The following is a 288,358-nucleotide window of genomic DNA, read 5'->3' on the forward strand; positions in this document are numbered from 1 at the left end:
GTGAATCTGAGGATGCTGGAACGTCCCCCGTGACTGACAATTGTGTTAGCACAGCATTCAAAATCACCTGCTTGGTAGAATTGCTCTTTCTTTAAAATAAAAAATCGGGCCTACTGGCACCTACGAAACAGGGTTTGCATATAGAGCGAAAGCGCACAGGGCCGAGACCCCCAGACGCAGGTTTGGAAGCAGGTGTGACCCGGTAGCTCGGGTTTAGCCTCAGTCCGCTCCTTCCCCTAGGCGCGCGACTAACGCGGGGCGCAGTTTGAATCCTTCCTTCCCTCCCCCCAGCCCCCTATAAAAAAAAAGTCCGACGCGGCAGCCGTGGCTGCACTACTGCTCTCGGGGCCTCTCGCACGCCTTCGGCCGGCCCGGTCCGCCCCGTCTGGCACGCTGGGCAGGCCGCAAAGTCGACACCCTTTCCCGGCTCCTAGCCCCGCAGTGCGGGGCGGTGCGCCGGGGGCGCGGCGTGTCTGGGGACATCTTGTGATGTTGGCGAGAACAGGACATGATCTCACATGGCGAGAAGCTCTTTAGTTCCTTAATCATTTCACGGTGCCTTCGGACGCTTTTTTTCCACCTAAAACGTTTAGTTTCAGCTCAGTGATCAGCTACCCCAGCTCGGCGGGGGAGCGGAAGGCTTGAATTATTCCGACTTGTGAGCGGCCCCAGCACAAAAAAAAAAAAAAAAAAAAAAAAAGGAAGGGCACAAAAAAGTGGAAACTTTTCCCCCCTGTCCATTTCATCAAGTCCTGAAATATCAAAATGGATTTAGAGAAAAATTACCCGACTCCTCGGACCATCAGGACAGGTAGGACCACCGTGAAACGGGCATCATCCATGCTAATGCTAACTCTGGGACACATTCCTAGCGCCCACGTGAAACAGAGGGGATGTGCTGAGTTTCCTGGGGGAAAGGCCTGTCGTTCTACGTGTGTTTGTAGGGCTTTCACTGCTCTGTCCTGCTGTCTTCAAGGAGACCTGTTTTCTTTGGTTTTTGTTTGTTTCTGTTTCTGATGCTTGTGTTGGTGTTAATCTGGAGGTGTGCAAGTTTGGATCTGAGTGTTTGCCTAACAGGTTCAAAGTGTGCATGAGTGTGGATGAGTTTGTGTGCCCCTAAATGAGTGTTTTGTTTGAGTTTGTGTGCCTGATTGTGTCTTCACAAGCTTGTATCTTGCCCTGGATGTATTAGTGTGTGCTTAAGAGTTGGTGCTTGTGTGGGTGTTCTTTTGAATCCTCCAAAGCACGAGTGTGTGTGTGTGTGTGTGTGTGTGTGTGTGTATATATATTAACATATAATTTTGATAAGCACCTCACTCGTTGTGCATCTGCTGCTTTGAGGGTCTGTTCACCTCTCCTAAGTGTCTTTGAAAGGAAGAGGTGGTGACTCTGACCCCTCCATTTTTGGATGTCAACAGCTGTCCAATGTATACATATCAATGCACACAAAAGCGCATGTCTCTAGGCACAGACGTGGCTCTGGGCCTACTGGGGTATAGTGTCCAAAACATGTGCTGCCAGACCCAAGTCTTATATTGGGAGACAGAATCAAAAATGATGTGAATTCAGGGCAATTGGGCCCTCACTGTGCACTGAGCACTGTCTTATTCCTGGGGTACTACTGAATTGCATTTGTGTACAAGGGTCTCCTATGACAGACACAACTTTGGTGGGTGAGAAGAAGCTGTCTGTGGGCTACTGATGACATGTTGACAGCCCCCACCCACTCCCTTCCCAAATCACTTGCCTTTAGGTTTTCACCTAGCCTGACATTGTATGTGTCTGTATGTCACACTGTATGCTCAGGCTATGTCCTGTGGGTGCTGCTCCAATGGAGGAGAGCTCAAGAGGGTGTATATATGTGCCTAGCCTGGTCATTTAGCTGGGGTGACTGTATGTACATAGATCTTCTTGGCACAGTGCCCCTGTGTCTCTCAGAGGCCCAGGCACTGGGTAGCAGGGTGTGTTTATGTCTGAGAAGATGAGGCAGAGCAGAAGGCCTCTGTCTACCCTCAGGCATAACCTGGTAAGACAACCCCCTTTTCTCATTAATCCCTGTGCCAATGTGCACACAAATACTCTGAACTATGGCAAGAAACCCACTCCTCTCGTTCCTGGGTCATCTGTGAGACCCCAGTTCTACTCCAGCTTTTGATAAAAAAAAAAAAAGTCTAAGAGCAGAGAGGATAAAACTTAGACCCCAAACCAGGATTCTTGTGGGTCCAGAAAAGCCACAACAGAAGAGTGCGGACAGTGGCCAGAAGAGCCTGGCCATGACAGTACAGATGCAGAAACCTGGAACTCTTCGTTCCTAGACAACTTTCCCTTCTCCAAGTGGTGGGATGCCCAAAGGTACTCGTGTCTGGGTTGTTTATTGTTGGAAATGGGTTGGATGTATGTGAGTCGAGAGGGGTCTGAGTGGCTGCCTCTCCCGACAAGCTGTCTACCACGAAGAATGTAATTCATGGCGGTCGATGGGCTCTTTGATTAGTTCAATCGCCTGAATAATCGTTTAATCAATAAAGCATTTCACTCTTCTGTGCGGTTAGGCTAGGTGGGGTTTGTGTAGGGGTAATCCTGTGGGGGGGGGGTTGGAGCTTCAATCCTAAAAGCCACACCCCTTAATGATGGGTTAGGGTAAAAGCCACCTGCTTGGGGTGGAGTTACAGCTCAGGCCAGAGTACCCTTCTGCCTGTCTCTGAGACCCAGCCTAGGACAGAGGAGGGAGAGGATTGAGGGATTGTCCAAGCATTCAAATGACCCTCAACTTCTAGGCCTTTCATGGGCCACCAAACTTTTTTTCCTCCAGAATCCCTTCTCTAAAACCCAGCTTCCCCACTCCTAGCTTCTCTGTAACTCAAAACCCAGTGTTAAGCAAGGCCAGCACACAGCAAGGAGCCACTTAAACAGATTCCCTCTTCCTTGGAAAAGTGGAGGTGGAGGTTCAGAGGACAGGAGCTTATGATGCTCATCAAACAAGACTAGGTCTAGATGAAGGGAGAATAGCACTTCCCATGCATGGGACAGCATCTCATAAAGCTCTGGGAAACACTCCAGAGCGTCCTGTCCTCTCTGTTCCAGGCACTAGAAGCTGAGGCCTTAGGAGAAAGAACTGCTAAGTCTTAAGTCTTGGGAGAGAGACTTTGTCCTGGTGCTCCAGCTCTGCAAGGACAGGCTGGTAGGGGTGACAAGCCCCAGCACAGGAAATGTGAGCATTGATGTAATGCTCTCCTCCCCAGTGACTCCTGCAATGTAACTCAGGCCAGGGAGGGCAGACGCTTGATCCACTTTCAGGAATCAGATGGGCATCTCTAAGCCCCATTTGCTGTGCAATCGCAGATCAGTTGCTTTTCCCCTTTGGTACTTTTTCAAATGAAAGGTTAAAAAGAACCCATCAGGTTAGAACGGCAGTGCCCAGGCAGCTTGGATTCTTCCCAACTGAGCACCCAGTCTGAGTCTTGAAAGACCTTGCTTTGCTGGAAGAAAGAGCAGGCAAATGGGCTGGGATTGAGCTGCAAGAGTCACTCTCGGGCTAGAACTCCATAGCAGCACCAGCATGCTGAGGACTTGACTCTTCTGAAGACTGGAGGGAGTGATGGGGAGCTGGGGAGGGGTTGGGGGTGGCGTGCGGCCCCCATCAAGTAAAGTCTCCAAGTGCAGAGAGAATTAGATAGATGCCCTCTCTTCGAAGGTGTTTTGGCTTCTGAAATACACTCAAAATGGCCATTCTTCCAACAGGCAAAACTTGCCAAAGCAATTAATTAATTAATTGAAATACGTTGTGCATTTTGTTTGTTTTGTCCCCGTCCCCCAACCACCACTGTGGTGGTTTGGTTCCATAGGTCTATGCCCTCTGTGTAGCTCTCTGCTAGTCCTTCCTGGACCCAGACTGCAGATGAAGGCAAAAGTGAGGCATGGAAGCAGAGCTCTATTAGGGAATAGCTATGTGAGCTCAGACTGGTCATTGAACCTCTCTGGGCCACTGCTTGGCAGCCTGTAAGGATGTACTGGGTGGTCATATCAGGACTCTTCACTTCTTTGGGGATTTGAAGTTCTCAGAGCTCAGGTACTCCAGGAGTGATAAGAAAACCCACTCAGAAGGAAATTTCCTCTGACCCAAGATCACTAAGTATAGGGAGGGGCTACCTTCCTTCACTGGTTAAGCTGGGTTCCACAGAGGAGAACACAGCCCTGCAGATCTGCAGATGAACATCACTGCCTGTAAAAGGGGGAATCTGGGCTGTTCCTGTTAGAATGCTATCTGCAGTTTCACCCTGCCCTCAGAGTACCCTGGGGATTCTGTCCAAACAATACAGGACCACTGGCCCCTTCAGGGGTTGTCCAGATGAATTATTTGGTTTGACATCACCTTCCCTTCCAGCCTTCCCTCTGTCCCAGACTTGCTCTAGTATGACCTCAGATAAATTGTATCCTGCCTCCTACCCTCATGTTCCACATCTGTAAAGTGTGTGTGTGTGTGGGGGGGGGAACATTGCCCCAGAACCCTTTCAGTTTTAAGATCCTAGATCTGAGTTTGGAAGCTCAAGGAGCATGGTTAGGTGCATGAGGTATCACTGACTACTTCCTCTGGGGCATCCCTCTTGAACTCACTAGCCGGAATTAAGAGTCCCATACCTGGCCTGGAAGTGATTCTTGTGGAACCACAGGATAAAGCCAAAGGAACCCTATGCCACCAGTCTTTTTCCTGTTGCAACCTTTCTGCCCTAAGGCAGAGGTGGATGTGGGGGCAAAGGATCAGGACTGGGAGGGGTTCAGATGATGGAGAGAGAAAGCTACCACCCACCACCTTGCACACCACAGCCTTCTGAGTCCCCAGAGACTGGCCTTGGCCGTTTTCCTGCAGCTGTGGCCCAGTGGGGGTGGGGATGGTGTCAGCAAGGGGAAACTTGTCTACTTGTACCAAGCAGCTGTGACCAAGACAGCAATAGAGAGTGCACCCAAGGATCGACCTAGTATAGAGATGTTAGAAGTGGAGCAAGGGGGGGAAAGACTGGACAATGAGGAAAAACCCAGGCAGAAAGTAAATAGGAAAAATGGCCCGAGGGTCCTCCAAAGATCAGCTTGAGCTCTATCCCCTCTGTGTTATGACTGAAGCGGACATCTCAGTGTCCTTGTTCAGGTGGATTTATGTTTATGATTCAAAGGGGTGAGTGTTTAGTCTACACTCCCACAATTGCTGGGGCAGGGGGATGTTCAGTGTCTGTGTTGGATCTGAGCACACTAGGGGGCTCACGGAAGGAGAGCTGCTTGAATGAAAACACTTCATTTTTTAAAAAAGTTCAGCAGCTTTGATTACAGTCTGAGAGCCTTACACTCCTGAGAACCTGAGCCGTGGGCTGGTTAAAGAACTTTGCTGGATCAGCAGAATTCCGCTGGAACTCTATTTTGTCCTAAAGTCGACAGGAGCTATGGCGAGGGAAGGTCAGCTTTTCCTGGTGATTGGAAACTGCAGCGTTTGTAGCCATCTTGGTGCCACACTGACAGAAGCAACCACAGAGTCGCGGGTTTCAGGTGCTCTCATTAGCTCGGGATGCCAGTGCACGCCTTCCGCCTTCCGTTTTAAAGGAGGCCTTGCACCAGATGCGGAAATCCTCTTGTTGACAGAAGCTTTGAGCTGAGCGTATCACCAGCTCCCAAGGGACCTATCAGCTCCTAGGCTGAGACTGCAAAAAGGATCTATGGCTCTGTTGCTTGAGACAACCTGGTCCAAGTTTTCGAGACTGCCCAGTTTCTGGTAACCTCAAAGTAATATTCCCCCCGACTCTGCCTTTGGGGGAATATGCAGCACTGGGGACTCTGGAGAGACCGAGAAAGCGGAGGGGGGGGGGGGCGGGATACAGAGGAGACGGCCGCCGTCACTTAGTAGATTCTTGATAAAATTAGGAAATTTTTCCATTGGAAGGAATCAGCATCAAAGACTCCTTCACTAAACTGGCCATTTTACCGAGGCGCAAAGTGAGTCTGAAGAGGCAGGTATACACACGTAACTCCTCCACCTAGACGGAAAGCCGAATCTCTACTGTGCTACACGACTTCCTCCAATAACTGTGGGTGCTTTTCTTACTTTTTGCCTTCTGGAGACTTCTCTTTCATCCTCACCCTTCGACCCTGTCTTGGTTGCCCTCACTCTCTCATTCTCAATCCCAGAATCCCAACTGCAGAAAGGTTGGTTTTGTGGGATCAAGAGCTGGGCTCTCCAGACACTGAGTGGGCCCTGTTCTGTCTCTCCCCATTTTCCATCCGCGATCCACTAGGCCTTCTCCCCACGCGTTTGTCAATGAACGTGGCGCCGCCGCTTGGGCCCCGCCCCCCATTCTCTCCCATTGCCCAGGTACCGGCTAATCAGGCGGAGTCCGTGGGTTGCTTAGCCAATAGGGCAGTACTTCGGGCTAGGGCCGGATGCCCCCGTTCTGATTGGCTTGGTGAGGCGTGATTGGCAGGTGAGCTCCCGCCCCGCCCCCGCCCCCGCCCGGAGGGAAGCTGAGCCCCGGGCGGCGCTGTCCACACGCAGCGGGTCCTGAAAGCGGCTCCGGGGCGGCGCGGTGGCGCACTGTGCGCGCCGAGCAGGCGGAGGGCTAGCGCCGGCGGCGGCGGTAGCAGCACGGGCATTAGAGCCGGCAGGGGCTTCATCTCAGCACCAACAGCCCTGGCGGCCCTGGCGTTCCCGGCGGCAGGGACCCGCATCCTCTCCTGCGCCCCTTGCTCACCGCTCGGCAGACGCGGTGGCTGTCCCGGAAGAGGCAAGCCAGGGATACTCCAACCGGATCCCCAGGAGCGGGCAGCGGGGCTCCAAGAGTTGGTAGCGTGAGGGCACAGCCAGGAGCGAATGGGCCGGGAGCCTCGGGGCCCGCGGGAACTTTGAAGGCGGCGGGTCCCGGGCTTCGAGGGTTGCAGTTTCGGGGCGCTCCGGGCTCCCAGCCTTAATAGTGGTAGCATCTTAGAATCCGCCGCGGCCCCTGCGCGGCCGGAGAGGGAGTTCTTCTACAACTTCGTCGGAGAGCCGGCGGGAGAGAGGCGGAGGGGCACGTTCAGCCCCAGAGACACGAGCAGCGGGAGACAGGAAGGCAGAGGCCGAGGGGTAGACAGACCCTCGAAGCAGCGTGACCGAAGCAGCCTGGCAGCTCGCGAGCCTCGCTGCCCGGGAGTGAGGCGAAGGGCCGTGTGCTCGCGACCTCTTGCAGGCTTCTGCTCCGGCGCCGAGCGCCCCTAGCTGTCCCGGAGGTGGGCCCCTGCGCTATGCCCTCGACGCCGCAGGCGCCTGGGCCTCTGCTTCTCGGGTGTGGGCCGGGAGGCGCCGCTTGAGCCCGCGGAGGAGCGAAGCTAGCTGGAGTTGGGAGCCCGCTCCCAGACCGACTGCCTGAGCACCGTTTCCCGCCTCTCGGCTCAGCTCTCCGCGATCTTCCGCAAGAGGCTTGGAGAGGGACCCCACGGCTGCAGAGGTGTTTTCTGAGCCCACCTCACAGGGTGCCTGGCCTGGTGGGGCTGGTCCCTAAGTTCCCTGAGCAGCCCTTTGGCGCCGAGAGGCAACGGCGTGGGCCGACCTGCAGTCTGGAGCGCCCCGATGGAAATACACTGTAAGCACGACCCGTTTGCATCCATGCATAGTAAGTAGGCGGCGAGCTCGCTTCTCTCACTCTCCGGCCGGGGTCGGGTTGGGGGTGCCGGACTACGGGGCAGGTAATAAGTTCTGGAGGGCTCGGGACCTCTGTAGCTGCGTAGACAACTTTGCAAAGTGCAAGGCTTTTAGGTAGCGGACGCGGAACGCGTTGGCCGCCAAAGCCGAAGTGCCTGATCGGTAAATCCCGCCTCCAGCAACGAGGTAGTGTAGGCGAGCTGCAGCCTTTCTTGGTCTCCTGAAGCTAATTCTCAGAACCCTGGTTCATACTCATAGAAGGCTCAGAACTGGGCCAGTTGGAGGGCAGGAAGTTTTAACAGATGTCAGTGAGAGTCTCAGAGAGCGCCCCAAACCCCAACTCTGTTGGCGCCCTTTTCAGCTATGGACCTGACCAAGACTAATGCTTAAAATGAAAAGTGAGGCCCCAACCGGTCCCTGTATGTGTGAAGAAAAGAAGCGAGAGTTAAGAAAGTGCACCTGATCCAGGGTTCCAAATGTCTCTTGGGTCGAGGAAAGGGGATTAAAAAAAAATCAACGAAGTCCGGGTCCCTAAGCTACACTTTAGTTTAGGAGTCGGCCAGTACTGACAGAGACCTTTAAAGACACCATTGGGTCGTTCTCTGTAGGGTGCCTGCCTTGAGGTGGCTTCTCTCCTAGAAAGAAAAAGAGAGGGACAAAGTAGGAAAGGAAGAAAGGAAGAAAGCAAGCAAGAAAGAAGCTAATTAGTCCCATGCAGGCGCGTCTGCCTTCTGAAAGCCTGTGCGGTGTAGGAGACCGGCAGGGTCATTTCGGCAGGGCCCTGCTGGCTGACCCGCCGGGATTCGGCCAGTTCACCCATTAACACAGCCTCCTGTGAGATGAGCGCTCTTCTCACGGCGAGTTAACGCTGGATTAGATTCGGAGATTTCAAGGAAATTCCAAGTGGAACGAATCGCGTTTTCCTTCTGTTCGCTGTAGAATCGGCCAGGGGAAGGCGCCAGGCTTTGGCAGACTGCTCTCCGGTGCCCAGCTCGGGTCTCTGTGGACTGGAGATCGCGGAGTAACTCCGTGGCTAGCAGCCGGCTGCAAGCTCGCTTAACCTCAACCAGTCGGGATCTATTCTAGTCATGGGTCCCCTATTTAACAAAGGCAGCAGAGACCCGGCTAGAGAGAAGGCAAGCTGGGGCAAGAATCTTCGTGTCTTCCACGAGTGGCCTGGCCGCTGGGGAAGGTTTGTTTAGGCAGCAGAAGCGGGCTGCAAGCCGGTCAGCTTCTCTTTGTGTCAATATCCTAGTTGGAGGTAATCCTCCGAAGCGGCAACAAGATTCGCACAGAGAAGCGGCTTGCTCTAGTCCCAGCCCCAACGATTCCTCCAGGTTTGGGGACTGGGTTTAAGCGGTTTCCAGTCCACCAGGGCTCCAGCGATTCCATTGCATTTTCCTGCACAAAGTGGCTCTGGAGCCTGTCTGCTTTTACTCAGAGCGAACCTGAAAACAAATGAGTTGGGGGCAACACACTGAGAGGTGGGCAAGCGTTGGCTCAGTCATAAAGCAACTGGGAAACAAGATGGCTAGGGCTGGCTCCCCTGCTTCTTCCCTTACTGGCGGAAATCCAAAGGCCCGCACCACCTCTCTCTGTCCAGAATTCTGCTGCCCAGAGGTCATGCCCAAGCCCTTGGGGAGATAGCATCAGACTCAGTGGTCTTCCAGTGTGCATCCGTGTGGAGAAGCAGCTCCTTCCAGGTGCTGGTTAACCAACTGCTAATGTCTAAGCCTTCCTGCCGGGCCTTCAATCTGCCCCCTCCTTGGGAAGTGCTCCCTCCTCCCATTCTCAATCTCCCTGGCAGCACAGTGGGGGCTGGGCCAGCCTTGCTTCCAGAGCTAGTGGAAACCCTTGGCTTCTTTGGAAAGACCCTTAGTTCCTGTGCCCAAAGCTGTGTGCTTGCCCAGTGTAGTCTGTCTCTGGGTCCCAATTTGCTGGCGATGAGGGCAGAGAAAAAAGGCTCTACAAGGTGGCCGGTATTGCAGGGTCCTTTGCTTCATCTTTATTTCTGGCTCTGGTCAGTTTTTCCTTGTTGCCTACCTTCTCTGCCCCCCTCAGCCCCCAACCAATTCTGCACAGGACAGCTTCTGTTGGGAGGGACAGGCCCTACTGCCTAACAATCTTCTGAGTTCAGAGGTATCCCACATCCTCCTCCAGTTCCATCAAGCACACTGGCACAGTGACTCTTCCCCAGATGGTTCCTCCCTCTGAAGCATTTTGCCTGCTAGTTAACAAAGTACTTTTGAGGCCAATGCCACACCTGAGTGTGACCCAAACTGTCAGTTACCAGCCATTTTCCAGAACAGGATACTGAGGCTAGAGAGAAAAAAAAGACTGGCAAAGATCAGCTGCAGCTGGTTCTTGGGAATAGAGGCATGCTGTTCGGCTTTGGAGAATTAATGGAAGGGGGGAAAGAGAAGGACTTGGTCCCAGAGAGGCCAGTTGGAGTGTACACACATGCAAGGCTCCGCCTCTATAGTCCAGCTATGTCTGTCTTCACAGCATGTGTGTCAGCACTTGGCTGTCCGCTTGCTCTCTGTGATCCTGTTTGCCTCTGCCTTCTGTGTTGGTGCATTTAGAAAGAATTTCAATGGTCCGGGCTCTTGTAGTTCAGTCTTCAGCTGGCAGCAGGCATCACCTTCCTAATTATCTGTGCCTAACCATAGTTTTGGGGGAGTGTGGGCAGTGTCCTTTGTGGTCAATATACCCCTAACAAGGTCTGAGGAGCATCTGCAGAAACTAGTTCCTTCTGGAGCAGAGACACAAAGGTCCTAGGGTCATCCGCAATTCCATCGTTCTACCAGCCTTCAAACCCTGCTCTTCCAGACGGGGCCGGTCTTTACTTTAGCTGCATCTGTGTGTGTTTCCCGGTGTGTACCTAACTTGTTTGCATTCATTTCTGTGCAGTCTCTAAATTCTGCTCCTCTTAGGAATGATAGCCGAGTTCATGTCTTGGCCATGTGCCCTCCTGGCAGATGAGCCCTCACCTAGCTGGAACCCACGGTAGAACTTGGGACTTCAGTCTTTGAGGAGATACAAAGCTGGAGAAAGACCTGAGAGGGAGGGAGAGGAAACAAACCCCCACCCATAGAGACCTGCCCTCTAGAGATCCCCTTCCATTTGTTAGTCTATTTAGACTTTTCCATTCCTTCCCCCACTCCCTCTGCCTGCCTAATCTAGTCTCTGTGCCCTATTTCGCCTTCCCTTCTTTGCCTTCTGTCTCATTCGGCCCTCCTCTCTATGGTAGAGAGAGTATAGAGAGTCTATAGCATCTATATCCTGTGCACATACCTCTCTTTCCCTGTCCCACCTCCACTCTCCCTCAGACTTTGGACTTCCTTTCTTACCAATCCTAGATTAGCACCTTTCCTGAGGCCTGTCTTAAAGTGCTCTGTTGGCTAGATTCATGAATGAGGTAAGAGGACCAATAGGTTCTGGGGCCTGTCCAGAAAGTTAAGAAAAGTAAGAGTTACCTATGTCTAGTCCATGTCAGCTGGAGGCACTTGCCTTGGAATCCGCAAATTCCTTAGTATTTGGTGGCCAAAGGGAGGTAGTTTGGGGAGTCTACTGTGATTTAGGGAGACCTGACTCCAGGAAACTCTTGGGTTTGTTTGTTTTTGTTTTTGTTTTCTTATGGTAAAAACCTACAGATTCCCTACAGAACTGCTCTTGGCATTGAAGTGCTCTGAAGGCTGCCACCGTGTTTTGGGCAGGAAGTCTCAGTTGTTAGTGGTTTAGTAAACAATGATTGCAGATTGGCTGCAATACCTGGATCCTTAGATTATAGCAAATGTGTGCTGTGTCTTTCAGCTGCCTTTCCTTGACATGTGTCCTCCCAATGAGCACACACCAATTATGGGTATGCTTTCTTTTACTTAGATCCAGCCTCTTCTGGAAAAATTGGTTCACCCTTTCCCCCCTTAGATGATCTCTGTCCCAGAACAAAGCTCTTGCTCAGGGTTGCTGAGATCTTTCTGTTTTAAGTAAACTATGCAATTATGTCCCTAGCTATAAAACTCTGTTCAGGAAAATTTTCTCTCTTCCTATTTTTTTCTTCTCCTGTGTGCAATGCTTCAGAACAATCAAAATTCCTTAAAGGTACATTTTGACAATCAGAGGAAAATCCAGTGTAGTTTGGAACTAAGTGATGTAAATTACCATTTAAAAATTGTGGTTTTCTTGGAAATAGCCTGAACTTGGAGATTTGGGAAACCCATTTGTGAATTTGTTAGATACTTTTAAGGATAAAGGTTGTTTTTAGGAGTGTTTTATTCCTCAATTTCAGATGTTCATGGGCCTGCTTGTAGATCAGTTTTGGACTGGGATAGGGTGGTGGTAGCCGAACTGTGGGTGTTGTTTCTCTGTTTTAAAGTTGGGGGGTGGATGTGTGTGACCTTGGAGGTGCCTTAACTTCTCTTCTAGAGTTCAGCCTGTCCTAGGCTAGGCAGTTTCCCCTCCTTGGCCTCTGAGTTGTCAACAGCATCAAGATAATTCTCTAACTTGGCTTCAGTTTCAATCTTCAGCAATGCACGTTAGCATGCTTCAAAGCTATAAGGGCCAACAGACTCTGCATTGTATTGGTCCGTTTAGTTTACTCAGGTCCTGCTTCCTTTCAGCTGGAGGTGATTACCAGTTGGAACATCAGAGCGGAAAAGGGGCTTTCTCTGACTCCTTTTACTTAAAATACATTCTATGGCACTCGTAAAAATCTGGTACTCAGTTGCTTTATTTCCTCCTAACCAACTTTAACCTGCTTGCAAATTGCAAAACTTGCCCAAAATTTCAGGGGCACACCTTTCTAACAAATCCTGGTTCAGTGGAGTGTGCCGTGTGCAGAAGACCCTGTGACTCCTTTCTTTTGTGTGCTCTGAGAGGGTACAATGGTCAGGCCTGTGCGTCAACCTCACCGTCTTAAAGGAAGGCTTTAAATTTTTCTTTCCTATTTTTAAATTAAGGCAGCGGTTAGGTTTTGTCTCCGTGATCTGAAGATGCTGGTCATTAAAAAGAAAGTCTTCAGTTCTTGAATTAGGTTGCTGATGCAAAAACACTTTCCCCCTCGATAGGTAGATCTTAGAACAGCCTGTTTCACTTCGAAGACATTTGTTAAAAAGAAAATGGATTCCACTATTTTCTTTTCCTCTTTAAATTTGATTATCCTAAGATATAGTTTTCTCCCCAGGATCTCCCTCAAATTCAGCACTGTGTAGTAAACCAGGCTCCTTTCATATAGATTTCTTTTACACATTCCCCTACCGATTCCCGCAAATGAAGAGGAAAATGCTAGTAACTAAAAGAAAAACAAAAAACAGTGTGGGGAGCTACCAGTGGCTCTGTTGACTGCCTGCAGATGAACAAAAGCTAAGACCGGTGTTAAAAAGCAACCTAGGGTCCTCATGTCATCTGCATGATTGGACTCCCGGGTGCAAGACATTTAGCCTGCCAGCATTTGTGACCAGAGGGCTCTGGGTGCTGAGACGGGCACTTCTACTATGTGATTGGTTCTAACCACCCTTCCCCTTGCCTTTGTTTCTGATCTGTTTCAGGACATGGAGGAGTGAATCAGCTTGGGGGGGTTTTTGTGAATGGACGGCCACTCCCAGATGTAGTCCGCCAAAGGATAGTGGAACTTGCCCATCAAGGTGTCAGGCCTTGCGACATCTCCAGGCAGCTTCGGGTCAGCCATGGTTGTGTCAGCAAAATTCTTGGCAGGTAAAGGACGGGCTCCAGGCTTCCCTCAATGTTTGAAGAAAGATCTAAGAGACAGTCCGCAGCTGCTCAAGGTGCCAGTGTTGACAGTGAGACACGGCAGCATTTTGCTCTCCACACTCAGTACTTGAGAGTTTGCAACATCTATTGAGATCCTCCTAATCAAAGAAGCTGTGGGACCCCCTGTTTTCAGTGACATGTGGAATAGGGTGACTTTGTCAGGAGGAGCAATATGTTTCTCAAAAGTCTGGTGGATTATTTTAAGGAATCCAAAAGTCAGAGGCTCTTGGGAATTTCTTCCAAACCTCTTAGGCGAGCCTGGGGTCAAGGGAATGGCTGGGGTTGGGGGGCATACATTATTTTATACAACCATAGCTGATTGTTTCTTTCCTTATTTTCCTTTTTCTCTTTTGGTGCTTGCTAAGTGATTGTCTACCACTGAGCTATATTGCCCACCCTCACTATTTTCTTTTTGAATGTTTTCAGAGAGCACTCAATATTTAAAATCCAGCCATCATCTTCAGTTGTATCATCAGCCTTCTCAAGTTGCTGCAGGGTTTTCTTTCTGTGTGTTTTGTTTCTTTTTTTGTAGTGACAGGCATCCTAAGTACATATTAAATTAGACAAAACAGCAGCAAACACTAACTCTCAAATCTGACATTTGAAAGTTGCCACTTGACCCAGCAATTTGCTGCAAGCAAAATACTTACAATGATAGTCCTCTCAAAGGACTGTGCAGATGGTTAGCCTCATGTTTATTTTTCTTTTTTCTTTCTTTCTTTTTCTTTTTTGCCAGCCTCAGCATGATACAGGAAAATTTCAAAATGAGGAAATAAACCTTTCTAGGGCTGACTGGCATATGTCTGGTCAAGTTAGCACTTGGGTTGGATGGGGGCCTAAATGACTCTGGAACTCTGTCTCTTTCCATAACCCCAAAACATATTGATAGTTGTTTTGTTGCTGTTGTTGTTTGTTTGTTTCTTTGTTTTTGTTTTTTAATGTCCTGGGTATGTGACATTGTTCTAGGTCTTCCCGGGCAGACAGGCACATTCTCGGTTTAGCTCTTCAGGGCTTTCTTGCTATTTCTCTCCCTGGGGTCAGTGATCCTCGTCTTTGTTCTGGAGCTTGCGTTATGGTTCAACAATTGACACCTGACTGTCAATCATGAGCATTTTGAAGTATTTTCCAAGTTTTCTCAGTTACATCATGACTTTCTGTTCTGTCTGTTGGAATTTAAAATTGTTCCAACAGTGTCAACACTGTTAATAATAGTAGGAATAACCCCCTATGTGGGTTGATCTTGATTAAGCCCAAAGGAAGACGTCTTAGGGACAGGAATCTGGCAGTTCCATTAGAGCCACCTATCCCTGTGCTTATTCACCTTCCTGCCCAGTGTGGGTCATATCAGCAATGGGGACGAGGGCTCAGCCCACTTCTGTTAAACACTCAGCCAGCAAATGCCTTCCAGCCTGAGTTCAGGAAGGAGCCTAGGAAATCAGCCTGGTGGCCATGTTAGATGGTGGGTTAGGGGAAGATGGGAGCGGGTGCAGCAAAAGGAAGTAGCCTTCAGGGAGATGGAAGGAAGAGAGAAGACAAAGGGAAGAAAGAATAGAAAACACACAAGAAAAGAGGGTGAGAGAAAGCTGTCTTAGAAGTCACTAGTTTCACTTTTGGAGCCGAATGGTCCCTACCTTCTATGTAAGATGCTTCTTTGTGGGGGGTGGGAGGGGGAAGAGAGGGGAGGCCCTTCCTTTGTTTTTCCTGAGACATCTTTGCTGAGCTGACATTCTGTTCACTGTTTGAACACTTCAAGCTGCTGAGAGCCTTTCTCAGACATCCGAATGACTGGGTCTCATGTTCTAGAGCCCCAGAGCCCTCTACATCTCCCGTGGAGACCGAGGTGGACAGGGATCCTTCTAAAGTCAGGTCAGCAGACTCCCGTGGACCAGAATAGATTTGTCACTGGGCAGAGTGGCACTCGGAAGTTATGCGCCGCTCCGGTGCCTGGCCGTTTAAGTTGTCAACAATAAATTGGAATTTCATAGCTCATTATTTTCATAACTAAGAACCACAGTGGACAAAATGTCACTCTAATTAGAACTGCCTTTTAAGAAACAAGTTCAGCCCTAAAACAGTGTGACTGGGAATTTCTGAACTTGGCCTGTTTGACCCACAGATTGCCCCCACCCCCTAGAAGAATTTGATGGGTATTCACGAGGTAACAGATATAGAGTGCTTGGTGTGTGGTAGCTGTGGTTTTCAAAGGCTGTGGAGCAAGGCAGGAAAAGTCCTTGGGAGCAGGAAAGGGTTCCTGTCCCTCCAAGAAGGTATGTGGGCTGACAGGAATGTGGACATTCAGTCTAGAACTCAGAGCTGTAGAGGATCTGAGCATCATACGAAGGCCAAGTCAGATCACGGAGCAGGGCCTCTGTCTCCTCTCATTGTGAATGCCTGGTCATTTGAACTTTGGTGGCATGTCGCACACTAAAAATAAAACAGTGAGGATTTTAACCCCCATCCACGCACTCTACTTTATGCAAATTCTCTCTCTCTGTCCTTTTTTTCCCCCAAAGTCTTCACGGCCATTCTGAATTCTTGTTACCCTAATAGCTCTGCAAAGGAATCTTGGCAAATAGCCTCCCCTATTACAGGAAGAGGGTAACTGAGGCCGAGGAAGGCTGAGTTGGTCAAGATCACACAGCCAGTTGGTATCAGAATCACTACAGGCATGGCACCTCTCCACTCCCAACCGAACGCTCTTTGTGGCTCTTTGCACCGAGGGGCACCGGGCTGGTGGCTGCCGTTTATCTTTTGTCTGTAAAAGCCAAAGGGCTGCACGGCTGTTCTGCTGAGATGAATGGATGGTTATTAAGTCTGAATCCTCACTTGACGCAGTCTTGAGTTGGGGTTTCGGGAGTGTCTGTGTTGCCTTCTAAGAGCCTAGCCCCCGTGTCAGTCAAATGCAAGACAGAGACCTCGAGTGTCAAGACTGCGGAATTCCACAGTTGGCACTGCTCAAGCAGACTGGGCAGGGAGCCCTGGGCTGTCACATACCAGCCATGTAAGCAGGGGACTTTATTCTGCTGCCTGGTGAGTTTCTGCATGGCCACTGTGGTTCTGTTGGATTCATGTATTCTGAGAACACAGTGTGGTCTACGTATATGTAAGTCCTATCCCGAGACTATCCTTGCCCTAAGAGGACCAGGTGATTATTGGTTCATGGAATGAGTGAAGGATGCTTGAAGAAAAAACTCTGCAAATAGTAAATCTCTCTGTCATTGTAAGGATTGCAGCTACTAATGCATAAAATGTTATAATCAAAGCAGAAACTTGTGGTAATGCGGAGAGTATTGGACTCAAAGTCTGGTTTGAAATCTGGGCTGTCTCTATAACTAGAGGAGCTGGGCAAGTCCCTTAGTCTTCCAATCATTTATATTCTCTTCTGTAAAATCCGGCTGACTTCAAAAGATGTGTGAGGACTGTGGTAATTCAAAGAACTCCATACTCGAGAGTGTTGTGCCAGAATAAGGAGTTGTTATGTGATAGTAAATAATTGGCTTTCTCAGCTGGGGAGATGGCTCAGAGGTTAAGAGCACTGGCTGCTTTTCCAGAGGACCTGGGTTCAATTCCCAGCACCCACATGGCAGTTCACAACTGTCTGTAAGGCCAGTTCCAGAGGATCCAACAACCTCACATAGACGTACATTCAGACGAAACACCGATGCTTGTAAAATAAGAGTAAATAAGTTTAAAAGTAATTGACTTTCTCTTGAGAGGTTGAAAGGACGGTAGAGTTGTCCAGAGATGTTGTGTACTAGAATTCAGGTGACTTTCTATCAAAAAATATTTTTTGTGGGTATCTGTTGAAGCCTTTTGTGATTAAGAACATTTTTGCTTCCAACAACTTTATAAAAAAGGAAGATAAGTTGGATTTTGTTTTATGCTTAAAATTGTAAATGGCTCACCCTCCTCGATGACAAGTAGATATGTCTTCACTTCCAGAATATTCGCTTACTTGGCCCTAAACAGACTTACCCAAGCTGAGAGCTTAGCAACCCTATAAACATTCCACCATTGCTTCTAGGACACATTTTCATCCATCCAGTAAAATCACTTCATTCTCTTCCTCTTCCCTTTCTTCTTCTTCCTCCAATTCCTCCTCTTCCTCGCCCTCTCAGCATGTATGTAGCCACATCTCCTTGAAAACTTCCTATCCTCCTGTCTCCATCCCAAGTACTGGGATTGTAGATGTGTGCCACCCTTACCTTACTTCTTATAAATAGTCGAGGTTTAAAACTTATAATTTCTAAAATGTCTTTAAAAATTTTTTTCAACCTCAAGATAATCTTCTTTGGAAGAGGGAATCAGGAATTCCTCTGCAAACACTGAGAGAGACATCAGTGATAGCTAGAATTCAGAAAAAGAAGCGGGTCCCTTTTCCTCCTCCCCTCAAACGAGCTTTCGTGCCACCCCTCTCTCTGGCATGGCTTGGCTGTAAAACCCTGACATCCTATTTGCGTTAACGAGGAAAAGCTTATAGCATGGAAAAGTCCTTAGAAACAGCCATTTACCTCAGGGGAGGCCTCTGGAAGAGCTGTCAAGAATCGTGGTTGGTTTTTCTGATTGCTTGGGATTTGATTTCTAATACACATGTCCCATTAACGCTGGAATCCAACCCTCTTTAATTTTATATCAGGGTTATTGTTTCTCTCTTTTGGAAAAAAAATTGTAGAGAATCTTCAGAGAACTCTGGACATTGTGCTGGGGATGGGAGGGCCAGCAAACTGGAGGTCTATACCACCTTTCTGGGGAAATTTTAGTTCAGGAGGGAGTCCTGACTGGGTACCCTAATCCTTTGTGACTCAGAGAAAGCATCTAACATCTGTAAAGCTGTGTTCACTATCACAGCAGGGGACTTCCCCTCATTGTCCAGGCACTCATTCCTTCATCTTAAACAGTGTATGTGCTTCAGGGCTCTCAGAGGAAGAAGAGGAAAAACTAACTTGCATTTTTTAATGATCTGTAAAATGGTGGATGAATGTGAAAACATTTTGTTAATATGTAGCTTGCTGTTGCATTGTCCAATATATGTATTTTTATAATTATATTATAAAATGTAATATGAGCCATGTGGGCCGTTTGAAATTTTCTCATAGACTACTTAGGAAAGTGAAACTAGTATGATTTATTTTAATTATGAATTTTATTTAACCCAATGCGTACAGATTGTCATTTCAACATACAACCAATATGAAAATGGTTAGTGGGCCGGTCAGATAGCTCAGTGGATCAAAGCGCTTGCTGCCAAGCATAGTGGCTAGGTGTCGATCCCTGGCACTCCTTGGTGGACGGAGTTGCTTTCTGAGCTTGGCACACACATGCACACATGCATGCACATAAAAATACAATTTTTTAAGACATACAATTTAAAAGATTATCGAGCTATTTAGTAGCTTTTGGTACTACATTTAAAAATCTGATTTGCTGTTTATATTTTCAGCACATCTTAAATCACACTTTCAAATGTCCATCCACTTTGCAGGCTCCTGTGGCTGACTATGGCCCTTTCTTCTGGGCTCCCATGGCTAACTGTGGCCTTTTTCTCTTGGGTCTAGGTATTATGAAACAGGAAGCATCAAGCCGGGGGTGATTGGTGGATCCAAACCAAAGGTTGCCACTCCCAAAGTGGTGGAAAAAATCGCTGAGTATAAACGCCAAAATCCTACCATGTTTGCCTGGGAGATCAGGGACCGGCTGCTGGCAGAGCGAGTCTGTGACAATGACACAGTGCCCAGCGTCAGCTCCATCAACAGGTGAGGGCAGGGCGGGCTGGGGCTAGCCTACTGAAGGATCCCTGCTCCCCCTCTCTGAAGATCTGCTTGTTCTCCTTGGGAAGGTGAACAGGGAGAACAATGGTGCTTGCTGGACTCTGTTACCTTTCTCCTCTCTAAAAGGGACAGGACTTCTCAGCTGAGGGAGAGGACACTGTGCCAAACACCCAGGCCACTTGAGTTTTCTGAGCCAGGAGTGATTGGCATCACCCAGTTCACTATGTACCTGTGTAGATCATATAGTATAAACTGCCCTGATCAGGTCTTCAGAAACACCCTGTCCCTGCCAGGGGCTCTAGGTCTGAGTGATAACTCATCTCAGAGGCTCCCAGGCAGACAGTCCAGCCTCCAGTTTGGACAGAGGTTGAAGCACAAGGTGTGGGAAACGAAGTTCCCTTTGGGCTGGGGACATGCAGCTCTTTGTTCTAACCCTGCTGCCGAAGTGAAGTGAGATCTCAGCAAAATCTTGTGTGAGCCCGAGTGTGAGTGTGTGTGTGTGTGTGTGTGTTGTGTTGTGTTTTTCTGAGAGCCCAGGGCTCTAATGTTGGTTTTCTAATGATTCTAGTGTAGGTCTTCAGGGATATCAGGTGCGTCAGAGTAAAAAAGATGCCTGCTCCCACCCTCAGCTCTCGCCCACGGAGAGACAAAAGCCTATTCCACCATGGTGCCAGGAATAGCGTTTTCCTGGAGTTCACATGGTTTCCTTTCTTCTCTCTCCCTTAGGCTGATCCAAAGCATATTGCCCGATACCATCAGAGCTTTAAAAATCATTTTCTGACTTGGAATAGATGTGGTAATACATCTGTGTAATCCAAGCACTCTGGAGGCTGGGGAAACAGTGATTTTGAGGCCAGCCTGGGCTACATAGCAAGACCCCCAACTCAAAAAATAAAATACTACATAAAATGAAAATTACATTCTAGAAGAAAATTTTCCTTCCTTTCTTTCTCCCTCTCCCTCTCCCTCTCTTTCTCTTCCTTTCCTTTTTAATGGGGCAGAATCTCTACTTGATTAGTAGACTCCGTATCTCTACTTGATCTGGAACTTGCTATGTGCTTGAAATGATCCTCCTGTCTCAGCTTCCTGAATGCTGGGTTTATAGATGTACCACCGCCTGGAGAAGGTAATTTTCTATTATAAATAGTGCAGTCTCTGACCCATGTAAGCATGCAGGCAGGAGCAACGGGTATAGCTCGGTTGGTAGACTGCTTGTTTTGCGTGCAGGAAGCCCTGCGGTACATCCCTAGTACCTCTTAAACCTGATGTAGTGGTACAGTTCTCTAATCCCACTATCTGGAATTACAGTAGATTTCCCATCATCCTTGGGCGACATGGAGAGTTGAAGTGAGAGACTTGAGATCCTGCCTCAAAAACCCAAAGAAATAAACAATTAAACCGAGAAGCTCACAGTCGGGGATGGAATGGTGAGCTGAACAGAGACATTTGTTCTCTAAAACACACATTAGAAAAAGAAGTAGGGCATCCTGGAATTGAACCATTCTGATTTCTCCAGAGTCACACCCTACTGCGGCTAGTGCTGAGCCTGCCTGAGCACAGAGAATTACCCACTCTTGAGAGAAAGAGGAGGTCTCCTCTGATCCCGATGGCAGCACGGTGGGCCCAGATGCCCAGCATCACCATGGGATGGATGTGCTGGCATTTTAAGTCCTGCTAATTCATCGACCCAATCCCTACTGAGGCCCTGCCGTCTTGCAAGGTGCTGAAGAAGACAAAAATTGGGTGCAATCCTTTTAGATTTGCCCAGGCAGGTAGACCTGAGGAGGAAGGGACAAAACCAGGGGTCTGGGGTGAGGGGTGTAGAGTCTGTTTTTTTTTTTTCTCTGAGTTACGAAAGGTTACAGTTGTGAGTTCTCCACACCTGACTCCTTACAGGATTTCCTGGACACAGAACAAACTTGATTTTTTTCTGGGTATCCAGGTTATTGTTTTTTTATTTTTAAAAGTAAATTGCATTTCAGAATGATAGCATTCTGCTATCAGAACAGAGAGGTGGCAAATCAGAGATCCGAGCCACCTTTCCAGTGAAAGTTTAGTGGAAATAAATAAACAAGTGTGATTTAAACTACATTTAAGTCCAGAGTAAATCATTTCAAAGAGACACGTAAAGCAAAGCAAGAAGTAGTTACAGACGTGGCAAAGGCCCTGGAGGGTGGACTTGAATGAGTGGCCCAGGACTGCCTGGCACGTCTGATTTTGTGTGTCTAGAACTGTGCTGCTGGAGGTTCTGCTGCTGGCGATGGGCCATGGCTAGATTCTGGGACTTCCTGAGTATCTTAGGCCACACATGTGGTCAGTTATTGTGTCCCCACATGGCCTCTCTATCTGTGGTCTCCCACAACCCTCAGACCTGTTGTCCTGAGGCAGGTGTAGCGCTGAGGCTCAGATGGGAAAAGTGATTGAGATGGAGACCAGAGTAGAACCAATGATAAGATGAGGCCTGTGGGAAGGAGGCCAGGAGGAGACGCCCCCATTCTTTCCCTATTTCAGGGCATCATGGTATGCTTTGCTGACTGCCGATCCCTGGGATCCCCAGCTCTTGGCAGTGCTCCACTCGGGGGCTCCTCACTGCACCTTCAGTGAGAGTGCCCCAAACGTGATGCAGTCTCTTACCAGTGCACCCCCTGACCCCAATCTCACTGGAAAGTCTATGCCATCCACTGCAGAACTGCTTTTATTTTTTATAGGAAGGCAGAGCCCGCTGCATTGAGAATGATGCACCTTCAGATAACCAGCTTGCAAGGGTCAAAAGAAATATAGTCCATAGCTCTCTCCTAGCCGTGCTCCCACCAAGGCGAAGTCTCACTATTCCTGTTTTAAACAGTCAGAGAGGCGATATCTGTATTTATAGTTATCCTAGGGGCCACAGCGTCCTCGCTACCGCTCACCCCTAGAGGCAGGTGCCATCCTGCTGTCTGCAGGAACTTCCTCTGGAAACAGGGCTGATGTGGAGCCAGATATCACTGAAGCACTTCTGCCGGGCTGGTGGGGACTTTCTGGGATGCTGCGCTGCCACACTGGAGAGTCCTGTAGTCCAGGCAGGGTGTCAACTGGAGGTGGCCATCTCAGAGCTTACTGAAATGGTGGGCGGAGTGGGGTCCTCCCTTTTCTGTCCCAGTTCTGTGGCTCCTAAACTAGTGGCCAAGTGCTGGGACAAGTGGCATTCCCGGCCGAGGGAGACCAGCTCTGGTTGGCACTAATTGGTAGGCATGCATGTGGGAAAGTGGGGCCAGCATTACTGGTTCAGGTCAGGTTTCTATGGAAGAGCTCAAAACTTACACATACTTATTATTTATTCAGTAAACAACAATAAAACAATCTGCAGGAGCTGGAGGCAGCCTGCTGAGTGGTAGTTTGTTAACCACTTTATTTTTTTTTTGTTTTGTTTGTTGGAGGCAGGGGCTCACCCTGTGGTGCAGACAGGTCTGCGACTGCCAATACACCTGCCTTGACCTCCTGAGTGCTGGGATTGCAGGCATGTACTCCCATGCCAGCCTTACTTCTGCTTTTTTTTTTTTTTTTTTTTTTTTTTTTTTTTTTTTTTTTTTTGGTTTTTCGAGACAGGGTTTCTCTGTGGTTTTGGAGCCTGTCCTGGAACTAGCTCTTGTAGACCAGGCTGGTCTCGAACTCACAGAGATCCGCCTGCCTCTGCCTCCCGAGTGCTGGGATTAAAGGCGTGCGCCACCACCGCCCGGCTTCTTACTTCTGCTTTTTAACCTTGACTTTGGCAGCAAATATTCTGAGACGTTCCCTCACTCCCCTTCTTCCTTCTTCATGCCGGTGGCAGGCTTCAGTGCGGCTGTGGATACACCCAGTTTAGTCCTAGACTTTTGGATTCTCAGTGTAGCTGATGGCCCGTGCATCTCTGTGTTGACGGTAGCTTTAGCAGTGTGGTTAAGGGGACCAGTATTTGGTACAAGACACCCATAGCCAACCAGTCCCAACCTGCAAGAGCCATGGCGGCCGTGCTCAGGCTGGCTGGAGTTCCTTCAGTGGCTCTCTCTCTCTCTCCTCTTTAGCTATGTGTGTGTGTGTGGTGTGTATGTATGTGCATGTGGAAGTTGGAGTTTGATGTCAGAAATCATCCTCAGTTTCCTACCTTGTTGACTAAGGCAGGGTCTCTCAGTTGAACCCAAAGCTTGCTAACGATCAGTCTAAGTAGCCATCGTGCCATGGTCATCCTCTGTTCTCTACCTTCTGAGGCTGGAATTGTGGACAGGCCACCCAGCATGCACACGAGTCTCCCTGGGTTCTGAACTCTGGTCCTCATGTTTGCATGGCAAACAATCAATAGCTGAGCTATCTCCTCGTCCCCTCAGCCCCTCGCGCCTCTTTTGAGACAGAGTTTCATATAACCTACACCGGCCTTCAACTTGCTATGTAGCCAAAGATGATCTTGAGTTTCTGGCCCTTCTACCTTTACCTCAGTGTACTGGGATCACACCCAGCTTAGGTGGTCCTGGAGCCTGAAGGCAGCACTGTGTACGTGTGTGATAGGCGAGAACCGTAGTATCCAGCTACATCCGAGCCCCCATCTCACCTTTTCCAATTCACTGCAAGGATCTCTTCCAGTAAAACTGTGCGAGAGATCATGGCAGATGTGGTCAGGGAGACTTAGTTTTTCAAAAGGGAGGAAGGATGCTGAAATGGAATCCTTAAATGCTTATAATGTAAAAATCATTTAGATTCTGAAAAAAGGTTTCTATGTTTCATGCAGGATGTGGTTAGCAGAGGGATGGCTTCCTCCAAATGTAGCTCAGGGGAAAGTGCTCAGGCCTGGGTGCTAGGAGTCTGGGCTGGCCCTGTGCTGTGTGACCCTGGCTAGATCACTGGAGCGTGCTGGACTTCAGTCTCCTCATCTGTATGTCTGTTGTGTTATCTTGGGCCATGCTTATGCTTAGCACTATAGGATGGGTCTTGTTCGTTTACTTTAGAAATGGTCTCACTATGAAACCCAGGCTGGCCTTGAGCTCAGAATCCTCCTGCCTCAGCCTCCTGGGTGAGGTATCACACTTGCTCCCTGTGCCTTAGGCAAATGGGAAGCATCTGAATGCTTTAAAGTTGAAGCTGCTCGTTCGTCATTATGAAGACGGTAATGAGGATGATGACATGTGACATTTATTGGACATTTGATATGGATCGGCCACATCTCAGTAGTTTATTAATTCAGCCCTAATAATAATAATTCCATGGTGTAGGAATGATTTTTGCTCCCATTTTTCAGATGAGCAAAAGAAACTGAAGGCTGGATTGAGTGCCAGCACTTTGGTTCTGGGGTCTGTTTGCTTCCTCCCTGTGCTGCAAGAGGCCTGTTAATGGTTTATGGCCTTTCATAATGCTTTGCCAGTGGTTTACAGGTATTTGAAAAGAAATGTGAAAATATGTACATTGTTTTGTTTCTCGGCAAATTTCATAAAAATGCAGGGATTTATGTTGGACTTCAGTAGGAAATTGAACATATATCTAGCATCTCTGAATGCTCACTCATCTGCTGCATCTGTAGACACACACAGAAAAATTAGATCAAGGCTGGCAGGATGGCTCAGCAGGTAGTGACTTGTCACTAAGTCTGACAACCTAAGTTTGATCCCTTCGACCCACAAGGGGGAAGGTGGCGACTCCTGCAAATTGTTCTGAGGTGTGTGTGTGCGCGCGCGTGCACACACACTCACCATGTGATCTTAAAAAAATAAAAACTCAACTAGGTTGGGTAGCAACATAATTCAAGAGGTCAAGGAATTATTGCTTCCAGGTCTTTGTTTTATATATTCTGTGTTTGCCAAGTGGAAACAATTATTTTAAATATTGTGACAGACAAACAGATGTGTGCACATGTTGGCTGCATTTGAGGAGGTGTTTAAGCTGACTCATCAGAAAAGGGCAGATGACTTCACTAACGGGGCCAAGCACAAATGCTCTACGATTAGGCTTATAGCATCGAATGAACAAGTCTATTCCAAGATATCAGCTAACGATGCCAAGTGCCCTGGGTGCCTATGCCAAGCTGTAAGGTCAGGCCGGGCAGGGCTGGCCATCTAGTGAGGTTAATGGGAGGCACCTGCCACTTTCAGCAGAAGCTGGAAACCCGGGGCAGCCTCAAAATGAGCATTTAGATGCAATGGTTCGGCATGTGAAGAGTTCCTGGTGGAATGCCGTGTGAAAAATGCAAGACATGAAACTGTGCACAGCTTGGTTCTGATTTGTTGGTGGGAAATGGTGTCTTCATACAGCAGCAGGAATGTGGGCATAATAACGTATCCAGTGTCAGTGATTTCCTCCCCTGTTTTTTTGAGATAGGGGTCTCAATATATAGTTCAGGCTGGCCTCGAACTTTCAATCTTGTGTCTCAGCTTCCTAAGTGCTGGGATTACAGCCATGCAGCACCATGTCTGATAGAGATTGTCTTTATATGTCCCCATGTCATCCACATTGTCTGCATGGGGAGATGGCTCAGAAGGTGAAGGACTTGCCCTGTGCAAGCAGGGACCTAAGTTTGATTCCTCGGAATCCACATTTACAAAAGCTGAGTAGAGTTCTGTGGAATGGCTCAGCCAGCAATGGTGCCTGCTGCCAACCTGAGGATTTTTGATCCTTGGAGCACATATGGTTAAGGACAGGACAGACTCCAGAAAATTGTGCTCTTTCTGTCTGTCTGCCTGTTTATCATTTTCCTCTCTGTCTCTCTTTCTATCTGTCTCTTCTGTCTCTCTCTTTCTATTTCTCTATCTTTCTGTCTCTCTCTGTCTCTCTTTCTGTCTCTGTCTCTGTCTCTGTCTCTGTCTCTCTCTCTCTCTCTCTCTCTCTCTCTCTCTCTCTCTCTCTCACACACACACACACACACACACACACACACACACTTACATTCCCAGCTCCATTGTAACAGACACAGGCAGATCTCTGGAGCCACCAGCCTAGCCCAGTAACAACATCTGAGGTTGTCTTTTGGCCTTTACACATACTCACACACTATTCACAGGCACACACAGGAACATGCAGACATGCACACATATACAGGCATGTAAATAGTAGTCTATAATGAACACACGGTACTTTAACAATGACTTAAAATTCTACCAAGTAATAGTTTGGAACAGCGCTTTTCTTGAGAAAGTCACCATTTTATTATGTGCCCTGGTCTCCTGGAGGCCCCATGTGTGGGTCCTGCTGGAAGTCTTCACTAAGGTTCCCCAAGCGCCTGCAGGGTGTCAGTGTTGCCAGACTCTGGGCACAGGGAAGTCACTGATGCCTTTACTGCTTAAATACAGCAAGCCTTCATGCAAGGTTTTCATTGTTTATGAAGAGTATTTGATTACTTAAACAAGTGGAGAACGACCTAGGGGAACTCCCCGGTTGTGCTGAGGCCCACAGTGAAATGGACTCAGGTTCATGTCAGAACCACAACAAGGATTCTGGGACACTCCTGGCTCTAGCTGCGTGGGTCCTTTCTATAAAGTTTGTTGGTTTTAATTGAATAAAGTTTTGGTTGTGCAAGTGTGCAGTCTGTTGAACCTGCTCCTGAATCTTTGGCAGTAGTTGGGGCGTCTCCATCCTTTGTGGTTCTGGTGTGAACTTGGGTTCTGTGCTCTGTGGTCAGTTTGCACCTTTGCTAAGGCGGCCCTGAAGGCTGCTCCGGCCAGGGAACCGGAATCTTCGGTCTCTCAGAGACCACAGCTGGAAACTTTCTACAGAGTTTGTCAAGCACATCCTTTCTAGTTAATTTCCCTGGTGGGTGGGTGTATTAATCTTATTTGTGGAGTCTTTAGGGCGAAGAAAGCAACACGAGAGCCCTAACAGAGGACAGACAGGTTCAGTTCTTTAGTCCTGCAGGTGGAAGCTGAGCTCTAGTGAGGGGAAGAGTCTCTGGTGGGGCTGAAAATATACCTGAGAGCCAGCTCAGCCCACTTGGACCAGGAGCCCATCAGCTTCTTTCTTCAGAAAAGGAGTCACTCAGCCAGGTGTGGTAGTGCACACCTGTAATCCCAGCACCTAGGAGAGTCAGGAAGCTCAGGATTTCAAGGATAGCCTTGGGTAGATAGGGAGCTTGAGTCTAGTCTGAGTTACATGAGATTCTGCCTCAGAAAACCTAACAAACCAAAACAAAGAAAATAAAAAAACTGAACAGAGAGGCACCGAGGGTTCAGGGTGATGCCAACCATCCAAAGACACCCAGGGAGAAAACTTCTCGGAACTCACAGTTCCCAGTCCGGGCCATTATCTCCCACCCCGGCCTGGCCCCTTTGCTGTATCTCTGCAAAACTAGCTAAGATTTCTTTTTCACTCTTCCTCCTCCTCCTTCTCCTCCTCCTCCTTCTCCTCTTCCTCCCCCTCCTCCTCCACCACCACCTCCTCCTCCTCCTCCTCCTCCTTCTTCTTCTTTCTTTTTTTTTTTTAAATAGGGGCTCATGTATACTACACTAGGTTTGGACTTGCTATGTAGCTGAGGATAACTTTGAACTTCTGATTTCCTTCCCTCTCCCTCCTCCCTAGTGCTGGGACTGTGGGTGTGGTACCAACACACACAGCTCCATCCTTGCTAGGGGTGGAGTCCAAGGCTTTGCTCATGCTAGGTGAGCACTCTACCAAGGGAGCCACTCCCCAGCCTCAGGGTCTCTCTCTTTCCTTCTCAATGGTAAATAGTCATTTGTTTTTCTTTTTTCCCCCCTAACTGCCTACAGGATCATCCGGACAAAAGTACAGCAGCCCCCCAACCAGGCAGTCCCAGCTTCCAGTCACAGCATAGGTAAGAACTTTTTAAAAAAAATTTGAAAATCTAATGGGCTCCAAATATTCTAAAGAACTTTTAATCATTCTTATGGACAGATAATTCTGCATAAAACACTTCACACGCGTCCTAATGCTCTCTCTTTGTCATTCTCCAAGGGCTGAACCTGGCAAATGAATTTTATAAATACCGCTAAAAGGTTTTGAATTTTACTGATTATTATGATAAATAGCTTTCACCAGGAGACAGAAAATTGAAATCTAAGCCAAAAAAAATCCACTAATGGGGGTCTATAGAATGTCAGATAATTAAAGTAATAAATCAAGAAAGGGATACTTATTCATAACATTTTCTGCATCATTAGCCAGTAAGTAGTTTTGAATGTGTGTTTTTTTCTTTTATAACCAGCCTTCTGCAGTTCTTTGTGCACTTGCAGTCTTGAGTGAAGATGTAGCAAAACTTTCCAAACTTTTTTCCTCTCTTGCTTCACTCTCTCGTGCGCTGCCAACTGTTGAGGGCTGCCTGTGGGGTTTCTGAGGTCCAGGGGAAGTCTAAGCCACCATGATTCATAAGGGTGGACTCCTAACTTGTCACACTCCAAAGTCTAAACTTTTTGCTTGCTTCCTCTTCTAAGAGGAGTTGAAAATGACATTGATAATCAAGGCAGTTCTTGATGTCATTTCTCCACTTGGCACAAGGGGATACTTCTGGGTTGCTGGGGGAAAGTTGCTTTACTGTAAGGAAGCAGGTGGCTATTCAGTAGGCGTCTGCTGATTCGGGTACCACAGACCCCAAGAATTCTGCAGCACTGTATCTTAGGTTGTGCAGTATTCAGTGCATTTATCACTGCCAGGTGTGTATGTGAAATGTGTGTGTGCTTCCTTGAGGAGACCAGAAGAGGGCAATGGAGTCTTTGGATCTGGAGTTAAAGGCAGTCAAGCTATTTGATATGGGTTCTGGCAACTGAACTCAGGTCCTCTGGAAGTTCTCTTAGCAAGTGCTCTTAGCCAGTGAGCCTTCTCTCCTGCCTCCACTGCCATTTTTTCTTTAAAGAAAAACCTGAACTTCTGGCAGAGACCTGACTTATTGCTCTAATTCTGTCATTAGCTCACCCAGTCAACTAGACCAGTGTCTCACCTCTGAGCATCAGTTTCTGCCTTATTGTATGGGGAAGGGATACAAAATGGGTGTTCCCTGTGATTTCTGATTTCCCCAAGGGTGGCTCTTTGAAGGAAGGTAAGATAGAAGTCCTCTCTGCCCACGACCATTCTTCATTCTGTACTGCCATTAGACAGACTTTACTATGCCCTTGCTATGAGAACCCTGGGGTTGGGGAGCAATGCCAGACAAAAGTCCCTGTCCTCGAGGGCTTTCAGTCCCATGGAAGAATGTGGGAAGGGAGTTTGAAAAACAAAACAAACAAACAAACAAACAAAAAACAAATGAAAACACCAACAAAACAGAACACCAAAGCCCAGGAAACAGGTCTACATGAGTAGCAGGAAGGGGCCATCTCTCTCCTGGATGGAAAGACAGGGCTGAGAAGGGCTTCCTGAGTGTGGTGGTGGAGGGTGTTTGTGATTGAGATTTCACTTGTGGCTTTAACTGTTTCAGAGCACATAGCATGAAAAAGAATCAAACTATCCCTCAGTAGCATTACAGGAATAATTCTACAGTAATTCAGCAGAGTGATTTGTTTTATCCCAGAAATTTCTATGAAAACTTTATCTCACATGTATGCAGCTTCATATAGTTTCCAGACTTGTTGAGCATCAATGACAGTTGGAGCTCACAGGTTCAGTGACTACTCTAAAGTCCTGTGTGAAGACAGAACTGGAACCTGAGTCCTCTGTTCCCAGTGTGACTGCAAAATACGTAACCAAGTGTCATCCGTTCTGTCAGGGACACAGCCAACCTTGTTTTCCGCGTGGCTGTTGACGCGCCAAGTGGTCTCTTTACTCCTTTGTTCTTGCACCTCAATACAGAGAGGTCATGGGATTTGCATACATCTATTTTGAGGAGCCTTTTTTTTTTCTGGTAAAGGGAAAGGGAAGTTCACAATTTCTGCATTGGTGTTTATTTTTTTGTTTTTTTTTTTAATTTTTTTGGTTTTTCGAGACAAGGTTTCTCTGTGGTTTTGGAGCCTGTCCTGGAACTAGCTCTTGTAGACCAGGCTGGTCTCAAAGTCACAGAGATCAGCCTGCCTCTGCCTCCAAAGTGCTGGGCTTAAAGGCGTGCGCCACCACCGCCCGGCTGCATTGGTGTTTCTTAAGGGAGATCTAAGCTCAAGCTTGAATGTGAAAAGAAAGGCCCTGTACCCTGTAGGTCTCTGGAGCCAGAGACTGCCTCTGCTCCATGGAAAAGTGGCTTATTCCTCCACCCGTGCCCTGCTCTGCAGAGTAAAGGCTCCATCTGCTTCCAGTTGGCGGCTCAGGGAGAGGTGTGTGAGAGCGATCTACTAGTGTCAATGAAGAGAGGAAGAACCCCCACATCTCATAAGTGGAAATCCAGCCCATAGCTAGAGAGGACCTTCATAGGTCCCCTGGACTCTAGTCATTGTGAAACTTGCTTAAGTCCCTCCTCTTTTTCCCTCTGGGACTTAGAGACCTGGCCCTGGCTACAGTAAATCACCACCCCTGTTTCCCCTTCCAGGAAGGGAAAGTTTAGACCTGAGGATAGCTGTGAGTGCTGCGTAGCTAGACTACTTTGAAGCTCTTCACCATATGAAACCAACTCCCCTCATTTGGCGAACAGTAAAACAATCAGTAGCACCCTGGGGTGCTGCAACGGGCAAGTGAAAAGCGGGGTGGCAGTGGGAGGGGGACATGTTGTCTTTCTCCATATTTCACGGTGGAGGGCATTCATTTATTACACGTTATTTACTCTCTAAGACTATCTGTATGCAGGCATGGCTGGAATGTAAGCAGAGATGAACGTGATTCAAGTATGCATCTAGGTCTTTTCCTGGCATTGGAGGTGGCATCAGCTGCCCTCCTCCAGTGCCCTCCTGTCTCCTGAACCCTTGGACTGGCAGAGATCTTAGCAATTCCCTGTATTTATTTATTTATTTATTTATTTAGTTAGTTAGTTAGTTTTTTGAGACAGGGTTTCTCTAGCTTTGGAGCCTATCCTGGAACTCGCTCTTGTAGACCAGGCTGGCCTCGAACTCACAGAAATCTGCCTGCCTCTGCCTCCCCAGTGCTGGGATTAAAGGTGTGCGCTACCACCACCTGGCAGCAGCAATTCCCTTTTTATTCTGTGCTTGCACTCCTTTCTGCTGGGTCTGTGGCAGTTGTACCCAGCCCCGTGTCTTCTAGTGAGCACCCTTGTGACAGGCCCACACCCCTCTCCTTCTACAGTGTCAACAGGCTCAGTGACGCAGGTGTCATCGGTGAGCACCGACTCTGCAGGCTCCTCATACTCCATCAGTGGCATCTTGGGCATCACGTCCCCCAGTGCCGACACCAACAAGCGCAAGAGGGATGAAGGTAAGAGATGGCTACGCATCCCTGTCAGGGATGGACCAAATAGGGTCTATGAGGGGCACTCATAGAGGGCGAGCAAAAGTGCCAGCTCAACACCCTTACCTGCAGAGGACCAAGTTCCAAGGCTCTGTCCTTTCTCTGAGACAAGGAAGACAGACAAGCTCCTGTCTGGGACTCTTTCCTTGCTGGGCTCCACCCATTTTCACTCCTTTGGTGAGAAACGCCACTGTGGCCTGTGCTTCCCTGTTTTTAAGAGGATCCTGAGGACAGAGGACCCCAGGGCTGCTGTGTAGATGGTCTTAGCTCGGTGACAATGTCTCCTCTTTGGGTTTTGGAGGCAAGAGATGGGTTGGGGAGGGGAAGCCACTGCTTTGCTCTGCAGTGAGGGGCATGTGTGGGGAGAAAGGGCAGGAACTGGGAACACTCCTCTGTGGAGAGATGATCATGAAGGGTGGAGGGAAATACACTATCCCCTTTTTGCCCTTGCACCTGAGATGAAGGAGCAGCAGGGCCTCCTGGGGATTTCAAAGATGACACCTTCTCCGGTGCTACCTGCGCTATTGGAGCTGGCCACCTCTGTGTAGGGCACAGGCTGCTGTAACCTGGCCTCCGCCCACTAAAAGACCCCCCTGGGAGTCTGTAAAACCTTAGTCAGAAAATGTGTGTGTGTGTGTGTGTGTGTGTCTGTGTGTGTCTGTGTGTGTCTGTGTGCGTGTGCATGCATGCAGGTTGTGGTCTGGGGCTGGAGAGCAGAATGGCAGGAACTTTGATTCAGTTATCTATCTGCTGGCACGTTTCTTCCTCAGCATCATGTAAGGGATGCCTGTTGTCATGAATACAGGCCTAATCACTTAACATCTGCACCTAGAAAATTTAGTGAGCCCAGTGGGTGGATTGGCCTGGGGTCTCTATGCCCCAGGCATTGGAGCTAGCCTCTGTGTGCAGTGGTAGTCCAAGCTGGCATGATTCATGGTTCTCGAAGTCAGCTTCATCTCCTTCCCTTGCTCCCATACTTCGGAACAGATGTCAGAAGTGTTTAACTCAGTGGGTTGCTGTGCCAGCTTGCTGCGGGAGGCAGTGGGCCTGCCATCTCTGTTGGTTTATGGAGTTGATGGTGTCATCTTTTTCTCCGTGTCACATGGACTCCAAGCAGATGTATCAAGCTGGTGCCTGGCTATGTTTGATCATAGTGAAGGGGTGGGTTATTGGATGCCACTTTGCAGCTGAAAAACTCAGGCAGAGATTTTTGGAGAAAGCAAAAAAAAAAAAAATCTAGTTTAATGTTTACTAACAGACATGTTTTGATGGCGGGAGGCCATGGCGCTAGAGAGTTAAAGTTTAACTGTCTTTGGCCAGTTTGGCCTCTCAGCCAGGCACACAGTAGGTTATAGGGGCCAGCGGGCCTTGAAGGTTGGTTAATCAGCTTGTTTACTGAGGATGGCGGCTGCTCTGGGGAACTGATTTTAAAACATTTATTTATTTATGGGTGGGGGTGCATCAGTGCCATGGCACACACATGGGATCAGAGGACAGCATGCAGAAGTCGGGATGTAGTGGCGCGTGCCTGTGATCCTAGCACTGGGCAGGTGGAGACAGGAATATGAGCCCAGAGCCAGTGTGGGCTGCACGGCGAGGGCCTGTCTCAAAGACAACAAAACAGAAACAGAAACAAAAAAACAAGCAAAACATGACCGTTCAGAATGAGATGTAGGAATGGGTGCTCTGTGGTCCTCCCAGTCCTGAAACTTTAGTAGTCTTGAACTCTAGGAAGACTTTGCATGAAATCTCAGTCTGTGGTATGGAGGCTAAGAAGGACTTGGTAGTCTTAGAAGTTTTGCAGGATTGAGAAAAATGGAGACCTGAGTGAGGCCCCTCATGGCTGCCCTGCTTCAACAAGAACAGAGTAGATCCAGCAGAGAAGTGGTTTCTGTTGAGATGCCTCAGGACCAGGGGCCCTGCACAGGTCTCCTCCTTCCTCATCCTTTCTTCTGTATTCCCCCGGATCTCTGCATTAGCCCCAAAGAGAGGTGAAGGGGAAGAGCCAGCGCCCTCATTTTAGCAGGGAAGGTAACCGAGGGTCCAGGGTGCTCTGTGCCATTGGCAGTCACTCAACTTGTTTAGACTGGGACTGAAGAACCCTGCGGCTTCACCCCCTGGTGTTATCTGAACGCTTGTCACTGCCCCGTCCTCCAGCTCCTTTCTGGAGGTGAAACAGCCTGTGGCTGGGCAGAACCTGTGGTGGGTCCTGAGAGAGTGGCAGGCAGCAGAGCGTGGTTAGTAGGTTGGATGATGTTGTTGAGGGTGTTGGTGAAGTGAGACCTTGAGGTCAAGGGTTTGGGAGCAAAGGGTAACCCAGGCAACTGAGAGAGTGACTGGGCACAGCAGGGACCAGCTGGGATGAGGTGTCTCGCTCTGGATACGGAAGGGTGCTGGCCTCTAGCATGATAAGCAGGCCTCAGGAAGTCTCTGCAGGAAAGGGGTATTCGAAGGTCAGGAGGAAGACAGTCTCGCTCTGCATCTTCGTGTGGAGCTGAGACATCCTGGTGTGGTCCCCCACTTGGCTCGCTGGTGCACTATCATCTCCAGCTTGGACTTGGGCTTTGCCCTGTGAGCATCCCTACCTAGACCTCAGGTCTGGGGAGTCAGTGATTGGATACAATCTCAGGCAGAGGGCAGGCTAGGGGGATCAACTGAAGTCTCTAAGTCTCTCCACAGGGCAGAGTGTGAGGTGACACTCTCCATGGGGGCCAAGTGAGCAAGGTAGAGAGTGGCCTGTTTAGATCTGAGGGGTCTAGGAAGGCTCATCTCAGGAGAGCATTAGAGGGCTAAGGAGAGAGAACGTGCCAGTTAAAGGTAATGGAGAGTGTGCCAGTCTGGGACTCCAGTGAGCATGTACAGAGAAAGGGCCAGCCCCGGCACTTGGACAGGGAGAGAGGTGGCCAACATGTCAGGTGCTGAATACTGACTATAGCCCCTGAAAATTTAGTTTGAAAATACAGCAGCTTTAGAGACTCAAGAAATACTGTGCCAGCCGGGCAGTGGTGGCGCACGCCTTTAGTCCCAGCACTCGGGAGGCAGAGGCAGGTGGATCTCTGTGAGTTCGAGACCAGCCTGGTCTACAAGAGCTAGTTCCAGGACAGGCACCAAAGCTACACAGAGAAACCCTGTCTCGAAAAACAAAAAGAAATACAGCGCTGAATGTCTGAGGTGTTGATGTGGTTGTGGAAATGACTGGCCCACCAGCCCTGTTCACTAGAAGCAGAAAAGAAGCCATGAGTGTAATTAACCATTTTCTGGAGTAACAATAAGGACACAAGAGTGACCGTGTCCTCCTCTACTCCTAGCACTCAAAGGCCAGCCTGGCTACCAGCAAGTATTTAAAAAATACTAAAATCAAAGCCGGGCGTGGTAATACCCAGGAGATCAGGAGTTTAAGGTCAGCCTCTGACTGTAGTAAGTTTGAGGCTAGCTTGGGTTATGGGAGCCTAGTCTCAAAAGATAAACAAAAAATAAACAAACACAAATTCAATCAACCAAGCAATCCCCCACCCCAACCCAAAAATGAGTAGAAAGAAAAAGAAAGAAATGGAATTAGGGGTTGAGAAGAAGGCTCGGTTGGTAAAATGCTTGCCAAACAATCATGAGAGCCTGGGTTTGTACCCTCTGCATCCTAAAAAGCTTCAAACAGTGGTGTGAGCCTATAATCGTGCTCTGGGGAAACAGGCAGAGGGTCCTTGTGCTCACTGGCTCACCAGCCTGGTAGAACTGCTAAGCTCCAAATTCATTGAAAGTCCTGCCTCAATAGATGATAGATAGATAGATAGATAGATAGATAGATAGATAGATAGATAGATAGATCTGGAGGGTGATAGAGAAGACATTTGACATGAATATCTGATCTTCATATGCTGTGCACCCACCCACACTTTTGTGTGCACACACGCACACTTACACAGAAACAAGTGGAATCAATCTTAGCATATTTCCCTAGTCTGAACATTGTCATTCCAACATATAACCGAGCCTCAGGATATGCCATGCTGCCTCTATCTGCTGGAGCTAAGTTGTTGAAATATAGTGTGCATTTTACAGGCACAACACAACCTCAAACTGGATGTTTTCAATCTTGTCAAAACAATGAAGTTTTATAACTTGTGTGACTTTCGTTTTGTTATTTGCTATTTGTTTTTAATTTATTAACGAGTATTAGCGTTGTATATGGGTGATGTGTGTGAGTTAGGGTCTTCGCATGCCACAGAGCACATGTGGTTCTTGCGGGTCAGCTTTGTGGACCTGATTCTCTCCTTCTACCTATATACGGGTTCATGGTTGAACTCATGTCCTCAAGCTTGCGCCACAGAGCCTTCCACCCTGAGCAGTCTGCCTTCCTGGTTTCTGCTTTTAACATTTAAGTGCACTGAAATGAAATGAAAAACATATTAGACAAATGTGACGGTAGAACTTGTCTATAATCTCAGCCCTTGGGGGAATGATGCAGGAGGCTGGGTGGCTGTGAGTCTGAAGGCAGCCTGAGTCGGGGTGAGTTCAAGGCCAGCCGAGGATACATAGCCAAACTGTTTTAAAACAAGAAGAAAAGGCCTTTAGCTGTCAGCTGCATGAACCATATTTCCAGTGCTCACCCATCACAGTGGGCTAATGGCTACTGTATTGAGCAACATGACGCACGTAATAGGTGGTCAATAAATGCTTATTGGTAGAATGGGTAACCATGAACCTTCAGAGAGATCATAGCTAATGAGGAGGGCAAATGGAGTCTCTTGTCTCTTCAGTCCCAGGATTCTGTCTAGCAGGTTAGGGCCTCCACAGAAAACCCTGCTTGAGTAGAGTCTCAGAGCCACACAAACAGCTTAGGACATTGGCAGACCAGCACGTCGGCAAGAGACCTTTCAGACTAGAAATTCCAACTTCCTCTCCAGGATGTGTCTGGGACCATACCTGGGGAGATGACCATTGTGCCCAAAGTTCAGATGGACAGTTGTGTGGTTGAGGCAGCATCAAGTCCCTGTGGCCTCTGGGTGGTTAAAGGGGGCTCCGGGGAGCAGAAGGCAGCTAGTGTATTGTGCGTGTTCCCTCATACCAGCTAGACTGGACCAAGGATGGGAGAGATGAACAGGGGCTAAACAACAGAAGGGCAGGAGAATCAAAGGAGTCGTCTGTTTTGGTTGCTGTGACTTTTGGAAGCTGTGACAGCTGAGGCAGGTGGTGCTTCTGTGACATGCAGAGTTTGAAGTGGCCCTCTGCTATCTTGGCTGGCTCTGAATATGCTTTTTTGTGGGATGGAACTGGGTAAGGGTTCTGTTTTGGGCAGTTGCACCCCCTGCCAAGATCTTGCTCAGAGATGTCTGGGAGCCTTGGGGAGGGCCTGGACCTTCAGGATGAGGGCAAGTTGAATCTTGTGGAGAGGCAGCCTGGTCCCTTGGTTTCATCTGTGACCTTTCATGGAAAAAAAAATCTGTGGCAGTTGTCCTAGGACCCTGCTGAGCTTAGGGTTCAGTGCCAGAGGTGAGACCTCTGTCTCCAGAAGACCCAAAGGAGCTGCGGGCAGACTGGACTTGGGAGCATCAGGCGGGGCTGTGATTAGCAGCCATGGGTGAAAGGGCAGCCCCTCTGCTGCTTCCTGGGACTTTGATCTCCAGTGAGACCTTCTTCTGTCTTCTTCCGCTGGTCTCAAGGGCCCCCATTCAGATCCCCTCGACCTCCCTCCCCGCCTCCCCTGAGTTTGAAAGGCCTTGAATACCCGAGGTCAGTGGAGTGAGAACCCTTTCACTGACTCAGAAAACCCTAACGATCCAGCACCTGTGTAGACTCTGGGACAGAAGCTCCTCTCAAGACAGCCAGGCTCCCTGCAAACAGGCTTCTGGCTTTTTAGGAAGGACAGAAAGACCCTAAGGTGCCAGTTTGTTAAAATAATGCCAAGTTCAGTGTGACCCCCATAGTGAGGTTGGGGCAGCTGGCTGTGGGCTCCTCCCACAACTGTCTGTTCTTGTTGCCAGGGTGTTTTTGTGTCTCTGGCGGTCCCTTTTGTTTGGAGGCGCCTCTCATGTTGGGTTCTGTGTGTTTTCTATTAGGCACTCACCCCGTACACTTTTTCTGTTTGTTTTTTGATTTCTCTTTCTTATCAACCCCAATAAGAAAGTCCGTCATTTGGTCAGAGCTCCACCCAGCAAACCCCTATAGGACTGTGATATGGAGGGATGGGAGAACAAGGTCCAGCGCTCACTCTAGCCAGAGGCTGGTGGGCTCTGGATTGTTGGGAGGAGGATGGAAAAGAGTGGGGAAACTTCCTGTCAGATTTCCTAGAAATGGGCAAAGCTGAGGCTCTTCTGTCGGGCGTTAGTGGCAGCCATAGACCTCACCTCGCGATTTATTTCACAGACCTGTGATCTCTGGGGAGCTCTGCCTCTTAGCGAGGTTGAACCTGGGACACAGGTTAGGAGCCATTCTGGAGCAGGAGAGGAATGGTCTGCGGACTTCTTGTGGTAAGATCTTGAGCGAGTAATCTGGTCACTGAGCCTGTGATTGGTCATTTGGGAAGGAGAGGTGGCCAGAGCCTTGTGGATTATCCTGAGGTTAAAAGGAAGCGGCTCCCCTAGAGGGTTTAAGTACAGACTACATAAATGGTGCTGGGGACTTGAAGATGTGAGGACAGTCTCAGGCGTGGGATGGCAGGCTCCAGCCACAGCTCAAGCTGCATGGCCGCTGAAACTCACAGGTCTGCCCGCTGCTGACTTCCTGTTTATAACAGTCAGGGCTTGGTGGGGCGATGAAGGAATCGCAGGAAAGGAGGACAAGCTGGGGAGCCCACAAACAGCCAGGCTGAACAACAGTGCCCCCAGGTGTCGGCTGTCAAGCCAGGGGCCACTCCGTATCCTTTCTCTTTTTCTTCAGAACTGAGTTTCCCACTCTCCTTCACAGAAAAAACAAAAAAAGGAGGCAGAGCAAGCCTCAGTTTTCCAAGGAAAGAGGTGCAGAGTGCACACCAGCTGGTGTCCCCCAGGGTAGAGGACAAAAGCAGAGTGCCTGGGGCTGGAGGGCTGGGCGTCTCAGGGGTTCTTAGAGTCACCAGCTTATGTCATGGCCAGCAGCTAGAAGGTTAGGACGATAACGACCTTCTCCAAGGTCATTATGCAGGTGAGAACGAGGTGTCCGAGTGGGTCAGATGGTAAACCCCAGAAAACCTGGATCCCCAGAAACTCCTTGGTGTCCTCTGTGGTCCTCACTGTTACAAGGCACTGTGACCTTACTATTGCTGCAGGAGGAGTTCAGCCACTGATGCTCAGAGACACTTGACTATGAGTGCTGACCTTCTCCTCCTCTCTTTGCTCAGTGCTGCCAGGCCACGAGTGTTCTCTGAGCCCTGCATCTCAGCCATTATACATCAGCACCCTCCATCTGGCCAGGGCTGCCCAAGAAGTTGCTTAGCTTGGCCAGCCTGTCTGGGTTGTCCCCAGTCAGCTTGCTCCCTTGTGTGGATGCTCAGTGCTGGTCATTCAATCTTCACAACTGGCTAAGGCCATGGCTACTTCCAGGGTTGTCATGGAGGCCTGGAAAGCAATGATCTTTGCCTGACAGAGGCATCCGATCTCGTAGTAGCTTTTAGGGAGCAGGTAGGTGGTTTCTGCCACCCTGTTGTGACTTCCCTGGCCCTGTGAGGGATGTCCTGTACACTCATCTGGATGGCCTCTTCCCTGAATTCTCTTGTTGTCCAGGCAATGACCAAGGTCCTCACTTGCAGTCAGTGTTCAGAGCTGGGCAGCAGTGGGCTGGCTGCAGGTCGTGGTTTCATCTGGAGGTTGGAGTCTGGAACTCTGGGTGATGATCACCCTTTGGGTTTTTGGGTGACTGCTCCTAGCCTGCTCTAGCACCTTAGTTGTGCTAGTTTCTAGGCCTCAAGAACCTAATGCTTCTAGAATCCACGCCCAGCCTCAGAGAAAGGAATTTCGCCCCGCCTAGAGCCATGGGAGGTAGGCCGAAGTGGCAAAGGGCGTGTGAGCTTGCGAGTGTGTGCACCCTTATGGTCAGTGGTGTGGGAGAGTCCAGCACAGGCCAGAAGCTGGTGGGCTGGGAAGTCAGATTCTTGGGGTGAGGCCAAGGAGCCATGCTGTAGATTTCCAGAACAGTGGGGCTGAGATCATTTGTGTTATACTCCCCAGGGCGAGAAGCTCTGGTATCACCAGAGGACGTGTTGGGGTTCATAGAGATGCTAAGGACTGGATGTCTAGTTCCCAGTCCGGCTCTTCCTTGTCCAGCCTTTGAAACCATGAGCACTCCAGCAGAGACCCAGGCAGTCAGCTGCAAGGGCTCCTGGGCGAAGACTCCAGGTGGTCTCCTGCCAGCTTCATGGGTCTTTCCCTCGGGCTTGGGGCCTGTCCCATGGGTGGGGGCCAGGTTTCAGTTCCTCCTAGCTCTGGTCCTTCAGTTTCACTTTGATTCAGTGAGGGAAAGCCTGCGTGGGAGCCAGAGACACTGACCCTCCCCCCCCGCCCCACCCCCGTTTACATGCTTCCTTAGCCCAAGCCTCCCACAGTCTCCCAGACTCTAACACCCATTCACTGCTTTGGTGTTCAGGGAAGCCCTGGGATATGACAAGCAGGTCTCAAATTTGGGGTATTGGGACCCCTTTAAATGTAAAACTCATTGAGGGCTAATTAAATTATTGGGCTAATTAAAGCGGGTAAAATTAAATTATGTATTTATTAAAATAACAACACTAAACGAGTGATGTGTATAATAGTAATAAATAAAGCATGTATAAGAACTGTTTTCCAAACCGAAAATTTAGTAGGCATGAGGCCGTTCTACACCTGTGCAAATTTCCTTAGTGTCTGGGTTGACAAAGGACAGCTGGAGTCTCAGTGATGCCTCTGTAGCATAAGGCCACACATCCCAGGCTCTGCAGAACGCCACTTGTGTGCTTAGGTGAACGCAAATGACACCAGGGCATTATGGTGAAAATCGTTCCAATTTCACAGACCCCCCCCCCCCGAGGGGTCCTGGGAACCCCCTGAGTCTCTGGACTACACTTCGGGGATTTCTGCACAGGTTGCTCCTGACCCTGAATGTGCCTGCTCATCTCTCATACTGGGAGAGCAGATACGTGGTTTCAGTTAAAAGAGGTGGCGCCGGGGTCTCTCAGTCCTAACTGGGAGGGAGTGGCAAGGCACATGGGATTTGACAGTTTTCCCACACAGCGGATGTGTAGTGTAGTTTCTGACTCTCCTCTTGGCCTTTGCTTCCACAGAGAAACGTGACCACTGAGCATTTTGTATTCCAGCCGAATGTCCGTAGGGTTTGAGGTCTGACTTCCCTCCAATTTGCATCCTTTTGTGCTCCCTCAGAGTTGGGGACCCACTGATCTCTTTACCCAGTTCAGTTCCACACTAGCTTGCAGGCCCCTCCCTGGACATATTTTTGGTGGGAGAAAAATTCAGCTATGATACTGATTGGGAATGAAATATAATAAAATAAGAAAGTGCCTTTAGTATCTATCTTGATGCCCGGCACTAGACAAAAGCAGATATGAAAGGAAACTTTTGATCTGATTACGCAGGGGCTTCTGGGTGTTTCTAGACCATCAGGGGAGGTGACTCATATGCACGTGTGAGCACCATGTGTGCTCATGTCTGCTCTCACTCTGACACCCCAGTCTTCACTTTCACCGGCGTGCGTATCATTTGCATTCATCTCCACTTAGCTGGGGAGGAAGAGCCTGCCCCGAGGCAAGCCAGGATGTGCCAGGGAAAACAGATGCATTGAAAGAAGTTATCAAGAAGATGATGGTGTGAGAGACGTTTCTTATAGTGAGATCAAGGGAGCCATGAGCAAACAGGTGTGGCCCCTTGGGAAAAGATTAAAAGTGAGGCAGGGTTAGAACTTCCCAGCACCAACCACCAGGTGGCACCATTGACCCAGGACCGCTTAGTTGCTGTCTAGGGTACCAGGGCAGTGGGTACTGGACATCTGTGAATTGGTAATGCTTGTTCCTGGGTGGGAGTGGCTTGTCTTTGTATTCCATTTACCTGAGTCTCCCTTCTCTGCCGGTGGGGAGGCTGACCATGGTTGTGGGGATTAATTCTGCCTTTTTTTTTCCACCTTGTGGTCCAGATGTCTCGACACAAACGTTTCTAGGAATTCTTTGGTCTACCCTGAGCTTTTACTTGGTGTGTGACCTTGGGCAGGTCACTTCTCACAGGAAATATATTTTAGTAAAACTTTTCCTGGTTTTAGATAAAATATCTGATTGGAAATGCTTCGGAGTGTGTGTGTGTGTGTGTGTGTGTGTGTGTCCCTAGGGACTGTTGCATAGTTCTCAATGTCCTCCCTCCTTATCTTTGAATCTCTGCCCATGAACATAGAACAAGGCCTTTTGGCAGATGCCTGCTTGAAGACACAGCATCTCTGTCTTAAACATTTCTTCAGCCCCCTTGTTGTTCTCTATCTCTGCTTCTGCACTGGTCCAAACATAGTTCCTTTCAGACTATTGCTTCTGGTCCACGCTGGTCTCTGCCTCCCGATTTCTCCTGGCTATATTTCGCACTTAGTGTCTCCTCTGCAATTCCGTTCTGAGCCGTGGCTCACAGGAGAGTTTAAACATTCTCACCCACACATTGCCCCCAGAAGCCCTCTGAACTTCTGAACAAAGCTGGTTGACTCATGAGACGGAGCCCCCACTACTTCAGGTTCAGTCTGTCAAACCAAAGCTCCTTCGGCAGCTCCTCAGCGCCACCTGCCCTTTCCTGCCCACATCAGGCAACCTGGGGTCTGTTTCACCCATCACTACTCTGGTGACTTTGGGAGCCACATGTGAGCCTCAGTTTCCCCATATGGAAACAAAGGCGCTGGTTGTGTCTGCAGCTCAGCCACAGGGACGGACTGAGCATGTAGGGTGCTGAGGACTCTCCCATTCTGGTACTGTGTCCCTTCCTTGCCCCACCATAATCCAGCTGACATTCCAGGACCTCAGGATCCAGCTTGTCACTTCCATAAAGAGGGATCCTCTGGTCACCTGTCCTTTCAGCAATGTTAATAAAAATAAAACACCTTTCACTCATCTATCCCCCTTGATTCCCAAAAGCAGTGAATCCCATTGGGGTGGGATACACAGCTACATCGGTCACCAGGTCACCTTAGTGCCCAGCTCAGGCCTGCAGCGGTCGCCTTAGTGCCCAGCTCTGGGTTTGGTGCATGGTAGCATGTATGTCCCATATGGGAGGCTGGGTGGCTGAGGCATGGGTTTGGCTGGTTAGTAAGGGGAGGCTGTGGGATAGAACTCACAGCCTTATCCATCAGACTCCTAGTCTCCTGTCCAACCCAAAGCCTCCAGCATGGCCACCAAGCCCCATAGAAGGGAGCTAGGAAGACTAGTCTACAGGGGATGGAACATCTTCTGGCCTAAGGCACACATGCATACATACGTGTGCCTAAGATTCTCCTCTTGCCTGATGCCTGAGCATGTGTTCCTAGTGTGACTGGACTGTGGCCCAGACCAGGAACTACAATGAGAAACAATACAATCACCAGCACTGGCAAGTTTTGATGACATACATTTAATGATTAATGCAGTGCCTGCAACCAGTTCCCATGCAGGTACTCCCAAGACCCTCTGTTTTCACAGAGATTCAGAGAGGTCTAGGAAGTTGTCCGAGGTCACCCAGCTCAGCCCAGAGTTTGGCAGGGTGGGCAGGGACCTGCCACTCTGGTTCGCCTCTCAGTGTCACAATAGGATAGTGCCAGTGTGGGGCTGAGTGTCCCTAGGGGCATGTCCTCGGCTATCTCCAGTTCTGCCCCGAGCCGGGACTTGGATGGACACAGCTCAGGCTTGTGCCACCGCTCGGGTCTCCATTTCTGAAACTTCTCCAGCAGCGCTCTGCTCCGCGCTCTTCCCTGACACATTGGAGCTAGTTAGCTCCGGTATTGGCCGGCCACTGACGTGGGTGACACCATGGGATGTACGGGGACCTCCCAGCTACTGCCTGTGTGTGCTTTCACGGCTGAAGGTCTTCCTTGATTTCTTTGTTAAAAGTGGGGGCTTCCCCATCTTTCTTGGTAACTAAAAATATCACCTATAATAGTTGATTTGCACTGGCCAGAGAAAATTATTATTTCTTTAATATCAGAGCAGAGTTGCTTTACCCTGACTCTAAGATTCCGTACAAAATCTTGAGGGAGTATTTCTCTATCTCCTAGTCTTTGTTTTTGTTTTTGTTTGTTTTTCGAGACAGGGTTTTTCTGTAGCTGTGGAGACTTTCCTGGAACTAACTCATGTAGACCAGGCTGGCTTTGAACTCACAGAGATCCACCTGCCTCTGCCTCTGCCTCTGCCTCCTGAGTGCTGGGATTAAAGCTGTGCGCCACCATCACCCGGCCCCTCTATCTTCTATTCTATTGCCAGCCCCTGCTCCATTATTTTTCTCCCATGGTCTCACTGTAAAGCCATGCTGGCCTCCCACTCCCAGTGATCCTCCAGCATCAGCCTTCCAAGTGCTAGGATTGCAAGCACCATGTCTGGCTTTCTCTCTTGTTTAAAAATGGCATATCCAATTAATAAGATTATTCTGGCTAGGTTCAGAAGAAAAAGAACCAACCAGAAGTTATTCATGTATAGAGATAGGGTCTGATGCCACTTCTGCTGGTCTCGAGCTTGCTTTGTAGCCCAGGATGAGCTTGCGCTTCTGATTTTCCCACCGGGATTACCTGGACTGGAGGTGTGCCGCACACCCGGTTTATGTCATGCGCAGGAGGGTTGCCAGTGTTTTGTAGGCGCAGCGAGGACTCTAGACGGCAGCATTTTAGCCCCATCCTGCAGAAACTCAGCGGAGTCCAGTTGTGCCTGATGGGGAGGCTGTTGTAGGCTGTGAGCTCACACAGGGGTGGAAGAGCCTGGGTTCCCTTGCCTGGTTTCAGCACTGCCTTGCTGTGTGACCTTAGCTGTGGTCCTGCTCCATCTGGACCCCCTTTTGGACTCTGGAAGTCTGATGAGTCTTCTAGCTCAGGATCCCCTCTCCTTTCTCCTCCCACACTCCCCCCCCCCCCCCATCTTCTCTTCATGTCCTTTCTCTCTGAGACACAGACTCCATCCAGTATCTCTGAATGGCACTTTTGTTCAGTGAACATTTCTCCTCTGCAAAGGGAGACTGGCCGGAATTGTATCTTTTAAATGCTGGACATTTTATCAGTTAAGAAGCCTCGTAGCGCTCTCTCAAGAGACAACCTTGGGGAGGCAGACTGAAGAGGCAGACAGGGAGGTCTGCTGGAGACCATTGACAGGTGAACAGCAAAGCCTCTCTGGGGCCCAAGGCTGCATCTCTCCAGCAAATGGTTCCTTCCTGTTCTTCCGCATGGCTCAGAGAATCTTCCGGATCACCTTCCAGATCAACTTCACCTGTCGTCCTCCTGGCTCCCTGCAGGGAGAGAGGGGGACAGCAAAGTCCAAGTCTGGCGTGTCCTAGTTCAAGGCCCCTTTGAGATAGGGCCGAGAGTGTTGGACTCTCAAATGCTGGGCTCTCAAGTCTTTCCTCTGCACTCCCTTGTTGTTGATCTTGAGCAGGCTTTGCAGGCCCCCAAACTCCCCTCCCCTTTTCTTCTCCCCTTTTCTTCTTGGTGTGTGAGTGCAGCATGTATGTGGCATATGTGTGTGGTGCATGTATGTGAATGTGTAGGTGCACACACCTGTGCACACTCGTGGGGAGGTCACAGAAGGACATCAGGAGTCTTCCTCTATTGCTTTCCGAGCAACTGTTTTGCCTAGACTTGTAGGCACTGAGTTCGCAGGATCCACCTATCTCTACCTAATATGAAGGTTACAGACAAGCAACCATGCTCCGCATTTTATGCTGGTGCCCGGGGTTCAAATTCAGATCCTTATTCCTGAAGACCAAGCAATCCTACTCACCGAGACATGTCCACAGTCCTTTCCCCTCTTTCCACTTTTTGAGACAAGGTCTTGATGGGTAGCCTAAGCCAGCCTTGAACTCCCAATCCTCCTGCCTGCACCTCTCAAGTGCTGAGATTTCAGGCATGTGCTACCATACGCAACTCTGTTTTCTTACCAGCTAAGGGAGAGTAAACAATTCCCTCAAAGGCCTGGCAATTTAGCAAGTCCCAGTGCCCAAGAAAGTGCTCTATAAACACTAGGGCACCAATCACCTACTGGAACCATAATGCCATACATCTTACCAATCTGCTTTGGGATCTTGCCTAAGGATGCGTTTTGTCATCTATGGGGATGGGGGGAGACAAACAGCAATGAAGCCAAGACTTTCTGGAGAATGCAGGTCCGACTGGTCACTTGTCCTCTGGGGACTCTGGGACAATTTTCCTGCCTTGTGCTCCAGGTACTCTCTTGGAGGTGGTAGTGGTAATGACAGTATGGTCTTTTTCAGCAGTCAATCATGGTGGCGCTCACCTACAATTCCAGTAGGAGAGGGTGGAGGCAGGAGGATCGCTTGCTCCAGGCCTACATAGAGAGATCCTGTCACAAAAACAAAACAGAACTTAACAACAACAACAAAAGTAGTGTCTCCTGGCTGGGTAGAGCCCTTGTATAGCGTCTGTGAAGCCCTGAGTTTCTGCCCCAGATTTACACAAAAGAGGTGGCGGTGGTGCACACCTGTAATTCCAGCTCTCAGAGAGTGGAGGCAGGAACAAAAATCACAAGTTCAAGGTCATCCTCAGTTATTCAGTGAGTTCCTGCCTAGCCTGGGATAAAAGAGACCTTGTTTCAAAGCAAGCCAGACAGCCTGCAAGCAAACAGAATCTGCTTCCGAGGGTTGGGCCGGGGAAAGGGGGACACTCAGGCCTTCTTTAGGACTTGGCCGTGTGTGCACTAGGCAACCGACTGATGCTTCCAACCATTGCCTCCAGCACACTCAAAGCCGGGGCTTAGGCTGTTAGATTCCAAGCCTCCAAGTCCTTCTGAGCCTTGGCAGGAGAGGAAAAACAGGCGGGAGCAGCAAGAAGCCACGCCAAAAGTTGCATCCCAGGACCCTGCCTTGGCACCTAGCGATGGTCCCTTCTTCCGAAGCCGGAGCTACTCCAGGACTGGCTTGTTTCGTGCCCCCGCGGACCTCCCTCCAATCCCCAGGCTGGACCTGCAGGTTCTTGGCCCCGGGAGGGCTCGGCTTTGCCGGGCCTGGTGTAGAAGGAGGAATCAAACCCACCGCGGCAGCACCGGGCGCCCTCGGGAAGGGGTTGCCTGCCATCGCGCCACGCGCTGGGCCTCCGCTGAACATTTGCAATTTAATTGACATTTGGCGGCTGGAAGCCAATCAGTATAAGTCAATTGACGTTCCGAGATAAAACTAATCGGCGACCGGGAGCTGCTCCCGCCGGCGCCGCTCTGGCTGGGCCTCGGGGCGCAGCGTGGCGGCCGCTGCGCCGCGGGCTGGCCCCGGCAGGTAACGGCGCTGGCGCGTGTCTCGGCCCAAGAGGGGGCAGCCCGCGGCCCGCTGATTGCCGCGCAGCCCACGGTGGCCGGGAGAGGCCCGTAATGAATGACTTTATTTGCCGGGGCCCTGCTGAGAACAATTGAGTTTGTTATGGTAACAACGGATGCCAGCTTTCCGCCGCCCCGGGGGGTGCGGCGCGGGAGCCGAGCCACAGGAGCTGCGCAGCCGAGCAGATGATGCGCGCGCTGAGCAGAGGGGCGCCGAAGCCGGGGGCCGGGGACAGAGCAAATGTTACATCCGAGCCTGGCTCATCAGGAAAGCAGCTCCGGGCCGCCTTGGACAGTGCTGCAGAGGACGGATAAGGAACACATAGTGCATAGCCGGATGGGAATTCATTGAGTTCCCTTGCTTATTGAACAGGCCAGTCTTCCTGATTGTATCTATGACTGTCGCCTTTGACACTGAGCTTGGAAGTAGGTCCCCGTCACTTTTTGTTATTTTTACAAAAGGGACAAAAGGCATCCCTTCCTCAAATACTGTGTCTTGTGGAGTTGAGGGACAGCATTTCAGAACCAGTTAGCTCTGCCTCCTGTCTGCATCCTCATGCTTTCTGGCGTGACACCTGCATAGGCAGACTTCCTTGTCCCAGCAGAGAAGGATGTCTTCGAGCTCCGAGGACAGGGGCTCGGAGGTGCATCCCAGAAGACTTCAGGGCTTGACTTGGAGCTGTGAGCTAGTCAGCTTCTTGGTAATCTTGTTTCTCTTTGGTTCTAAACACACTGGATCTACCCCCACTCCCTCCCCACTCCCCCTTCACCCCCACCATTTACAGGTGTACAGACTGATGTGCAGAACCTCTGAGGAAACAGGGTATGCTCTGCATGGGGGTCTGGACTGATAATGCAACACAGGTTTGCTGTGAGAACCTTGTCCCTGTTCTGTTCTTTTTCCGGGACTCAGTTTCCCTATCTGCAAAAAGGAGGGAATTGAAACTGCCTCACAGAGCCAGCTGAGTGGGAGACATCAACGGGGAAACTGGGGCCAGGGTCAGGCCTCTGCTTCTACCTCAGAGCCCTTGGGTGTTGCATGCAGTGTGACCACTGGGAATAAATCATCCCCCCTCCTCAGCTTCCTGAGGCAGACAGTGACAGGCTCTCTATGTGACAGGCATAGCTCACAGCAGCCCTCGGAAGCATGGGGACTTTGCTGTCTTCATTTTTGCAGATGGGAACCAGGGGCAGTTAAAGAAACAGTCTAAAGTCACAGAGGCAGTAAACTGGGGGCTAGATGCAAACTCAAGCAGTTGGTATAGATAGCAATAGCGCCCTTGACCCCTGCCCTGCTCACCTTGCTTCCTCCCCTTTGTTCTTGTGGCCCCCAAACTCATTGTCCTCGTTTGCAGGATAGCAGGCGAGTGACATTTCTAGCCTTTTCTGTTGTAGAGATAGGGTCTCATGGAAACCCATACTGCCTTGAACTCACTGTGCGGTCAAGTCTGGCTTTGACCTCCTGATCCTCCTGCCTCAGCACTCTCAGCTGGGATTACAGGCATGTGTCACCATACTCCGTGATCCAGTGCCATTTCTTCTTCTGGCTTTGCTTTCTGTACCTGGCTGTGGATAGCTGAGAATAGGCAAGGAACCGGAGGCAGAACCTGGAGCCCTCCTTGGCGTAGTCCAGCAGAATTTTTGAATTTGAGAAATCATTTTTTTCTTCCTTTCTTCTTTTTTCTGTAGACCAGATCTCACATAGTTGTGGATGACCTTGAACTTCTAAGCCTCCCATCTCTATCTTTGGACAGCTGGGGTTACGGGCATGTGCCACTGCACTAGCTTTGAGGTTTGCTGAAAACCAGGTGGAGGACGCAGGTCTTGCCTCTAGGAGCAGGCTTCCAGAGCAGTTTTTGGGGCACCTGTCTTTTGTCCCTAAAATAGTCTCTGGAGAATTCTTTGCATCACTGAGATAGTCCTTTCTCAGATGCATAGACTAGGAAAATGGTCTCCAGTCGGGGATAGCTCTAAACGGCAAGACTGGAAGAGCTGGGAAAGTGTTCATCCCAGCCAGCTCTCCTCCCTCATCCCAGCATCTCCTCTTGGCAATGGTGTGATGTAGTGCCGCCTTTGCTGCCCTAAAATGAAACCTACCAACACTCATCCTTTAAAAAAGTAATATAATGCCCAACTGTAATAAAATAAAGGGATAATGAAATGTGTACTTCATTACATACAGGCTCAGGTGGGACTGCACCAGGAGACCCAGGGAGGTGGTTAGCGCTTGCCCTTAGCGCGGAATCGTCATGAATCCAGCAGCTACAAATGTAGACAGCGGTGGCTTTATGCAATATCAGTGCCTGTGGCGGTCCTGCCATCAGTAAACCGAGTCTCTGAAATTGTGATTATGTCCTGATAAAACTCTAGCCAGTGCAGAGCGCCGTCTTCCTCCTATTTATATGGTGGTTGTATTCTTCGGAGTCAGTAGATGTTAAAACACCGAGGTTTTGTGGCTCTGAGTAAAAGAGAGTTAGGTTCTTGGCCCTGATGTTTATACACAGTCTCTAACAACCTGACTGCCGAATGTGTCATTCTAAAGGTGTGTGGGGTTCATGACAATTATTTTTTGAGACAAGCAGACTTGCCCAGCCTCTAGCTTGATGCACAGGTGAGGACAACCTTGATCCTTTACCTCTTGCATCCTAGTGCTGGGATTGCAAGAATGTGCCCCCAAGCCTGGCAGCACACAGCCATCTTCCTTGAAGCCCACTGTGCTTTGTGACATCTCTGGTCCCTCTCATTCACTGTCCTAACCCCCACCCTCCATAAATGACAACGACTCACAGACTTCCCAAACCCTTTCATCCCATTACTCTTTACTGAGAACCACTTGACCAGCGCTGGAGAGATGGCTGCCAGTAACATACTTGCCACATAAGCACAAAGACTTGAATCCATATCCTCAGCACCCACACAAGAAGCTCTACATGAAGCCTGTCATCCCTGTGCTGGGGAGGAGGAGACAGGATACGTGGGGCTTGCTGGCCAGTACGTCTAGCCGAATTCATGAGCTTCAGATTCAGCAAGTGATTGTCTCAAACAGGTGGCAACAATAGAAAACATCTCCAACATCCCCTCTGACCTCCACATGTGAGCACACACACGCAGACACCAGACCCACCCCCACCCCCCTACCACAGATGCCCACGAAGGGCTGTCGCTACAGAAGGTCTCCCTCTGTGTGATCTTCCTGTGGGAAGTTCTGCAAGTCTTCCTAAAAGCAAAGGCCTGCAGCTGGAGCTGTAGTGTAGTTGGTGGAGCGAGAACTTGCTTAGCTTGCAGTAGGGTTGAGTCCAATCCCTGGAACTATATAACCCAGCTGTGCTGACACACACCTGCAATCTCAGCACTCTTGGAGCAGAAGTTCAATGTTATCCCTGGCTATACAAGACTGTGTCTCCCCCACAGTCCCTCCCCAAAATCAAACACACACACGCACGCACACACCCCTTTGTATTCTGTATATCTACTGTGTGTAAGACCTGAACTGTGGAAACAAAAAAATCAAGCATGTCACTTGAATTATATGTAAGCTTCAAAGACTGCTGGACTCCCAGGGGATCTTGGTCAGTGAGTGCAGGCCCCTCATCTCTGTTCTCCGTGATCCCCTTGACTTCCTTACTCATGCTCCCAAACCCAACCTTGGCTGAAATATCACCTTCCTCCAAGAAGTCTTCTTTGATGCCAGAGCCCAAAGATGCTTGAACTAGAGATCCAGTCTAGCCTCCTCTCTGTATGTACCTTGCCATTTTATTTGCTCATTACAGGCAGGGTCTCGAGTAGCCTAAGCTGGTCTTGAACTCCCTATGCAGACTAGGTGGAAGAGCTTGAACTCTTGATCCTTAGAATCAGATAAGCAGGAAAATGTCACAGCATGAACATGTTCGAGGTGTAGAGATTGTTATTTTTATCGTTTTCCGGTGTACCTTTTCCCTAGGCATACCACTTGGCTGTCTAACGTAGAAATACGCTGAGTTCAGAGCCCAAACATGTCAACTTGCTCCCATAGGGAAAAAGGAAAAGGGCTTCCATGCAGAAAGAAGAGCCTTCTGGGCACTTGTGGTTGCTGTCTTCCATAAACCCGCCCCTCTTGTGTGCGCGCTTGGTGGGAAAACACACCAGACACACACAAAAGCCTCTGGAGTTCTTTCCAGCTGGGATGGGAGATGACACACGTTGGCAGGCAGAGGCCGGTCTCTGTGTATCCAAGAGAAGTCGAGCCAGGCCGAGTATATCTAACAGGTCAAGCTCTGAAATGAAGAAGCAATAAGCCAGTGAAATGGTACTATCACCGAAACATGATTGATCAATTGAATTCTATCAGGGACAGTGGACAGTGAGATTAACTCAGGCCTGATAGGTTCAATGAGTTAAAGCATGATGTTCATTTCAGCTTCATTTCACCAGTCTTTGCTTGTGAAATTGGTCAATCAATAGAGGTTGAAGATCATATATATATATATATATCTATATATATCGGGGACTATCTTATGGCGAATATCATCTTGGCCGTTGGCTCCTGGCTGGGGCTGCCCAAGGCAGGTAATGGAGACAGAACAAGGATTCCATCAGCCCTATCAAAATGGCCTGGTATCTTCTCCAAATGAAAAGTATTTTTGGATCTCTGATGATATATCTTTTTTTTTCCCTCTCACTTTGATCTATGCCTAAACCCATAACCATCTTGGAGGAATATAGTGATTTCTCTTGAAAACATTTGTGCAATGATCAGACAAATACACTTCAACATATGAACCTTCTTTCTAGTTATATTGTCCTTGGAGGCGGAAAAATAAAAACAGTGATTTAAAAACTCAAATAGGGGTAATGTGAAGATGGCAGACTGTATATGATTTGAAACTATTATTTATTTATTTATGCACAGCCGGGGGAGGGAGGCAGACTGCTGCATGCTGGGGGTGGGGTTCCGTTTTGGATAAGGAGTCTTGGAGCTGAGCAGATAGTTAGGGAGGGAGGCCTTGCATGGGTTAGTGGACTTTGTACAGTACCTCTCTTTGGCTAATTCTTTCCAGCTCACCTTAGGACTCAAGTCGAATTCTTTCCAAGGAGCCCCTTTGAACTGTCCTGTCCCAGTCTGGATTATGCGGAGAAGGTTAGATTGAGTTCAGAGCACACGCCAGAATACCTGATCCTATGCCTTCTACTTTTCAGCTGTGGCCCTTGAGCAAGAAATTTAACTTCCCTGTGCCTTGTTTCCCTCATCTTGGAAGTTAAGGCAGCAATACACTTGGTGTTGTGAGTTTGTGGGTGTTTGTGAGAGTGGGTGAGTCAACTGCTTGACCCCAGGGCTCTGTCTGCTTTGCAGGCTCCCAACGCTTCTCTAGGTGCGACAGTGTGAGTGTCCACAGTCTGCATCCTCCACCCCAGGGTGGGAGTTAAGACTCGAACCCTCAAAGCTCTGGAGCAAGGGCCACAGCAGATACCCACCTGGTACTCCTGAGTAGTAAACTGAGGGACTTGGTGACGGCATCAGGGGCCTCGTGGCCTGGGCTGGCAGCTTGATTTGGACCTTCTGTCTGGTCCCTGGCTTTGCCATCTGCCCTCATCGGTGCTATCCCCAAGGGAGTGATATTTAGTCCCTTGGGTCCTTTCCATTACCAGTGCCTCTGACTCACTGGGTAACACATAGCACGGTCAGATTCGCTCGAGTCAAACCTGAATGCATTTGCCAATTTTACAATTTTGTGTTTTCCTTCCCTGTGAAGGAAGATTGGGTGAAACGAATGGCTAAATCGTGGTGGTTCCAGTGAAATTTCCCTCCGTGCCACTTCAGATTTTCTCAGCCTGTGCCCCTGGTTTAGGGAGGGATGTATAAAATCACCTGGAACGTTATCTGGGTTCTGGGCTGCCCTGGACTATTTCCTGCCCTGCCACCCTTGTCCCTAGAGAGAAGTCTTGTTCCCCCATAGATTCCCTAAAATGGCAGCCAGCTGGCTCTGATTGTCCCTGCCTAGATTCCCATGACCTTGCCTGGCTTGGTGCTTTTTACCTGTTCAGGCATCCTGACCTCAGGTAGCCGCTTCTCAGGCCCCCTTAGGTTGTTAGGCTGTCCTGATCCACCCCAATGTCAACATGTGTGAACTGCTTCAAATCCTAGGGAGAAATAAACCTGTGGCTGTTGTTCTCGCTCCTCCTCCAGAGTCACAGAGGCAAAGGGTGGTTTTCTGAACTCATAATGGAGGCTGGTCATTGCGGAGTTTCCCCGGAGCGTGCAGCCCCGTGACCCCTTGCATCTCCTTAGGTTATTCCTCTAGTCAACAAGCATTGAGCAGAAGATCAGCATCTCCTGTTTGAGATAGTCACACAGAGCCTCTACCCTCAGACAGCAAGGGAAATGAACTAGCGCACCTGCCATCTTAGAAACAGCACCTACTCTGCACCAGGTGTCTTGCTCTGTGGTTTGCAATGACTCTTTTGGTAACTCCGGGTATGGTGAGCATCCCATTTTGCAGATGAGAAAATTAAGAATTAGGAAGGTTAAAGAAATGTCCAGGCAGGACCTGGTGGCACAAGCCTGGATGGAATCTTAGCTACTCTGAAGGTTCTGGCAGAAGAATGGCGACTTCAAAGCCTGCCTGCAGAGTGAGCTCGTGGCCAGACTGGCTGACCCAGTGAGACCCTGTCTTAAAATAACAGGTGAAAAAGGCTCAGCGCTAGAGCGCTTAGAAAGTAGGTACAAGGCTCTGGCTTCAGTTTGAGTAAAACACACACGCACATGAGTACGCATACACATACTGGGAGAGGGCAGAAGTTGCTTAGGTATCATGGGTTTGTAAATGTGGAGTATCCAGGCTTCCCCAGTATCCCGAAGTACATCCTCTTCATCCTCATGCATAGTAAGAGGCCTGGGAGTGCTCTCTGTGTATTTACTCTGTGATCTTGAGCAACAACTGAATCTCTCCAGTTCCCGGGACTTGAAATGGAGATCCCCTCCTTGAGACCAAGCTCACAGGAGGGATGGTCAGAAGTCAGCTTCAGACTGGAGTTGTGACCTGTGAAAAGCCCGCGGGCTGCAGGAAGGAGGTGGCTTTCAGGCTGAACTTGCTGGGCAGGGTGAAGGGTGTGCCTCGTGGCGCAGAGAGTGAATTAGCATTCAGCAGGGCGGGGCACGGAGTGCGCTAGCATTAAGGAGCAGGGAAGAGGCAGCAGAAGCCAGGCAGAAGTCTGCTTAGCACTGTGGGGATGGGGAATGCAGAAATTGGTCCTAACTGGGAAGGCAGATCACAGAGGCTCCAGAGGCTCTGGGGTCTTTGGGCCTGGGAGGAGAGGCTTGAAGGGTTTTCCCAATGCAAATGATAGTGACAGCAGAGGTCATCGAGAGGGTTGGAGGCCATCGAGAGGGTTGGAGGACTGGAGCTCCCACTGTCTCTGCCAAGCCTCTTTCTTTCATTGCTAGGAGAGATGCAGAAATGCTTTTGCTAATGTAGCCCCAGCTAACATAGCTAGCCTCAGCCCCTTCTGGTTCCTTACCCTTGGTGAGGCCTGTGTGATCTTGAGCCCCTCCTGTGGAGAAATTCCACAGTTGATTTTGCCCACAGCAAGGGTCCTGCAAATTCCACCCCAAATATTTAAGATGCGGATTAACATGACTGGTCTGTTTTTATAGATGTTGCTTTTACTTGTTTTTGTTTGTTAATTTTTGAGACAGGGTCTCACATGTTCCAGGCTAGCTTTAAACTTGCTGTGTAGCAGAGTCTGGTCTTGAACTCCTGATTTTCCTGCCTCTACTTCCCAAGTGTTGAGAATTCAGGTATGGGTCACCATGGCTGTCTAGACTGCTTGTAGAACTGGTCACTATATATGCAAAGATCAATTCGAAGTTCCTTTAGCTCATTTGACCCAAGTTGGAAATGCCTTAGGTGACAACCGAGTCCCATCAGGCTGGCTTAGGACCCCAGTGGCAAATGGTGGGTCTTTATGTTGGCAGTGTGCCTTCTGATGTACCTCAGGAAGACCTGGGGCCAGAAGAAGGATGGAGAGTCTGTAAACACAGTAGTGGGGCCTGAGCCTATTGTCGGAATTGTAACAGGCTCTGGGGAATGTGTTCCAGGGAAGAAAAGGGAGGCCTTAGGTCTGGGTGCTATGGCTCAGGGATAGAGCCCTTCTCTATTCTTCCCAAAGCTTTGGGTCCCATTGTAGCAACTCTCTCTCTCTCTCCTCTCTCTCTCTCTCTCTCTCTCTCTCTCTCTCTCTCTCTCCTGTCTTTCTCTGTCTTTCTCTCTTTCATACAGGAATGCCCCCCCCCGCACACACAGGCATGCACACACATATCCTCTCTCTCTCTAGCTTTCTCTCATACAGGGATACATGTGCGCGTGCGCACACACACACACAAGGCATGCACACACACATACACTCTCTCTCACACACACAGGGGGAGAGAGAGAGGGAGATGGAGGGGGGAGGTGGAGAGAGAGAGAGGGAGGTGGAGGGGGGGAGGTGGAGGGGGGGAGGTGGAGAGAGAGAGAGAGGGAGGTGGAGAGAGAGGCATGGCGAGAGAGAGAGAGAGAGAGAGAGAGAGAGAGAGAGAGAGACAGATAGACAGACAGACAGACAGACACAGGGGCGGGGGGGGGGGATTTCTTCCTTTTTTTGTCAGGAGCCTCTCTCCATAAAGAAATCTCTTCCTTACTGCTCTTCCATTTCTAAACATAGCGGTGACAATTAGATGCTGGTTGGCTGAAGCAATTGCTTAGGGCATTGGTAGTTGTGTGTGTGGCATTGCCTATAAATGCAATACAGAGAGGACAGTGATCATTTGATATTATTTAGCAGACAAAATATGAGTCAGTTTTGAAGGAGAAAGGAGTTAGAAATGGCTTTATATTCTCTCTATATATATTTTAAGACAGGATTTCATTTTGTGACCCAAGCTAGCCTCAGACTCACTATGGAGTCCAAGCTGGACTCAAGCTCCTAATCCTCCTGCCTCAGCCTTTCAGGAGCGAGGATTACAGGTGTGTACCGCTGTAACTCAGCTTCAGTGAGAACCTCAGTGGTCCTCAACCTCCTTAGTTTACTGATGGGTATTCTGGGGCCCAGAGACAGAGAGACACTTAGCCAAGCACACACAGCTAGCACGCAGGTTTGCCAGCTCTTAATACTTCTCCCACTGGGCCTGACTGCCCTGCTGGGGACAAGCTATGAGGACAGAAGAGGTTTGCATGGCTCTGGGGCTCTTCCAGATCTGTGGAGAAACAGAACTTTGAGAATAGCCAGCAGCTGCTGCTGAGACTCCAACCTGGTTTCTCAGGGCTCCTCAGTGTCCAGCTGAGGCTGAGTTCCAGAGGCCATGATGCCAGAGGGGTTTTGCAGACTCCTGTTTGTTTTATCTTTTTGCTCTCAGCAAGCATCTTCAGACATAAAGTGTGTGGTGGTTTTCAAAGAAAAAACCAAAATCCTGCAAGAGAAATGCAAACTCCCAGAATCCGCCGTGCTGTGAAGAAAACGCAATGGCTTTATGATCTTTTAAGACACACAAGAGAGGCTTTCTCCCACCAGATGGGAATCTCAGGCCATCTTGCTTCTTCCTGCTTTGCGTGACCAAACCCAATTGTATAAAACTTTTAGCTTCAAAGCTGGGTTCTGAATAACATTGGCTTAACCTGAAATTTGAAGCCAGCATTTCTCTGCTTCCCGAGAAGGGGCTTCCTGCCCCTTGCTCCCCTGAAGCTAGCTTCCAGAATGTTAATTCTATGAGCCATGGTTGACTAAGCCCAGCACTGGGTCTATTACATATTATTTGATTTGGAGCCGAAAGAAAAAAAAAAAGATTTAAAGATACCATGCCCCTGTATACCTTTGCACTTTTGCCCATATCTGTCTATATATTTAAGCATACTATCCACGGTGTGAGTTTTTCTGTAGCCTACCTCTAAGACCACAGCCTCCAATTAAGTCAACATCTCTGAAGTGCCACAGACGGTCACACTGCCTGCCTGGCGGGTCAGACTTGCCCTTGTGCTGGGGATGATTTTTCGTGCTCATTTCTGTAGCTGCCTCTGAGCACTGATCTCTTGGTGTAGCTCATACCCACAGTGCACCCACTGTGTGCAGCATCCAGAGGCAGACTGGCATGCCCTTGCCCTCTTGGCAATCAGATTCCTTTTTGCTAGAGTTCTCACCTTGGCTGATACTTGTGCCTGGCCTGGCCTGGTTAGTTTTCAGTTAATGTTCGCCTCTCCCACGGATGGTACTCTGAGAAGGAAAGGGCTATCTTGTCTGTGGCTGCATCCTTTGCATCAACACTTGCAGAGCTGGGCTGAGGCAAGAGGGAATGGCTGAGTGAAGACCCATGGAGGGATCCCAATTTGCACAGACCAAATTTGCAGAAGGAAGTTGTTGGTCGTAAATGCTTTGCACGGGTACTTCATCCAGCAGCGACAGAGATGAACTAGCGAATAGCGCAGTGTGAGCATGAAGGGCTAGGGGCTTGCTGCAGAGATGCGGGGTGGCTAGAGTCCTGAGAACGGGAGCTGGAAAAGTACTGGGGCAGGACGGAAGGCATCCTGGAGGAGGAAGTGTGTGCACTTGCAGGCTGTCCGTCCTGGAAAACAGGGCACAGGCCATTGAGAAGTGTAGTTTGTGCTACTCCTGGGTTGATTGGGTAACCTGCAGCTAACAGGCTGACAGCAAACACTATCTTGATTGGCCCCTGGTCTCCAAAGATGCAGTTGGAAGCAGAGTTTAGGAAACAGGGCCCAGGGTTGAGGAATGAAGTGGGCAATTCTTTCCCTAGCTGCTCAAGTCTGCTCAGGGCTCCTTCAGTAAGACTCAAGTTTTCTGTGGCCTCTGAGACTCTCTACAGGCTCCTGGGATTTCATTTCTCCCTCTCTGTTCCTCTCCTACCCATCCTCTACTTGTGATTCAAACACAGCCCCCGCCCCTTGGAAGCTCTCCCCATGCCCACCCCCAGGGCAGGGGCATTCCCTCTAGTTTTACACGGCTACACGTGTGTATTTCTGTGTATTGTTTTATACTTACTGTCGGGCAGTGTGCAGTCCCATGTTTGTTTGTTTGATCTCTTCACGGAAGTGGGCTGTCCTATCGAGATTACATCCCTTGCCACTGCATCCTCTCTTCTTGTTTGCTTTATAAAAATTTAATTTGCCAGTTGGAGAGATTGCTCGGTGGTTATTAGTACGTATTACTCTTGCAGACGTCTCTGCACCCATATCACAACTGTCTGTAACTACAGCTCTAGGGGAATCAAGGCCTCTGGCCGCTGTGGGCACTCACAATTATGAACACATAACCCCTCCACACAGACACAACATCTATACGTACACATACTTAAAAACAAAAATCATCTTAAGTTTTTAATATTACCTGGTAACTTTTTGAATATTTACTAAATTGAACGTGTAATTATGTCTTTAGGAGTGGCCTAAGTCTTTTCATGGCTGTTACTTATTTGTTTTTTGTTTTTATTCTTGACATAGAATCTTTTGATAGGCTAGTCTGGAACTCTCGCTATTCCTGCCTTCACCTCCTGAATTCTAAGATTACAGGCATGTACCGCTAGACCCAGCAATCCCATGAGTTCTTAAGGAAATGTTACTTAGTTCTTTCCCCACTGATCAGGCATGTGAATGGAGGTGCTTGCGTGGGACAAGTTGGTAGCATCTGGGTCATCAAAGCAGCCTGAGTTCCCTTGAGTGCAGCCCATGGGTCCAGTATTGACTTAGAGAAAGTCACAGCTGGATCAGGCCAGCTCTTTTCCTGAAAGACCCTGTAGAAGTGGGTCCAGGTCCCAGCTAAGCTGCTTGAGCCCGCAGTGCACACAGTGTTCTCAAGGGACCCAAGGACCTATTGTACATAACCTGAGTTGGCTCCATGCTCTGAACCCTCCCTCTGTGCTGGGCCCTACTTGGTGACCAGTGACCTTGTCCACAGGGATCCAGAGTCAAGCCACCCTCCCTGGGCTTCCTCAGGAGATGAAGCTCCACCCTCCAGGGCTCTCAGTTTAGAGGTTCTAGCTGGCCAGGAAGCCTCCAGGCAAGGCAGAGTTGGGCCTTCTCAGGGAAACAACCAGTAGGAGAAAGAGAGGAGATCTTGGTGGGAGTTGGTTTCATTTGGAGTTTGCTGGCTGCCTGGGAGGCAGCGCGCAAACTGGAGAGGCTAGCTGAAGTAGGGAGGCAGAAATCAATCTCTTAAAAATTGATATGATCTCCATGGCAGCAAGAAACCTGATGGGTGCTCTAGAGTGCAAGGTCACTGGGGCAGAAGTGGCTGGGATGATGGACAGAGAAGTTGCTGAGTGGGAGCAAGCTGAGCATTGCAGGTGTGCGCGTGTGCATGTACATGCATGTATGCGTGCGTGCGTGCTCATGGGCATGTGTGTATGCATGCATGTGTGTGTGAAATTTATAACATACAAAAGACGGTTCAACCCCATTTTTCAAATTAATAATTCATTGTATTTTCTTTGAACTAAAAACACCATCCCCAGAGACAGACATGGTGGGCAGCTAACGTAACAGGATACTTTCTTAACTTGTGCATCAGAATAGGCAGTGCTTGCAAGTTCTGAAACAAAAGGCAGATGCATTATATGCAATATTTCTTTTATATTTGTACTAGAAAATATGTATACACAGAATACATGTATCTGAACATTAGTAAGAACACACCAAGCCATCTTTTCTTCTCTGTTTTCACAAAACACTGTGGACATCAGGATCCTGCACCTTGCTCATTCTTCACATAACCGTGGATCCTGAAGGTCTTTGCATCTTGGTTTGCTTGCTGTTCACCGCTGCATGGTTTTCCGTTGTTCCAGTAACGCCACAGCCTGTTTAGCCAGCTCCCTATGAATGAACTTGGGTTGTTTCCAGCCTTTTGTTCCAAGAGCCTTGTGCATCTATCACGTTCCATATACATAAGCCAGCTATAAAATATACTCCCGGAAATGCCGTCTCTCAGGGATAGTGCACATGGGATTTTGACAGGTTTTTGTCATGTCATCTAGCACAAGTGTGTGACTGGAATGGTACAAGTGTCCTCCCAGCTTCCTAGAACAGCGTGTTACAGACTGGGCACGATGGCAGTGACGGCTGTGTAGGGTGAGGTACAGAAGGGGCGACAACACCCATGACTAAGTCTCTCACTCACCCTGAGTTCAAATCCTTGGGCAAAGAAACTGTGTCATTTCTGAAGGCCTGGAGTTTTCATCTGCAAAGCGGGGGAATAGTAACATATTGAATTAGTTCCTATTTTTGTTTCCGCCATGCAATTCCTCAGGGCAGGTAACTTGGTAATTCCTCATGATTCTGCAAGTTCAAACCTGCGATGCAGGCTCAGCCTTGTGTGAGTGTGCACATGCTTGTGTGAGAGAGGAAAGAGCTGAGATGAAGAGGGGGAAGAGGAAGCAGGAGGATAGGCACCACCAGACAGAAAGCCAGAGAGGAGGGTGCTACTAATCTCATGACCTCCTTCCCTCCACCCCTTTTACACACTCACTCACTATCGAACCTGCAACACATAAGCACTAGGAGCACAAATACAAACCACGGCACATGTATGAGGGGTCTGTGTGGAAAGTCAGGGACAGAACCCCTAACAAATGGGCTTTGCACTGTGTCTAGCATGCGATTATGAGCGGCTGACTCTGCAGTTAGCAGCAGGTGACCTTGTCCTGCAGCCCCTGAATCCCTGTCATGGGCAGGGAGCTGGCTGGAGGGTCAGTCCGGCCCCCTCCCCAGCCTCAGGGTCTGGCCTTTCCTCCGTGAGTGGCAGAATAGCCTCCACTTACCCTTTCTCTCTCATGCTCACCCAAGGTATCCAGGAGTCTCCAGTGCCAAACGGCCACTCACTTCCAGGCAGAGACTTCCTCCGGAAGCAGATGCGGGGAGATCTGTTCACACAGCAGCAGCTGGAGGTGCTGGACCGCGTGTTCGAGAGGCAGCACTATTCAGACATCTTCACCACCACGGAGCCCATCAAGCCGGAGCAGGTACGCTGTGACTCCTGCCCACAATACCTGCTGCCACCGTGCAGGCCTGGGTTATTCCTGAATGCAGGGGCATCTGTACAGTGAGGCTGAGAGTCTTTGCAAAGTGGGCTTTTTGTTGGTGTTGGCCAAGCTTGGCTGGTCACAACATCCCACAAGGCCAGGAGGATTTGCTCAGGGGGCCTCTGAGGCTCCTTGGCCTGCTAGCTGTGTCTGTAGCCAGCCACAGAGGCACGTGATTCCTATGGTTGCTGGGCCGCTAACGAATGTGTGCTTTCCCGGGGCTCTTTGGATAGGGGTGTATGTGATGAACTTCTGGGCCACTCCAGGTGGTTTTGCCATCCTCTCAGTTAGGAACATGATATCAATATATAGACTCACTTTGTGGCCTCGGGCTTATGGTAATGGAGTGGATGGATGATATCTCGTGATTTTTGGCCTTTGCTTGGCATCATGGGACTCCTGGCAGGTGTGGCTAGGCCAGGCATGGGGTCAGTCATCAGAAGGCCCTGCTCTGACAGGTAAGTCAGACACCAGCCTTTCTTTTATGGCTCTCTCTGAGATGAGGAGATTTTACAGACCATTTAGGCAGTTTGCTTTCAGATGGGGAAACTGGGGCCCATAGAGACAAAGCTGCTTGCTTAAGACTGCTCTGCAAGTATTCACTAAGCAAACTCTGGCAACTGTCTAGTACAGGGAAGGCATGGAACTAGATTCTCTGTGCCCATCAGTGAGAAGATAAGCTTGGATTCACCCCCAAACCTGTAGATTTGTAGAAGAATCACAGCTTGGTACTAGAGAGATGTCTAAGTTCCTGTGAGACTAGCCAGCTTGGACACTGCCATAGTAAACAACAATAGGGATATGGGCATGGAGGAATGTGTCTGGCAGAGCGAATGTCAAGGACAAAGGCCCTGAGCTGAGGTGGAGAGACCAGGAGTGGAAAGATCCAGTGTGGCTGGGATTCAGGGAACAGGGTGGGAGGTGATGCTGAAGAGATGAGCCTGGTCGTACAGACCTAGGGAGGATGTTGCTCATTCTCTCACAAGTTAAATGATCCCTCCCCTGCAAGTGACGTGGCCATGTGCACTGGGGAGATGGCCCCATTCCAGAGCCTGGGTTTGTGGAGGAGACTCTCTCAGAGAGCCGCCCTCCACTCATGAGTCTTCCTGAGAGCTGGTAAAAGCCACATATCATCTGAGCTGTGGGAGACGTAAATAAGAGACCAAGGGTCCAGGGCTCTGTGCCTGGCTTTGCCAGCATCTCCATTGAACCAGTCTGATTGAAACACAGACACTGAGTGTCGAGTCCCTCTGCGTTTCGTGGGAGTCTCACAGAAGTCCTGAAATTCCACTTTATTCATTTAAATGTCTGGGAAGATGGGCCCAAGAGCAGGCATTCACTGGGAGGCATCCCAGAACTGTCCAGGTACCTCCTCGCTCACTCTGGAGCTCGCCGGTCCAATACATTTCCTGCATCTGAGCAGTGGGCCCAGAACAGTGCCAGACTCGGAGGGGGCTGAGGCACAAGCCAGGTGGCATCCCTGTCAGTTCTTTCGCAGAATGGTGTGCTGTGAACTCAGGAGCCACAGACCTGGGAAAGCACGATGGTTGATGTGGAATACTGAACAGGGGAGGCTTAGCTGTGAGGGTTGCACCGAGGGCAATCGTATTGAGGAGGGAATGCTGCACGGATCCCAGGGCTAAGGCCATACTGGCTCAGGAGGAGACGAGGCCCAGTAGGGAGGAGGCCTGAGCTGCGCAGGCTCTGGGAAGATACGTTTCGATGGTGTCCTTCAGAGCGCTGTGGCCTGGTGCAGGCCCGACTGTGAGTTCTGAGGCAGGATAATGACTGACTCAGTGTCTTTTGGCTAATCCGCTTCACCTCTCTGTGGCACGCCGTAATGAGGAGAGATGGAAGGTGAGGCCGGAGGGCTCCCTGTACACAGGCAGGCACTGGACTATGAATGACACACCCTCGCGCCCTGTTCCCAGTCACTAGGGACAAATGATGACTTGAGCTGAGCAAGGGGCTGCTGCAGGGTAAGACTCGAGCATCAAGGGTATGAGCTCCTCGAGCCCCCTCCTGCTCACTCTCTTCTGAATGACTGTTGGCGGGTGCTTCCTGTGCCCCTTGTGGTTCCCCCAGAGTGGTATGGTAGTAATGCCAAGAAGTGGGCCCCTGAGCTGCTGGCCGTGGAGACTGGCCATCTCATCCACTTGCCAGCAAATCAAGTGGCCTGCGTCTCTGTTAGTGGCCTGGTGCGGGGCTTGTTGTTTCTTTCACTGAATGATCTAATGGGGGCTATCAAGAGCACGTCCTGACTGAGGAGCTGGGACCTTGCTTTGAGCCCTGCCTCTGCTCTGTTGAACTCTTTGCTTTTTTTCTGGACCTCAGTTTTCTTATTTGTGTAACCACGGTGGACAACGACAACAGCTGCAGCCAACTGACAGTAAGAGCCGAGGTTAGTCACCTCTGCCTGACAGGGATTGAATGCGGCCCACACTGGACTGTCCCTTTAAATGTCCCCCAAGCGGCTGGGTCTGAACTTTGAAATAAACTGTATACCCATTTTCAGGCCCAGGATGGTTGAGGCTATAAAACTAGAGTCTGACCTCAGGCTCTTCCCTGTCCTCGTGTTGTTCAAGATGGTGTCATGGGTCTTTGTGTCCTGGAGGGTTCTGGGATCTGTTCCTGGACTGGCTAGTGTTTGCCAGGCCTTCCTCAGACAGTCTGTGGGTCATTCCAGGACATACACGGGCCTGGACAGATTACCCATCCCATTCCTGGGAAAAACATCACTAACTTAATGCCAGGGTGGCCCCGAGGTCACCATTGGGAGCCTTTCCTGCTAATTTCTGCTCTGAGTGGGTGGCCATCTTGGTCTGTCTTTCAACGGAAACTCAGAATCCCCTTTGTCTTGGTGGGAGAGGTTAAGGAGACCCACTCTGGGCCAACGAAGCACTTCCTTCTCAAAATGGTTATTGAAAAACTAGTTCTGTTTTCCCTAGATGACAGGCGAGTGAAAGTTAACACAGAGCAAGAGAAGTTGGGGGCAAAAAAAATCTGCTGAATGAGTGTATGCATGTCTGTGCTTGCGTGCATGCGTGCATGTGCGTCTCTGTGTGTGTGTGTGTGTGTGTGTGTGTGTGTGTGTTCACGGCTGTGCGCAGATGCACATGTGTGTCCAGCAGTGGAATCTGTTTCAGTCAAACTCAAGTTGATGCTGGTTGTCACTGTGGTGAGCACTGGCTGTGGCAGAGTGGGTCGGCCACCGGGAGGACGCAGCCGATCGCAGCCCTGCTGTATTTACCCTCGGCAGACTATTAACCAACACTAGGCTATTAATCTGGCTTTTGAGCCTTCACTAAAGCCCATAAAAGCTCACAGTTGTCAAATGGAGTTCATTTTAATTTCCTTTCAATCACAGTAAATTATTCAGGTGATAAATCAGCTGGAGCAGCCTCCTGGCTGTAATAGAAACCCTAATTCCTGCCTAATTATCCAGCCCATTGCTGCCAACAGATCAATACGGGAGCAAAATGGAACGGGCCCAGGGCCCTCCCTCCCATTGGGGCAGAGACAGAGAGACAGCTGGGGACGGGGATGTGCTGCTGACCTCCTGGGAAGTTCAAAGGTCATGGGGGGTTAAATCAGGAGATGGCCTGTTCCTTGTCTAACAGAAAGCCGCCAGAAGTACCTCCTGTTCTCCGGAGCAGCTTTGCCCACTGCATGGTGGCTCTTCTGTACGCCAGCAGGTGGACTGGTTTCTAACTTGGCCTGCTCCCATGGGCATCCTCCCTGGGGGAAGGGGTTGGTTGTTGGCATCACCCAACAAGACTGATCTTGTTCTTCAGGGGCAGACTCAGAAGCTACCAGGAATCAGAATAGAGACCTGGGCATTGGGGAGGGATGTGAGGCTCTGGCCTCAGGGGGCTCGTTTTCCTCCCTGGTGTATGTGTGTCCTGTCGTGAGGAGGTGAGGAGGGGTAGGGAGACGGGTATATCAGGCCACACTCACAGGAAGGTTCCTGGGGATGTCTGGAGGGCTGGGCAGATCTGGGCCTGTGGAGATGGCAGTGTTGCCTGGAAAGGGTGTTCTGCACAGCTGGAAGGGCACACACAAAGGTCTGGAGGATGCCAGCATGGGGCCGGACTATCATCTGAGTGACAGTAAGTCAGGGACTCAGATCCCAAGTGAGGACATTTGATGTTGCTCCGGGATCAGAAAGTCTCAGAGAATCCAGGTGCTATGGCCTGGACCATGCTCCTTCCTGGGAATCCATCTTCACTGGGACTTCTTGCCTCTTTCCCTGCCCCGGTGTGGTCATTGGCGCTTTCCTCCCGCAGCCTACCCCGCCACAAGAACTGCTTGTGGTTTCCTCCCTAGTCTGTCCTTTTCAGAACTGTTCACTGTCCCATGTCCCTTCACTTGCCCATAAGATGTTCTTGCTCTGGCTGGGCCTCACCCCCCTGCACTACAGGAGCCGAGCTGCTTCTGTGTCAAGAGGGTGGCTAACCTGTCTCTCAGGCTGGCATGTGCACATGTATGGTACACGCCTGCATGTGGACACGAGGAAGAGCTTGGCAAGTGCTTAGCGGCACTTTCTTCGATGCTGTTCACACTCTAATCTGCTGCTCACTGGTTCCCTGCACGGAGCATCAGTCCACACCTGAATACACATCCCTGTCCCCTTGGTCCAGGCCAAGCAAGAGTCCTGTCCACTCTTGTGAGTCACCCACGGCCCCATCAACCCACACCCCCGTCTCCTGTTTGACTCAGGCTCACAGAGTGCTAACTCTTACCGTAGAATCATAGTCAGTGTGTGCTCGCTGCTCACCACGGGCCGTGGCAGATTCAGCAAAGAGCCACTCATGGCTTCTTCCTCCCACAGAAACCTCCGTCAGCCCACTATGCAGACGGCACAGCGAAGGTCCAGCGAGACGGCTGTACCATGACTTAGCCAAGGGAACACAGCAAGCCCAGAGTGAGGATGAGAAATGAGCATCATTCCTCGGCAGGGAGCGACAGGAGTAGAGAGACTGTCTGCGGCAGGGCAGGAGTGAGCCGAGGTCTCGCTCCCCAGTGTGAAGGAAGAGCGGTACAGACGACACCCACACACGACACACACTCTTTTACTTCAGTGTCCCTGTCTTTGGATCGAGATGCAGTGTTCAGTAACTCTTACTTTCTAGGTCCCTAAAGGTACCCAGTATGCCTAGACGACCCTCTCTCTTCCCTTCCTGTCATCATCCTTGCTAAGAGCCCCGAGTGTGAAAATGACCTGGGTCTGGGGACTCAGCCTTCTTGGCATGCTGTGTAGACACTGCCCCGGAGACACCCATGTGTTCCCAGGCAGCTTTGAAAACACTCTCTAAGCCACTGGGCACTCATCTCTCTTCCTGTGGATCAAGTGTAAGGGTGGATTCCCCCCAAATCATGTTGTCTGTTTCGCGAGGCAAGGGAATTCTTGGGGGGTGACCCAGGGAGGTGTCCCCGTATGAGAGCACGGGGCCCCCAGGCTTCAGCAATGTTTCTCCAGAGTTTCTGCATCTGTGTTGCTGGATTAGACTGGGCCATCCTTAAGATTCTTTTAAGCTTTAACGTTCTGTAAGGTATGAAATTAATTGGAACCCATCTCTTATTTTTATTTTGATGTTTACATTTCCCCACTCCTGTCTATTCTACTCCTTTCCATGACGGGCCAATTCCGTGTCTGTGGCATTTAAGATTACAAGGGAATTGTCACAGCGCTGCCTGCACCTTGCTGGGATGCTCTCTCATTCATGTATTCATTCATTCATCCTAGAAATCTTGCAGACAGGCCGTGTCAGTGACACTGGCCACCTGTGCTATGGTGTGCAGCAGAAAGAAATAATGGCTGAGACCACCTAAGGCCCTGTGTGAGCGCAGACTTGGGTCGAGGTGTTTCCCCTCAAACTACGCTGGCCACATCTGCAATTTAAAAGAGAGAAACAGTCTGGGGACGTAGCTCAGCTGGCAGAGTACTTGCCTAGCATACACAAAGCCCTGGATTCGGTGTCTACACCAACCCGGGGTAGTAATGCCCAGAATTCCGACACTTCGGAGGTAGAGGTAGGGGGAGCAGAAGTTCGGCTGTCTTTGGCTACATGGTGAGATTGAGCCATCCTGGGTCCCACGAGACCCCAGCTCCAAGAATAAAATACAAATTAGAAAGGACAGAAGAACCAGGCATTCTTGTCCAGTAGCTTGGTTAGTTTTGAAGCCACATTGGAGGTTCGGCTTAAGGAATTTAGTATTATAGAGCTCTTCAAAATTATAGGAACAAACCTTTCCTGGTTTGCAAATTATATCTAAAATGCACACAGGTTGTTAACACGGTCGGGACCACTTCAGGTTCCCATCACTGTACTTCAAATGATGGGACCGCGGCACCAAGGGCAACAGTAGAATACTCTGCTGTGTCGGAACTGGGGAGAGCAGTGTATCCTTAGGGGCTGAAAAGAAGAGGAAACATAGAGCCCAAACTCCCAGAGCTAGTGTCCTGATAGCCCAGGGTGGCTGTCCTGATGGCCCAGGGTTCCCATTGTGAAGACCCAGGGTGCCTGTCCTGGTGGCCCAGGGTGCCTGTCCTGATGGCCCAGGGTGCCCGTCCTGATGGCCCAAGGTTCCCATTGTGAAGGCCCAGGGCATCCATCATAAAGGCCCAGGGTGCCCGTCCTGGTGGCCCAGGGTGCCCATCCTGATGACCCAGAGTGCCCGTCCTGGTGACCCAGGGTGCCTGTCCTGGTGGCCCAGGGTGCCCATCCTGATGACCCAGAGTGCCCGTCCTGGTGGCCCAGGGTGCCCATCCTGATGACCCAGAGTGCCCGTCCTGGTGGCCCAGGGTGCCCCGTCCTGCATTGTTTCTAGTGAATGAGGGGTTGGAGTATGCTGCTGATTTTGGCAGAGACCTGGCCTATGTGAGGTTAGAGTTGTCACCGATACACTGGCAAACTGCCCAACAGCTGGAAGGCCTGCACTGTCTGTGGAAAAAGCCGTAGGCCAGGCTCATTCTTATCTTGAGAGACTTAGAATAAAAGTTTCCAGTAAGAAGTTGAAGCCTCAGACCTGTGCTATATCCAGGTGTGGTTTCTCACATCATACTTTGCATAAGAAACCCGAGTATAAATTTATACTAACTGAATTATATCGGTGTAATCCCAGCGGTGCCTCAGAGAAGCACGTGGAAACTCCCTCCTCTTGACCCTTCTACAACCACGTGCATACTCCATACAGAATAAGCCACAGCTACTCAAAATGACCTCACAATTTAAAAGATGCAAACCTTGCAAGGGAATGCGAGTGAGACAGGAGACAGCTGGAGAATCTGACTCCAAGAACCTAAGAGAACAGGAAAATTAAAAGAAACAGTAAAAACCATTATAAAAGACTAAAATATCTTTTAAAAAGATACAGATTAGAAAATCACGTCTAGAAATAAAAGTGGTGGGTACCCATTAGAATTAAAAGTTCAATGACAGGGTAAACGCCTGCTAAGAAACAGCTGAATAGAAAATTAATTGTTTGGGAGACAAGAGTTGAGGAACTAGAAACACAGCAGAGAAAGGTAAAGAGTGTGGGAAATGAAGTCATAAAATCCCTGACTTCACCCTAAGCATCACTCTGCACAGGTGTGGCTGAGGGTGTAGCTCGGTCATGTAGTGTCTGCCTGAGATCTTAGGGTCGATTGCCAGCACAACACACACACACACACACACACACACACACACACACACACACACACACAGAGTCCTGAAATGAATCATCACATGTGCTCAGAATCCTGGTGCTGGGGAGGTGGAGCCAGGCAGATCTCTGGGGCTCCCTGGCCATCGGGTCACACCAATTTGGGGAGCTCCAAAACCCAATGAAAGCCCGTCTCTACAAGGTGGGCGGAGGAATGGCATTTGAGGGTGACTTCTGGCCTCCATGTGTACCTGCACACACATATGTGCTGAGCACACACCCGCATACACCCTGAACCCCCAGGAGAGAGTAATACTTGACTTATAATTAAATAATCAATCACGTATCATTTAAGGTGGTGCCTACCACCAAAGCCTCTCACTGAATGGCTAGACAGTGACTTCAGCGAGAGATTAGAGGCTTCCAGCTTCAGCTCTGAGAGGTGGAGTTTAGAAGTTGTCATTTCCACCTTCACTGCAAAAATAAAGCTGAACACATGGAAAATAAAAAGACTTTACTGGCATATCAGAGAACTGAGGTCCCAGGGTTAACAGTTGCTGCAAATTGTGAAGAAGCATGAAAAAGCAGAGTTAGAGATCTCCTGCTTACACTGAACCGAGCTCATACCGAAGTCCTATTTGCTACCATTCCTACCACTTGATATATCATATGAACATTTTAGGACCTTCTTGTGTGCGTGGTGCTGGAGACTGAACCCGAGGACGGTGGGGGAGGGGGTACAAACACTGTACTACTGAGCCATAACCCTAATCTCGCATGTGCATGGTGCATGTTTTGATAGAAAGTGAGGCAAGAGAAAACAAAGCAAGAAGAGAGAAAGTATCCCAAGAAGAACTACGTACAACACAGACTTTGGAAACATTCAAGAACTAAAATAAGTATAATTGATACATTAATTGCACTAGTGGAAAAAGTAGGCAGGCTGCAAAAACATGTGGGTAGTAGCAAATGATGGGAGACTCAGAAGGAAGAGCTAGGAAGGAAAAGAGGAACCCAAGTCAAGCACACCTCTGCTGGGCTCACTGATAGAGTACATAACGCCTAGCAAAGAATACAAGCTTGTTGAAGTTGTATCAACAGGAAGTTCCCAAACTGAAATGCAGAGAGAGGGGAAAAAAAGACAAAAACCCAAAAACCAAACCAAACCAAAACAAACAAACAAAAAACCCCCAAATTAACACAAAAAGCCCCCAAGCTCTGAACTGCAGGGGAAATATAAAGAGCCACATGCATGTAATGTGAGAAGAGAAAACAAATAAAATACCTGAAATGGTAATGGCCAAGAGTTTCCCACAGTGAAAGACAAGTAAGTAACCCACAGATGCAAGAATCCGAATCTAAGAGAACCCCAACCCATACAAGCACCAAACTGTCCCCGTGGAGGCTTATCACAGTCAAATGTCAGGAGATCCAAGACAAAGTCACGCAAGATATGAGAAAATAGAAAACCACCATATCTCTTGGCGTAGACATACATGCCTTTAAGCGCAGCACTCAGATGTCTCTGAGTTTGAGGCCAATCTGAGCTGTACAGCGAGGCCCTGTCTCAAACAAACAAATAAGCAAGTGAAATAGAAATAAAAGCCCGCCATGTTGTTAGAGGAAGAAAGTGAAGAATTACAGATATTTCTGGTTGAAAACTCTGTAGACAGAGAATGAGGTTTAATATTTAATGTGCTAAAGGCTTAAGGTGCACCTCCTGGCAAGTCAGCCACACTCCGGGAGATGGCCCATCCCAGGAATCAATAGGAGATTGGGGAAAAAAAGGACTGGAAGTTGAGGGGATAGGGAGGAGAGAGTGAATCTGGGAGGAGTTGGGGGAGGAATGGGGCTCAATATGATTCAAATGCATTATGTGAAATTCTCTAAGAAATAATTTTCAGGGACTGGAGAGATGGTTGGGAGGTGAAGAGCACTTGTTACTCTTGCCCCCACACAGTGGCTCACAGCCGTCTGTAACTCCAGTTCCAGGAGCTCTGACGTCGTCTTATGACCTCCACAGGTATTGCACACATTTGACGCACATGTATGCAGACAAAACACTCATACGCGTAAAATGAAGTCAGTTAATCCAAAAACATTAGAAAGGGAGCATTCAAGTATTGAAGGGAGAGGAGAATTATCCGAGTCAGGAACTAAGCTGCACAAGGAAGGAAGCCAGAGTGAATGAAGATGAAATAAAACCTATGGTTTTTAATGTTCTCAACTGGTCTAAAGCCAGTTTAAATTAATAATAGTAACATTGGATGGAGTGATTAATATAAATTGATTAATATAAATAGACACAGGAAATGATTGCAACAATGTCCCAGGGGCAGGAGGGAGGGAACGGGAAGTGCCCTGTACCGATGAGGAGAAATGTCACTTTGGAGGTAGGCGTAGCATTATAACTGTGTATTACAAATTCCAAGGGAAGTACTGTAATTTATAAAACTTTCTAAGAAGAATAAGGGAAGTGTTAACAGAAGAAGCAAAATGGAATCATGGGAAAATGAACAAAGCAAGGGGAGGGTGGAGAGAAGAATGAGACCGCACAACAGAAAGTTATAAACAACAGCTATCAGTCCAGTTCTGGAAGGACCACTCTGGACGTAAGTGGTCTGAATGGGCCCATCAGAGGATGGCGAAGGGCAGAGTGTGTAAGAAAAGTCAGGGGACTCAACTAGACATTGCCTACAAGAAGGACACAAAACTTAGGAGAGAGTAGGTTTTATGAAGTCATGGTAACCAGTACAACGGCAAATTAAGAATAATCTAAATAAGGTTATTCAATAAGTTATATTGACTGTCAAAACCATGGCTAGTTTTGAGGATTTAGACACAAGTAGAAGAAGAGATAAAAATGGTAGGCAATACTGACAACTACAGCATTCCAAGGTCTCATGCTGACCAGGTAGAGGGCAGACATGTGAGGGACTATTGGGGGCAGAGGAGTAAATTCAGGGTCCTCTCTAATCCGTGTTGTTAGATGTGACAGGATGCGTGACTTCCAAACCAGAAGAAACAAAGAGAGACACAGAGGATTCTCAGGAAATCCAAAAGAAGATAAGAGGAGGAAGGAAGGGCACAAGAAAAATGCAAGACAAATAGGAAGTTAGATCATAAAGAGTAGAACTCTGTGGAAGTAGTCCAATTACAAACTTTAAGATCCTAAGTCATGTGACATAACCAAAGCATACAGACATGCTATTTATAGAAAGCAACTTGAAACAAGACGAAACAGAAAGGATTCGAGTAATGACATAGATAATATAGACCCATCAATGCTAGCCAGAAAAGTTGCCTGGTAATAGCACCACCAGAGAAAATAAATTCTAAGGTCCCAAACCTCCCCGAAGACAAAGGAGTCGTTTTTTTAATGATAGCAAAAACAACTCCAAGGAAATTAGCAGAGCAATCCCCAATTTCTACGCTCTTACCCACAGAGTCTCAAATATCAGCAGCAACAATTACTAGCCCCAAATTCCCCGATATCGTTAGAAGACTTTAAGAACCCAAAGAAGCAGTCATGCTGACAAAATACCGGCAGGGATGTTTGTAGGACTTAAGCAATGTGGTGAACAAGCTTCATGGAGCAGCTCACACGAGGGCCAAGTCGCAGAACCACAGGCTCTACATACGGTGACAGAACTTAGGGGACTGACAGCACCCCAGCTGGGACGGCAAGTCCGAGCAACTCCAGCAGCTCACCCTAGACACTGTGTTCTCTGATCACAGTGCAATAAGGTTAAAAAATGCATAGTCCATGGACTGGAGAAGTGGCTCAGTGGTTAAAAGCAGTGGCTGCTCTTCTAGAGGACCCAGGTTCAATTCCTAAAAACTACATGACAGCTTACAACTGTTTGTAACTCCAGTTCCAGAGACTCCAACATGCTCGTACAGACAAATGTGCACATAATAAATAAATAAATAAATAAAAGGTAAAATGCATAGTTCAAAGAAAATATATTTGAAGATTCAAAGCAAGGTCCAGTGACATGGCTCAGTGGGTAAAGACGCTTAAAACCTGATGACCCGAATTCAATCCTGGGTACCCACATGGTGGAAGAATAGAATTTCCACAAGTTTTTCTGTGGTTTCCATCTGTGTGTTATGACAACTCAGTACTCACACATGCATGAGTGCACACACACACACACACACACACACACACACTGTAATTATGAACCAAAGGCATTCATTTCTTGGAGTCCTTCCTACTTGTGAGAGTTCTTAGTATTTCTTAATAAATCTTCATTTGATTTGATTAAAACAACAATAAAAACAAACCCTGAAACACCCAAAATAAACATCCTGGAAAAAAAAATCCATGTGCCATGGAAAACACACACACACACACACACACACACACACACACACACACACACACACACACACAATGAGAGTATCTAGCCATGCATCTACACCACAGCTGAGCATTGAAGTGGAACAGCACCTGGAGCAGAGCATGACCTTGAAAACATTTATGGAATCCTCTGTCTGCTTACCTGCAGACACATCTTCGTACTGTGTGTGTGCAGTGCCCTCAGAGGCTAGAAGAAGGTGCTGTATCCCCTGGAATTGGAGCTATATATGGCTGTGAGCCACCACGAGGGTGCTAGGAACAAACCTTGGCCCTCTGCAGTAGCTGCTAATGCTCTTAACTGCTGAGCCGTTTTTAATACAGCCCCTGGGTGCATTTTCCCCCCAAAGGTAAAAGTCTAAGGAAAATTAGAAAGTCTCAGAAAATCAGAAAATGGCCAGCAGAGTCCATTCCAATAAGGTCTATCCCAATACAGTCTATTCCAGAAGGAATGTAATACATTGTAAAAAATCCAAACGGTAAGTCAGTAATATACAAAAATGGGAGGCTGTCTTCCTGTTCCTCACCTAAACTGCCCCCCACAATGCCAGCATTAACAATTGCTCACACCACCCAACTTCTCCACCTCTAAGCTTGTCCTTCAAGGAACTGGAGCTGTCTGGCCGGGAGAAAAGGAAACACAGTGACTACCAAGGGTTTTGTCTGACTCAGGAAGGTGGGAGGACAGAAGAAACAGGTATCTTTGTGGTGCAAGGGACACAACCAGGGCCCCGGGGAAATCAAGAGAAGCGACTTATGTCTTGGGGAAATGATGGAATTTTTAGTCATGCCTATGTTCTGAGCTGAGGACCACCACCTGCTGCAGCCTGGTATTCAAACATCTGAGCTGAATCTGACAGCCCCGGGCTCTGTGAGGAGACTGGCAGCAGATGGCTCTTGAGCGGTGACTCGGGGAATTTCAGGGCAGGTGAACACGAGGTGGAAGGTCTGGAGGAAGCTGGAGCGGTCAGGTGTGTGTGGAAGATTGACGTGGGCAGGTGAGCGGAGACCTGAGGAGGTATTACAGCAGACAGCAAGGTGTAGTCGGGTAAGGCCAAGAATCACGAAGCCTGCAGACCTAGCCTTTTTCAGCCAGCCCCAGAGATAGAAGGGAGGCATGCCTCCCATTGGAGAGGGTACCAGTGACCTGGCACTGTTACAACCTCTTACACTGGTTGTGAGCTTCCTGGAGGAAGCACAGTCTTACTTCCAGCATCTGTGGGAGCCTCCTGCTTTTGGGTTTGATCACTGATTCCTGCTCTGTAGTGGTGAGCCGCGGCTGCGTTACCGCCCAGCTAGCTTTACCAGAAATAATTACACGGAAACTGTATTCTTTTAAACACTGCCTGGCCCATTAGTTCTAGCCTCTTACGGGCTAACTCTCACATCTTGATTAACCCATTTCTATTAATCTGTGTAGCACCACGAGGTGGTGGCTTACCAGAAAGATTCTTAACCTGCTTCTGTCTCAGAGAGGAGAGCTATAGCGTCTGCTTCACTGCCTTCTACCCAGCATCCTGTTCTGTTTACTCCGCCTACCTAATTTTCTGTCCTATCAAAGGCCAAGGCAGTTTCTTTATTAACCAATGAAAGTAAGACATAGACAGATGACCATGGGAATCACGTCCTGGCAAGGGTTCACTCTTCTACCTTCTTGGATAAAGGTGTTGAAAGATGCTCGAGTATCAGTGCTTTCACCTCAGCCTCCTCATATCTCACGTAGGGGCAATGATAACCTTTGTCACAGTTCTGCCTTGATTAAGTGAGATGAGTGTAAAACGGGCTTAGAATAAAGAGCGCTAGAAATCCCAGCAGGTAGGTGTTGTTTTGACTAAATCTCAATGGTTTGGCTTTACTACCAATAAAGACTCCAGAGCCAGATGCTGGGGTGAAAGCCTGCTAGTTCAGAGAGAGAGAAAGCCCCTAGCTGGCCTTCCTCCTTGGCCAACGTCCCAGAAGCCTTCTGCCTCCTCCACTGTCTCAAACAAAACTCCTCAAACTCAGTGTCCCTCCTTTCTACTTCCTATGCATCTCTCTACCCATCCTCCTGACTCCCTCTTGCTCTCTATAGCTTTTTATAAATAATTTCATAAATTATTTTTTAAAAAATCCTACCAACTGGTTGTTTCTCTGCCTCTTGATCTATGGTTGACTTTGTTTAATCCTGTTAAAAATATTCAGGCAGAAAACTCTTGGATTAAAGGTATGTGCTAGGGCACCACAACTAGAAAACAGGTTTTTTCCATAAATAATGCAATCTCTGACTTCACAGTGTGATCAAATATCCTACAACAGATAGGGCAGGGTGGGGCAGGATCCAGTTTGCATCAGAATGCCTAGAACTGGGGTAGAAAGGAGCACTGGTCCAGAGGTCCCATCTGCCTGCAGTGGTCCAGGGGCTCCATCTGCCTTCAGTGGTCCAGGGGTCCCATCCCCCCTGCAGTGGTCCAGAGGTCCCATCCTCCCTGCAGTGGTCCAGGGGCTCCATCTGCCTGCAGCGGTAGAGCCTTTGTGCCATTGAGTGGCTGGGGCTTTCTCCTCCCCAGACTTTCTCTGCATTTCCTGGCTACAGATTATACTGGCAAATGAACTCAGGCTTCTAGGGGAAATCCTGTTAAAGCAATGAAAATAACAATTTGTACCACTTTTAGGACTTCTGCTGGAGGAGCTGAGAAACCCTTGTAATAAATTATTAATTCTGGTTGGACACGAATAGTTCTAGTTCTGCAAACAAGGGCATTCCTATTTCCTTTCTGGAGAAACAGGGGACATGACAGGAGTTGGATATTGCTCAAAGCGGAGGGGCGGGAGGTGCTACAAACTCAGAGAGAGATTCAGAGGGGCCAGCCAGCAAGGCTTGGAAGATCCCTCCTGGAGGAAGGGAAGGAGCTGTTCCCGGAGACGCTTGTCACTGTCACTCATGCTCGGGCCGCACTGCATGGCCCACATGGCAGGGCCCTAAGGAGAAGCCAGGATCAGCCTGGTGTTGGAATCTAACCCTGCACTCAGAAGACACTCGCGGGTTACTGATCCGGATTCTGACACCCCCAGAGAATGTCTAAACGATACAGACAGGGCTCCCGCCTGCCTCAGCAAGGGATTGTCACATGGAAAGCAAAGGGGAGGAGGATGAGTGACAACAAGGGCATGGACATGAGTGTGCTCTGTCTGGGGAAAGGGAGTTCTGGGCGGCCCGAGTAGGAGGTGCAACAAGGTGTGAGCGATGGTTCCAGAAGGCCTATACTATAGACTTACATATACATGTTCTCTATACTGTTCTTAGTTTATACCTATGTATACACACGTGCATACATGTAATTAAATGTTATATGTGTGTGTACATAATCTGGACAATACACACGATTAATTACTTTGCATCATCCAGTTCAATCCTTAGAAAACCTTTCAGGAAAATATTCTCATCTTTTCAGCTTCAGAGCTCTTCGCTTTTGGGTGTTGAGTATGGATTGGTGGCCTCCCGAGGCCACATCTGGATCTGCTGTGGCTTCTCTGTGGGACATTCTTCTAGGAACAGCCATGTTAATTTATTATGAATGCATGTAGGATGGAATCTGGCCACCAAATTACAGAATATGGGCTATCTGGAGAAAAAGTCCCTTGTTGCCTGTGTCCTGGGCAGCATGGGGTTTGAGGAGGACACTTTTGATTCTCTTTAAGACCTGAGGGTGTGTGCTCAGTATGTATAATGCACCAAATTAAAATAAAATAAACAGACAAGAAAGAAAAGGCCAACATCGATGTATGGGATCTGGTAAAGGCAATCACTTTGCCCTGTTTGGCCCTGGCCGACTCATCATTGTATTGTTCTGAAGGTTGGGAGCTAAGTACAGAAAGGGGGTCATGGGCTCGCACAGTCTGTTGTGGAACTGCCTAGTGGTCAAGAACTGCTTCAGGTCTCTCCGGGGTGTGGCCCAGCTACTGAACCCATAAGGGGATATTAGACATAAAGCAAAGGCTAACCAGCCTATAATCCACAACCCCAGAGAATCTAGGTAACCAGGAGAAGCCTAAGAGAGAGATACATAGATACCCATGTGAAGCAAAAATAGAAAGAACTCCTGAGAAAATTGGGCTGGGGAGAGGGAACGGAAGGGAGAAGAGAACATGAGGGAATGGAATGGTTGAGATAGGGGAAGGACAGAGAGGGAGAGAACAAGGAAAGAGACTTCTTGATTGAGGGAGCCATTATGGGGCTAGCAAGAAACCTGGCACTAGAGAAATTCTCAGGGATCCACAAGGATGACCTCAGCTAAGACCCTAAGCAGTAGAGGAGAGAGTGCCTGAACTGGCCTGCCACTGTAATCAGATTGATGACGGCCTTAATTTTCATCACAGAAACTTCATCCAGTAACTACTGGAAGCAGATGCAGAGATCCACAGCTAGCCCCGGGCTGAGCTCCCAGAGTCTAGTCGAAGAGAGAGAGGAATGATAATATGAGCAAAGGGGTCAAGATCATGATGGGGACACCCACAGAAGCACCTGACCTGAACTAGTGAGAGCTCACTGACTCTGGACTGACAGCAGGGGCGGGGGGGGGGGGGCGGGCTGCATAGGCCCAAAGTAGGCCCTCTGAATGTGGGCGACAGTTGTGCGGCTAGGGCAGTCTGTGGGGCCACTGGCAGTGGGACCAGGATTTATCCCTAGTGCTCCAATTAGCTTTTTGGAACCCATTCTCTTTGGAGGGATGCCTTGCTCAGCCTAGGTATGGGGGGAGGAGGGACTTGGTTCTGCTCCATAGTGATATGCAGACTTTGTTGACTCCCCATGGGAAGCCTTACTCTCTCTGAGGTGTGGATGGGGGTTCAGGTGGGGTGGAAGGTTCGAGGAGCAGGAGGAGAGGAGAGAGAGGGAATTGGATTGGTATGTAAAATGAGAGAAGATTGCTTTAAGAGATTAAAAAAAGAATTCCACCACAAGGCAGGCATCGCTGCTCCTTACATTCGTTCCTGTGTGTATTTCCCAGAGCACAAGTGGACCACCTGAATTTTTTTAACAATATTTATTTATTTTATTTATATGCCTTTTATTATTTATTTATTTTATTATTTATTATGTATACAATATTCTGTCTGTGTGTATGTCTGCAGGCCAGAAGAGGGTACCAGATCTCATTACAGATGGTTGTGAGCCGCCATGTGGTTTCTGGGAATTGAACTCAGGACCTTTGGAAGAGCAGGAATGCTCTTAAATGCTGAGCCATCTCTCCAGCCCAATTTTAAGCCATGGAATAGGTCCTGGAACTAGTTCTTTACCGCAATAAGAACCTGTCCCAGACTCAGTAGGTGGAGACCTCTAGAAACAATCACCCCAGTGTTGGTTCCACATATGATCTTCTAACTAACTCTCATGGACAACGACAGAGGGACGTGGACCAGTGGGTGGAATTCGCTAGAAAGAATAGCTATGACTTTAGTATCTTAAAATAAAAGTTACTATTTTCTGTTTGAACTGATCTATAAATACCAATCTCTTGGACCATCTATTTGATTTGTTTATCTTGACATCAATTCGATGTTGGAAGATACTGGAAGCAGCACTGGTCAAAGCCAGCTATCCAAAGGGAGTTTTTATTTCCTTTTTTTTTTTTTTTATGGCAGAGACAGGAGTGTGGTTGCATCTGTCCCAAGAGTCTTCCAGATCATAGTCTTCTGACAGTAAGGATTCTAAGGTCTTGACTGTAGCGCTCTGTGTTGGAGAGGATCCAAGACACTTCTACAGACACTCTTCCCAACGCGGTCTGTCAATGACTCCAGCCTGGGTCTCTTTCAGGCCGCTTGGCTTTCCCAAGAGGATACCAGTACCTCTCCTAGCCGGGTCTGCATGTGTCTAAAGACAGCGGTTTCTCTGTTATCGTTGGCTAGGACTTAGAGTGCTTCCCACTGTTGCTAGTTCAGCCCATACATGTGATTCCTGGGGAGCACTGCTGGGCAGTGTACAACCTCTATGTCTTCCACTTATTCTAAAATGTTTTCAGTTGGGTGACTGGGCCACCTAGATGGTGTCCTCAGTGTTACTTTCCCTGAGTTGCACTTTGAGGTGATCCATGACCTCCTCTGTATAAGGTCACCTATGGGATGACCGTCAATGACTCCATTGATTCTTAGGGGGCTGGGAGAAATAGTGCCCGGATGAGAGTCAGTCTGAGAGCACTGAGTACCACATAGGTCTCCTCTCATGGCCTCTGTGAAGCTGCTCATCACTTTCTCTTCTCCAGGTGGTAGTGAGGAGAACCAAGAGTGGCTGCTCCGGCAGCATCTCCATCTCTTTCTCATCTTGATCATCTTGGTCTTGGGGGTGTGGAGATCAGGGTCATCAAGGCTGTGAGTTCTAGCCTGGCTCCAACAACCATCAACCTCAGGATCTTGGACAGGCGAGGTAGCCTTGCTAAGTCTCAGTTTCTCAGTCTGCAAAATGGACATAATGAGAGTGAGCTTTCTTGAGCTGTGGGAGAGTTAGCCGAGGATCCCTGTGAGGTGGAGAGACTATGCCCACCATGTCATGTGTGATCCATTTTCATTACTACAGTTGTTATTTGTCTCCATGCTTTATTTATCCTGTGTATGTGCTCATGTGGAGGGTGGAGGACAACCTTCAGGAGTCTGTTCTCTCCACCACATGAATCCTGACTATCAAACTCAGGTCACCAAGCTGGGTGACAAATGCCTCTTCCCGCTGAGTCATCTCGTTGGCTCCTTGCTCCTATTTTAGGCTCTGATTTGGGCTTTCTTTTATCCCCCCTCTACACTTCTCAGTATTTTTTTGCATTATGTGAGCTCTCTTCAGTCTTTCCTGGAAAGTGGGAAATGAGTTATAAAGCAATCGACGTTAACCAATTTGATAATGTTCAATAGACTAAGAGTTGTTGGAAGACCTCTTTGTCCCTCTCAAAGTTTCTCGATTTCAGGGACTTTTATTATGAAAATGCCCTTGAGATAATATTTACTCTTTTTCCTTGGACAGTGATCTAACTCTTTGCCTTATACTAAACCATCTGCATAGGTGTGGCTTGTGGGTAGGCAAGCACGTGAGGGTTGAACTCACAAGTTCTCTCAGTTAGGTCTCCAAGAACGCTGAAGGCAGCAAATGCGATTAGCTCCATGGCAACACCAAGTTCTGGCTTTGAAAAGTCACTCTAGGTGTGTGAAACCCCAGGCTTGTGCCCTGGAGACCAGGAGTGGCCATTTGAAATGAGGAATGGGAGATGGGACCGGAGCCACTGCCAGTGGGACCCTATGAACCATTCAGGTGGGAAAGTGTCCGGGCACACCCTTCACCTGCACCCATCCCAGAGTAGCCTAATTGGCCAGCTCCAGGACAGTGGGAGACCCCCCAAAACAAGGTGCAAGGCGCTGGAGAAGCATAGGTGCAGCTAGCCGCTGTGACCCCCTACTTTGGAACACAGATGGTAGCACACTCTGTTCAGTTTTCTATTTTTGCTCTCTTCTGTTAACGAGCATTTCTTGGGATTGTTCCACAGAAATAAAATGCTGCTTTTTGGAGCTGGTGAGATGGTTCAAGGGTAAAGTCACTTGCCAACAAGCCTGACCCCCTGAGTCTGATCCAGAGTCCACACGATGGAAAAGAAAATAACTGTCTTCTGCAGCTTGTGCTGTGACTGCCATGTGTACATTGTGGCATTAATGTGCACACATACACACACACACACACATACACTACATAGATGCTGTTTTAAAATGTGCTGCTGCTTTTCTTTTGTTTTTTTCTTTAAATTTTGAAACAAGGTTTCATATAGCTCACGCTGGCCTCGAACTTGCTAATATAGATGAGACTGGTCTTGAATGCCTTACCCTCCTGCCTCCACCTCCCAGTGTGCACCACTGCACCCAGCTTTGCTTTATTCTCTTTAACAATTATAATAGCATTCTACCGTGTGAGCTATCGAAGATTGTATAGGGTGTGTGCTTTTGGTTGCTTCTGATAGTTTTCTTCTTAAAAGTTTGTAGTGAGCATTTCCCCTCATGTTTCTTTCTGTCTGTGAGACACTCTCCTGGCATATGTTCTCAGGGGTAGAATGGCTGGCTTGGTATATGTGCATTATGAATTTTTCTTTTTAAAAATATTTTTGTTTATTTATTTTTGAGATTATAATTTAATTATAATAGTTATCCCTTCCCTTCCTGCCCTCCAAACCCTTCCACATATCCCTCCCCATTCTCTTTCAAATTCATGACCTCTTCTTCCACTAATTTTTATTACATGAATATATATATATGTGTGTGTGTGTGTGTGTGTGTGTTTATACATATATATTCCTAAATGGAACTTGTCGAATCCCTATGATGTAACTTGTATATATGTTTTCAGGGCCGACCATTTGACACTGAATAACCAGTTGGTGTACTTGTCCCGGGGGAGGACCACTTTTACACTCCCAGCTTTGCCTGTAGTTCCTTGTGTGGGGTTGAGGCCTTGTGGTCTTTCCCCCATCCAGTCTGGCAGCTCTTCTTGGGCAGTCATGTTGGTGAGACTTTACCAGTGTAGCTTCTGATGTTACTAGGAGAGACAGCCTCACAACAGACTCCTGATCCTCCAACTCTTTCCACGCCCTCTTCCACAATGTCCCCTGAGTCTTAGGTGCAAGAGTGTCTTGTAGATGTATCCATTGGGATTGGGCTCCTCAGCTGTGCATTTTGATTGGCTGTGGTTTTCTGTAGTGGTCTCCTTCGGTAGTAAAGATGTTTCCTTGATGAGAGGAGACAACTACTCCATTTGTTTATTTATTTATTTATTTATTTATGGTTTTTTGAGACAGGGTTTCTCTGTAGCTTTGGAGCCTGTCCTGGAACTAGCTCTTATAAACCAGGCTGGCCTCAAACTCACAGAGTTCTCCCACCTCTGCCTCCCAAGTTCTGGGATTAAAGGCATGCACCACCACCGCCTGGCAAGACAACTGCTCTTAACTGTGGGTATAAGGACAAATGTTTATAGATTGTGGTTATGGATTATGCTGGTTTAGTGCATTGAAGGCTGTAGACTCTCCTCCAATAACCATGATTCATTAGCACTGAGTAGTAGCTAGATCTGCAGGACCAGGCAAGGTCTCCCTCTTGATGAGCAAGTCTTAAGTCTAATTAGAGAACAGCTGGCTACCATTAAGGTGAACACGCCACTGCTGCGTCCGTACGTCATCATGCCATGCTGGTTGTGGATGTGGTTCATAGGTGCCATAGCAGGGTAGCCTGTCAGTTGCCTCCTCCTTTGGAAGCTTGTGTTGCACCTTCTGGTACCATGAATGCTGGTCTTCAGGGAGGAGGCTTTCAGGTCAGAGTTAACTCAGGGGTCTCTGGGCTCTGTGTCTGAAGTTCATGATGTCTTCCTTCAGCAATAGGGAAGAGTAACCTTCCACCTTTGAGAGCTAGCTAAGGGTGGCATCAGTAGGCTGTATGTCCTGGGGCTCTCTTAGAAAGTCCTGACCAACAAACCAAAGAAGGCCTCCCATGTCTGGGGTTGGGGGTTTTGTTAGGTAGTCTTCGGCTCTTGGGGGCAGGATTATGAGCCTTGATGAGAAAGGCTAATTAAAGCTATATATGTATATTTATTCACGGAATCACATGCATTATAGCTGCTTTTTAGGATAAATAGTTCTTAGAATAATTCCTGGTGGCTTTTTCAGACACCCATATTGTTATTTTGCCCACCCCTTTCCTTCTCTTGTATTTACCTCCCTCTCCCTTCCCCAAGGGGCCTCTCTTTTTCTCCATTTCTCCTACCAGAACACCGTGAATTTTTAAATATAGATTTAAACTGCTCCCCTATGAGGCTCATGCCCCTGTATGAGTAAGGCCTGGCTCTAGGAACTATGGCTTCAACCTTTTCAGTCTGGAAGACGAGAAATGAGATGTTGTGGTTTTAATTTGTTCTTTTTTGACTGTGAGTGAGGTCTGCTCCCCCTCATACACTTTAATTTTGAAAAAATTACAGAAAGTTTTCAGAAAAGTTGTAGAGGTGGATCAGCCAGTTCCCATATACCTATCACCCAGTTTCCCCTAGCGTTAATGTCTGGCCTAACCACAGCTCAGCATTTACCAAAACTAAGAAACCAGTGTTGGTACAATACTAAAAACTAAACTCCAGGCTTTCACTTTTGAGCAAAACTAGGTGTGTTTTGGTGAAAGCAAGGCTTGTACCAGAGCCCCTCTCTTTCCTGAGCTCAAGAGTACCACACCTTAAACTTTCACACCATACCTAGCACTTTGTGCTGTCCACCCAAGCCTCTAAAGGTCAGAAAGGCTGGACTCCATGGAGCATGGAGCATGTTTTCTCTCCTTATTTTGGGAAACAAATACAGCGTCTGCTGTTAAATGTCCAGATAGGCTCTTTGTTCCATCAGCAAGTGCCAAGGCCCGGAAGTAGGATGCTTCATCCATTAGAGTCTCAGGGAAACGAGTGGACCACACAATATCTCCTCTCTACATGTACACTAAGCACAGGGCGGGGATGGCTGGGCTGACGCTCCTGTCTGGAGATTTGTTGCGCATCCGGCTAGAGATTTCTCAGGGTATTGTCAGGGGGTGAGAGTAGCAGAAGAGGACCCGGAGGTAGGAACAGAGAAACTTTCTTCAAACGCTTCATGGATACCAAGCCTTTGAGTAAGTAAACAAAGCACTTCATCACCCAACTACATTGTCTCCCAGTAGCACTGGTCATTATGTCCTTATCTGGGATAGAAATCTGAGGTGTATTTGTTCCAAAACACACACAAGAAGAAGCTGAGCGGGTGTTTGAGCTGGCTTCTCCTACAGAGCTCTGTGTGCTCCCTCTCCTTGCAGTCTGCGGTCTGCTGTTCAGGGTTGCCCTGCGAAAGCATTAGGTTAGGTGTGCTCCACAGAGGAGGAAGTTGAAGCTTGGGGAGGTGAGGCCACGGGTCTGACAGGAAGGGCTGGCGTTCCCAGCCAGCCTCGCCATCTGTGTGTGATCCGCCTCCGGCACAGCTGCCTGCAGTATGACAGAGTCTCCTGGGTGTTTTTGAGCTGCCATCACCACATCGGGGACAGCAGCTCTTCTGTGCCAGTCCATTGCTGACTCCTCTTTGGGGACGTGCCTCTGCCTGTCCTTTTCAAAGCTGGGTTTCCAAGCCCTTCTCATCCTCTCACCACCCAGTCCCGAGATCCCCTTCTATCGTTACCTGACGTCAGGATATTTCCAGAGCCTGGGTCCAGAAACTGTACTAGGTACAGAGGAGACGAGGAGGAACATGGTGGATAAAAGCAGCTGCCCTGAGGGAGCTTCCATTCTCCGGGAACAAAGAAGGCATCTGACCTAGAGGCCTAGAAACTTCTGTGGGTCCAAGTCGATTCTCCTTCCTGCTGGTCTCTGAGCATCCTGGTGTTTCCTGGGACAGTGGCACATTCTAGTGGCTGTTCTAGAGGCTCAGGATGTTTTCTCCCTGGAGGCCTGGCATTCTGCAGTGCTCCAGTATGTCACCACGGGCTGAGGGCAGGTCCCCAAGCTGCACGTGATTTACCGTGTCTCACCGCGCCACATGTCTTTAAAATTACAGTGCCCATTTCCTGCCGAAATAATTTTCACAAAGAGTGGCTCCTATTACCACAAGAGGCGTGCAGACGTCATGATTTATTATTATTTATGGTCCCAAGGCCTTGTTTATGCAAGACGGGTTAGGTGCGTGCGATAGAAATGCCATTATGCAAATGACATTGAATGTCCTTACTGCGCCTAAATAATTTTTGTGTTGGACGATTAAACCTCATCTGTTATTGATATGGGCTGCAGTCGGGCTATTACAGAGTCCCAACAGTACTTACTCCCAGTAATGGGAAAATTGAGAGAGAGAGACCAACACAATTGCCCCAAGTGGGCTGTGATGGTCTGGAAGGAGCTAACACCTCTGAGGCCTGAGCAGAGAGCGCCGCGGACTCCTCCTCGGGATAAATAAGGCAGGCAGCGCAGGCAATAAATTAAGTCCGGGTTGGAGTGGGCGCCTTAGAGGATTTGCGGCCCCTCAGTCTTGTGATTTAGCTATCTGATTTAGCCAGGGGACCAGAGCTGGGGCTGAGGGAGATGTTAGGGCGGAGGGGAGGGGACCAAGGGACCAAGGGTGGCACCTATGATGCTGGCATCCAATCTGCTTTGCCCATGCTGCTTCTGCGCTCTCCTGCTCGTGTGCACTCCCACTCCCACACCCCCCTTTTTTTTGACACAGCTGTGAAGTCCCATTTTGATCAGTGTTGATAGCTTATGAATTCCAAAATTGACAAAATTTACAGAAAAATGAGGATAATCCATCTTCCTTAGCAGCCTGTCAGGAGCTGGCCATACTTCATAATCTCCAATTACAGATGCTATTTTCCGACATTTACATGCAGATATTAGAACCAAATGAAAATGAGAAACAAAGAGAGAATGGAAATGCAGCTATTTATATGTATAAAAGACAAACAGGTAAATTCGAAACATTTAGATTGGATTTGGGGGTCCCTCTAGGAGGTTGGAAAGAGACAGCCTGAAGCACGTGGGGTTTGAGAACAAAATGGTAAGAAGCGCGGTCTGCCTGGGTTCTGGCAGTTTGGGTTAAAAATGGGGTAGAAACTGAGGACATTTGTCTGGGAGTAAAGGGTACAATAGCGTCTTCCCCAGGGCTGTGACACAGATTTCACAGAAGGGCACACTTAGAACCATCCACGCTTATGGGGAGGGGTGTCTGCCACTGGGTTGACTTTTTCTCCAAGATCGATATCAAAAAAGTTGATCAGTTCTGATGACAAATGCTCAGACTTCCCTTTACAAGGGGACTCAGGAAGGTGCCACCGCCTGTTGGAGAAGGGCTCTGGCCAGGTGCACGATGAGTTGCTAATAACTTTTCAAACGGAATATAAATAATAAAATTAATGGGAAACGAAGGGGTACCGAAAGATGGATCGTGCCTGCTTCCTTCTTGGGGCTAATCTGGCGAAGAGAGGAGGGTATGGGAGGCGGCTTAGTGATGAAAATGTTCTTCCCATAAAATTGAAGGGAGAACAGCCTTGCTGCCCTTGCAGCTGTATGTGGCACCGGCTTCTGGAAAAGCCGGGGTATTAATTAGCACCGCTTTGGATTAAACTCTCCCAACCATGTCGGATGGTACGATTTTTCTCTTTGTGAGCTTGACACGGGGTGGCAAGGAGAAGCCTGCCTGGATTTCTCAGCCTCCTGTTACACCAAACTTGTCTTCCACTTAGGGATCAAATCTCCTCCTCTTCTGGAAATGAAAATGAGATATTTGGGGGCTTTTGCCGGGCAGTTGTGCTCAGAGATGGTTTTGTTGGATGAATGCAGGGATTGGAGATGGGTCTCAGTTGCCTTTGGCTTGATAGCTTTTGTTTGCTTGTGCAGAGCTTGTTTCTAGCCAGCATATTTGTGTTATCTGAGCCTTGATTTGCAGGAAAGGAGCTAAATGAATGTGAGCATCACTGGAAGGGGGACAAGGCACGCTTTAAACCAAACCAAACTGAGCCTTTAGGAGAAGTGGGCTTGTTTACATGTACAGTCTCAAGGCAAACGGCTTGCTTGTTTAAATAAATTATAGGCATTAGCCCTGAAAATAATTATTATGCTTTGTTTCCTGTTCCGAGGTGCAGGCTTCATGAAATTAACACATTACTGCAAAGTGCAGACAGTGTGTAATGGAATCAGAGGCTCTGGCGCGAACTTAACCTTGACAGAAAGGCACATAAGCAGAGAGCGGCACTGCCGTCGAGCCCACCTTTTCTTTACTGTCAACTCAGATGAAATTTGGGCTTCTCCAGAATGGCTGAAACCTAAGGCCAGGCAGCATCTCCTTCCATCAGCTTCTAGTAAAGTCAGGGTGTCACCTTCGGTAAAGAACACAGAACAGAGCCCACAAGCTGATGGGTAGGTGCCCAGCTTGGCCTTAACGATGCTAAGGATACCACACCCTTCCTTTCTCTGTTTCCCATGTGTGTGAAGATTAATTATTAATGTTGACATTCGATCTGAGCATGTCCATCCTTTGAATTTATCACGTAGGAGCTTTCTGTGGCAGAAGGCTTGCTTCAACACTAAGCACCACAAACAAATCATATACAAGCTTCAATATTAAAAGGGAGAATATGGGGGGAGGGCGGTTGCTAAAGAGATGACTCAGTGGTGAAGAGGGCTTGCTGCTCTTGCAGAGGACCTGAGTTTGTTTCCAGCACCCACACGGTAGCTCATAACCTTCTGTAACTTCAGTTCCAGGGCTTCTAATGCCCTCTTCTGCCCTCTGAAGGCACTGCATGTACCCGGTGCACAGAAATTTGCATATACACAGAAACTAAGAAGAAAAGGAGAAATGGTGAAGTTAATGATGTCTGTGACTGAGCCAATCTAAGGGAATTTTTAAAAAAATATTTAAAATTGTAGTATTTGTTATGCTTGTGTGTGTGTGTGGGGGGGGGGTGTTTCCGTGAGTGCATTGCCCATGGAGGCCACAAGAGGGCACTGGATTCCCTGGAGCTTGGGTTATACGTCTTGGTGAGTATCTCACCACAGGGGCTGGAATTGGGTCCTAAGAACAGAACTCTGATCCTCTGCAAGAGCAGTCTGTACTCTGAAGCACGAAGCAGCCCCTCCACCCCAGTCTGGTAGTATTTTCCAGAAGACGTACGTCATTATTGAGCGAGGATCTGAGGGGCAGAGGGAGTGGGCACTGAGGCTGGAGGTTTAGTTAGTAGTAGGTGAAGATGCTAGGGACTGTGAGAAGCCACACCTGGCCTTGCAGCTGCCCCCCCCCCCCCCCCCACGCCCTGGGCAGCAGCGCTTCACCGCAAGGCAATTGAGAAACAGAGAAATGAACATAGACTCGGGAATCAGCACATGCATTTGCCCCTGCTCTGCATGTTCCTCAGCCTCAGTGTTCTCATCTGTGACGTGACAGGGCTAAGGACAGTGACCGAGGGTTGGTCACGGTGGCGTTCTTTCTCTTGCACTTTTTTTTCCTTTTTATTTGCTGATGGGGGCTGATTTTCACACATTCATGGTACTTGGCACCTGTACCTCGTGCTCACCATCTGTAAGGGGGTTTGCAATACCCTGTGGGATTGTTCGGAGGATTAAATGAATCAATACCTTTTAACCTGCAGCAGTCCCCTGTGTGTAGGAAGCACGTGGAACATGCAAGCTATTTCCAGTTTTTAAGGTGCGTTACGATTTCTTTGAGTACTAGCAGAATCCTCTAAACCATAGATCATGGATCTGTGTTCATGGATTTCTTAGCCTTCTTTTTTTCTGGAAGTTCCATCGCAGTTTCTGTTTGGCCTAGGGAATCTTTAGTGACAAAGAGGCCATTCTCTTCAGGCGCCCTGTGTTTGCCTTTGCAGAGAATTGCCTGTTAGCGAGTCCTTTCTGACAGGGGACAGAAGGGGCAGGGAAGTGGCCTTTTGGCTTAAGGGAGGGGTGGGAAGAATAGGCATGGTTCTACTCTGCTCTGCTAGTGGAGGGGGTCAGAAGAAGGGGTCTGCCCTGCCCCGCCCCGCCCACCCCTTCCCTCTCCACCCCACCCCTACCGCATCCAGGGCCCCACCTGTACCCTGTCCCTGCTCTATCTGATAATTCTCTCTTCGAAGGGCAGTGGTCTGTTATCTTCTTGGTCCCAGGAAAACCTCCCTCTCCTCCTCACAGCTGGACAGTATGAAAGAAGGCGAACTGTGAGCATCTTGGGGTGGCTCCTCTCCTCCCGTGATGAAAAGGGTCCCCTTTTTTCACCCATACTCAGGCGTCTTGGTAGATAAGAATCGCACATTTCCTTGAGAGGAATGACCCTCCCAGTTTATTGCTAGCTTTAAAGCGGGATGGGACAGTCATGGGGAAAGCTGTGGAATTTGGCTGCATAAGACGGAGCTTTGTTTCTGGAACTTTCCTTCCTTCTACACATCAGGACCTGAACTGATTGATCATCTGGAGCAGGCCCAAGCTTCACGCGAGTCTTCCTCTCCTACCCTCAGGCCTCAGCCCTACAGGCCCTCACCCTTCCGGTGGCCCCAGATGTGGGCGTCAGTTCCCAAAAGGCCCCAAGGTTCAGATCTTTGTCAGGACAATGAGGGTGTCCTTGTGGGGAGGGGCCTTCCAGTTTGTGTCTGGGGACACACGTGAGCTTGCCGATACCACACTGGCTGTGGGGTGGAAGGGGGACGCGAATGCTTATATTTTGTGTCACATACAAAAATCACTTCTTCCTTCTAATAAAGTTGGAGTGAGTGTTCATGGCCTCAGAGAGCAACATGAGGAGCCAGGAAATGAGGACCCCAGAATCTGAAGCAAGTGCCCCAGCCACAGAAAGGGTGCAGAAGGGGCGGCAGAGCCCCTGGAGCCCTGTATGGAATCAGACAGGAAGATACCAGCCTGGGAAACTCGGGGGACATTTGATGGCGGTGGAGTAGAGAAAGCTCACCCGAGGCCTCCAGGGAACAGTCTGAGCACTGTTCCCAAAGCTGGCTCTGTGGCAGTAGAGTTGACCCTCAGGAAGTGGTGAATTCCTTGTCACCGAGACACACATTTGGTCAGCTCTGAACACCAGATAGACGCTGGCGTCTTGTCTTTGGGCCCCGAGCCTTGAGGCTCACCTAAGGCCTACCAGAAGCCAGAGAAGGGTTTCTTCATTTCTCTTTGCTGAAAGTTTCCCTGGGACGGAAGGCATGCCCTCTGACCCCACTCTCCTTTCTGGAATGTCTCTGCTTTGCCCATCCCACCTGGAAGCTTTTTGGGGTGCTCTGGGGTTGCAGACAGAAAGAAGATACGCCATCCAACTTTGCATGCATCTCCTTGGAAGCCCTTTGCTCAGCTGAGAATCGTTTCGACTTAGACACGGCCACCGTCCTAGAGAGACAGCAGATACAGTCTCTGCCAGTCCTGTCCCTTATTCTGCTAGAGCTGAAAGACCTTCGTCATCGCTTGTCCTCTCCTCACACTGCAAAGCCCCTCAGACACCCCTGGCAGAGCTCAGCCAGGCACCTGTCCCTGTCCTCTTGGTTCCAGGCATCTGTGTCACCACTGTTTTGAGCCGGGTCAGGAGCTGCTGTCACAAAGATAAGGGGGACTCTGTCACTCCTTTAGAAGCTGACACTCTCAGGATGGGGACCCTGAGTAGTTAAGACTGCAGTGGTGATATGGCTTGGTAGATATCTGCACACTGGCATGTCTAGGGGGCATAGAGGAGGGAAATCAGAGGCTTTCCAGGATCTTTGACAATTCCTGCCTCAAGCTGACAGTAGTAGCCGCACTTTGTAGACGACAGATACTATTGCTAGTGTCCTTCATAGTCTACAAGCAGCAAAAAGTTTATTTTCAAATTTTGCTTCATTTAATTTGGTTAGTGGAGACCGAATGCTAAAGCCTGTTGGTTTGCAGTTGCTAGTTTGAAAACAAATGCAACCTTTTGTTTTGAGAACGCTGTAGATGAACGTAGAGTAATGCAGAGGAATCACATGCCTCTTTCACCCAGTTTCCCATAATGACCTCAGAGCTAGGCGTGGTGACTGGCAGCCGTACCCCCGACACTTATGGAGTCCGCCATCCCCTCTGTGCCTCCACTTCTTAGCAGTTTCATTGAAGTATTTTCCACCCTAACATTTTGGTGTTTTTCAAGTTCGTTGTTGTTCTTGTCTGTTTGTTTTTAAACATGCCTGGCCATGGGTAGTGGAAGGAAAGGAAAGGAAAGGAAAGGAAAGGAAAGGGGAAAGAAAAAAGAAAGAGAATAGAAAAAGATTTGCCCTCCAGTTCTTGCGCTCTTAGCATTCCCTCTTCTGTGTTTTCCTGGCCTTCCAAAATTGCTCACAAATCTCCAAATTCCAGATAAGAAAAGGAGCTGAGAACAGGAAGTGTGTGACCATTTTCACGTTTCACTTCATGAACTTAGGTGAGACCTAGCGCTGGCCTGTGTCTAGGGCAATGGCTACGTATGAGTGAAGTCTTTTTCTGCTCCGTCTCTGTCTCTGGGCTGAAGGACTGCTGGCGTGAGCAGGCATGAGGACACCCGGGCTCCCTCCTGAGCTGCTCTTCCTCATCTGCCCACACTCCAGGGTCCCAGCGAGATAGTGGACCTGCAGGATGTGGCAGGGAAGGTACCAGGCAGGAGGAAGGTGTGAGGTCTCCTTTCTCCAGAATGGTTTGGAATTCACAGTCCCTGAAGGCAGAGGCTGGAGTAGGGATGCAGCAGGCTGGAGAAGCAGAGCAGGCACGGGGAGAGGGGGCAGAGAACAAACTCCTGGCTCTTCTTGGCCTCTTGGATGCTCTCATTATGGCACGGTACTTGAGGGCTGCTGGTGAGATTACTTCTTCCTTGCTGAGACCAGATACCTGGAAACAGCCAGTTAAGGGGGGTGGGTTTATTTTGCTTGGGTTCTGAGGGATGCAGTCTGTCCTGGAAACTAGAGAGTAGTGGCAGAAGGACGAGGAGACTGGCTGCACAGCATCTCTTGTCGGGATGTGGAGGTATGAATGCGGTGCTCAGTCCCTGCTCGACGGTGCCCCACTTCACTACTAAGGCTTGAAACAAATCTTTCAAAGATTCTTCTAAAGATGTTGAGCAGAGTGCAACCATCTCATTTATCATACCTGAAAAGTTAGCAATTCCTTGATGTTTTCAAGCATGAGTTTCCCATTTTATGGCATGATTATTTTAGTACACGTTTTATGGTTTGCCTAAATCAGGGTACCCATTGAATGGATTGACATATTTACAAGTCCCTGTTAGCTTGGTGGCCTCCTTGCCTCTCTTTTCTCACCTTGGAATTCACTTCATGAGGATGGAGGTAGTGCTTTGCCTTGTGGGCCAGTGATAATGGCAGAGAGTTATCAGCGTTAGAAAGGGATTAGAGGTCATAGAGTGAGCAACCCCAGATGGAAGTCTCTAGAAGCCTTGAGGTGTTCTTACGGGAAGAACCCTTACTTCCTCAGTCTCTGTCTTCAGGCCAGGCCCTGAGGACTCTCCCCCTCTTCCCTAGCCTCGAGCCTCCTCTGGGTAGGGGCAGAGGTGAGGAAGTGTCTGGTCCTTCAGACAGACACCTAAACACTACCATGGGGAGTGGGGGAAAAAAAAGAAAAGGAAGGAAAGGGTGGGTGTCCTGGTTCTGACTGGGCTCCCAAGGGCTGTCCGAGGCCTTAGTACTCCAGCACGGAAGTCCCCCGTTCAGGGCTGGCTGAGTGGCACCCTGAACTCTCATGCCCGTGCTGTGCCCCTCTTCTCACTTCCCTCTTTCTCACGTGTCTGTTTCTTCTCTCCTCCATGCTATGGCAGTGGTGCCCGGTGCTGATGAGACAATACTTGGTGCAGCCCCAGGCAGTGCTTTTCCAGGTAATTTCCTAGGGATCCAAATGACATCCGTGCACACTCTCTTGGGATACGTGCCTCAGAGTCTGTGGCTAGGACTCCTCAACTGCTCAGTACCTGTCTCCAGGTTGCTTTCCCTCTCCCATCCATCAGATTTTCATGAGCTTCCTGAAGGCAGGCAGCCAGGATTTAGAACGAAAACACCATTTCACCCTGTCTCACTTGCATAGCCTTTCCCCCTAGAATGGGTCCAGGAGAGACTGAGCCGGGACAAGAGTCCCTTGTGATCACTCCAGGCTTCATTTCTGTCTTCCATTGGGCCAAGATTTCAAATGACAGAGAAACATGAAGCGCGCCCACTCCTCTGATTCTCGGACTTCAGACATCAGAGAAGGCAGCTCTGAGTGTCTTTGTAACTCTGGTGTTGAAGAGAGGGTGAGGCCCACCACGAACTGGAGTCTACTCTCTGTCAAGGAGGGTACACAGTCTGAACTGGTGGGTACGGCCTCTGGGGCCTTGGGGGTGTCTGTGGCTGCAGGCAGAGGGATTTAGTTCTGTTATTTGTGCGGGACTGGGCAGTCTGTGAACTGCTGGCCTCCGTTGCTGTTTTTTTCTGGGTCACGGAGGAGGACGGCAGCAGGGGCTCCCAGGAGAGGGAGCAGGAACCTGACATGACAGCTTCAGACAGACTTTGCAGGGCTCAGAGAAGGGGAGGGTGGGAACACAGCTGGGCTCTGTGACTGGGGTGCCTGGGATGGGGGAGCCCAGAGTGTGTGTGTGTGTGTTTGCGCCCTCCACATTCACGTCCCGTTGGCTTGCCCCGGCTTCCCAAGTAACAGAGAAGTGGAAGAGGACAGACATTGCTACCAGGAACGGGGCACCAGGAGCCCTCTTTCATCTCTGGCTCATCTCTCATCTTTACGTCTCTCTCGTCTTCTTTTTTTACAAGAGTCTCTCTCTCCTAGGCCCCATTTTCCACAGAGGACTTGTCTGAGGTGATCTGAGGAGTGATTACACATGTCTAAAGTCCATCTGAGGGAGTCCAAATGTACTATAGCGAAAAGGGGAGGCTGTTGTTCCAGGGCCCAGCAGTGGTGTGGGTCTGCTGGCTGAACCCCGAGTTTGACTGAGCTTCCAGCTGCCAAAGCTAAAGGGGACACACAGTGGGTTTCTAATGTGCTGGTTGTTTAGTCGGAGGCAAATGAACAACTCAGCATGGGAAATAACCTTTTCCCCAGGGAGAAAAGAGAGGGAAGGGCAAGGAATTTGAATATTCTAATGGGCAGTGTCTCCAGAGGTTAAAAAAATACCTTTGCATGACCCATTTCTTTTATTGTCTTTAATAAATGTGCTTCTCCAATGGACTTTGGCCAACACTGGACAGGGACCCAGATTTCCCGTCACCTGGTATATGAGCTGGAGAGGCAGGGTTACCTTGTCACTTGGAGCTCCTGTTTAAAAACTTTCTAGTTAATTCTTTTGTTTTTCTGCTTTTTTGAGACAGGATCTCACTGTATAGCCCAAGCTAGCCTAGAACTCTGGATCCCCCTGCCTCATGGGTGCTAAGATTATTAACATGGACTGGCATTCCTGGCCTCCAGTAAATTCTTGAGATCTGTAGTTTATGTCATGTGGATGGACAATTTATTCATTCATTAATTTATTCATTCATTCAGTGCACACTTGTGGGGAGGCTGTAGGGAGGCTCTGTGTTCTGAAAGGAGAGAGACAAATAGCTGTTATATATGGAGGCGTAATGACAGAGTCATGCAAGAAGCAGAGGAGTGATGATTTCATAGAACCAGGGATGGCTTCACCAAGGAGGTCAGATTTGAGCTGGGTCTATGGACAGTGTAGGAGCTCTTTTCATACGGAGATGGCCCCTCCAGACAGAGACAGATAGGAGCCTGGAATGTTGGAAGCCCAGCCTGTGAAAGCCCTAGAGATGAGAGAGAACACCACAGGCAGTTCCGAGGATAGACTGGAGGAACAACTGAGCACCCCCATAAAAGATAGTAGCCTGCTCCCAGAGGAGCAGAGGAAGAATTGTCAAATCCCAGCAACAACACTGGGCCCCTGCTGGGTGGAGACAGAGCTGCTAAAGCCTCCTTTGTGAGAACCACCGCGCACAAGCCTGAACTCTTCAGTGAGGTTCTTTCTCTTTGCCTCCTGAAATGCTTTAGTGATCGGCATAGTGAGCCTTTGCCGCACGCCAAAAGTACCTAGTCTCGCGAACCCAACAGTTGGGAGCGACTCCATGCACTCACGCTGTCTGACACGGAAAAATCAATTATTGGTTTCCACCTGGAAATTTAAATACATGAAGAGACAGGAAATCCCCATCAGCCACACTTTTGCAAATGACTCTGTCTCCTTGGGGGAAACCTACGCTCTCCCGCATAGCCTCAGATGCCAGCCATGTCTGCAGATAGAGTCCTGGAGACTGTGGCCAGGGAAGGTGTGGGGGCTGTGCTGACACTTGACTGGATGCTGAGGGCCTGGAGGAGCTGCTTGTTATTTAGCTTTCTTTCCACGGAAGAGATCCATGGTAGTCCAGTTCCAGCCGGCCTACCTTTGTGTCCGCTCCCTCAGCCAGTGCCCCATTCCCGTCTGGCCCCCTCCTTCCCTTCGCCTCTCAGCTCTGCTCAGTTGTTCCAACTCAAGGGACAGAGCTCGCTCAGCCCACCCCCAGAAACCTTTCCTGACCACACCCCACCCGACGAGAATGAACAGCCGGGTGCTTTCCTCTATCTTGGATGGGCTTTCTGGGGCTCTGCATCTTTCTCCGGGAGCTTGTGGGAGGGTCTCTTCTGTCTCACGCACCCGCATGCATGCAACAGGGCCTAGCACGGGTGAGGCAAACATACACTCACTGTGCTCAGGCATCCAGGGAGACACAGAAAGAGGAACTAGAACCCTTGTCCAGGCATCCAGGAGCTCTAGAAGGTACCACCTCAAAAGAGACGCCCCCTAGAGGCATGGCAGTGCACTGCAGGAGGTAGCTGCCTCTGGGGAGCTTTTATCTCAGAAGCTTTCTAGGGCATGAGCCGCAGTTCCATCCTACAGGGAGGGAATCTGGACTGCGACCTTTCCCCAACAGCTCCCTGCTGCATGGAATGCAGAAATGCTCTTCAAATGCTGCTGTTTCTAATTCGCAGCAGGAAACGGATTTTCCTCTCTACCTACTCATATGTGAACCACGATTTAGAAAATAGGGCTTAATTTTTCTAGGTGTGAAAGCCTTGGTCTCTGTTCTATGCCTTCTAATTCCACTACCAGTGAGCTGGGGATATAGCTCAGCCGATAGAGCACCTGCCTGGCATGCATGAAGCTCTAAGTTCAATCCCCAGCACAACAGGAAATTGAGTGTTGTGATCCATGCTAGCTATCCTGGCCCTGGGGAGCTGAATGTAGGAGGATCAGAAGTTCAAGGTCATTTTGAGCTATGTAGTAAGTTTAGGCTAGCCTAGGCTACATGAAACTCTGCCTCAAAACAACCCCAAAATAGCAACAAGAACGAGCTAAAAGAAAACAAAACAAAGAAACTCAACTTTAAGTAGTTGGCACCAACTGTTTGATTTCATCACTGTTACAGGTTGGGTCTCACAGTTAGAGAACCCCATTAGGGTACTGTCAAGATGCTGGAGTGAGAGGGACCCATGTTTGAATCCTGGGGCCGAGGTGCTGGTTGGCTTTAAGTTCATCATGTTTCTTCTAGAATCGACGTCTCAAGCTTTTACATTGAGAAGTGGAATAACACAGCCCCCTTCATGGGCAGAGCTTGGCTTGAGATGGAAAGCACAGGCGAAGTCCCTGACACAGTGTTCTCTGGAAGCTGGGGCTGCAGTGGAGCTGAGAGGGACTGCAGGTGCTGGGGTCCCGAGGTGTGTCCCATTGAGGACAGTTGGGAGAGCCCCCGGGGTTGGTCAATCATCTTCCAGAAGAGGCTGATTCAAAAAACTGTAGCAAAGAATCCCTAGGCCCATAGCAGGCCCGGCTACTCCATAGAGAAGCCAGGCTAGGGCCCGGGTCTACCTGCACCAGGGACCACTAGAAATCTGCAGTAATTAACATGGTGTGTTATTGGCACCGGGAGAGATAAATAGACCAGGCTGGAAGCCATCTGTGCACATACGGAACCTTGATATATAGGTAAGGAGATGTACAAATCAGCAGTAAGAAATGGACTCTTTAATAACCAGCAATGGGCAACTGGTTATCCATTCAGAAATGGGGAGAAGGGAGAGATTAGATCTTTATACCAGACACAAAAATCAATCCCAGGTGGATTAGAGACCTAAATGCAAAAGGCAAAGACACCTGATCGGGCCAGCTTCAGGTCCTGCCCAAACTCCCCAGGCACAAACATGGCCTCATGGGATGGAGAATGAGGCCTTGGGGAGGGGCACGGGGATGTTCATACATAGTGACCTGTCACAGTGAAGACAGGAGCGGGTCTTCGCCATCTTCCCGTCCCACCTCAGTGCCTCCTCCTCCTCTGGAAGGTCTTCTTCTGGGGACCATTCCTCAGGGGACGTGTGTCCCGCTCCACCGGCTGGCCCTGGCAAGTGGTGCCACAGGAATAGCAACCATCATTATCCCAAGTACACAAGGAACTCCGAGTCTCAGGCTCTCAGCCTCCTCACCCACCTACTACTGTCCCCGCCTGCCAAGTATGTCATCTTGAACAGACAGGATGTGACCGCTGTTAGTTAGCAAGGCCAGGCCAAGAGAAGCCCCCGGCCAAAACTTGGGACACACAACCGAAATCTTTGTCCTTCAATGTTTGTAGTGGGATTTGGAAGGGCGCGAAGACATGTCATTTATGGTTATAGTGTCGTCCTTCCTTGAGTGGGAAGGTCCAGGATGGTATTTTTTCTGCCTTCCCTGGAAGCCATTCTGCAATGGCTTCAATGTCAAGGAGATGGCTCATCACAGGCTTAGATTTCATGAGTGACTTAAAGAAATGGACACGACTCTCTGCCCAGCACACCTGGTTGTCGTGGGTTTGATAAATCTGACATCTGTGCCTGGAATGTTTATAGCACACAAGTGTTCATAGACTTCCAGAATCCAAAAGTCACTCGTCAAACTGCGACTCGCTGGCTCTATGGGCTGAATTAGGGCTGGGAACTTCTCATCAGCTAGCCCCTGGATCGGGAGTCTCTCTGATCTTCTGAGGACTCAGCCCTCTTTCTCTTGGAGTCTAGTTTGTCCATCTGTGAAATGGGTCTGGATTGGGTGATTCCTCAAACTCCTTCTTAACACTTGTTTCTGGGGTCCCACCCTGTTGTCTGAGAGCCCCCAAACCAGAAACCAGGCTGCCCCTGTCCTTGGCAAGTAGACTCTTATTTCTGCCTTGCTTGCTCTGACGCCCTCCCTGGCCTCTGGGGCTGAGCCGGGAAATCTGTCGGTTAGATAGGACTTCTCGCGATGCTGTGTGAACTCCTCCCCATCTTTTCACCTGGGAACAGTGGTCCGTTCTGGAGACATGTGCTGCTCCGTTGAGCTGCGTCTGCCCTTTCCGCCTGGGTTTCCCAGAACCTCTGTGGACAGATCATGGCCTTGCATCTGATCAGGGTGCCTCTAGGCTACATGCTGAGATGTCTGCTTCCTCTTTCAGACCACAGAGTATTCAGCCATGGCCTCGCTGGCTGGAGGCCTGGACGACATGAAAGCTAACTTGACAAGCCCCACCCCTGCTGACATCGGAAGCAGCGTGCCAGGCCCGCAGTCCTATCCCATTGTTACAGGTGAGCATAGCTGGATGGGAATTTGGGGGGGGGGGGAGGGAAGGAGAGAGAGAGAGAGAGAGAGAGAGAGAGAGAGAGAGAGAGGTTGGAAGTTGTTCTTTGTGCTTTTGGATATGACTGGGCTCTACTTTAATGGGGTTAGAAGGTCCCAGCTCGGGTCAGGTGGCAGACTGCTGGGAAACACAGGACACAGGTTGTGGCTGAAACGCGACATGACTGCGCACTGTTTCGCAAAACTAGAGGAAAATGAGTGCCAAGAGAGGCAGGGCTTGCGTTCAGAGGGGCCCTGTGTTGGCACCAGGCACTCAGAGGTCTGGGATTTCTTCCTTTGGCGAGCCAGGACATTCTGTGGTTGGCATCAGCTTCCAGGAGATGAGGGACTCTGTGAGTCACCACTGGTGCTTCAGATTTCCCGTCTGAGGCTGCACACAGAAGGGCTAGGAGGGGCTGGGTCCGAGCCAAGCAGCTGGCTTTTCTGGCAGCCTCCATTATCACCATCAGAGTGAAAATTAAGAGTAGGGTCCTCAGGCTGGTGGTGCCGCTCAGCCAGGGTTCTGCCCAGCATGTGCGGGGCCCGAGTTCTGGCCCCAGTGCAGGGCTCCAGTCTGCTGTGTGCCAACTATCTTGGGTGAGCTGTACCAGTATTCCAGCTGTGGTCTCCTGATCTGTATGCTGGGGACAGTGACAATGGCTGCAGTACGGGACTCTTGTGAGGATGACCAGGTCCCCACGCACGAGGCGCGTGGACTCTTGCCTAGCACAAAGTAATCAGCCAACAAGTGTGTCTGCTGTGACTCCCCGGAGCCCTCTCATGCTGGTCAGTGTAGGACTCGCTGTTGTGGGGGATTCCCTTCTCCAGCCCAGCACTGTGGAGCCCTGGAATGGTCACTACAGCCAGCTCTGCGAGGCAGGAAGCAGAGGGTCTCCAGAATATGAAACGCAGATAGTAGGGGCTGGCGGGCTATACTTAGGCTGTAACTTGGGATCCAACCAGAGATGGCAGGATGTCCCCATTGGCTGATAGTCATAACCTGAAAGTAGTAACAGAACCAAGAAATTCTCATGTATTTGAAGCAGAAAGATGAACGAGGCAAGTTCTAAGGCCCAAGGGTCCCTTAGTGACAAGAAAAGAGGCCTGTCGCTGAGACCTAACAGCCAAGTCAGCCCTGGGGCTCAGGGTAAAAACAGCCGAGCCCTGTGTGCAGGTCAGGTATGACAGGAGTGCTGGGCAGAGCAAGAGTGACTTGGTACTCGGTTTAGCTAAGCTGGGGAGCAGCCCGAAGCCAGCTGAGCTTCAGGGGGGAGGTGAACAGAAGGGACGCCAGCCAGGGAGCTCCAGGCGGTGAGATGTTTCCCGAGGACCCCTGCCGGAGTTCACTAGGGACCTCCATGACAATATTACCGTTACACAAGGGAGAAGCCAAGCTGAGATGTGCCCACTGTATGGAGTAAGAAACCGAGTCACAGCCACCCTAGGAAACGTTTCACTGCAGAGGAAACGTTTGGGGCAGGACTTAGGACGTGGGTTTGGGCACATGCTTATTTAGGCAGCTAATAGTCCAGTGAACACTGAGGCTAAGATTCTTGTCTGTGGGAACGAGATGCATGCTTGCTAGCTAAGGCTAATCTGGCCTTCAGATAAATCTAATTGGGCCTCATGGGGATTTCAGAAAATTTGAGCCAAGACTTTAAAAAAAAAAACAAAACCAAGCCTTCTGATTTCTCAAAATATTAGAAGAGCTGGCCCCATTGGGCTGTAGTCCCTTGGACCATGGCAGGTTGGGGTTCAGTGGTAGCAGCTCCTCAAACAGGCCTCCATGGCTCCCAGCCAAAGGCCACCATAGTCACGTTAGAAACCATGCATAGAAAGGCGTGTGTATTATACTTGGATCTGCAGAGTTGCAGTTGAAAAGGCCAGCAGCATGCTACAGGGGCTCCCAGACCTACAGCGTGCTACAGGGGCTCCTAGACCTGCAGCGTGCTACAGGGGCTCCTAGACCTGCAGCGTGCTACAGGGGCTCCTAGACCTGCAGCGTGCTACAGGGGCTCCTAGACCTGCAGCGTGCTACAGGGGCTCCCAGACCTGCAGAAGGCTGCAGGAGGGTCAGGAGTAAGATACATGGACATGGATTGGTTTTCAGAGCCCTGGACCAGACATTAGTTTGTGTTTATTTGAATTTCTTCATTTTTAAAGTCACATTATAGCACAGAAAAGAAGTATAAACATCCCTGACCAAAATTAGGGCTATGCTTAGTTTTGAAATGTCAGGGACCTTCTAGAGCAGGGCATGGGAGGGTACACCTGTGATATCCAGCACTCAGGAGGCTGAGCTGGAGGATCAGGAATTGGAGGCCTGCCTGGGCTGCATTGTAAGACCTAATTTCAAAACACAAAAGCAGACATACAAAATGGAAGGCATATTCCGATTATCAACATAATCATTAGCTTCCTTATAAAGAAGTAATATTTAGCATAATAGAAGAACAAATCTTCAACAACAATATATACAATCCCAGAGAATAAATTTAGCTTTAGAGCCACAGTGACAGAACAGAACAATGGAGAGATGCTTCTCCCTAGACTGACTGTCAGAAAGGCACCTCTTACAGTAAAGTAACCCCAAGGAAAGCACAATAGACTTCAAGAAAAATTGTCAAAATAAACACTGCAGGATAGCTGGAAATGTTCTGAAATAAAGAAATAAGTATATGTTCTAGAACATTCCAGACGTATGACAAGGTGACAAGGGGCCAGCAAGATCAGTCAGTGGGTAAAGTGCTTGCTGCCCAACACACACACACCCAAACAAACAAAAATAATAAATGTAATAAAATTTTAAATAAGAACAAAAACATGTGATAATTCTATAATAACTAAACCTATTGTAGAAGTTGAGGTTTCAAACATATGGGCTGGGATGGACAGCGCAGAAACAGGTCCAAATACATGTGGCCAGATCCCCATTTCACTGTCTCCGTGGGAACAAATGGTTTGAGTTAACAGTATGCTAACTAGCCAAATTTAGTCATGACAAATTGTGCTGTATATCAAAACATCACAGTGTACCCCTAAACATGTATATTTATGTATTATTTATAACAAATTCCAGTTAGTCAAACCTTTTAAAAAAAGTCATAATAAACTAGAACAAAAAAATCTTAGGGAAAATTATAATCTTAGTGTAGAAAAGGCCTTTAAAAACCTTTCAAATGCAAATAATTGAAAAATGTTAAAAGCGTTTTGTGTGTAAAAACATCCAAAGACAAAAATAAAAACTATGGTAGGGAATGTAATACAGATGATAAAAGTTAGTTTGTTTAATATGTAAAGAACTTTGTGTACACAAAAAATATTGCTAAGCACTATTTACATATATGTGTGTGTGTGTGTGCCTGCTTATCTGTATGTGCACCATATATGTGCACATGCCCAAATAGGCCAGAAGAGGGCACCAGGGCTGTGGGAACTGAAGTGACTGGTTATTGTGAGCAACCTGGTATGGGCTCTAAGAACCAAATCTGGGTCCTCTAAGAGTAACAGTTCCCTTAGCTGTGGAGCCATCTCTCTAGCCTCTGTTAAAAGGGCTTTTAAAAACAAATAAGGCGGGCAGTGGTGGCGCACGCCTTTAATCCCAGCACTTGGGAGGCAGAGGCAGGCAGATCTCTGTGAGTTTGAGGTCAGCCAGGTCTACACACCTGTTTCAGATCTACTTGTAAATAAAATCAGAACAGTGCCTGGACTATGAAGCACTGGAGGAGCCAAGTGATGTGTGTCCGCTAGAGACATATCCTGAACACCTGTACTGTGGACATAATGAGGTGACCCAGGACTTTCCTGTGCACAGAACACACACACGAAGGGGTATAGGTGGGGGACTTATACAGGCTCATCCTGGCATTATGGTTTACCAGCAGGTTGAGGAACTTCTGGCACAGCTCCAAGTGAGACACACCAGCTGGGGTCCTAGGGAAGTATGAGGTCTGTGAAGACTGTGGAGATGGCAGGTTCACACTTACATGGAAATGACGTGCAGTTCCCAATTCAAACTACTGTGAACAGGTTTTCACCTACTTGAATGTTTGGTGGGACGAGGCCATAGTGAAGGAAAAAGAGAAACATGGTCTGTTTGTCTGTCGGCCAACAATGCCCCTCATCATAGAAAATAAACCCCATAAACATTCCAGACCTTGAAAGAAAGGCCTCAGAGCCGCTGGGCCCTGGATCTTTTCATTTTCTTCAGCCTGTGTTAGTGGCTGTGTTGGTGGCAGTTGATCTGCCTGTCTACCTCTGTCCATCTTTCCTGGCCACAATGAGAATGGGGGATGGGAGTCCCCGAGTTACCCCATCCCTGCTTCCATATACCAGGCAGCCCAAGGAAGGTCTCATTAGAGCCCGAGTCAGTCTCTCTGCACCGTTTATATGCCGCATTAAATATTAAGCTAAACCCTGCTCTGCCAGCCAGGGTCACGCTTCAGAAACCGCTCACCATCTGCAAATTTGGTGACATGACCAGCCCATTCCTGCTCTGTCAGCAGGTTAGGCTGGTCCTGATTGGGACTAATTACCTGCAGGTGTGTGTCCTTGGGCCCCAGGCCTGCTGATGGGGCAGCTACTGGGTTTACCTACCTACAAAAGGGCATGGCGGGTGTGGGGCCAGGCTCCTAGCTTCTGCCTGCCTCCCCACTGGTCAAAGAGCTGACAGTCTTGCCCCCAGCTGGGTCCCCCTGACCTTTTTCCTTTGAGAATAAAGGAATTAGGCCAGCATATGTTCCTGTGGTCTCTTCCCTGGGGACCAGGTCTTTGCATCAGCGGATTGGAATGGCAGGACATTGAGGAAGGCCTCTTTTGGCCCACTTTGGTAGTGGCCTGGGATCTGAGACATTTCTGACATCGCTCCCATCAATCCAGAGAGGCCCTTCTATAACACAGTGGGTGAGACCCACAAAGGCAGAGAGAGTAGCTGCCAAGTCCCCGAGTCTCCAGCTCTGCCTGCTACAGTTACTGTTGGGAGCATTAGGACCCCAGACACCCCTGTGTGCTCTTGATCTGAGCAGGAGCTGAAGCTAGAGGAAGGAGCTCAGAACAGGAGCCAGAGGGGAGGAGTTGAGTCTACACTTGTCACTTAAGTGCTCTTGTGTTGGGGGCAGATTCCATGTCCTCTGTAAGCTTCGGTTTTTCTAGTTATGAAATGGGAGAACGACCGTTTCTGCTGCCTGCCTGCGATGTTTGGGGGATTGTCTTGGTTTTTCATTTCTAGTTTGTAATTCTGGTGATGCCAGCAAGATCCACTGCATCTTCAGCAAGAGCTCGGTTGGTGGTGGTGGTGGTGGTGGTGGTGGTGGTGGTGGTGGTGGTGGTGGTGATGATGTCTGTATTGGCATCTGGCATTTTGAGAGGGCATTTTGAGCGTACCTTGCTTAGTGCTAAGCATGGTGCTTAATATATATCTTGGTTCTTGCATAAATGAGTCTGTTACCTCCATCCTTGGTGTATAACACAGACTATCCCAGTGTCAGTTATCTATGGGGCTGGGTAGGGAGGCAAACTCTTGGCGACTCTCAAAGGGTCCTTATTCTGCCTGCACATGTCCACAGAAAGAGGCTCAGGACATTTGTTGTCAGGACGTCTGGCTGAGGGGCAGGGAGCGCAAGTGTCTGAGTGCAGTTGGGATGTTTTCTCATGTGTGTGTCTTGCAGTTCTGTGTGTGTGCACACCTGTGTGTTCTGACACACGCGTATGCATAAGCGTGGAGGCCAGAGGCTGATGTTGGGTGTCGTTCTCGATCCTTCTTGACTTTGTTTTTGAACTGGAGCTTTTCACTGTCCCCAGAGTTCACAAACTCAGCTGTGATGGCTGGCCATGGAGCTTCGGGATCCGCCTGTCTCTGCTACTCAGCGCGGGGATTACGGGGTGAATACTACCCCACCTTTTAAACACGTGGCATTAGGGAGATGAGCAAGCAATGGACAATCTCCCCCATCTGAGAAACACTAAAAACCTCTACATCGCTTTTGGCCTGTGAACCGAGGAGCTTGGACCCTTGGGGGCAATCTTCAGGGTTGGTTCCAGGCCCCTGGTGGGCTACCCCCTCATACTGAGCAACTCTGGAGCTTTTCTAAGGAGGCTTCCTGCTCAGATGTGCTCTGCTTCTCACTCAAGATCCTGCTGGCTAGCCGCCAGGCAGCTCTGAACAGCCAATTGCTCATCCTTCCGTGGGGAACACCTCCTTTGACCCACTTTTTAGGAGGCTTGTGGAGGCTCATCAGACGTAGCTAAATACCTCTTCCCTCAGAGTGGAGTCATAATGAAAAATGAAAGCAAGACCCTGAGAAATGTCTGTGTACCCAGGCTGCTGAGAAGTGCTGGGGGAAAGGACGGTGAAAGTCATAATACCGCATGAGAGCTGGGACCCAGTGCTGGCCCACCAGCTTCCAGGGGGAGAAAAATGGGCTGTGGAAGTGGCTTCGTGCCTTTGAAAGGGTGATATCAGTAGCTACTCATTCTGTGGGGTCCCTGGGGACAGTCTCTACCCTCCCTGGGTGTGCCTGCATGCAAGGGTGTGTGGGGATGGGGGTGGCATTTACAGTCAACACCGAATGAACACACAGTGAGGTTTCACAATGTCGGGAGCTCTGGAACAGAATCCCAAGGGGGAGATTATCGAAAGGCTGGGTGGGGAGTGGGCTGAGGTGGTGAATCAGTCTCCCCAAAGTGCCAGCATGTGATCAGAGATGTCAGTTATGAGAAGTCTGGGGATTATTTGGGGAAAACACACTTTCAGCAGAAGACACAGCCCCAGATAGTGTCCTCTAAATGTATAGAGAGAATGAGGGGCCTCAAGGGTGGGGCCATTTCTCAGTTCCCTCTCAACTGCCAGTTGGGCTCAGCCTATAACTCAGACCTTGGGGTTTCTCAGACTTAGTAGAAACTACCAAGCAGGGTAGTGGGACTCTTCACATAGCCCTGCACAATTCCTTACCAAAACTGGGTCAACTCTGCCGCTAGTGACCTTACTATCTCAAGAGCAAAGAACCTTCATATGGTACATGCTGGAAGTTGCCTTCAGCTGAAGCATCTTCAGGTTAGGAGCTGAGGATCCTGCAGTCTAGGCTGGCATCTGTGCTGTGAGCTCACAGACCTAAGCATTGCCCCAGATATCCCTCAGCTTGGCATGTGCCCTTGGCATATGTCTACCCCAAAGAGTTTTTGATGTGCATAACACGTTTTCAACACTAAAAATATCATCTTTCATCTTGAAGATCAGAGAAAGATTTAAAATGTCCACCGGGAGGAGACATACAAAGTTCACAGCGGCTTTATGGGAGGGCTCATTGGGGTTATTAGTATTATTCATTTTCTATGACTTGCGAGGCAGAGAGCAATGCACAAGTAGGCTGCCTTTTGTGTAACCGTGCACTTGGACACTATAAATGCATGCTTGTATTTGTGCATCTTACACCCTGGAAGGAGCCTCAGGCACACACGACCATGTTTAAGCACAGAGTGTGAGAAGAATACTTTATTATTGAACCGTTTATATCTGCAAAAATGGTAGTGTGGTGTGTGTGTGTGTGTGTGTGTGTGTGTGCGCGCGCGCGCGCGCACACACACACACACACACGAGCCATGGCACTCACATGAAGGTCAGAGGACACTCTCCTGAAGTGGGTCTCTCCTTCCAGCCATACGGGAAGTACCAGGGATTGAGCTCAGGTCACCAGGCTTGCTTGGCAAGAGCCTTCAACCACAGAACCTCTTTGAAATCTCTGTTTACATTTTTAGGCTTCTGAATGTTGTCTATTTAGCAAATACCAAACAGTTTAAAAGTGGCCTCAATAAAATCAGAGGGCTTGACCTAAAGATTAAAACACCTCTCTTAGCAGGGCAGTGGTGAAACACACCTTTAGTCCCAGTACTCAGGAGGCAGAAGCAAGAAGATCTCTGTGAGTTCGAGGCCAGCCTGGGCTACAGAGCGAGTCCCAGGACAGCCAGGGCTACACAGAGAAACCCTGTCTCAAAAAACACCTCTCTCAAAAGCTTGGTGGACTTGCTCCTCTTGGGTCAACACGGGGAATGTGGAAAGAGGCCTGCCCACTTCGATGCCCCTGGGGAACACCTACCTAGCCCTCCAGCTTACCTGACTTGCTAGCATTCTCTGGCAGTTGGGTTTCCAGCTCTGCCTACTTCATTTGTGGGGCCCCTCCAATTTCCTTTGCTAGCTGCTGAACACCCTGCAGCTATTATGAGCCTTTGCAGTAGCAGTGAACTCTTTCTTTACATCACCAACTAGACAACATTGAGACTAGACCGCTGTATAAAAAGACTCAGCACCCAAGATGGAAAGTCTCCTCTTTCCCTGCAACGCCAGTCTGTTTGCCTTCCAGAATGATTTGGGGCAAATCCAGTTGGATTTAAAATGCTTGTTTTCACATCAGTAAGGGAACTCACGGTCGTTGGTCCTTTGGTTCTTAGGATCCCAGAGTTTTAAATTCTAGTATTTGTCAGACCACTCTGAGCCCCCAGAAGCCCAGAGGTCTGCTCAGTTGAAAGGCAAAGTGAAACACAGGCATCTCCATAATCAACACGCACATTGAAGAAGCGATGCCTTGCTTTCAGGCTAGCCCAGTGTTCCCAAGAACCATTTGTTGAATGAATGAATTAATATTTGCGTAAAGTGTGATGTCAATTAAAAAAATTAATTTCCGCTGAAAGTGCTCTACTTGCTTCTGACCTTGGATTTTGTAGGATAAAAATAAAGGAAGCTGGATGGCCCTCCTGGTAATGTACTAGTAGATTTTTTATTTTTTACACTCGCTGGCAGCTTGGAAGGCTATTGTTCCAAACAGCCTTCCAGTGGGTCTCTGGGCCTCCAGCTTCCCCGCGTATCCCACTGTGACCCATCCTTCTAAAGCAGTGACTTCATTAGCCGGTTCTGGCCAGGGAGCTTCCAGATCTTCTCCCTGTCTAGAGAACAAAGATCCTGGCTGATTTGTATGGTTTGTTCAAGCATTCCTTTGTTCCTCCTGCCAACAAGACTTGGGTCTCCCTGCTGTCGGCTTGTGTGGGGCCTGAGGTGTCAGCACCTTCGCTTTGATGGAGGAGGCACACGTGGAGACCTGTACAAGGCACAACAAGGCAATGGGAAAGTGTCATCTTCCCAGGAGACCTTGTGCACGCGTGCTTGTGGTGGGGCGTGGGGGTAAGGTGGGAACGTATGTGCCTTCTCTTTGGCCAAGGATTCGAAGAACGGTTTTGTGGGGATGCATTGTTGTCTAAGGAAAGCCATGTTTCTCTGCTCTCGGGAGTTAATTTTTCATCACTTTTGTCTGTCTGTCTGTCTGTCTGTAAATAGGATCGTGTTATGTATGACTAGTCTGGAATTTACTATGTAGAACAGGATGGCCCTACATTAGTGGACAGTCCTTCTGATTCTGCCTCCCAAGTGCTGGAATTTCATGCCACCATGCCCTGCTTACCATGCCTCTTTCTTCAAAGTTCAGGGTGTTCATTTGGTTTTGTTCTTTGGTTTTCTCTGACATGGTTTCTCTCTGTATTCCTGGCTGTCCTTGAACTTGCTCTATAGACCAGGCTGGCCTTAAACTTAGGGATTCACCTGTCTCTGCCTCCTGAGTGCTGGGATTAAAGAGGGTGCCTGGGTTCCCTCAGCTGGAAATGGGAGTGGTTTTCTCCTGCCTCCCACCCCTGCCACCGCCCTGCTTTTGATAGCACTGAGCTCCCTGTCTTCACAGGACTCTGAACAGAGCCTTCTGTGTTCTGAAGCACAGCCAGGCTGGCCCCGAGGCTGTGAAAGCTGAGCACATGACATGGTGTCTACATGACTCTAGAGCAGTCTGCCTGCCTCCGCCCTGCAGCTTGACGACTGAGGGCTGGGGGACCTCTGTTTCCAGCTGAGTTCCCTCCGGACACGGGAGTAGGACCTTGCTGTGCGACCAGAATACCTAATAGAACAATTGGAGGGAGGAATGAAGTGTTTCCCCATGGTTTCCGGGGTGTTGCCTCATCCTACGGGGAGAGCGTGAAGAGCAGTTCACACCATGGCAACCAGGAAGCAGAGGACAGCAATGCAGGGCGAAGCCATGGCATGACACACCCCGAGGACATGCCTCATGGGACTCACCTTTTACGACTAGGCCCCATCACCTCCTTTCTCAGCCTCCCCACAATGCTGTCATATATGAATCTGTCAAGGTAGTTCTTGGTACAATCAAACGGACCATTAAGATGAACTATCACATGAGTTGGTGTTTAAAGGCATGGCACTCCTTTCTGGGCTATTTAGGTCTTATTTTAGAAATCTGGATCTCAGGAAACTAGCCTGAGGCAGAGGCAGACTTTGAGGTCTTCACACAAAGGGATGGCTGCCATGGAGCCAGGGACTCTGGTTTTCTATTCTAGACAACTCCTGTGTCTTAGTTCCTGGTTGTTGCTATAGCAGGTTCCCTCAGTGGCTATCTCAGTGGTTAAAACATGGGCGCCTGGATATAGGCCTGTCTTTTCGCCTTCTTCCATCTGGCCACACTGGAGCCCTGGCTCCTGCTGGCCTCCTGACTAGGATGCCCTGTTGTTTGCCCAGTGGTGGTAGCCAAGTGTGAAAGGAAGAATGGATGCCCTGGAGTCAGGTCAGACCACACCCTAGGCCTCCATCACTCCTATGGCTCTGAGAACAACACCTCCTCGCTCTGGACATCGCGTTTTACGCATCTTCGGAATGGGAGTCCCAGTCCCAGCCAGTCCCCTCACTCTAGGACTGTAGTGAGGTGTCCCAGGAGACAAGGCAAATGTCCCATAATCTGTAAGCACTGTGCCCTTTCCTGTGAACTCACAGAGAGCCTGTCACCCTGCCGGCACCAGGTGTTCCAGGTTTGACTCCTAGAAGGAAGATGAAAGCCAGACCAGGGCTTTGCCTATAAAACACTTCCACCCCGGGGCCTGGGAACCAGTTACTCTCCCCATGTGCCTTCCTTCAGCACAGGTCTCCTGGGAGCAGTGTGTGTGTGTGTGTGTGTGTGTGTGTGTGTGTGTGTGTGTGTATGTGTGTGTGAGTGTGTGAGAAGCTCTCCCTCCCCCCGACTGTCCCAGTTAGAAGTGATGCTCACTCATCTGGGCCCTGTTCCCAATCCTCTATGCCTCCTCTAATCTAGCCTGGTGCATGGCTTGGAATACAGTAGGGACTCGGAGAGTGGAAGGCAAGTGGATAGATGAGCTATGGTGATTGGTTGTTGCTAATCGCCCCTCACTCCACCCTGCTAGGTCATGGTCAAGGTTATTGATATAATTCACACAGTCACATACATATCTTCTGTGAGCAAAGAGGCACATTTGATTTTGAGATATTATCATAATTATTATTTCTTTCCCAATCCATTGGCTTCTACTATCTGCCGCCTCCACTCCCCACCCTGCTGCCGATGTTCCAAGCCCAGGAAAAAAAAAAAGCCTCTCTAATTTATCTCTATTAGCTTTTATTTTCATTATCTGAGGCTGTAGGACTCCTACACTCTGAGAATGTCTATGAAGGCCTGACGAGGCTGCAGTCAGCCCGAGTCTTGGGGTGCCCTCTGTTTATTGGATGGGCCTGTCTTCTTTCCTCATGGATCTCTGTATGTGTCTATTGTGCCTTGTTCAGGATGTCCTGGACCTCCTGGAGGAAGTTGGCAATTTATGTGAACTCTGGAGCCAGGCCTCTCTCCTGAAAGATGGTCTTAATTTTGGACAGCCAGAGGCACACCCAAGTTAGGGCCCAGTCGACCTAAAGTCACCCCTGGAAAGGAAACACACATTTGCCTCCGCCCTGCCCTGTGCCGGGCAGTGTTCTCAGTCTTTTGGTTTATATTGACTTGTCCAGTCAGCATCTCATTCTGGAAGGAGGTTATTCTCACTGTCTCCACTTTGCTGTGTGACAACAGGCACAGGGGGAGGTGCATAGAAATTTGCTGAATGCCATACAGCTTGTAAATGGTTGAGTCAGGATCCAAATGCAGACAGCCAGGCTACAGAGGCCACGCGCTTGACCATGGAGCCTCTCACCAGGCCTGCTGTGCTTGTGACAGACAGGAAGTACAGCAGAGGAGATCTCAGTGGGGCAGACCATTATCCAGGGGACAGAGCACGCACAACGTGGATGGCAGTCGGCCAATGTCCCTTTTATCTTGGGAAACCATATTTGCTATTTTTCTCATCATTGACACATGCCTGAGCAGAGCAGCTGAAGGAAGGGTAGGCTTATGTTGGCTCTCTATCTCAGGAGGATTTCCATCTGTCACCATGGAGAAGGTACAGCAGAATATGTGGCTGGTGGAAGGTGGGCATGGCGGGTTCCTTACACCGTGGTTTAGACAGGAAGCAGAGGACACAGTCTGGAGCCAGGAGTAGGTGGACTCTCAGAGACCAGCTCCTACTGAGCTACTTCTCAGCCATGTCCTACCTCCTACAGCCACAAGCTGAACCCAGCCATTCAAAACATGAGCCTGGGGGTGGGGTGCAACTCAGACTCAAGTCATAACAGAAACTTGGGCCCTCTCCATTCTAGCATATTCTTACCTGGGCCAGGCTAACTGGAGATGTTCAGCAATGCCAGGATGCTTAGCTTAGCCCCTGGAAGGCTTCCCCACCCCACAGACTGTCTTCCAGTATGAGGAGCCCACACCAATCCAGCAGCTCCTACCTAGACCCAAACTTTATTTCATTCTTTTGTTTTGAGGGGGGAAGCAATAGAGAGCTGATCATCATTATGTTTCTCTGTCAACTTTCTGGCCAAGCCTCTGAGGAAGCGCTCATGACTTTGGGTTTGGTTCTCTTCAGATATGTTCCCAGTTCCTCACCTTCAAGCTGAGAAGGCTTCCTGCGCCCTTATCCAATATTGCTCTTCCTGGCTGAGAGGACAAAAGAGGCCAAGTGTAAGAGTAGACTTGAGGGTTTGTAGAAAACCCCAGCCAGGTACCTGACAAGGCTAACAGGTAGATCCATGGGATGGGAAGGCTGGCCGGCCTCACTAACCAGAGCCTTCAAATTTTGCTTGAAGTCTCCTTTTCTAGACTTCCATTTCTGTCTACGATCAAAGTGGATGGGTTTGGGGGTAAGGTGGGGGCGAAGGGCCAAGAGGAAAACAGTTAAGGGTGCAGTGGTTCCACCAGCTGGACGGACTAGGAATATTTTAGCGGCCTTCACTACCTAGAACACCAGCTCTGGTGTTGTTACTGAGAGGAGCAGTGTTGACAAGGACGGCCAGGGTAGGGCTAGATGATGAAAAGATTCTGCTCGGTTCATTAGTTCAAAATCTCTTCTGGATGGAGGAAGAGGTTCCCAGAGGGATCAGCCCCAGGCTCTGGGTTCCACGTGTTATTGCCTAGTCCCCAGAACTCCCAGTTCAGGGAGCCCTGTTTCAGCTGCTCCATTCCGTGTTCTGGGGGCGGGGCCAAGTGGCCAGCCTCTCTGTGACTGGAGCACACCTGCAGCAGGAAGTGATGGTGGCCGCCTGGCACCCTCTCGGGTGAATCCCTTCTTTGACCTTTGTGATTATTCCTGTTCAATCTCCCCTCGTGTTTTTCCTCCCCGCTTTGAGGTGCTCAACTCCTGCCCCCTCTCTAGGGTATTAAGGATGTGAGTGAAATTGATGACCAAGATGCCTCGGGTCTTTATGATGATGAATGACTTTCACTGCCAAAGCTTTTATTGTCTGTGATTTGGAGAGAAGGAGAACTGATATATCAAGGCTGCCTGTCACACATTTAATACAGTTATAAATCCTGACGTCACTGGTGGTCAGGAGCCGGAGCGTTCCACCGGCCTCCACTTTGCAGAGCCTTTATGAATTTTTATCCTCCTTGCCCCTTACTTGGCTTGACTGTCACAGTTGCATTGGGTGGGGGGGAGGATGGGCACATTGAAGTGGTGATTTTAAATATCTCCAGGACACTCTGGTCTAGGGAGGAGATGAGAGCCCTTCCTTCACCTATGGTCTCAAAGAAGCCAGTTAAGAGCCTTGGGTTCTAAGATGAGCAAGAAATTCCTCACTGGGACAGCGCCTAAAGCCTACCCATACAGACTCTCTCACCTCTGCACAGCTGGCCACGCTGGCCATGGCTTTCCTAGCGACTCAACATCCGCTACATGCTGGTGCTCCTTCCCTCCCAGGGAGGGCAACAGGAAAGCCTTAACTTTTGATTTACAGAGGAAGAAACTGGGGCTAAGCAAAGTGAAGTGTTGGCCCTCGTGGGCCACACCAAGTAGATACCAAGGGAATTCCCCCAGGGTGAAGCCACGGAGCATCTCCATCAAGTTTGGGGCACTTGCCTAACTGTCAGTCCTAGGGAGAATCTTTGACCTCTGCTTTAAGAGCCTGGGAAGGATTTTAAATTTTCTGACTCACAGTCTCCACACCTAGAAACAAGAAGAGCTCTCTCTTCCTAGACTGTTGGAGGGTCACATGGGGTCATGTCTATACCTTTCCTAACAAGCTCCTGGGACAGCAGAAGGAAACGTTTTTAAAGACTGGAGGGACAGTGAGAGAGGCATGCACTCGGGAGCCAAGGAGGGCCACCTCTTCCTTCCCTAGGTGTGGAAGTGGCCAGGGAAGGCTTCCTGCAGAAACCTACACTGGAGCCTTGGATGGGGAGGAAGTAGCCAGGCTGGGACAAGCCTGTAAGCAGAGGGAATAGTGTGGTCATGGCGAGGGAATGTACCCAGCAGAGATAAGCAGATGGAGGCAAGGGAGGGACGGGTCACAGGGACTCCCAGGGAACTGGCTCGGAAGTTAAGACATCTCCAGGGCCTCTAAATAGCAAGTGGTATCCTATAGGACACTCTTGGGGGTGGGGTCTTGGCAGAGGACATAACGTAATGAGGATGAGACATAGCAAGAAGCTTTGACGGGGTGACAGAGGTTGCAAACTCTCAAAAGAGAAAGGGTGAGGACCTGGGCCAACTGTAGTGTGGGTTAAGGAGGAACCATAAGGCTAGAGCTGGCTGGAGCACAACGGGGGGGGGGGGGGGGGGGGGGGGGGATAGCTGGGAGACTGAAGTCAGGGAAGCTCCCTGGTTGGAGCTGGGAGACTAAGCAGGCGAAGAAGCACAAAACAAAAGCCCCTGTCCACATGGGCTCGAAACCCCAGCACTTCACCCAGACTGAGCCTAGTGGAGTGGCGGGGAAGATGTTCTCTGAGCTAACGTGCCCTCAGTTTCGGCTCTGTGCCAGGCATGGTGCAGGCACTCCTAGGGAACGATGACGGGGTCCCGGGGTCCCGGGGTCCCAGGGAACGATGACGGGGTCCCGGGGAACGATGGTGGGGTCCCGGGGAACGTGGCGGGGTCCCGGGGTCCCCGGTGACTCTTGGAGGCAGTCAGGCTCGAGTCTTCCAGTGAACAGCTGTCCCGGCAGTCTTAGAAGTGCTAGGATGGTAACGCGTGTGCTGGACTCTGAGTGTGCTCAAGACAGGGAGTGTGGGGGCAGGGCTATGGTACCCGGGAAGGCGTCTGCCCAAGGGGAGATGCTGAGGGCATCACAGAGTTTGCTAAAGCATGGAGAAGTGAGGAAGAACAGGTTGTCTGTGGTGTGGTCTATCAAAATGGTTGGGAAAAGGGCAGTGGGTGTCTGGCTGTGAACTGGAGGCACTGAAGAGCCACAGACACAGCCTTCTTCAGGAGGCTGGAGCCGCAGTGGGAACCTCTGTTGTGACCGGAACTGGCTATGAGGATATTCCCTAGCCCCCGGCAGGAGAGGTGGGTGGACCCGTGCCGAAGTGCCCGAGTTGGGCCCTCTCATCCAGGGGTGCCACCAGAGCCCGCTGAATGCCCTCATTGTGCCTCTCCTGTGCTGGGGAGAGACAGGAGCATTGCTGGCTGCCTCCTGCTGGTGTGTGGAGCGCCAGGCAAACCACATGAGATCCCATCTCGCGCATAATGTGCAACCGAGGACAAAATTAGATTGAGGAGTAAGTGGAGCCGAAAATTTCCGAAGCATTTCCCGTCAAGAAGCTGTGTGATTGCATGTTTTAATTCTCTGCGTTTGGGTGGGGATGGCTGGAGAGAGAAAGGACTTGGATGGGAGGGTGCCTCTGGGTTCCTGGGGCCCGAAGGCCAGAGGGGAGAAGAGATGCCTTTTGTGTCTGTGACTTGAGACTCCACACAGTTCTCTCTGACTTACAAAAATGTTCAGTCTGAGTAGATTTGCTTCTTTTTGGAGCTAAGGATACTGGGACTGGAAGCTGCCTTGCCTGGGGTTGTGTAAACAGTGTGCAGGCAGCAGGACCACCAGTTCCCGCGTGAGTGCCGTGTATGCACAGCGGCACACACCTATAACCCCAGCCTTTTGGAGACTGGGCAAGTGGGATCTTGAGTTTGAGGCCGTCCCGAGCTACAGAAAGAGTTCCAGGTCAACCAGGACTACATAGCAAGGCTCTGTCTTAAATGCCTAACCCCTCCCAAAGCAAAACCTAACTCACGCTGATGTCACACTGAAGAACCCTCTTCCCTCTCTTGCACACACACACACACACACACACACACACACACACCTCCTTCCTCTAGTTCCAACCCTGGAAATTCCAGGAGGCAAAGCCACGGCTTGCTCACATTTGCAGTGTATAAAGTGAGGTTGGGAGGACTAAGGAGAGGGTGCCATCAGAAAGAGTTTGCCACACGAGTGGGAAGGTCTGATTCTATCCCCAGCACACACATGAAGAGCCTCGAGTGGTGGTGAGTGCTTGTAATCCCAGAGTCAGGGAGGGAGGGACAAACCCACCTCTGAGGCCCACTGGCAAGCAAGTCCAGGGCTCCACTAAGGAATTTTGTTTCAAAAGGAAAAATTAAAATAAAAGGTAAGACCAGTGAGAGAGTGAAATAGCTCAGCCAGTAAAGTTCTTGTCACCGAGCTGGTCGACCTGAGTTCAATCCCTGAGACCTACATGATGGAAGGAGAGACCCAACTCCTGACAGTTGTCCTTTGACATCCACACACTCACTGTGCCGCATAAATACACACACACACACACAAGCAATTAGGAAAAAAAGTGTGTCGGTTCTTGTGAGGAACACCAGCAGAGGTTGACTTCTGGCTTAAACACAAGCAAGCACACTCATGTGCACACACACAAGATCATCATACATGCCCTCAGAGACACACCAACACGAAATAATCAAAGAAGTGAGGCTTAGCGACAGCTGTCATTTGCTGGTAGCATAGCAGCAGAGGGCAATGGCAGATCCTTCTCTATCAGGTTTCTCTGTGTGTTACCCCATCTCTCTCTACCCAGTGGCTTCCAGAAGGCTCCAGAGACCCTCCTTACATGGCTGTGTGTCTGCAGAGTCCAAGCAGATACCAAGATTCTTGGGGTTGCTGCCAAAAGAAACAAAACAAACAAACAAAATGCTTTCCTGTTCATTTCATCTGGGACCCCAAGCCCAAGACTAGTGACGAACTCAATGCCAATTTCCTAAGCTCTGTGTCTCAAGGGAGGAAATGGAAGTGGGAGGGAGCTAGAGAAAGCAAAGGGAGGCCATGGGTGCAAAGACGTGCAGGGTGGCTCTAGAACCCAGGCCTGGGCCTGACTAAGCTGGCTCTCTGCACAAGGCTGTACCTTTGCCGTGCCTTCACAGCTCACAGAATAGGCATTTAGTCGTCTCTAGCATTGATAAAGCCTTTTAAGACTTTTTAGTGGGCTTTTAAAAAATGGGGTCTAACTATGTTGTCTAGACTGGTCTTGAATTTCTGGGCCCAAAAGATCTCCTTCAGGAGGAGGTCCTGTGGGATCAAACCCAGAATTCATTCTGTCTCTGTCTCTGTCTCTGTCTCTGTCTCTGTCTCTCTCTCTCTCTCTCGTCTGTATATCCCAGGTTATGAAGCAAAGGTTGGGTTTGAACTCCTAATCTTCTTACCTCTACATCCCAAGTGCTGGGATCACAAATGTGTCGCTCTTTGTCCAGCTGTTCCACTCTTGCTTGTCACGAGACCAGGGCTTGTGACCTCTGCCTCTGCCTCTCTAAGCTAGTTTCCTTTGCTGTGGGCTTTAGCTGGGGAGTAGACAACAATCAAATTCAGGACAGCTGACTCCCACAGCCCTTCTCCGTGATGTTCCCCGCATGGTAAATTCCCATCCCTGCACGGCCCAAACCACCGTGCCTTCCGTGATCCCACCTGTGCCTCCTGATGACCCACAAGGGAAGCAGGGCAGGCCAGGGGTGATTGATTATCTGCATTTCACAGGAGAAACCAAAATCTGAGCTGGCAGAGACTTGCAAGGAGGAATCTGAGCGATTCTGGGCTCTGAGAGCAAGCAGAATCATGTGACCGTACCTGCTTCTCTGGGAGGGGAGGGCCGTGCTCCGGCTGCCTGCAGTGCCAGCCCAGCGGTGTGATTTAATGGGTGTTCTCTGCAGCTTAATGGGTGTTCTCTGCAGCACATTCATTTGCTACACCCCCTAGGAGGTGCAACAGCAGGGCAGGCTTGGTTTTCTTTGGTGAGCAGCACACCTGCCCAACCCTCCTCTCTCTCGGTGGTTGCTTACCAAGGCTGGCCTTACTCATTGGATTGGAGAAAGAGATGAAGGAGAGAGTAGGTTGTGTCAGATGTTAGCATTGCCCAGATGTGCCCGCCCCCCAGACCTCAGGATATGACAAGGACAGGTTGTGGGGCTGGTTCAGGGTGGACCTGAGTCCCTTGCAAGAGATCAACGTGTATCAGTGGTGTGGACCTTTATCTACTGGCTTCTTCTTGAGTCCTTCAGTCCTTCAATATTTCTTTAGTATTATTTGATCTCCTAAGTAAGCAGACCAGGGCTCTGGGTTCCAAGGCAGGATGTTCGAAGAAGGGAAGGAACACACTTGAGGTATAGCAAGGGACTGGTGGGCTTTCTCACTCTCCGGCCCAGGCTGGTTCTGCCCCAGTGGGCTTTGCCTGTGATCCTCCAGCTCTGACCTCACTCCTTAGCTTGTAAGGACCAGCAGGCCCCTCCTACCATGCTTGATCTCTGCTAGACTAGAGCAAAGGCCTTGGTGGCTAAGAGTACAGGCTGTTGGGGACCTAAATCCAATCCTCATCACTCCTAATCTGGTCCATTTTCTGCCTGTGCAACCTTAGGCAAATTACTAAATCTGTCCCAGCATCACTTGACACCTACATTGATGCAATAGGTGTAAAACCAGCCTAACTGACACTTGGGGCATTTGCACAGGCTTTATGTGTATGAAGTCTTCATTCCTGCTTAACAGTCTAAGTTTGTAGATGAAGAAACTGATGTATGCCCAAGGCTGTCAGTGGCAGGAACTCAGCACCTCAATAACAACAGCACTGGTTACTCTCTTCCGTAGGAATGTGGGGATGGGCTGAATGGCACAAGGCACTTAAGTAAGAGTGTCTGATAGACAGTGGGAGCTCCCCAATGTCCACACTACTCTCCAGCCACAGTGCATGCTCGGTGCAGGCTCTCCTGCCACAGGGCATGCAAAGCACAGGCTGCATCACTGTGGGACCGGGGTGAGTAGCTCCCAAGGCTCTGCACACTGGAAGAAGCAGTGGGTCCCTCTCCACTCAGTGGCCTCCAGTTCTATCATCACCCGGCAGCAGCACAGCATAAAGGGGGTATGTGTAAGGAAGGGCTGGTCATGTGGAGAGTGGGCCGCAAGGGTGGCCCACAACTCTGTCTCAGTCAAGCCTCCTGACTGTCCCAGCAAAGAGGAGCTGTGTGAAAACTCTAAGCAGTCCTGTAGCACCCGTGCCACTACAAGATGGTACGCGAGCCGGGAACAGGGCTGAGAGACTTCAAAACACATAGACAGAGACAGACCGAGAGGGACACAGACATGAGTCATCCTTGATACCAGAATGCCAACCTTTATTGTGCTCAGGGGCAGCTTGTGTAGGGATCTTTAGCCACGCCCAGCTCTTGGGATCTTTCAGCTGCAGACTCATCAGGCTCAGAGCAGCTGCAGGCGAGGTCTTGTGCTCAGAGCAGCTGCAGGCACAGGTGTTTTGCTCAGTTCACTCCAGCAGACAAAGAAAGTCGAGGGGCCAGGGATCTGCAGCTCCCAACAGAGCTGCAGCCTCCCTCTCCCGCAGTTGGCTGTCGGTAAAGACAAGAGGCTGTTGCCTTTCCAAAGTCTAGTAAATGGCAGAGCTGGAGTTTGGGCCTCAGTAGGTTGAGTGTCTAGAAAATTCTTTTAACTAAGTGTACACTTAGCCATATAAGTGTTGAGAACCAATGGAAGGTTTCCAAAGTGACCTGGCATAAGCAGAATGGCACTTCTGAGACCAATATGGACAGACAGAGGGTAACTGCAGGGTCAGGGAGCATCATGAGTGCCGCTGACAACAGCGGCATCATGAGTGGACATGCTGAGTGGGCACAGTGTTGTGTGCACATGTGTTCGTTTCATCCATGCGGCAATGCTGTCATACAGACAGAAGGGTCTTTGTTTTATGAATTTGAAGCTGGGATGTGGAGAAGCAGCTTGTATGGAACCACACTTCAAGTTGGGTGTAGCAGACTTGGAGCCAGGAGCTTAATGGAGACCACAGTCCTAGGCCTTTGTTCCTAACCATGCTGCCTTGCCACCTACCTTGTACAGATGGAATGTTCTTGAATCTAAACAACGTCTTCCTGAGATCTCTGTGTTTCCTGTGCCTTCATTTTTTTTTTATTTAGCAATAATGTATTAGATACAGACGCCATCTCCCAGGAGTCTGTTCTGCAGCGGCAGTAGCTACTAGAAGTGGGCAGAGCAGTATGGGAAATAGGTGGCAGCAGTGCTGGCAGCCCTGGGCAGGAGGGCACTCAGCAACTGCGTCCTCTTCAGTCTAGGCTAGCAACTGTGTGATTCTGAAGCATCGAAAGACCAAAGGGGGTCAAGCATGGTGACCCACATCTGTAATCCCAGCACATGGGAATCAGGAGTTCAAGGCCACCCTCAGCAACATAGTGAGTTTGAGGCCAGCTTCTGTCTCAAACAAAACAAACAAACAAAAAAGAGGCAAAGACATAGTTTAGTTCTCCAGCAGCTTGGAGATGACTTGGTTTGGACAGGAAGATATGGGAGAAGGGGTGTGATTGGCACCCATCAGCAGACTAACCTCATAGAGGTGTGTCCTGGTGCCACCCCCTGCAAAGAACTTTTCACCCTCTGTTAATGAAACTATGGGGTGGGTGGCTTACCAGACTTCTTTGTCTGTACAAGTCTTGGTAAGAGATGCACAGCCAGGCTGGAAGGCAAAATGTGCCCTACTTCTGACTGTAGTAATATGGGCGGCGGGGCTGCGTCCCCAGCACCCCGGCTGCCCACATGGCTAGCTTATGCTCCGAAATAACAACACACAAACTGTATTCATTTAAACACTGCTTGGCCCTTTAGCTCTAGCCCTTACAGGCTAATTCTCACATCCCGATAAACCCATCTCTCATAATCTGTGAGCACCGGTCTTACCAGGAAAGATTCAGCATGTCTAACCTGTTGGCTTGCTTCATTGCGTGCGTCTGCCCGGGAGAGCGGGAGCATGGCGTCTCTCTGAGGCGTCTGCTCCCGAGAGGAGAGCTGTGGAGTCTGAGCTCACTTCCTCTTCCTCCCAGCATTCTGTTCTGTTTTCTCCTCCCACCTATCTTCTAACCAATGAGGGCCAAGCAGTTTCTTTTTATTTAACCAATGACCTTCCTCCATCATCTGACAACCTCACCCAGGCTTATTCTGTGACTAGGCATGACTGATCCCCTGTACAGCAGTGAAGCCTTGGGAGACTGTGGGCAGTCACTGGTATTGCCACTAATTACCCTGACCCCTGAGGTTTGGGCTTGGTATCTGCTGCTATCACTTTCCTACCTGCAAATGTGATGGTTAATACTGCTTGCCAGCTCGACTGGCCCTAGGGTCATGCCCGAGCAGACAAACCTCCAGGCTTGTCTGGGAGCAGTGTGTTGGATGGGATGACCCACCTTAAGTGTGGGCAGTACCATCCCGTGGGCTGGGGCCCTGGGCTGGATAAAAGCAGAGCTGAGCTGAGTGCCACCGTCCATCTCTCCCTGGTCCCCACTGTGGAAGTAATCTGTCAATCTGCTTCATGCTCTGCCCCCATGACTTCCCGCCACGAGGGACGGTACTCTCACCTGGTGAGCCGTCAGGTTGCTTTCTCCAGGTATTTTGATACAGCAATAAGGAAAGTAATCAACACAGTGTCCTTGCCACTCACCAGTCACTCTTCCTAATGGCAGCGTGAGCAGGCCAAAAGTCTCCTTCCCCACTTTTTAGTCTGCTGTTCATAATATGCTAGTGGGAGCCCGGGAAACCAAGCCACCAAGTCTGTCGGAGTGATGTGCCTCTGAAGATTAGCTTTTCCAGAGTTGGAGGCAGGAAGGACTCAGAGCAGGCCTTAGATCTTTCTTTTGGCTGTTCATAGGCACACAGAAAGAGGCTGACATTGTCTACTGGGGTATTCTAGGCAGGCGGGACAGGCCACCACTGAGCATTGGACACTGGTATGAACAGGCCTGATGAATTTTGGATGAGTATTTGTTACTTGTATAAGTGACATGGCCAAAACGCTCTTGGCATCGTGAGGCCATCCTGGAAAGCAAGGACTTTCTCCTATGGCAGCTCAGTTCCAGAACAAGCGACAGCAACTTCACGCATCTTAAATATCATTGTCCTTCTAGACCCTCGGGGAATGGACACTGTCTGGCTCTTAAGAAAAGAAAAGTTAATTTTGAATCAAAATGTTAATTTTGAATAGAAGGTAATACATTCGTGTGATTAAATATTTAAACTGTAGAGGAAAATATAAAATGAAAAATAAGCTTCTTCCTTGCCAATCTCAGCTTTCTTGTTCAGTTTTGTATAAACATTTATCACCTTAACATCTTATTTGTCTCTTAGCACATGGCTCTTATCCATTAGTTTTTACTGGCAAGGATAAAACTATACAGTACAGAATCCTCTTTTGCATTTTGTTTTATACATTTAATAATATATGTTGGAGATCTTTCCATAATCCCCACATTCAAATTCCTTCTCCTCCCTTTCTTCTAATTAAATGCAAGTCTTGGTGCTTTTTGCTGCGTATCTCCATGGTAAAGTCTTGGAATCAGAACTGCTAGTTAAAGGGAAGGTACATTTTGTATTTTGCAGTTTATCTGTTGAAACCAAATATATGGGATGATGCATGGTGTGGGCAGGGAAGTTAAGGGTCTGAAGTCAGAGCCTCAATCAGCATGCATTTCACCCGGTCTTAGTTAGGGTTTTTATTGCTGTGAAGAGACACCATGACCACAGCAAGTCTTATAAAGAAAACATTTACTTGAGTCTGGCTTGAGGTTCAGTTCATTATCATCATGGCGGGGAGCATGGCACTGTGCAGGCAGATGTGATGCTGGGTGGTAGCTGAGAGTCCTACATCTTGCAGGCAACATGAGGTTGACTGAGACACTAGGGTTATCCTGAGCATAGGAGACCTCAAAGTCCAGCCCCACAGTGACAAACTTTCTCCAACAAGGCCACACCCACTCCAACAAAGCCACACCCCCTAATAGTGCCACTCCCTAAGATTATAGGGGCCAGTTACAGCGTAACTACCACACACCCTTACTCTCTGAATACTTTATTTCAAACTAAGGATTGCAAAATTTTCCATCTCCCAGAGTGGTTGTGGTGCTCAGATACAATGTATACACAGAGCCCCTGTGCTTGGCGCTCAGTAAGAGCTACATGCATAATGTTTCGGTTGTTACAAGGGCTATTCTCGTGTCTGAGTTCTCTGGGGCACTCAGGAGCATCACTGAGCAGATTTCAGATACTGCATGAGTGCGTGACTGGACCAGCCCTAGTTGCCTTGTGGATCCTCCTTCTGCAAACACGAAACCCTCCTCTCCCTGAATTAGAGCTGGTCTTGGCAGAAAGGCCCAGAGTCACTGGTGTGGTGGGGCTGCTTGTTGGCCTTGCCAGTTGGAGCTCTGCCTTCTACCTTTCACTGTGTTGGACCAACAGTCACCAGTGAGACAAGAGGAAGCCACAAAGGTGCACAAGAATATTGACTAAGCCCTGCATCTGCTCTCAAACTCCAGGCAGATGGAAGTCACTCTCTCAAAACCAAAACACGAGGGCTCAGCAGTACATCTTGCCTAGCACGTGCAAGTTCTGGGTTTAATCTCCAGTACCTTCCGACCACACACACTAACTAGCCAGGTATAGTAGTGCACACCTATAATCCCAGCACTTGGAAGTAGAAGCAGGAGGATGAGGAGTTCAAGACCAGTCTCAGCTACTTCGTGACTTTAGTGTTTGGGAACATAGGACTATCTCAAAACCAAAACAAAATTAATAAACAAAACAAAGGAAAATCCCCCAAACACAGGATTGGGGAGAGAGCACAGATCCCAAAAACTTCAGAGAAGTGGCTGAGGTTTGCCCAGAAGAAGGGCTGGGAGGACTGGAGATGGAAAAGTAAATGGTGCCCAGTTACTTCCTGAGCGCTCGTATTTGTCCTTCTGGCTCTACACACCCAGGCCACACTTTTAGTCTGGCTAGTAAGAGACAGGCCAGTCAGAATTAGTTACATGTGAGAAATTAGTAATTTGAGAAAAAGAAGCGTAGGCTTATTGTTTCTAGATAAACAACACTCCTGAGCTAACGGCTAATAAGCCTGTCCTTAGGAGTCCGCCAGACCTCCTGTGATGGCTAGCTGCCACTCATCTCAATTAGCTGACCACTGTAGGCCGAGATGGGTTGCTACGGCAGGGCCCCCTGTGAAACAGCACATCTTTGATAGTGACAAGTTCAAAAGAAGAGGGACTTCTGAGCAGTCCGTTTGTACATTTCAGCTGCCAGTGAGGCCTTTGAGCTAGCACTGTGCACACTGTGCGCAGGTTCGCACGAGAGGCTGTGCGGCAGGCCTCATTCCCTCTCCAAGCCCTTGGTATTGCTCTTCCGTTTCCCCCAATGTGGCAGTTGTCCATCTTGCTAAAAGCCTTCCTCTCATGCCCCTGTCTCAGGCATGGTTCCTACAACAGATGGCAAATACACTTTTGAAAGATTAGAAACATAATCGTTTTAGTCATAATTGCTATAACAAGATACTAGGGAAAAATAACTTCCAGAGAGATATGCACTCAGTCTCTAGTACCACAGTTCCCAGCCCAGGATCCAGTGGACCTGCCTCTTTGAGCCTCTAGTGGGGATGTTGGATGTCTGTGCTTTGTTTGGCCTCCTCCACCATCAGGGGCTCTCCTCTCTGGCAGGTACCTGGTGCCGGGCAACAGTCCTGACTCTAGCCAGGCCTGGCAGTGGATGGAGCTGCTGCTGGTGAGGTGGGGGCAGATGGGACTCTAGGGCCTTGTGGATGGGTAATGGTGAAAAATTGGTAGTCTAGGGACTGAACATTTGGATGTATTTTCTTTGTTCTTCAGGATATATATTTATTTTAGTATTTTTAATTTTAAGATAAATTTCATTATAAATGCTTGCAAAAATTATGTTTTTAAATTTAAGATCACATTAGTTATTAGCATGGACATAGTCAAGATATTCCACATGAACGGGAACTATGTAAAAGGCAGGACTCCCTCTATTCCTAGCCATCTGAGCAGCCCCATCTCCTTCAAGAGGCTTCATTCCTGACACACAACAAGACTGACTTTTAACCTCTTTTTACCAGGTGCAGCTCAGAGGCTCTGAGGTGGCGGGGGGGGGGAGGGGGCTGTGCGCTGGTATCAGGCAGACGCTCTTGGCAGCAGCCAGCAGCACCAGCCTCTCTATTTGTCCCAAGACAGAGGACACCAACTTATAGGGTATTAGCATGGGAAGAACCTTTTCCAACTGGTTCCACCATAGTCCTTTATAGCTGGGGTGGAAGGAGAGGCTACATGCAGAGACCTCCTTCCTGGCTACCCGGGGTTGTCAGGACCACGGACAGCAGCCCCTCTCTTGGCCAAGGCGTCATCACTAGCTTCCTGTCCACTCACCACAGCCCAAACCCATTCACAGATTGACTGCCTCTCCATTGAGAATGGAGTGGCGTGTCTGTCCTGTCTCTCCCTCCCCACATCAGGTAGGTGGAGGGGGAGTTGAGTCTGTGTCCCATGGCATTCAAAGTGAAGGCTTTGCACACTGTCAGAGTAATGAATTCTGCAAGGGCTCAAAGCAAGGGCTGGAGGATTTTTGTGTCATGTGTCTAAGAGTGACAACCCCCAGTGGTTAATTACTGCCACACGATGAGAACCGAGCTGGTAGCAAAATGAGATAAGTTCATTATGAGCTAAATTTGAAGTTAATTGGATTCACCCCCCCCCACACACACACACACCATTAGTATACACACAGACTACCTAGGAAGGGGCTGGGTGGAAGAAAAAGTTGTATCTGAGCAGAAACTGGTAAGCCAGGTCTGGTCATTTTACAGAGGTAGCAAAGAAGAGCCTCTGAGATGTGGGTAAGAGGGAGCCATGGCTCCTTTGGCCGAGCAGAACTGAATCATTGGGTTAAGATCACCATGACAGGCACTTTCTGCACCTCCTTCCAATCAAGCCAGGACAGGCAAGGTAGGGACAACAGTAGCTCTTGATCTCTGGAGAGTTCCAGTCCAGAGGCAGAAGGAGGACAAGAGTCAGGTGTAGGGTTGGTGGGGGGCATTGTCTGGTGTCAGAATGCCCGGGGTTTGGACGTGGCTCCATTCCTTACCAACTGGGTGAACTTGGGCAAATGCCTAAACCTAACCTCTGCATCCTTGTTCTCGTGTCTGGAAAACGGCCGGGAAGAGAGCTTGTCTTACGAAGGTGTGGAGGGTTATCTACAGAACACAAACGGTGCCTAGAGCATTGCCCATGCTTCAAGCATGGCTGGTATTGAAGATTGGCATGAGAAGTCCTGCTCCAAAGCACACCTCATAGAAAAGCTGTGGCTCTTTTGGTTGGGCCAGTGTCCAGCGTGCAGAGTCCAGGATGAGGGATACACACCACCTCTGCACAAGAGCGTTCCCAGACTGAAAACGGTCATAAAGAGTGCCATTGTTTCAGTCCCTAAAAGTACTATTTTTCCAATTATAGAAAGAAAGACTCAGATAATCTTATTACTTTTCTGAAAAGTCACACAGGTAGTAGTAGTAAGTAGTGGAGGTAAGATTTGAACTCAGGCCTGTGTGTCTCCCAGACTTAACCCTTCCCTGCCACATTCTGAGGTCTAGATTTGGCTTCAGAGGTAACTGTGGAGGGTGTGTGAAAGAATTGCTTGTGGGGGCATCCTGGCTCTTGAGGCCTGGCCTCACAGACCTGACCCAGCTTAGCCTCCCTGGAGGGAAGGCTGCCCTCTGGCAGCCATGCTCCTCAGGGCAGCTGTGGCTGTGGCTTGCCTTGGCCCAACCCTGCTCTCTCCCCTAGATGCATTCCAAAATGTCTGGCACCTTCTCTTCATGTGTTCATCCATGTCCACACACCTTTTGTTGTCCTTCATCCAAAGACTTTCTGGAAGACTTTTGGACTCTAACCTTGGACTTTCTGCGTCCATCAGCTGGCGGGCACACGAGCAGTCACAAGCAGAGCTCCTATGAACTCACAGGCGGGTTTTCACAGGGGCACTTGGTCCCATTTCTATTGGTGGTACAACTGGTGGAATTGCTGGGTCACATGGGAGCTCTATGTCCAGCCTTCTGAGGCACCGCCAGGCTTTCTGAAGTACGCGTACCATTTTACATTGCCTCCAGCGGGAGACGAGAATTCCAGGTTTCTTCATCTACAAAAGATTATATTCTGTCTTTAAGATGCATCTGTCCTTGTAGGAGAGAAACATTCTGTCACTACAGCTTTGATTTGCATTTCCCTAATGACCAAGGCGCTGAGCAGCTTAATCTGGGCTTCTATTGCTCCTTTTCATCCAGGTGCCTATGAAAGTCCTTTGCTCATTTGGAATTGGTTTCTCTCTCTCTCTCTCTCTCTCTCTCTCTCTCTCTCTCATTAATTTCTGATGTTTTTATATATTCTAGATGAAGCCTTTTATGAGAAAATTGATTTGAAAATATGTTCTCCCATGCTATGGTCATCTTCATTTTCTTTTCATTTTAAAACCTCCTTGGTGAGAAGGGGCATAAACATGAGCCTTTGTGTCCTGCTGTGTTTGGAGATGTTGATTCTGGATCAGCTAAGCAAGAGCTTAGTATCTTATTAATTGCTTTGCACGGATGGAGGCAAGTGATAGAGAAGGGGACAGGGGAAATGCTCTCAGAGTCATGGGGTCCACGCTTCAGGCCAGGAGAGTCCTCAGAGGCCAACACGGCAAAGCTAGGCCTTGAATTCTTTCTGTGTTTCCTCCCCAGGATGTGGCCAGCCTCTGCTTGGATTCAGACTGGAGTCCTTGGAGGTCTCAGGAAGTGTGTTTGTAGTAGAGACTATGGATTAATAACAGTAGATCTCACATAGAAATCTTGTATCAATCATCAGAGGCTTAGTAGACCAGACTGCGATGCAGGGCCGACAATCGCTTGTCTTGCTCATGCCTTTGGGGGTCAGCGGGAAGTGGCTAAATCAGGGGAAGATGAGTCATTCTCTACCCTATCTCCCTGCTTCTTGGATGAAGGCTAGGTGAGACGTGTTCTCATGGCGACAGCAGAAGTACCCAGCGCCACACCCAGACACACACTCACGCATCAAGTGCTGCCTGGGGAGTACCTACTGGTACTCTGTTGTCCAAGGCAAGGTATATGGCTAAGGCCCCACAGGGGCAGAAAAACCCTCTCTGTTCAATAAGGAGAGCTAAAAACTATTCCTTTCCATTTCCCTAATTTTTGAATGTGGTTATGTCCTTGCTACATCTTTGGAGTCCCACCACTGCCACCGTTCATTTTCAAGATGGCGGCAAGAGAGGTAAAGTGTTGCCTTTTGTAGATGAGGACACTGGGATTCAGAGTGGTGCAGAGTCTCCCAGAGTCATACCGGGTCAGCGGTAAAGCAGGGCTCGCAGCAGGAGCTGGTGCTCTCCTCGCTCTTCTGCAGGCTGCTCTAACGCATTAAGCTGGAGGCAGTCCTCCGCCCTGATCCATATGGAATTGTGTCAGTGATGAAGGTAAGATGGATAGTGTCCATCAGCAGCCTCCATCCTGACTGGTGCTGGTCCCGGGCGGAAGTGCAGAAAGTTGAGGTGACACAAAAAGCTGTCAGTCTGACTTCCTCAATTTTCCCAACAACAACTGTGTGTTCCTGAGAGTGGTCGTAGCTACAGGGTAACGCAAAGGAGCCCCCAGGAACCAAGAGACTCGGTGGCAGGTTTCCTGGTAGAACACACGTCACCATTTGCCAGCTTCTCACAGGGCACACTGCCAGAAAGGGAAAGAACGAACCCAGCAAGGTCGGAGCCAGCACCAAGCCCCACTGAGGAAGAACCTGCTTCCAGCAGCCTGAGGCGTACCTATAGTCCTCTGGGCAGTGCTTCACACCTGCGGGGGATTAAGGCTACGCGGACTTACAACCTCATGCCCACAGCCCTTCGCAAGTGTGCACGCTTAGGCCTGCAAGAGCCTCAGGGGCTCTGAAAGACTCAACTGGGAAGTCTTTTTAAAGTTGGGGAAACTGAGGCTGGAGAGAGAGGTAGTCTGGCTTGCCCAGGGTCCCACAGAGGTTGGACTGGAACAAAAGAACCCTGGGTGGTCTTTTGTCTTCCCCCTCCTGAGTGCTAGTGAGTGTTGTGTGTCCAGTGTCATACAGCCCTGTCCTGGGCAGCACGTGGCTTCTTCCCTGGAGACTGATAGCCACCTCCATTGTGACTTCCAGTGGCCTGTCAAAGGCCTCCTCCCTCTCTGCTGTGTCACCTGCTCATCTGGTCCTGCTGTCCACCTTATCAACTTGCCCTCCCAGTTGCCAGCCACCCTTTCTCACTTCTCCCCACAGTCCCACTACCCCTCAGTATCAGTAGAGGCTCAGGCTGAGGGCCAGAGCCCTAGACTCAAAGCTGAGCTCTGCTTCCTGCTGGATGGGCCATTGTGCATAGGTTACTTATCCACCTTCCCTCCATTTTCCCCTTCCACACTGTTGTTAGGACAATGGTGTTAACGTGTCGAGAGTGTCCGGTGGCAAAGCAAGGGCTGTTCTGTCATTAAAATCTCATCACCTCTGCTTTGTCCATTCCCCTCCAGTGTGTTTCCATTGCTCTGGGACAGGGGACAGGAAACCTTCTGAAGGACCAGAAAAGGCTGTATGGAAAAGTGAACTCCTGCAGGTGACTTGGGGCTGGACTGGACGTCAAATGGGTAGGAACCTGAGGAAGGCTGCTTGAAATGGGAACCCCCTGAGGAAAGGCTTGAGGGTGCAAGCAGGTTGGTGACTGGCACGTGTTGACAGAGCTGGGGAAGCTCAGATTGAGGAAGCCGCAGAAAACTAAGCTGAAGATTTCTTAATGTCAGAGGTGGAGGGAGCTAGTCTTTCAGGCTATGGACGCCATCCATGACGTGACAATCCCACCAGCTCTTTCCCTGGCTCTAGCAGGGGAGCTACTTTTCCAGGCCCAAAGCAAATCCAGCTGGCTAGTTCTGTTTGCCATTTCTCCACATCCTCCGGTAACTCCTCTTGTCTTATTGTATTGGCTGAAACTTTCAGAATAACTTCCCTTGCTAATAAATTTCCTTGTCACATTCTTGGCTTTGATAGGAAATCCTCCAAGTGTTTCAACAATGAAGTATAATATAAAATATTGACTATTTTAAAATCAGTGTAAGGTCAGAGTGTACTTCGATCTTATTTACTAACATATAAAGAACGAAGTTTGGATAGTAGCCAATGTCTTTTTCATCTCTTTCATACAGCCAGTTGTTTTTTTTTTTTTAAATAGTGATAGGAAGTTCTAACCAATATGTTGATACTGAACCATCCTTTCATACCCGGAATGAAACTCGTTTGGTCCTAGCCTGTCGTTGCCTCCCCCGAGTTGTCCGATTGGTGTGATAGTGATCATTTGCTCCCACTGTTGACAGCAGCAAGAACGAAGTAACTTAGTACCACGTGAGTGAGTCATGATACTGACCTTTAACCCTTAATCCCTCTGCTGTGTCTGCTAAGTGCTTACATCACAGTTAGGCCAGGTTGGTGGAATGAATTGGGAAGACTCTCTTGGTTTATAGACTAGGGCATTTAATAACATAAGAATATATATATCCCCTGAAGATTTAAAGCAATTTCCCCCAAACGAGAACAAATAGAAACTTGCTCAGGAAGCTAAGTGGACAAGGCATTTATTGCTTAATAAAGACATTCGTTCTCCCTCTCCCAACACTATGAGGCTGCTGGTATTTTCTGGCTGCTCTTGTGTTAATTATGGTAATTTATGTTTTCCTAGAAAAATCAAACCTTTTGTCCAGAATTTCATGTTTATAAGTATGCAGTTCATATTCTTCTTTATGAATATTATTTTTTGTTATTTTAGTTATATCTTTGTTCCTTCTTTATCTTTTTAAAATTTTAACATAATTTCTTTATTGATTCTTTAAGAATTTCACATCATGCACCCTAATTCTGCCTACCACCCAGTCCCCCCTTATCTTTTCCTCATGCCCTTCCAAAAAGAAGATTTTTAAAAATCAATCCAAAATGAAACAAAACAAGCAAGCAAACAAACCAGTAAGAACAAAATTTAAAAAAAAAAAAAAACCTCTTTCCTTCTCTGTCTTTCCCGCCTCTGCAACACCTCTCCATTCGTCCTGCTGGCACTGGGAGTGGTGTGTCACACAGTACACACTTGGTCCCATCAGCTTCACTAGCAAATGTTCACTGGTCTGGTTCAAAGCCTCTGGTTTCTGGTACACCATCATCACTGGGTCCTCACTGAATCTCCCCTGGGATATCCTGAGGGTATTGTTCCATGGGACCAGTCCCTTTATGAGCTCTAGCAGGTCTTAGGTGGAGTAGATGTTAGGGTGGGCCAACCTGAAGCCCTGGCTGTGCGCCTGGGTGGTAGCTGAGCTGGTCAGTCCAGGCCACTGGGGATGCCTGACTCAGGCAAGGGGGCAGAGCAAGCTCCCCTATGCCCTTGCCCTTAGGTTCGGTTCTCCCTTGCCTGTGGTGTAGGTTGGGGCCTTCTCTCACAAGTACAGAGGCCAGCTCTCCCATGGGGATCAGGGCCAGCTCTCCTGTGAGGGTCGGGGCCAGCTCTGTGGCTGCAGTGTCCAGTGAGAGGCAGGGCCAGTTTTCCCAGGGTCAGCGAGGGCGGGCCTGGCTCAGCATGGCCCTCTGATTTCATCACACATGGTTCCTTTGGCCCCCTGTGGTGAGGCTGGCCACAGACATTAACACTGAGCTCAGCTGCAGCTGGACCACAGACCCAGACATGGCCCTCAGCAGCAGCCTGGGCCCATTTATCTTGATAAATCTATGGGATTTGTTTTAAACCTTGACTTGGGTCTGTCTTTTCAGACAAGACTGGGCTGTTTAGGGTGGTCTGGCTATAGTCGTCACTTTATTTTCAAACACTGACCCTTGGCTGTGCCTATCTTTTTGTTTCCCCTTTTAGTTATTGATTCCTTCCTCCTCCTCCTCTCCCCAAGTGGCTTTTATTGCTTTTTCCTATGGCCTTCCGAGTCGAGCTCTTTGCCAACGTTCTGATTTTCTGAACCTTTGCTTGAAGGATCAAGGTTTTAAACTGTGTACCAGCGGCAAAAACTGTTGACCAAACACGACCCAAAGGGCAGACACTTGTTGAAGAATGAACTGGATCCCAGGAGGCAGACACCCTCGCTCAGACTCTCTGAGTTTCCATGGGCACACACTGTCCTTCTCAGGACCCTGAGCTAGGGTAGGCCCTGGGCTGAGGAGTCTGCTGTGTCCAGTGGACCCCAAGCTGGTTGCTCCTCTTCCTCCACCAGATCTCAGTTTTCCTTCTGCAAAATGGCAAGAAGAGCCTCCCTAGCCCCCTTGACTCTCTTCTTAAACAGGAATGGCGGGGACTGCCCGGACTCCCAAGACCCTTGCTGCTCCAGCCGAGTGGCTTCTCTCACTAAAATGTTTTAGCCCTATGCCCTTCTGACCTTAGGGTACAAAGACTTGGAGCCCTGACTTTGCAGAGAGGTACAGGGAGCTTAATGGGATAAACCTCCTCCATCATCTCTGGTCCTGCAAGCTCGACTGTTTGCTTCTGTCTTGCCCCTCCTTGAGAGGATTGCCTGGTTGCAACTCATGCCGAGGATGATGGACTCCAACGTTAATCCTGGAATGTTTGCTTAACTCCGATATCTCATGTAAAGACACCTGAGCCAGGGTTCCCAGCTCAAAGCCAGGGAAGTGATGAGCAGGGGCAGGGGACCCCTTTTGGGGGCGTCTGGAGTTCTGGAAGTTCTGGAAGGTTGGTGGACTGTGAGATGGGGCCGCCTCGGGAATGGTCACTGACTGATGGCCCCAGAAGGACTGTGGAATCATTCAGGGCATGCTCACGTTCTCATGCCACATGCTGGGGTGGGTTCTTTGAGGGGCATTGGTTAGTGATGGCCCTCCTCTAGCCACCAGTGGGGCTGGGCTCAGAGGCCGTACGTGTGCAGTTGGTTTATAGGAAAGAATGGGAAGTGCTCTGAGACTCATCTCGGCTCTGCGTGATCAGCAGTCACTCAGTGTGCAGCCCACGGGCCCTTCTGTTCCCCCTCTCCCTATCCTTGATGTCCACACCCTAGTTCCAAACCTCCATTATTTCCCGCCACTTCTCAGGGAGGCAGACAGTGGCCACACCCCTTCCTTTTAGGGTAAGCTGCCAATTCTCTTCCCAAGGACAGTGGCTTCCCTTGGGGTCCAGAAACTACAGAACACAGTGCTTTGCCAAGGTCTGGCTTCCACATCTCGTCACTGGTCTCTCTGTCATATATAACCTGCAGGAGGGTTTGAGGGCCACAGACAGGAACACAGTTGTGCTTTCCTTGCTTACGGCATTCAGTTACCTTGAGATTACTTTCCATAAGCCTTTTGGATGTTTAGTTACCCTATAGACTTATGCACAAAATGCCTACTATGTGCCACAAGGTACCTGCTCTGCCATGGGTCCCCCTGAGATCTGAGCCACTTGCTCCCCTTCTGCTTCAAGTCTGTTTTGCCGTCTCCAAAATGTCAGCCAAGGGGAGTTCTCCGTGCTCTTCTTGCAATGATTCTTGAGGAGAAAGACTCTTAATGGATTGCCACCTGTCTAGCAGGGCCATGGGGATGGGCAGGAAGTCATCCCTGCTCTCCAAGAGCTGCGAGCCTCCACTGGAGGGTCTTGACCTCCATGTGCCAGCGGCAAGGCAATATTGGGTTGGGAGAAAGGTCCTTCATGTTCACTGAATAAAGGAAGAGATCTGGGTCTTGGAATGGAAAATGCAATACAAGGCCAACTATGGGGGCTGGAGGGTCTGATGTCCTCCCACCACACGGTGTTGGGAATGGAGGAGGGAGATGAGTGTGCCTGTCTTGGAAGGCAATGGTGGGCTACATGTGGCAGGAGGAGGATGGACCGTATGCTGAGAACCAATCAGGGGCAACAAGGTGGAGGCAGAGCAATCAAAGTCACATGAGTACACAGCCTGGTTTGTGGCACTGACATTGTCCCACCTCCCCGAGGTGTGTGTGTGTGTGTGTGTGTGTGTGTAAGCATGTATGAGTGATATGGGGAATAGGGCACACTGGTGTTCAGCTTCCAGAAGTGACAAACGTGTAGAATGTCCAGGGAGCTGTGGCCAAACATCAGGCTGCAGAGATGCTCACCCTGTGATATGTTGCTTTGATTCTTCAGGCCGCGACTTGGCAAGCACGACTCTCCCTGGGTACCCTCCACACGTCCCCCCCGCTGGACAGGGCAGCTACTCTGCACCGACGCTGACAGGGATGGTGCCGGGTGAGTTTGCACTGTCTGCATCTCCACAGCAGGCGGCAGATGGGGTGGCCGTGGGAGGGCACTCTCTGCCCCAAAGCAGCCCGGGTGACCTCCATGCTTCTGAGAAAGCAACCTGAATAAGTCAACAGAGGTTGACTCAGCCCCTTCTGCAGCTGGGGCTGCAGCGGGGTTGTGTTGAGGAGGACATCAGAGGGTGGGTCCTTGTGTGACACTTAAAAAGCCTCACTGGGTGTCAGGGCCCAGAAGGGTGCAGGGCCAGCCAGTTGGAGTATCCCCCTATCCTTCCTTCCCTCCCTCAACTTCTCCTTTATTCCCCAATCTGTGTAACATGAACCACATGGAAGCCCCACAGGCTGCTCTTGGTGGTGTTAACTCTTGAGTGTGAGAAGTGTGTTTTCAAGGCAGACAGGCTGTCGACTCCTGAGTTTGCCACTAGACTGAACACCATGAAAGCCTTAAAACCTGTCCCTCTACCAGTGGTGTGTCAGCTTTGACACCGAGAATAGAGATCACCATTCTTTAAAGGATGCCCTCTGCTGCCTTCTCCCCATTATCCCATGGACCAGGGTGAGTCCACAGAACCGTGGGGCTCCTTCCTCCACCCTGGAGGCCCACCCAGATGGAGCTGAGCTTCTTCTGGCTCTACCGCAGGGCTGCCCTCTTGAAGATGCCCTAATAACCTGTTTGTGAACCCCTGATGGTGAACTCTTGGTAGGGACTTGAACGAGCTTGATTGTAAGATATATAAGGCTTCACAGGTGTGTGTGTGTGTGTGTGTGTGTGTGTGTGTGTGTATTCACATGACAACAAGTGGAGCAGGTTAGGGCACAGACAGGCAAGTGGAGTTTCCCGCACTGTGTACCCTGGCAGAGACCATCAAGGAACCCCACAATTCAAAATTCCATCCTGGCCTAGTTGCGTGCGCAGTGTATTTAACAAGGTAGGAGGATGGAACATATTTCATTTAACGGTTTGTTAGCTTGATTTATGCCTTTTAAATATGAGGCATATGGGAAATGGCCTCCACGAACACTCTTGTCCGGGGCCTTGCCAACACCTGGGAGGCCTGCCAGGTTGCACAGCGAGAGCGTCCTCTTTCCTGCGGCAAGGATGGCCCTGTGGCGGATGCCGGAGAAATACAGCACCCAGGCTCCCGGAGGTGGTGGGCACACACTGCCACCACCACACCCTTGGGCTCCTCTTTCCCCAGCCTCTGCCAGTTGGGGTCACAGACCACATTCAAGAGCGGCTCTTCCCCTTTCTATACACTTCTGTATCAACAGGCAAACTCCTTTCTCTGTGCTTACATAAACAACGCCGTCAGATGGGCTAGCTCGAGGGCATTATCCCATTCTCCTAAATGGCTGGGACCCAAAGAAGTTAGTGGACTTCACCGGGCTGCTAATGGGCTTGGCCCTTAGCAAACGGGCTCTCTAAGTCCCTAACCCTGGCTTTTCAGGAGGAAACTGCTGTAGTCACCCTGGGTCCTGGTCCCAATTAGAGCCGATCAAAGTCATATCACCTTGATGGGCCTCCCAGAAAACCCTGGCCTCCCCTAGAGACCAAGTTGAGAGAGGCAGCCAAACCTTTCCTGGTTTATCAAAACAAAGCGGCCCTCGGACCCTGTCGTTCCTCCAGCCCCAGTACCAGGCTCCACATGCAAATGGCTGTGCCTGGCTGAGGCCCCAGTGGGATGGTGGTAGCTTCTCATCCAGTAGGGACAGCAGCAGGAGTCACGGGACCATACAAAGCCACAATCTCCCATCTGTTGCAATGGGAACACGGGACTTCTGGGACTCCATCCTCCACCACAGAAGGGAACTGCACAGAATTGAAGGGAGGAAAGCAGAATTATGGTTGGGGAGCCTGCTGCTCAGGGACCCTGAATTCTTCCTTCTCCATATCCCTCTGCTGCTTCCTGCCCTGTCACCACTCCCTCCTCCTGACTGGCTCCGACCTTTCTCTTTTCCCACACTCAGAGCAGTCAGTGCCAGATCAAGACAGCTTAGCGCTTGCTCCTCAGTGCCCTAGCCACTGTTGCATCCGGTTTCTGCATTGTCTCCAAACCTGTTTCTTGGATGGCCTGTCTTCTCAGCACAGAGGGCCTTGCCTTTCAACAGAGCAGTGGTCTAGCCCCCTCTCCCAGCGTGCATTGCCAGGGTCTGGCCCTTGCTTAATTTGTGGGCCCCTCTTCCAGCCCTCCCTGTCATTCAGTATCCTGGGCTGGACTGCTTCCCACCTTGGCCTGTTGAGATCTAGCCTCGGTCTCCAGGTCTGAGCACAAAGGTCACGGCCCACAAACTTCCAGGATGGTCCCTCCTAGGGCCACTAGTGTTTGGTGTTCCATCACCTATGTTGTGTACACCACTCTCGGAGCCTTCTCAGCCTTGGATGCCATCATAGTCCCGAGCACGTCCTAGGTGTCCTCTGTGAGTGTCTGCTAGGGGACAGTAGCAGGGCAAAGCAGATAACCGGTGCTTTAATTTCCTGTGACAAGCAGAAGAAAATCCCCAGTGCAGTGTTCGGGATAACAGGAGAATTCTCTCATGTCTCTGTAACAAGTCTGAAGTTAGGATCACTGGGCCAAGATGCTGGTGCCGGCACAGTCCCACTCCCTGGGAAGCCCTGGGAAGTGGCTGCTCCTCAACTCCTCCAGCTTCTTCCTTCCTGGAGCTGCAGTGCTCCAGGGCCAAGTCTCTACGCCACCCTTCTCTTCTCTCCCATATAAGGGCACTCAAGTTCCCAACTTCTTCATGTCTGTCAGCCTGTCTTGGCACTCACAGGAAGCCTCACACGTCAGGTTCTAGGGACCGGGACGAGACTACCCTGTGATCTGTTTGAGGGCTTTGATCTTACATTTGTTCAGATTTCTGCTGTTTAACCTCTTGGGTTGCTAAGCCCATGAGGTATTTATGTTGGGATCCAGTTCTCACAGCCGTGGTGGTCCTGTTGACATGTTCTGAGAAAACAGTTGACATGACTCCGGGGGAGCCGTTATCTGCTTTCCCCAGCTCTGAGGTGGCCGCACTGGGATGGATGGTTTTGCTGTGTGAGTCAGTCTCCCGTACTTGCTGTGGGCCTGCAGTGCAATCTGCAGGGAAGCCGGAAACCCCATGACTCCCTGCCTCCGCGGGCTTTAGGGAAACGCTAGGCTGTTGCTGCTTCCTACATATGAGTGGAGGCTTCCCTTTCTAATATTCGCTTTCAGGGCACACGCAACAGGGACTGCCTCCAGGGTCCACTCAGGCAGCTGAACTTTGGGCTGTGAGAAAGCGGGCCTGTGAGGTCTGTGTTGAGTGGCAGCTTGTTGGCACGCCCCACTTCCTGGCCCTGAGGGCTGTTGCCAGGCTGTCTGCCCCTCCTGCTCCTGGGTAGTCTCCTGTGAGCTCCTCTGGGGTGTTTGTGGAGTTCCTTCCTGCAGCCCTCTGCAGATCCGTTACATCCACAAAAGCAAAGGCCGCACGTTCTATCTGCTTAAGGTGGAGACAGTTTTCAGTTCTTATTTTCATCAAGTCTCAGCAAATGCCAAAAGTTTTGCACCAAAGATTCCACAGTGCCTTGATCGGTGAGTAAGCCTGAAGATGTTTGTGCAGCCCCACAGATATTGACATGGCATTTAGAACTCTTAAATACGCTGGGCAGCGGGGAAGGGAGTTCGCTGCCCTTTGGCTTTAGTGAGTCTGAAAAACGGGGTTAACATCTTTGAGAATCACTCAAGGCATCAAGGGCTCCTGCCCAGCCCCTTGCTTTGCTCCTGCTCTGGAGCTTTAGGCAAAAGTACCAGCAGGGCTGACAGTGGATACAGAAGCTGATAAACAGGAGACCTGTCAGGGCAGTGTGCGTAAAGGAGCATGACCAGTCCCTGTGGGTCCTGTGGGCCCTGTGGTCTTGTGGTCCCTGTGAGCCCTGTGGTCCACATGGTCCATGTTGGCTCTATGAGCCCTGTGGTCCTGTGGTCCATATGGTCCATATTGGCTCTATGAGCCCTGTGGTCCCTGTGGTCCTGGGCACTGTAGTTCTCACTAGTACTCAAGGATTGGGAAACACGACTTCTAGGACCCTTGCGATGAAGTTGCACACTGAAATGACCGTTTTGGTCTCTGAGGAGGTGATAGGCGAGGACAAGGACAGAAGGGGCATCTGGGGCCAGAAGGGAAGTCTGGAGCAAGCTGCAGGGTGGGGCAGGACTGACTGTGCTGTGCCCTGATGGCGAGGGACCTGCTCCTCTGGCCGCAGCACCGCAGCTTTCTCAGCTCCTCTCTTCCAGCCCCCTGGCTCATGCACACTTTTCTGTTCCCCTATATAGACAATCCTTCTCCAGGAACCCACGTGTGTTAATTCCCTGTTCCACCTATAACAAATGATCATAACCTAGTGACTTAAAACAACGGAAATGTTTCTCTTCTAATTCTCAAAGTCAGAAGCCCAAAACAATCTAATCAGGCTAACGTCAGGGTATTGAGCTCCTTCTGGACAAGTAAAAGGGAGGACTGTTTTCTTTCACCCTCTAGCTTGTGGATACTGCAAGCATCCTTTGGCTTGTGGTCCCATTGTTTCATATTTAAAGTTGGCAGTGTCGGGCCTCAGGTGCGCTGCCACCTTTCCCTCCCAGCCCTCCTCTACCTCCTGCTAGAGGAGTCGCGTGCTCACCTCAGGTTCATTGCCCAACCAGGCTAATTCCCTTTGCTTCAGGACAGTTGGCTGGCGACCGTAATTCTCTCTGTCACCTTCATTTCTCTCTGCTATGGAGTCTTACATATTCACAGGATCTGGGGACTAGGATGTCAGGAAAGGAAGGCTTTTCCTGCCCTGGTGAGACTATCCCTGATTCTGAGTTCTGCCAGTCAGGCTTAAGGGGTGGGGCCTAGAACCTGGCAGGATGTGACTAGATTTAGCAGGCACTCCTGTGCGGTCTGCCAATTCTTACAAAATCATGCCCGGCGCAGGTGGTGGATATTATTGGGACACTTTATTCCCACCCCGCGCAAAGACCCTTCCCAGAGTTAGAACAGAACCCAGTGCACTGGACGGGTTTGGAAAGGCCCCCAGAGGTTAGCCAGCCAAGAGCTGGAGACTCGGCACTGATGGGAGGTGGAGCCATTGCCCTCTGGGTTCTTCCCAAGAGAAAGAACGGCTTTTGCTCCTCCTGTGGGGTTCCCACCCCCCTGCCCCCTGCTTTTTGCCTGAGCTCTCATTGGGCCTTCTGCAGAACTCTGGCTTGGGCTGGGTCCCAGAGTGCACACCTGTTGCTCGTTTCTGACTCTTTGCTGCCCTCTTGTGGCCTGAGTCATTCTGCCGTGCTAGGAACGGACTAAGTAAGGAACCCAAACACGACGTGAAGAAGCCACAGGAGGTCCATTCTCTTGTTAGCTATTAACTCTTCAGGCATTTTCTAAGAAACACTAAGTGCTGGTTCTGGGTCCAGTGTGGCATTTCAGACCCAGCTGCTGCCCTCAGGGAGCTCACAGTCTAATTTGGGAGACAGGTTTAAAAAGTAAATCATCCCATGTAGTGTGTTAAAAGTTATGGCATCGAGGAGATGACTCAGTGAAACACCTGTGTGCAAGCTTGAGGCCCTGAGTTCCACCCTCTGAACCCACATTGAAAATAAAAATCTAGGCACAGAGGCACACATTTGTCATTCCGGCTCTGGGAGGGCAGAGCCAGAGGATCCCGGGCCCTGCTGGCCAGCTTGCTTGTTTGTGTGAGCTCTAGACCAGTGGGGAACTGTTAAGACAAAGTGGAAAGTGTCCCCTGAGGAGTGACCCTGAGGTTGTGCTATGGACTCCATGTTGAATTAAGCAGCGGCGGGCTGCGTCCCCGGCACCCGGCCGCCCCCACAGCTAGCTTTACCTGAAATAATTACTCGGAAACTGTATTCTTTTAAACACCACTTGGCCCATTTCTATCTAGCCTCTTCTAGGCTAGCTCTCGCACCTGGACTAGCCCATTTCTAATAATCTGCTGTAGCCCACGAGCTGGCTTACCAGGAATGATCTTAACCTGCATCTGTCTGGAGTGTGAGAATCATGGCGACTCACTGACTCAGCTTCTTTCTCCCAGCCTTCTGTTCTGTTTACTCCACCCACCCAAGGGTGGGCCTATCAAATGGGCCTAGCAGTTTCTTTATTGCTTAACCAATGAAATCAACAGATTGATATATGACACTCCCACATCAACTCCACACGCATCCACATGTGCAGATAGATAGATAGATAGATAGATAGATAGATAGATAGATGAAAGATAAAAACAAAAAACAAAAACAGGAATGTATACAGTGCCCGGGAAGTTGGGGGAAGGGATTGTTGAGTCGACTAGAGCAATGGAGTGGAGTGAAGGCAATCAAGAGAGATGTCTCAGAGATCGTTTGAGCCAAAGCTTGAAGATTGGATTTGCCAATCAGAGGTGTCAGTATTGGGTAAGGGACCAGTATTGTCATCTAAGAGCCCCAGACAGACCAGAGAGCATGGGCACCTGGAGACCAGAGAGTGTGGGCACCTGGAGACCAGAGCGTGTGGGCACCAGAGGACCAGAGAGTGTGGGCACCTGGGGACCAGAGCGTGTGGGCACCAGAGGACCAGAGAGTGTGGGCACCTGGGGACCAGAGAGCGTGGGCACCTGGGGACCAGAGAGTGTGGGCATCTGGGGACCAGAGAGCAATGGCACCCAGGGACCAGGGCACATGGGCATCTGGGGACCAGAGAGTGTGGGCACCCAGGGGCCAGACAGTGTGAGCACATGGGGGCCTGGGAGGACTGGGCTTTAAGCTTTGCAGGCCTAGAGGAGAAGAGCAGGAGAGGCAGAGTGGGCCTGATGGACAGGCCCCTGCTGGCACCATCATCACCCTCTTGAGCATCAGGGCATGAGGCAATGCTCTGATGGAGATTTCTGGAATGTACCCAGGACCTGAGGCCTCTGTGTCCTCCCAAATATCTCAGTCCTATGTGGATAAATCCACCGAGGTGTCTCTGGGCGTGGGGAGAAACTGGAAGCCCTCAGAGGTCTTATTACACTTCGGGAGAAGGTGCTACAAAGGCAGAGGTCCTGCCTGAGGCAAGGAGATTTGGAGTCTGGTCCCAGCAGCCAGACTGTCAGACACTGATAGGAGGACCTCGTGCATGATCCTGGGGCCTCCTGTTCCCAAAACAGGGGGCAGTGGGTGGAGAAACAGGACTGACTGCACCCTAAGGAGTTTCCTGGTCAAGCCTCTCCAGGGCTGGTGTCCACACTAAGGAGTTTCCTGGTCCTGCCACTCCGGGGCCGGTGTCCACACTGAGGATCTTCCTGGTCCTGCTACTCCAGGGCTGGTGTCCACACTAACGTCATCTAGCCAGCCTAGGAAGCTCTGGAGTCCCCCCATCTCTACTCTAAATGGGCAGAGGTACACAGTCCTTCCACACTTTCACTGGAAAAGCCCCCTAAACAGCCTTGGAGGCCAGGACAAACTCTCAAGACCACCACGCCGGGAATGGGTGCCCAACAGCTTGGGAATCTGGAGCCTTGGAGCTGGTAGATGAGGAGAAAACTGTACCTTGGGTACTTCTCTGTGTCACAGTCATGGCTCCCAGGTCTCGGGCTCCTCTGATGATGGTGGTTGGTCCAAGACTCCAGTCATGGTACATGAGGCTGGGCTGAGATTCTGACTAAGTTTCCTCTAAACACCCTTGTTCTGTTACTTTTCTAGTACCATAGTGAGACACCATGGCCAAGACAGCTTGTAAAACTAAAGCATTTCATTGGGGGCTTGCTTACACTTTTAGATGATCAGTCCATTATCATCATGGTGGGGAACATAGTGGCAGACAGAGAGGAGAGAAAGAGAGAGAGAGAGAGAGAGAGAGAGAGAGAGAGAGAGAGAAAGAGAGAGAGAGAGCGCACCTGGTCCTACTATTAGCTTTTGAAACCTCAGAGTCACCTCCAGTGGCACACCTCCTCCAACAAGGCCACACCTCCAGATCTTTCCCATGAACTGGGGACCAAGTGTTCAAACCTAAGAGCCTATGGGAGCCATTCTGGTTCCAACCCCCACAGGCCCTCTCCTGGTGGTCCTCCTTGAAAACAGTAAGGTGACTAGGTTGCGGTGGCCTTGTAGACAAAAGGGCTACAGTCAAGATTTGCTTTAGAAGACGCGAAAGCATTTGTGGGAGTTGTGCACACTGGATGCATAAGGGGTGAGGTGAGCCTGACGCCTTCAAGGCCCTCCCCCCGCTGAGAGGTTGGGGTGCTTGTTTGGTACAGAGAGGAACATGGGAGACACATGGAGTTCTGAGGAGGTTGGATGGTCTTGCTGGGTCTTGCGTTGGGCCATGATCAAGCCAGATTCTGATGCGGAGATTAGAAGTGAATCCAGTGCTGGGGAAGGACTGCCATCCCAGCCTCTGGCCCCACAGTCAGTCCAAAGCAGCTTGACTCAGGCCTAGATCTATCTGCAAATGCCTCCAGTACCACTGTTTGCCAAAAGGCCAGCCAAGAGGGCCCCAGGGAGTTCTCTCTGGTTATCTACGTGAATCTTGCCTGGGGGCAAATCACCTCATTTGCTTAGCAGGGGATGGGGTGGGGTAGGAGAGACTGAAGCCGTAGGAGGAGTCAGGCCAGATAGCACCCTACCACCCCTTTCATGCTGGAGTGCCCAGGGCTCACACCAGCTTTTGTCCACTGGGCATCAATGGTCTGACCACTTAAGGCTGAGAACCCCCACTCACTCCTGCCCAGCCTTCCTTCTGCTTTTTCTCACATTATCGTGGATATTAGCCCCTACCAGACCGGAGATCCTGCAGGGGGCCCACCCTGGATCTCCTACAAGACTGTAAAGAGGAGGGCAGAATCCCAGACAGGCCCTGTGCCATAGGCCTATTCCCTTTTCAGGACTTTACGACAGTCTGATGCCTCGGGGGGAGTGGGGGGAGATGTACTTCGCCTCTGAGATTCCAGAAAGGAAACTGGCAGGCTGGCATTAATAAACGTTCTGCGAAATGCCTGCAGATCGCAACATTAACTTTTATTAACTATTACATTTAATGCTCATAAAAATTTCATCATACTTGAAAACAATTTGAGGTTAGACTGCCTCACTTTGCAAATGTTCCCAAGTCCACACCGTGATTGCTAAGAAATCACAGCTAATAATCTCTCACATCGCTCATGGTCAAGTGGTTTCCAAAGCAAGACTATGGATATGAGGTTTTTGTAATTTTCGAGCCGAAATTAATAGTGTGCTGTAGTTATTGTGCTGTAGGGGCACAGGGTGGTACTTGGGTGCCCGGGGAGGAAGGACCTGGCACGGACCCGATTCCCTGTTAAACCCCCTTGACCACAATGAGTGAGGGCAAGGCCTTCAGATGACGAGGTCAGCGGCCCTGTTTCCTCCGGGGACCTAGCAAGACAGTTCTCACCTGGAGAAACTTGTGCTGGTCAGGGAGGGGAAGGGGATGAGCAAACCAAGGGCCAGAACATGATGGTACACATAGGCCCTGGGCCGTGCATTGTCCTGCATGCACTGGGACCCTCCTGAACCAGTTCTGGCCTATGTTTTACCTCTTTGGCTTGCGGGAATCCACGCCCTTCTTTTCCAAGACCTTGTAAGCTGTCAGCCCTCAGCTGGACCAGCCACCACCTCTAACTCACTGCACCTAAGACAACTCTCTCTGAGCCCAGAGCCCCCAGAAGCAGCTGGAGTCAGTAAGGTGAGGCTTTTGTCCTCCAAGGAAAGTGTTCTCAAATGATACCAAATCTCCACTCTTCTGGTACCCACCCCCTAACCTGCACGGTGTTTACCATCCGGAGAAATGATACACACTTGTTACCCAAGTTGCCCCTGAAAGTGCCTTGTGAGACAGGCATGTTCACCCTAGTTCAGAAGCGAGTTAACAGCTCTGGTGGTGATGTGTCTAGTTTGGATCACGCCTTAGGCGACCTTGGTGCCCCTGGAGAACCAGGAGGACTTGGAGCCTGTCTGATAGGCTCTGGACCCAGGGGAAGGCTATGGCTTCCCTGGTGCTCCCCCGAGGCGCCAGACTCTGCTGGGATGCTAGGACACTGTGCTTCAGGTTCTGGGGTATTTCTTTCTCTATCCCTAGCCATCTGCCAATGCTAACCAACACTTACTCTCTCAGGCTACCTACTGTGCACTAAGTTCCCCTGTGTACACCTGGGGCCTTGCCCAGGGTCAGCTCAACCCCAGGCCACCACCAACTGTGATCTGCCTGCTTGGAGCTGTTGGGACTATGTGCCCCCATCTCCTGATTGCTTTTGGGGTTAGACCCAGTCTGGAGCTCCTCTTGGAGGTGGGACTATGCCCGGTCCCAACACCCTGTAGATGTCTGAGAGCTGTAGGTAGAACTCACATAAATACTACCCTCGCTGCTTGCTCGCATAACTGGCCTGAGCGGAGTCCAGGCTCAGGGTCCAGGGTGTCATTACGCGGGGCTTGTGCTCCACTTAAACAGTGCCCTAGTCCTTCCAGTATTGGCTCTGGCTGCTCTCTGGAAGATACTGAGACAATGGCCCTTGTTACCCTCTGTTTGAGCTATTTATTTTTTTCTCTCCACTCTTCCCTCCTTCCCCTCCCAGGGGACTGGCCTCTCATCCCTCATGCTTTCCCTTTCACTTGGCTGTCACTCTCATTGTCCTCCTGGGGCCTGGAAGGCAGGGTGACAGGCAAGAGGAGCCCAACCAGGCCGGGGAGGCTGGAAATATAGTCATTAATGGGAGCCGGGAAGCCCAGATGTCCTCCCTGAATGCGGGTAATTTGTTTTTAATGAAAAACCACGCGGTGACCCTGAACAAATGAATTGTCTTTATAAGGAGCCGATGTGCAGAGGCACAAATTAAGGACTTAAGGGAGACTCAATGCCAGGCTGGAAAGGAAGGAAGGAAGAAGCAAGGGGGGGGGGGTGAAAACGCGAGAGAAATGAAAGACTTTAAAACGACAACTGTCTCCTCCTGTTCTTTTGTCTAAAGAACATCCCAGCTCAGAAATGCTTTGGGAACTGTTCTGCCGGACCGGAGTTCAGGACAGTTGGGACCGTCTTGAGGCATTTTCCACCCAAGTGCTAAGAATACGACCTCTTATTTGCTCAGAGCTTTCTAATTTCTGAACCTCGCTTAGTTGTTGGCCCAGTTTACAGAGATGAAAACTGAGGCCCAGGAGAAAGGGTTGCTTTAGAGCTATGCGCAGCAAGTGCAGGTCTCGGAGGACAAGGGAAGGACTTCACCCACTCCAAGTTTGGCTCTTCGACATTCCGTACTTGTGTCTAGAAGTGGCTTTCTCTGTGAGGCGCCAGAGAAGGGTTGTGGCCTGAGCTGGTCTGTGACAAGCGACAGCACCATGTCTATTCTGAGGGACTGGGACGGAATTAAATGCACTGGTGGTACTTGCGGAATGCCTTGCTTTTCCAAGAACACGTTTGGTAAGGGGTCATACAGAGAGAACACCCAGGAATGAGACTTGGGGCAGAGATGAAAACAGAAAAAAACTGATTGACACAAAAAAATCTGTGTCTGACTTTCCCCACTCAGAAATCAGCCCTGCAGCCTCCACCTCCCGGGCTCTTTTATGAGGGGATGGAGCAGGTCAGGGTGGGAGGGGCAGCCATGTGGGCACTGTCTCAAGAGAGGCTGCAGCTGGCATCTCACAGTGGGCAAGTCCACCCTGTTGGACAGGTGGTTGAAGCAGGCCTGGGTTGGGGACTGCAGATGGGTTCCGTGCTAACGCATACCTCTCAGGGTCCAGAAAGGTCTTCAGGCAGTCTACAGCAATTTCACCCTCCATGGTGGAAAGAGAGGCCTGGAGTCCCAAGCAAGGACAGGAGAGGCTGTGGGCAGAGTCGCAGGGAAGGCAAATGAACAGCCAGCCTGCCTTCATGTCCCCCCATCGTCTCAGTCTTCCTTGAAGCAAGGAAAGGAAGCATCTTGCCTCCCACCCGCACACAGACTTGGTGTTTCCAGAATGTTCCAGGCACCAGAGCTTCTAATAAATGTTTGAAAAACCCTGGTCCCCCTTGTTCTCCATCATGTTCCTGCTGGGGCCTGTGGGCCTGGCCAGCTCTGAGAGCCCTTCCTGCTCTGACCCAGTGGATATAGATGGTGACCTCCCCAGGCCAACAGAGTAGGCCTGGAACCTGAGGCATTGTGTGTGTGTGTGTGTGTGTGTGTGTGTGTGTGTGTGTGTGTGTCGGGGGGTGGGGTCCTGCTCCTTCCAGTTCTGCTTTTTTACCCTAGTCAGGTATCTGGACAAAATGCAATGACTGAGTTCTTTCTCTGGGTTTAATCCCCCTGGAAGTGGGAACCTAACCAGAAAATCAGGCAAACAGAAAACTCAGACCACAGCCCGTGGCCTGCGGTCACAAAGTCTTCACCCTGGGTTAGTCCTTTGCCTCCCAGTACTGACAGCTCTTGCTTCCCCAGCTACCAGAAGCAGACCCTCTTTACAGCAGGCATCCTGGAATGAAGGGGTTATTCTTCACCACCATCAGGCTGGCCAGAAATCCCAATCACAGACCAGCAAGGCTGCCCACATTCCTTGTAGGGCTGCACACATGACCACCCTACCCTTGCGAGGCAGCTGCACTGCTCACCTTTGTGCCCAGCCCTGCTCCTGGAGTGGCCACACCCCTCCTCATTCCAGCCCAGGAAACAGGGCCTCTCTGGATGCATCCCAGGGCATCCTTCCAGAGACGCACTTCCAACTGAAACACCGGCAAGTTGCTCTTTCTACAGTGGACAATTACAAACAACTGGCAAGTAAATTCTGGAAGTGGCTTGGCTTCATTACATGGCCAGAGAGCCAGCTGGGTGGGGTCCTCCCTTGTGAGCTAGCCTCTGGCCGTCCCACTTCGCTGGTGTTTGTTCCCACGTTCATTCTCTAGGTAATCACAGGCTCTTCCATGTGCCTGAGCCCAGATCACAGTGTGGGCACAGACACAACCAAATGGTTCTGAGGCCCTAAGAGCTTCTCTGAGGAGAAGTGACCATGTTTCATGTTTAGGATAGAGGGAAGCCAACTTGAACATGGTGTTTGGGAGTGGCTTTGCTGGAATGGTAAGCCCAGGAGGCAAAGAAGATACAAAGAGGATGAGGTCTGAGGGACACAGCAGCTGGAGGCTGGCCTGCCCACGGGAATGCGTGCCTGACTGGTGACCAGCTTCACTCCCATTCACGATGGGAGGGCTCCGAGGGAAGGCTGGCGCGTGCAAATCTCAGTCCCGAAGCCCGGGGCTGATCCATGTGTACAAACAGGAGGCTCAGTATTTAGGGGCAGGGAGGAGCAAGGGAGGTACCCTGAATGGCTGCCTGCTTTGGAAATTTCTATGCATTTGTAATAACAAAATTACCATAATTTGCTCGTTAACGCAGCTAGATCAGTCAAGCATTGTTCCTTCGCAGGCGGGCTGGGAGGTGCGCGCCTCTCTGCACACTCCGCACACCCCAGCCCGCCTGCCAGCCCGTTGGAGCACTAGAAATTAACATGCAAATGGTCCTAATTCGGTGGGCGAGCTGTCAGGCAGGCCTCTCTGGCCTCATCTCCGTGAAGGCCCTGACAGCCCAGCTCCGGAGCTGGCCCACCCTCCTTGCTCCAGCCAGGAGGAGCTCTGAGGGGCACCTCCAGACTGACAGCTTGGCGGCCTCCCTCCCTCGGCTAGCGCCATCAGGCCTGGCGGCAGACTCCCTAGGGAGCAAGCAGGGGCTGCCACCATGCTGGCCTGAGGCAGGCTAGCGGGTGGGCTGCGGGGGAGGCTGGCCCATGCTCAGGCCCACCGGCCTTGGCTGGCTTGGGCATACGGGGCGACGTGAGAATGGAGAGGTGTTCCCTGACGCCCATGGACTCCAAGTTACCCCATGACGCTCTGGGAGTACCTTCTCTATCTGCACATGTGCAGGAAGGTGGTTCAACTCCTGATTCCAGGATGGCTGGACTCAGAGGGAGCTCTGCTTCTATCCCGACTTGCAATGGACACCTTCTCAATGGCGCCCTCTCTCTGCACTCCTTGTGAGGGGGTGCAGGCCTTGTATGGTAGAGGCGGTGAAATTACCTGAGTTCTTCCAAGCACTGACCCTCATTGACTGCTTGCACCCCTCAGGCCCTGGCCTTTCACTGTCCATCTGAAAGTCAGTCGGGATTTCATGGAGGATCGAGCTGGGGCATGCTTCCCCCTTGTGACTTGAGGTACTAGGATAGAGCCCTGTAGTCTCACAGAGCCTTTTGCTTTTTTCTTTTTATGAGGTGAAGGCTGGCTCTGTTGCCCAGGCTGGCCTTGAACTTCTGAACGTTCTATTTCAGTTTTTTTTTCTTTTTCTTTCATGGTGCTGAGGGTGCCACCCAAGGCAAACACTCAATCATGGAACCGCCAGTTTAATTTCTGCTGAAGAAAGGGTTGCAGGGCTCCCCCTAGTGGACAAGTGAGATGCCTCACTCCCTACACTCCTGTGCATGGTAGAATCACACACACACACACACACACACACACACCCTTCGTTTACTCAGTTTTCACATCTGTTCTCTGCCAGAATCCTCACCACAACCTTAAAGTCCCATCTTCCACTGCTCTTGTCATAGGCTCAATGAGAGGATGGGCAGGCCAAGCACAGCCAAGGCTAGACCAGAGTATATTCCATTTTACCAGCAGTCCACCACCATACATGGTCTTAGATTTGACGTGTGGCCCCGCCCTCCCCAGCCTTGTGACATAAGGCCCCAATAGTCAGCGTTTTCCATCCTTTGGAGAGACTGGTCTTGTAGTGAATGTTTGTGATGGCTTCCCCATGTCTCCTCACGGACACCATTGTTCCTGCAAACCTTTATCTTATTTTATTTCATTGAGCTGGGGTGCAATGGCTTGAATGAATGTGGTCCCCATAGGTTCATGGGGAGTGGCATTATTTGAATGATTAGGATGTAGATGTGACCTTGTTGGAGCAAATGTGTCATTGGGGATGGGTTCTGAGGTTTCTGAAGCTCAAGCCAGGCCAAGTCTCACTGACTGTTCCTGCTGCCTCCCAGTCCTGATGTAGAACTCTCAGCTCCTCTCCGGCGCCATGCCTGCCTGCACACCACCTTGCTTCCTGCCATAATGACAGTGGACTAAACCTCTGGACTGTAAGCCAGCCACAGTTAAATGTTTCCCTTTATAAGAGCCCCTGTGGTCACAGCAATAGAAACCCAGGTACTAGCCTGCCAAAACTTGCAATGTAGACCAGGCTGGCCTCGAACCCACAGAGACCCATCTGCCTCTACCTCCCAAGCACTGGGATTAAAGGTATGTGCCACCACTGCCAGCTTCAGGCCACTCCTAATAGCAGCCCCATGACCCGAAACCAGGTCATGTTCTCCTTTGAAGGTGGATGCCAGAGTCCTGCCATGACCCTTTGGCCACTCTCTCCCCATGTCTTCCCTCCTCTTTCTTTCCTCTCCAGCCATACAGGACTCCTCTCTCCTCTGCCCATCGCACCTCAGGGCCTTTGCACAGCCGGTTTCTGCTGTTCTTCCCATCATTACCCACTTGGCTAACTCTCATTTCCCTTTCATTCACAGGGAGGGCATCGGGAGCCACTCTCCCTAAAACCTCATTTCCTCCTCTGCGCTTCCTACTCCAGCCCTACTTTGTGTCTCCTCCTCCCTGCACAGTGCTGTCTGGCACGCTAAGCTCTGTATCTTTGTGCTCCGGCTTTACTGGGCAATTGGTTCCCCAGACCGTGAGCTCTGAAAGGCCTGGAACTCCTGACTGATCTGCTCAGGCCATGGCTCCAGGTCTAGCTCAGGCACCCTCTCTGTACCTGGAATATGAGCAAAGGGGTGAGATAGTGACCCTGTTTAATACCTGGCCTCAAGGTGGGCACCTGCCAGTCTCCCCAGCACACCTGGGGGACTCTGTTTAATACCTGGCCTCAAGGTGGGCACCTGCCAGGCTCCCAGCACACCTGGGGGACCCTGTTTAATACCTGGCCTCAAGGTGGGCACCTGCCAGTCTCCCCAGCACACCTGGGGGACTCTGTTTAATACCTGGCCTCAAGGTGGGCACCTGCCAGGCTCCCAGCACACCTGGGGGACCCTGTTTAATACCTGGCCTCAAGGTGGGGACCTGCCAGGCTCCCAGCACACCTGGGGGACTCTGTTTAATACCTGGCCTCAAGGTGGGCACCTGCCAGGCTCCCAGCACACCTGGGGGACCTCTCCACCTCCTCAGCACCTATTCTCCTGGGAAACATCTCTATTCTTCTCCTTCACCAAGATAGCTCTCTTCTCCTTCCCCCGCCCCACTTGACTTCCTTTCCCCAAAACTGCCTCAGGCAAGTCTGTGGGGGCAGTCACAAAGGACACATAGGTGAGGGGTCAGTAATATTTAAGAAAGAAGAGGTCTCAAGCATAAGATGGTTCCGAGTGTCAAGGCACCTGCGGCCAAGGCCGACGGCTTGAGTTCAGTCCCTGGGACCCACATAGTAGAAGGAGAAAACCAACTCCCAGAAGTTGTCTCCAGCCTCAACATGTACACAAATACATACATACTTCATACGTCATACGTCATACATCATACATAGATATTAAATACATAAATATTAAAAAATATTTAAAAGAAGAAAGCTTTCCATCAGGACAACCAACTTCCAGGTGGACCTGCTCACTATGTTCCTGGGGAAACTGAGGCCCAGGCTGGGGAAGGGCTTTGATTAAATGAGTTTTGGAGTAGAGGCAAGAGCATGCCAGGCATGTGTTCTAGCCAGGGCGGGTGCTGCAAATCCAGCTGCCTTCACAGTGCCTGTACCTTACCAAGCACTGTGAAGAATGGTAGCCCCAAAGTATGATGGGAGGCCTCCCACACAGCAAGTCCTTGGGAGTTAGCCTGATGGGGACAGCCTTCTTAGCGACTGACCTCTGAGGAAGCCATTTCAGAGGCCTGGACTCTTAAGCCTCAGACGATGCTGGGAAATTCTACAGTGTTGACCAGCGTGCCTCCAACGCCATTGCACACAGCCAGGGGAACATCTGAGCAGAAGGTGGTGAGCTCCTCAGCTTGCTGATTCCGGAATCTTTATTTCAAACAGCTCTCTGCCAGAGGTCAGCCCCGCCCCTCTGAGGACCAGTCCTCTCTCCGTAGTTTTCAGATTGACTCACTATATCCTGACAGCTGGCTCCACCCAGGTTCTAAGCTAGAGATTGATGGATTTTTTTGTTGTTGTTGTTGTTTTATTTTGTTAGTTTGTTATTGATTTGAGACAGTGGTTCACTATATAACTCTAGTTGGTCTGGAACTCACAAAGGTTTACTCTTCTGCCTCCTGCACGCTGGGATTAAAGGCCTCAGATAACCCAGTCTGTGGTGTGTACTGTAGTCTAAAGTCTCAGAGCTCTGTGGATGGCTGCATGACCTATGCTGAGCATCCAGACTTGAGCCCCAGCCTGCAAATCACAGGACATTGCTCCTGTCCTGGGGCAGCTCTGCAGGGAAATCTGGACAGCAGAGTCTAAGAATGGAATTGTTGGCCCAGCGAGGAAGGGTGAACAGAAAGAAGTGGGTGCACTCCACGGCTTCCTTTAAGAAAGGAACACCCAAAGGATTGTGCACTATAGAAAAGGGGGTATGACTCCTTGAGACCAGCTAGGGATGGATGGGAGCCTTGGGGAGCCCCTTCTTGCAAGGAAGGGATCAGGAGAGCCACAGCAGCTGAGGACTCCAAAGGCTCTGATCTCTGGCTTCCTTTTCAACCCTGACTCTGAAGAAAGAAATAGGCCTCCCTCACCTGCCCCCCGCCAAGCCCCAACTTGTCTCGAGTACCTGTCTCAGCACACTGGTCCCCAGCCACCTCAGAGGAAGGTAATTTATGTGTGTACAGCCCCCTCCTGCAGACTGCGGGCTCTCCGTGGGCAGGAACCGTATCTGATTCATCTCTACTTCCCAGTCCTACCCCTGCATGCTGAGGGCAGGAAAGGTGTGCAAAATTGAGTGTGTTCCTCGGGGTGCGGCGGGGCTCTGGGCTTCGGAGTTCCCAGCCCACAGTGAAGCCACACATCGCAGTAGTAATTGCAGAGGTAAATCTTGTCTGGTCTCCTCGCAGAAGCTTGGGGAGGCATTCCATAAATATGTCAGCAGCGGCATTAAAATTTGATGGCAGGCAGTGCAGGTCGGGACTAGCACTGTGCCTTCCCAGCAAGGTACGACACCTTCACCTGCATCTCATCAGTCAGTCCAGGATGCTCAGGGAAAGCCCAGCCGTAGCCGCAAACAGGGCTGCTGACTCCCAGACCCACGGCTGCTCTGAGGGACAGGCCAGATCAAGGCCACAGGGAGGTACACTGGCTTTGGGCTGGCGCCAGGCTGAATGGAATCCCAATATGCCCTGGAAATGTGCTGGGACATTAGAGGGTCTCTGACTTGGAGTGGCCGGGGACAATGTTTTGAGACCGGGAGCTGGTGATAGGGACCAGGGACAAGGTCTTCATAGTCAGCCTGGAGGAAATTCAATATTTTCAAAACACAAACAAATAAACAAAGAGCACAGATTAAAGAGATGGAGACTGGAGTATCATTAAGCAAGCCAGGAGTCACTGGTCCAGGGTCTGGTCCCGGAGTATTCCCCAGAGACAGAAAGCCAAGACACCATTCTCGTCTTGCATCCACCTTACTGTTGCCCTCTTTGGGAAACTGAGGCTAAGATAATTGGAAGGGACAAGCTGGAAGAGACACGTGATCAGGAGTCCTGGTTCCTAGTTTGAGGATTTCCTTACAACCAACGATTTTAGATACTTGTTGAAATGTAATAGAAACACCTGAAATGTATTTTAACATTATATTTTCTTAATTCTTTGAGAACTTAATACTTACATACAAAGTATCTCCATCATATTTTCCCCTCTCCCCTCCTAACTCCTCCCAGATCCACCCTCCACTTCTCAGCCCTTCCCAAACTTCTGCCTTCTTCTTTTTATTTTTAATAACCCACCAAGTCCAGTTCGCATCCAATTCGTATATATAGGTGTAGGGCCATCTACTGGAGCAGGGCAGACCCACCAGGACCGGACTCTTAAAGAAAACTGGCTCTTCTCCCAGAAGCAGTCAGCTGTCTACAGCTCCTTAGTTGGGGGAGTCTGGGGGGTGGCTCCTACGTCTCTCGCTCTTCATGCTAGAATGCCGACTGGCGTAGTCTTGTGCGGGTCTTGTGCAGGCAGCCATGGCTGCTGGGAGTTCACAGTGCAGTGGCCCTGTCATCGCCAGAAAATGCTGTTTGGCTCCAGTCTTCCCTGACCTCTGGGTCTTAGAATCTTTCTGTCCCCTCTCCTGAGATGGCCGCTGAGCCTTGAAGGGAGGGAATGTGGTGCAGATGTCTCATTTGTGGTGGGATACTCCACAGACACTCACTGTCTCTACTTTGATCAGTTGTGGGTTTTTGTGTTAACCATCTGGACTACATCTTTTAGCACAGAGGATAAAAATCCCTAACATGTTCATTTTTCAATCAGTCCTATAAAACTCTGAGTTTAATATCATCTGGGTCACTCTTTTTAATTCACAAAGAACTTTCAAGTGTGTCAATATTATGTGGTCCCGTGAGTGCTGGGATGACAACAGGGCAGCCCCTGCGATTCAGTTACAAACTTATTGACTTTTCCAGTGCCGTTTCAAGTAAGTGCCAGTGGGCATTGGGCAGGCCTGGCAGTGATCTCCCAACTGTTAACAGGGCCACTATGCTCTTAGACTGCAGAAAACTGGACACATCTTTCTGTCATTAATTTTAAACTCACCTGCAGCTCAGAGCGTCCCCTGCTCCCAGGTTTGCCAGCCAAGGTCCACGCCCTGCAGCTGCTGTGACAGTGTTTGCCAAGTGTCCACACCACCTTGGGTCCCCTACAGAAAAACAAAACAAAGCAACAACAAAAAACCCAAATGCCTGAGACAGGCTACTCACCTAGAAAAGAAGCTTATTTGAGATCAACAGGTATGGAGATTCAAGTTCAAGATCAGACTCTCTGGTCTGAGCCTGTGGCAGGGTGACATGGGCTTAGCAGTAAATAGTGACATGGTGGGGCTGGAGAGATGGCTCAGCAATTAAGAGCATTGCCTGCTCTTCCAAAGGTCCTGAGTTCAATTCCCAGCAACCACATGGTGGCTCACAACCATCTGTAATGGGGTCTGGTGCCCTCTTCTGGCCTGAAGGCATACACACAGACAGAATATTGTATACATAATAAATAATAAATAAATATTTTTTAAAAATAGTGACATGGTGAATAAGGAGGAAGAGAGAGGTACCCACCCTCAGAGAGGTAAAGGCCACCTGAAAGACCCACAGTCCCTCTTAGGAGCACCACTCTGGGCACCAAATCTTTAACACGTGAGCCCTTTAGGGGAGGCATCCAACATCCTGCTGAATCGGCCTCTGGACTGGGAGGAGCTGGGGCTCCCTCCCTCCATGCCTTTTGATGCTTCCAAGTGTTGCCTGGACTGGCAGGTGGGCAGATAGGAATATTGGAAGCAAGCAAACGATGAGGTTATACGTCCTCTGAGACCCAGACAAGCCACTTCCTGGCTCTCTTAGTCAAAACAATTTCCAGCTGCGACGCTGCGCCTGAGTCTACCTTGCCCTCTGCTGACATCCATGTGCCTTTGACACAGACTTGCTCACGGGTCTGGGACTTGGGCTCCTTCTACCAGGCATGTTGACCTCTTGGAGAAAGGCCGCTGTGAACGCTGAGTGAGATGGATGTGCTGAAACACGGTCCAGCAGTAGTATGCGGGCCTAAGAGTAAAGATGTAGCCCCAAATCAGAGATGCCAGATGAGTTTCCCTAAGTTCATGACTGGGTTCAGGTGGAATCTCGTCAGAAGAAACCATTTTACTCTTTCTTTCCAACTCTTAAGCTGCCCTGAGTGTGTTCTCACAGTGAGCTTGACATCATTAGACACCTTCGTGGATATGTGGGAGCGTTTTCTTGGTAACTACTATAGTTTAGATCTGGAAGGATACCTGAGGCCCTTGAGTTAAAGGCCCCAGTCTGGCGCTATTGACCTGTAGTAAGACCTGTAAGAGGTGGGGCCTATGGGATTCTCGAAGTCGTGGGGACATTGAGGGGGATTGTAGCCACAGATCTTTCCACTTTCTCCCTTCCATTTCCTGACTGTGAGGTGAGCAGCTTCACTCTGTCCTGTCTTCTGCCATGATAGGCTGCCCGGCTACACACTTCAAACCAACAGGTTTTGAAACCTCAAAATCATGAACCAGAATAAACTTGTTTCCTCTTCAAGGTAGTTACCTCAGGTCTATGTTACGAGTGACAGACCACACATTCTATCTGAGCAGTGGAACCTGGGGCCTGGAAGAGTAAACCCGGGCGTGGGGGCTCCTGGGAATAGTTTGTGGCCACTGTAGGCCACACTCAGCGCCCACAGTTGGCATTGAAGATATGGGCAACAGCCAGTAGCAGCATCAATGTTCAGGCCTGCGCTCACCCAGGTCCCTGCAGCTCTCCCGCACTGCTGTGGGCCAGCAGCAGCCGAAAGGGTCCCATTGTGCATTCTCTCCTTGTGCCTGCTCCCCCCCCCCCCCCTCTCTCTCTCTCTCTCTCTCTCTCTTGGTTTTTCTCTTCCCTCGGCATTTCTGAAGGAAAACCTGAACTGGTAGGAGAAGAGGTTTTTCCCAGCGGCCGATCGATACGCACCATGCAGGGCTGTCCAGGTTGACAGGCTGACCTTTCCTGGGCTTGGGTTTTTGCCTCCCTGTTGGGAGCCCAGGAAGTTCTTGCTGTGGAGAGGGAGGGCAAACATCCCTTGGCTTCTGAAGAGCCAAGCTGGAGGCTAGATTCAGGGAGGATGGAGAGAGAAACCTCTTGGAGGGTATTTGCATATCTGCCACCTTCACAGATGTGAAAACTGAGGTTTGGTAAGAAGTAAGGTGTTTACTGGTCACTCAGAGAGACTTTGGCACAGCTCTGTCAAATATAGACACATGCAGACATACATACCTATGTATATGTTGTGCATATTTCTGTATATTCATACATGTGCTTGTGTATCTGTGTATATCCTGTCTGTATGTAATGTGTGTAATAAATAACACAACGCATAAGCTGGCTGTGTCTGTGTCGTGTCCTCATTTTGATCACTGTGGTCATGGACAGTTCAAACAGCAACCGTCCAGGTGCCCGCTGATCCCTGATCCACCACCGGTCACGTGGTTCTACAAGACCACTGGGAGGAACCTTAGCCCCTTCCAGACCTCTTCTCCCCCTTCCTCCTCCTCTTCCTCTTCCACCCTCATCCTTTACCACAAAGATTTTCTCTCCCAGCCCAGCTTGACTCCTTCAGAAACAGAAGTTGACTGCGAAGTCACTTTGAAAGACTTTCCATATGTTAATTGCAGCCGGCCAAGGTCTGGAGCGGAGGTGGGAGCCCACCATCTGCAGACAGGTCGGCCCCCAGCGAGCTCGCAAATCCCTGTCATCTGGCAGGTGTCGTTTTGGGTTAATTAAGAGCTATGAGGAGCCTGCTTTGCCTGTCACTTCTGAGAATTTTTGGAAACTTTGACTTTCTTGCCATCCCTGGGTTTTGAGCGAAGGGGAAAATGAAAACACCTATGATGTTGAAATCGTAGGTTTCCCAGGCAACTGCATCCGAACATTTTATCACAGCCCCCTCTGAACTTCATTGTCGTGAGAGTTTCACTTTTGTATTTGACCCATTTGTATTTGGAAGGATGTGATGTTTGGGGGATCCCACGTCTGTCCTAAATGCTTTGTTCGGCTTGCTTTCTTTTTGGTTTTTGTTGTTTGTTTGTTTGTTTTTGACAGTACTGGGATCTGAATCTAGGCCATTGCACATGCCGGAGGAGCGCCCTAGCCCTCCTCTGACTTTCTGTTTTGAGATGGATTCTCACTGTGTTGCACAAACTGGCCTTGAACTCTCGCTGTGGTGCCAACCCTGAACTTGCCATCCTCTTGTTTCTCAGACTCCAGATTGACTGGAATGACAGGCCTCTACCATCAGGCTCAGCTCGAAGCTGTATGTTTCTTCTAAGAGAGGAGCTCTTTCCTAACTTAGTCAGCTCAGTGACTTCAATGGGACTCTGGTAGCCAACAGGAGCCTCCTTCAGTGACCAGAGCCCGGGTCATCACTGTTACCTGAGAGCATATTATGTTAAATGCACACATCTGGGTTCTCAGCATTCTCTGTAGGGTGATGCTAACATTCTAGAACTTGCCAGGCCTGAGCTTGGGTAACATGGTCCATGCATTTGTCAAATGAAAGCATCAGTACACTTAAATGTATTGGTTTCGTTACATGCAACCTTCATATCCAAAGGGAAAATGTCTTCATTATCTCAGTGATGAACATTAGTTCATGATATGCACACCGGAATACTTAAGAGAAAATGTACTGATGTTGGTAACTTAGTTTAAAATGTAAAAATGACAAGTGACAGGGTAGAGTGATGGAGAGAACAGCGTGGACATGCCGGGGATAGCCAAGGACGGGAAGAGGGTGGCCAGGGTGGTGTCCTCTGAAGCTCTACAGAGCCCCGTGCTGAGGAAGGAGGCCTGGGGTGGGCTCCCCTCTCCCCTGCCTGGAGTTTTCTCTGTCAGTCATGACAGTTTCTCTGTCAGGCTGAAATCCAGCCCCTTTCCCCTCAAACTGGGGTCTGCAGATTGTTTATAACCATGATGCCCCTTGACCTTCTCCACAAGCTTAGGAAGTTGAAACTCCTCTTCCCTCCTACTTAGAGAGGAAGAAGCTGAACCTCAAGGAAGTAAATCCACATGCCTACGGCCACAAGTCTGCCAGTGGCACGGCCTGGTCTGTAACCTGGGTCGATGTGACATCCCAAGTCATTTTCTTTTCTCTCAAAAAAGACTTCGTTTTTATTTATGTATATGCCTGTGTGTCTGCATATGTGTATGCCACCAGTGTGTAGGTGCCCTCCTAGGCTAGAAGAGGGCATTGAAGCCACAGGGGCTGCAGTTACAGGCAAGTGTGAACTGCCTAATGTAGGTGCTGGGAACTGAACTCTGGTCCTCTGGAAAAGCAAGTGCTTTCCTTCTGAGTTGTCTTTCCAGCCCCCTACAGGCCATTTCCTCCTTTCTTCTCCATGGCAGGCAGCTCTAGGTGAGAGCAGGCTACACATACCTAGGGCATGGCCTGGGCTGCTTCTTTCTGACCTGTTCATATAGCTAGAATCCCATCCTGGGCCACCACTGGCCAACTCTGTCCTGCCTTTGCTCACACGGTGCCTCCTGGGGCCAAACCGCCCCTTTCTGGATGCTCTCCCTTGGGTCTTCAACTAAAAGCAAGAGGGAATTAGGCCCTTGTTTACAGCCTCATAGAAAACTATGATGTCCTTCCCAGTTTTGCCTTGTTCCCAGGCTTCTTTCCCACCCTGGCCTGTGGCGCTATGATCTACACTGTCCTTACAGTGTCCTCTGACCGCACGTCTTCATCATAACTCCATTGGCCACACAAAGACGGCACCCAGACATCTCTGACTTCCATGTCTGGGGAGAGCACCAACTCTAGTTTGCAGGTGTTGTCTCAGTGTGTTTTCTGTTGCTGTCACAAAACATCTGAGGCTGGGTAATATATAAGGAAGAGAAGTCCATCTCGGCTCACTGTCCAGGAGGTGGGAAAGTGTGTGGGCATAGCAGTGGCACCCCGCCAGGACATGATAATGTGGAGAAAGCTGAAGGGTAAGGGTACCCACGAGCCAGGCAAGAAAGTTTGGACTGACTTTCTACAGCCCACTCTCCTAAGAAGAACTGAGGTCCCTCTGAATGACCTTGTCACCTCATAAAGACCACCCTCAAAATAGTCATGTGACATTCAAGTTTCTGCATGAAGTTTGGAGAGGGCATCCATATTCAAACCACAGCAATGAATGACAAGCCATATGGATGCATGGGAGATGGGCTGGAGTGAGTTTCGCCCTGAAAGTTGGATCTAGGACTCTCAATTTTAAAGTGTACATACACACACACACACACACTCACTCACACACACACACAGGCATGCACACACACACACACACACACACGCACACACACACACATTCCATGTAGGGCATGTGCATCTTTAAGATCCTCCAATCTGGCCCTTCCATTTTCTCATGCCCAGCTCTTCAGCTCTCTCTGCCTTCACCCCTAAGCCCAGATCTTGGCTTGCTTTTGCATAACTAAGAACTCAGCAAAAGCTGAGAATTCCTCCTAAAGCCTGGTTCCAGTTTGTTAGAGGGGTTTCTTCCCATTTTCCTTCCAGTACCGTGTGTCGTTGCTTCTCTCTGGCCCTGTGATGCAAGTGCTCACCATAGTCCATTTCCTGTTGCTGTAGTCAAATGCCACAGTACTTTCTAGAGAAAGTAGTTCATAGAGTGTAAGGGCTGCCTCAGCTCACAGCTCCAAGGCCTGGGAGGTTCACTCAGGAAGCTGTATTTGGGGAAGGTTCTTCTTGCTGGTGGGGATCCTATTGAGTTCGGAGGTGGTTAAGGACCTCAGATAACCATAGAACTCCCAGTTCAGGTTCCTCGGCTTGGGAAGCCACAGTTCCATGGTGTTAATGTCCTCCCGCATGGACTCTGATATCTTTAATTACTTCCCCGAAGCCCCGCCTCCAAAAGTCAGTTCAAGCACCCATACTTTTAATGCTTTTTTTTTTTTAGATTCTTTTTTGTTGTTGATTTTATTGAGCAGGGAGATGAGCATAGCATTTTTCTCTGCTTCCCTTACTTCCTCTCCCTTCCCCTTCTATCCTCTCTTATGGTCCCCATGCTCCCAGTTTACTCAGGAGATCTTGTCTTTTTCCACTTCCCATGTAGATTAGATCTGTGTATATCTTCTCTCCTAGGGTCCTCATTGTTGTCTAGGTTCTCTGGGATTGTGATTTGTAGGCTGGTTTTCTTTGCTTTATGTCTAAAAGTCACTTATGAGTGAGTACATATGATATTTGTCTTTCTGGGTCTGGGTTAACTCACCCAATATGATGTTTTCTAGATCCATCCGTTTGCTCACAAATTTCAAGATGTCATTTTTTTCTGCTGTGTAGTACTCCATTGTGTAAATGAACCACATTTTCCTTATTCATTCTTCGGTCGAGGGACATTTAGGTTGCTTTCAGGTTCTGGCTATGACAAACAATGCTGCTACAAACATAGTTGAGCACAGGTCCTTGTGGTACAATTGTGCATCCTTTGAGTTTATACCCAAAAGTGGTATTGCTGGGTCTTGAGGAAGACTGTTTCCTAATTTTCTGAGAAATCACCATACTGATATCCATAGGGGCTGTACCAACATAAAGCCAACCATACTGAACCTCATAGAAGAGAAAGTGGGAAGTACACTTAAATGTATTGACACAGGAGACCATTTCCTAAATATAACCCCAGTAGCAAGACCCTGAGAGAAACAATTAATAAATGGGACCTCCTGAAGCTGAAAAGCTTCTGTAAAGCAAAGGACATGGTCAACAAGACGAAATGACAGCCTACAGAATGGGAAATGATTTTTACCAACCCATAATCATACAAAGGATTGATCTCCAAAATATACAAAGAATTCAAGAAATTGATCATCAAAAGAACAAATAATCCAATAAAAAAATGGAGTACAGACCTAAACAGAGAACTCTCAACAGAGGAATCTAAAATGACTGGAAGACTCTTAAGAAAATGTTCAACATTCTTAGCCATCAGAGAAATGCAAATCAAAACAACTCTGAGATTCCATCCTATACCTGTAAGAATGGCCAAGATCAAAAACACTGTTGACAATTTATGCTAAAGAGTATGTGAGAAAAGGAACACTCCTGCACTGCTGGTGGGAGTGCAGGCTGGTACAGCCCCTTTGGATGTCAGTGTGGCGATCTCTTAATGCTTCTTAATGGAGATGAACGCCAACCTGACTTTTGTGTGGGCAGATTCGAACCATAGACAATGCTTTCATTGGTCCCTGTTGAAGAGGAGGAGACTGCTCAGAGAGGTTTAGTCCCTTACTTAAGGCCACACAGACCCTGAGAAGTGCCAATGGTTGAGCGAGCTCAGCCCGCCTCAGGAGTGCTGCAGCCTGGGTTCTCCCTTGTGCTCCCATGCACCATGCGGGGCCCAGGATGGAAAGGACTATGGCACTGGTGATTCCACGCGTCCAACTGTAGACAGCATCCAGACCTGCCTTGAAGGAGAGCCAATACGTGCTAAACCTGAGATTCGCTGAAGAAAAACCAGTTCCACAGTTGCCCGAATTTGAAGGATGCTTTATTTAAAATATTAAATACTGACCAAGATGAAATTTGGTCAGGACCATCCTGGGAATATTCCAGGAGTGGCCCTCAGGCACAAGTTGTTTGGGGCTTATATGAACAAAACCATGGGCCACTGTACTTTGCCCATGAGGCTTTGTTGTTACTTTTTAAGAACTACAACTACCAGCATTCCAGGAAGTTTCCTGGTCCTTGGGCAGGTGGGGCTTATAGGTTAATTTGGGGTCTTCTTTGTGCTTGGTGCCTTGTGGATGGAGGTCCCACAGACTGAGTGACTGCTATCAGGACGCAAACCCACCCCCAACTTGGGCCTTACAGAACCTTACTTTTTAAGAAATAAAAGCTCTGACTTAAGGGGTTCAGTATGAACCAGTAGAAAGAGGTAGGGAGCCCCAAGCTGGGGCAGTCTTTTTCGCTGGAGAAATTCACAAGGGAAGGTGTGACCTTTGACCTCGGGTCTGTTGACTTCGCCTCGGGAAGCCCCCACAAAAAGCTAGAAGTAGGAACTTAGGTTTCCTACCCTGTGAAAGCCTGCTCTAGAGGAGGGTTTTATACCCACAATGGCCAGTTCCCTCGCTGTAGCCACCCCTACCTCCGTCAGTAGCTTGCACAGCCAGGGACATGCTAAAGGAAACCCTTCTGTGCCGACCCTTCCTTAGGGGCTCTGCGGCTGCCTCTGCTGGGGCTTCTCGGAAGACCTCACCATCACACCTCACAGGCTGACTGGCCTCAAGGCACGGCCCCAGCTTTCAGCTGGGCTCCAAGTCCCTGCCTCCCTCTGATGTTGGAGTTCTACCCATCCTGAAGGCTGGGCTCCATGACCCTTCAGTGGTCCCAGAAAGGGCCCCAGGACTCTAAGCTAAATATATCTTGCTTTATAAGCTGCTTTTGTGAAGTTCCAGCAGAAATAAGTGTCAGGCTGGTGGTAAGGAGGTAGGGGTCCTCAACCTAAAAGACACAGGGATCTAGGTAGGATCTATGGCAGTGGTTCTCAACCTATGGATCCCGACCCCTTTGGGGCCTTATATCGAATATAAATGTATATGTAAATATATAAAGATATTTACATTACAGTTCATAACAGCAAAATTACAGCTATGAAGTAACAAGTTAATTGTATGGTTGGGGGTCACCACAACATGAGGAGCTGCATTAAAGGGTCACAGCCTTAGGAAGGTTGAAAACATGTGGTCTGTTCTGTCCTTTGACAAATGAGGAAGGAGAGGCCCAGGATGGGAAAACAGTGTCTTAAAGACAAGCAAGTTCAAGGCCAGGAGACAGAAACCTGGCCTTGGAGCTGTGTTCTGGCCTGAATAATAACGTCTGTGATGCAGCTTTATCAATACCGTGAGCATCACAGGGTGCTGGGAGGTTCAGTGAGAATCTGGACATGGAGGAGCATGCCACTATGGCTGACATGTGTTGAGCCTTCTCTGGATGCCCTACAAGTACCACGCGAGCTTTGAACTTGCCCTAACTTTTCAAAGAAGGTGCTGAGGTACAGAGAGGAGTTGGGCGATCCATTGAAAGCCCCAGAACTTTGAAGAGGCAGGCTCAGGATTTGAACCCATGAAGACTTTGTGCCAAATCGATCAAGGACTGGCATCCACCTGGTCAGTCTGCTGTCCCACAATCAGTTTTGGTACTCTATGGACCAGATCTGTGGATAGCTTCCCTGGTAGTGAGACCCTGGCTTCTCCACCCCGTACACTCCACTAGCTTACTGTATAGCATGCCAGATAACCAGGCACCATTGCAGCGCCCCCAGCAGGTGGCTGGATAACCTCTGGGTCAGCCTCATGTTTCTGAGATGGCCACGCTCCCCTTACCAAGAATGTACTAGTCTAACAGGGCGTGTCACAGGACAAGGACCCATGTGCCCGCCTCACCATGACTCTGAGCACACCAGGTAGGGGCCCCGGTGACTTTCTTTCCTGCTGGGCACCGGATGCTGTGGTAGATAACAGATCAGAAATTGCTTTACATCTTGGCCTGCAGCAGATGCTACAGCAGGTCCCTGGCTGTGGAAGCTGATGATGGAAGACGAAGCGGTGGCCGTTGTCCAAGTGAGAGGCCTACTCGGTGATTTGTCCCCGGTTGACCTGGGTGTTTCATTCATTCGTTCCCTTTCTCGCTCACCCGCTCAGTGAACAATTAGTCATCCGTGCGTGCTAGATGGCTGCCAAGCCTGGCGATGAAGCTTGGGATCGAGACATAAACAGACAAAACTCTGTCCCCAAGGAGTTTTCAGACTTGTAGAAGAGACAGATAATTAACGAGATGAGCATGGTGAACAAGACAGGTTGGGATACGATGAGCTCCGTGGAATAAACCATGGCAGGACAGGAGGGTGGGCTGGTCAGGGAAAGCATCCCAGGGAGGGCCTTTACTCCATGGGGCCCAGAAAGAGGGTAGGAAAGAGCTTCAGGGACTCTGTTCCATGGGGGTACCAGTGGACTACTGGGCACCCTGTCTGCTGGAAACAGGACACAGACCTGCAGGACCAGACTGCACCTAAGGCAAGGCCGCTGAGACACTAGAGGGCCATGCAGGGCACTCTGTGCTAGCAGGAAATGGTGCCTTCTGGAAGCCACGCAGGCAGAAGAACATGGTGCTGCTGGCTTAGGCTCACTCCTAGTGGATTTGGACGCTGCTCATGTACCTTCGCAGGCCTCCAGGGGTCCGTGTCACCTCACTCCAGCTGAGTGGCCTTGAGACTCCCTCCACTGGGGATGGAGCTCAAAGAGGCTTCCTGGAAGAGGTGGCCAGGCAGTAGGAAATAGAGTGCTAATCAGAGATAGACCAGGCACGGAACTATGAGGACGTCCCTCTGCTGGGGCAGTTCATGGTGTCAGAGCCTTAGGGACAGTGTGTCCCCCTATCCAGGCTTCCATATCTCCACGTTCCCCCCAGCCTGCTTCTCAAAGAGGAGGAGGAGGAAGAGGGAGAGGGGGAGGAGGAGGCACTGTAGCGCTGATGGATAGGCCGAGGCTGGGCTGTGCGGCCCAGCACTGTCACCACGCTCTCCCTCTGTATGCCGGAACCTGACACCCTGACCACTGAGGCATAAAAAACAGAGAATTGGAAGACTCAGCCTGTCAGGCTGGGAGTGGCCCCAGGAGAGGCCTGAGTAGGAGTGTGTGTGTGTGCGCATGTGTGCGTGTGTGCGTGTGTGTGTGTGTGTGTGTGTGTGTGTGTACACTCTGCCTGGGTTTTCCTATGAGTTGGGAGGAGGACTGATCTCTTCCAAAGCCTCTTGCCCTCTAGCCTTTATGCATTCCTTTAGGGGGATAGTGGAGTCATGCTTGGCCACAGGGCGTCTCCCAGGACCATGTAACCTCTGTCATCTCCAGCAGGGGAGGGCCTTACCTGGAGTTCAAGCAAACCATTCAGTGCCCCGCTGGCTTTCCATGCCCTGCTCCAAAGCCTCCGCTAGACACAGTAGGCTCTCAGACACTCAGTGCGAAGACTTGAGAATGCAGTCTGCCCTCTGGGGCCCCAGATGTAGGGAAAGGGGAGGAGGAAGTGGGCAGAGTCTGCTGCTCCAAGAGTGTGGGAACAGGATTTGAAGCTGTGACCTGGCCTAGCTGGCAGAAAAGAGACTCCCTTGGGACTGCTGAAAACCCAGGGACCAGCCAGGGTGGGTGCTTAGCTCTTCAGGTTGCTGGATCTTGGTGAATCATCCTCTGGGTCCACCCTACCCTCCCTTCACCAATGAGCAGTTCACAATGCCTTCCTGAGCATGCTACAAGCATGGACAACTGTCTCCTCCACAGGGCCTAGAAGACCCCAGCCTACTTCCTATGTTGTATTTCCTAAGCATTTAGCCCATCCCTTCGAGGCAGCAGAGCTGCTGTCTACATTCTCCAGACACGGGGGAGGCCTGTGTCTCATTCCCCGCCCAGCTGACTGCCCTTGGCACAGTCGCTCTGCGTTCACAGCACAGGGGGACCACACTAGAGCTGAGGTCGTGGAGAGTGGAACCAACCCCACACTAGGGTCCCTTAGGAGCCTCAGCTGGTGCCAACAGCCCAGCAGACTAGGACCAAACCTAGGCAGGTGTACCAAGTGAGGCCCCACCCTGTACCTGGTGACTCCGTGCCTTCCATTCCCACGGATACAAAGTGCTTTGGGGTGAGAGAAACAGCTCACAGCATGAGGATGTGACCCTGATGTGCTATAATTGATTACCGAAAGTGCCCGAAGCCCTTAGAGGAGACAAGTGCCTTCAATATTCAGTATTTAAGCTGGCCTGAATCCACAGCCTTTTCTGAGCCTGATTTCACGTTTGTCTCCTGTTTGTCCCTCTTCCTACCTACTGCAGGGAGTGAATTTTCTGGGAGTCCCTACAGCCACCCTCAGTATTCTTCCTACAATGATTCGTGGAGGTTCCCCAACCCAGGACTGCTTGGTGAGTACCTGTCTTGTGGGGTACCTGGGTCCTTGGCTGCCCTACTTGGCTTCTCCATTGGGTCAGGGTCCCTCCTGAGGTCTGGCCACTGGGGTGAGATGGGTCATTTGCCCCATAAATGTGGACTATAGGGGCTGTTATGGTGGTCTCAGGGCAGTCAATTCCCCTGCAGCTCAAGTGAGGGAATGTGAGACAGGAAAGAAGAGAGAAAAATGCTTGCCCATGAGGAATTAGTATTTCTTAAGAACCATTAAATATAGTGCAAATTCCCTAAAATAAAAGGCACTGAAATGCAGACTTGGATTGAATGGCGCTGGCTGCCTGGAAAAGTGTCTTACGAAGGGCTCTGAGGCCCAGTGATTGATTAATGATGTCTGCTGTGGGCACAAGTAGTGCCAGCTCTATTAGCAACCAGCTGCCCTGTGGCTTGCCAAGGCATGCTGTGTAGGGCTCAGCTGGTGCCTAACCTTTATCCAAGACTCAACTGGAGAATGTCCATGGCTGGAACAGCCTGGTCTGTGAATATCATCAGTATTTGTACACAGACAGACAGACAGACAGACACATACACACACCCCAAGCAGGACTAGCTTTGGAAGAGCCCTTTGGTTTGTTAATTAAACCTGCATGAAGCCAGCAGGTGAGTATCCACCAAAATTGGAGTAACTTGAAACAGAGGTCCCGGATACAGATTTCACCCTTTAACCCCTTAGCAGGTAGAACCAGCCAGTCAGCTTGCAGGTTACAGTACCGATCTCACTCCTATAGTCAGCTAAAGGTGTTCTACTTCGGGCAGTGAGTGGAGAGAGGAGGAGCATTTGAGACTGCTCAGGCCTATCTTTCCATGTTAACAAGGCCTCCTTCAGCCAGAGCCCATGAATTCCCCGGATCCTTAATTATTTCCAAACCCTAGGCCTGTAAAGTCTTAGCCTTGACTCCTTCCCCACTCTGGTGTGATTAAGACAGACACGTGGAGCTGGGCGGTGGTGGCGCATGCCTTTAATCCCGGCACTCGGGAGGCAGAGGCAGGTAGATCTCTGTGAGTTCGAGGTCAGCCTGGTCCACAAGAGCTAGTTCAGGACAGGGAGGCTCCAAAGCTACAGAGAAACCCGTGTCAAAAAACAAAACAAAACAAGACAGAGAGATGGTACAAATGCCACATTTCTCACTACCGCCTGAGCTGGGCATGGGCCATGGTCTTGGAACCCTGGACTGCTCCTAGCATTCTGGTGTGCCATGCACACCTGTGGATGAAATAGGAGCATGGGCAGTTGGTGCTCCGTGTGAGGGAGAGGCCCAGCCTGCCTTACAAAAGACTCTGAGACTCTCATGAGATCTGGTTTCCTTCCAGCTGAGCCCTGATCCTAATTCTATATGGAGACTCACAGGGAGTGTGTCTCAAAGAGGTCCAGGGCCCGTGGGAATGGCTTTCTAAGGCCACATTGACCCAGGGCTGCTACGCAGGACTTCTTGGCCTAGGGAACACGAGAAGGGCAGAAATCCAGCCCATGGTTGCACAAAGCCCTGCTAAGAGGAGTCACCATTGTGTGCTTTCTACATGACATCAGTGATTAGCAGTGATACTCCCTTCTGGGGGCTTAAGGAGCACAGCAGCGGGGATAAACCCACCCAGGGGTGGTATAGGAGTTGAGGTAGTTGTGAAATATGCACAAATGAGGGACTTTGAACAAGGCTGAGAAGCTGGGAACAGATTGCAGGGCTGTGGCTTGTCCAGAGGGGTGGCACTGGGGGCCTTTTCTGCTCAAGTCTGATAAAAGCCAGTTCACAGCCCATAACATCAGGCTTTGTCCAGTGATGTTACAGGCTAGGGGTGAGGGAGCCTGGAGCAGGTGCCCCTGTGCTAGGTGCTGAGGGCTTTCGGGGGGACTAGAGAAAAGGGCTGAAACAGAATCAAGACTGATTATCTACAGTTCTGTTAGCACCGGGAAAATGCGGTGCGGGGTCATCGCATTTTATCCTTTCCAAAGCCCTATGGGAGCCACCCCACTGTCTCTGAGAGTGGAGGAGAAGAGCAGACTCATTCACCTCAGGTCACATGTGGGCAGGTGTCAGAGGAGGTGTCTCCTTGACTCCAGAGCCTGTATGTTTAGGCAGTGTGTGATGGAGCTCCCTCAAGTTCCCTAACTGATTCAGGCTGGGCAGTTACAATTGGAAGGAGACCTTAGGTCCCTGCAGACACAGGTGAGAGCCCTCCACACTCAAGCCTTGTGTGTGTCGAGGACAGCCGGCTGGTTTTGAGAGCCAGGTTAATGACTTATAATTGCAAACAACAGAATTCACTCTGGTTAATTTAAGTAAAAACATATTTAGTGAAGGACATCAGAGGCTCCCAGGATCTCCAGGCAGACTCGATAAACGGGCATGGGACAAGAGCCAGGAACACACCCAGAGGCATGACCAGGTTGCTCTGCTGTAAGCACCCCATGGCTGCCAGCTGGCAGGAGGCAGCTTTCCTTAGGTGCTTGACAGCCTCGGGAGCTGTTCCCCACCACCGTTCAGGCACAGAGGCCTTTGACACCTGTTTCTAGTAAATGGCGTCCCCCAGCCCACTTCCTGAAGGTGCTTCCTTCCCCATCAATGTCCAACACAACAGAGTCTAATAGGTAGCTCTCAAGTAAAATGCCTGTGACCCAGCAGCAAGGGAAGCCAGGAGGACAAGCCAGAGGCAGGCCTGTGCCACAGGAAAAGTGCCAACATAGGAGGAGTGGGAATCGTGTGGGTCTGCAACATGATACAAGACTCGATCCGCCAGGCCACCTACCCGCCTGGGCCTCAGTTGGCTTGGGGATGAAATGAGGCTGGTTACCATGGTAGCCTCTCTCACCGGCACTGAACGTGAAGCTCTTGAGGCCCAGTGCTCTGACTCCATAGGGATCCTGTTTGCAAATAGCTCTGGTCTGTTCCCACGCTCCCATCATATGGGCCCTGCCACAGAAAGACCCAGTCTGGGGTGAAAGAAGCCAGGAATGTGGGGGCCTGGCCTGTGTTTCCTCAAGCTCGGGTGAGCCCCTGAAGACATATATCACAACTCACTCTTCCCACTCAGACCAGCCTTACACAGGCTCCCCGGTACCCCAAGCTGGCCTGGCTGAAGCCTCCTTTACCAAAACAGCCAGAGTGAGGGCTGACAGCTACCCTCAGCACCTCATCTCATGGGTTCCCCCATCCTGTGGGATCCCCCAGGCTGGCAAAGGGGCAGCAGAGGCAAGCAGAGCTGGCAGGGTTGGCAGCGGAAAAGCAGGCCATGGTCAATTAGGATTAGAATAGGGGCGCCTGTGGCCGCTGTAAAGGGATTAGGGAGGGAACCAGCCCTGAGCCGGCTGGGAATGGCTGTGTCAAGAGGTAAATTGATGATAATGTGAATTAGGGGGGAAAAATGACAGAAAGAAGGACAAGTTTATTCTAGATGGAGGTCTAATGGGTGCCAGGAAGACAGACTGCTTTGTGAGGTGATGTTTTCATTTTCTGTGGTAAATCAAACCCTCAGCCGAGGCTGCCACCCAGGCTGGCTAAGCCCTGAGGGGCGAACAGAGCTGTGAGAGACCTGGAAACCTCACCGCAGGGCTGCTAGAGAGAGCGTCTTTCCTTCTACTTCCTGCCCCTGGTAGACCCTTTGTGGATATAGCCCCCATGATTTTCATATCCTCATGCAATCTCCAGACCTGCAGGGAATGAACCCCACCCCCACCCTGTTGCTGCCCCATCCCACAGAGGAAAGAGTCAGGTCTGGAATAGGGATGTGACCTTGGAGGCAGCAGGAGAATGCCTTTGGGCGATTCCCGGGTGTGCAACCCTTGCCTGGGCCTCAGGGAACAGCCAGGAGAGGCCACCACACTCTCACTGCCTGAGGCTACCCTGTCTTCCTGAGTCAGGGGCAAGAGTGGGTCAGCCTGTGAGGCGGAGCATGGAAGGAAGTCAGGATGCTTGTGTCCTCTAACTCTATGGCATGCTAGCTGTCTGTGGTTCAACAAGTGTCCTCACCCATAAAACCATCATAGTTCCTACCAGATAAAAGTTAACGGGTGTAAGTCCTTAGAAGGTGGCATTTCCACAGCATCATCACACCCTCATTTCAGGGTGCCCTCACATTTGCCCCCCTGTGACCCCTTTTTAAAGAGGAACACAACTGAGGCTCAGGGGAGCAAAGCCACCTGGTCATGGCCTTCCACCAAGACACGGTTGGGCCTGTGAAGAAAACCACACAGCTTCGCCCCCAGTTAGGGTGTCCGGGAGAATGGTCAGGTTCCACCCCCAGTAATGGGGAGACCCAGTCAGGGTTGGTTGGATTTGAATGAGACTTCAGAACAATTCCAAGCCCGTTCTTCTGGCAATTCAGCCCATTAGGCCCACCCCAATAAGACCGGCTGATAGGACCCCAACTTCTATCAGCTGCAAAGAGTCAGTCGCTCTGCTGTTGACCTAGAGCTGTGTTATGGTGGATGAAGCCCTCACCAAGGACACACATCCTTTTTTCAAGCCCAGGATTCAGCACTGAGGTGTGATGTGAGTGGGTTTTTATATTGCTGAACATCTGTCTCCTTGATATGAAAGATTTGAAGCTTTGTGGTTCTGAGAATCCAGCCAGATCCCTGGATCCTCAGCTCCCCAGTTCCCTGGAGCCTCAGCTCCCCAGGTCCCTGGATCTTCAGCTTCCCAGGTCCCTGGAGCCTCAGCTCCAGGTCCTTGGAGAAGAATTTTGGTACAGACAGGAAGAGGCTTCACCCCACATACACTGCTGCAGCTGCTCCATGTCCACGTCCACGCCCATGTCCACGTTCATGCCCATGTCCAAGTCCACACGCATGCCTGAGCCCAGGCCAATCCCACTTCTGTCAGTAGTCACCAGAGTTTGTCTGAAAGCCCAGCTCCCCAGGGCACAAACTCCTTTCTAAATTCTTTTCCCCGAGGCGGGGTCTCAGCATAGGCTGGCCTCCACCTCTGGGCAGTCTCCTTGCCTCGGGCTCCTAAGCCCTGGTTGGCACATGCAAGCCAGCATGTGTGGGTCAGTTTCCCCTTAGCTCTGAGTGTCCGGCCATGTTGAATAAGTGGCTCTCCGCTGTTGCCCCTCCCTGCCTCCACTGAGGTCAGGAAGGGAGCGAACAGGGTGGCCATGGGGTTTCTCCACTCCTGCTTGCTCGCTCAGGGACCATTGTGCCTTCATACCAGAATCCTCCCTGAGCAGGGTTGGGAACTTGGGGCAAATGCTAAGAAGACCAGAGTCTAGTCCTTGCCTATTCAGTATTCTCTGTCCTAAGATAGAGGAAACACACCAAAGAGAGAGGTGGCCACAGTGTGTGACTCAACCTGGGGAGGAAAGTGAGCTCAAGGGAGAGTCTCCCCAGAGGAGAGGGCAGGGCCAAGGACTTGAAGGAGGCCTAGACAGAAGAGAGGGTGGGAGTATAGGGCCAGGAACCAGAGGCAGGGGTCCTGCGTCTGCTAGGATGGGGTCACTGGCCCTGCCCCTACAGTTGAATGAGATGACCCATGTAGATGATAGCGTCAGGCTCAGACTTTGGGTATGGTATGGAATATGGCTGGGAATAATGGGAAGTGTGGCCAGTAAGTCCAAAGAGGTTGGCCAAGGCTTGTCAATCAAACAAAAACCTGAACCCTTTTACTCTTGTAGGTAAGGTCTTAAAGATATTTTTATCCAAGTCCAGACACTAAATATTTTAGACTTTGTGGTCCATAGGGACAGCTACCCAGTTCTTCCCAATGTCTTGGAAGGAGCCAGAATCCACACAAAAGGAAGGAAAGATCATGTGCCACAGCCAGGACGGAAACCAGGGGCTTCCGTCTACATGCAATTCTGGGGAGCCCTGATCAGACTGGCAGTTTAGGGAAAAGATTAGGACAAAGGTCTTAGGGAAGCGGACAGTGGCCTGAGCGGATGAGAGAGCAACAGGGACAGAGGTGGGGAGACTAGTGGGAAGGGGACCCCCAGGTCTGACCTCTGTGCCCTCTCGTCTCTTTCAGGATCCCCATACTATTACAGCGCCGCAGCCCGAGGAGCTGCGCCACCTGCCGCAGCCACCGCCTACGACCGCCACTGACCCTCAGAGCCATGTGCACCAACTCTCACCATGCATATCATTGAGGTAGACAGCTTCCCAATTCCCAAGACAGACAGAGGGACCCAACAAATCCGTCTCCCACCCCATCCCACACACACTTGGAGCACCCTCCCTCCATTTTCTCCTGCCCCGGATCCAGGTAGGGCTGTTGGACTTCTGGGTTCTCATCCATTTCAAGAGTCAATCTTGACGAGCTTCTCCCAGGGGTGACAGGCTTCTCTGCTCTTCTGAAGACCGTTGCGGCCAAGCCCAGCCTGCCAGTCCTCCTGACCGTCTGCCAGTCTTGGAAAGGCCAGCTGGCTTCACAGCACCCATGTAAATACCTTCTTGCTTCTCTGTGGACCTAAGGGTCTAACAGAGCAGATTACCCACAATGCATCACAGGATATCTTCCAGCTCTGCACAGAACACCCCCCTCTGCCCTGGGGCTCTGTCAGTGCTCCAACTCAAAGCTGTGTTTGAAACTGACAGCAGCCACCTGGAGGATGCCTGGCCACGAGCTCACTCCACTTCTCTGATATCTACAAGGCTCACTGGCAGTCATGACGTAAGCTTCCCGAGGTTCCTCCCAAGAGAAATACACCTCGGGGAGACGCCCTGGCCTCTTACCTTCATTTCCACAGAGTCACCACAGCGTCAATAGTCGTTTTCTTAATCCAGGGACTCCAAGAGAACTGTCTGGGACAGCTGCTCTCCTAAAGTAAGAGGTCGTCCAAGTGTGGATGGCATTGTGACTCTGGATGGCTCTCTGGATCAAAAGATCACTGGACCCAGACTAGGGACACGCCTGAGGCTTTCCTGGTCCTTCTGGCCCCTGGAACCAAACTGAACGTGTTTTCCAAGGCATGCCCAAGTTCAAGTCACTGTGGACATCAGCCATGGGCACTTCACAGCTGTCCTTTGGGACCCCAACAACTGGATTCTGGGCAAGCCTGTCCCAGCCACAGGGACAGTGGCTAACAGAAAGGACTGATGTCTGCACTGAGGACCAGCACATTCTGCGGGCATCAGCCAGGACCTGGGCTTCCTCGCAAGCAGCCCTGCCACCCTTGGGAAGCACAAAGTGTGGCTGGGCACGGAGGTGGTGGGGGTGTGGCAGGTCAGCCTGTCTGTAAAAGGTGTCAAGATGGAACTTGCTGTGAGAAAGGTGGAGGAATATGTGGGAGACAGAGGAAGGGCTGGGGAGGGCCGGGACAAGCAATGAGGAACCAGCCGGGGGTGTGTAATTTGAGGGTGGGCTTGAGTCTGGGGTTCCCAGTGACACAATTCATTCATCTGGGACCTCTGTTCTTCACACGGTCCCTCTTGCAGAGAAGAACCCCTGTCTCAACTGAGGACAGCAAGCAGTCATTTCCCTGACAGTGTCCCTAGGGTCTGCTGTCTAGTGGAACCTCAGACCTTTTACCTCTCTGAGCTTCTGCTGGGTTGACAGCTGGCCGATCTCACTATTTTTCCTTCTCTCCCTTCCTCCCTTCCTCCCAGGGAGCTGAGGTGATGGCAGTGTCACCTGGGTCAGGCCCTCACTTTTGAGCAAGCATATGGGATCTTGCTAATGATCCAATCAAGTGTGAAACAAGAATGGGAACCACAGAGTCTCAAAAAGATCTAGTTTAGTTCTGAGAGGAAACTGGGGCCCAGTTTAGGGAAGCCCAGGATCAGACAGGGAGACCAAACAGAACCCCATCCCCTGCAACCCCGCATTGTTTTGTGCCTCAATACCTCCCACAGGGTAGTAAGACAAAAGAAGAAATTGAGGCTCAGTAAAGTGGAGTCCCAGCAGAGGCAGGGCTGGGACCTGGGCCCCTTCTGACACATGGTGGTGGCTGTCACTTCCATCTACCTGGAAGAGAAGGTGGCAGTGAAGATGGCAGGGGGTACCATTGTCCCAGTACTCCAGACCAGGCTTCCGGACTGGGAGAACTGCCAAGGATCCCTGTCCCCAAGCTAAACGCAAGGCACGTGAGCTTGGAGCAGGCTTAGCACCTGGGGAACTTGCTAGCGGAGGAAGGTAGCTGGGGCCTCAGCCCACCCCCAGGAGACGAGCGACCTGCATTCAGCCTTCCTTTGTCAGCTAAGGTAGGAGGAGGCTCCATCCTCACTCCTTCTCTGTCCCTGCTACTGCTCTGTTATAGTGATGCTCACCCTGTGCTCCTCCCAGTTCCAAACTGCTGGAGGGCACAACCTCCCTGTACTGCCTTCAGTGCACACACCTCCCTTCCTCAGCAAGCCCACCCCGCCCCACGGTGGCTCCTTCCCCGCCATCTGATCTTGCCCACACAAGGAACTCCATCTGTATGTCTCTTCTCTCCGAGGAAAGCACTCGAGGTGCTGCTGGACCTCAGACTGAAGTCTGTATTTATTAGACAACCCCGTGGTTCCTGGGAGAGAAGCCAGGCAGAAGCACAAGGGCACAGAGGTACAGGACTGCTCATGCACACATTGCTCTCGCCAGCTCCAGAGATGCAAATGCATTGTGGGTGTCCTCACGTTTGCATACCTGCTCTCTCCAGCTAGCACACCCTCACACTGCAGATGCACAAGCCAGAGAACTCAACACGGAGTCTGGGGTTTCACCAGCACCGTGGCAGAAGGCGGGGCTATTCCTCCAAGGACCTTCGGTCCTGTTTGAACTTTGTGAAAAATGACATTTTCACACCACTTGTCTAGCTCCAGCCGGAGAACTTGTGATGCTATAACAAACCCACTGTCCCCTTGCTAAGTCACCAGCTTAGAGACTGTCTTCATAAACGACACTGCACAGTGCTTTGTAGTGCTCCACTACCCCACGAGGCCAAGATCCTGACACTCGAGGCTCACTGTGAAGATAAGGATGAAGTGAATCCTCTGGTCTCTGAACCACATTCTTTGCCCACAGAGTTGAGATCCCATCACGAAGTGTATGGCTTGAAGACTCCCACCCCTGAGGCCTCCAGAAATCCCCAGATCTACAACACGGAAAGAAAGAACAGAGCCCAAAAGTTGGTCTAGTAAAAGGAAGGGTCTGGGGACTGGTGGCCTTAAGGGTCCCATCAACACTGACACTTTCAGTCTTTACCTAAACTCCCACAAACACCTCTGAGTTTTCCCATGAAGCCTTTCCTTGCTGTACCCTGAGGCTCCAAGGACAATGTGTCCAAGCCTGTGCCACAGTCCCTGGCAGGGTCTAAATATGAATGTCCCATGAGCCATCCCCTTTCTTTCTCTATTCTCTGCCCTTTCTACTTTGGAACAAACTGTGACAACATACAAGGATGCCTGGTTTAGAACCTGCCCTCTCTAGATTGCAATACTTGAGGCCGGTCAGGTAGTTCGAAACCACCCTCTGGGCGGGGAACAAAGCAGCAGGGTACAGTACATCCCCGGGTGTCTAGAGCATGATTGGCCCATGGGTTGGCATCTCAATAGTGAAAACTTTAAAAACACTCTATTGGCCAAAAGAAAAAGATGCCTATGGGCTGAATCGGGCCAGTCAGCCACCAACTTGTGAACCAGTCTTGTGGAAAGCCCTTCTGTTCTCTCCTTGTTCTTTCAAGAACACTTGGGGAAGATGGGAGGGAGAAACAGTTTCTAGAACTTTGGAAGCGGCGGTGGGTTTGAGGGAGCTTCTGGTTTTCTATGTGTAGAGCCCCAGATGTGGCCACAGGGCGTTGAGGAGTGAAAATCCTCTTACAAGCAGTCAAACTTCAGAGTGACTGACGTGCCTTTGGCAGCCTTAGCTCCATCCACCCCTTTGTAGGTGACATTTCAGCTAGAATTTAACAACAAGCCATGGGTAGCAAATCTTAAAAACAAACTGAGCACTCCCAAGCATACACTAGGAACAAGTGGCATTGGAATCGCGGTCTCCCGGGAGACCCCTGCACAGGCCAGGCCAGGCTAGAGCAGGTTGACCCCATAAGTCTCGGAGTTAGACCAGCTCCCTGGTGGCCCTGGCCTTGTCACCCATCTGGAGTCTGCCTGTGATAGTTTTCAGGCACATGGTGGTGCACCTGGGTAAATTTATTCCTTTATCGCTTTAACCTCCAAGAGGTCCAAGGCATGTGCATTTCTTAAAAGGAAACAAAACACATGATTGCAGACTTGGACAGTCAGGCCACGACATCTTGCCTTCCATCTGCCCTACCTCCCAGTGGCCCCTTCAGCTCCTTGGCCCTTGTTGTCCCTGGACCTCAAGATTCCCTTTTGCATATTCATGAGGGAGCCACAGAGTTGATCTACACTTTCTTGCTGTCAGCTAAAGGCTGTTCCTGCAGTGGCAGCCGGGTCCCCAAGGGCCAGCTGCAGAACACTTAGTGAGTCCCTTGCACAGGTGCTGTTTGGATACAGATGCAGCGAAGGTAGAGTGAGCTGCACGCTGGGAACAGCAGGCATCCATCTTTCTTTTTGTCTTTGGTACTGAGGCCCAGTTCCTGGCCCCTTCTAGGACCAATGGGGTACTCATATCTGATCACTGCCATTCATGGGTGTCACCTCCAGATGAGGTTGAACGCAGCCACCCTTTAGTACCTCTAGATTCTTCTGCCTACACCTTAGTCTCCTGAGTAGCAAGCACCAAGCTGCTGTTCCTGTCCTCATTGTGGGCATGGCATGGCATGCTGGTGAGCTCTCGGTTGGGACCAGGCTCAGCCTGGACAACTTTGGTTAGAGGGCAGAGAGGGGAGCAAGGGAAACTAGCAAAAGGTTAGAGACTTAGCAGTTGTGTCTCTTGCTGTCTCTAAGACCTGACTTCAGGAGACCAGCCTGTAGTCTCACTTGCCCCGACCTGGTTCACTCGCTTGCTAAATTGCACATGGGGGTGTAGTCCCCCAAACCACCATGCAGATGGCACATCCTTCGTCCTCTCATCTTGAGAACATGTAACGATGGGTTTTTGATTGACAAGTGGCGCATTTCACTTAGAGTGGAACAGAAAGGAAACTATTTAATGGCCCCCCTTGTTTTCAAGCATGAGACATTTTAACGAAACTATTTCGTTGGATTTGAGAGAATGGAGAGTTGGACATTCCAACCGATCAGTAGCCAATTAACTGCTAAAAATTAAAAAGAAAATAAATCCCAAATCTATTTTAAACATCATGCAAAACTCAGAGCCTCGTTGTCAGGCCTTCTTCTCCATGCCGTGTGCTCAAGTGCATGGACACAGGGGAGTTTACACACATATACACGCACAAGCACACACACACATACATGTACACAGTCTCAATACACAGTCACTCACACACACAAGTCACTCACACAGTCGTCAGTCATACGCACATACACACAGACCTTTCTCTAACACACACACACACACACACACACACACACACACACCCTCTCTCTAATACTAGGACATGAAACTCAGAAGAGCTGCTGTGTCTCCCGATGCCAGTTCTTGCTGGCTCTGCTTGCCTTTGGTCACAGAAGGTGAGTGGATCCAGCAGCAGTCTGTCCGTGGGGCTCAGAGAGGGACAGAGCTGGCCCCAGGCCCAAGCCACCAGCACAATGTAGGTAATGGGCATGAGGACCTGTTGTGGCCAGCATGCTACTTCTCTGCCTGGTTACAGGGCCGCCCCCACACTCCTGCTGGACGATGTTGCCCTGGTTTGCCACCCTCTAGTGGCCTCTGGACATTGAGTATTTGTGGGGATGTAGATGACATTCCGATAGAACTCTGCCAGGAAGACAAGTGAGTTTTGCTTCTCATTCTTTTAGATGGTTAACACTGTCCTAGGGACTGGCCCAGCATCAAAGAAATGCATATCTGCTGTATCCGCCAAAGTTTGTGATGCCTGCATAGACGCTTGTTAAAAAAACATACAAAAAAAAAAAACGACAAAAAAATAAATACAACCACACAATTGAATTGCCTTTGAAAGTGGGAGATGATCTGTCTCCAACAGATTGAGAAACAAAAAGCTTCTTAAAAGTGTGTATGTTTTATATTCTTTTTTTCTAGTAGAACTGACTTGAAATATTGGTGGTTTTTTTTCTTAGTGATGTGTGTTGCTTTTGTGTGTGATAATATTTGAATGTAATTACAGCAGTGCCAATTTGCCAAAGATGTTGGACATATTTTTCTTTTGTTGGGGGAAGGGCGGGGCTTCGGGTGGGACTTGGGAGGACACTGGGATGGTATACTGGTTTAATTTTTTTTAAACTTTTTTTTCTCGTCAAACCTGGGATTTGTGGTTTTATTTTAAGTTAAATGGTTGATTGCAACACCTTTATTTTAAATTAGCTGGAGAAACATGCAATAAGGTTGGCGTAGTCTCAATATCTGTGTCTTTTCATAAGTGACTGTTTCTTGTGAAGAATTGATTTTATGTAACCTTTATGTGAGATAATTATTTGTAAATATTTGCCATAATTTTATTGGTTCCTAAAATAAAAGTAATTTTTTAAGTTGAGAAAAAGGATTTGATTGTATTTGTTTTTACTAATCCGTACACGGTCTTTGCCAACCTTGAGGAAAGCCCCTGGCATGGTAAACAGCTTCATGGCTCTTGGTTAAACTGGGGTCAGAAACAAATTTCGACACCCAGTATATAGGACCGTACATGTGACAGAAGGGGCAGACTGTGCAATGAAGGGTGATAGTCCCTGCCACACACACTCACATACACTCAAACTTACACTCATACACACACTCTCTCTTGCACAACACACTCACATTCTCTCACACACACTTACATAACACACATTCTCACACACTCATATACTCACTCACACATACTGATATACACTGTATATACATATATCACTTATATACACTCATACTCGCAATACACACATACACTGTCACACACACACCCTTACACACTCTTTACACTCACACACATTCTCACACTCAAACACTCTGACACGCTCACATACCCTCTCGCACACACTCTCAGACACTCACACATTCTCACACACTCACACTCAAACACGCTCACATACACTCTCGCACACACACATTCACACACACACACATTCTCACACACTCACACTCAAACACTGACACACACTCACATACACTCTTTCACACACTCACAGCCCATACTCACACACACTCACTGTGTCACTCGTTGGCATGGAAGCCTTCGCTAAGCTCACTAACCTCTGCTTCTTCAACGCAGAGATAACCGGGACTACCCACATCGTCTGCTCCATTTGTTCATCAACAACTGACTGAGCATCTCCTCTACCCCAGAGCGAGCAAGAACCCCGCTCACATCACACTCATAACCTGGTAGCTTGGAGCATGGAGTAAACACAGCTGAATTACTAAGTGAGGGGCATACGCCTGCACCTATGCTTTTGACCTTAACCCAGGCCGAGTCTCCTCAAACCTGAAGTGCCTGGGGCTGACAGCTCAGAAGCCTCTCACACCAGAATACCTCGTCCCTAGTCTCCAAAGCACAGCTCTATCTGGCCTGAGCTTGGTGCCCAGACTCCTCAGTCCTGGGAGGAAAACCCTGTCTCTGAGCCATTAGAACTGAGCAGCTGGGCTGCACAGGAACCAGGGGTAGCTTTTTTTTTTCCATTAAGGGGCAGGGCAGCTGTAGACCTGAGTCATGCCCCTGCCGGGCTTTGTCAGTCTGCAAGGGCAGGCGGGGACCGCTGTGCCCCTTGGCACAGTGTGTGTAACTCAGTAATTGCCAGAGATGGAGTGGGCGAGTGACCATGTGGGGGCCATGGACTGCGACTCATTCATATTTAATAAAGCTGCCTTCGTGGCCTCCATTCATTTCTGCAATGGATGGTGACGATGAAGATGATTCCTCGGGGAGGGAAAAGGGGGATGAGTGTGCAAGAGCCCAGCTCTTCTTCCTTCCCAACCTCGGGCTCAGAGCACCAACTTGAGAGAGAAGCGCTTGTGTTTGGGGGTAGGTATCCCAGAGAGGGAGCCACCAAGGCTCCTGCTTCTGCTTCCCTGGGGACAGAAACCTTGCACCTGCTGTGTGTCTATGATAGCCAGGGCAGGTGTAGCCCCACATGACAGCCGAATGGAGGAGAGGGACAAAGCCCCCAGGAGAGGAGGGTGATTGTAATTGAATTGGAAATGTTTCCCACAAGTTGCTGTTCGGAAGTTTTGTCTCCGGGTCATGCACATTTTTGCATGGTTCTGGTGTTTTCATGGAGGAAAGGGGTGGGTCTTTGGTAGCCTGTTATTATTGCCTTTTCCCTGCCCCTTTCTCTGCACATCCTGGGCCAGCATGTGAACTCACTGGTTCTGCCTCATGATCCTGCCACCATGGTGTGCTGCCCAAGCGCAGGGGACCAAACTAATAGGTGCTGACCCCTCTGAAACGGAGATCCAAAGTAAATCCTTCTTCTCATGTCACAGCAAAAGAAAAGTAATAAATCTAGGGGCATACGTGCCAGCCAGCCTGAAATTCTCTCCACTTGGCATCAACCACAGAGCAGGAGGAGGGATACTGGGGTCTGAAGAGCAAGGCGACACCTCAGGTCCATTCATTTCTCAGATTCCCTCCACACTAGACCCTGGTAGGGGCTGCATACAGGGAAATGACTGCTTACCCCTGTGCACTGGGGTCCTACCCTCTGAGGCTCTGTATGTCAGACTCATAGCTAACCTGACTGTGGTCCCAAAAAGATGGTTACCTGGGCTCATGTCATTTCCTAGCAGGTCAGGCTGCCTAAGCAGTAGGGAGGTGGCAGGTGTAGGAAGGCCCTGAAGCCCCTCCTCAGCGGGCTGCAGAGACAGGGAGAAACAAGCATATCTGTCACATGGCTATGTGGGGGGAGGGGGACCTCAGGCCTGCTTGCCAGAGCTGACTTTAGGAGAGGTTCTTGGCCTGCCAAGTCCAGGAAGTGGAGTGGTTGGTACGCTGGTACCCAGAAGCCTCCTTACAGCAGACATAGCCATCGTGGTTTCAGACTGCTAGAGACATTAACACCCCAACTGATCGGATTTGGTTTCGGTTTGCTTATTGCTACGTCCTGATTCTTTTTCTTCCGGGAGTAAGCCTTGTACACGATCTTTATATAATTTTTTGAAATCAACAAAGCTATTCTTGGCTTGTTCTCCCCTGATGCTAGGAGGATTCAAGCCCTGCTTCAGGCCAACCCTGAGGGCGTTTAGTAAAGAGAGTTCCTTCTGTATTTGTTTTCAAGGCTGAGTAACTTCAGCACTACACACAGGGTGACTGGCTGACTTGTTTTCCTTCAGTCTGGGGCCGAGATCAAGGTGTGTGTGTGCAGATGCACAGAGACAGGATCCCTCTGAGGTCTCTGCCAGCAGGATGATGAGAATCTGGGGAACTGTCCACAACCCCACCCAAGACTACAGAGACTCACAGACCCAAGTCCAGCCTGGGCTCGCTCGTCACACGCCAGCCGTCCTTGGCATGTCTCACACTGTGTCTACCCACTAGACTGTGCTTTCTGTGCTGGAGACTTCTGCCCCACCACCCACCTCCACTTCTTAGCTCTCCAGTACGGCCTCCAGAAAGATCTTTCCTCACACCTACATTTAATCCAGCATCTGCCGGACTAAGTAAGGGGTTACTTTACAATTTTTTATAAAATTAGTAGGGTTATAGGTACTGGGTGAAACATGACTTTGTAGCCCAAAAAGAGATAGAAAAGTCTCAAAAGAAAAGAGTAATGTATTTGAAATATAAATACTATATAATACAGATAAGATTTTATATGTGATTAAATTTTTTTAGCAAAATGCAAAGGCAAATAGATCGGTGGTTGGTTAACTAAATCTAAGAAATATGAAAAGATACACTGCCCTTAATATACAAAAATTTTATATGTGAAATATGAGGATAGTCTCCTACTCAACAGAAAAATGGGTCGAAGACACACACGGCTCATTCACAAAAGGACACGAACCGCTTCTCAGTTCAAGCTCAGCCTGTGATTCAAGGCATAGTTCAAGTTTGCAGGGTTATTTATTGTTTTGTTTTGTTGTTTAAAATGGGATTTCACTTTAGCCCAGGCTGACCTTGAACTCCTGACGGTCCTCCTGCCTCAACCTTCCAGGCGTTACAGGTGAGCCACCTCACCCAGCACAGACACTGTTTGCAAAAGGACAGAGGTCCTGTCAGTGCTGGAGACAGTACAGAGAAATGTCCACCAGGCTGCCCCTGAGCTGTCTGAGAGTGTGAGACTAGAGCAGTGCTCCCATTTCTAGGCCTGACACTGGTCCCTCAGTCGCGGGAAAGTGGGCAGGTTCGGAGGAAGATCAGCGGTGTCGTCTGGAAGGGCACGCGGCAGCGGAGGTTCCCCCGTCATCCACAAACATGTGTAAATATCGCAACAGCGCTAATGTAACCAAGAAAATCACTTCCTGTTGTTTCCCCTTCAGTGATATTTTCTGCTTGGCTGAGCTTGCTTAGCACACTGGAAAGGCCAACTCATCAGTTCTTGTTGCTAATCAAGAGCAGTAATTGTCCGAGTGCAGAGCCTCCCGACTTGGACTCTGCTGAATAGGATAACAAGTTCCGAAAAACGCTAAGTAGTGGTTTCTAAAAACTGGCCTCTTTTAATAAGGAAGGCCCCCGAAGAGCGTTTGTAAAGAAAGCCTTTCTGTGAAGTGGAATGAAAACATTGTGCGTATTTTACAGAGCATGGCAAGTACGCCGGAAACTTCCAGAAATTCTTAAACCACGGACTCCGTAGATGCACTCTCGTTTTCCCCCTCACTGGGAAACGTGCGGATTGGTCAAGGCGATGCCAGCCTATAGAATGAAATAAGCGTAGCGCATAACGTCAATGGCAACCCAATAGAATCTGTTTGGGTTCACATCGCTGGCACTCACAGAAGGCAGGCAGCCTTCCACAAGGTGACCCGAGGATCCAGGCTTCTTTCTTCTTTTTGGCTCTGCCGTTTTCAAGTTCGCCGTATTTGAAAGCATTATGCCTGCAAAAAAGGAAAGCACCTGGAGACCACGCCATGAGATGTTTCCATCAGCAGGGCGGAAATGATATGCATTCAGAGTCTTTTAGCCAGAGCCTAGTCCTGTGGCCACAGACCATTGCAAAGGAGACGGAGAAGCAGCCTAGCGTGTGATGAGGAAGACAGAGAAGGCAGGTTTGGGGAAGGACTAACCGCGTCAGCCTAACACCCACGAATGCTGAGAATTGTTACCTTGGCTTTGCTCAGAATGGCCTGAACACGCCCTGCCTTGCTTCAGACCTCAGCTCTGCCCTGCCCTCAGGTAAACCCCAGCTGACACCTTAGAGACTAGCATACTTCTGTCCTGGAAGGGTGGAAGGCCGTTCATGATAGGTCCTCCGCAAACCTGCTTGGGGGCCCTCTCTGATCTGCTGCCCCCCTTCCGAATACAGCTCTGGGTTATAAACAAGAAGGCCTGTTAGCATTTACTGAGTGCTAACTATTTACCAGCCACTAACACTTAGCGGAGTTTTTCCTGTTGCTCCAGAATTACATAACCAAGGCCAAGTGTTGAAGTCATTTCCTACAGTGCTGATGTACTGCAGAGACTAGGCCTGACTCTCTAACCGCCTCCACTCACCATCCATAACCACCACCATTGACAAATGCAAGAGGCTTGAGACAGACAGCGTGGACAGCAAGGGGAACAAGCAAGTTCATCAGAGAGGCCACACACTCCCTCCCTGTGAGGACTGCTAATTCCTCCTCAAGCCAAGCAGCAACAGCTGAGAGAACCCCTCGCAAGACTGGAACTTCAGCTACCTGTTTGAGCATCTTCTCCATCAGCCAAGATTTTGGCCTGCCCTTCTGTTTACTGGAGCAAGCCTTACAGACCAGACTGTGATAACACACACCCCTTTCATCCCAGTAGCCACACTAGTTTGCCATAGAAACCAGGCAGTGCGTGTCTTTAATCGCAGGGGTGCTCGCCTTTAATCCCAGCCCTAGAGAGGAATATAAAATGGGAGGAGACAGCTCACACACATAATCTCATTCTGAGATTCCTGGAGGCAGGATCGCCATTTCAGACTGAGGTACAGCTAAGAGCCAGTGGCTAACTGTTTTGTTTTACTGACCTTTAGGTTGAACCCCAATTTCTGACTCTGGGTTTTTATTAATCATGCTAAAACCCCTTCTGTTGAGCATGGAGGCAAATACTTGGAGTGTTCAGTAGTTCAGGGACAGTGTCTGCAAGGTCCTTGGGATGCAGGACTGCGTGGAACAGGTGGGAGTCAGCACTGTCACCAGACAGCAAGAATGGGCCACTCCTGCTAAGCATGCTCACTGAGCCCTGTAAGGACTTTCTGTATTCCCCCGAGATGGGAAGAAGGTGCGTGCCTGGGCACTGAGCACCAAGCAGGAGCTGGATGGCCACTCGGCAACACTGACTGGCCCATTTGGTACACCTGGGCAAGGCCTTTAAAGGCATAAAATGCGATTTCATTTGTTTCTCTTTCTTGTCTCTTGTGCTTTAAAAAAAGGCGGGCAAAATGGCTCAGTGGGTAAAGGCCCTTGGCACCAAGTCTGATGATTTGAGTTCAGATCCCTTGGTGGAAGAAGAGGACAGCTTCCCTCAGATTGTCTCTGAACTATGCATACACAAACGCACAATAAATACATAAACATGATAACACTTAAGAAATAATACTGGCCAATGATAGGCTTCAGCTGGCAAAGGTGATTGCCACAGAAGCCTTGCATCCCTGGTGTCCATATAAAGGTGGAAGGAAAAGAGTCAACGCCTCAAAATTGTCCTTTGACCCCTATGCATGTGCCATGGCATTGTTGTGCACACAGATACATTATGCACACAATAATAGATAGATAGATAGATAGATAGACAGACAGACAGACAGATAGATAGATAGGCAGGCAGATAGACAGACAGATGACAGACAGACAGACAAATAGATAAATATTTTAAGATAACACACAACATGTGATAGGCAAATTCAAGGGGCTGGAGTAATGGCTCAGTGGTTAAGAGTCCTTGCTGTCCTTCCAGAGGACTGGCATTTGGTTCTTAGAACCCATGTCATGTGACCCACAACTGCCTCTGGCTCCAGCTCCAGGGGATTCCTCCATAAGCACTCACAAGCACATGTGCACACATACACAGGCACCAACACATGAATAAAAATTAATATAGGGGCCAGCAATACAGCCCAGTGGACAAATGGACTCGCTGCCAAACCTAGCACCTGAGCTAGATCTCGGGAACTCACATAGTGGAAGGAGACAACCATCTCCGGCAAGTTGTCCTTTTGACCTCCACTTGTGTGGCATGTCATACTGCAAGTGCACACATGCCAATCAGTCAGGCAGTCAAATAATTAAATAAATGTAAAATAAAAAACTTTTTAACCAAAATAAATCCAAGAAGAATTTACAAAGCAGGCAAGTGGCTCTCACGTCTTCCCCACCGCAGACTCTCAGGCCTCTTGCCTCTGAGCACAGCCTCCGTCTCGTACCCTTGATAGCACATGTAGAGAAGGAATCACTTTATTTAAAAGGACTTTCGGCCACAGTCTAGGTTCTTAGGGGCATTTCGTTGTGAAGAAGTGCGATGTTTTCCTTGGCAAAGCTAAAAGAGCAGACTTTTTTTTTTTCCAAATCCTTGTTAAATATTTATTCTACTGCTGGTAATAGTTAGTTAGATCCGCTATGAATGACTGACAAATTCAGAATAACGGTGGCTTAAACAGGACAGATGATCTGCTCTCACAGATGGAGCTGAAGGTCAGTGATCCATGGCTGATATAGCAGCTTGGCCAAGGAGCCCCATGGGGAGCAGAGGCAGTCAGCCTTGGCCCTCCCAAGGCAGCATCTCCTTAGCCACTTGGCCCAACACAGATCACGGGGATTCCAGGCTTCAGAACGGAGGAGACAAAGAGAAAATGTCCCTCCAGTGAGGTTCTAGAAAGCTACTACCTGGAACGTCTGCCTACACCCCACTGACTGACTTAATTGTGTGGTGACATCTACCTGCAGAGGAGGCCAGGACTATGACCTCTGTCCCCAGAAGCCCCGTTTGTCCATCTGCATATCCTATTAATATAACTGAGAGGAGCTGACGGAGCATAGCCCTGGTACCCTCAGGACCCCATTGCCTACTCCACTGGTTCAGTTTAGAGACATGTTCAGTGGAGTTGAATTGAAAGGGGGTGATAGGGTAGTCCCATGCAGAAATGTCGGAGGATCTGGACCTCTTCAGAAACCCACCAAGATCCAGATGAGACCAGACCCTAGAGAACTGTCATCTTCTTGCCCCATCCCTCTCTCATCCAGATGAGAAGGTCCTCCTCTGGAATTCAGCCTCCCTATCTGCACAATGGGGACTTAAGATAGAGCCTTGTAAGCACCAGTGTTTTTGCTTCAGAAGTCTAGGGAGTCTATGGTCCCCATAATTGGCCACACTCAAGGGGCCAGAAGTCACCATGACTCACCCAGAGGCAAGGATGAGTCAGAGATCTGAGGGCCGCTTGTGTCTGGACTCCCCTGTGGCGGTCCTGGTAGCTCAGAGGCCCTCTGCAACCCCAAGTATCATGCTGCTGCTGAGTTGGTGATCTGGATCTCAGTGAGTACTGCTCCCCGCATGTGATGGTTAACGCCATCATCTTGACCAGCTCTAGAGTCGCCTCGAAGACAAACTTGCGTGAAAGAGTTTCCAGATTAGTGCACTGAGGTAGAAAGACAAGTCTGAATGTAGGTGGCACTCTTCCATGGCCAGGGTCTGGACTGAAGAAAAAGCCAGTCGATCACCAGCGTCCCTTTCTTTCTACTTCTTGACCACAGATAGAGTGTGGCTGGCTGCCTCACATCCCTGCCACCTTGACTCCCCCACCATGGCGGAACTGTACTCCCAAACTGTGAACCAAAAACCCCTCCTCCCTTATGTTGTTTGGCCAAACGTTATTTGTAGCCAGTAACTAACACACCCCTGAAAAAAATCTCAGTATTCTGGTCACAATGAGGCTTTGGAAATAACTCCCCATCTGAAGAAATACCAAACTGCTAGAAACTGCCACTCATAAGGGGAACTATTAAAAATAGTGATTTAGGGGCAAAGTTTGCCACGAAAGGCAAACTTTGAAAACAGATGTATTAGTTACTTTTCTATTGCTTTGCTAAAACAACATGACCCCAGAAACTCATAAAACAAAGGATTTGTTGAGGCTTATGTTTCCAACAAAATAAGAGCCCATCATGCCCGGGAAGTATGGGGCAGGTGACAGACACAGTGGAAGGGACAGTTAAGAGCTCACATCCTGAACCACAAGCAGGAAGCCAGGAAAGAAAGCAAGGACAGGTGTGAGGTTTCAAACCCTTTCCCTCCAGCCAGACCACACTTTTTAAGCTTCTGCAAATAGCACCTCCAAGTGGGGACTATCCAAATGCCAGGGCCTATGGGGGATATTTTCATTCAAACCACAACAAAGAAGTCTGTTCTTCAGAGATACCTGTCTGACATGCAGTGTCCTTGAGGAAGAACAGTGTGTCGATGAGAATGAGCCACGGGCACTGTTGTTCAGTCTCTGGGCAGCCTTAAAGAACATTCTATAGAGCCCCACTAACAACACTGAAGCTCTCAAGAAGCACTGGGACCCTCCCTTGTGATTAGAAACCTGGCTTAGGGGAGGAGAAGTCAAATGTGCAGTTAGACAGACACTTCTTTGAGTGGACTAGAGTAACATCCTCAAATTCTCTGAGCCTGATTAACTGATGCCAGTTATATTAGCAGCTATCGAGGGGGTGGGAACTTTTTTGGTAAGGAAGGGGTTAAGTATTGGAAAAATTCCCAGGCTACCTGGAGGTTTGAAAGGATTCAGGTGAGCTTCAGTGGAGGAAAGAATCAGTCCTGGATTAGGAGGTGTGGAAGATGCAGCTCAGCAAACGTGTGAAGGCTAAGGCTGTTCAAGAACTTTCCCCAGTCAAACCTATGCTTAACTAAACAAGTTTGGAGTAATTTTATTTTATTTTTGTGTATCTGTGTCTGTTTATGTGTATGCCACATGTGTGCAGGTGCCTGAGGAGGCCAGAAGAGGGCACCAGATCCCCACGAGCTGGAGTTACAGGCAGTTGTGAGCAGCCAGCTGTGGGTGCTGGGAACTAGGGTTTGGAGGAGCAGCAAGAGCTCTTAGCACTGAGTCACTTATCCAGTCCTTAATCAAAAAGTTTTTAAGATGAGAAGTATGTCTGTGCTGTTTTTAGACACCCATTACCCTTGGGTATGTGTGGGGACACAGCCTCAAGCAGGAATTCGGAAACTGGGCTGGCGAGAGTCCGCTGTCCGTGGTACTGAAGCATCCTTCTGGCCGAGCCCAGCCAACAGATGTTCCTCCTTCTGCCAGGATGCAAGGGTTTCTATCCAACTTCCCCATCATTCTGAACCCGGGAAAGGCTTTAATTTTCTATCTTGATGAAAAATGTGTGGTTTATACACTGTCATGCAACAAATGGAATTAGGATTTATTTTTACAACTTACATGGTGTGTTTGGGTTTTTTTTCCACATGTCTTTGACAATTCTATCACATTTCTGACAGTTACAATATTTTTTCCTTTCTGGGAAGTTGGGAAGAGGCAGAGAACATGTTTCCCTGCTTTTTTCACTGAGTCTTGAAAGTACTTTGTACAACATAGCCCTATGCATACGTGTTTAATGTGTGTGTATGGGTGTGGGGTTATGTTTGTGTGTGGTGTGCTGGGCTGCAGTGTGTGTGCATGTATATGTTAGTTACTGAGCTGTGCATTTGCATATGTATTTGTGATGTGGCGGTGGTGTGCGAATGCATCTACAATAAAAAATTAGCCAATTAGATGCTACTCCAATTCAGATATCATCAATAACAAACCTCTCTCCTCACAATGTCATGCACTGACGTGTATCGGGCTTGCCAGCAGTTGGGAAGGGTCAAATTGTTCACCATGCAAATTCCATGTGTTTTCAATTAATCTCACATCTGTGTTTGCAAGTGTGCTGCTTTAATTACACAGGTGAGGAAAATGTCTCACTCCCAATTATTGAAGGAGGAACATTCCTTTACTTCATGCTTCAGAGTCTTCATCAGGAAGAGCTGCTAAACAGGACATCAGTCCCCATCCTTTTACTAATTCCTTTTTCATTATTACCGCAGATTTACAACTTAGGAGTCAGGGTGCTGAGCTTTTTCTCCCACTAGAAAATTCGTCTGTATCCTAGAATCAGCTTGTAGCTCAATGTAAATTCGGTATAGAATTCAGTCAGTTATTAAGTGGATTTAAGTGGCTGAACCCTGGTGTAATCTGACCAGCAATGCATGAAGGAAAGAGTTGGAGGTGTAAAAAAATGTCAAATAGCTTTCTCAGATGCATTAAACTATTAATAAAGATAAAACGATCTTTATGTTTGGGGTTTAGAACATCTTTTTTATGATAGCAAGAAGCCACTTTGATTCACGACTCGTTGCTTTCGGGGTCTGGTGTCATTATTCAGAAGGTGTCAGGAAGAAAGCGAGACAAGCTCCTCGCAGAGGGAGCACCAAGGAAGGAAGGATGCTGGAGCGGAGGATGGCTCTGGGTCAGCTGTGCTAGGTGAGGCGATGACAGGGGATAAAAAAATAACGTGTCCGCTCGCGGAGTGCCCTCTCTAGAGGACCCTCCTCTTGGCTCTGAGCTATCGTTTTCTGTGGCCCTTCTAGGATTGTTGTGGCCCAAAGTGGCCTGCCTGAGGCATCTCACAGAGATGCTACGCTAGTCACATTCCATTGCTCTCATCCACATCTTCTTGCTCTGTCCTGACCTGTATCCAAGGTTGGTCTCTGGAACAAATCACCCGAACTCTCCAACTTTCTGACTTTCAAATGAATGGACATAGCCAAAGGCGGGGTCCTTAGTGGGACACTGGAGGGATAGAGAAGTGAAAGGTCAGAGAGTTTGTCCTCTCTTCCTTCCTGGTTCATCCCAATGGCTGGTTTCTGGAGTTTGCAGCTCCTCTCCAAGGCTTCCTCAGGTGCTGGCCACCACACTCCTCCTCTTGTCCTCAGGCCTCAGGTATTGTGCCTCCCCTCCCTGCTGCTGCTCCCCCATCTCCCATTGCACCCCAAGTCCTACTCCCACCTCAGCCTGTGCGCTGATCACTAACTTCTTCACAACTAGACTATTTAAGGGGCAGCCACTTCTTCTGGGGGCCCCTCCCTTGACTCAGAAGCGCCCTCCCCTGGAACCCCTGCTGTTTCAGGGGCTGCACAGACAAGTGGGAGACAGGCAGGCTGAGGCAGAGGGGAGTCGGGAGGAGGGAGTCTCACACAGCACATTTGTTACGTGAGGACCACTGGTGCATGGCTGCTTCTCAAGGCTTCTCAGGCACATCGCTGCACATGCCCGTGCTGTCCTTCCAATGCATGCTGGCCCGGCAGCTTCCAGGAACCAGGGATCAGAACAGGCAGGCCCTGCCCTCAGCGAGTTTACAACAGCAGGTTAGTCCTGTGTGCTAGACTATGATGCGGTGGCTCAGACTCTGAAGAACAGGTGAGAGGAGAGGAACATGAGAGTCAGAGAGCAAGGTTTCCTGGAGGAAGAGCATTCAAAGTATGGCCGTAAAGGATGAAAAAGAGAGGTCTGAGAAAGAGAGTTGGGGAAAGGACAAGGGACAGTGCGTTCCTGGCAGAGGACGTGTGGCATATACAAAACTCCAAAGGCAAGGGGGAATGTCAGGAGTCAGAGAAATGACTTGCAAGACAAAGGAGGGACAATGGAGAAAGTGCCCAGGGTGGGCAGTGCCACCTGATCTGCAGCCTCCTCCCAGTCTCCTTCCACCTCCCAAACCCTACAGGACTTTTAGAACCCCAGGGCTCCTGGACAGAACCAGGTTTCTATCTGCATAAGAGCCCCTGGTCCACAGTGTGCCGCGTAAAAACAGGCCGGAAATGAAGGGTTCCACCTCGGACACTGGAGCGAACCCCACATTTTCCACATGGAGAAGCTCAGGCCTGCCTTCCTCAGGCCGTGTGAGCTTTAAGATAGCGCTAAGACCAGGGTGGAAGGAAAAAGTCATGGTCTAATTGGAAACCGTCTCATTTGGGAAGGAAAAATCATGGAGAGGTGAGACAGGGCAGGTTCTGGTCCCTTCCTGTGCCATTGCCAGGCTGGATTGTCTGGTAACTCAGGAGAGCCTGGCCCTTTACCTGGATGCACCCTGGGTACCTCCATCCAGCCCCTGGCTCGGCACAGGTGACTGGCACTTCCCACTGAAATCATGCGAATATTAAGCTAATCAAAGCCTTGCTTGAGAAGGGATGGGGCCAGGAAGGCGGCCCTAACGAGCTGCGTGTCACTCCCTCCACCCCACGCGTCTTGTGCTGTCCCATTTGTCTGGCTGTAATCTACATTTCAAATGATTACATGGGAAGCTGAAGTGGTAGTGACAAGGATAAACGAAGCTTGTTAAACTAATAGCTGCACTAATGCCCAAATATGTGAACTTCCCGACGCAGGCCGCATCCCAGCCTGGCGGAGCTGTCAGCCCAGCTCCCCCGGGCTCCACCGCCAGCCGCGGCCACATGATGAATGGCCCTGTCGACCAAACTCATCCGGGGCCCAATTAAACAGGCAGAAATGAACTAGAGCCGTCAGGCAGCCAGGGAGGGGGGAAGTGGGAAGGGGGAAGCCAAACCAGACACACAGAGAGGCTGGGGGAAGGGTGGGAGTCAAAGCAGATAGGGGGAGTAGGGAGAGAGAGGTTCAGTGGGCCAGGGAGGGGGTGGCAGCTGCGTGGGAGAGACAGCAGCTTGGGAGAAGGAAGGCAGAGAGCTGAGGACAATGTGGCAGAGTGGGAAGGGAAGGAGAGACAGAGACAGAGACAGTGACAGAGACAGGAGACCAGTTTGAGAGGGACACCAGGAAGGCAGAAACCAGCGCCCATTGAGACACACAGGCACCCAGAGTGGGAGAGAGACAGCCAGAGAAACAGTGCAGGAAAGACACACGGTACCCTTAGCCCAGCAAAGAGGACAGCGTTGGCATGGAGTGAGAGGAGGGAGGAAGTGGGATGGGCAGGCAGAGGAGAGGATCTCGGGAAGAGAGAACAGTCCCCTGGCAAGCCATTGCAGCTCGCAGCAGCAGAGAAGTCGTTCTGTCAGAAAATGGTCATTTAATGGTTTGCCGAGCCTGCGACAGATATGTCATGTGAGGCGGCTGGGCGGCAGTCCCAGGGCATTTCCTTTATTAATTACCAGTTTCCAGCAGCGCCCTCCATTGCTGCCTCACGCTCAATCAGCCTAGACCCTGACTGGAGCTGCCCCATCCCCACAACGCCACTGCCAGGCGCTTGGTCCCATTTTCCAGAGGAGGAAGACAGAGGCAAAGGCCAGACAGGGGCAGGTAGGATCAAAAACCTACTGGCAGACCAAGCCTTCCTTTCTGCCAGTCCCTGGTGGGCAATGGACGCCCCCAGGACAGAGAGCAGACACCCAATCCCTCCCTAACCCCAGGCTAAAGGAAGGCTGAAGCCTTGCCCCTGGCCCTTTCATTTTTAAAATACACTTTACCTTTTCTTGTTTACTTTTGGTCTTGGTTTTTGAGACAAGATCTCTCCGTAGAATCCAGGCTAGGTAGAAACCCTCTCCTCTCCTCTCTGGCCCCTCAAGGGCTGTGGTTACAGGCATGGGCCACAAGGCTCAGCTAGACATCACACTTTGTAAGCCACGAGTGTAATGGCCTAGCATTTGTATCATGAACTTACATGTTCACATGCAATTCAGCTTTACTGTGTCCCGGTCCATCCCTTCCCCTCTCAGAAGTCCTTAGGTTTTCAATCAGAGTCAAGTCCTTCTCTGTGGCCCTCGCCTATAAGAAATGCTTCATCAGAATATGTATTGAGGGGGCTAGAGGGATGGCTCAGTGGTTAAGAATACTGGTTGTTCTTCCAGAGGACCCAGGATCAAATCCCATCACCCACATGGCCGCTTACAGCCATCTGTAACTGTTTCAAGGGATCTGATGTCCTAGTCTGGCCTCCTCAGGCAGCAGGCATGCCCTTGGTACAGACAAACGTGCAAGAAAGAGACTCACACATAAAATAAAATTAAGATTCAATAAGGAATACGTAATGACACAGGAGCGCAGATAGTCAGATGCACCAATGGCAGGCCCCACCCACCGGACGGTCTGCAAGATGAGGCTGACACTGGGTAAGTGGAGCTAAATTCTCCCAGAGACCCACAGAAGACACTCATATGCCACTGAGGATGTGAATCTGGGTGCTTGGTCTGAAATCCCACCTCTCCAACTACTCCTGAAGTCTCCAGGTTCTCTCTCTCTCTCTCTCTCTCTCTCTCTCATACACACACACACACACACACACACACACACACACACACCTTGACCCTATACCCAAAGGAGTTTGTCTGCTCCCTAAGGCCCTCATCCATTTACGGTGTCTGGCTGTGGTAAAGACAGTAGACTCCATCCAGTGAACCACTGCACCCACACCTCCAGCCTCCTTGCCTGTCTCCTGACAACCCTCCATTGCCTTTGGGCTCACACACCATTCTCAGAGCTGGGCTCCCAGGCACTTTGTTTGGTGGGAGGTTCCCTGGCTGTGATATAGAAGCCTGGGGCCTCAGCCGTCCCTGACTCCTCTCTCTGCCTTTGTCTTTCTCTGCACCCTCCCCAACCCTTTTCCTCTCCTCCCCTCATCTCAGGGTCTGTGTAAACAGGCTATCTTCTCTGGTGTGCCAGACTTGTTCTGGCCTCTCTGGAATGTCACAGGCAAATCAGATGCTGGAAGGAGTCCAAGGATGGAAGGCCAGCCATGCGTGCCATGAATGGTGTTGGATACAGCAACTGGAGGAGCCAGTGTCTCCGGGACTGCGGAGGAGTCTCTGCATAGGAGGAGACTCTTCACCAGAGCCTCTGAGAGCCCTCCAGCCCAGGGTTCCTGTGACTGTGTGTCTGCTTCTCTCAATCCAGTGGTAAAGGTCCTCTGATTTGCTTCCGCTGGAGCTCTACTTGCCGTTGGCTAATTTACTAGGATCACAGTCGGTCTTGGCACAGGCTTGGCCAAAGCTACAAGCCACTCCTTCTTCCTACTGAATGGAAGACTAGAGCTTTCCTGGAATTTTCTATGTAAAAGAGCTGGCTGACCTCAAGCTCAGAGATCCACCTGCCTCTACCTCCCGAGTGCTGGGTTTAAAGGCGTGCGCCACCACCTACACTCAGGAAGATCTGAGGTGGGAGATAATGAGGCCAATACACAAAATAAGGGAACCCAAGAAACTGGGGGAAAGAATCCTGAGGATTTGCTTTAAGCCTTGATTCAGCCAGGCCTGAAGTTAGCAGGCATCTCCTAGAGGTATCCATTCCTTTGGCCCAGTTATTACTCTGTTCTTTCTTACGGCATGTATTTTTAAAAAATTTCCTTTCCCTCGCATCTGAAATGAGGCACAGAACTAGCACAAGGCCCTTTCTTGTGTTTTGTACAGCAGTTGGCACTCAGCCCCCTGCTCAATGTGAGCCACATTGGGTGCCCTGCTCAGACACACATTCTCTTGTCACTAGGGGAAAAGGCTCAGCCACAGGACTCTGGGTCTCCAACTGCCTGTCTTGCAATGTCTCCTTAGGGCAATGGGACAAAGGAAAGCTGACCATGGTGTCCCTTCTCTGAGCTCAAAGGTAGCTAAAGGCTTTGAGAACTTGACTGAGTTCTTGTGTGCAAGGTCTCTCACTGAACCTGCTGCTCACACTTTGGAGAGGCTGGCTGGTGCACAAGCCCCAGGGACCTGTTGACTTGGCTCCACAATGTTGGGATCACAGATGTGCATGAGCAGGCCAGGCTCTTCCTGTGGGCACTGGGGATCTGAACTCAGAACTCCAGGCTTGTGCAGCGAGCCCTTCATCCACTGAGCCATCTCCCCAGCTTCCTTGGGATCTTGGAAAAGGCTGTCTCTAGAGAGAACAAAGGGCGATTTCTCAGCCAGGGACTCCAGTCACACTACACTGCCATAGGGTTGTGTAGCACCTGAGCCTAGCAGTCAAGAGGAGCCCCAGCCTGACACAAAGGCCTCATCCCCTCCTTTCTGTCCCAGAAACACCCAGAAAGTTCTTCTTAGGCCCAGCCCAAGCACTATTCTTGTGGCCAACCTTCCTTAGTTCCCAGAAACAAAGCAACTCTGCTGGTCCACCCCTGAAAGCGGTTGCTCCTCTCTCGTGGCCCATCACAGTCTGCCTTACACTAAGTGCATCTTCTACCCAGCTTCATTCTCCTCCTCTATCTGTATCAAACACTGTCTGGGTTTATCTGTTAGGCACTCGGTGGTCGGTTGCCCCAAGAGGTGTTTACCTGCTTCCCCGACACAGTCTGTTCCCTTCATTTTCTTACCCTCTCAGAATTTTAAATTATTCTTTAGTGGTGCTTATTACATTTTATAATCAAATATTTATTAGCATGAATATTTGATTGATGTTTATATCATTTGACCAGAACATATGCTCCCTAAGGGCTGAGATGTGTGTGTGTGTGTGTGTGTGTGTGTGTGTGTGTGTGTGTACACATGAATGTGTACTCATACACACACACAGAGAGACAGACAGACACACATACAGACACACGCACGTATATGGGGGCCAGATGTCAATGATTCAGCTAAACTGGCTACTAAGCAAGCCCCAGGTATCTTCTTGTCTCTGACTCTCTAGTGCTGGCTGTACAAGAACATGCCATTGTGCCTGGATTCAACACAGAGACTGAGGGCTGAAGTCGGGTCCTGATACTCACATAGAGAACACTTTCCTGGCTGAGCCACCTTCCAGGGCTAGAAGGTGTAGGTAGCTAGAATGCTGTCTGAAATATCAGTCCGTGTTAGCAGACTTGGCACTGGTAGAAGCAGTGACTGAATAGGTATACAAACAAATGAACAAGAAAATAAATGAATGTCTTGCCAAGCCCTTTACCAGCTGCGCCAGAGACTTTATGTCCCTCACTGTTCCCAACACAGTCACTGTGCGTAGCCAGGGGACGGGATGGCAGCTATCAGCCAGTGCACAGTCTTCAAGCTTTCCTGGACTATTGATGGCTACCTTGGACACAGGGAAGCTTGAGCACCAAATTCAAGCTAGGCCAGGAGCTGACATATTTTAATAGCTGTAAAGAGCTCTTCCTCGTCCTTGCACACTGGGGCTGCAGAAATGCTGAACAAGCCCCCTGCCCCTAAAGCGCGAGCGTACATTTTTCCCGAGTTGTTCTGACCCATCACCTCTCCAATGGGCTATGACATCGTTCTCAAATTTTATTACCACAAGATGGGCGTCCTCAACTCCTCAGTAAACAGCCTTACCCAGACCCCATGCACACACAGGCAGATCCAGAATGGACAATAACCCCAGGCATGGTGGAGTGTTTGATGGGATGACCACGGGAAAGCAAGCCAGGAGCCAGCTTTAAAAACAATATTTATTTATTACAATTGGCAGAGCAATGGAGAAAATTGCCACTTAGATGGGACTTTGCATTTGCTGAGCATTTAGTAATCAACACAATTTCTCCCGACGATTTTTGAGGACAAGATCTTTTTGTCTTTCTCATTCGCAGGCCGGGAGGAAGTGGGGGAAAGGAGATGCCATGCTTTCAATTATGCAGAGCACATGCTGACAGAACTCTGGCTTGCTGGAACGGAAGCGCCTTTTTCTCATGTCTGATATGTCTGGGTTCTTATTTACATGCAAGGCCCTTATTAGACAATCTGGGTCCTGATTCGCTGCTGGCTTCTCTGGGGTACATGTCCATTGTTCCACTCAAAGAAGAAAACAATGTGTTGGCATATGTCATCGCTACTCATCACGTTCCTTGGTCACCTGTCCTTTGAAATGTCATGCAAGTGATATAAGCAAGGTTAGGCTAGGTAATGCTGCTGTAACAAATGGTGCCAGGTTTCAGTGCCCTCAAATAACAAAACTTTATTTTTATCTCAAGCCATACGTACACTGTGGACCAGCTGCATGGGCTCTGCTAATTGTAGGTACTCAGAGACCCAAGCAGATGGAATAACTTGTATCTAATACAGTCAGTGATTTGGTGCAGATGTGGTATGTGTCACATCTGAGATGACTTTGGAATAGGCATTCACCACCCAAAAAGTAATACCTCTGCCCGAAGGGCTAGAAATAATTGACAACTCACACTAATAAATTAAAGCTGTTTTTCTTCTTGTCTAGAAAATTTCCAATTCTGTAAACAGAAAGATGTTTTATAGCTGATTGTACATCTTTAGGAAGACAAGGAAGGGAGAGAAGCAGGGAAGGAAGTAGAAAGAAAAGACAGGAAAAACTAAAAGTTTTGCAAAGATTGGGTTTTTTTGTTTTTTTCCCCAAATCAAGACATGTTAAAGGGGAAAGCACAGATAATGAAATAGGACAAGAAAAACAAATAAAAGGTATGCAAATTGCCCAAAAAAAAGCCCTAAAAACAAAACAACAAAGCAAAAAAAGTTGTCTCTACTTGTAGTGGACATGACTGTGTATGTATAGGAGAACCTAAATGTTAAATGTATACAAAACACAATGCAACAAACCCACTGGAATGAGCATGTGAATTTAGAATCTCACTATATATTAAGCCAATAGAAAAGTCAATTGCATTCGACATACAAACAGTTTTAAAATGATGTTAAAATAAATGCCATTTGTAACATCATTCAAAACACAAAATACTTGTGTGGATGTAATAAAGATGACCTGAATTTTCCACACTGAAATTACGAAAATGTGCAGAAGAAAGATGCTTTTCAAATGACCAAATGAAATGGAAAATTTAAAATCCATGTTGACAGAAGACTCAATATTCTCATGATATTAACTGTCTTAAAATTGATCTAAAGATCCAAGTCATAACGATCCTTAAGTTTTATTTGAAAGTCAGGTGCGATGGTGCACACCTTTAATCCCAGAACTAGGGAAGCAGAGGCAGGCAGATCTCTGTGAGTTTGAGAACAGTCTGGTCTACAGAGTGAGTTCCAGGACAACCAGGGATATATAATAAGGTCTTGTCTCAAGCAAAGGACCAATAATAGCCAAAAGAATTTTAAAAAATCAATTCGAAATAAGAAGATTTACACTACCAAACATCGAGACTTACTATGTTAGGCTCCAACAACCTAAGAAGTTGATTCTGACGAAAAGAGAGACAGCAGTTTCAGTGGAACAGAATGGAGAGTCCAGACATGGGTTGTATGTCTATTGTCACTTGGTTTTTGTCAAGGAAGCCTAGTCAGTTAGTAGAGAAAGAAAAATGTCTTTGACAATGGTCTGGAACAATGGTTATCTATGTGAGGAACAAAGATTCTAGACCCGTCTCATCCCATACACAAACACTAATTCAAGATGGAGCATAGACGTTTACAAAAGTGAAACTATTAAAAGAAAATGTAGAATATGTTTCTGACCTCTAGGTAAACACTTGATCTTAGCCAAAAGGCCGAGAAGTAATTACCTCTAGGTAAACAAACAGTTCTTAGGATATATATAAAATAAATTATAAAAGGGGGAAAAGAATGAATTATAAAAATAGGAACTTCTCTTATCAGAAAGTACCATCAAGGGCTGGAGAGATGGATCAGTAGGCGTACTCATCAGCGTTCTATTGCTATGAAGGGACACCATGACCAAGACAATTCTTAGAAAAGAAAGCATTTAATTGAGGGCTTGCTCACAGTTTCAGAGTGTGAGCCCATTATCATTATGACAGAGAGAGTGATGGTGAGCAGGTAGGCAGGATGCTGGAGCAGGAGGTGGCAGCTTACATTCTGATCTACAGGCAGAGGGAGAGAGGGAGAGAGAGAGACTGGACCAGCTTTTGAAACCTCAAGGCCCACTCCCAGGTGGCATACTTGCTCCAACAAGGCCACACCTACTTCAACAAGGCCATACCCATTCCAACAAGGCCACACCCACTTCCACAAAGCCACACCTTCTAGTCTTCCCAAACAGTACCACTAACTGAGGATCAAGCATTCAAACACATGAGCCTATGCAGACCATCTCATCCAATCCACTACAGGAAGTAAAAGCATTTGCTGCACAAGCCTAATAACCTGAGATCAATTCTTGGAGCCCACATAGGAAGGACATAATTGGCTCCTGAACATTGTCCTCTAACCTCCAGGTCCACGCTGTGGCATACATACAGTTGCACACATGCACACCAATAAAAAAATAAGTAAATAAAAAAATAGCCAGGCAATGGTGGCACATGCCTTTAATCTCAGACATGGATGGCAAAGGCAGAAGGATCTCTGTGAGTTCGACTCCAGCCTGGTTTGCAGGGTGACTTCTGGGACAGGTGCCAAAGCTACACAGAGAAATCCTGTCTTGAAAAACCAAATAAATAAATTGCCATCAAGAAAAAAAAAAGTAAAGCTTAAAATGAGAGGAAATACTCAGAGCATCACCATCCGATGAGAGTCCTAAGCAATGCAATAATGAGGAAAAACAGCAGAATTGGGCTTGGACTGCAGCACAGTGGTAGAGAGCGTGCCTAGGACGTGCAGTGCCCTGGGTTCAGTCTCTAGCACCAAATAGCAGAAAACAGAATTTCTAAAGAAAAAGGATAAGCTCTTGAGCAGATACTTTACAAGGAAGATCTCCATACAGCTGACTAGGACACATTCAGAGCGTCACTTGGCATTAGCTGTCAGAAAAATGCAAATCAGAACCGCAATGAGCCGTCGCTCCATCCCACGGTGGAAGTCTAAACCGATAATGCCAACCGCAGCAGACACTGGGGAGAATGAAGGCAACTGGGATTTCTGGGCTTTGCAGCTTGTGGTGTCATATAGGACAACCACTTTAAACTGTTTCATGATTTCATAAAAAGCTAAGCATTTATCTTCCCAGCAACTTCATTTATTTATTTGTTCATCCGAGAAAAATTAAAATATGTTTTTGAAAAGGTTGGTAAAATTAATTGTTATAGGATTTTACCCACAGCAGTTAAAAGCAGAAAAAACTGAGATGTCAGAATGAGTCAGGCATGGGCTAGCCACCCAATGGAATATTGCTGAGCAATATACAGAACACAGAGGCACACACTGAGAACAAATCTCAGAACATCGTGACAGAAGGAAAGAGTCAGACACAGAAAGTGCACAGTCTTGTTGCGGGATGTTGGAGCAAACTGTGTAAAAATGTGTCTCTGTTTTCCCTTACCTGCCTAAGGCACTTGATTGGTTTAATAAACAGTTAAATGGCCTATAGAAAAACAGGGAAGGTTAAGTGGGACTTCCAGGGAAAGAGAGGAACTCGGCAAGAATCTAGGCATGCGAGAGACACCAGTGAGACACGGAAGAAATCGGACATACCGAATGGAGGAGAGGTAAAAAGCCATGTGGCAGAACACAGATTAGTAGAAACAGGTTAATTTAAGTTATAAGGGCTAGTTAGACAAGCCTAAGCTAACGGCCAAGCTTTCATAATTAACTGTAAGTCTCCATGTCATTATTTGGGGTTTGGCAGCCCAAGAAAGTCCAACAAGGAAGACCCGCTACACAATCTATGATGCCGTTTGTTCTAGCTTGGGAGAAATTAATTTTCATTAGAACTCGAAGAATCTCTATGTAAAAAGGTTCTGTCTTCACACGCATCCAGGGCACTGATGGCAAACACGCTCACAATGTGTGCAGTCTCCTGTAGCCGGGGAAGTCAGACAGCAGCACCCTGAGATGCTCTGGATCAAACCGTGGCTCTATCCCTAAGTAAGGGGGGAACAATGGTGCCAGGCAGGCGCTCTGCACACACCTGGGTGTCCCGGCCTGCTCACCACAGCGACTCATCCTCACAGTGGCTGTGAGTGTCTTCCTTCCACACATGACGGGGGTCTTTGACAGAGTGTTGCAACAGCCCCACGGCAGGCTGACCTGCTGAAGAAATGGAAACTGCTGAGCCCCTGAAAGCAAGGAAACCCCAGAACTGATGACAAACTCCTGATGTTCCCAAGCAAAGACCCCTCCAGGCGGCCTCATGTGTGGATTAGTGAAATCTGGATCCAAGAAGGGGGAAAATGTCCCCCTGAGTGCAGCCACTCCTCCCCGGAGACCCCCAAGATCCCAGTGAGGAAGATGTGGCTGCTATAGTCCACACCCCACAAAGAGGCTGAAGCCAGGAGAGGTCACATGACTTGTCATGCCGTCCCAGAGGCCAGGCAGTGGGAGATCTTAATGCTCTCTCCTGCTCACTCAGCCTGTCCCCATTTAAATGGCAACTGGGAGGTAGTGTGGTCCAATGGGTAAGGCTGGCAACTCTACAACACACAGACCTTAGTTCACGCCTCCAGTTCTTGGGTCTGAGAACCACTCTGGGTTTCAGTGTTCCTTCGGTAAAATGGGAAGGACCATATAATGACAGTTAGCTCTCTCTCAATTACTTACGAAACTAAGTAATTGAGGTGAGGGAGCAGGGCCCCAGGTTCGTAGTAAGTGCTCAGGAAATGGTAGTTGATTTTGTTTGGCCTCATGACCTTGACATCACTTTAAGCTCTCATCCTACAAGACTAAAAACATCTGGATCATGTGTGATGTTTGCCACCCCAAGGAAGGCTGGGGGCCTAATTAAAATTGCTACTCTGTTTACATTATCAGCTGTCAGGATTTTTTTTTTCTTCCCACAAAGCAAAAATTTTTCTTATCAAAAATCTATCCGCTAAAATGCTAATGATCGCCAGTGATTAGAAAGCGCCGCTCGGATTGTGGAAGTTCCCAGTGGGCCGCTCAGACATGGCTTATAACTCGTCAGCTGTAGAAACGTCCTCTGCAAATCAAAGTTTGCTGTATGTGACCGAAAATAAAAAGGAAAAGAGAGAGAGATTTCATTTCCTTAACGCTTCACTGTGCGGGTCCAAGAGGGACTTTCCAGCTAAGTGACAGAGACCACATTATTAGTTGTGGAGTCATTTCTAATAGAAATCTCCCAAGGCAGGTTATTCAAGATAGACCTCAAAACACCACCAAAGCCTGTGCAGCTTATCTTATCCAGTGAGCATTCTGTCTGGCCACATGGAGGGGGACACCGTCTACTTTTCTTGGCTTCAATCAGCCCTTGTTTCCCTTTTCCCTCTGCCTTCCCTTTTGAGAGGCCAGATCTACAGGATTGGGTCTCTCAGTGTGCAGCCCTGATCTCCAGACCATCAACTATTCCCCATGGTCAGACCTGAGTACCTGTGGCTTCCTAGGTTGGGTCGTTAGAGGCGGAGTAGGGGTTGGTGCGATGGCTCAGCTGGCAAAGGCCTTTGCTACCAAGCCTGACAACCCGAGTACAATCCTTGGAACCCACATGGTGGGAGGAGAAAGCAGATTCATACAACTTGTCCCCCTTCACACAGAAAAGAGAGACAGACACACATATACATAGATGATAGGTAGCTAGATAGTGAGATGGATGGATAGATGGATGGATGGATGGATGGGTGGGAGGGTGGGCAGATAGATAGAGATATGAGGGGGTCCCAGCAGGGCCAGATGGGCCAATGATGCAGCACATGGGCTCACCCTGTACTCCTGGCTGCCCACACATTGGCACCAACAGAAGTCAGACACGTTGCACTTACGACACCTCACATCCTGATTGTTTGGCCTCTCTGGGCTTCTGGAGCTACCAGAATACAGAGCCGAACTGTGGCAGAAAAGCCACTCAGGACACAGGAATTATCTGGTGGCAGCTGGCCAGCGCAGCTGGAGGGTGTAAGGTCGGGAGCGCACAGTGACATCTATAGCACCCACTCAGCAGACAGGCCGGGGCTGTGTCTCAACCCCTCACTGCCCATTCAGTCAAGATATGTAACTGAGCCTCTGCCACAAGCCAAGAACTGCGCTGGAAGCCAGTAATCCAGAGGTGAACAGATGTTGTCCTTGTCAGGCCCTGCCCCCTAAGCTTCCAGTCTGGTGAATGTGGCAACAACCAGTAAAGTAAACAAATCAATTCCATAGTTACAGACTCAGGCTGGTGTCTTGAAGGAGACCAACAGTGCTATATTAGCAAGGAATCTTAATGTCTGGCTGAGCCAAGTGTTGCAGTGGTACCTGATACCATGTCCTGAGTGCAAATTTCTGGCCCCGAACTCAAGTCTACAAGATCAGAAATTCTGGAGTGGGGCCCAGTAACTTGCAGTTTACCAACCAAGCCTTTGAGTGACCTAGGCACATGATCGAGTTTGAGGCCCGATCATGTGATGGCAGGTTGGGTGGTGTCTTAGTGTTCTATTGCTATAGAGAGATGAATGACCAAGACAGCTTATAGAAGAAAACATTTAATTGGAGACTTGTTTACAGCTTCAGAGGTCAGTCTGTTATCATCATGATGATGAGCATGGTGGTACTCATGCAGGCAGGCATGGATGCTACATTCTGGTCTGTAGGTGTGTGTGTGTGTGTGTGTGTGTGTGTGTGTGTGTGAGAGAGAGAGAGAGAGAGAGAGAGAGAGAGACAGAGAGAGAGAGGTGGGGGGGAGGGGATACTGGGCCTGGTGTGGACTTTTGAAATCTCAAAGCCCATCCCCAGTGATAGCTTCCTCCAACAAGGTCACATCTCCTAATCCTTCTTAACCTTTTCAAATGGTGCCACTCCCTGGCGACTGAGCATTCAAATATGGGACCCGTTCTTATTCAAACACCACAGATGAGGAGCTGTGTGAGTCGCCTGGGAAGCGGCCTGCAGTGAGGCTGCAGGAATGAGGAGGGCCCCTGAGAAAAGCAGCCTCAGCTGTGTGGCCTCAGGCCTCAGTTTCCTCAGCTGGGAACTAGTTCTCCCACAACTGCTTCGTGATGACACTCCCTGGGCTGGGCTTAGCACACACTCTGCCCAAATGTGAGCTCTCTGGTGGGAACTATTCCAGCAAGGACAGTAGCAGCTCTCTGTACCCTGAGTACAGGGTAGGCAGAGAAGGTAGGAAGATTGGTTGCCAGAGCTCCCTGGACAGCCGGTCAAATCTAGTTAGTGAGCTTCAGGTTTAATGAGAGACCCTGTCTCAAAACATGAGAAGGAGAATAGAGGAAGACACTCAACATCAACCTCTGACTGCCACATGCATGTGCACACACAAGTACACATATACCTACATGAGCACATGCATGTTTTGTCACATCTTGTTTGTTTGTTTGTTTGTTGACGGGGACAGGGTCTCACATATTCTAGGCTAGCCTTGAACTCACTATCAGCAGAGGATGACCTTGAATTTCTGACCCTCTTGCCTCCAGAGCCGGTGGCAGCTCACGGAATCACAGGCTGCACCTTCACTCCTGGTCTAGGCTAGGCAGTACTGGGAATAAAAGCCAGGGCTATCTGAATGCTAGGTGAACCCTCTACCAATGGAGAGCCACAACCATAGCCCCCAGTTCCTTGCCTCTTGGTCTGGGAGCTTTAGGGGAGCATGCTTCCATCCCCCAGTTTTGAGCTGCTGCTGCTGCTATGTCCCCCCAACTGGAGTACATCTGGTGTGTGTTCCCGCTGGGTCTCCCTCTCCTGCGGTTCTCACTCACCACAAAGGTTCCCGGCTCCTGCCTGGTTCTTCAGGCCGACCTGCAAAAACTCAGTCCCCTCCTCCTGAGGCTTCCCCCCGCAACAAACAAGACTCTGTGTCGCCCTGGGGAAACCGCCACATGTAAGGTCCCTGTGAAAGTTAGGGAAATTCATGGAGCTAGCAGGCAAACACAAAACATGGCAGCAGGCTTGGCTAATAAAATCACACTGCTTAGAATGGACGAATCAATGAAGTGAGCTGAGGTCAGTCGATGGTCCAGGTAAAGCTTTTATTTGCATCATTATCATGTGTCAGATCTGTTTGGCGATGAGTTTAATTCGATGATATCACTGATCTCTCATTCGGGCCTCGGAGTTGCGGTGTAGAGCTGCCGCCCACTCCCAGATATCAGCAGGGGGAGGACATATTAATGTAAAAACGTTTTTCTAGGGCCACCGAGATGGTTCAGCAGGCAAAGGTGCCTGCTGCCACCAAGCTTGATGACCTGAGTTTGATCCCCAGAACCTGCAGGCTGAAGGGAGAGAATCACATTCCCAGACTGTCCTCTGACCTCCACACAAGCATATGTGATGCCCACCCAGGAGAAAGAAAGAAAAGTGGAAACAGTAAAAATTTGTCATGATCGGATATCAGGACCTGTGCTGTGCTTGGAAAATTCTCCTACTAAAGGATAGCAGAACGTAGGTGGTGGCGCACGCCTTTAACCCCAGCACTCAGGAGGCAGAGGCAGGCAGAGCTCTGTGAGTTCAAAGCCAGCCTGGTCTACACAGCAAGTTCCAGGCCAGCCATAGCTACATTGAGGCATTCTCAGAAAAGAGAAAAAGAAGGAAAGAAGGAGGGAAGAAAAAAAGAAAGGAGAGAGGGAGGGAGAGGGAGGAGGGAAAGAGGGAGGGAGGGAAGGAGGGAGGGAGGGAGGAGCAATAGCAGAGGCTACCCGAGTCAGGGTAAGCTAGGAAGGAGCCTTCTGTAGCTGTGGCCACTCGGCCTATTCTTGAAGAGTTCTGGGCATGGTAAGCTCACTCTCTCTATGAAACACGGACCTTAGAGCAACATTGGTTGAATGGCAGATTTCGATCTGCCTTTGTGGTTTACCCCTTTTATCTACTCTTGTTGGTCCAAAAAAAAAAAAAATGGAGAAAAGAGGTCCAGTTGTTGCTTTCTCATAAAAGCCCCTTCAGTACTTTAGGATAGGGAGATACGCTGTGGTCCAAAGCAAAAGACCTGATGACTTAGATTTGGGGCTATAATTCTGGTTCCACCTCACTCTTGGCTATGGTTATATCGAGGGAGTCACACAATCTCTTCACACCAGTCACCTTGATGAGAAAATGGAGCACTACCCTTCCCAGTCCTTGAGAGGATCAGTGATCCAGGTCACCCAAGCGCCTACAAGATCTCTTCCACTTAGGAAAACTGCTGTTTCATTTTCATTGTCCTCGCGGACTAGATTCTGTCTGTCCACTCTCCCCTTAAGGGAATGCTTAAGACTGCTCAAGCCGTCGGGTTTTGGTGGCGCACGCCTTTAATCCCAGCACTCGGGAGGCAGAGGCAGGTGGATCTCTGTGAGTTCGAGGCCAGCTTGGTCTATAGGAGCTAGTTCCAGGACAGGCACCAAATCCTGTCTCAAAACAAAACAACAAACAAAAAGACTGCTCAAGTCTCCTTCTTGTTCCTCAGCTACAAGGCACAAGAAAGTGTTGTTCTAAAATTGAAAGTCATGTCACAGAAAAGGCTGAGTGAGGTTGCTTAGCCTGTGGTGTGGTAAACACTGAACGCGATGGTTCCGGGCACTTTTGTAACTTAGAATGGGGACGAGAAATCGTTTAATGACAGATATGCCTCAAACCAAACTGACTTTTGAAAAATTTGGATGTGTATCTAAGTGAAATGTCTTAAATAAAGATTAGGCGTGTGTGCAGAGCCCTGCTCTAATTACTCGCTGGCACAGACACCCTCCCTTCTTTGGAGACGCAGAGTCTCAGTTCCCGTTTCCCCCCAGGTATTGCGCTTCACGGTGATGAATGGGAACTGATTCTTGGAATAAAAATGCTATTTCCATGGGGCTGTGGCGGCGGTGGGAACGCTGTTAGCTGCTGTTTGAGATGCACACTCCTGGCAAGGAGACCTGCCGCTGCCTCCGAGAACACCCCCCGGCTCAGCCCGAAGATTCTCCGAGGACCCCAAAGTTTTTCGATGGCAGGAGTTTCAGAAGCACCGGGGACTGCTGCTAGGTCGCGAGCAAAGCTGCTGCTCCCGCTACAGCTGTTCCAGGCTCAGTTGCTTTTCCTTGGCCAGTCAACCATGGCGTCTAGGAAACCCCACAAGCAACGAATGCTTCTCCTGTCTCCTCTGGTTGCCCACGCCTTTTTTGGTTTGGGGCTGTGGTTTGTCTGAGTGTGACTATATTCCATGGAGGCGGTAGCATGCGTTATCTCATTAGACTCCGGGTGCCCATCTGAGCTTGGCGACTTTATTCCCACTGTATAGATAAAGCAGTTGAGACTTGGGTCTCAGCTGGATTGTTCACAGTGAGTTCAGCTCTCGCTTCTTCATGCCCTGTCGAGAAAGGGTGGCTAAATTAGTTTCAGCAATAAAACCAGAGGAGAAATGAAGCAGGTCACTTCAAGAACCAGAAAGTGTCACCCTGCCCTTTCTGCATTGTTCTGGTCACCGGAGAAGCAGTAATAAAAAGAAGCTTCCACAAACCCAAGTTACCCCTATGAATAGCAGTGCCAGCAAACCCTAGGTAAGGAACTCACAGCAAGCTGTCATTTTCAGCCACTTGGATTTTGGGGCTATTTGTTACTACAGCATAATCTATACTATCCTGACTGGTACAAAAATGGCCAAAATGCTGCCAAGGTTGTGTGGATGGAATCTGAAGCCAGTTTTTCCTAATAAAGCTTATGTTTCAGATACTACTTACCACACTCTCTCCCTTCTTCCTTGCTCCCTGGTTCTCTGCGCCATCACCACTCCCTGTCCCAACCTGCTGATCAAAAAAGCACACTCCCCAGGCTCCACTCTTCCTAGCTTGAAATGCTCCCGGGTCCCACAAAGGCAGTTGTGCCCACAGCAGGAAGAGCATGGATGACCTTGCCCACCTCTCTTCCCCTATGCCCTTTGCCCTCCCTCCTATCTGCACTCTCCCCGTAAAGCTCCAGTCTTACTGGGTTCTACACTGTATTAAAACTACTCTGTGGCTGGACCTGTTGGTGCACCTATTCCAGCTGCCTCGGAGACTCAAACAAGATGACCACAAGTTCAAGGCCTGTCTGGAATACAAAGTGAGTTCAAGACCAACTCCGGGCAACTTAACAAGACCCTGTCTCAAAAACAAACACATAATATAAACAAATAAATGTAGCTCAATGGTAGAACACTTGCCTGGTATATACAAGGTCATGGGTTCGATTCCCAGTAGTTCAAACAAATCAAACCACTCCCTGTCTCTCTGGCGCCTTAGGAGAAAGGACTGGTGCTCTCACTGACTGCAGCAGGTTTCTGTCTCCTGTCCAATGGTTTCTGTATCGGCCATGACATGAGAACGTTCAGAGCTGACACAATGGTTCAGTGGGTAAAGGGGCTTGCCACCAAGCCTGACAACCTGAGTTCAATTCCCAGAACCCACATGACAGAAGTTGAGAATCAAGTTGTCCTCTGATCTCTACATTTGTGTGCACACATGAGCATTTACACACGCACACACACGCACACACGCATACACACGCACACACACACATGCACACACACACGCATGCCAAGCGCCCCCTCTCTTCACTCCCCATAGTGCTGTCCCCTCCATCACAGCCCTGGTCATTGTGCTCCATCCTTGTCTTCACGTGCTGTTTCCCCACCCCCGACTGATGCACCAGGACAAGGACCCCAGCAGGCTCCTTCCTGTGTTTCCAGAGTTCCCTCAAGGCCTGGCCCAGAGTGGGGGCTTCTGACATTGTTAAATACCAGCCACCCCACATATGAGCTCCAACAGAGGACAAAATGGTGTGGGTGTGTGTATCTGTGTGTGAGTGTGTGTCTGCGGTGAATGTATATCAGTGTGTGTGTGTGTCTGTGTGTCTATGTGTGCACCTGTGTATGTGTCTGTGTGTATCTGTGTCTGTGTCTCTGTGTCTATGTATGTGACTGTGTATGTTTCTGCGTCTGTGTGTATCTGTGTCTGTGTCTCTGTGTGTCTGTATGTGTGCCTGTGTGTGTGTGTCTGTGTGTCGGTGTGTGTGTGTTTGTATGTCAGTGTGCATGTGTGTCTCTCTGTGTGTGCCTTTGTGTGTATGTCTGTGTCAGTGTGTGTGTTTGTATGTATATGTGTGTACGTGTGTATGTGTTTGTGTGCCTATGTGCATGCCTGCGTGTTAGTGTGTGTGTGTCTATATGTCTGTGTGTGCCTGTGTAGATGTCTGTGTGTCTGTGTCTATGTCTCGGTGTGTATGTGTGTACCTGTGTGTTTGTGTCAGTGTGCATGTATGTCTGAATGTGTGCCTGTGTGTCAGTGTTTTTGTGTGTCAGTGTGTGTGTGCCTGAGTGTGTTTGTGTGTCTGTGTGTATCAGTGTGTATGTGTGCCTATGTGTTTGTATGCCTCTGTATGTATCAGTGTGTGTGTCAGTGTGTGTCAGCATGTCTGTGTGTGTCAGTGTGTGTCCGTGTATATATCTGCATGTGTGTGTGTGTCCGTGTGTCTGTGTGTGTCCGTGTGTATGTCCGTGTGTGTCACATTTTGCAGCTTCGCTCCACTCTCTTGAAGATCAGCTGAAACAAACAAAACAAACAAAACGTGTTCAGTTCCTGATCCCCAGACGGGTTCTCCCCGGGCGCCACCGTGTTTTCAAACATCATCTGCGCTCCCACTCCAAGGTCTATCTATCATCCTTGCCAGAATCTGTCCCTGAGGGGCTGTGGCAGGAGAATCGTCAGCATTTACCACAATCAGAGCTGCTTCCATCACGAGGAGGCTGGCAGGCTGAGAACGGCTTGTCTTCTCACAGGGGCAGGCACTCCAGGCAGGATTCTCTCCTGAGGCTTCATCTTCCTCCCTCCTTCTAATTTCCTTTTATCAGAGAGATAAGGCAGGACAGATGCAGAAAAAGGAAAAAAGAGGGGTAAACAAAGTCCACCGGCCCCTTTCCCACCTTAGCTACCTCACACTGATACAATGCTACTTGCTGTATTCCCACCACAGGGTACTTGGTGAAGGTCTCCTGCACTTCCTCGTGCGTTCAGTAGCAGCTGCTGTGTCTAAAGGTCAGGCTCATGACAACCCCGCTAGCGGTGGGAGGCCCGTCTCGACAGAATCCCAGTGGGAACTCCGGCAGTCTGCTGTGGATAAAGACAGGATGAGGAAGGGGTGGGGTGAAAACAGACAAGTAAAGGCCTTGGCTATGCCCAGGATCTGCTTCCAACCCTTCTCCAGTTTCAACACTTACACTTCTAGGTCAGGCAGGAAGATCAAAGCAGGTATGGGAGACTATTCCACTTTGTGAGAAGACAGATGGTTTTGGTACTTGACTCTGGCCAGACTTATGCTCAGGAGCAAACAGGGATAAGTGTCATAAATCAGAGGTCAAAGAAAAGGTCGAGAGAGATGGTGGCTGCCTCCTAGGTTTCCCTTCCCTCTGCACGTCCTGGTGGAAAAGCCCAAGACATTGATCCATGAGCAGAGAAATAGTCACAGCACTCCCCTTATCACCTCTGGACGGCCCCCAAATAGAAACTCAGGTGCTCCTTGAGAGTCTCAGCTTTGGGAGGACACAGAATGAACAGGATTGAGATGTATATGCTAACCCAGCGCTCTGCAAGCTTCCTGTGGTTCTGCTCCTGGCGGTGCTGAGCCTGAACCCCTGAGAAAGGGTGGCCTCTCTCTGGACCTCCAGGAATGGGCTGATGGATGGAACTGAGTTCATTTTTCCTCCTGAGTGGAGAGACAAGGCTTACAAATTGGATGAGATTGATGTGGTGTCTGCAAATGAAGTTATTCCACTTCCAAAGGCCTCATTCGGAGATTTGCACAAGCAAATAATCTTTGTCTCATCCCTGCACAGCTAAACGAGACCAGGTGGTTACGGAGTGAGGCTGCCCCTCGTCTTTCACCTCCTCTGTCTGTGCTACATACTCTCTCTTTCCACCATGTTATCACGCCCCTGAATTTCCCATCATGCTTCTAGACTTACCAGACTCTAGAGTCATGAACCCAGCTAGATAAACTTCCTTTATAAATTACCAAGCTTTCTGTATAATTTTATAGCAACAGAAAATGGAAAGAGGAACCAGGGCACTATGACTGTGCTGCTGATGTGACCTCACAGGGTCACATATAACAATAGTGCAGCTCTTCATGGCACCTTCAGGCGGCACATGAAGGAAGGGTCTTCATTTGAGCAAAAGGACAACGAGACTCAGTGAGGAAATGGTGGTCACAGCACTGGAACCGGGCTTTCTGATGCTCAGCCCTGCTACCTTCCTTAGGCCCGGGTTTACAAGTGGCTTTTGTCTTGAGCTAATGGGAAGGGGGTGAATGATTGATTAGGAATGTCTGCTATGAGCGAAGGCCAGAGTGACACCAGAGGTGAAGTATATTTATGGACCCTTCTCCAAACCCTCAGCAATATACCCTTTTTTCCCCTCCTCAGAATAAAACAGTTTTGAAATTACCTCCTCCTTCCTGTCTCCAGCTCAATAAAATTTTCTGACCGAATGGCCAGAAGGTGGGAAACTTCAGCGTAACGCTACCTGGGAAGGAAGGTTTGATAAACAATTTAACATTGACTTCAAGATTGCAAGGGGAGTGTTTAATTTGCTCAAGAGACCCACTGTCCTCAAGGACTCCAGTCCATTAGCTTTTGTCCAACTAATGACAAGTGAGTTTTCTATATTCATTAGAGCAGACTTGGGATTTGGCTTCGGGGGCAGCGAACTGGAGAGGAAATCACACCAGACTCAAGAGGAATGTTCTTGATTGCTTGTTGTGTGTCTGGAAAAGAATAAAATGGTGTTTTCTAGAATCCTTGTAAGTCAGACATGTCTGTGATGTGGATGGAGGGGCTTCAGGGAATCAGGACCCACCCTAAAAGACCTTTTCAGGTCAAGCCAAACCGGCGGAGCCCAGCTCAGGTGATCTCACCAGCAGAGACGGGAGAGACAACCTGGTGCTAAAGAACTCACAGTTTAATAAAGAAACTGAGGCAGCACCCCCACCCTGCTGGTGGGAACACTGAAAGGAGCCCCTGGTGTTCAGTGTTCCTGGGATCCTAAGCCCCTGCCTCTCCTACTCTGGTGTTCAGCATCCAGCTACTCTCAGAGCCATGATCACAGAGATCCTGGAAAACAAGCCCTGGCCACGCTGCGCGGCTCTGTTCTCTGTATCTTTACTTCCGCTGCCCCGTGAGTGTCAGCATCTGGGCTGCTATCTGAGCCCCATACGCATTACTCCCAAATGCTTCTACAAGGCCAGGAGGCTGCTGAGACCGCGGCCTGTCTGAACAGTATCTTTGTGGAAAGTATGTCCCTAGACCATTGGTGTCAGGCAAGAAGGAGATGGCCAACACAGAATCAAGGCAAGAAGGAATCTGGTGGTGATGTTTACACAGGTATGGCCTGATTAGGAAAAATCAGCAAATAGCCTGGTATAGTTTTGTAGCCTTGTAACTCCAGCCCTCTGGAAGGCTGAGGCAGGAGAATTGTGAGCTCAAAGTCAGCTTGACCTACATAGCCAGACTTTTTGTCAAAACAAACAAAACCCTACAAGGGCTTGGGAGATACCTCAGTCAGCAAAGTGTTTGTTTAAAAGGACCTGAGATCAGCCCCCAGAAACCACTTAAAAAACCTAGGAATGTTGGGACTGGAGAGATGCCTCAGTGGTTAGAACACTTGCTGTTCTTCCAGAGGGCCCAGGTTCAGTTCCCATACTAGGTGACTCACAACCGCTTGTAACTCCAATTCCAGGGAATCTGATGCCCTCTTTTGGCTTTCAAGGGTGCTGCATCTATGTGGTGCACATATATACACTCAGGCATGCGCATACACACATACATACATACATACACATAAAAAATAAGTATATATATAATTTATTTATACATAGATATTTAAAAGACAGGAGTGATGGCATACACTTGTACTTTTAGTGTTGGGGAGGCAGAAGCAATGAACACTGAGGCTCACCACACAGCCACCCTAGATAACTCAGAGAGTCCAGGCCAGTGAGAGACCCTCCTTTCTGAGACTGATACTCTAGATTGCCACATGGCTCACACATGTGAACTCTTAGACACGTGAACATACACAAAAGAGAGGAAGAAAGAAAGGGTGAGACCAAGACAGGGAACAGAGTACCAGGATATGTTGGTTAAACTGTCCCCTAGGAGCAGAGGGAGCCATTAGCATCATTCTCCTGAAAGTTATCAGGAGAAAACACCGAGAGAAAAATAGCTACTGTCAAGCCACCAGGAAGGAGCTAGGCACTAAATAGCTCAGCCTTCATTACCATCCTCCTGCCTTCTGCTGGTGCCTTCCAGAAAGCCAGGAAGCTGTAAATCTTGCAGAGTAGAAAGTAGGGAGACGAGGGTGGAAAGCAGAACAAGGGACAGACCCCAGCACCTCTCCTTCCAGACTGCTGCTTCCCTCAGTGTCGAGATCAGTGTTCCCTTCCTCATCGTTTTCATTATGGGTCAGCATCAGTCTGTACTGCTGGTCTGCTGGTGGAGGTGACGCTCTCACCATCAGGGACGATGTGGGACTCCCCTCTGTGTGCTGTGAATATGTTTTATTGCCATTGGTTAATGAACAAAGCTGTTTCAGCCAATGGCTTAGTAGAACAAAGTCAGGCAGGAAATCCGAACAGAGATATAGAGAGAAAGTAGGCGGAGTCAAGGAGACACCATGTAGCTGCTGAAGGAGAAAGACAGAAAGACAGACGCCAGAACCTTACCTGGTAAGCCACAGCCTCGTGGTGATACACAGAATAATAGAATGGGTAAATTTAAGATGTAAGAGCTAGCTAGGAATATGCCTAAGTCGTTGGTCAAGCAGTGTTGTAATTAATATAGTTTCTGGGCGACTGGGAAACAAACAGTCTCCTTCTACACACATCTGTCCCCAACACAGCCACCCTTTAGCACCTCCAAACATCCTGAACAAAAGTCCTTACTCTCCTGCATGTCCATGAAAGACCAACTAGGAAATCCAGCCCAGGACAAATGCCACCTTCTCCTTGAAGACTGTCCGAGTCTACCAGCTGGAAGTTGAAACTTCCTTCTCTGAAGCCTGTACTGTCATTGCTCACAGGGGCTTGCTGCATTTCTCTCTCTTTCTCTCTCTCACTTTCTGTGTGTGTGTGTGTGTGTGTGTGTTTCTCTGTGTTTCCCTCTGTCTCTGTCTCTCTTTGTCTCTTTCTCTGTGTATAATATCTGTCTCTGTGTCTCTATGTCTTTCTGTGTGTCTCTGTTAGAGATTTTTTTTTTTTTTTGGTTTTTCAAGACAAGGTTTCTCTGTAGCTTTGGAGCCTGTCCTGGAGCTAGCTCTTGTAGACCAGGCTGGCCTCAAACTCACAGAGGTCTGCCTGCCTCTGCCTCCCAAATTCTGGGATTAAAGGCGTGCACCACCACCGCCTGGCATCTGTGTGTCTCTGTCTCTCTCTCTGTCTCTCTCTATCTCTCTGTCTGTCTCTGCCTCTCTCTCTCTCTTACACACACACACACACACACACACACACACACACACACCTGACTCCTCTGTGAGAATAAAAAGTGGCACCTTGTTCATTCTAGAATTGATCCTAAGTCCCTTGAAACAGCCGCGGCCCCATCCTTGAGGAGAGCATCCAAGAGGCCATTCACTGTCACAATTCCGTGAGCACTCAATGACATCCTGCACGTGCCATTCAGTGACAGACTGTCTCTAAGGGCAAAAATGGATCCCCATGCCATCCTGGAAGCCTGGACTCTCGACAGAGCCACTGTTCAGGGGCTGGGACCTATTCCAGAACCTCTAGTGAGTACTAACACCGCTACGGTGTCCTTCTGTCTGTCTTGCGCAAAGCAAATAGAAGCAATAACAGCGTATCTGGCGCATCTCCACACAGAACTCCAAGGACATCTATTCTGCTCAAGGGCAGCGTCCAGGAGGCCATCGGATGCCCCAAACACAGCAGCAGGTGATATGGCTGCTCTCTTTCCTGTGCACTTAGCATTTTTAGCTCTCTGGGCACCTGAGAGGACCACATGACATATCCACTTAGAGCTAGGTGTGGCCGACTTGCTTTGGCCAAGAAGGTGTGACTGGCAGTTCTGCTGTCCCTTCCTAGGGGAAGCTTTAGGAGTCCACACACGATCTGCCACTCTGTCTCTCTCCCTCTGTTACACTGAGCAGCAGTGTTCCATGTAATAGTCGTCCTGTCAGTCAGGGCCTGGCTGCCTATGACAATAGCATGGACCAGTGCCCTTGGCTGATTCCTAGGAAAAGTGCTGTAGGCCACTGAGACCTGGGAGGTGCTCGTTACCACAGCATAGACTAGCTGACCCTGACTAACGCCCATGGGGCCTGTTACCTTCTCCATTTCACAACAAGGAACTAGCATCTATTGCGTGGGCATGTCTGAGTATTACCTGGCTTGGCCAGTGTAAACTGGAATGCAATTAGTTCTGAATAAACATTAGCTATGTGTATAGCCACAGCTCATACATAGATCTAGATGTAGATATGAAGTGATTTTTTTTTTTTAGGGTAGGCAGTTTTCCCAAGACATGTCTCAGGGAAATCCCAGGCCCTCGGCCTGGAAGAAAGGCTCCAGTCTCCACAGGCCTCCACAGGTTCTACTGGGAGGTTCCCCCCCTGCTGTTTCACTAGAAGCCAGCACTTGAGAATCAGCAACCTCAGCAAACGCCAGCCCTTCCTTGGTTCTTCCCATCTGTCTAGCCATCGACCTTGACTCGTGAGCAATTGCTGCCGAGTGCGTGGGAGCTGGCAGCCATGGATTTTCTTTCCTTCTGGGTTAAATTTCTGGCCATCAGTGGATGAGTGTCTATTACCTGTAGTCCCCCGCCTCTGGAAGAACCGGAAGGCTAAGGGATGAAGGGGCTGCCACAGCCTCAGGGATGGGAACTCCGGAGATCCGGTCCAGGATCATATGCTCCCCTGCGAGCTCTGATCACCAGAATATCTTACTATTCTTGATCGACAGAGTGACATGACCCATGAGTACATCTGTAGTATGCAACACCTAAATTTACTATGTAACATTCTCCTCTGCTACTCATGTTCAGTACTTAGCGGGCACCGGGCAGCATAGTAGGCTGAGATTTCTGTCCCCGCCAGCTTGCAGACTGCCTATAATAGCAGCAGTTGCAATGGCTAACATTTTGAGTGTTATATAGTGCCAGGCATTACCTTCCAATAAGAGACAAAGATGGCCGGGCAGTGGTGGCGCACGCCTTTGATCTCAGCACTTGGGAGGCAGGCAGATCTCTGTGAGTTTGAGGCCAGCCTGATCTACAGAGTTAGTTTTGGGATAACTAGGGCTGTTACACAGAGAAACCCTCTCTCAGAAAGAAAGAGAAAGACAGAGACAGAGACAGAGTGGGGGAGCAAGCATGGGTGAGATACTGTCACCATTTCAAAGATGTGGCGGCTGAGGCACAGAGAGGTTACAACAGAGCCCATGATGGTTAGAAAATGGTGACACCAGGATTTCAGGGTAGATGAGCCTAAATTCTGAATTCCCAGGCCATAAAGAGTTACCAGAGAAGGGAGCTGGCATCTCAGAGACTGCTCACAATAGCCTGTGGGTCTTGGCACTTTCCTGTTTCATGTTGAGTTATTGGGGCCAGAATTAGGAGGAGTTCATGAAGTCACGCAGTAGGCAGATGATAAATCAGGATTCCATCCCAAGGGCATGACAACAAAGCCTCTTCCTTTCAAGAAAAGTGGAGATGGTGTAAAGTGGAAGGGAGTCATATCAGACAGGGTTCTCTGGAGGAACGGATCCAAGAGACTACATACGCATTTGGATGTGTATACGTGTATTTATGTGAGATCCATGAGACGGAGACTATGTACACAGGAGGGACCCAGTAGTCCAGCAAGGCCATCTGCACACTGCAGAGGCTGAGAACCTGGCGACTGCTTAGTCTACCAAGCTGGATGCCTCAACAGTCCCAGCCAGGCTCTGAAAACATGGATGCTCTCCCAGAGAGTCACTATGTTTGAGTCCATGTTGGAAGGCTGGAGAGGATGGAGTCTGACCTCATTCGGAAAGTAGTAAAGGGGCACACGCTGCCTTCTCCTCAGACCTCCTCAGAAAGTGCTGCCCGCTGTGACTGTGGTCCCCTCTTTCCTTCAGTTGCTCTTCTCTGTAAGTTCCCTTGCCACATGCTCGGGGGTGAGTCTCCTACGTTACTCATCAAGTCACATCAAGTTGACAATCAACCATATGAACAACCTGACAGAAATGACACGTTTAATGGACACATCAGCAGAGTTTGAAGGAGCAGCTGGGAGCAACTAATCCCAGGCCAAGGAAGGAACACTTCCTACAAGGGATAGCATCTGAGGAGAGGGGAGAAAACCCTGAAGGAAGGGCGGGAAAGTTGGTACTGTCACACTAGGGAAGAATAACTGGGACCGAGGCAGCCTGAGGCTGACATTGCCCCTCTTGAAGGCTGGCACTTTGAAAGCCCCTTGTCTTTTTCCCTCTTCCCTTTATTCCATATCCAGATAGCCTCGAAGAGACAGCAGATTTCAGACACCCTGATTTCCTTGCCCAGAGCATGGGGGTGGGGCATACTGGGGGCATGGACACTCCCACAGAGACCCAAACAAATTCTTCAGCCACACCCCCACTGCACTGGCGTCTCCTCTTCGTGAGTTCACGATTCATTTGTTTCCTACCTGCTTGTCCCCATCCTGGGGAAAAAAAAAAAAAAAAACTGGACGAGAGTAAGGGGGGAATAAAATAATAGGGACTTTTGAGTCTAGAGCAGCCATTAAATACTCTGCCCATCCGGCTGTATGAAATGGAGGAGAGACCCGTGGGGGCAGAGGGCATTGCTAAAACTGCCTTGGTGTGGCAGCGGGAGACAGGAGAAACAGACCTGGAAAGGGTTTTCCGGATTGTACTGAGGAGATGGAAAACAATGGGTCCCCACACGGAAGCGATGCTCACAGAGCTCTACGGATCCGGATCTGGCAGGCAGTGGCGGAAACGCTCTCCTCGCTCCTTTACAAGAAGGACCGAATTAATTCAGGGACTGTGCGGCCTTGTACTCCCTTTTCGATTACAGACAGACCTAGTTTTTGCAGAACTCATTAACTAGCACGTCTATAGGGACCTGGGCTTCCAAGCCTTACTGGACAGGTCTCAAGAGCGGGCTTCTGAGGAATCCAGATGCCTGGCATTGGGCAAGGCCTGGGAGGAAATCCGGGGCCTCAGGTGCAGCTCTAGCTGGTCATGTGCATCCAAAGAAGGTCAATCAATGTGTAGAGGAGGCGGGAAGAGCTAACAGGCTTCCTCTCCTCCCCGTCGCACGCCAGGCCATGCCCACTCAGTGTCTCACGCCAGGTGACATCAGCCGAGAATTTCCCATCAGTGGCAGCTTTTCCCCTCACACCTCTGTCTTAAGGCCCACGATACTCACAGTGCGCAGTGGGAGTGGCCATCCACTTCGCAGCTCCTGCTGAGTTATCAGTTGCCAAGGGTCACCTCTCTGAGGTTTTGTTGTCCCAGCCTCCGTGTGTGATGTGATCAACCAAGAAATAAATGCAAAGGAGCAACTTTGGGGAAAGAAAAGGTAAAATAATGCAATATTTTACATAAAACTTCCCAAAAGCTTCAAGCTAAGACGGGAGTGGAGATAGCCCAATCAAGCGACCACATTCTAGGAAAGACTTGAGACAGGGGCCAGTTCCTTGCAGGGGCTGCATAGCACAACAGCCAACTCAGCTTCCGGAACTTGTCTGCTGGGTGCATTTCCCAGCTCTGGACTTAACAGCTGCCTAGTCTGCGAAAATGGGGGTGCTGTAATTTCTCGATCAAGGTATTGTTTTTAAAGTACTTAGCACCAAATGGTGAGTCATTCGCTACCCCCAGGTTCTTCGGGCGTATTTACAGGCTGATGGCCAACCACAAACTCTGCCTCTGCTACCATAGAAACCAAGCTGCACTAGGTCAGTGGGGACCCCTGGTGGCAAGCACTGGAGCTGTTAGACCACAGTTTCTTCATTGTCTTTAATCCCACCCAAGAATAATGAAAACACTAAGCCCCTCTTCTCCCCACCTTTCTCTGTTCATAGCTCAATCCGTTGCCTCAGAGACCCTCTTATGCATAAGCAACCCCTTCTCTAACTTTGGCCCAGTTACCTTTAATTAAACACTTCCTTCCAAATTCATTGTTTACCTCTGAGCCCTAAATCTGTTCCTCTTCTGGCTGATATGCCTAACAACGCTGTGCGCACTGCCCAACACAGCCACCAAGAGCTGCAGTGACTGGTACTTTTAAATTTAAGTTCCACACACTTAAATGTGCTCGTTAGAATTAAACAAAGTCGGAATCTCAGTTTCTATGCTATACGATCCATACGGCAAGTGGCCTGTAGTCACGTGGGTTGGGGTGACTGAACTAGATTGTGCACGAAGGACCATTTCTCTCACCGCAAGCCCTTCCCTTGGGCAGCACTGCTCCACATCTCCCTAGATGATCCCTTTAAAGGTATTCGGGGAGAGGGGGCTGTGATGGTCCGGTGGTTAAAGAGCTTGGCGCATGAATGTGAGGACCAGAATTTGGCGCCCCAAAGCCCACATAAAATGACAAGCGGGCTTGCTCATCCACCTGTAATCCCAGCCTAGCAAGGCAGAGATGGAAAACACAGAGCAGGATGGAGAAAGAGGCTAGCCACAGTGTCGAGCCTTGGGCTTCATTGAGAGGCCCTGTGTGGAGTAAGGTGTAAGAGGGGTCCACGAAGAATCCTGATATCAACCTCAGGCCTCCAGATGTGCATGCATCCACACGTGTGTGTGCACACATCCATGTTAACACACTAACACACACATACACATGACAATGGGAGGAAGAGGTGATGTACGGAAACCCTCTGGAGTTTAAGGAAACTGTCTGAGTAGCATCCCTATCTGATTCAAGTTGTTTTTTCCTTAGCTGTCAGCATTCGAGATGAACAGCTCGGCTGGTTTCTCAGAGACCCTCTTACTCTAAACACCATCTTCTCTAACCTTGGTCCAATTGCCTTTAATTCGACTCTTCCTCAGGGGGCTCTGTGGATGTGGACTTGTGTTTCCCTATCCAGCTCGTAGCTACACTGCAATGTTGTGCTGGACGTGATCTGGAACACAGGCTTTTTACACCCAGCCTCCAGGAAAAGGAATGGCCACATAGGTTTCCAGGTGTTCCCATTTAGGAATGGCTACGTAGGCTGCTAGGAGTTCCCTTTCAGCTCTAAGAAAAGATTCCCTTTGAGAATTGTCTTAACGGAGGTTTTTATTAAACGACCATCGGGAACCACAAAAGATTTATTACTCCATAGCTTCGTGGGCTGACCTGGGAACTAAATGGCTGCTTACTATTGATCTCACAGGACCACCGGCTCTGAGGTCTAAACACTGACTATGCCTCAGCTGGAGCAATCAGGGCTTAGAGTCTGTACCTTAACCACAGGCACGTGGGGACACCTGTGAGCACTCGCTGGCAAGATGGAAGGAGGGAATAAAGCCACCCATCATTCCCACTTCCAGCACAGACATAAAATGCTCTTTTAAAGTTGCCTTGATTGGTTCTAGAGGGAAGGAGCAAGGTGAGCCTTGGTAGTCAGTCCCCTGCTCCTGTCCTAGTGTGACTATCCAGCCTTGGTAGTCAGTCCCCTGCTCCTGTCCTAGTGTGACTATCCAGCCTTGGTAGTCAGTCCCCTGCTCCTGTCCTGGTGTGACTATCCAGCATTGGTAGACAGTCTCCTGTCCTAGTGTGACTGACTATCCAGCATCCTGACAATATCAGGAACAGGCACAGGCATGGGCATGGGTTTCCCCTGAGGGAGCTGAAGTCCTAAAAGACAAATTTAGGGGAGGCCACACTCCATATGACAGCTCAGAGGATGGATGCTATTCCTATTGGAGATGCTTGCTGCATCCTTCCTTCCTGCCATTTCTTAGAAGAAAGCTTAGAATGTGGCCGCCTTCCCCTGCTCTCAGTTGATTGGGCCGAAGACCTGTCTCTCATAGGCTGGCCCGTCTCTCATAGGCTGGCCCGTCTCTCATAGGCTTGCCTGGCTCTCATAGGCTGGCTCGTCTCTCATAGGCTGGCCCGTCTCTCATAGGCTGGCCCAGACACAGCTTCTCCCCAAGAACAGAGAATGGATGGGAGCAGGAGGCCTTAAAAACTCCAGGTGAAAGTGCCCTACAGTGGAGGCCCTAGTGGACCACACAAGAGCAGATGAGCAAGCAGGAAAATCAATGAGACAGCAAACGATGCAAGAAACCTCAAGAGCAGCAAATGCAAGCCCAACCTCTGAAATACTGAAGGTGGCAGAGGCCTTTCCTGGCCTGTGAGGCCTACCTGTGCCTTTTGAAGAGAAATGTCCTGAGCTTTTGTGACCCTTTCCCTTTTCAGTGCCTAACGATGTTGGGGATGAACCTCAGGACCTTGCTCGGGCTAGGCCAAGAGTGTCACCACCGAGCTATATCCCCAACCCACTGCCCCCTTTCAACCCGAACTTCCGGAGGGGCACTATGTCTTGCCTCACAATGATTCCCAACCAGGCTCTCTGCCTTAGCAGAGCTGTGAGAGACTGATGTTGTGTGCTTATCTTTGTCTCTCTGCTCTTGGGAACAATTCCTGTAAATACTGCACAAGGCCCTAAGGACCCCAAAGGAGAGAGCCAGATACACAGACAGGGCCCGGCATTTGTTGCACCAGCTTTTCCTGGTACCTCTGGGCAAAGGACAGAGGTGTGGGTCTGAGAATCATGCAAGACAGAGAGGTAATGTGAAGCCCCGGCTAACTCTAGGTAATGGGTCACTATAGAGAGTGCCTGAGCCAGCGTTCGGAGACATTTTTCTGATTTGGCTGATACCACTGAACTGATGGGGCCGTGTCCCCTCCATGTTTAGGGATGTAATGTGGGGAGTTCAAATGTGATCTGTGTAGTTTCTCACAGTATTGTGCCTCCAAGGGACAGTTCAAGACGACCGCCAAGATCTGGGAGCCTCTTCTGGCCCCTTGTCGATGCTGTTCTAATGAAAGCAGTGCGCTGTGGAATATTATTTTAACCGGGCAAAGATGTGTTACATTTGCTGGGGCTGTGGAATATGACTTTAATTATATAAAAGTGTGTTGCATTTGTTTCACCTTGCCAAGATTGGTCTAATAAAAAACTGAGCCGGGCAGTGGTGGCGCACTCCTTTAATCCCAGCACTCGGGAGGCAGAGGCAGGTGGATCTCTGTGAGTTCGAGACCAGCCTGGTCTACAAGAGCTAGTTCCAGGACAGGCTCCAAAGCCACAGAGAAACCCTGTCTCAAAAAAAAAAAAAAAAAAAACAAAACTGAACAGCCAATAGCTAGGCAGAGAGGGCTAGGCGGGGCTGGTAGGCAGGGATAATAAACAGGAGGAGAAATCTGGAGAACAAGAGAAGAAGAGAGGAGAGAACAGGGAGAAAGAGGGGACACCTGGGGCCAGTCAGGCAGCCACCAGCCAGCAGCGCAGGACAACAGAAGGAAAGGCAAAATATAGATGAAGAGAAACAGATTAAGTTAAGTTAAAGGGGAAAAAACGCTAGCCAGAAATAAGCATAAGCTAAGGTTGAGATATAATAAGTCTTCTTGTTATGATTTGGGAGTTGGTTGGTGGCCCAAAGAAAAAGAAAGCCTGAGCCAGGCAATGGTGGGTCACACCTTTAATCCCAGCACTTGGGAGGCAGAGGCAGGCAGATCTCTGTGAGTTCAAGGCCAGCCTGGTCTACAGAGCGAGTGCCAGGACAGGCTCCAAAGCTATAGACCCCACCCCACCCCCAAAAAATAAATTCTGGTACAATACTATATACAGTAATCCTCACCAACAATCACTATGTCAAACTCTTGTGACAAGCGCCAGACCAACTTCCGGCACCTGTGCCACAGTTGGCATGCAAACTAAATCCCTAGAGTGGCTTTTCTTCATTTAAATATTTGTTTTATTTGTATATGCGTATGCCTGGGTGTATGTGCGTCCACAGAGGCCAGAAGGGGGAATGGGATCCCTTGTAACTGGAGTTACAGATGGTTGTGAGCTGCCACGTGGGTGCTGAGATTCGAACTTGGTACTCTGTAAAAGCAGCCGGTGCTCTTAGCCAATTTTGTGCTCTTAGACAATTTTGATTGTCTCCCTGAGATCCAGGGTGGTAAATAGGGTGATGGTTTGAATACATAAAGCCCCTCAAAGGATTGAAATGCTTGGTCCCTAGATGCTGGCGCCACTTAGAGAGGTTCTGGAAACTTCAGATGTGGGGCGAGACCAGGAGAAATACATCATTAGAAACTGAGCATTGGAAGTATGTTATCCTGGCTGCTTCCTGTCTCCTTACTGTTTCCCGGTGGCAGCAAGGGACCGGCTTTCCTCCATCACACACTCCACCACCACCATGTAGAGTAAAGGGTTCTACCGTGCCATCCCCACCCTGAGGAACTGATCCCTCTACAACCAGGAGCCAAAATAAGCCCTTGCTCTTTTAACTTGTTTCTTTGGGTGGCGATAAAAAGCTGACGACAACATGTTTCACCCCAGTCTCCAGTGGAAGCTGCTTGGCGGCTGTGCTGAGGAAGATTCTGAGGACCACAGTGGGGACTTAGATTCTACACAGTGAAAATTGGGACATGGAAGAAGGTGGCCACAGGTAAAAACCACATGGTCCACCCACAGGAACATCCCTGTGCAGAACCCTGATCCAACAGAGACCAGGAGCCTGCGTTTGGTGTGGAGGTCAATGAGCAAAGCCGGAAGGCTTGGAATAGCAGAATTTAGATGTGAGAGCACACTTGAAGGGCAGCAACTGTCCCAAGACTCCTGTCAACGGTGATGGCAGGGAACTCTGAGGAGAGCCAGCTGCAGAACAAGCCTGCAAGGTCACTGTGACCCCTCCTGCCAATGGCTCCCTCAACCTATCCAGTGGGGGGGAGATCCTGTACCTGCTTCATCAAGAAACTCAGTGTTGATTAAAACTGTGATTCCCAGCCCAGCAGCAGTGTCAATGTGATGGTCCCCAAAGCCCTTCACGTGTCTGTTTATCTACCTCAGAGATTCCCTAGGTCCCCAGACCAAAGGAAGCCCAGGGCTCTGCAATGCAGCCCAGGTCCCAGAGGGGCTCCACAGGGGGGCATGCACCTTGTTTCTGACCCCTGCACCATTCCTATCCCAGCACCCCCACCCCTGTACCATTCATCCCTCAGCACCCCACCCCTGCATCATTCCTCTGTCGGCATCCCCACTCTCCCCTCGCCTACAGGAGAACACTGGCTTCGGTATGCAGCCTTTGAATGGAATAAAAACTGACAGGGTACAGCCATGTTTAGGTCCGAGCTACCGAGCAGTCACGCAATTATCTTTGTCAGAATTCATTTTGTCTCTACCCCTCTACCCCTTAGGTTGTTGCGACTAAGATCTTTGAGAAGTTTGAAGAAACTGAGGATGAGATGAAGGGGAGACTAGGAATATCTCTAGAAGAAGATGGTTTCAGAATGGGATCAACAAGGTCCTGGGCAAGGGGTGAGCATGAGGGACTCAGGAGAGAGGAACCCAGAACCCCAACAGGAAGAGAGGCAAGTCATCTGATGCTTGCCCCAATTTTAACCCCCTCTCAAGCACCCCAATTCAGGGACAGGGTCCTATCAAAGCTCAGACCCCTACCTATATAGAGAGCACTTGGGCATGGGAGACTCAGAATCTGGCCTAAAATACTCTCTGAGGTGCCCCTTTGCTTTAAAGAGCCCAGCCCAAACCTAGAACAACCCAGGGAAGGACAAACACAGACAGGTTTTCTCACCACTCCCCAACATCATCACACAAGGATGCTCTTCCAGACTCCCAGACTCACTGAGTTTCAGGGACCTCAGAGGTCATCCAGCCCAGGTGTCCAAACTCCGGGCTGGGAAATCAATTTACTGAACTGAAAGTGATTTTAAAATGAGATAAGAGAAGGGATAAATGTCAGAATATATTGTTTGCAGTGAAAGAAATTGCTTTGTGAAACTTTTGTTTCAGAAGCGTGTGTGTGTGTGTGTGTGTGTGTGTGTGTGTGTGTGTGATTGCAAATCTGTCTCTGTGGGTCACAGAAGCAAACGTTTGAAAGCCACTGATTTAGCCCACACCCCACTGGTGTGGACTGCTTTTGTGACATTTTCAGTAAATCATATGGCATTTCTTGCTCACCATCCACTCCTCCACGAGAGTCCAAAGACTCCTCATGTGGCCAAGGCCCCTTTCAATGCCCACTGCTCTGTGTCCAGGAAGTACTTCCTCCCATGGAGCTCATATGTGACGCTTGTCCCCTCCCCCCTGGTTTTCTCTTGTTCTCTGACCATCCCTCTAAATAAACCCACTCCGCTTCCCACACCAGCCTTAGGGGAATAGAGGACAGTGTGACTGGCCTCTTGGCCATGCTCTTTGGGGATTCTATAGCTCATCTTTTTCTCTTGCCTGCCCAGTACCCCTTATGAAAGCAAGGCTTTGGCCTTCGTGCTGGGTCACCATCTCTGCCTAGCTCACGGTCTGTGTGATTTAAAGAGACTGGCCCCATTCCTGGCTCCAGAATCGGCCAGCATTGAGCATCCCAGGGACTGGATCCAGAGGGGGAACCTGATTTAGACTAATCCAACCAGAAACAACCAGGAACTTTCACACAAAATTCACAGAAAAGGCATTAAGAAACTAAGATGGTGGACAGGAGACCCCAAACTACTACAATGTCCACCTTTATCAGTCCAGAGGCTGGGTAAGGAGTGGCACCCTGAGGACACTCCTCCACCAGGCCCCAATGACCTACCACAGCCAGGAAAGGCCCATGCTACCCTCCAGGACAAAAACTGACATTTCAGAATTGAGATAACACTGTCAACACCAAAGTCCCATAAGTCTTTTCTTCTCCATGACCTTTCTATGACCTTTCTAAGCCTTTCCATGACCAAGAATCATGCCAGCACCAATCACTTCATATCCGTGAGATGAGATATGGACTCAGACAAAATGCAGAAACAAAAGCTTGAAGCCCTTACATCCCAGAAAGGCCTGCGCAGGGGTCTACCCAAGGCCCCCACATCGCAGCTCACCTACTTACATTCATTATTCTTCTGGACCAGCTCTGGAGGTGAATAGGCAACATTTCTCCTCTATGGTGATGTGGGATTCCCCTCTGTATGTTGTGAATATCATTGGTGAATAAAGGAACTGCTTTGGGCCTATAGCAGAGCTATAAGGGAACAGAGCTAGGTGGAGAAAACTAAACTGAATGCTGGGAGAAAGAAGGATGGAGTCAGAGAGAAACCATGGAGCGTCCACTGGAGACAGACACACTGAAACTTTGCTGGTAGGCCACAACTTCATGGTGATATACATATTAATGGAGATGGGTTAATTTATTAAGATATAAGAGTTAGCAAATAAAAAGCTATAGCTAATGGGCCAAGCAGTGTTTTAAATAATATAGTTTCTGTGTGATCATTTCAGGGCTAAACGCTGGAACAACCAAGCGGCCTTCACACTACACTCTCCCTAGAGTGATCTTTTAAAAATAGAAATTGGGCCATTCCTTCCCCTGTATAAAGAACTTTCAAGACTTCCTCTGCCCCGTAGAGCAAAAGCCACATTGCTTACTGCATTCCGTGGGGCTCTGGATGTCTGCTTTTCCCACAGATCCTACATGATTTGTCTGTTCTCACCCACTCTGGCTTCTCATTCCCAGCTCATGCCAGTGTTAGCCACTTCCTCCCCTCTGGCCCTGGCACCAAACCTCAACTTTAACATGACCTCAGAGACCCCTCCTCCAGACACTCACTGAAATGAAGGACATCCCACCCAGTTTCTCTTCCTAGACCCACCGACCTTTCTCTTTGCAGCACCTGCTTCACAAATTTGCATCTTTACACAAATTTATGTAAAGCCATTTTTTCCCTCCCTGGTTCAAGCTGCACTGAAAAAGCCTAGGACAATACATGAGTGCCCCTCCTTCATAGTTATTTGTGAGATAGATGAATTAATTTACTAAGTCAAAGCTTACTGGGCCTTCCAAGTGGTAACAAGGATCAAGTGAGTTAACACTACCCAAACAGGAATGATTTTCCTCATCTGATGTTTCTGCCCACAGAAAACTGGCAGACAACAGCATGAGCCAACCACTGCCTGCTTTGGGATGTTTCCAGGGCAATCTGAACAATAGCAACCATGGGAAAGGCCGGGGATTCACCACGGTTTGCACAACAAGGGCCATTTACAGTCTAATCATTTGAATTAATCTCATGACTTGAATCAGATCTATTTTTGTCAAGCAAGCAAATAAATATATATCGATATTTAAGAGGCTCGTGCATGTGGCGTTGGCTAAAATACGACTGCATTTCCCACAGTCATTGTCTCTGCAAGCGCATTCCCAGCTGTGCTGGCTCGTTTAGCTAATCTGCAGTGAGTACAGTATTGATCCAAGCAGTAAGAGAGGAGACATTAGCCTGGTCACATGCATGGCGGCGTGGTCACTTCACAGACTGACTGGCTGAGGGGACAGTCTGGAAGTCATCCTTCTGCTGCCCTCGCTACCCCTGGATATCACACACACACACACACACACACACACACACACACACGGTAGCATCTGAGTTCACAGGACAGGGACAGCATGATGGCCACATCCCAGGGAGATATTCTCACCCCCACAAAAGGCTCTCCCCATTCATTCCTTCACTCTTTCATTGCTGGTAAGACTTCACACACTTAATGTCTAATTCTTGCTAGGATGAGCTGAATGGACATTCTCTCATGCCGCTTATGGAGATATAAGTGAGCACAACCAATTGGAAAGTCAACTTAGCTGTTCCTATTCTCTGACCCCAAAAGAAGTAGGCTTCTCTGAGTCTACTCTCGAGTAAAATAGTCACAGACGTGCTTACGGTCATTATCAATATTCCAAAATAGAGGATGGCTTCATGGAATAGACTAGGGTATGTCTTCACAAGCAATACTCTTTGGCCGTGGAAAGCATCTGTGAATAATCAGGTGGGGAGGAGGGTATAGAGGGGAGGGAGAGAAATAGCTTTCAAGCACTATAGACGATTTATACATCATCATTCAGAAGTGTTCCAACTTATAATTTTACATGGGAAAATTGCTGCATTGATTAAAGAGAGGGTGTACCACGGGGAACGAGAAAATGTTCTCAATTTTGTCTACATTTGAAATAAGAAGAGCTAAAGGTTATGTTTTGCAAATGCATATACCAAAATATTAACAGCCCATGCAGGGCTTTCAGGTTTCTTCTTCCTGAGAGATTGTCTAAATTTTTCAAGCGTATTCTTGTAGACTCAAAAAGAGAAAAAAAGATTCATCTTTGTTTGCAGATACACACATCTGGCCAGTGAGCACCTGCTAGCCATGAGGTCTGTGAAGCCATGGTGAAGGCAAGAAGAGATACAAAAAAAAGGATACCTTGTGAAAGGCTGGGAGCTGGAGCCTGTGTTTAGTGGTGCACACCTGTAACCCCAGCACCCTGGAGGAGAATCAGGCAGGAGAATCAGGAGTTCAGGGTCAGTTTTTGATGTCTTAGTTACTATTCTATTGTTGTGAAGAGGCAAGTCTTATGGGAAAAAAAAAACATTTAATTGAGGATTTGCTTATAGTTTTAAAGGATTAGTCCATGAACATCAGGCATGGCACTGGAGCAGGAACTGAGAGATTTATATCCTGATCCACAGGTAGTGGGAAGAAATAGATGATAGATAGATAGATAGATAGATAGATAGATAGATAGATAGACAGACTAGACCTGGTGTGGGTTTTTGAAACCTCAAAGTCCATCCACAGTGACAAACATCCTTCTACAAGGCCACACCTCTTAATCCTTCCTGGACAGTTCCACTAACTGGAGACTGAGCGTTCAAACACAAGCGCCTGTGAGGGCCGTTCTCATTCACACCACCTTACTCGGCTACATAGTGAGTTTGAGAACTGTTGCCACATAGAATCCTGTCCCAAAATAATGAGAGTAACCAGAACAAATGATTTTTTTCCGAAGGCTTGGAGATTTGAAAATACATCACCTGGAGAACATGGTGAGTTCTTTTGCTTGGCCAGTTGGAATCCACAGAAAATTTAGTGGAGGGTAGGACCAGATGGGTTAGAAACACACCTAAATCAGACACTTGGGAGATGTTAGGTCACATGATGGGAGTTAGAGAAGTGGCATGTTAGGATGTTTTCTCAAGATAGTGCCTGCAGGGAAGTGTAGAGAGGGCTTGGATGAGCCACACTACAGCCATGGCACAAATAGAGAGGCTGAAATGTGCCCGGGGAAGAGATCCGTGGACAGAGCCAGTGGACTGTTCCCTGCCCATCTCCCTCCAGATGAGAGATCCATGGACAGAGCCAGTGGACTGTTCCCTGCCCATCTCCCTCCAGGCGAGAGATCCGTGGACAGAGCCAATGGACTATGTATTCCCTGCCCATCTCCCTCCAGGTGAGAAATCCGTGGACAGAGCCAGTGGACTGTTCCCTGCCCATCTCCCTCCAGATGAGAGATCCGTGGACAGAGCCAAAGGACTATGCATTCCCTGCCCATCTCCCTCCAGGTGAGAGATCCGTGGACAGAGCCAATGGACTATGTATTCCCTGCCCATCTCCCTCCAGGTGAGAGATCCGTGGACAGAGCCAATGGACTATGTATTCCCTGCCCATCTCCCTCCAGGTGAGAGATCCATGGACAGAGCCAATGGACTGTTCCCTGCCCATCTCCCTCCAGGTGAGAGATCCGTGGACAGAGCCAATGGACTATGTATTCCCTGCCCATCTCCCTCCAGGTGAGAGATCTGTGGACAGAGCCAATGGACTATGTATTCCCTGCCCATCTCCCTCCAGGCGAGAGATCCGTGGACAGAGCCAATGGACTATGTATTCCCTGCCCATCTCCCTCCAGGTGAGAGATCTGTGGACAGAGCCAATGGACTATGTATTCCCTGCCCATCTCCCTCCAGGCGAGAGATCCGTGGACAGAGCCAATGGACTATGTATTCCCTGCCCATCTCCCTCCAGGTGAGAGATCCGTGGACAGAGCCAATGGACTATGTATTCCCTGCCCATCTCCCTCCAGGTGAGAGATCCGTGGACAGAGCCAGTGGACTATGCATTCCCTGCCCATCTCCCTCCAGGTGAGAGATCCGTGGACAGAGCCAGTGGACTATGCATTCCCTGCCCATCTCCCTCCAGGTGAGAGATCCGTGGACAGAGCCAGTGGACTATGCATTCCCTGCCCATCTCCCTCCAGGTGAGAGATCCGTGGACAGAGCCAGTGGACTATGCATTCCCTGCCCATCTCCCTCCAGGTGAGAGATCCATGGACAGAGCCAGTGGACTATGCATTCCCTGCCCATCTCCCTCCAGGTGAGAGATCCGTGGACAGAGCCAGTGGACTATGCATTCCCTGCCCATCTCCCTCCAGGTGAGAGATCCGTGGACAGAGCCAGTGGACTATGCATTCCCTGCCCATCTCCCTCCAGGCGAGAGATCCGTGGACAGAGCCAGTGGACTATGTATTCCCTGCCCATCTCCCTCCAGGTGAGAGATCCGTGGACAGAGCCAATGGACTATGTATTCCCTGCCCATCTCCCTCCAGGTGAGAGATCCGTGGACAGAGCCAGTGGACTATGCATTCCCTGCCCATCTCCCTCCAGGCGAGAGATCCGTGGACAGAGCCAGTGGACTATGTATTCCCTGCCCATCTCCCTCCAGGTGAGAGATCCGTGGACAGAGCCAGTGGACTATGCATTCCCTGCCCATCTCCCTCCAGGCGAGAGATCCGTGGACAGAGCCAGTGGACTATGCATTCCCTGCCCATCTCCCTCCAGGCGAGAGATCCGTGGACAGAGCCAGTGGACTATGCATTCCCTGCCCATCTCCCTCCAGGCGAGAGATCCGTGGACAGAGCCAGTGGACTATGCATTCCCTGCCCATCTCCCTCCAGGCGAGAGATCCGTGGACAGAGCCAGTGGACTATGCATTCCCTGCCCATCTCCCTCCAGGTGAGAGATCCGTGGACAGAGCCAGTGGACTATGCATTCCCTGCCCATCTCCCTCCAGGTGAGAGATCCGTGGACAGAGCCAGTGGACTATGCATTCCCTGCCCATCTCCCTCCAGGCGAGAGATCCGTGGACAGAGCCAGTGGACTATGCATTCCCTGCCCATCTCCCTCCAGGCGAGAGATCCGTGGACAGAGCCAGTGGACTATGCATTCCCTGCCCATCTCCCTCCAGGCGAGAGATCCGTGGACAGAGCCAGTGGACTATGCATTCCCTGCCCATCTCCCTCCAGGCGAGAGATCCGTGGACAGAGCCAGTGGACTATGCATTCCCTGCCCATCTCCCTCCAGGCGAGAGATCCGTGGACAGAGCCAGTGGACTATGCATTCCCTGCCCATCTCCCTCCAGGCGAGAGATCCGTGGACAGAGCCAGTGGACTATGCATTCCCTGCCCATCTCCCTCCAGGCGAGAGATCCGTGGACAGAGCCAGTGGACTATGCATTCCCTGCCCATCTCCCTCCAGGTGAGAGATCCGTGGACAGAGCCAGTGGACTATGCATTCCCTGCCCATCTCCCTCCAGGTGAGAGATCCGTGGACAGAGCCAGTGGACTATGCATTCCCTGCCCATCTCCCTCCAGGTGAGAGATCCGTGGACAGAGCCAGTGGACTATGCATTCCCTGCCCATCTCCCTCCAGGTGAGAGATCCGTGGACAGAGCCAGTGGACTATGCATTCCCTGCCCATCTCCCTCCAGGTGAGAGATCCGTGGACAGAGCCAGTGGACTATGCATTCCCTGCCCATCTCCCTCCAGGTGAGAGATCCGTGGACAGAGCCAGTGGACTATGCATTCCCTGCCCATCTCCCTCCAGGTGAGAGATCCGTGGACAGAGCCAGTGGACTATGCATTCCCTGCCCATCTCCCTCCAGGTGAGAGATCCGTGGACAGAGCCAGTGGACTATGCATTCCCTGCCCATCTCCCTCCAGGTGAGAGATCCGTGGACAGAGCCAGTGGACTATGCATTCCCTGCCCATCTCCCTCCAGATGAGAGATCCATGGACAGAGCCAATGGACTGTTCCCTGCCCATCTCCCTCCAGGTGAGAGATCCGTGGACAGAGCCAGTGGACTATGCATTCCCTGCCCATCTCCCTCCAGGTGAGAGATCCGTGGACAGAGCCAGTGGACTATGCATTCCCTGCCCATCTCCCTCCAGGTGAGAGATCCGTGGACAGAGCCAGTGGACTATGCATTCCCTGCCCATCTCCCTCCAGGTGAGAGATCCGTGGACAGAGCCAGTGGACTATGCATTCCCTGCCCATCTCCCTCCAGGTGAGAGATCCGTGGACAGAGCCAGTGGACTATGCATTCCCTGCCCATCTCCCTCCAGGTGAGAGATCCGTGGACAGAGCCAGTGGACTATGCATTCCCTGCCCATCTCCCTCCAGGTGAGAGATCCGTGGACAGAGCCAGTGGACTATGCATTCCCTGCCCATCTCCCTCCAGATGAGAGATCCATGGACAGAGCCAATGGACTGTTCCCTGCCCATCTCCCTCCAGGTGAGAGATCCGTGGACAGAGCCAGTGGACTATGCATTCCCTGCCCATCTCCCTCCAGGTGAGAGATCCGTGGACAGAGCCAGTGGACTATGCATTCCCTGCCCATCTCCCTCCAGGTGAGAGATCCGTGGACAGAGCCAGTGGACTATGCATTCCCTGCCCATCTCCCTCCAGGTGAGAGATCCGTGGACAGAGCCAGTGGACTATGCATTCCCTGCCCATCTCCCTCCAGGTGAGAGATCCGTGGACAGAGCCAGTGGACTATGCATTCCCTGCCCATCTCCCTCCAGGTGAGAGATCCGTGGACAGAGCCAGTGGACTATGCATTCCCTGCCCATCTCCCTCCAGGTGAGAGATCCGTGGACAGAGCCAGTGGACTATGCATTCCCTGCCCATCTCCCTCCAGGTGAGAGATCCGTGGACAGAGCCAGTGGACTATGCATTCCCTGCCCATCTCCCTCCAGGCGAGAGATCCGTGGACAGAGCCAGTGGACTATGCATTCCCTGCCCATCTCCCTCCAGGCGAGAGATCCGTGGACAGAGCCAGTGGACTATGCATTCCCTGCCCATCTCCCTCCAGGTGAGAGATCTGTGGACAGAGCCAGTGGACTATGCATTCCCTGCCCATCTCCCTCCAGGTGAGAGATCCGTGGACAGAGCCAGTGGACTATGCATTCCCTGCCCATCTCCCTCCAGGTGAGAGATCCGTGGACAGAGCCAGTGGACTATGCATTCCCTGCCCATCTCCCTCCAGGTGAGAGATCCGTGGACAGAGCCAGTGGACTATGCATTCCCTGCCCATCTCCCTCCAGGTGAGAGATCCGTGGACAGAGCCAGTGGACTATGCATTCCCTGCCCATCTCCCTCCAGGTGAGAGATCCGTGGACAGAGCCAGTGGACTATGCATTCCCTGCCCATCTCCCTCCAGGCGAGAGATCCGTGGACAGAGCCAGTGGACTATGCATTCCCTGCCCATCTCCCTCCAGGCGAGAGATCCGTGGACAGAGCCAGTGGACTATGCATTCCCTGCCCATCTCCCTCCAGGTGAGAGATCTGTGGACAGAGCCAGTGGACTATGCATTCCCTGCCCATCTCCCTCCAGGTGAGAGATCCGTGGACAGAGCCAGTGGACTATGCATTCCCTGCCCATCTCCCTCCAGGTGAGAGATCCGTGGACAGAGCCAGTGGACTATGCATTCCCTGCCCATCTCCCAAGGCCTGGCAGTGCAGCAAGAGTCACCAAAGACTGTGGATGCAGCCAAGATCATAGAAGGACTAGAAAAATGTCAGTCACAACTTTGCCATTACGTTCCAGAATTAGAAACCAGGGTAAGATCAGTGTGTCAGTGTGTCTGTGCCAGGACAGAGCTTCTGGGCCCCCAGCTGATGGCAAACACCTGGGCATGGCCTCCTCTTTACTGCTTGAAAGTCATTTGTTGCCACTCTGTGAGTCCCTGCTTCCCTCATTCATTAAAATCGTCTCTCACAGATCCTGTCCCCAAATCAAGGTCCAGGCACGCACAGAACACAAAGACTCCCGTTGCGCCCCCGTACTCACCTCACATCCACTGCTGTGAACTGACAGGGCCTTCTTTAAAAACTGAAGGGTTGGGAGTGGAGCTTCCTCTGGTCCTAGGGAACAGGAGAGGTTAGGTGGGAGCCATGGCCCCAGCAAGCCCATCTGCATTCCCAATTCCGGGACCCCAGAAGTGATAAACAGGCTGGCTCATTACAAAGCAAAGATATGCACCATCAGTCCACGCCTTTAGGGCTGAGCTACCATTTAAGGAGAGGCAAACAGAATAAAAGGACCTATTTTCAAGAGACTCATTTAAACCCAGAGAGGAGCCGTAATAATGCCCACAGCAACTCTGTTTAATTCGCCCTGGCTCTCTCAAAATTGCCCTGAGATAATCAAAAGGAAGTGAAGAGGAACCACCCCGACTCCCATTCAGAAAGGATGTCGTAATTAGCATTGGTGCCCGGATTCTGCTGTCAGGCAGGCTTTGGTTGCAATGGGCCCTCCTGCTGTCTTCCCTGGGCAGGAGACACCCGGTCCTTCCTCCCTCACCCTCAGGTTGGGAAGCACAGAAATGACACACCCATGACTGCATTTCTAAAATCATCTCTCAAAGAGATAAATGACTTCTTCCCCCCAGCCTGGTCCGACCCGGAGCCTGGGAATAGATAAATCCATTTACTCAGAAGCTGAGACCCATTTTTCTCCCGGTGCCATCCATAATCCCATCTCCTTCAATGTGGGAGATGCTCAGCATGATGAATGAATCTTGGTCACAGACAAGAGGTCAGATCCTCCTGGGAAGGTGCAGGCAGCCAATCACAGGGCCTAGTCTATGTACAGCCTGTCCAGGATTCTTTGAGTGTTAGGAGCCTCTATGCCAATGGTCTCCCAGAAGGAAACCAACTCCAAACCAGAACCGCTTCCTTTTCCCACCCAGCCTCTTTAATTGGGCCAGGGCAGGAGGAATCCGGAATCTTTCCTCGAAGAACAGAAAGAATTTGGTGTTCATATCTGTAATCTCAGCACAAGGGAGGCAGAGGCAGGAGATGGAAAGTTCAAGACCTTGTCCCAGTAAACAGACAAAGCCCTGGGGCCTCTTGCAGCTGGATGGAAAGACTGGCTGGGACCAGAAGGGGACAGTCCCTGAAGCCTGACCCTCAATGGACAGTCCAAGCTCTTGACTCCTCCCAAAGCAGAATGGGCGTACTTGAAGACTCCCCATTGTTGGTGATGATGCTTCACAAGACAAGGCCACCAAAATCATCTTCTTCATCGGTTTGTTGCCTGTATATGTCAAATTGGAACAATCTAGAATAACTGGGGAAGAGAACCTCCATGGGGGTTGTTTAGGACAGACTGGCCTGTGGGCGTGTCTTAATTGAGTTGGGAAATAAGACTATTCCTTGGGCCTCAATTCCAGGCTGTGTGCATGTAGACAAGAGACTGGGCACCAGTGACCATAAAGACATTTATTTCTCTCACTCCTTTCCTGTGGATGTGACATGACTAGATACCCAGTTCCTGCCTCGATTTCCCCCAAATGAGGGACCACAATCTGGATTTGTAAGACAAATGAGCCTGTTGCTCTCCCTAAGTTGCTTTTGGTCACGGCAATAGAAACGGAACAAGAATGTTCTTCTAGCTGATCGCTACCTTCCTGGACTCCTCGGCACCCCCAGCCTCCATTTCCTCACCACGAAGAGAATCTTACTTTTATTCTACAAGGATTTGGTGAAACCAAGCACATCCTCTGGTTAAAATATAAGGATGGCACTATTCCATCCTGACTCATCAGATCATGGCAGAACACGTGGTCCAGCTTGTCTCAACCTGAGCTACATGTTAGCATCCCTGAATAAGACTGAAGCCTGAAACCCACCCCAGGCTGGACAACGCCACCTCCTGGCTGCTGGTGGACTTGCACCTGTACTTTTCTTTTGGTCTTAGCCAGAAGGCTGAGAAGTGACATGGACTTTCCAGTATGCAGCCAGGATGAGAAACTCTGGCCTGTGCTTCACACCGATCCCCTTCCTATGTACTAAATGGTTGACTGAGTCCCATGAGCTTGCCAGGGGCGTCCCACGGAGAGGTAAAAGAAAGACTGCACTCTGGTTGCTATGGGGCATTTTTGATTGTCAACTTGAATGAAGAAGAAACACCTAGGGCATTGGGTGAGGAGCACTTCCGGGTTTTCCGCAATGGCTTTTCCAGCGAGGATTAATCGTGTGGGTATGAACCACTCTGAATGTGGACAGTACTGCCCTGTGGGCCAGAGTCACGGGCTGAATGAAAAGGGAAGAAGGAACTCATCACTGAAAATCAGCTTTCTCTGCTTCCCGAGTCTCCAAGATGTGAGCAAGCAGCCTCCTGCCATCCTGATGAAGAGAGAACTGTTCCCACTGCCACAGTGCTCCCCCCCCCCCACTCTGAGGGGCTGTATTCCCTTAGCCAGGAGCCAAAATGAACCTCTGCTTCCCTAAGTCACCTCTTGGTCAGGTCGCAGCAAGTAGGAAAGAAACAAATATCCCCTCTGGGACACAGCCATGGGGATACTGTAACATAGAATCATGACCAAAAGCTACATTTGCAAGAGGCCCTGGCAGCCAGGACATGCTTCAGGTTTCATGAGAATATCTGGCAAGGAAATACGGGCTGCCCTTCTGTGCTTCCACTTGTACAGAAGCGCCCACAGGCGTCCTGGCCAGTCGGGAAGCAGGGCAGACCCAAGGCCATTCTACCCTGCTATTGTATCTAGAGGCTGCTTTTTTCTTATTTCTGCACAATCCCTTGCTGTGATAAAGGTGAGGACTGCCCTGGCAGCCAGTTCTGCAGTACGGATCCAGGAGGGATCCCTGGAGATCCAGCTGAGTCCTGCTCCCCAAGCACAGCTCAGATTCCATGCACGACCAACTTTCTATCAAAAGTCCCTCATTTCCCTAAACAGCTGAAGTTGTTTTTATTATCTGTAACTAAAGAACCCTGATTCATGGGGATGCAGCAATGGCTCAGTGGTTAAGAACCCTGATTCTTCCCAGCCTACCTGGCCTTGGGAGTGGGTCCCAGATTAAATTAGTGACAGGGAGGTGGCATTGAACTCACTGATTTGGGCCAGGGACGGGGCCCTCTGCTTTCACTCACAGAGGGCAGCTGCCTACGATAAACCTCAGTCTCCACAGATGCGAAGCATTGATAGAGGTGCAGCCGGAGCAGAGTCCTTCCGGTACCCAGTCATTGTCCCCATGTGCTCCTGCGGTGCAGGGGTGGCACCGTTCCTGTCGGGGAAGATCTTCCAGATGGAAGAACCAACCAGAGCAAGGGCCCAACAACCAGAGTAGAGGCCCAACAGCCAGACCGAAGGCCCAACAGCCAAACCAAAGGCCCAACAGTCAGACCAAAGGCTCAACAGTCAGACCAAAGGCCCAACAGCCTGAGCAAAGGCTCAACAATCAGACCAAAGGCCCAACAGCCTGAGCAAAGGCTCAACAGTCAGACCAAAGGCCCAACAGCCAGAGCAAAGGCTCAATAGCCAGAGCAAAGGCCCAACAGCCAGACCAAAGGCCCAACAGCCAGAGCAAAGGCTCAACAGCCAGAGCAAAGGCCCAACAGCCAGACCAAAGGCCCAACAGCCAGAGCAAAGGCCCAACAGCCAGACCAAAGGCCCAACAGCCAGAGCAAAGGCCCAACAGCCAGACCAAAGGCCCAACAGCCAGAGCAAAGGCCCAACAGCCTGAGCAAAGGCTCAACAGCCAAACCAAAGGCCCAACAGCCAGAGCAAAGGCCCAACAGCCAGAGCAAAGGCCCAACAGCCAGAGCAAAGGCTCAACAGCCAGAGCAAAGGCTCAACAGTCAGACCAAAGGCCCAACAGCCAGAGCAAAGGCCCAACAGCCAGACCAAAGGCTCAAGTGCGTCCGTCTTGGGACTTTGGAAAACAATGAAGTGTGGAGCAAGAGGGAAGGCAGGTGGATGAGGATGTGGCCTCTGGGCCTGGCTGAGAGCCTCAAGGCCATGATAGAAGCAGGTCAGCCATCACACCAGCCAACATCCCAGCACTTGCCTTCGTGGTCTTAGTAAGTGTGGTGGTTTGGATGAGAATGGCCCCCATATATTTGAATACTTGATCCTCAGTTGGTAGAACTGTTTGAAAGGGATTAGGAGGTGTGACCTTGTTGTGTCACTGAGGGCTGTCTTTGAGGTTTGAAAAGACATGGGCCATTCCCAATGTGCTCTCTCTCTCTCTCTCTCTCTCTCTCTCTCTCTCTCGGATTGAAATGTAAACTTTCAGCTGTTTTTGTTTCTCCAGCTGTTTTGCCACCCTGCCTTACTCTGCCATTATACACTCTAACTTCTGGAACTGTAAGTCCAATTAAACTCTTTCTTGTATATGTTGCCTTGGTCATGGTGTTTTATTGCAGCAATAAAAAAGAAATTAATACAGTATCTAACTTACTGTCAACTGTGAGGTGAACAAGTCACATGTGGCCCCATTTTACAGACAGAGAAACAGAGGTTCTGAGGTCGGAGGCCAACCAAAGATCAGAAGTGGAGTTCATGAGGAAGGAGAATGCACATCCGCTCTCTTGTGATATAGGGTCTGGTCCTTCTTCCCCAGAGCCCATTAGCTCTGCAGGACTGTGTTTGGCAGGGGCTACACCTGCCCATTGGGCAGCTTCTCTCATCGAGCTGCCTCTGGACCTCAGGGAGCCTATTTCGGAACCGAAGATGGATCCCAGGCCTTTGCTGAAGAAGATTAGGCACCTCAGCCCTGTCAGTCTCCCGGCTGTAAGGCCCTGACACCAACCTGGAGCAGCTCATCACCTCAGTCACAGCTTGCAGTAAAATGGACCCAGAAGTCTTGCTTTGTTTGTTGCCAGGGTCTTTGGAGAAATGAAAGCAATGAAGGCGTTTGGTTACTCCTGAGATCCAGCTGTCTGTACACTCTTCCACTGGGGCACGATGGGACCAGAGGGACTTTGCACGTACCCAGGGTGGGCATTTGTCCTCCTGACCCTGTTTCTGTCTCCAAGTCCCACTCCCTTTCTCTCTACTTGACATCTCCCTGACATCCCCCTGCCTTACCTCTTCCCTGAATAGGAAGGGGAAACAGCAACAGCACGTGGTTGCAGAGGGGACAACCCAATGGTGGGACGAAAGCCCCAGGAGCAGACTCCTGTACCCCAGTGCCCACAAGCTGGCTTTGGTGGTGACCCTGAGTAGCCCAGGTGTCCCCTTTTGTTTCCAGTGTCTCAGTGTCACTGTGCTATCCCAAAGCCAGCCCTGTGAGAAGTTCCATACCATTAACTCCTCCACGTCACCATGGTAACAGGCTCCCGACTCTCCCAAAGACAGGAGATGCTCCGTCAACACCAGGGTAGGCCTACACTCCATTCCCAGATGAACAGAGAGGGGTGGAGACTTCACTCATTACCAGCTGAGGTCACCACCTGCCCTCCTGTCATGCACCCGACACAGAGCTTGCCCCAGGAACCAGCCTCCACCTAAGACAGCCACCGCCACCAAGATTGTTAGCAGATGGCTTTCCACCTGGTTTAAGTAATCTTGCCCCAGGATCACATCCCCTCCTTGTCTCCCTCAAACACTGTTGTCTACGCTGGCTCTGTCACAGACCCAGGCAGACGCAGCAGCAATCCACAGCAATGGTAAACTCAGGCTCTCTCATTGACTGCTGTTGTAAACTTCTGAGGTCTACGTGTGGTTTCTCCCATATATATGAGAAATCGAAGGCTGGCGAGGTTAGGGGATGCTATGAGCATGTACTTTTGAGCCAGGACATGTTTTACTTGGCATATTTAATACTCAATAGTTCTTATGGTATGACGGGCACTTTTTTTTATTACAGTGTGTGTGTGTGTGTGTGTGTGTGTGTGTGTGTGTGTGTGTAAAGGGACAGCTTGCAGGAGTTGGTTCTCTCCGTCAACCATGTGTATTCTAGGGACTGAACTCAGGTTGTCAAGCGTGGCTGCATGTGTCCTTCCCCACAGAGCCATCTTGCCAGCCTGTAAAGTCTCCTGAGAAGTAGGTACTGCCAATTCACCTTATAAAAGAGGAAACTGAGGCACAAGTAAGTTAGATAATTTGCGCAGAATCACAAGAAAGGCTGGAGCCTAGATCCAAGCCCGAGCAATTTGTTTCCTGAGTTTGCTGCTAGAATCACAATTCCGGCATTGGTTGTAATTCTACAAGTCCTCACTCCCAGCTGCATTCCACCACACCCGGGAGGCAAGACACTGACCGTTTGGCCATCGGCCATCTCTCTGGTCTCTATACCTGCCTCTTACTGAAGTGGCTGGCCTCTCAGAGTGGCCTCTATCCCCGACTGGCGTGGAGAGCTTTATCTCCCAGCCAGTCTAGAGCACTCTTTTCCGGTTCTCGCCTTTCCACTCACGGTTCTGGGCTTTAAAAGGCTCCCATTTGGAACAACAGACGGGACTTGTCTTCTTCAGAGGAAAGAGCCCTCTGATGGCTTCACGAGGGAGGTTCCCCCGGTTCCTCACACATTCACCTGTCTCCGAAGACCATTAACGCAATCACTTAACAAGCGCCTGCTGTAATAGAAAGGAAGAAAGAGGAGGAGCATTGTTAGTGGTTTGAAGGGGAGGAGAAATCATAAAATCCATCAAACCTGTGTTTGTCTCATTAAAAGTGTTCCTAATTTATAATGTCCTGGAATGCAGAGGCCGTCCAGCTGTGCAGGCCCGGTAGTCCTGCCTGGTGTACAGACGTCCCCCGTCACACTCCTGGGCCCCCTCTCCCACCTCGCTGGGACTGCCATCAATTTCTGCTCATCAGCAGCACTTACAGTAAATGGATTCATTTGTGGCAATGGGAGCTGAGAGACAAAGGTGACAATATAATTAAGGTTTTTAATTCTATGCCTGAACAGTTAAGTCCAGAACTCATGATAATTAGCCGGCTGTAATGAAAGATCTTTAATCGTTATTTTCCCTTTGTTTCCTGTAATTGTTCATTCCAGCCAATGACATTTGTCCTTTCATTTGAATCTAGCTGCACAGTTCCATTACGCCCATAAAGTGAAGAAAATATGGTCATTTACACAGAGCTGGTCATTTGCAAAGTCAGGGGTGAGATAGCCCACAGAGCTTCTCAACATGCTGCTGCTGAAGAGGGGGCGAGGCTATGACTACTTTCTGAGGGAGAGAAAAAACTGAGCTCCAGAAATCCCCATGCAAGAAAGGGCAGATGACCGAGAGAGCAATGGACCCTGCATAGGGAACCTAGCCTGAAGACTCAGTTTGCACAGCAGTTCCGGAGGTGGCTGTTGCCACGGGAGTGTTTGATTCTGGAATGAGCATAGTGTCTTTGTACGATTTGGTGTTCTGTTATTAGAGTGCCCCGCTGGTGTTCTGTTATTAGGGTGCCTCGCTGGCGTTCTGTTATTAGGGTGCCCCGCTGGTGTTCTGTTATTAGGGTGCCTCCCTGCTTTACTCTTCATCCGTGCGCATGTTGATGGGCACGAGCGCCTTTTGCAGCTCCTGAGAAGCTCAAAACGGCGAGGGTTGTTTCGTTTCTACGGTGTTTCTTAGAGGGCTGCATCTTGGGCTTGAGAAAGCTTAAGAAACACATCATTCACGTGACAAATACTTCTAGAGGAACTGTCACACGGCAGGCAGGCGCTGGCATGAGAAGGCACTCAGAAGCCCCTGCTCACATGGTCTCCATAACCTGAAAGATCGGACTTTCCCCCAGGACTGCTATTGTGGGAATGACGCCTTCTGCAGTGTTTGTTGCAGGAACGACATCCTCCCCCTTCTCCACCCCTCCCCACTGTGTGGCGGGACCCATGCCTTTCCCTTGCTGTGGATGTTTGAACTCCTCTTCAACCATGAGTCCCACTGGACAGGTTTCTTGAAGGTAAAAAACCTGCCAGGAGCCAGAAAGTGCAATAGAGCCAAAGGGCTGGAGCTTCCAGTGGAGACGGAGGAAGTGGGGTTTGAGTTTGACCTCACAACTGCCCAGGACTCAAGGAGACTCCAGCTTGGGAAGACTGAATGGTGAGATTGTGAATGAAGGGGAACTTGGCCTTTGTCCAAATGTAAGGAATATTTGTAGTGACATGCATGGGGGTGAGCAAGCCTGTGGTGACCTGAGTCCTGCCAGTGGCTCGCACAGACCAGCTCAGCTCTGTCTGGAAAGGACAGAAGATAATCAACACAAGATGGGTGCTGCCTCCGCTTTAGTTGCCTTTAATCCCCTGAGGAGGAAGGCAGGCCACCACAATAAAATCCCCTTGCTTGTCTTCACCCTGTTCACAAAAGTCAGAGGGGTTGTTTGAAAATCACACAGCTGCACTTCTCAGTAAAAAACCTTCAGCAGCTCCCCCAGGTCCTGAGGGGGAAAAAAATCTCAAGCCTGACTATAGTCAGGAGTGAGTGCAGCCTGCCTTCCCCTGCACTCACCCCGGGCCTTCCCTCCAGGCAGGCTGCTCAGCCCAGCATGGAGCAAGCTCATTTCAGAAACTGACCTTGGTCCATGCTGTTCCCTCTGCCTAGGGACAAGCCCCCCTTCCAACCTCCCTCTGCTTGGTGAATGGCGTCCTTCTCCCCAGCCCTGCTAAAAATGTCACTTTCCCAGTAGCCATCTCTAAATGATGCTGCTATTATTTTATTTCTGGGCAGCTTCCTGTCGTGGTGCATAAATTCACTGAGCGGACTGAAGAGCGCATTTGCTTTCTGCGTTCAGCCAGGGTCTGTGAGCCCTGTGGGTCTGAACCCGTGACCTCAGACCTAGAATAATGACCAATACAGGAAGTGCTCAGGCCTGCCTAAATCAGCCCTCAAAGTTAAATTAAGCCAGACCTGCTAAACTAGCCCTTGAAGACCTTGGCTTAAGTGAAAAGAGGTCAAAGGCATCTAGAACTCCTGAAGGTGGGAAGACTGGCTGCCACATGGGAAGCAGCTGATAAGTGTCCAATGAGAGCCCAAGATGTTCCTGTGGGAGGAGGCTCATGAGCCTGAGCTCCTATCCTGGGGTGTCAGCAGGACAGAGTGGGGATTGCTCAGGTGGAGGTGGCCAGAGACCCATCATTTAAGGGCAGCCTCATGGCCGAGTTCTGGAGCCGGCTCTTCCAACGTGAGCCTTCTCATTGGTCATTCTCTTCACTTCTCTGAGCTTGGGATTCCTGACACTCTAGCCAAGCAAGCTCCCTGCCTGTGCTCCCACCTCCTTCCACCTTGGATTCCAAGAGGAATCCACATCAGCCTTGAAGCTGAGGTCACTTTCTCAAGCTCAGTTCATCGACCCCGTTGCCTGTCTGCCATAGCTGCTTATCCTGGGGAAGGTTCCCTCAGGCTAAAGTGCAGGCTCATTGTTCATCAGAAACGCTCATCATCTTCTGCCAGGTTCTCTGCCAACCACCCAGAGAACAGAGGAAGGGGAACCGCGCTGCTCTCTGCCTGTTCTCTGATGTGGGAGTGTCATAATCAATCTGTTGATTTCATTGGTTAAGCAATAAAGAAACTGCTTGGCCCTCATATGTTAAAACATAGGTGGGAGGAGTAAACAGAACAGAATGCTGGGAGGAAGAGGAAGTGAGCTCAGACTTGACAGCTCTGCTCTCTGGAGCAGAGACGCCATGCTCCGCTCTCCTGGGCAGACGCGAGAGCTCTGCTCTCTGAGACACAGGCAATGAAGCTCTGACCCAGGATGGACGTAGGCTAGAATCTTCCCGGTAAGCCACCTTGGGGTGCTACACACCTGATTGGAAATGGGCTAGTCCAGGTGCGAGAGTTAGCCAAGAAGAGGCTAGATAGAATGGGCCAAGCAGTGTTTAAATGAATACAATTTGTGTGTTGTTATTTCGGGTAAAGCCCACCGCAGCTCCTTCTACAGTTCTCTCTTCAGACCGCCTCCCTCCTTTAGGCTCCTGCTGCCGACCTCCAAGAGTAGAAGATTCTTGGTCACTGTCCCAGAGTCCCTCTCCAGACAGTGTGAGCCCTGTCACTCAATTACTCAGTTATGCCCTGACAGATATTTAGTCCCTGACCAGAAAACCCAGCGACCCCAGCCCAGCCCCATCCAGGCTGTTGATATCAGCCCTGTGTCTTCCCTGCGTCCCCTCCCTCTCATTCAGGTTGTTCTGCCCACATCTCATTGCTCCCAGCCTCCTGTTCCATCCTTGACCCTCTGAATCCACCTTCTCCCACCGCTGCCACATTGCCTTCCAGAAGTGAGCTCCAAAGCACAGTGCTCTGCTGGCTGGAGACTTATGGTGGCTGCAGAGACCTCTCAGAATGCATCCCCCATCCAGAGCTTGGTGATCAAGGTCTCCACCACCTTGCTCTAACCAATCAGGCTGAGTCTTACTTGTCATGACAATGGCTTGTCTCTCCAATACCCCAACCAAGAGGTATAGTCACCTCTTACCACCTGCCCTTCTGGTCTTGCTGTCCCTCTTGTGTGGCGTGTCCTCTCTGCCCTTTGTAGCTTAAGTAACCAACCCTGCTGCCTCCTCCTCAACGCTTCTCTCACATGCTATAAAAACACACTACACACATACCCCTAACATACACACTCTGTACATCACACACCCACACACACCATAGAAATACCACATACACATACCATACATGTCATACAAATAAGCCATCCATACTACACACACACACACACACACACACACACACACACACACACACCATACATACCACACGCCCATGCTCCATTTCCTTGTGATTAAGCTCAGCTTCTCTACTCCCATCTGCCCCCACTGCGAAAGGCACATCCTCAAGCTCACTCAACAGCTCCTGAGAATCTAGCTTCTGTCCTTAGCTTGGTGAGCTGAGTGTTTGGAAAACGCTCACACCCACCCAGGAGGCCTGTGCGGGGTGAGGCCTGGCCCCTTCCCCCAAGATGGATGGTCCATTCACCAGCACAGGAGGAGCAGAACTCATAGTCACCTTGAGTCCCTTGGCCAGCACATCCCTCACTGGAGACAGAAATGCTCGCATGCCTGCCTGCCACCAAACAGCCACAAGGTGACTTCATGTTACTCCGGGATCCTGACAGAGGAACCCGGGGGTCCCTTCCACCTGTGAGGGAAAATTTAAAGAGTCCTATTTCCCTTGCACCCCCCCCCCCGTTCTCTCTGCAGTGAATAGGAGCACTGGGCGACTTGGCCTGACAGCATCGCTGGGGAGGGCAAGTGGGGACCCCAACAGAGTTTATTAATTTCAAGTGGAGGAAGGAATGGACCCTACCCAACCTTCTTCATCAGCCTCCAGCCCATACTAGGGTCCTACTCTGAGAGACACAGGCGTGGAGGGCACAGCGTGCAGCACTTCCAACCTCAGAAGCCCAGGTCCCTGCACTGTCTGCCTGCCCGAATTCAACAGTCAACAGTAGGACCTCTGCAGCTTCTGAATTGCCTGCTGCTGACCACCAGGCACTTTCCGAATAATGGCCATTCAGGCTTTAAGGCTGTGAGAATAACATCATCGCCACCCCTATTTTACAAGCAGAAAAACTGAGGCTCAGAGAAGGGACATTTCTGCCCCCCAAGATCACACAGTTTCTGAGTGGTAGGTTTCTGAGGTAAAAAAAAAAAAAAAAAAAGGTGGGTCAGCCTAATTTCAGAGGTACCGCGACTGCCTGGCTGTCCCTGCCTCTGGATACTTGCTCACTCCAGAAATCACCTTGGACAGACTCGGGCTCACAGCACAAGGTCCTGGGACAGAAGCCGCCTTCATGTTATGAAAAACAAATGTGGCGCCATGTTGAGAGCCATCAGCATGATGCCTGGAGCATCCTAAGGCAGACAGTGCGTTCCTCAACTGACTGCAGGGCCCTACCCTCGATCACCTTCCTCAGGACACCCCCCCCCCCCCCGCACTTCCCATCCTGCCACTTGGCTGAGGAAGAGAACACAGGCTGTGGTGTCAAGTCCAGCGCCACTCCCTAGGGACCTTTGAGAAAAGTACATAGGACATGGCCCATTTCTTCTGATGCCAGCTGAATCTTCAAGTTTTCCTTGGGACACATGAGGAGGGAGGACAAAGCTACCCTGCCCACTTCACCCCCTGCCCACTTCACCAGGTGAGGACAGAACAGGGCAGCAGAAGCCAAAGCCCTTTGTGGGCTGAAGAGGAATAAGCCTGGGAGCTAACTGGGTGGCTGGACCAAGTTCTTGTCTGCTGGAGGATGCACAAGAATCCTGAGCCCAGACACAGATAAAGTGTGGGGATGGGCAGCATCATGTTTGCCTTGATAAGCAGGGCGTGGATGAGCTGGAGGGGGTGAGTGTCTTGGTCAGGCCCAACCCTCAGGCCCCACCCCCACTGATGATTTCTGGGGCCTTGTGTCCCAAGGGCCTGCCAAGATCATGGTGACAGCAAGTGCCATTTCTGATGACTGGCTCTGGCCACAGGGCTGTTCTTGTGCCCTTGAATCTATTAAACAGAGCAAAGTGATTAATTATTTTACTGTCTTTATGGCATCAACTCTAACTTCCTTCCCATCCAGATTTCCAATTACATAAGCCAGAGTCTTAAACTCAGGAGGACATGTATTATTGAACTATTTATAATCAGAGTTTTTCAGAGCAGAAAAGGCTCTGCCAGGCAGGAGCTACACAACCAAAATTAATGATTCGGAGACCCAAAGACAATCTTTCTGCAATCAGAGGGGTGTGGGCGGCTGGAGGGAGAAAGCAGAGAGGTTGAGTTTGAATTAAGTACAGAAAACCATTTTCCACTAAATGACACAGACCCTCGACGGGAGGGTGCAGCAGATGGGGTGGTGAGTGGAATTCAGGGCATACCTATGCAGAAAGCAAGCAAAGGGCCTATGGAATCCCAGTACCCAGGAGGCTGAGCAGGAGTTCCAGAACAGCTCTAGCTACACAGCGAGCTCAAAACCAGCCTGAGCAAAAGAGCAACACCCTGTCTCCAATAAAATGGGGAGAGGTGAGGACAATCAAATGCAGTTTAGCGGGGGCTATTTGAAGAAAACAGTGCAGCCTGGATTACCATAGCTGCAGCACCTGTGGGTTTGTGACACCACCCCCACTCCTAATAACCAACAGCTCCGTGATGTGTCAGGCCCCCTCCAACAGACTGGCAGACCTGACTGACCAGCTGCTCCCATGTCAGTTACTTCTTGAAAACACGTGCTCCTAGCTGCTGGTTCTCCTCCTCTTCACAGGAGAATGACCCGCCTCTGTCCTGTGCCCACCCCTAAGTGACATCCTACTGCTCTGGGCCATGGACATATCTGCACCCTGCATGGTCCACAGCCAGCCTTCGTCCCTATGGGAGCAGCTTTTTCCCACTTGGGTGTCCCAAGGGGCTGTGGGTCCTGTGTTTCGCCAACATTTTGCCACCCATCTGGTGAGGTTCCACGTCACTCCCTGGTCACTAGACAGCTGTCCCCTTGCTGTGTCCTCATTTTAGTGGGAGATATAGGAGCTCTCTGGGGTCTTTTTAGGGGGGTTATAGGAGAACATTTTTGCATTATCACAAAATACTTGAAACTGGTTCATCTTGAAAATCGCTGTACTTAGCTTACAGTTCAGTGAGCTGAAATCCCAAACGGCATGATTCGGCTCTGGCAAAGGCCCTTGGGTTACATCACACAGTGCAGAGAACATCATGACTGCAGCGTGTGTGGAAAAGAGAGCATGAGAGATAGAAAAACAGAGACCAGAGTGAAGCTGGCACTGGACTTTTATCGTGACCCAACAGAGGGAGCGAATTGGACTCTCGTGATAACTTCTCTGGTCATATCCCATCAACCCAGTGGCCCAGCCCCTCCCCCTGAGCCCCGCCCTTTAAAGAGTCCACCACCCCTGAGCATTGCTGTACTCTAGACGTGGGTCCGTGTGAGACCGGACAAACCAGATAAAGACCACAGCAGCAAACACTGAGTCATTTGTGGAGCTTCTGCCCGCCTTGACCAAGCCACTGGGTCCCACCTCCTCACAGCCACTTTGAGGACTAGGACTTCAACAGGTGAGTTTGGGTGAATTCAACGGCTCTAGCAACCCTGTAGGTCTCCAAACCACACCCTTTTGTTTATTTATCACTCTATTTATAAAGATTGTACAGTTCCTTTATGTGGATACAAATATAGTTCCTAAAGTACGAGACAGTCCACACTGTGTGATTCAGCAGCCTTGAATTTGTTTTTATGGCACATTGAGTTTGTAAAACACTATGAATGATTTAACATTGAATTTTGTTTCATTTTTACAAACTCAATAGTATTTTTTGCAGACGTTTTGTCTTCATATTGCTTTATTTTTAATCTTGTTTGCCTTTTGCTTGTACATTATGGTTACCGTTTTTGGTTTTTATGAATTTTGTTTTCAGTGTGTTTCTTGTGTTTTTTTCTTTGGCTTATCATCATTGTCATCATTTTTTCCACCTGTTAGTTTTCCAAAGAGAGAAAAGGGTAGGGCATGGAGTTAGGTGGGTGGGGAGAGGAGGACGAACTCGGAAGAGCTGGGGAAGGGAAACCATGGTCAAGATGCAGTGTATGAAAAAACCATTTTCAATAAAGGAAAAAAGACTTGAACCTGCAGTCTCTTCATCTGTTTGATGGAATGAGCGTCACAGCCTTAGACGCTGTCAGCCAGGGGCAGAACCAACCACCAAACTAGACCAGTCCATGGGTAGAAAGAAAGGTTTGCGTTGTTAAAACTGCCAACATTGTCTCTCACGGGACAGAGAGCAGAGAAAAGGGGCAGAAAAGCAAGAGGGTTTTTCATGACAGTAGGGTAGGGTCTTCGAGGTGATACAGGTGTCAGACCCTGTCCAGAATGACCGACTTGACCTCGCCTGCCACAGCTGACCTTTGTGGTCAAAGAGAGGTTCCCGGTGAACAGATGCTGCTGGAAGAGTCATTTTCCTAGTAAGCAGACTTCCTACAGCTAGCCCCTCTTTAAAACAACTCTGTTCACCTATCACCTTTCCAGGGAGTCCTTCCCTAACCATTGACTTAACCGCGCCTTTAGGCTTGTTTACCTAATAACAATCCTGTTTACCCAGCCAAAATCTTTCTGTCTAGGATGTGTCACCAGAATGCCATGGCAGGGACTCTATGGGTAAACACACAGGTTGTGTTATGGGTCTGGGGCTATTCAGAGAGTCACCAGTCTGACCATGGATAAAGCTTAATAAATAAGATGGTTTATTAAATACTGGCCAGGATCACAGATACTGGCCAGGTCCACACCCGAGGCTGGGGAATCCCAGAGCATGGTGCCAAATTACATTAGTCAGGGGATTATAAAGGCAAACCTCACAAGGCTAAGCACTTTCTGCAGGGTGAGCACACATCCAGACGTTCCTCCTGCCTACGTGGGATCAAGAACACCTGTGCAGGTAGGGCAACCAAACTTGTTTCCAGAAGCAAAACCATGAGGCGTATTATCTCACGTAACCAACAGCTCCCAGAATTCCAGGAGGTTGTCTGTCCACAGGAAGATGGGGTTGCCATTGTTTTCTAGATCCCCTAAGCACAGTAATTTAAACTTAAAGTATATAACACAACTGAAGGTGGTAGAGCTGACGTGTGAGAGAACCTGGGCCCCTGTGTCCATGTTGGAGTCCCATATTTCTGAAGCAGTCCGAACTAGCAACACTCCAAAAATAATGTTCTATTAAATTTTAATTTTAGATAAGCAGTGACTATGTCTTCAGTTATAATGTGTCCCCATATTTGAGATAGGGTGACCCCAAGTGACCTTTCTAAAGGAGATCTGGGACCTTAAGATCACTAGGTTGTTTTTTGGAAAATGACTTGGACTTTTAAATTTAGGCTTGTTTATAAAACATTCACTACAACCAGCTGTCCTATCCTATGCATGCCTATTTATGTGCATGTGTACCTGGGTGGGTATGCACTGGGGTTCCTGTGCATGGGGCAAGGGCAGAAGTCAATGTTGAGTGTATTCCTCAATCACTTCTCCAGTTTATTTTTGAGACAGGGACTTCCACTGACCCTGGAGCTCACCAGTTGGCTAGATTGACTGGTCAGCAAGTCCCAGGGATGCTCCAGTCTCTGCCTCCTCCTACTTACTCTCCTTGCCTGGAAGTCCTGCCTATACCTCCTTCCTTGCTATTGGATGTTCAGTTTTTTATTAAACCAATCAGGTGCCTTAAGCAGGCAAGGTAAAACAGCAACACATCTTTACATAGTTAAACAATTGCAACACATCTTTGCATACGTAAATAAATATTCCACAACATTTCTGTAGCATGAATAATAATAACCCAGATATATATATATATTGGAGTTCAGTCTGAATATCAGAAAAGCAAAGCAGCCAGTCACTAAAAAGACCTTTTATCTCTACTAAATCTTCAGACCAAATGGGCAAGATCCTGTCTCCACGAATCCTCAGACTCCACACTTCACTGAGTTCCTGTTTCTTCCCCTTTATATTCCTCTCACTGCCCAGCCACATCACTCCTTTCTCCACCTCCCTGGTGCTGGGATTAAAAGTATGTGAGTCCAAAACACTAGGAGTAAAAGTGTGAGTCACCACCACCTGGGTCTGTTTCTGGGCTGATCTTGTGTAGCTTAGGGTAGCCTTGAACTCACAGAGATCCATCTGCCTCTGTCTCTCAAGTCTTGGGATTAAAGGTGTGTGCCACTACTCCCTGACCTCAAGTGGCTTAGCTTTGCATTCTGATCATCAGACAAGCTTTATTTATTAAAATACAAATAAAATATCACTACACCTTCCCCCCTTTTCCTCTAAACAAAGGTTTTAGCTTTAACATAGTAAGACTATATACAATAAGAGCAACTATCAGGTAAGAATTACATTTACAATACCAATCCATTTGTATTTGACAAATTCAGATAAAATACTCCATTATTGATCTTATCTTGGTGAGTCCAAAGTTGTGTACCTAATTTATTTTCTATCCTAACTTGTATTACCAACCCAAAAGTATCTTTTCAGACCTCAAAACATTTTCTTAGATAAGCTTTTATGTTTCTTCCCCTTACAAACTTTACAGAAAGAAATTCTTACATGAGTTTTTTTTCCTGAATTTGGTAACTATAACTATCTCATCTTCAACTCCACCAGAGACCCGAGGAGGATGCAATATTACCTGAGTAAACAGAAAGTGCAAAGAAGGCAACTTCCAAAGCTATAGAAATGACAAAGACATCTGGCTGCCTGGATAGTCACCCAAGGTTTCTCTGCAACTTTGGGGTATCCATCTACTACACAGCAGTGCCTCTTAAAGGAGCCATATCCAAGTTTTTGCTTTTGCTTCTCTCTCTCTCTCTCTCTCTCTCTCTCTCTCTCTCTCTCTCTCTCCAGCTTTCTCAGACCCTATTTGGAAATTCAGGCCCCACATTGGGTACCATTTGTAGTCTGAATTTTCTTTGGGTGGCCAATCAGCTTCCAAATAAAGACAAAGAGACTTATTAATTATAAATGCTTGACCTTAGCTTAGCTTTGTCTACTAGCTCTTTTAACTTAGTTTAACCTGTTTCTATTCATCTATGTTTTGCCTTGGTGGTTTTTACCCTTCTTTCATTCTATATGTCCCACTTTCCTGATTCCTCTGTTTCTGATTGGCTGGCTTGTTCCTGGAGTCTCTTTTTCTTTCTTCCCTTCTTGAGCCTAAATTCCTCTTCCCAATTACTCTCCCTGCCCGGAAGTCCTTCCTATACCTCCTCCCTCACTATTAGCCATTTAGCTTTTTATTAGACCAATCAGGTGCCTTAGGCAGGCAAGGTAAAACAGCAATACATCTTTATATACTTATACAAATGCAACACATCTTTGCATAGTTGAACAAGCATTTCACATCAGGGGGGATCATCACTGGCTCTTCTTGCCTGGGCAGATCTCAGTGAACACACCTTTGGGTGCTCCTCCCTTCCAGACACACTTTTGGGAGTTCCTCCCTTCCATAGGTACATCTGAGGCATCACAGAGGAAGAGATCTGCCCATATTCCAAAAGCCCTCTACTTAGTGTCACTAATAGTTCTAGTATGCCCACAAACTAAGCGCAGTCTAAGGCTAGGAGAGTCCAGGGTTTAAGTAGTCTCAAGATGAAAGCTGTTGAGGGAAAGGAAACCACAGACAAGCCTGAGTCCCTGCAGGAGGCACAATAGTCTGCAGCTTCAGGTCCCACAGAGCAAGTGCCTCAGTGGGTAACTGATCAACCAGCCCAAGTGTCATGGTGGGAGTGGCTGGGCCAGAAGATATGGCTCAGGAGTATGGACTCTTGAAGCTATGCATGGAGCCATAGCAGCAGCTCCCCGAGAGAGATTTCCAGCATAGCCCAGAACATAAAGACTTTTCTTTTTCTTTTGTGTATATGGGTGTTTTACCCATGTACCTGTCGAATGTGTACCATGTGTGCCTGGCACCTTCAGAGACCAGAAAAGGGCACTAAATCTCCTAGAGCTGGAGTTACAGGCGATGATGAGCCATGGTGTGGGTGCTGGAAAATGAATCCTGGTCCTCTGAAAGAGCAGCCAGCGCTTTTAACAGCTGAGCCATTCCTCCAGTCCCTAGAAGCAAGATTCTGAAGTTAAACAGGTACAAATTCAGGTCATGGCTTTGCTGATACTGAACGATGTGACTTTCTCTCTCTCTCTCTCTCTCTCTCTCTCTCTCTCTCTCTCTCTCTCCATCTCCATGTGTGCATGCATGTGTATATGTTATTTCACCTTTCTGAATTCAGTTTCCTCTCCATAAAATGAGGTAACGCCAAACAAGTGTTACAAAATCACCAAGAAGGCCAGTGATGGAGCTCAGTGGTAGAGTGCTCTCCTAGCGTGTGTAAAGCCCAAGGTTACATATCTAGCACTACAAAATAACAATCATAAACTAATAAATAAATAAAATAAAACCACCCAAGACAGAAAAACAAAACTAAACAATAAATAAAACCATCCAGGATAGCGTACCCAAATACTTAACCTCATAGTCAGTGACCAACAAAGGAAGGAAGACCCAGGGGCTGGAGAAGCAGGGAGGAAGACCCTGCTTTTTCATTACTGCCTAGTTCTCATGAATATGAGCATCATCCACCCCTACTTCTGTATATCTGAGGTCCCTTCAGCCAGGGCAGGGTTGAAGAAAGTGTTTAAGGCACCTCCATCTTTCTTTCCATCAGGGGCACAGAGTTCCCCTCACCATAGAAAGAGGGTTCCTAACAGAAGTTGAACTAGTCTCCAATCTTATATATTGATGGTTGAAATAGGTTCCTCAGCATCGGAACAGACCGTGTGAGCTGCCCTGAGGACTCAGGCGCTGCTCACTTTGCCCCTCCAGACCGGAGCCTTGTGTCTTCAGAAGAGAACGTCCTCTTGTGGACCTGCACGCTGAGGATGCAGGTGAGGCGGGGACTCTGGCATCCAAATGCTCGCCTGCAGCAGCATCATTCGCCTGCTCCCGGAAACGCTGCCACCAGCGCCTCTGAGCTATTACCATTCGTCATGTTTATCTGCATTTAGGTGCAGTGGGGATTCACACGCTTCGATCTGTCTCTGCTCATGAAGCAATGGCCCAAAAAATGGTAATGACCCCTCTGATGCCACAGCACTACCGTGTTCCTCGAGCCCAGGACAGGCAGACTGCAAACAGAAGCACGAAACACCATGGGCTATTTGAATGGCACACAAGCAACATATTATCTCTGTCAGGGGTGTGCATGTGATTGTGTGGGTGTGTGCAGTGCGTGTGCGAGAGTTTTGGGGGGCAGTTAGAGGGTTACATCAGATGTCCTTCTTAATAGCGCTCCACGTTATTTTCTGAGCCAGGGACTTTTACTGAACATGACTCTCACTGATTCGACTAGGCTGGCTGGCCGCTGAGCTCCAGGCTCTGCCTGTCTTCTCTCACCCCCAGGGTTGGGGTTACAGACACACACAGTTGCATCAGCCTCTACGTGGGTGCCAAGGTTCTGATAAGGTCTCCGTGTTCACACAGCAAGCACTTTGCTTGCTGAGCCCCTTTGCCTATGGAGTCATCATTTTGAACCACCTCCTTGGCCCAGAAGGTAACTTTTAAAATAAGTGTGTCTGTCGCTTTCACTATAAAGTCATTTACTGCTTGTCTGAAATCCAAGCTCGGCGTACTGTCTGTGTTCATCCAATGACCCCTTTTCTGATATGTCAAGTCGAGCTCAGATGAAGAACTTTCAGGTAATCAGGGCCTAAAGGGCTGGGCTGTTCTCCAAGCAACCAACCTCACACCCTCTTGCTTCCAGCAGGTCTCCAGGGCAGGTCCAGGATGCCTGGTGCCCACTACAAGGGGACAAAGCTGTCCCTAAAGAGGATGGGCTTCTCAGTCTCCCTTGATACTCCAGATGCCATGGAAATCTGTGTCCTTCTTGTCCTCACCCCTTTGTTTCCTATGGGGGCAGGCCTGCAGCCAGAGGACTTCTTGCCGGCCATTTGCATGCATGACCGCCATCTTGGTTTTCACCTGGACAGGTAGCAAGGAGGTCCCACAGACTCAGAACCTTCAGTCCTAAGGCCGGGAAAGTCCAGCTGGAATGAACTCTGCTACCTGAGGGAGACCACCCTGCACAGGACAACTGCTCTCAAGGGTTACACACTCATCACTGCAGATAGCACAGTCCTGGGTTACAGCCCTCGAGTGTTTCCATTCTCGGCAGTTCCTGGAAGGAAGAAGGGGCAGTTTAAGTTGTGTCTGGATTCAAAGCAATGAGCTCAGCTTGCCACAGCAACAAGACTGTGTGGCTGTGTGTGTGTGTGTGTGTGTGTGTGCGCGCGCGCGCGCGCGCGCGTGTGTGACTGTGGAGGAGGGGTCTGTGTGTGAGTGTGTGTGCAGTGTGCATAGATGAGTGTGTGTATGTCAACATCTCTAGAAATGTGCACAGGACTGATGTTGGAGCGGTACAGGATTTCCTCAAATGTCCACGTGAAAATAAATACCATTACTTATATGAGCAGATGGAGTTTGGCCCAGGGAAATTCAACCCGGCAATTTTCCTAAGAATAATTTTTAAAAAGAGGGCCACAACATCTGAGCACTCAACAATTTGTCAAGCTGGAAAGCTTGTGGACAATGAAATACAGTGTAGCCATTAAAATTAACGGCTGTGGTGAACACGCATGATGTACAGAAGTTAGCAGCAGGGTGGGGCACCATTCTGCTTTGCAGTAGCCTTCTTACTCAGAGCTGGTTAGGTGCCTGGCAAGTTGAGAGGCAGGCAGAGCGATTTCCCGGGTGTTGGAAGGAGAGACAGGTCAGGAAGTAGACATGGCCCACAGAACCAGTTACTCCCCAAACCCTCTCTGCCTGGGGGTCAGGTGGGAAATTGCAAAGGAGGCGGTACTCTGCCGCTGAGGGGGAGACCCCTAATTTCTTTCATCACCATGTTTGGGCCAACTCTCACAGGAAGGGAAAAGGCACTAGAGGCTTCCATGCCTGCACCCACTGCTACCCTCAGGCAATGGCTCTGGGACATGAAACGAGAAGGCAGAGCCGTCTTCACCCTAAGGAATTCCCTTCAGCCCCAGAACCACGAGGAAGACACTCAGAGAACTCTGGCTTCCAAATGAGACACTGAATCTTGGCTACAAGAGAAAGCCATAGCCAGTGAAAAGATTGTGAACAGACCAGCCTCCTGAGGGGCCAGAGACAGGTATGTGAACAGACCAGCCTCCTGAGGGGCCGAGACAGGTATGTGAACAGATCAGCCTCCTGAGGGGCCAAGACAGGTATGACTGCACTTGGTAGGTTTTCTCTTCTAGAACTGGCTTTGAAAATGAGCCCAGTATGTCTGAAGTATCCTTAAACCAGAGCCGTCTGGCCATGACCATGGGGTCTCATGAGGTCACTGATCAAGCCCAAGACACACATCTCTGATATGGGGGTGAAGGTCACATGAGCAGGATCCCGGGGCCACAAAAGGAAACATCCTGTGGCTGTACCTTCCCATCTCTTAGTCATCTAGAGAGTGGGACAGAGAAAACTGTGACAGAGGAGTAAATTCTGGGTGTGACAGAGCTGAGATCACAGCGATGAAGAGTCCCCGAATAGTTATGACTTCACCAGGAAATTACTAGTTTTCTGCATCCGGCACAAGGGCACTTAGGAGGAAAGCCTGGTTCCCAGAGGGGGCAGACTCCAAATGGGCACACCTTCCCTGAGCTGTGGAGTCCCTGACGACTAAGCGCCCTACAGTTTGCCACACACTGGAAGACCTACTTCGGCTTGGCTGCAGGGAGCAAAGCCCATGGAGGGGAGGTCCCCGTTCATGGTGTGGTTTTGCTTGTGAAACTGAACTTTCCTGGAGTCTCGACATCTGACACCAGGGCAGAGGCGCTCAGCCTACCCATTTGGTTTTAGCTCACAGGACTGTTTCTCCAGAAGCAAATGTCTCTGAAGGCCTGTATGAGTCTAGTCACGCTCTGCATGGTGTCATGGCCACCCACTCACCATCACCTAGCAACCCACATCCCATGATAAGCAATGCAGACTCTTTACAAGAGAAGGAGGGAAGCCCTTGCTAAGGGCCCTGTAGCACAGGGATGCATGTGGCACCCACTTTTAGACCCTCCCCTGGAAAACGACCCTGCTGATCAGAGGCAGCGCCTGCACCAGTGCCCCAACCTCCTTCAAGGGCCATCCCTGTCTCCGGAGCAGCCGGTGTCTCCCCCGGTCCCCAGTGGAAGTCATACTGGAAACCTCCTGAGGGCCTCTTACTCTGAAATGATGGTGGGACAGAGCAGGAAAGGTCCCAGATATTTCTGTGCTGGGGAGCCATCCTTCCGTGTCTGGAAACAGCAGCTGAGGCAGGCCACGGACAGAGCGCTGAGACAGGAATCCAAAGAGCCAGCTCTGGAACACAGAAGCTGGAAGACCCTGAACCCCAATTTCCCCACCCATGAAACGGGAGCATTACGGCATGCTCTGACTGTGGGTGGGAACGGTGACGACTCTCTAGCCATTAACAGATGGGGAAAGAAATCGGTGCCTGCAGGAAAGGGCTGAGTGCGGGGGGGGGGGGGGGGGGTATCACCCACCAGTCTGGTGCTCCGCTTTATTCCTCCCTCCCTCTCTTTTCACGCTCGCAAAGGAAATGCTCCATTGTTTTGTACCCAGGACCCTGCCCTGTGACACAGAACATTTGATTCAAATTAATTCAGACAGAAAGGCTTTGAGGCCACTTTGTCTTGTTTTGTTTAGCTTTGCTATCTGACCGAGAAAGGCTGCCAAGATCCCACCTCCACACTCACAAGTCCTCACAGCCTCGCAGCCTCGGGTCCAGCCTGCATCGCGCCTCCTCGCCCGTGCACCAGCCGACATCAGACTTCACAAAGGTTCCAGGATATAGGCTCCAAAAGAGCACCATGCTTTCTCCCTCCAAGATGCCAAGAGAACCAGAGGACAGCTCCAAGGCCAAGCCACTTACAGACAATCCTTAACAGTGACAACAGCAGGGCAATGACCTTCCTAGGAATCCCTCGTAGTAACATTTCAGCCCTGGCCTGCGACAGGCTCCGCTGACTCCTGGACATAAATTACTTGTTCATTATCAGTCCTCGACACGGGGAAGACGGCTACAGCTTGATTGTGTCTGTGTCCTGTGGCAGGTATTCGCATGTTGGTGTGCCGCTGTCCATGGTCCTGTTTTATATGGTCTAACGCTGCAGCCTTCATCATCATCATCATCATCATCATCATCATGCAGGCTCAAGTCCCAAGTCCCCTCCACCAGCTTCAAGCTTCATCCAGGATGCCTGAGAGTCTTGGGATCTGGGGGCAGTGAACACACACACATACACACACACGTGCTCACAACAAGAAGCCAGGGGCAAGGGGATATGGAAAGTCAGTCAGTCCCATCACCAATGGGCACAGAGTCTGGCTTGACTTAATGCTTAAGAGCCCTTGCTATAAGTCAAATGCGGTGTTAAGTAGACTTTTTAGTTGTACGGTCATGTCTATAATCCTAGTGCCAGGGGCCGGGGGGGGGGGGGGGGGAGGGGGGCCTGAAAGATCTCCAGAGTTCATTGGCCAGACAGTCTAGCCAATCAGTGAGCTCTGGGTTCAGAGAGAGAGCCTGTCCCAAGAAACAAGGCAGAGAGTAAGAGTGGAAGACACTTAGTGTGACACTCTGGTCTCTACAACTTACGTGCACATAGATACGAGCACACACAACTTACGTGCACATAAACACGAGCGCATACACACACACATACACACACACACATACACACACACACACACACACACACACACACACCAAGATGCATCAGTTAGGATCTTTTGGTTGCACATAATAGAAACCCAAGCCCAATCAGCTCGGGGGAAGAGGGAAATGGCACACACATTCACTCAAACAGGAAAAACAAGGTACATTTAGACCAAGACATCTGACCCCACCCCGCATGACACAATCCCTGTCACTCTCTCCACATCTCTGATGTCTCCTGCTGGTTGAACTGTCCCCACCACAGCCCAAGACTGGAACTCTGTGTCAATGCAGAGCTTACAACAGAGAGGAAAGAACCCGTATTTCCCCACTGCAGTAGGAAGTTTCCGAGGACACTGATTGGCTCCGTGTGGTCACATGCTGTGTCTGGGCAAAGCAGTTCAGCACTGACCGAAAAGCGTGTGTTCTCTCTGTGTTGTTGCCCATAGCTTCTAGGTATCCACCTTCCCCTCCAGTTCTCCTCTATCAGCTCCCCATGGAGTCAGCTCCAGGGAAGGTGTGGTTTTCCCCAAGATGCACAGCTGGTGAATGATTTTAATATTTTAGGCATCACCATCAGAATCTCTTCTCGAGCCAAAATGCCGACAGTGGATTGATTAGTCAGCTTCCTGCCACTATGACAGAAATCCTGAGAGAATAAACTTAGAAGGAAGAGGGTTTGTTTGGAGCCCTCTGGCCCTCTTCCCCAGTGACCTAACTTCTTTTGGGGTCCTGCCTCTTAAAGGGTCTATCACTTCCCAATATAGACATGAGTTATTCAGCAAATGGGTCTGTGGGAAACATTTGAGACTCAAACTAACACAGAAGCATATTGAAATATGCCTGTAAACATCCAACATCTGCACAGGAAGTGTTCACTGTGTGACCCACTTATAAAACCCAAGGCAAAGACAGGCAGTGGTGGAGCACACCTTTAATTCCAGCACTCAGGAGGCAGAGGCAGGTGGATGGATCTCTGAGTTCAAGGCCAAGGCCAGCCTGGTCAACAGAGTAAGTTCCAAGACAGCCAGGGCTACACAAAGAAACCTGATCTCACAAAACACACAAACACACACACAAAACAAAGCAACAAAGATAAGAGCTATACTCTGTCCCAGAGTAAGGGTGGGGTGTACAGCAGCCACCTTGGGGATGTCATTAGCTTGCTAATACAAAGAGAAATTCTAGATAACAGACACAGTTATTGAGGAGACGTAGAGGTTGAGCACCCCTGGATGCTGACTCAGGGTAGTAGGGGGGCACTGACCTGCCAGTATCAGGTCCAGAAGAACGTGGCACATGAGGACCCTGGGATTGGAAGCAGTTTACCCAGGTCTCTCCATGGGGATGCAGATGCATTGCTTCTTCCACTCTTGCTCAACACCCCTCCGAGTGCACTAAGCATCCCTTCTCTTGTCCTCTGACAGAAGGGACAGCAGCCTCCTCACCTTACCTACTCATGTGACTCAATGCTTGTCAACTCACCATCCCTCAACTAGTGCCAGACCTAGAGGTAGGGCCTGCCAAGTCTCCTCCGTTTCTTCCCAGCCCTTCCTAACCCCCAGTGTGGACAGCAGCTGCTTGATAAGAATCTGAAGGATGGGTGCTGAAGAGATGGTTCAGTCAAAAGAGCGCTTGTTTGGCAAGCATGAGGACCTTAGTTTGAACCTCAGAACCTACAGAAAAAGCAGGGTGTGGCAGTGAACATGCTGGTCAGAGGGTAAACAGATTCCCGGACAACTAACCTATTTGGTGAAATTCAAAACCCAATGTAAGACTCTCTCAATCGAAGAGTGGAAAGCCCATGAGAATCAACGCTGGAGGTTATCTTCTGACTCCACACATACATGCACACAGGACACATATCTGACCACATATAACATAAAGAATTCAAAGAATGAAGTATTTCTAGGCTGAGCTATCCAAACTTGGGGCTCTCGCCAAGCTCTGGGAAGGTTACTCTCTGAAATGATTTCTGAATATGGCTTCAGAGCTAAGTGGATACAGAGAACCCAACACACATGTACACATATATACACACACCAGCAGATATGCACACACAGATACATACAGATACATACACACACATACACACATGCACACATACATACTCACATTCTCTCTCGGTCTCTGTCTGTCTCCTCTCTCTCTCTCTCTCTCTCTCTCTCTCTCTCTCTCTCACACACACACACACACACACACACACATTTGGAAGGCCCTAGGTCACCAGGGTCTCAGTTTCTAATCCAGGAGGACTATAGTCAAAGCTGTTCCTAGCATCCTGCAAGACAGACATCTCTGCCTAGAAACCATCAAGGGGCAGCAAGGGCCAGTGCACTGTCGGATCCAACCAAATCCTCAGTCCCCAAACAGAGGAGGCTGTCAGCGCCTCATCTGCCATCCTGCAGAGTTCCCATGAGCCACGCCCAGAGCCTGGTACACGGGAAGTGCTTGACCGAGCCTGCCGAGTGAATGAAGAAATTCACAGAAGGAAACTGGCCAACCGAGGGAGAGAAAGCAGCATTTGCTAAATGACACTCTGTGATGATCTGTGTACGTGTGTGTGTGTGTGTGTGTGTGTGTGTGTGTGTGTGTGTGTGCTCTGTGTTGGCTATCTATCTCAGTTTACTACCCAGACTCCATCCCCAGGAAGAGATCGGTGATGCAACCTGAGCCCAAAGAGGAGAGGTGACAGGACCATCATCAGACACAGCCCCACAGAGCTCAGAGTCTACACAGAGTGTGTCACAAGGGCAGAAGCAACTCTCTTCTCAGCACTGTCCCCCGTCCATATCTAACACTGTGCCTGGCTTAAAGGAGATGCCCAGTTGTTTTCTGAGACTGTGGCTGAAGTCACAACGATATCCCTGGGTGACTGTTCTCAGTGGTAGTGAAGGGACACAGAGCAGGAAAGTCCCAGACCTGATGGTCAAGGCCAAAAGTCACACAAGCTCCCCAGGGATGGCTCTGCCCTCCCCCACACTGGTCCTACAAGGCAGGTTGCCCACAGTGGCTAGGCCACCCTATGTGGCTGGCTAAGGGCTTGGTCCCCGGGCCAAGCAAACCCCAAGGTCCCCAAACTTTCTACTTCCACAAAGTGCTCTGATCTTGTCAAATTGCTACCAGAGGAGTCATAGCTGAGTGCACACTTGCCAGGTTCCCGCAGCTCTCCCGAGAGCTGTCACCATCTTCATCCATCATAATTGAAGCAGTCCACCTGCTCCGAGCCCATCTTTCAACTGCATCGATGGCGGAGATGCGGAAGATGTGTCTTGTCATCACCTTGACTTTTTTCCCTCTGGAGAACACAGAGGTCAGAGGGGACCTGGGGCAAGTGAAGGTGACAGCACAAGTCCTGACCTCCTAGCCATGACCATCTGCCAACTTCTAGCTGCTTTTCTCCACCAGGACCAGGGCAAGCCAGAGGCTCCATTCCCTCCCAAACAGGTGCCCGCACCTGCCTGCCATCTTCAATTCTGCAGAAAGGTGGTCCCGGGGGGATTGTGGATTTGGAGTTGGTTCCCGTTGATACCTGGATGAGGAAGTACCCTATGTCACATCTGTACCGTCCCTCCTCCCATCTGTACCTTGGTCCTGAATCTCAGAGGAGAACTGCTTACCACTGGTTTCCTGTTGGGTTTGTGGACAGGCAGAGGGCATAGATGGGAGCAGAGGAAGATGGACAGTTCTCAAGCTGCCCTGCTTCAAGGACTCTGCCCCACCCAGGCAGCAGCAGCATCTTCCTGAACCGGGCGCTGCCTGTTCATAGAGCTCCTTCTCAGAAGCTGCCAACAGCCCCCTCTATGTGCAGAACAAACACCAAGGAGCTTGTGCAGGCATCTGAACACTCAGGCAGTTCAAGGAGCAGCAGGGGCCCCTGGGAGAATCAGGTTTAAGAAAAAAAAATGTATTTCTTAGCCATCTGAGATGCCCTAGAACACTAAAAGATGTCAAGGAGAGAAGAAGCTGCCAGGCCTGTGCTTCTGACCCTCCCTTCGTAGCCTCCTCCCCATTCAACCATGTCTAGGCCTTAGCTGGCACTGTTTCCTCTCCTTCTCTGTCCCTCACTCTGCTTCCCTCTGGCTTGACAACCCATTTCCTGAGCACCTGCTCTGTGCCTTGGGTAGAGAGAACTCAAACCCTGCCTAGCTCCCAAACCACTACCCCTCTTCTCCCTCCGCCCCACTGAGCACAGCCAGCCAGAGTCACATGACCACACAGCCCTGTCTACCCCTCCCATGAGGAATCACCTGCCCCTCTTCTGATATCTCTTAAAGAGTAGGGGTCAGGGGTTAAAGTCTGGGGTGGACAGGAGCACAAAGAAGTCCAGGCAGCGGCCTAGAAGGGCTTTGTCACAGGTGCCAAGTATTTTCAGACTCAGGCCAGGCCACTTCTGCACTGTGGAACAGTCAGGCATTGGCCCTTGATTGCTGTGCCTCCGCCACAGTTCAGAGATAGCAGGCAAATCCTGGTTTCATCCCTTTGGCTCTGGGTCCCAGCTCCTTGTTTTACCTCCACAGCTCAAGTTCTAGCCTGCAGCTCAAAGCGGTGGAGCTATAGCCATCCTGGAAACGGCAGGAGCCTCCTCTACAGTGAAATTCTCATCTGAGAAAACTCATTCTTCTTACTGGGGCCATGTCCTGGCCCACCTCTGCCCACTGAAGGAGGTGCCCATAGGCTGGGCAGGTGAGGCAGGAAGTGTGATGGTGACAGTCCTCTTCCCTCTCCCCATCCCTAGTGAGGACCACTTCTAAAATGGCCCAGGAAGCAGCCCCTGCATCGAGGAGACCTCAGGATGCCAGAACAGGGCTCTGCACAGAGTCAAAACTGCAGCAGCATGGGTCATTGTGGACCCCTGGCCAGGAAGCCCTTCCATCTGGTCCTGGGAGGGGGCAGGGCAAGCCTAACATCAATGCCTAGAGTAAAACTGGAAACAAAAAATACAGGTGGAGGTGAGAAATGGCGGGGTACACCTGTGACCCCAGCACTTGGGAAGCAGACTCAGAGGCGCCCACAAGCTCAAAGTCAGTCTGAGATACACAGTGAGACCTTGGATCAGAAACCAAACAAAAGAGGTAAGTGGGTGGGAGGTGAAAGGGCTTCTGTGTACTTCATAGCGCCAGCTCCACACCTTCGGTGATATGATTGACAGGCAGGCCTCAGCACACCTGCCAGACAGAAACTTCAGGGGAATCTGCAGCTTCTCTGAAATCCGGTTATACCCCACTCTTGCTAAATCCCTGGCTGGAAAGGAAAACCTGGGTGTCTGCTCCCATCACCCACGGCACCAGCTGCTGTGACTCCCAGCCTTAAACTTCTCCACTAGGACGTCCTATGCGGTGGCAGAGGGTGAGGAGTCTGGCAGTCAAGGGGGTCAAGTCCAGCTCGGCCCTTCCTGACTGGCTGGCCCTTGAGTCTGTTGAGCTTGCTTCCTCCCCTGAGCTCTGTGCTGGCGCTGAGGTGATGTCTGCGTAAGTCTAGAATGCAGGGGGCTGGAGAGATGGCTCAGTGGTTAAGAGCATTGCCTCGTCTTCCAAAGGTCCTGAGTTCAATTCCCAGCAACCACATGGTGGCTCACAACCATCTGTAATGAGGTCTGGTGCCCTCTTCAGGCATGCACGCAGACAGAATATTGTATGCATAATAAATAAATAAATAAATAAATAAATAAATAAATAAATAAATATTAAAAAAAAAAGTCTAGAATGCAGCACGCATCTCCCAAACATACCCAAAAGGGACCCTATATCTCACAAAGGGTAACAGCATGGGCCTCAGTCTCCCACGCTGTAGAGCGCAGTAATATCTCTCTACTCAAATTGAATCAGGAGGATGAAATGAGATTGAGTACAGTACCCAACCATGCAAATTCTTACTACCAGGATCACCGTCTCCAGTTTAAAATAGGTTTGCACCGCTGGAAGCGAAGGAGCAAAACATCAAGCCAGTTCTTAGTACAGCATCTGGCTCCACGGCAGCTCTCAAGGAAGGGTCCATTCGTGCAGTCCGTCCCTCCACTGACCCTGATGCAAGAGACGACGCTGCGGTTTGGAAAAGTCCTCTTTCTGGGTGCACATGCACTTGTGAACACTCACCTATGTCTCCACCGTTTCTGGAATGCATCTCAGACCTTGCCCCTGCTTTGCTGAGAGCTCCAGGGGTCTGCAATTCAGGACTGTACTTGGTGCGTGGAAAGGGCGGGGTGTTACAAGGATCCACCCACTGGGCTCCCAAGGACCCTCCCCCATCTTACCAGAACCACACCACCCACCTTCCATTGCCTGGCATCCCTCTCACTGTCTCCTCTGCTTGCGGCTCTTCAACCAGTCTAATCCAAGTCTCTTCAAGAGGCAACACTGTGCTGCCTCCTCCAGGAGGGCTGATCTTCCAGCACTTCGCCTGTGCCTACCAAGGTCCCAGTTTCCTTCTGCCTGGTGTCCTGGCAGCCAATGTACTCACATTTTTTCCCCATTAGCCCATGTACTTACTTAGGGCAGGAGAGCCACCTCAGCTTCCCAGGACCCAACACTAATTTTAGGCGTAATTTCATGATAGCAATTTTGTGTGGTTTTGTACAGTTCTATGCTTTGAAAGCATATTTCTATCAATTACCTTAGTTTTAATCTTGAACTGCTCCTCCCATGGTGGTAGGCTAAATATCATCCCCATTTGATGGATGAAGAAACTGAGGTTGAATTTCCACCTCCTTGCTGTGTTCCCCCTCACCCACGTTGCCCAGACATTGCAAGATACACTTGAGAAACAAAGCAAGGGAAAGCTCTGGCCTGCCGCGCACCGCGCCCCAGTGTCTGCGCTCTGTGTGCTTGAACCCAGTTCTCGAACTTCGGGCAAGAGGCTGGAGGTTGAGAATACAGACAGACGCACACAGACAGAGAGACAGCGACACGGGTCATCCTTGAATTCCCCAAGAATGCCCCCTTTATCGTGTTCAGGGGCAGATCATATAGAGATAGCCACGCCCCCGCCAAACCCACCAGAAACCACTCTCCTGCCATCAGGAACTCCTGAAGGTCTTGTGCTCAGAGCAGCTGTAGGCACTCAGATCAGAGGATTACAAGAAATTCAGGATCTGGGGTCTCACTGCTCCCAACAGTAGCCTGAGAAATAGTATTCTGTTTGTTTGTTTGTCTAAAAACAAATAAAGATGGCCTGAACTAGTAGAGATTATTGACGCTGACATTCACCCAGGCAAGACTGATCAGTAAAAGGTGGAATCAGTGGGAGATGGCAGGGCCCAGGGGTAGAGAGCTCAGGACCCGCATTTTCCAAGTCAGATTCCACAGAAGTAGTCAACTACAAAAGCCTGCAGCCAGGAAGTCCGATTTAAAATGCATTCTGTTGTGTTTGGTTTTTGTAAGTCCTCTGAATTCATCCCCTCTTAGTGGGCTAGGTATTCTGTGCTTGTCTTAGCCAACTTTCTTTCTCTCTCTCTCTCTCTCTCTCTCTCTCTCTCCCTCTCCCTCTCCTTTCCTCCCTTTCTCCCTCCCTGCATATACATATGTGTGTGTTTATGGTTTATGTTTATCTCTTTCTTTGTGTCTGTCTGTCGCACGTGTGTGTGTGTGTGTGTGTGTGTGTGTGTGGTTCGTGCACGTCTAAAATCCTCTATTACCTAGTGCCAGCCACCCCATCCTGAGGCTCTCAGGTCTTGTTTCTTAATGATGATTGATGGCTTTGAAGATGCAGTGAATCAATAGGGTCTGAATTCCTAAACTCTTGACAAGAGCTGAGGAGAACACACATCTCAATGTCGGCCCCTTGAAAGCAGATGAGCCCCTGCCCCTCACTCTCCTGCTTCCTCGCTGCTCACATTAGCCCAAGATGGGGCTTGGCAAGTCACTCAAAGAGATGATTTGCCAGTTGGTGCACAGCATGGGCCGTCATTCATTCAACCGACTCTCAGCCATGTTGTCTGCACAGCCTTGTACCCGGTACTGCGGTGGCAGCATGGAGGGAGAAGAAGAGGAAAGCCTGGCTCCTGTTCTGGTGAACTCAGTCTACTGATGAGAGTAACAGCACACAAAGTGCCCCTATAGAGGGGGGACCAGAGCCTCTGCACCAGGCACCCGGTAGCTCCTCCAGTCCTTCTCTGTCCTCTGGACAGTCCTTTAAGGAACATGTCATCACTGAGGCTGGAGTCTCAGATGAGGTCACCTGGCCAAGGGTAGAGCTTGGAAGCAATAGGGGTAGGATGGAGGCACATTCTTCATCTGAACTTAAGGCCGTGGAGGGAGGGGAGACACTGCCTGGGGCTTGTGAGCCAGCTTTCCAACCAGAAGCATGGTTAAAAAAGAAAGAAAAGAAAAAGAGCTTTGCCGGTCTCGTGCTCAACACAAAGCAGATTTCAGTCTTTTATTTCTTGTGGGGAGTGGACAAACACTTTTTGTTTGTTTCTCATGGAGAGTACACACACACACACACACACACTTTTTTATTTAGCTTTTAATTATTAGGAAAGAGAAAGAACATGAAGTTGGATGGAGGGAGGGATCTGAGAGAGAATGTGATTGAAAATATTGTAAAATTAAAAATTAATGAAAGAGAGAGAGGCATCCACTGTAGTTTGACCCTGTAAACAGAAGTTCAGGAAAAAGGAAGGTGTTAGTTTGCCAGAATCCTCAAGCAGTGGCTCTCAACCTTCCTAGTGCTGCGACCCTTTTTAATACAGTTCCTCACGTTGTGGTGACCCTCAACCATAAAAGTACTTTTATACTCCATAATTGTAATTTTGCTAATGTTATGAATCGTAATGTACATATCTGATATGCGACTACAAAGGGGTCTCGACCCAAAGGTTGAGAACCGCTGCCTTAACGTGCGGCATCAACACAGGATGGAGCTGGGTCAAATGAAAACAGACCACAAGCGGCATCTCGTTGAGTGGGAAACAGGGAGCCATCAAGGGTGAGTTTCTGTTCAGCAGAAGATCCTAGGACAGAATAAGGTAGAGGCTGCATCCGCTGCAAGAGAGCCCAGCACGGGACCTTGGGGGACTTAGTCTGGGTCCTCGGTCCCAGGCAGCTGCAGGAGGATAGCCGCGTCCCGCTGAGCGCTGCAGAGGGCAGGAGGCGGCTGCGGGGCGGGCGGCCACGCGCCCCGACAGGTAAGTGATTGGATTAAGAGACCCGGCTGACAGGATGTCCGTTCAGCCGCTGAGGCTAATCAACTTCCCCATCCTGTCTGCTAATAAATCCTGCTCCGGGGACCACTCGCCTGATGATGGCTCCTCGGGGACCGCCGCCGACTTCTCCCGGAGCACTCGCTCGCAGTCTATTAAGGAGGCAGCGCGCGCCTGTCAGGTCCTCAGTCCCGTGGCGGCTCCGAGGTGCCTATCACCCAGGTGCGGCGGCCGCCAGCCATTGTTCCCGCCGCGGGGGTGACAGCCCGGCCGGGGGTCCCTCGCCTCGGGGGGTCCCGGACCCCCTCCGGGCGGCGGCCTAGCGGACCCGGCTCTCGGCCCTCGGAGCTGCCACCCACTCGAGCCCGGACTCTGCGCACCAATTAGCAAGTGGCAGTGGCTGGATCTATAATATCTACAGAGAAGATGTATAAATAAATTAAAGCTTTAATTATTTTCTTGCATTCGCAGCAGCTCCAGAGAGGTAGCCAGAGCTGAGCTGTTGAAGAAGCTGCACTTGGCTTGACTCTCACCTCCCCCACTCCCCAAAAGGCGCGGGGTGGGGGGTGGGGAGGATGAGAAAGATTTCCTTTGTTGCTCAATATAAAAGTACAAGCCTTTTGACCTGAAGTCCCAGCTGCTTCTAAAATAATACGCTCCCACTTCAGTAACACACACACACATACACACACACACACACACACACACACACACACACACACACACACAGGCTTTCCTGTGGGTAGTGTCTATAAGCAGAGTTCAATCCCATATTTTCACCATGTCTGAAGGAACCTCCAAGGGCGTTATTAAATATGTGAAATACACCAGAAATATCCGAGCAATCCCCATCTGGCCCTGGGAAGGAGGAGGAAAGGGCTGGGGAAGTAATAAAATGTGTTTATTTTTTAATTTTGATGACATGTTTTACATCATTAAAAGCGACAATTATTTTTTAAAATTCAGCCAGCACGCTTCAGTGATTCAAAAGGTCTGCCGCCACAGAATCCATCAGATCCTCCTTCCAAAAGCCCAGCTTGGTCCACCCTCAAGGCCAAGCTGCATTTTTAAATATCCTAAACATGGACATGATTCCAAGTCCAAAAAAGGAAGGGAGGGAAGGAGGGAGGGAGTAGAAAGGAAGGGAGAGAGGGAGGGAGGGAAGGAGGAAGAGAAAGAAAGGAAGGAAGGAAGGAAGGAAGGAAGGAAGGAAGGAAAAGCGAGCCCTCATCTCAAGGAACAGAAAGGGTAATAATGTTAGAGATTCACTTGTCCTTAAAAAGGTTTTGGATCTCCAAGCCCAGGGGGTCTTAAACTCTGGCAGAAATTCGAAAGCTTGGTGGAAGTGAAGAAGCTGATTCAAAATGGCCCAGCCTTTGCCAACAGGCCAATATCTCCAAAGCAAAATACGATTGTTCCTCTATGAAATGCCTGCGGCCTGTGCTCCAGAGTGTGGTTATCTCCTTGCCTGTGCCACCCACTCCTAGAGAGAAAAGCAGCCAGGAGGTCACCAAGCCCCGCACCTAACAGCCAGCCCTTAAGATAGCCTTACCCTTCTCTCTGGATCTGTTTCCAGCACACATCAAAAGGCCAGTGCCTGACAGTGCGGGTCTACTTAAAAGCAGCTGCCTCCTGCTCACACTTCCTAATGTATTTATCCGAGAAACGTACTAATAATATGTGAAGAGTGGGTCTCAAGGACAGCCACGAAAGTGTTGCTAGTGGGAAGTTGCATATTGTTCAGCAGAACAAAATTAGGCAATGTCCAATAAGGCGAGGTGGTTAAGCTACATTTCTGCACCTCCTGTACTACCAGGTGGCTGTCACAGACCTATACTTAAAAGAACAAAAAGATTTTAGAATTTTCATAACTTAAAATAATCCGTACAGCCTGGTACGTTAATGAAAAATTAACGTACAGAAAGTGATAGGCTTCAAGACATTAAGAAGAGTTTTCCCTTGTCGTCTGGATGAGCAACGATTTTTATCATCCCCCTCTCTACTCATCTGTGAGTCCACACTGGTCGCTTCTCTTGCTCATGACACAGTGACACAGACAGCAAGTTACAAAGACAAGAGCTTCGTTTCAGCTCACAGCTCTAGTCCAAAGCTGAGGGACAGAATCTGGTGATAACCATTTCATCCTCAGAGTCTTGAGATGACCCAGACATCATGTTACGAGAAACAGGGAGTATAAGTGTGTCTCTTCTCATGAAGCCACCAGTAGTCAACCTCTGGCTGGCCTGTGAATTACTTTTTCATCGCTGTAACCAAACATCTGACAGAGTAATCTAGTTGGAATGTTTATCCTTGCTCATGATTTCAGAGGGTTCTGTCCTTCAATGCAGGGAGGCATGGCAGAACACAGCAGTCTCATCACAGTAGACTCGAAGCAGAGAGGCAGGAAGGATCCTAGAATAATCTACCCCCCCCAAGCACCCCTCCACAATAACCCACTTCTTCCAGCCAGGCCCCATGTCCCAAAGTTTCCAGAACCTCCCAAATTAAGGCCACCATCTAGGAACCAAGCATTCAAATCATGAGGAACTTTTAGATTCAAACCACAACACCCTATCCAGGTCTAACCACACCCATTGGTATCACTGTAAACACAACACCCTCTCCAGGTCTAACCACAATGGCATCACCTGTAACCACAACACCCTATCCAGGTCTAACCACACCCATTGGTATCCATGTAACCACAACACCCTCTCCAGGTCTAACCACAATGGCATCACCTGTAACCACAACATCCTATCCAGGTCTAACCACACCCCAGTGGTATCACTGTAACCACAACACCCTCTCCAGGTCTAACCACAATGGCATCACCTGTAACCACAACATCCTATCCAGGTCTAACCACACCCCAGTGGTATCACTGTAACCACAACACCCTCTCCAGGTCTAACCACAATGGCATCACCTGTAACCACAACATCCTATCCAGGTCTAACCACACCCCAGTGGTATCACTGTAACCACAACACCCTCTCCAGGTCTAACCACAATGGCATCACCTGTAACCACAACATCCTATTCAGGTCTAACCACACCCCAGTGGTATCACCTGTAACCACTGTGGCTGGGGATTTTTCATTCCTTTCCTATCTCACAGTGAGGATTAAACTCCGCTATTAGTTTCTATGTGGGTGGATGGGGTACCATAGTCAAACCATAGCACGGTATTCCTAACCTTAAAAAAAGATCCTAGCATCCAGGAGGCAGAAGCAGGAGTGGATCTCTGTGATTTTCAGGCCAGCGAGGATTTCACTGTGAGATCCTGTAACTAAAGATAGATAGATAGATAGATAGATAGATAGATAGATAGACTAATAGATGCACTACTAGTACACTAATAAACAGAAGCAGCAAAAGAATTTCTACAGATCATTAAGTGTGTGTCCAGGGTAGGCTCTGATGCTGGCACATGCTGGAGAATGCATACTCCCTTACCCTCCCCTGAACCATGTTTTCAGTGTGGGTGTTTATCAGTGGCATTACGGGAATACGGACAGGGTCATACCCACGATATGACCTTAGAGAAGAGGCAAAAGGACTAGGAAGCATAAGCAGGAAGATGGTGTCACCTGAAGGCAAGCTGGCATCAGGGTGTGGCTCCAGAGAAAAGCCAATGGCTAGTCAGGGTCAGCCCAGGTCTGTCCTGCGCCACCCAGCCTCCCGGTCCTCTGGCTCACTGTGGTGGGCTAATGTTCAGGGATGAGGTGGTGTCTTCCTCCCGTGTTTTCCTAAAGCTTTTGCTATCTTTAAAAAGTATATTTGTTTTTTTATTATGTGTATATGTGTCTCTGTGTGGGTCTGTGCACGTTGAATGCAGGTGCCTGTAGAGTCCAGAAGAGGGTGTTAGACCCCTGAAGCTGGAGTTACCTGCAGCTGTGGGCTGCCTGCTGTGGATGCTGGGATCTGAACCCTGGTCCTCTGGGAGACCAGTGTATGCTCTTAACCACTGAATAGACCATCTAGCCCACGGCCTTTGCTCTTGGTTCAACCAAACTATGATCTAGATAATGAGGTGATTTTAGCAGAATCAGAACAATGAGTCAGAGAGAAGAAAAAATAGAGAAAGGAACAGAGGGATTGAAAGCAGTTCATTATTGGTTGGTGTCAACTATATGTCCACCCCAGAGGGGGGAAAAAACCTGGGAGAAGAAGAGAATAAGGATGAAGGTTGGATGCTGGAGAAGTCCCTGAGAAGAGCCCTGAACTCCACCCTTGTCAATCTGAGTAGAGCTTACAGAGATAGATAGCAAAAGCCTTCCTTGGATTTGGAGAGCTCTGAAAATGGAAGAGACCTGAGTCTTCCCCAGGGAGCCCAGGGAGACACGAGGCATGGACAAAAGGTGCTGTGTGAGAAATGGACTAGAAATGGCCATGAGGGGTAGGAAGCCTTGCGGTGCTTCAGGATAGGAGGAGAGTTGGTTTTCTTGAATCCCTTAAAAGTCAGGACGGCTGAGATTTTTCTCACTTCTACGGTGAGTCCTGCCAGGAACAGGAAGCAAGGGAGCTGCAGCCTGTAGGTCTGAGGTCCTGAGGAGACAGGACAGGGGCACAAGAGCAGCCGTGGGATGAGCATCTCCATCCATGACCCCTTCCACCCAAGAAATGTGTGCAAACTCAAAAACCTTGGTGTATAAAGTAGGTATATAAATCAAGTATTTACTGACAACAAATCATAAAGAAATATAGCTTAAAGCAATCCTTTGGTACATATTACTTTACCATTTGTTAAAGACAAAAGCAAATTTACATACTAATGAGATGAATATGCTTATCTTTACAGAAAGAATTAAATCCTGCCTGAATATTTGATATCGTAGGACATAACGCATCATTAACATTTTTCAGAGTTGATTAGTATTTTGATTTCATAACTGTAAGTATTGATAATGCTGCTTTGCATAATAAATACGCAGTACAAAATGTAGAAATATGCTTAGGGCAATTTCAGAAGTTGTTGGAAATTCTGTCCTAACCCTAGGTCAAAGTTCACGTCATGATTTTATGAGACTCAAGCCACAAGTCAAAGAGCAACTTTTTAGAATCCAGCTTCCTAAGACACCACAATGAAAGTATAAACTAATTTGATTCTTAAATACTGAGGAATGGCAGGAGGGAAATACTGAGTTTTTGTTTTCCATAGTTAAACCATCATACTTCTCTAAAAACGTAAAACACTGCAATTTCCTAACATATGATCATCTCAGAAAGAAGCCCCAGGCAGCAATGCTGAGGGGCGTTACACAGGATGAAATCATGTGCATAATAACATACATACATGTTATATGTTCAGGACCACGGCTGCAACGATGTCCCACAGAGCAGCACAAGGAAGCACCAGAAATGCCCTGGGTGCAATCACCATTAGTTTTTGAATAAAATTTTGGTCATTGAGTACTTGGAAACCTTTTTCTGCTGACACCCGCCCCCAACACACACACACACACACACACACACACACACACACACACACACACATCTGGTTATGGTTTAAGAAGCTGGAATAGAAGAAACCCTAGAACACAGACAACCCAGTTCTCTAGTTGTTACACTGAGAGACCTGCCCCAATAAAATTGAGGTACAATCCATCAGATGAAAAGAGAGAAGAGAACCCCTCAAGCAGCTGAGATCACTTACAGTTCCCTGAGACAACCTTCCCACTTTGTCTTCTAGCCAGACAAGCAGGACAAGAGGGAAGCTGGGGGTTGATACAACCACACGGGAAGCCACACAGAACCGGATTTTAGCCCCAGCTCTTCCTATACCCTGTCCCCTTCTCCCAACCCCAGCATTGTAAAAGGCCACAGGCCAACAGGACAGAAACCGATGGAGGGCTGGGACATCCCTGGAGCATGTGACTGTGCAGGTAGGTGACACCCCAGCACTGTTGGGGATCCAGGTGCTCCTGGTGCCCGCTGAGCCAGCTTGTCTCCAGCCATGGCAGTCAGCTAATAACTGCACGAACTGCACAGCCATCAGCACCACCTGCCCACACAGCCCTCCAGCACCTGATTTATCAGAACGGAGGGCGCACTCTTAAAGGGTCACAGCCGGCCGTGGATCTCCGGCTCCTTTAGCAGTAAGTGACAGAACATATTTTCTCTGCTAACTCCACTGTATGTTCCAGGATAGATTATTTTAAGAATCAAGACTAAATTGAAACAAGGCAGGCTTGAATTCTCCTCCCAGAGACTCACAGGAGAGGGTCATCTATCAGCGTGACACAGCAGACACTAGAGGGCTGATTCAGAAGCCCGACCCTGTGGACTCAGCTCCAGACTTACTCGCCTGTGTGACCTTGAGTAAGTCCCTTGCCCGCGCGGCCTCTTAGCTTCCTCACTAACTAAGTCCCATCCCAGTACAGCAGGATGGTTTTTGTCAAGTCTGTCAAGGAAGTCCAAACCTTTCCATGGACATGACAGAATTTCCCCAGGGAAGGTGCATAGTCCCAGGACCTGCTGACACAGGAAAACGTCTCAAATCCCTCATGAAGGTAGCGATACATTTGAGGAGAGTCAAACTCTCGAAGGGTCCAAGGTGGTCAAAGCCTGCATTGGTGAAGGTGGGGAGTTACAGGGGCTCCCTAACACTGTTGTGAGGGGCAGCCTGATGACCCCACAGAGGGTGGATTTCTGTCAAAAATGAGCTTGCTCTTGGCCACAGCAGCGCCACACCTTGGAGCTGTCTGGAGAAAATAATTGGCTGTATGAACAAAGATGTAAAAAGTTAGGAACTGGAACCCGACTCTGCTGGTAGCCGTTTTAAAAAAAGAGAAGAAAAAGAGGTATAGGCCATCTGGTCCATAGGGATTGGCTAAAGTGTGGTGTGTGGTAGAATATTGTACATCTGGTTTAACAGTTAGTTTAAAAAAAAAACACTAGTGATGAAAAATATTCCTTATGTGGTTTCCTTAAAAAGCAGGCTACAGCAAAACCGTGTGAAGAAAGAAATTTACTAAAGTAATGGCAATGGGCAATGAGATTGACAACTGGGCGATTTTAGTTTTGTGTATGTGTGTTATCCACATGTCCTGCGGTGCTCGGTGCAGCCTCACTTTTAAAACAATGAAGGGCTGTTGACAGAGGTTTCTGTCCCACCCGGCCCCACAGTCATTTAGTCCCAAAGAAACACACAGAGGTCTACATTAATCATGAACTGGTTGGCCTATTAGCTCAGGCTTCTTATTAACTAATTCTTACATCTTAAATTAGCCCATCATTCTTGTCTGTGTTAGCCATGTGGCTTGGTACCTTTCTCAGTGAGGTGTTCACATCTTGCTTCCTCTGTATCTGGGTGATGACTGCAGACTACTTCCTGCCTGGCTAGTGGCCAATCAGCATTTTATTAAAATACAAGTAACAAATCTTTTCAGGGAACCAGACCACTGTCCCACAGCACTTGCACCCGCCCCCGTTTTTCACATTAATCATAAACTGGTTGGCAGGAAGTATAGGCAGGGTGACAAGAACAGGAGAATTCTGGGAAGAGGAAAGAGAGTCTGCAGCCGTCACCCAGACACAGGGGAAGCAAGATGAGAACATTTCACTAATAGAGGTACCAAGCCACGTGGCTAACACAGACAAGAATTATGGGCTAATATAAATTATAAGAGTTAATAAGAAGCCTGAGCTAATAGGCCAACCAGTTTATAATTAATGTAGACCTCTGTCAACGGCTGCAGGACCAGGTAGGACAGAAACCTCTGGCAACAGAGGGTACTTGTGGTAATAATAATTTTTCTTTCTCTGTCTCCCCAGGGTGTGTATGAGGATCTGAGTGAGAAAAGTGGACCACACAAAGGACTAAAATTACACTGTCCTCCCCAAGGGCCTACCTTATCTCTGTGTCCCCACTAACAGTTCACGTCTCTCTGCCAGTCTGAACTGGCTCTGCCTTGCCTGTGTACTATTTATGTCTCCATCTCTCCCCATGCTCCAAGAAGTCATCATAGAGGGTGGGGTGTCCCATGTCTTGCTCTCAAGATTGCATAAGGGGGCTAGACAGATCAGATCTCTGCCAAGACTCGCTGTACACACACCCTTCACTGTGGGCTGAAAAAGCCCTTAAGAAACCAGGCCCTCTTCTCTGTAAGTCTTGCCTTTGTGGGATGATCAGAATAAATTGGGGATTCTGAGACAGAGACTCCTCCTTTCTCTGGAGTGGATGGATGGGCCTGATGACAGTCACAGTGTTCTCACAAGAGAGTGAGGGATGTTCATCAGACACACACACACACACACACACACACACACACACACACATCATAGAGATATGACCACAGGGGCAGAGGCTGAAAGGAAGGAAACACAAGCCTAGGCTGGAAGTGGCAGGGAAAGACTCTCCTAAAGCCTTCCTCCATGTTGCTGCTGGGTGAGTAGCCCCAGGCATACTGTTATTTCCAACCCATAGAACCAATTCTGTGTTTCTGGACTCTAAGACTGTGAGAGAATCCATTGCTGTCTGAAGCCACTGGGTTTCTGAAGATTTGTTACAGCAGCCCTGGGAATTGGGTACACGTGCCCCCACTGGAGCCCAAATGGAAGGTCCATAAACAAACGCTGTTAGCAAAGCTTCCGGTTAAATGATGCTGAAGGTGTCTTATCCCTGGGTCATTTGACAACGCACACGAGCTGTTTCAATGCCAAAGGGGCAGCAGAGAGCTCAGCACAGGTTCAGTGACCTTGGAATGGGGCTCCACCACTCCCCAGACCCTCTGCCTGGCCTATATATCTGCTCTAGTCCTTATATATGGGGTCCTGTGTTTAGCTTGAAAAAAATAAGATTCTTTTTTTAAAAAAAATGGTTTGGCACAATCCAATTTTAAGAAGTTAGCAGAGCCAGGTGGTAGTAGCACACACCTTTAATCCCAGCACTCGGGGGGTAGAGACAGGCAAACCTCTGTGAGTTTGAGGCCAGGCTAGTATACAGAGCAAGTTGCAAGACAGGCTCCAAAGCTACAGAGAAACCCTGTCTTGAGAACTTCTTGGTTAGTCCGACGCCTTCCTATCCAGACCAAGAAACCAATGCCCAGGCAGTGCAAGGGACTCATCCAAGGTCCTACTGCCATTGGCAGCAGAGAGGAGGCAACAGTACAGGCCTTTCACCGCCATCCACTCAACCGTACACCTGGGCTGTAAGTACGATTCTGGGCACCCTACCCTCAAAGTCACTGCTTTATGGGTTGCTGTGGCTTCACAACAAACTGTCACACTCTGCTTGGCTCAAAGACAATAGAAACTTACTGCCCCCCTCCATTCTGGATAGCTAAAATCGGTGTGTCTGCTGACCATGTTATTTTAACTCTAGGGAAAGATTCTGCTGGCCTCTTCAGCTCCCAGTGGTTCCTGGCTTTATCCATCACTTCCCCTGTAGTCTCTGCTTCCGTCTTCCTTGGCTTTTCCCTAGCCCTCATGGGCCTCTTTCTCAGGCCACCATTATTTGACCCTCTAGTATGGCATCATCTAAACATCTTCTAACAGCCAATGCCCCATCAGCCAATGCCCCATGTCAAATATATATATATATATATTTATATATGTCAAATATATAAATTTATATATATATTTATATATGTCAAATATATATTTATATAAATTTATATATATATATATTCTAGGTGTATAATTTAGTCATGGAGAGTGACACTATTCAACCAGGTACACAAGGATATGGGGTCTTTCCTCCAAACCAGTGGGTTGAAAAGCTCATTAGGAGTCAAAGAACTAAATATCCAGAGGGGTCTGTGTCTCTCTGCGCTCCATGGTTGAACAGGTGGCCTGTCCTTCTGCCCCCTTACAGCCTGTTGTCCTGGTAAGTGTTTTGTCAAGTGGACATAAATTAGTTATTTGAGAAGAGGAACCTCAGTTGAGAAACTGCCTCCCTCAGAGTGACCTGGAGACAGGAGGTGGAGAGGGCAGTTTCTTGGCTAGTTTTGAGATGGGAGCCTGGCTCACTGTGGTGATGCCACCCGTGGGCAGGTGGTCCTGAGTCGTGTAATACATGGGTAGCAAGCCAGTAAGCACCATCGTTCTGTGGCTTCTGCTTCAGTTCCTGCCTTGAGTTTCTACACCCGTTTCCCTCCGTGATGGACTGTGATCAAGCTGGGTAAGACATACCTTCTCGTTCCAACGTTGCTTTGGGTCGTGGTGCCTTTATCGCAACCAAAAGCAAACTAAGGACACTTGTACATTTCTTAAAGACAAACCGCCAGCCCCCAACAGCCGTGGCACAAGAGGGAACTTGGGAACACAGTGCAACAGAAATCCAGAGGATTGTCAGTGTCCCCAGTCTTGGACGGTTCTGACATGCGGCCGCCGACCAGCAGGGGGCAGAGCGGTCTCAAGGACAGAGTGTAAAGTGAGGGAAGCTGGCTTTTCCCCTGTCTGAGAAAACCGCTAGTCAAACTCCTATTTGTATGGATGGAGAAACTGAGGCCCAGACAGAGGAAAGAGCTTGTGCAAGCGCAGATCTAGAGGTGGGACCAACCCTCCAATCACGGCCCCCTGAGGCTATTCGAGCTCTGCCGGCAGGTGTCGCTCTCCCAGACTCTGTCCCGAAGGTGCAAACAGCTTGTCTCCTTTTAACCACAGTATACCCCTTCAACCAGAAAACGCTCCAGGGGTATGCGAGGATGCTCATGCTGGTGTTGTTTATAGGAAAGAATTTGAAACATGAGACTTGGAAACCCAAACAGGGCTGAATTAATAAATTATTAGACACTCGTTTATGTACGATTGTACAGTTGTTAAAATTTTAGTACTTTAAACCGGGAGGTGGTGGCGCACTCCTTTAATCCCAGCACTCGGGGAGCGGAGGCAGGCGGATCTCTGTGAGTTCAAGGCCAGCCTGCTCTGCAAGAGCTAGTTCCAGGACAGGCTCAAAAACTACAGAGAAACAATTTTTAATATATTTTATAAATATTTTTTAAATGTCTGTGATAGAAATAATCGACTACATTCCCAATATTTTCAAAGTCCACATACATATTTCCTAATCCTAATTAGCATTAGTTGAAAATTAGAACTTGGAAGTGAGGAGATAGCTCAGTGGGTAAGAATACTTGAATTTTGATCCCCCAAACCCACCTGGAACCATGAAGTGGAGGTGCTAGCACAGCTGTAACACACGCACTTAGGGGACAGAAACAAGAGGATGCCTGGGGCTAATGAATATATATATTAAACTATACATATGTGTATACACCATTAGACATTAAGTCTGAGTAAGTGTGGTCCTGCCCCAGGTGAGGACGCAGCTCATAAACGCCATTCTTCACAAGGCTGGTCTTCTGCTCCTGGTATTAGGGTACTCATGCTGCATCATAGAACCCCCCAAAGTCAGCCCCGGGAAGCAGCTCCCGCCTTCTGTCTTTGAGACAAAGGGGAACCAAATCCCAATGCCACAGCTCTGTGTGGCTTTCACGACTACTGACACCAAAGGGGGCCTTATGTACACCAGAGGTTTGAGCTACTGACACCAAAGATGGAGGGGCCTTATATACATTAGAGGTTTGAGCAGTGGACAAACTTATGCACACAGGAGACAAGACAGCTTATTGTCAAACAGCCCCCATCAGATGGCATGACAAGCTTGTGCTTCTTACACCCCAAAGTTGGAGGGTCCGTTTCCTTACTTTGCTTCGGGTTGTAATCCAGACACCAAAGTGACTTACTAATGAGCAGGACACGTGCAACAGCCTCACAGGAGGGCACCAGCAAACAACTCATGTCACTCCTGTCTACACATAGGTCTGGACGTGCACAAGACACAGCACTGAAGACTAGAGGGGTCTCGGCAATCAAACAGCACAGCTTTATTGTTTTTAATATTTAATTGGATTTAATCAAATCTTTTTTAAAAAAATCTTAAATTCTAGCTTTATTGAAATAATTTAATAAAAATTTTAATATAAACTAATTATAACTGGAATTTTTGTCTTTTCATCTCATAGGTAAGGTGTGTGTGTGTGTGTGTGTGTGTGTGTACGTGTGTGCATCTTTGGGAGAGGTGCACTCTTCTATGCAAGTCCAAGTGCAGGTGTGCAGGTCAGAGGCTGACACTGGAATGTCCTTCCTTGAGTCTCCACCTTACTTTTGAGGTCTCTTACTGAAGCTAATTTTTTTTTTTTTTTTGGCTTGATGGGCTGGCCAGCAAGCACCTGGATCTGCCTCACCACCAAAGCTGGTGCTAAAGGCATGAGCCCATGGCTATGATTTTTGTAAAGGTTCTGAGGTCCAACTCGGTTCTCATACTGCACAGAAAACGCTTTACCCACTAAGCCATATCCCCAGTGCTCACTTGCTCTCTCACACGCTCTCTCTCTCCTTCCCTTCTTTACTCCTCTTTCCCTTCCTCCCTTCCTCCCTTCCTCCCTCCCTCCCTCCCTCTGCCAGGGCCATGCTCTGTAGCACTACCTGGCCTCCGACTCCCAGATTCTGAGATTACAGAATTGCACCATCACCCCCAATTACCTTTAATAATTTTAGAAGGAAAGTAACCCTAATAAAAATGTTTTTAATTAAATAGTGAAACATAGGGTATGTGAGACCCTAACTTTACTCTTGCCTGTGATGTGATTAGGGGCAAGGAATTTGGGGCAAAGTGGGATTGTGGATTTTCACTGTATTTTGTTCTTTGGTTCTTCCATATTTACTTTGTATTTTTCTAGATTTTTGTTCAATGAAAAATAGTATGCTAGAAAAGGGAGAAATTCACCAATAATGTATCTTTTTAACAGTCACCTTAGCTCTCCAGCTTACCCTACACCAGCCTGAGGAGATTTCCTACCTTTCCTCCAGGGACAGGTTTCTAATTCTGTTCCCACTCCTCATATCTACTCAGACTGCCAGCAGGAGTAACCCTGGGGTACTGAGCTGCCTCCTTCCCTAGGCACCGGGGTGAGCGAATGACCTGGCAAGCTGCCCCTAAGATGCCCTGGTGTCTAGTCTCCCGATAAATGGTGTTCTCAGCCTTGCCTTCCTCCCTGAGTACTTAGTGCCTTACTGCTTCAGGACCCTGCGTAGAAACTTCCGCTGTGCCCTGAACCGACATCAGTGCCCCATCCAAGTGGATGCTGCTCACGGCCTCATGCTTGAGCGTGAAGGCATTGCCTCCCCTAGAACTGGAGTCCCAGGCAATTGTGAGTCCCCAGATTTGGGTTCTGGGAAGCAAAGCAGGGTCCTCTGAAAGAGTAGCAAATGCTCTTCACAGCTGAGTCATCTCTCCAGCCCCTTCTATTTCCACAGCAGATTGACAAAGCTCCCTTAAGGAACGGCCCAGGTCTATCACACAGCCTAAGCTGTTCCCTCACAATGTGGCATTTAAAGCTCAACACAACAGGGCAGGAGGTGGCACACAGGAGACAGAGGCACGTGGATGTCTGTGAGTTCGAGGTCAGCCTGGACTACAAGAGCTAGTTCCAGGACAGGCTTCAAAGCTACAGAGAAACCCTGCATCTTGAAAAATCAAAGAAAAACAAAACTGAACACACAGGCAAGTCTCATGGTACATGGCTGTAATCCCAGTTGCTCCAAGAAGGCTATGGCAGGATAATTAAATGCTCAAGACCTGTCTAGGCTATAAAGCAAGACTGTGTTTCAGACTAAATAAAAGTAAGAGGAAGATCATGGATATAGTTCAGTAGTGGAGGACTTGCTGTTGTGTGAACACACTTTTCTTGTGGAGATGCAACACACATGTCTACACACCCCAGACAGGGGTCTCATGACAGACCAATACATGGACACCACCAAAGTCCAACTTGGTGAACCCTGAGTTTTATTGGGGTTACTACAAGAGTAAGGTTGGTGCCTTACTTACAGGAGCAGAAATGACTCAAAGATACCTACATCACCACCACGCAGCCTGGGTGACAGCCCATGAAAGCTGAGTCTCCAAAGCACACTGCAAAGCCTGCAGGCTGTCCTTTCCAAGTGACTCTCATCTAAACCTCTTCCAGACAGCTCAGCTGCTTTCTGCTTCTCCCGGGCATCTTGGGTAGTCTCATGAGTCTTCTTTGTAGCTTGGCTCGTCTGAGAGGGACTGAAAGCAACCCTATTGCTTACTCTGGGAGGGGGGAGGGGCCTAGTGATCTTGGTCAGTTTCAGGGACTTCCTGAAGCTGTTTTGAGTTAATTACCTTCATGCTTAAGGAGCTTCCCTGGACCATGCAATGTTTCAATCTGGGAGAAAACTGTTGCACAACTTGCCCAACGCTTGCCTAGTTGGACTTGAGAAATTTTTAGAAAAGACTCTGTACCTGGAAGTTTGTCCTGAGTGGCGAATAGAGACAAGGTAGAGGCTTTGGTGCCCCAGAGGTTCCTGGCATGCACCTGGTTTGTTGATTCTGAGGTGGTGTTTTTGTTACATGCTAACATCTCTGAAACTGGTGTGTAAGTGAGTGTAACTAACAACATATTTTTCCTTAGTAAATCTATACCTGTGTAGCATACAACTCATCAATGGCAACATCCATTCAATAATATCAGCTGACCTGTGGCTATAGTGGCCAAACTGTATTTGTCAATGACACAGGTATGTCAACACCATGCTAAGGTTCCACATGTACCATTCCATGGCCTTTCCCCAAATGCCTGTCGGCCCCAAAAAACAAAACCAAGAGTGGTGGGGACACTTGCCGAGGTCACCCAGCAGCGGTGCAGCCATAATCAGCTCTGCGGATGAAATTTCGGCTGCACAACAGAGAAATCCATCTTCCCAAGAGACGAAGGACAACCTCCTTACTTGCTAAGGTCAACCAGCCATCTGGTTTGTCCTGGGCTCGGTGACTTTCTGTGCTAAAACTAGGGAGGTTCCTAACAAAACAAGGTGCCTGATCAAGCAAGAGTTCTCAGTTTCTCCTGACTGGTCTGCCTGCTCTTCCATCCTGGCTCAGCCTCTCCCTGTGCCTACGCAACCTGGAACCCAGCTGGGATTCCCCAGGACTTGGGTCTCTTCACTCCTCAGTTCATGGAAGCTGCCAACATTCCTTCTTCCCTGAATGCAGGCTAGATCCAGTCCCTCATCCAACCTGATGCCCTTGCTGAGCTGGTGCACGCACTGTGGGACCTGGACCACCACCTCTGCCTTCCAGGCATGCATGGCAGGCACAGATACTGTATGGAGCATTGCTCTCACACACAGAAGACATCTCAGATGTCCCTCCCCATCCTGCCAGCTTCCCGAGAGTGAGGCTCCCCATCTACTTTGTTCCAGCCCCCCCCCCCCTCAACTCTTCCTGCTTCTCTCTCCCCACTCCTCAACCGAGAGACTCACACAGATCCCAGAGTTCAGGGCACAGCTGCCTCCCTTACAGCCCTTGTGCATTTACATACAACAAATGGACATATGTCGCCCTAACCTGACAGAGATGGACTTTGCCCTCTGCTCAATCTCCAGCACGTGACACAGGGTTCTGCAAACCTTGGAAACAATGGACTAAATGGACCCAGAAGTGAATCGCCACGTGATCTCATGGTGCAGAGGTTGTAAGTACCCCATTTTCTCAGTCAAGAAACTGAGACCCGGAAGACTAGGAATGGGCTCCTAGACTCAGCTACTTTAACCAGTGGGACAGAACAGAAGCCTGGCCACAGCTGCAGCCCCTGAAGACCCCCGGATTCCTGACACTTCCAGGAGTCCAGCATCCTGCAGTCAGGTCTATCCAGCAGCTGGCTCACACTGTGTCCTGAGACTGCACACTGGAAAATTCTCTCCCTGCATTTGCCACTAGAGTTCTGTTTCTGCCTTGTATTTTTTTCTATTCTCCCATCTCTGCCTTCTCATGTCTCCCCATGCTCTCCACAGTCTGGGAATACCCAGACCTGGGAAGACTTTAATGAAGAAAGTCTTAGCATAAAGGAAGGCACGAGGGGTCGAGTGGGGGGATCCACCATCATACCCAGGGGAACCAGAAGCAAAGGAGAAATAAGCAGAGTGCGCTTCTCTTTTTATGTCTGTCTCTAAGAGAGAAGACAACAAAAACTGGGGGAAAATGAAATCATGCATTGAAGAAGAAGAAGAAAATGCGTATTTGGAAAACTTGGGGAAATAGATATAAAAAGCAACATTTGCAAGTGGCTTCCCCTTCATAGCAAATCCCGTCGAGCAGCTCGAAGTGTAAACAGATTTGAACAATAAACTTACCGGACCATATACAATTATTTCTGGGGAGAAATGGATGAGCGCTTGGTTAGATAAACGGAAGAGGTGGGAATGAGTCTTAACACTCTGATCTAGCAAAATGGTCCTTCGAAATTAATGGAACAAAAAATTATATTGGGGAAGTGCAGCAGCCAGGGGAGCAGGCACTAAAATAGGAACCATGAAATGAGAACGCATTCATACGAGTGCGAGCATAATGAAATGAATCTAAGAAAAGGTCAAGTTCGGGAGATGATCAGATGGGCTGCGGCTCCACACAACCCTTGATTTGCGGTGACATTTGAAGCCCAGGACTTTGTCATATACAGAATCCGTAAGAAATCATCCATTCCGTGAGCTTTTTTCTATAGCTGAAGGATCTCCAGTCCAGAGAGGGTGAGTGACTCGCCCAAGACCACACAGCTTGGTAGGTATCTGACCTTACACTGCATTTAAAGCTCTAGGGGATCGAAGGAAGTCATGCACTTCCCTGGTTCTGGTCTATTTGAGTGACAGATACCACCTTCATGGTTCGGAGAGGCAGAAAACTGGAAATTTTTTCTCATCGTGTAAAGAGAGCACACTTTCTGGAATTGGGAAGAGCCAGGTTCAAATCTAGATCCTACCAAGGACTGCCCAAAACCTGTCGATCACTCCTGGATGTCTAAGCCTCGGTCTCCTCCTGAGTGAAATGCAAACAGCATCTCACACTCAGCAGGATGGGATGAGGTTCCCAGGAGGAGCACCCAGTGCAGAGGAAAAGCTCAAAATAAGTTCCAATATTTAATCAATTCAGCCAGGCAGTGGTGGCGCACGCCTTTAATCCCAGCACTCGTGAGGAAGAGGCAGGCGGATCTTTGTGAGTTTGAGTCCAGCCTGGTCTACAAGAGCTAGTTCCAGGACAGGCTCCAAAGCTACAGAGAAACCCTGTCTCGAAAAACCAAAACAGGGGGCTGGAGAGATTGCTCAGTTGTTAAGAGCACTGCCTGCTCTTCCAAAGGTCCTGAGTTCAATTCCCAACAACCACATGGTGGCTCACAACCATCTGTAATGAGGTCTGGTGCCCTCTTCTGGCCTGCAGGCATACAAGCAGACAGAATACTGTATAAATAATAAATAAATAAATATTTAAAAGAAAGAAAAAAGAAAAACCAAAACAAACAAAAAAAGCAAATATTTAATCAATTCCTCAAAATTCTAATTTTTCCCCAGAGTGAAGAAAAATAATGACAAGAAAGGAAATGATTTCTAGAGGCTGAAGGTGGTGGTTCAAGACCAAACCGAGCTACAGGCAGTTTCCTGGACCGTTCAGACAGAAAGAGATCAGGAGCAAAGAGTGGCCTCTGAGCTTTTTGTCTCACCTCTGAGAGGTCAGGAATGAACTAAGAGAGGAAAAGTAGATTTAGGTGGTGGCTCCAGCCTGTGATATGCTAGGAGCAGCTTCCCGGTGTGATCCCAGTCTCCTCTTGATGGTGAAGGATGGTTTTCCCCAGGCCACACCCCTCAAGGACTTGAACTAAAGCCCTCTCCACAGACTATTCTCCTCTTAAAACTTGAAGAATGTAGAGGTGGGGGAATGGTCCCCCGGGTCATTTGATGCCTTGCCTGCCCTTCAGCAAAGGGGTAGAAGAGCCCTGCTAAGGTGACTCCACTTCCCACCACAGGGGGCACCAGAGAGGCACTGAGCTCCCAGCTGTCCTCTGGAGCAGGGAATTAATTTCATATTTTATGTTATTTTATTTCAGTGTGTTTGATAGTACTCACAACTGCTCAGATCTGAAAGGTTCTGAAGGGACCCCAGCCATCAGTCCCTCCCTCCCCACAAAACTTCCAGGTACAAGAAAATTAAGGATAGTGACATGGATGGATACTTTAGCTCTGATCCCATGAGAAGTCAAAGCAAATTTGGCTGGAGTTGTTTTCACAAAATAAGCTGATACCATGGGCAGCATGCTAGTTTATGACCAGGTGAGTTATTAATGTCAGAGATCTGCACATACAGAACCCGGGAGTCCCTCTTTCAGCAGCTGTGCTGAGACCCTTTGGTGACCATTTTCTAGAAGCCAAGCATATAAGCTGAATTAACTAGCCAGCAATAACATGCAGGCTCAGATTCTGCTATCCTCACGATGTCTTCCAGATTGTCCCAGCAGAACCGCCTGGAACTCCCACGGCTCTGTACGGACCATTGTTTTTTTAATTTAAGGTGTGGCCACAAATCAAATAGCATTAGCTGAGAGCCGGGGCCATCATTTCTCTGTTGTCTGCCTTTATCAGTTCTTTGCTGGGGACCTGGCACATGGCCAGGAATCAAGAGCATATTTGGAATTAAATTAAAATTGTGGGAAATATAGGCTATATCAAATGGACTCAAAGACCAAATTTCCCCCTTATTCTTCCTTGAGAAATCCCAGGTGGTTTATGTCAAGAGACTCCAAGAGTCCTGGCCTCTGTTCAGTCATGGGCTTGGTTGTGACACAGAACCTTGGGCTTCAGTTAACTTATCTGTGACGAGAAACTTTCATTCCCTTTGAAGGCTATAGCTGGGATTTAAATGGACAATGCACAAAGTGCCTGCATCATATCAGGCCCTACACATGGGCCTTCCATTCTCCCTTCATATTGTAAAAAGACACAGTGAATACAAAGGGGCTAAGGCTTTCATGCTAGGCTGAGCTGGGCTGGGTTTAAAGGCTCCTGTCTTCACATACCTGAGTGTGACTTTGAGAAAAATTTCTGCTTCCCACTTTCTGCTCTGTGCTCTCTCACCTGTGGAATGGGAACAATAGAACCAGTTGTTTGGAGGCAGGTTAATTGAGATTGGTCAAACCCTGAGAATATTGCTCAGTTTGCTGAGTTCTGGACACATGGGCGCTGTCATGTACTCTCTTAATCTGAGATGACACATCAACCAGACTCACAGTCAAGGTCTTGGCTTTGTGGGTTTGGGGTCCTGGCTCAGAGGGTGCAGACCAAAGGGCAGAGAGCCCATCTAAAAGATCCCACACCATCGCTTGGTCTGGTCAGCACCACGGACAGCTCAGCCAGCACTAGCACTGGGGTGTGCAGCTGGATCTACGGCTCTGCAGGAGCTCTAGGGGGCAGTCAGCACAGGTAACTTTAAAGGTATCGGCTTCATGGGTCTTGGTTTCCACAAATCTGGTCTGGAGAAGCATCATGTCAGCTTCCCATCCCACCTTTCCTCATGTGACCCCCTCCTGTGCAGCAAGACCCACGTATTTGTCACCTGGGTCTTATCATTGTGTGTCACTGAGTCAGAGCCTCTAGTACCACACAATAAGACAACTTGACAAATGGTGTTTTCAATGTCATCTTTAGCCAAGGAGCCATAACCATTACCCCACCCACTCACGTCAAGGGCCACCACACAGAGTTATGTAGCGTGTCCGCTCTAAAACTCCAGAGGTTGCCATGTACAAAACAGTCTGTACAGACAGCTCTCCCTAGAGTTTTGTGGTCATAGTCTACATGGCTGCATCAGACAGTTCTGCCTCCATCCATCATGCCAGGAGGAACATTTCTGATAAGATTTAGCTGTTAACCCAAGGGTGGTGGTATACACCTGTTACTCCAAGTACGTGGAAGGGAGAGACAGGAGAATCACCACAAGTTCCGGGCCAGTCAAGGCGAGATTGTGCGTCCATGTCTCCCAGGAAAAAAGAGGGGCTCTGGAGAGATGGTCGGGTGGGTAAGGACACTTGCTGCGTTAGCATAAGCATCCGAATTCAGATCCCTGGCACCCACATCCAAACAATGCCAGACATGACTACACATGTCATAACCCCAGTACTGGGAGGTGGGGTGGGAACACAAGGATTACTGGGGCTTGCTGGTTGCCAGTCTACCAAAAAAGGAAACAAAAAAACAACAACAAAAACAAAACAAAACAAAAAAACAAACCCAGTTTTCAGATTCAGTGAGGTACCCCACTTATTCCCCTTATTCAAGGGAATAAGACAGGAGCAGTGGAAGGGAGACACCATTTTGGCATCCTCATGTGTGCCCACATGCACACCACACACACACACACACACACACACACACACACACAAAACTCAAAACAAAACAAAACACCAAAAAGCTTTAAACTGTTTAAAAATTACCTGCACAATTCTTCAGTACATTTATGTTACTTTTAAAAATAGAGTTTGTGTTATTAGTACTTAATAAGCTCATTCAGTCCAGGAGAATTTTTTTAAATGTAGAGATTCATGGTTGGAGGGAGGTTTTTAAATCCAATTTATATACATCTCTTTGTTGTAGAGAAGTATGATGGAAAAATCAATAAAAAGATTTTCAAGCATAAAAATACATTACGTTGGGATAAAAAGTCTGTGGGAGAAGTGGATCGGAAATGCAATTTCCCACTGTTAAATAAAAGCTCGTTTGCATGTTTTTTAAAAGGATGGTGGCATCCAATTGCTCTGATGTGTGTATTTTATTGGCTACCTTTAAAACAGCGATGTCAGGGTTTTATAAAGTCTATTTTCATAACACACTAGACATTACAGCCTTTACAATTACTTTGATTGTTCCAAAACATCCTAAATACTAGTGTTAAGATGTTCAAGAAGGGGCAAAGATCTTTCAGAATTATTTTTGGCACCACTAAACAAAATGGTTGACCTCGTTGATGCAGCTCACCCCACTGGACACACCAGCCTGCCCCAACAAGAGATGCCAGGTCTTCAGAGGAGACATCTCCCCCATGGGAAGTGTTTGTTCTTTGCTTCTCTTTGCACCAGGTTCAGGCTCGGGGGTGGGGACTTCAGTACACGGGAAGGATGGTCTTTGGCTTTCCCCATCAGGTTGTCCTGGGCATCTGTTCTCCTCCCTCGCCCTGCCAAAGATTTTCTTCTATGCGGCCCTGGGTGCATGCCAAACTCCCATCAGGCAAGTGAAGGCACTTCATCAGGTTCTCGCCACACCCACCCCGATGGTGTGGACCATCCATTCTCCTCCACCCCCATCCTTCACTGTGCACAACGTACCTGACACTCAGTAGGGCCACAGAAAACAGGCCTAACCATGTGACAATCCCAAGTGTAGACAGCTCTGCATTTTCCCAACAGAAAGTCCCCCCCCCCAAAAAAAAAACCTTAAAAAAACTTCTGTTACAGTCATCTATATAGTGTATATGATGGTAGAGAGTGCGTTTGTAGAGGTTGGAGAACAAATTTCATGGCTTTATTCTCTCCTCACACTGGGTAGGTCCTGCAGTTCTAATCCAGGTTGTCAGAAAGGCTGCAAGCACCTTTACCCAATGAGCCACCTCATCATTCACCCACCCCCAAAAATATTTTGTTTTTTTTAACTTACAGTGTAAGGTTTTCCAGATTACTGGTGAGATTATAAAAGTCTACTCATAATCTTTAATTAATTTAATGTTTTTTGTTTTACCCATATTTAAAGTTCTTTGTGAAAATACATTACTATACCTGCTTGATGGCTATCAACAAATATAGATGAATTATAAAATCTTATTAATATTAGCAGAAAGTCTCATACAAATGACAAGCACATTTTTGAAGACTTCCTTTTTTTTCCCCCCACATTTGCCGGGTTCTCCAGCAGATAGGGCTGAGGCAGAGCCGGTCCCACCGATCTCTCCCTGTGGCTGAGTGAGATGGTGAGTGTCGAACGCAGACCTCCCCCATACCCCCTCCCTGGAGGAGAAACACACTCTGAGCTGGGAGTCTGTCAAAGCAATTTGCATCAGGGCAGGAACTTATATAGAACTGAGGTAATGGGCTGGAGTCTTGGGATGAGGTGAGGTAGAGTGAGGAATAAGGGCCAGTAATATCCTGCTACGTCAGCAGTGGCTGGGCAGAGGCGGGCCTAGGTCAGGCTGTGCTGAGTCACTCCTCTCCAAACTCAAATTAGGCTCAGGAAGTTACCCTGGGCTTCACCAAACTCAAGTCAGGCTCAGGAAGTTACACTGGGCCTCCTGAGGCCCAACATGCATTCATACTCATTCCTGCAGCAATTGCTTCTGCTCTTCACAGACATCTTTGGCACTAAATAATTACGGAAATAACAGCCCCTAACCTAAACCTCCCATCATCAGCACTGCCTATAATCCTGGGCTGCTCAGAGGGCAGAGAACACAACACAAAAAGAGAACGCTGTGTTCCCTGGAAGGACACAGCTTTCCTGGACAGTGAGTGACCACAGTGTTTACCTCTGTGTGAGCGGAATTGCAAGAGAGGAGATGGGCTCTCAGCGGGAAACATCCTAAAAATCATATCTGTAATTTGTTTTTCCTATTAAAAAATGATCAATTGATTACACACGGAGTAGAAAGAAAATTACAGTCAATTCTAATTCCTGGGAACCCCTTTGGCTGTGATTCTGGGATAGGTCTCTCCACGTCTCTTGGCTAGTGTGTTGGTGTTCGCTTCCTTCCTCTCCCCTTACAACAGCAAATGAAAGACCATCCTCTCCATCCCTCTGTGTGTGCATGTGTGTGTTTGTGTGTGGGTGTTTGTTTATGTGCGTGTGTGTGTTTGTGTGTGGGTGTTTGTTTATGTGCGTGTGTGTGTTTGTGTGTGGGCGTTTATGTGCGTGTGTGTGTTGTGTGTGGGTGTTTATGTGCGTGTG

The 288,358-nt window shown here is 49.4% G+C and overlaps 1 protein-coding gene across 1 annotated transcript; it reads left to right on the forward strand.

Annotated features, from left to right (window-relative positions):
• Positions 1-461: 461 nt before the first annotated feature.
• Positions 462-176,589, forward strand: Pax5 (paired box 5). Its single transcript, XM_041667866.1, has 10 exons — positions 462-811; positions 13,201-13,366; positions 18,979-19,176; positions 27,888-27,952; positions 31,294-31,422; positions 60,676-60,851; positions 97,852-97,981; positions 132,694-132,795; positions 164,342-164,428; positions 170,426-176,589. Exons 1-10 carry the CDS (start codon positions 766-768, stop codon positions 170,500-170,502), a joined length of 1,176 nt encoding a protein of 391 aa, XP_041523800.1. The 5' UTR covers positions 462-765; the 3' UTR covers positions 170,503-176,589.
• Positions 176,590-288,358: the final 111,769 nt, after the last annotated feature.

Source organism: Microtus oregoni, unplaced genomic scaffold (genome assembly GCF_018167655.1).
Source record: "Microtus oregoni isolate MIOR12 unplaced genomic scaffold, Mior012 000017F_ref0000208, whole genome shotgun sequence".
Classification (NCBI taxonomy): domain Eukaryota; kingdom Metazoa; phylum Chordata; class Mammalia; order Rodentia; family Cricetidae; genus Microtus; species Microtus oregoni.

Excerpts from the sequence above, each read along its gene's own strand:
- Pax5 (XM_041667866.1), top strand. The coding sequence starts at position 766 with ATGGATTTAGAGAAAAATTACCCGACTCCTCGGACCATCAGGACAG. Across the intron at positions 812-13,200 it reads TCCTCGGACCATCAGGACAG|GACATGGAGGAGTGAATCAG; the intron begins GTAGGACCACCG and ends GATCTGTTTCAG. Across the intron at positions 132,796-164,341 it reads GCTGACAGGGATGGTGCCGG|GGAGTGAATTTTCTGGGAGT; the intron begins GTGAGTTTGCAC and ends TACCTACTGCAG.